The sequence below is a fragment of the Notolepis coatsorum genome (assembly GCF_963971535.1).
Source record: "Notolepis coatsorum genome assembly, chromosome: 18".
Classification (NCBI taxonomy): domain Eukaryota; kingdom Metazoa; phylum Chordata; class Actinopteri; order Aulopiformes; family Paralepididae; genus Notolepis; species Notolepis coatsorum.
Genome location: NC_140182.1, coordinates 85,883,159 through 86,171,516, shown reverse-complemented (window position 1 = coordinate 86,171,516; position 288,358 = coordinate 85,883,159). Strand labels below are relative to the sequence as shown.

Here is a 288,358-nt window from a genome sequence, read left to right as displayed (position 1 = left end):
TACTACTAGGTAGTAATATAGGCAAGGAAGATTATTTAGTAGCAAAGTGCATGATTTGAGGATACATCCCTTGAGATGCATCATCTCGTTTCCGAGGGGGTCCTCAACACAAAACATAGAAGTCAACAACATCCAGACAAAACAAAATACAAACTAGTAACAAATGATAAACAATTCAATGACACAAAACAATAAACATACATGCACATAGAACAAGAGCTCTCATACTCCAAACCCCAAACCACACCCGATTACATGTACAGTAGTCTATTACATTTACATTTACATTTAGTCATTTAGCTGACGCTTTTATCCAAAGCGACTTACAAGTTCTGTACGACAAGCCATCAGGAAGAGCACAACTCTATCAGCTGAGTAACAATGTTCATCAAAGTGTTGAGTGCTACAGTGTAGGTTAGTTTATTAGGACAAGTGCATGACAGTATGGTTAGTTAGGGTTAGATTTTTTTTTTTTTTTTTTTTTTTTAATTCAGATAATGGTTGAAGAAGTGAGTCTTTAGTCGACGGCGAAAGATTGGACGTGTTTCGGCTGTCCTAACTGGGGTGGGTAGTTCATTCCACCATTGTGGGGCAAGGACTGAGAATAGGCGACTTCTCTTTGATGACCCTCCCGGAGCTTGGATAGGAGTAGGTCTGAGGCGGCCAGAAGATGCAGAGCGTAGGGGTCTTGAGGGTGTGTAGTTAGAGACCATTGACCGGAGGTAGGCGGGAGCAGTTCCCTTTGCCGCACGGTATGCTAGGTCAAGGGCCTTGAAGCGGATTCGTGCAGCAATGGGGAGCCAGTGCAGGTCCCTAAGAAGTGGGGTGACATGGGCCGACTTCGGTAGGTTTGAGATCAGGCGGGCCGCTGCGTTCTGAATGAGTTGAAGAGGCTTAGTGGCAGTGGCCGGGAGGCCAGCGAGCAGTGCGTTGCAGTAGTCGAGGCGGGAGATGACTGTTGATTGGACGAGGAGTTGGGTGGCTTCTTTTGTCAGGAAGGGGCGTATCCTTCTGACGTTGCTCAGGAGGAATCGGCAGGTTCTGGTTGTCGCTGCGATGTGAGCAGAGAAGTTCAACTGGTCGTCGAGGACAACACCAAGGTTCTTGGCGGTCGGGGACGCGGTCACAGCTGCATTCTCGACTGTGATGGAAAGGTCGGTCAGGGGGGAGGATTTGGCCGGCAGGTGGAGCAATTCTGTTTTGCTTAGGTTCAGTTTGAGGTGGTTGGTCGTCATCCAGGCGGAGATGTCGGACAGACAGGCCGAGATCCGCTCAGAGACGTGGATATCTGAGGGAGGGAAGGAGAGGAAGAGTTGAGTATCGTCGGCATAACAGTGGTAGGAGAAGCCATGAGACGTGATAATGTTACCCAGTGATTTAGTGTAGAGGGAGAAGAGAAGGGGTCCTAAAACCGAGCCCTGGGGGACACCCGTCCGCAGGGGGCGGGTGGCCGACAGGGTCCCTCTCCATGACACTTGGTAGGAGCGGTCATTGAGGTATGATGACAACCATGTCAGCGCAGAGCCAGCCACTCCCATTCCTGCGAGGGCTGCGAGGAGGATCTGGTGGTTGACTGTGTCGAAGGCTGCAGATAGATCTAGGAGAATCAGGACAGAGGAGAGGCCTTTCGCTTTTGCTAAGTGAAGTGCCTCTGTGACCGCAATGAGGGCTGTCTCTGTGGAGTGACCAGTCCTGAAGCCTGACTGATTAGGGTCTAGGAGGTCATTCTGTAAGAGATAAGCAGTAAGTTGGTTGGATACAGCACGTTCAAGTGTTTTAGAAAGGAAGGAGAGAAGAGAGACAGGACGGTAGTTGCCTATGACGGTAGGGTTCAGGGATGGTTTTTTTATGAGGGGCGTGACTCTGGCTTGTTTTAGGGAGGTGGGGACCACCCCCGAGTTGAGTGAGGAGTTGATGGTTGCAGTTAGGAATGGGAGGATGTCTGGTGCTATGGACTGGAGGAGTGGGGAAGGTAGCCGGTCCAGCTGGCATGTAGTCGGACGGTTCGACGTTACCAGTGTCAGGGTCTCGGCTTCTGTAATGGGAGAGAAAGATGACAGAGTGAAGGATGAGGTTCTCGATTCAGCATTTGGAATGGGTGGGGGTTGGGAGAAGGAGCTGCGGATGTTCTCCACTTTTTCCTCAAAGAAGATCGCAAAGTCTTCGGCAGAGAAAGATGAGGGAGGGGGGGGTGGGGGGGGAGTGAGGAGGGAGGACATGGTAGCATGCAGTTTGCGAAGATTCTTGGCAGAGGCCTCGATCCTATGGTGAAAGAAAGAAGCTTTGGCATTAGTAATGGTTTTGGAGAATGTTAACAAGAGGTTGTGATATGTGTCGATGTCAGCAGTGAGGCGTGACTTTCTATACTTCCTTTCAGCTGCTCTCAGGACCTGTCTTTGTTCTCTCACTGGATCTGTCAGCCATGGACTGACGAATACAAATTAAAAAGTTGATTTTAAATAAACAAGCAATGAAATCTTAAAGATATGGAAAGAAGTAATTGATCTGAATGAGCTGGGTAAATTATTCCAGTCAGATGGTGCTTTAAACCTAAAAACTTGTCTCCAAATTACCTTGAATATTCTAGGAACAACAAAGATTCAAGATTCAAGATTGTTTATTGTCATGTGCACAGTTCTGTGTCGTATGGTTCTCGCTCGGCGTCACTACTGCACTATACTTCACTCGTGCACGCGCACTGAATACAAATTTCCACAATGTACCTTTACATCCCAACATTCGTCTGGCCACACCCCTATCAGCTTACCTTCATAAGCAGGTGTGTGGTCACCTACTCGCTTCCTTCTTCGCTTTCACCACAAGGAAGTGCCTTCGGTAGATCCCCACTTGACAAGGTTGCTAGTTGAAGAAAGTTGAGACGTGTTTACATTGTGCTTATTTTTTTCTTCTCTCATAAGTATTCGATAGAAAAATCTAAGTCATAATGTCTACTTCGGAGAGTCGCAGAGCCACTCTTCACCAGCGGTTCTCCATTCCCGCCTCCGTCGTGCGTTCTGGTGCGGGGCTGTTGCCTCTCTCGTGGGTGGCAGCCACGCCCGGTGGGCATCCGATGGGTAGTTTGCCTCTCCGAGGAGCCGGTGCACCGGTGCTGTCGTCTCTGCGATGGCCTGGTCCTGGCTCTGGTTCCTCTGTTTTCGGGGAATCGTCCGCTGTTGAGCGGCCGGTTCCTTTGGTTCCGGAGGATTTGAGACGCAAACTTTTTGCGTCTGCTCGCTCCCGTCGCAAGATGGTGGCTTGCAGACGCGAACGGCCTGGGTTTGGTGAATTGCTGGAGACCAGCGAGGATGCGTCGGTCTCTATCTGCCCGATGGAAACTGAGGATTACATGGTAGAGGCAGACGGGTTCTTGTTTGAAGGCCCAGTAGAGACGAGTATCCCACCCGTCCAGGTAACACTGGAGGGGGGTGAAATGTCTCCTTGGGGCGCCTTGTTCGAGGATGTCGAGGAAAACCCTCGGCCTCATCGGCAGGATGCCCTACTATCAGCCACATCAGACTGTGGCTCCTTGACCAGTCGAAGCCTGCTGCATGTGAGGGATGCGGGTTCGATGGAGGAAAGTCTGCAGGGGGAACTGCAGGCTTTGTTCCCCGAGCTTATGGCGGTGGCGGCCGCTGCAAACGGCGTGCCGCTGCCGCAGCCACTGCCTGCTCCTGTCCCTGATGATCTAATAGGTCATCTCTGGCAACGTCGCCCGGCGAGAGGGGTAGACGTTGTCTACCCATTTTTCCCCTCAATGGGGGCCTATGTTCGTCGGGGCCAGGTGGTGTCCCACATCATGGGCCTCACCCCCGCCTACGTACCGGTTACGCGGGTGGTGGGTTTGGTCGACGGTATGAGAGAGGGCGTGTCACGGCTTGATAGGCCGATGGCCGCTCTCCTCTGTCCAGAAGTGGTGTGGGAGCCGTTATGCAAGCCGGTTCTTCAAGGAAAATCGGCTAGGCGGTTGGCTTATTGGAGCGACCAGTCGTTCATCTCTGGTACACAATCTCTGGCTGCCGCTTCCAATGTCGCGCAGCTGGCAAGATTTGTATCCGGGATAATGACGGGCGGCACGGAGCTGACTGATGTCCAACATGATCAGATCACCCAGGCGGCAGGAGCTGTCCTGCATCTGACTCAGCTGCAGGCCATAGCCGCTGGGAAAGTGCGCGCCCTGGCAACTCTAACCCAGCGCCACCTTTGGCTGGAGCAGGCCCGTGTGCCGGAGAAGAAGAGAGGTCCTCTTCTAACGGCCACCCTCTCCGATGCTGGACTGTTCGGGAAGGCCCTGCAATTGATGACCTCAACGTGCAGAGAGATGGCAGAGGAGAGATCCGTGCTCCAACCCCATTCCCCTCCCGTCATCGCCGGTGGAGTCAGACGGCTTCCATGTCGTCGAGCTTCCTCCGCCGTGGCTGCTACTACCTCCACCGCCACTGCTGGCCCGTCGAAGAAGGCCAGGAGGAGAGACGGTGCTACTGCTGCAGCCGGCCCATCTACGACCGGAGGAGACGGTAGGGAACGCCGTGACCAGCAACCGATTGTCTACCGTCCCTCCGGGGCTTCTCGGGGTGGCAAAGCCAGAGCGGCTCGAGGCAGCAGACGCCGCTAGACCCAGTGACTTTTTCCCCCTGCGGTCCCCTCTGTTTACCCCTCCCCGGCCTCTCATATTATTTGTTTGCTCATAAATAAAAAGTCCCCTCTAAAGGGGGACTGTATTTTTTGTTAAACAAACTGTGTGTTTCTTCACCAAAACATATGATGAGGTTGCAAAGTGTGAATCTGCACTAGTATACATTGATGGAAGGGTATACGTTCGTGTTATGAGATTAAGCAAGGTCTGCAGCATACACTCGGTTATAGAAAGGTTTCTATCTCGGCCTGACACTCCACATGCAGGTAGAAGCTGGTTGTATGGTCTGTTGCTTACACAAGAAGTAATGTTGAGCTACAACACTGTTGTGTTAGTTGCAGTAATGCTCGTATACACACGTTCCACGGCCTAGCCGTTACTCTCTCTATCAGTGGTTTTCTATGTATAACATGGAATGCGGGTGTAGGATTCACACACACACACGACTTGGTTTTGTTGTAAACCCTGTTCACAGTTCTGTGGGTAGCGTGCATTGTATTAGCTTGCGCTATTCATTAGCATTCTACCAAAGGTTTCATATGCTACAGTTGTTATTGTGTGTAGGGGGAAGGGTTTTGTGAGGGGGTGCCGAATAAACCCCTCCTTCCCACTTGATTGGTCAGGGGGGTTTTCTCATCTCCTGTTAGGCCAGTCAGGGCCAAGCCGTTAGGCGCCTTGGCAGGGAGGGGGGGGGGAAAGGGTTGTCCTGACTCTGCTCCTATTAAAAACAGAAGTTGAGTGTTGGGTTTCCCCCCGTCATGGCATACGACACTACGTACGTTGCTATGACGATGGCTTCCGTGAGTTAGATCTTTACGTACGATCTGTTGTGTCAAAGTGTCGGGTTAGAGCGTAGGACTTACGGGTCCGCTACGCTCGATTTTATGTGTAACTTGAGTCAGTTGGTCACGTGACTCGTAGTTGCCATGGCTTTTTCATTCTACGACTCACGTGGGAAGGCTCTCTGGGGAATTTCGGTCTAAATCCTCTGTGAAAGGGGTGACTGGATGTAAAAATATAAACAGTTTTTACCCTTGGCTGTGTAGAATGGGATTCGTGTCTGTTGGTGCTTCCTTCTTTTTTATTAAAAAGAGTTGGAGTTTAGGAAGCGCCGCACCCCTCTTGTCGTTTCCCCTGGGCGCCTTGGGGATTCACTGAAAGGTCTAACTAGCCTGTTCATTGATGTGGTTGTGTCCCGACGCACGCTTAAGTGCTAGCTCGGGGTGTTCTCTAAAGATCATGCGGGTAGCTAGTACGCCTTGGTTGCTTGTGGTTAAAACAGCGTTTTTATAAAGCAACTGGGATGGAGGTTTTTTCCTCTTCCGACAACCTGTTATTGGTTATCGACGGATTCTCGTTCATATCTGGGGGATGATAACAGAATGGATCTGAACATATGTAGAGGGGTCTCACGCCCTTGGGGTGGGCCACCGAGCGCGGTTCGCACCGACCGTCTGGGTGGCACCTTCTTTTCATGTTTTAAGATCAACACGCATATCTGCCCCTTCTCCTGGAGTAGGCATGTCGGCGTGGTTAGGGCACGGGACTGGTTCTGGTCACGCTGGTCCAGATCAGTTAACCCGTTGTCCACCGGGGATGCAGATCTGCTGTTCTGGTACCCTGAGGGACTTGGGCTTTTTTCGGGGGGGGAAATGCCGGGTCGGCCTGGGGTGTCACAAGGTTAGGCGTTATAGAGACCCTTGTTGGGTACTCTTTTGTACCTGGCACTGTTATGGGGGCTGGTTCTCTTTTTTCTTCGCTCCTCTCTCACGCATGGCGGAGGGAGGGCTGTCGGGGTGGTCTTCGGGGACCTCCTCTAGTAACCCTGTGTGCGTCCCAGGCCGCCGGGTCCGGTCCGAAGTAAAGTTTGTTGATACCGTAGACTTGGAATAACCCTTTTTTCTTGAGGGGTTATAGGAACAACCACCGCATAGGTTAACGACAAGGTGGTTGGTTCCCTGGTGTGTTGGAGCAGAGTCAACTCCCGGTGTAACTGCAGTGGTGATGTCATAATAGAACCGGTTATAACAGGCTAGAATGCTCTGGGTCATTGTGATGTCATAAGGGATCGCCCTGGCGGGCGGTCCTTTGGCCTGTGATGTCATAATAGATCGACACTAGTGTATAAATACTGAGACCCTATAAGGTTCGTCCCTTCACTTCGTCACCATCTTCAGACAAGCCACATCGACACCTTCCTCCATAACAGTCCTCTCATATTGCATGCAGTCAATAAGGTACGTTTGGGGCTGTACTGCGCTTGTAGTTAAGTTCATTGGGTTAACAACCACCCTTGTAACGACCGATAAATTGTATGTATGTTGTTATGGTTTGATCCGTGATTGATTGTATTTCATGTATGTTTTCACAGTTTTACGGTTCGGAATAAAGATGTTCTCTTAGAACGGAAATAAAGCCAATCAGTAAACATCAAAGACGAGTTGCTTCATCATTGCAAGAGGGACAGTTACACCCGGGTTACCCGGTTGAGTGTGCCCCTGCACGTTCGTGACGTCTGCCAATCATGTCAGCCTTCTCTGCCTCAACCCCTCTGGGTGGGTTTTTTTTAATGGAGGCTTTGTCATGGTGATCAACAACGCCAGCATACGCCCCTTCCGCCGGGGCGGCTGTTTTCAGTTGACTCCTTTGGCGCCTGTCTCGTCGGCAGTGCTCCAGGCTCGGGTTACAGCCTGTTGCCTGGTTTCCCCGGTGCGCTGCCTGCTTCCGTTGGGTGACCTTTTTGTGTGCTTACGGCCATGCTGACTGCCTGTTCTGCAGGGTCAGTGTGCCAAGCGGTGTGCTATTGGGGGGAAAGGGCCCGCTCTTGGAGGGGCCTTATCCGAATACGCTGGCGATGTGGGGGGGTGGTGTCACTAAGTGGCCACCTGGTGGGGTCTTGATGCCTGGCGTCATTGACCTCTCCGGGCCCCCGTTTTCCAGGGGATCCAGTCCCTTCAGTGGGTCTGGGTCTTCCTTCGCGCTCCACTGCTACAGCCTTGCCACGGGGTTGGGTTGCTCTTAACCCCGTGATTTCTGGGGGCAGTAACGAGGTTGTTCCTTCCGTTCGTTCCCGGGTGGCATGCAGGTTGTGCGTGTGTGTAGTCGTGGGGTCAAGCCACGGTCTGCTCACCCTGTGCGTTGAGTTGCTTGAGTGCCTCTTCGCACGGTCGGGTCCGTCGCCCTCCCGTGACCCTCCAATAGGGGGGGTATCCTCCATTAGGGAGGGTCGGGGGGGCTCGGTCCTCCCCGATCTGATGGTTGTGGGGGCCTCAGCGGGGTACATTTGTCGGGCTATGGCTCTCGCTCGGCCTCCCTTGTGCAGTAGTGACGCCGAGCGAGAACCATACGACACAGAACGATAGGTTATAACTATAACCAAGTTCTGTGAGTAATGGTGACACTCGGCGTCAGACGCCGCTGCGGCCCTTGATCTCACCTTGTGGTGAAAGCTTGGGAAGGAGGCGAGTAGGTGACCACACACCTGCTTATGAAGGTAAGCTGATAGGGGTGTGGCCAGACGAATGGTTGGATGTAAAGGTACATTGTGGAAATTTTTATTCAGTGCGCGTGCACGAGTGAAGTATAGTGCAGTAGTGACGCCGAGCGTCACCATTACTCACAGAACTTGGTTATAGTTATAACCTATCATTTGCCATACAATGAAAATCTTACTTTGCTAGTCCACCCTTCACATAAAATCAGGGTAGGAGGGGTTGGGGGGGGGAACAACTGTACAAGCAAGACTGTACATTGGAATATTGACAACCATACTAGGTAATTTACTGTACATTGGAGGGGGTTGGGGGGGGGAACACTGTACAAACAAGCAAAACTGTACATTGGAATATTGACAAAACCATATTAGGTAAATGACTGTACATTGGAGGGGGTTGGGTTAGGACATTTACAGGGGCCAGTTTCGAATTGCAGTCTCCCGTAGGTGTTCTTTGAGAGTGGTTTTTAAAGTGGGTAATGATTCACATTCCTTTACAGCTTTAGGTAGGGCGTTCCACATTGATGTGGCATAATTGCGAAACGTGTTTAGTCCCTTGTTTGAGCCGAATCTGGGTTTAACATGATTTGTGGAGCTCCCTCTGGTGTTGTGATCGTGGTATTCACTGACCTTTGGGCAGTATATTGACATGTACAGTACATGGGTACCTTGGTTGTGTAGTGTATCTTGTAGACCAGGCCCATTGCAAGTTGCTGTACTCTGTCGTCTACTCTAAGGTGCTTGTTACACACAGTGTTTTTGTGCTCGTTTTTATACGTTTTTGAATACGTTTGCTGTCCCTTTTACATAGAAATGCCGTTTTTGGCGGATACGTTGTGGCCCTACTGAAAACGCTAAATTGTGTTTTCCGTTTTGGAGTAGCGCCAAAACTCGCCGACAACATGTCGTGTAATCTGCACGGAGCCGTTGTTGCGAAAACGCCCATGCGCAGTAGATACCATCTGCGTGCCCTTCCGGTGACAACAGAGCTGTCCCAAATAGCTGCAGCTACCATGTGTTGTCAAGTTATTGTTATAAGGACCCCAGTCCAAGCTACAACAGTCTGCATTCCCTTAACAATTGTTTGTATTGAGCCGTATTGTATTGTACCCATTATGCAATATGTTGAATAAAGTTTACATCCATTCATTCTGCTAGCATTACCGATTGCACACACGCACACTTATGGCCAGAGGAAAGGCCACTTAAAGTAGTATAACATCAGGAACAGTGTATTGCACTACTAAAGCTAACTAGCATGTCCTATATGCTCTGTAAATACTAATGTACAGATACCGAGATGGCACACCATGTACCTGTTATTGCACTGTTTATTGGATTCTATTAATATGTTGTACCACTGTATTTTATTGGATTCTATTATATGTTGTACCACTGTATTGCACATCGTCGCGGGCAAGACCAGCCGCATTTCATTGTATACCTGTATGCCGTGACAATTAAAACTCTTGAATCTTGAATCTTGAATCTTGAATCTTGCATGAGCAGCTGGCTAACGTTAGCTATCAGACCCTGTTAGCTCAGAGCTCCTCTTTCAATCTTAACAAGCATTAAACAAAATGGCCCAGTCATCTATTCACCTTTATTTAATACACATGGTGTTGTCTCTAATGTTATCTAGCTACTGATAGCTCCCGATATCATCAGTTTGGTGCTGGGTGGTTAACGTGAGCTAGCGTTAGCTTCTAGCCACAATGCTATACTGTTATACTGGCATATTCCAGTCACGTTAGCATGTAGCTAACAATGTAGCTAACAATCCTTGCCGATCCTTTTTGAGACTAAACTATCCGCTCTTGGTGGTCACTTGTGTTGATGTTAGTTTTGTTTCATCAACAAATGAGAGGCAGAACACACAGTGAATGTATCCGTTTTGTTTATTGCACTTTTATTACACTTTGCTGAAAAAGAAGTGCTGCATTGGGTAAATACTAAGAAACCCTCCCCAGCATGTCCAAATGACTACAGACCGGTGGCACTCACCTCTGTGGTCATGAAATGTTTCGAGAGGCTGGTCAAGGACCACATTTGTGCCTCCCTCCCCAGTGATATGGACCCTATGCAATTTGCATACAGGACAAACAGGTCCACCGACGACGCGGTCTCCCAGGTACTGCACAGCACCCTCTCGCACCTTGACCGTCAGAAGGGGGGCTATGTGAGACTGTTGTTCATTGACTACAGCTCAGCGTTCAACACCATAGTCCCCACCAGACTGGTGGACAAGCTGATCGAGCTAGGTCTGAGCTCCGCCCTGAGCGCCTGGGTACTGGACTTTCTGAGCGAAAGACCCCAGGCGGTCAGGGTGGGGGGTCAGACCTCCAACACCATCACCCTGAGCATCGGGTCCCCCCAGGGCTGTGTTCTGAGCCCCCTGCTGTACTCACTCTACACACATGACTGTGTGGCCAAGTTCAGCTCCAACTCCATAGTGAAGTTCGCAGATGACACTGTGGTGGTGGGGCTGATCTCGGACAACGACGAGAAGGCCTACCGGGAGGAGGTTGAGGTACTGGAACGCTGGTGCCAGGACAACAGCCTGCTCCTGAACATTGGCAAAACCAAGGAACTGATCGTGGATTATAGGAGAGGACAGCAGGAGACACACACACCACTGATGATAAACGGGGCTACCGTGGACAGGGTGAGCAGCTTCAAGTACCTGGCGGTCCACATCTCAGAGGACCTGACATGGTCAACACACATAGACACAGTAGTAAAGAAGGCGAAACAGCGTCTCTACCACCTGAGACAGTTAAGGAAGTTCAGAGTATCGGGGAAGATACTCCAGTCCTTCTACTCAGGAGCTGTAGAGAGCATCCTGACCGGAAACATCACTGCCTGGTATGGAAACAGCACGGCACAGGACAAGAAGGCCCTACAGAAAGTGGTGCGCTCAGCCGAGTGTACCACGGGTATTGCACTACCCCCCCTGCAGGTTCTATACAACAAGAGGTGCAAATCCAGAGCCTGCAGGATAATGAAAGACCCTCACCACCCCAATAACAGCCTGTTTCAGCTGCTGAGGTCAGGCAGACGCCTGCGAACCCCAGCTACTAGGACAGAGCGGCTTAGGCTCAGCTTCTTCCCCCAGGCCATCAGAGCCATGAACAATGAACATTGAGTGCTCAGAACATTGAACTGTCCACACACAAGCACACATGAACACACACACGACACGCACACTGTGCACGCTCACACACGAGCAGCCACTTAACACTTTAACATGAGCGGGCACACACTCATGTCGCACACACGCACACTTATGGCCAAAGGAAAGGACACTTTAAATTAGAATAACAGGAACAGTGTATTGCACTACCAAAGCTAACTAGCATGTCACACATGCTCTGTAAATAACTATGTACAGATACCGAGATGTCACTCCATGTTACCTGCTACCTGTTACTGCACAATGTTGTTTCTTCTTTTGATTCTATTATATGTACCACTGTATTGCACATCGTTGCGGGCAAGACCACCCGCATTTCATTGTATACCTGTATGCCGTGACAATTAAAACTCTTGACTTGACTTGACTTGACTAGTAAATAGGCAAAGATGGTGCGCCCGCCTTGTTGACATTTTCTTTGCAGGAAGTGTATTGGCACATTCAAGTTCTGATTGGTTGAAATTTGCCTTCATGTTCGCCACCTACTGCCACCTACTGCTTTGGCAGTGTACTACATCACTGTGCTCAGGTGACAAAACGAAAGTGTGACTCGCCTCCCGCTACGTTGCGGCGAAACTCATCTGAAAACTAAACGAAAGTCTAACCGCAGCCTAAGCCATCCTAGGTTGTCAAAGTGGGCAGGGGTGAGGTGGGTTCTAGGAGTAAGGTCAAGCAGTAGTCTGACCAGTTTGTTTTGAGATGTTTGTAATTTTGTTTTTAGCGCCTTTGAGGTGCTTTGGTACCATGAGGTGCAAGCATAGTCGTACCCTTGAATGAGTGCTCCTGCCAGAGTCTTCCGGGTATTCTTGTTTACCAGAGAGGAGATCCGGTACAAGAATCGAGTTCGTTGGTTGACTTTTTTTATTACATTGGATGCCATTTTGTCACAGGAGAGATTAGCCTCTAGGATGGAACCCAGGTAGGTAATTTCATCTTTCCTTGTGACAATATTGTCACCCACTGTAACTGAGAAGCCGTCGGTCTTGCTGAGTTTGTTATTTGAGCCGAAGAGAATGGACTCTGTTTTAGTGGTAATCGTGATGAAACAAAGGAGAATATTAATTATGATTTTTCAGTACCTTCTTGAGATCATGTGTACACAAAATCTAAGGGAATGAATAAAGGGAAGATGATTAAACAGAAGGTTCTGTAGATACAGTACTGAATTCTCCCATCCGGACCAATGCAATTTGAAATATTATTATAGAATAGCAGGCTTATAAATGACCTTATTATAGCCAATTCGCACATTTATATATACATACATTATCTTTCAAATGACCGAGTTCAATTTGGATTTAGTATCACCAGGCGTGCATAAGAACAGATAATGAAATCTACTGTACTTTTCACCACAGTGCAACCGTTTTTAAACTAATTTCAGATCTAATTGTTGCTGCATGGTAACAATAGGGAAGAGAAACTACTGCGTTTCAATATTTATCAAAAACGTTACCTTTTTGTGGTAGAATTATCCCGAATAATAAGAGTTATTGAAATGATTCATACAGAACTATGAACCTTGAACCCCATAGAGCCTTACAGGAAGTGGAGTTTTGAAAAATTCCAACGCAGATCCAGAGCTCTGGATGTCCACTACAAAATTTCAAGGTTTTACAAAATGGTCGCCTCTCGTGGAATATACAGACATTTCGAAGAGGAAAATCTATCTAATTAAGCAGACATTTCGAAGAGGAAAATCTATCTAATTACATCACGCGCAGGAGTGGGTTGTGAAAATTAGACCATGCCTAGGGGTGGTCTAATTTTCACAACCCACGACTACAAGTGGTGTAATGCTTTTATACAACTGGCACATTCATCCAACCTTATTGCTATACAATAAACACACATTAATTGAAGATTTATTGAAAAAACCATCCGCCAGAAAAAGTAGTTCCCAAAAAAAAATAAAGAGAAGTTGCCTCCATGTGGAAGCAGCTCGGAAGTGCATCCAACTGTTCTCAGTAGGACATCCAACAAACTAACACATCTAACTGTCTCTCAACTAAGACATCCAACAAACTAACACATCCAACTGTCTCTCAACTAGGCATCCAACAAACTAACACATCCAACTGTCTCTCAACTAAGACATCCAACAAACTAACACATCCAACTGTCTCTCAACTAGGCATCCAACAAACTAACACATCCAACTTTTCTTTAGTTTTTAACCTACTTTCTATAGAACTTCATTCTTAGATGCTTCTATAGAAAGTAGGTCAAACAAATTAACTTCATTCTTAGATGCTTCTATAGTATATGCTTCTATAGTATAAGTTAAGTTTAGGCCCTCTTTCGAAGTTGGTTAAGGTTAGAGTTTGGAATCAGGGCTGGTGGTCTATCGCCCTGCTCTAAAGACAAACTCTAACCTTAACCAACTTCGAAAGAGTGCCTAAACTTAACCAGTTGGAAACAAGGCGGACAGTAATAAAATTAGCAATCAATCAATCAATTCAATAGTCCACGCTCACTTAAAACAGCGCACCTCCCAGCTGCTTCTATAGAAAGATTTTTTTTTAAAAACATTTGCAATTAATCAATCAATCAATCAATTCGCGCGATTATTTTTTTGTTCCACAATGACTCATGACCCATCAATTACATCATCCAACATTGTTTAAGCAACTAAGACATTCGCTGTGACAGAATCGTTTTCCATTTAGTTGTTATGACGCTATCAACATATCCATTCGTAAAGATTATTGTCTGCCATCTTGTTTCTTTCTAAAAAGTCGCACGGCGGAGTGATAGTAATTCGGTTGTGGGTGGGTCCTGGGACCAAGAGCGTGGGATTATGAAAAATAACTATGTGTAAATTGACTGTTTCAGCCTATCAGAATCGAGAAATTTGCATGCCGTTGTATAATAACACTTTAACCTATTCCTAAACTAACGTATTGATGATAATATACATTCTAAATGCTGTCGTGACATGGTTATGATGTTTATACTTGAATACGTTTGAAATAAAAATCGCTACTTTTATAGAACAGTCTAGAAATATTGATTTATGACCAGATGTAATTTGCGGACCGCACGGGTGGAAGAGGAAGCACATGTACTGCAAGCACTTTCAGAATGAAGTGAAATCAGAATATCACAAAAACAGTCAGTGAGATATTTAATGTAATTTCTAAGGTAAAAATAAATGTGTGGATACAGCTCAGTTTTGCCTAATTGATTGATTCATTGAAAACGTTATTAACAGATTGCAGAATGGGTACAATACAGTACAGCTCAATACACACAATTGTTAAGGAGATGCAGACCAGAGAAAGACTTTAGTCTTGTTTACATCAGGGTCCCCAATTTTCAATTCATAATGACATTTATGACATACGGTACACAACATACAGATATACAGATATATATCATGACATTTATGACATACAGATATACAGTGTTACATTTGATTTGTGACATACAAGATATGCAAATATACAGTACTGTTAAACAGAGATCCCAACAGAAAATATATACATACGAGGGGGAGGAAACTGTACATTAGGAGGGAAAGTGCCCTGAAAGTGCCCTGTACACTAGAGAGAAAGTGCCCTTTTCTCTCTCTATTTTTCATTTTAAATTTGTATTTGTAAGATATTGCCTGAACAAATATATTGATTGAATAAAAAATAGTCCTGGTCGATGCCCTCTAATCCCTCCCCGCTGATCTCCTGCTATAGGGAGGTGTAGTGGTTACGTTATTGCTGTTTCCGGCCGGTCCACCATCTTGAAAACGCAATGTAATTCCCCATTGACCATTTCTAAATCGTCTTGTTTAAAACAAATAAAGCATTAACATTTGCATGGTGTACCTTTCTGTGAGTATTCATCCACAAGCTATAGCTCAACATGAAAATATTCGCAATTAATCGTAAAAAAGAAATCACCGAATTTTATTTCAACCAAAAAAGCTTAAACAATAATGTTAGTGATAGAAGGGAACTCGTTTTGTGCAAAAATGGAAAGCTTTTCAATATTCATGCGGCAGAATTGTTACAATAGCCGATAATCCATTTTCCCAATGATAAATCCATATACGGGTCCAAAGCGACGTCAGACTACACCTCCCTATTGTGATTGGTTATAACTATTGTGAGTTATTGTTATAACTCTGCCTCTGGTCTACAATTCTTTTAATTGTGTATATTACTCCTTGTCGCATTCGAACCTAGAACTGTGCCCGTGGCAAACAGCTGTTACTGGTATTAACACAAGTGCTACATAAATTTGGCGAGCCAGCCAGGAGGAGTATATCACAGTTAACTGGATTATTAGCCTGTAAGGCAGAAGCTTAAATAGCGTGTAGCGATGGAAGTAGTTCAAACTAGCAGAGTGAGACTCCCTAATTCAATCATAGTCCGCGGTATAGACGATATTACCACTGACCCTGACCTGAAGGAATATCTGATGGGACGCGGCACCATTCAGAGGACGTTCTTTGTAGCTCCTGTCGGCTTAGAGCCAGAATCACGGGTTATTATAGAATACGACGGCCCGCAAGCAGTTTCTAATTTCCGACTAACCACGCCCGACGCGAGTTACCTCATTCGAGACTTAGCCAGCGTTTATGACCCTGTAGCCAGTGACACGGCTACACAGACTTTTCTCGCAGACCTAGCGGTGATAGCGACAGAGAGGGGCGAAGCCCTTGAGGAAGTCCTCACGAGAGAACTCGCCACCATCAGCGCCGCCCTCAAACGCCGCCCTCAGCCCGACCCCCACCCCGACGAAGGGACCGGGGGGGACGCATTCAGAATGGACGCCCCACAGGGTCCGGGGCCTGCAACACAAGCAAGCCCCTTACCCTGGACAAGCCGAGTGGAGCCGGTACCCGAGCTCCGCTGGCCTCAAGCACCAGTGCGCCCGCAAGAGAATGCACAACCTGTTCTGACACCCGCTGATGTCAACCCACCAGGGATGCAAAGGATAATTGTGGAGCACCTAATGAGAACCGAAGACGCAGCCATGCTCAGTCAAGCATCCGTGAGAATCAGACCCTTCTCTGGGCGAAGCCCTCCGCCCGACAGAGAAGTAGACTACGAGACATGGCGGAACAATGCGGTTCTTCTCCTCAACGACCCAAGAGTGTCTGATGTAAACAAATCCCGGAAACTCCTGGATAGCCTCATGGCACCCGCCAGTGACATGGTAAGACACCTGGAACCTGACTGTCCTCCAGGGGACTACCTGGAGAGCCTCGACGCCGCCTTCGGAACCATTGAAGATGGAGCTGATCTTTTTGCCAAGTACCTGAATACAGTGCAATACGTTGGAGAGAAATCATCAGCTTACCTTCCGCGATTACGGGGGATCCTGACTACCACCTATAGGAGGGGGGGCGTAGCGGCCAATGCCCTCGATCGGCAACTGCTAAGCCAATTCATCAGAGGCTGCAGGGACACCGCCATGCTAACCGAGCTGCAGCTAGCACAGAGAAAGAACAACCCACCTACCTTTACCGAATTCCTCCTGTTAATCCGCACCGCAGAAGACCAGCGCTCTTCCAAAGAATACCGCATGAGACAGAGCCCGAACGTTTCGAGGCCAAGGGTATCGAGTAACGCCCAGGGCAGCTGGACCCAAAGGGAAGAGGAATACGCTCCAAAGTCGATTCCGGACTCCAGCTCCAACTTCCAACGGTTAGAGGGCCTAATTGCAGACTTACAGACACAGATCCTGGGAAGGAGGGACAACCGGAACAGACAAGCGAGGCCAGCTTCCAAGCAAGAAGCCCAGGCATCAGTTAACCCGACGACTAACAGAGGTACTCCCAAGTCCCAAAAGTCGGAGACTCAAAGCCCAAAGTCCTACATAAGCCATAGACCCAGACCCTGGTATTGTTTCAGCTGTGGAGAAGATGGACACATGCGACACCAATGCGAGAGGGAGCCGAACCCCTCTCTGGTGGACTTGAAACATAAAGTACTAGCTGAAAACCAGCAGGTCTGGGACATGAATTTAAACTAAAGACAGTTGCTGCAGAGGGACGAGCAGGAACTGGGGTACGAGAGAGATGTCCCAGACGGCAGTGGCGCGCCTCGGCCACTTATGCCAAAGTGGCGGCCATACCTAAAGGACTGGTTGGAGCCAAATGCACTGCCCACGTAATCCTGGAAGGTAAAGAATGCGGCTGCTTACTCGATACAGGCTCCCAAGTAACAACGATCCCAAATTCCTTCTATCAAGAGAGCATGTCTCACCTACCCCTTAACTCCTTATACGACCTGCTGGAAGTGGAAGGAGCCAATGGGCAGGAGATCCCCTACCTCGGCTACGTCGAAACTACAATCACGTTTCCACGGAGCATGTTCGGCGTAGACATCGACATCGCCACCCTAGCGCTGATTGTGCCTGATATGAGCACTACCCTGTCCACAGTGCTGGTAGGCACAAACGCCCTAGACAGCCTGTACCAGCAGTGCGCAGATACCCCATCTACGAAATACCAATCCCGGCCCTACGGCTACCAGGTAGTCTTGCGAACCCTTGAAGCCAGACATAAACAGTCTGCGGAGTCCAGCCTGGGCGAAGTGAAACTACATAGCAGAGACCCGGAAACTATCGCTCCAGGGCAGACCAAAGTCCTCGAGGGGGTAGTGAGTTGCAGGGCAACCCACGCAGGAAGATGGGTGATGATAGAGTCCCCAAGGTCAACGGCCTTGCCAGGGGGAATCTTGGTATCAGGTGGCTTAGCAGAGCTACCACGAAAACTGCCACATTGTATACCAGTCCTCCTTAAGAACGAGTCCGACCACGATATTACCCTGTCCCCGAGGGTTGTGATAGCCGAGATACATGCAGTCATGAGTGTCCGGCCGCTCAAGACACTTGACGCAGACCTAGCGACAGACCCTAACCAAACATCAAAGCTCAAGTTTGACTTTGGAGACTCTCCAGTACCTCAAGAGTGGAAAGAGAAGATAACGGAACGGCTGAACTCCATGCAAGAAGTTTTCGCCCACCACGATCTCGACTTCGGATGCACTGACAAGATAAAGCATCACATAAAGCTCAATGACAAGACACCATTCAAACAACGGGCGAGACCGATACACCCGCAAGATATAGAAGCTGTGCGCGCCCACATTCAACAGCTCCTCGACACTGGAGTCATCCGAGAATCTGAATCACCATTCTCGTCGCCAATTGTAGTCGTCAGGAAGAAGAACGGCGATGTCAGGCTATGCATAGACTACAGGAAACTGAACCTCCAAACAGTAAAGGACTCATACGCCCTGCCCAACCTGGAGGATTCCTTTTCAGCACTGACTGGGTCCAAATGGTTCTCAGTGCTAGATCTCAAATCTGGTTATTACCAGATCGAAATGGAAGAAAAGGACAAGCACAAGACAGCATTTGTCTGCCCGCTGGGGTTCTTTGAGTTCAATAGGATGCCTCAAGGAATAACAAATGCGCCAGGCACATTCCAGCGGCTTATGGAGAGGTGCGTGGGAGAGTTGAACTTGAAGCAAACCCTCGTCTTCCTGGACGATCTGATCGTTTTCTCTTCAACGCTGGAGGAACACGAGGCGCGACTCATGCGAGTCCTGAGCAAGCTGAACGAGTATGGGCTAAAACTATCACCCGAAAAGTGCAAATTCTTCCAGACCTCCGTAAGGTATCTAGGCCACATAGTGTCTGAGAAGGGAGTCGAAACGGACCCAGAAAAGACAACCGCACTCACCACCTGGCCAAAGCCAACCAAGCTGAAAGAACTGAGAGCATTTCTAGGATTCTGCGGGTACTACCGTAAATTCGTCAAAGACTATTCCAAGATAGTGAAACCCCTCAACGCACTTACTGCCGGATACCCTCCCATGAAGAAGCATGGGAAAGCTACAGTGACCGCCGAGAAGTATTACGACCCTAAAGCTCCCTTCCATGACAGATGGACCCCAGCTTGCCAGACAGCTTTCGACGCTATCATAGAAAAGCTGACCACTACCCCTGTTCTCGGTTTCGCCGACCCCGAAAAGCCGTACATATTGCACACAGATGCAAGCGCACTAGGTCTCGGCGCCGCCCTTTACCAGGAGCAGCAAGGACAGAAGCGTGTCATCGCGTATGCAAGCCGCGGGTTGTCAAAATGTGAAACCAGATATCCTGCCCATAAATTGGAGTTCCTTGCCTTAAAATGGTCGGTAACTGAGAAGTTCCAGGATTACCTCTACGGACGACCCTTTCTTGCTGTCACTGATAGTAACCCCCTGACGTATGTCCTTACCACGGCTAAGCTTGATGCCGCAAGCTACAGATGGTTATCCGATCTATCTACCTTCGACTTCCAGCTGCAATACAGAGCTGGGAACCAGAATCAAGACGCTGATGGGCTGTCCCGGCGACCACACAGCACACCAGAGGATGACGCAAAATCGATAAAAGAGATGGAAAGAATACAACAGTTTGCGAAAAGACACCTCCCGGAACCAGAACACACAAACATGAGTGAAGACATCATTATAGCCATCTGCGACAGACACTTAGTTCGCGAAGTGATCGACAACGGCTCTACAGAGACACCATTGGTGGGATCACTTGCCCTCCACCCAAGTGCAATTCCAGACAGCTTCCAAGGAGAGGATCAGCTGGGTGGCCTACCCGTCGTTCCGCTGATAACTCCTGCCGAAATGAGAGAAAAGCAAAGAGCCGACACCTGTATCAGTCAAGTACTACAGCTAGTGGAGGCAGGGGAGAAACCTCCACCGACACTCAGAAAGGAAATCCCCGAACTTTACCTTCTACTAAGAGAGTGGAATCGGTTAGAAGTATTGGACGGGGTCCTGTACAGGAAGAGGCAAGAAGGCGCACAGACCCACCATCAACTGGTGCTGCCAGAAGACCTGAGACCTATGGTCTTAAAAAGCCTTCACGATGACATGGGCCACATGGGCGTGGACCGAACCCTAGACCTCGTCCGGAAGCGATTCTATTGGCCCAAAATGGCAGCTGAAATAGAGACAAAGATCAGGACCTGCAACCGATGTGTACGGCGTAAGGTACCACAAGAGAGAGCTGCCCCGTTGGTGAACATCACGGCCACACGACCACTAGAGTTGCTGTGCATGGACTTTCTCAGCCTGGAACCAGACTCCAGTAACACAAAGGACATCTTGGTCATTACGGACCACTTCACGAAATACGCAGTAGCGATCCCTACCGCCAATCAAAAAGCGCGGACAGTCGCTAAATGCCTGTGGGACAACTTCATTGTCCACTATGGTATCCCGGAGAAGCTCCACAGCGACCAAGGTGCGGATTTCCAATCCCGCACAATTAGAGAGCTGTGTGAGCTGGCCGGCATCAAAAAGATACGAACTACCCCGTACCATCCAAGGGGAAACCCAGTAGAACGCTTCAACCGGACCCTGCTTAATATGCTGGGCACCCTGGAGAATAAGAAGAAGAGCCATTGGCGAGACTACGTCAAACCCCTAGTACATGCCTACAACTGTACTAAGAACGACACTACTGGATTCACCCCGTATGAACTGATGTTCGGGCGACAGCCAAGATTGCCTGTGGACATAGCCTTCAACTTACCTGTCAACTACAAGCCAGGCTCACACTCGCAGTACGTCCGCAGTTTGAGATCGCACCTTGAAGCAAGTTACAGAGTAGCTACAGAAAATGCGCAGAAGACGGCGGACCGCAACAAAGCCAGGTTCGACAAACGAGTTGTTGAGTCTACCCTGCAGGAAGGGGACAGGGTTCTCGTCAGGAACGTCCGCCTCAGAGGAAAGCACAAGCTAGCAGACCGGTGGGAAGCAGATATCTATATTGTAGTGAAACACACTGGACATGTCCCAGTCTATGTAGTGCGACCTGAAACCAGAGATGGCCCACTACGAACGCTCCACAGAGACCTACTGCTACCTTGCGGCTTCCTTCCTACTACCCCTGTGGAAGATGGACCTCCTGTAAAGGTCAAAGCTAAGCGACCAAGAACTCGACAGAACCCAAGAGAAGAAAGCTTGAATGAATCGGAGGGAGAGGACCCAGATGATGACTATCTTGATCTCCCTTATCACTATGACCAGGGAGGTCTAGTGGTGGAAACACGACTCTTTCCAGTGTCCACAGTCGAGCAAGACCCCTCAGACGGAGTCATTATTCCAGAGGGAGCGCCAGATACAGCGGATCTGGAAACTCCCTTACCTGATATGGATCCGGAAGAGGACAACCTACCCGACCAGACCTTACCAGTTATGAGTTCAGAGGAGAACAATACTAACATGAATGAACTGGAGACCGAACCCGATGGACCGGGGAATGTCCACAACGATGTGGAAAGAGAAACCGAAAGAGAGGTCATAGATGAACAGCCAAGAAGGTCGACAAGACATAGGGAACCTCCAAAAACCCTGACTTATCACCGACTAGGAAACCCAATAGTGACGATAATCCAGTCAATATTACAGAGTCTAAGCTCAGTAATCGCAGACTCTTTAGGTGACTCTGACTCCCCAGAACCCCATAGGATTGTGATAATGTAGTCCTGGGGTAATATGCACAGGGACGTGCATTAGGATAGAAGGGGAGAATGTAACCTCGGGTTCAGATTCATAACTAGCATAGGAACATAAATAGTTAATGTTAGTAGGTAAGAACTTTCTAGACAGTAAAATATTCTAGGCCCAGACTCCCCAAAACCCCATAGGATTGTGATAATGTAGTCCTGGGATAATATGCACAGGGACGTGCATTAGGATAGAAGGGGAGAATGTAACCCCAGGTTCAGATTCATAATTATCAGTTACATAAATAGTTCCTGTTTATCTCTGCTACCACTTCCTGTATATAGCGTATGATGTCATGATTTGAAGGTTCTGGAACCTTTGTGATGTCATCCTATGATGTCATATAGAACATTCCGGAACCTCTTGGTTTCCTATATATTCAGCCAGCTCTCAAGCAGCCAGCCTCTTTCTCCTCAACCACTGGACCCGCAACATCACCCAGACGGACCGGACTAACCAACCGACTGGAAGCCGCAAGTCTCCACCAGCACCCCGGAGCAGTCCAGACCACCCCTCACCAAGCGTGCTCAGCTGGATAGATACCCGATGGCGAGCCAACCCCGGAACATTTGATAAGACTAATGGCAGCCTGATGTGAATACCCATGAGGCTCACCTAGTGCTCAACTATTGCTACACCACTAGTCCGGTAGGATTGAACTGAACGAGACTACAAGGACTTCCAAGGGAGGCAATCCCTTATGTTGTGATATTGTATTTTGTATTTGAATTGATTTAACTGGATATATGGATATAGATATTCTGCCATTGTATGATGTTATAATAGAACCTTCTAGAACATAGAACCTTCTAGAACCGGTTGTGGTGATGTCATAATAGACCTCGATTAGCGCCGAATCACTTCCTGGTTTAAAGAGTTAACGGGCCAATTCACCTAATAAGGTATTTGCATTCCCTGATAAACTAATATAGAGTTACCGATGATAACCTCAGAGACGTCTGAATGAACCCCAATGTGTTGATCCAATCGACCTAGGCCTTGATATCGACCTAACCCTCCCGCAAGGAAAGGTTACTGACCTAATCTAAAAGGGATACTTCAAAGCATAAGTTGTACTTTACGTACGTATATATTATTACTGTTTATCTAGCGCGCTTTTAATTAAAACACCGGTTATTGTTATAACTCTGCCTCTGGTCTACAATTCTTTTAATTGTGTATATTACTCCTTGTCGCATTCGAACCTAGAACTGTGCCCGTGGCAAACAGCTGTTACTGGTATTAACACAAGTGCTACAAACGCGTATTGCGCGCATGCACAGAATCATAGGCACTTGTCAGTCAAGTTGAGTCAACGTGAGTTAGTCAGTGTGAGGAGTTACCTTGAGGCACTCATCAAGTATGTGGCTTATTGTTATTTCGACAAAACCATAGCATACAAAAAAAAGTGGGGGGAAAACTCATATCTGCACTTTGCGAGGCACTAATACCTGGTCGGTATTGTATGTCACAATGTAACAGCACTGTATACCTGTATGTCATGTCAAACAAGAATACCCTGAAGACTCTGGCAGGAGCACTCATTCAAGGGTACTATGACTATGCTTGCACCTCATGGTACCAAAGCACCTCAAAGGCACTAAAAACCAAATTACAAATATCTCAAAACAAACTAGTCAGACTACTGCTTGACCTGACTCCTAGAACCCACCTCACCCCTACCCACTTTGACAACCTAGGATGGCTTAGAGTAGACGACAGAGTACAGCAACTTGCAATGGGCCTGGTCTACAAGATACACTACATGACCAAGGTACCCATGTACATGTCAAAATACTTCCCAAAGGTCAGTGAATACCACAATCACAACACCAGAGGGAGCTCCACAAATCATGTTAAACCCAGATTCGGCTCAAACAAGGGACTAAACACGTTTAGCAATTATGCCACATCAATGTGGAACGCCCTACCCAAAGCTGTAAAGGAATGTGAATCACTACCCACTTTCAAAAGCACTCTCAAAGAACGCCTACGGGAGACTGCAATTCGAAACTGGCCCCTACAAATGTCCTAACCCAGTTGTACAGTAAATGACCAAGTATGGCTTTGTCAGTATTCATCATTCATTTTCATTTTTTTTATTTATTTGTACATGGAATTACCACAGTCCAACAGTACATATTCATATAATTCACCAAAAATACCATGGCCGAAAGGAACAGGATTCAAATGTACAGTGTACAGTTTCTACGTCAAATGTATATACACGCTTTTCTGGACACTTTTTGTATCACAAACAGTACTGTATTTGCAAATCTGGTATGTCATAAATGTATAGATGTAGCAGTACTGTCTATCTGTATGTCGTGTGTGTCATATATGTTATGATGAATTGAAAATGGGGGACCCTGATGTAAACAATCTTTCTCTGGTCTGCATCCCCTTAACAATTGTATGTATTGAGCTGTACTGTACTGTACCCATTCTGCAATCTGTTAATAAAGTTTTCAATCAATCAATCAATGTATGTCAGAAATATCAAGACATATATCTGTATGTTGCGTATGTCATTAATGTCATTATGAATTGAAAATGGGGGACCCTGATGTAAACAAGACGAAAGTCTTTCTCTGGTCTGCATCCCCTTAACTTGCAATCTGTTAATAAAGTTTTCAATCAATTACCATGGTGGATTGACCGGTATATTGCTCATGTAGTCTATAGATGGCGCTATAGGCTCCACATATATCTAGGTGTACTGAACAGAGTTTGAAAGTACTGTACATTTAATGTATACCTATTCTACTCAGACTGAAATTCCCATAGGAAAATCCCTACCTTATGGATACTTGGCTATCATCACATTCTCAAAAGGTTTAAAATATAAATATACACATTGATGGGGGTCATAAACAAGTTCTTACTTACATGGGATATGATATTTTCCTATATCATTTTGACTCATGGATCAATACGGACGCAGTGTATGACACCTGCACGAGATACCAGGTTTTTAGTGGGGTCAATAACACAGGTTAATACATCATCTATTTGGAGTATCCAACCTCACCAATGCCATTGTTTAACTCTCAGACATGGATCGGACGTCAGAGAACCACAGTGTCCCACTGAGTGATGGTAATCACATTCCCCTGCTGGGACTGGGCACTTATGGAGATCCCAGAACGGTGAGACTTGCAAAAAGATTTCACAGCATGATTGCTAGATTAAACTGATTACTCTTGTAGATTACTGTTTTTGACATGTTTGGCCCTCATGCACAGAGTTCACGTTTACACTGCAAAAGAAACGACAAGCTGTGCAAGTGATTTTATCTTGTAATCAAGCCTTGAGTATATCGTTACCTCGTTGAGACAAGTTTACTTACTGCATTGGCATTAAAATATCTTGAAACAAGAAACATGTTTTAAGATAATCTTACTTGTTTGGAGAATATTTTACATTATACTGAAACAAGTATCATTCTTGTATCTGCAAGTACTCTGAAACAAGTATCTGCCAGTGCAGTAAGTACATTTGTCTTAACAAGATATCTTGAAATAAATGCTTAGGCTTAATACAAGATGAAATCCCTTGCTAAGATTGTCATTTTTCTTTCTTGACTAATCATTTGTTGACATTCTGTACCAGTATAACCAATAATATATTTCCTTTTACATAATATTTTCAGTTGTCACCAGAAAAAAGTACAAACACAACTATACTATACTGTATACTTTACGTACTCATAGTATAATTTACATATTTTATATTGTTCAGATTCTTTATTGTTATTGACCATATGTATTGTAACGTATTTAATAATTGACAGGGCATACAGACCCTCATCTGCGCCTTTGATTACACTATTTACTTGCTCATATGCTTATATTCAGAGTTAATTATATTGTTTACACTGCTTGTTTTTATCTTTACTATAATTTATAATTGTATTGCTGCTTGTTTTTATCTTTACTATAATTTATAATTGTATTGCCTATATTTATGTCTTCTACTATTACCATGCCCATACATACCTGTACCCCCCCCCCCTCCCCCATGCTGCTATGATGCCTGAATTTCCCCAAGGGGATCAATAAAGAAATATCTTATCTTATCTTAAAAAATGTTACCCCTATTTCCTAATAGACGCCCAAAGGCACAGCGTTTGAGTGTGTAAAGCTGGCAATAGATGTCGGCTACAGGCACTTTGACGGGGCTTTGGTGTATTTCAATGAACATGAAGTGGGTCGAGCCATTAGAGAGAAGATTGCAGATGGAACCGTGAAAAGAGAAGACATCTTCTACTGTGGAAAGGTAGTAAAAGCTCCATCGTGCTAAAAGGACTACTGTTAGCTGTATCTCCAATTCAGTTAATTTGAATGTTTATTAAGCTTGCCTCACCCCTTTTAGCTGTGGAACACATTCCACCCTTCGGAGTTGGTGAGGCCAGCCTTGGAGAGGACGCTGAAGGCCCTGAAACTGGACTATGTCGATCTCTATATCATAGAGCTTCCCATTGCCTTCAAGGTATGGCTTGCATTAAGCCTGTGCACCGTGGATTGAAAATATTTCAATTCTAAATCCATAGTAACAAGGGTGCATGCAACATTCTGTCTCTGCATTTCAGCCTGGAGACGAGTTCTATCCCAAAGACGAGGGTGGAAAGTGCATCTACCACCACACAGACCTCTGCGCCACATGGGAGGTAAGTGCTATCCCTGTACGCAAGCACTGAAAAATATAGAAAATCAAAATCCATTATGAAACAATGGTATATTAATAAAGAATCAGACTCCCCTGGGCTGAAATCCAGATAGCAGCACAATCTCCACACTCAAGGACAACACCATAAATACTGTAGCAAGCCTGTGTTCAAAGTTCTGTCTTGTTTCTCCAGTTGGTTTAAGGTTCTTTCCTTATTAGTTTCAGCTTGTCTGTTTAGTTAATCAACGTCCATCTCTGAAGGGATATCCTCTCTCTCTCTCTCTCTCTCTCTCTCTCTCTCTCTCTCTCTCTCTCTCTCTCTCTCTCTCTCTCTCTCTCTCTCTCTCTCTCTCTCTCTCTCTCTCTCTCTCTGTCTCTCTCTCTCTCTCTCTCTCTCTCTCTCTCTCTCTCTCTCTCTCTCTCTCTCTCTCTCTCTCTCTCTCTCAGGCTTTAGAGGCCTGTAAAGATGCAGGCCTGGTCAAGTCTCTCGGAGTGTCCAACTTCAACCGCAGGCAGCTGGAGCTGCTACTGAATAAACCAGGCCTCAAACACAAGCCTGTATCCAACCAGGTGGAGTGATCTCTGTCTCTCAATGCCTTATCAATGACAGTATGCAAGCATCAGAAATACAGGGAAGGGATTATTCACTCTGGGTTTCGGGTGGGAAGGAATGGATCTTTACTCCAGAGAGGGGTCTGTTTAGCTCAAAACAGTTTGAATATTCCTTTTGTTTTGTTCAGGTTGAATGCCACCCATACTTCACTCAACCCAAACTGCTGGAGTATTGTCGTCAGAATGACATTGTGATCGTAGGCTACAGCCCAATTGGCACCTCAAGAGATGCATCCTGGTACTGACACAATGTTATTAACATTAATAGCCCACTATATCCTTTAAAATAGGCTGTGATTGTTAAAAGTAGCTAGTATGATTTAATTTGACGTTTGCAGACATATTCCAGTTATGAGTCAAATTATTTATAAAGTCATGCTCAGGAATGTAACCTGTCAATGTTTGCTTGTGTCTTTGTAGTTAAGGAGATATGGTCCACATGCGGTAAAGCCAATATTCTGACAGAAATCTTCTTAGAGACATGAACTGGCTCAAGGCTGTGACGAAGAGCAGACAAACACTGTAAACGAAGGCAAACCAAAGATGTATTAACCAAATGAATCATTCTGTTGTGAGGAGGACATGTCATAATCTGACCTAAATCCTAACGATGTGTTCTGTGTCTCAGCAGCTCAGCCGCATTGGCCCCCCAAGAAACCACCCTGTGGAGAGCAGACACTATTTCCTCAACTATCTCTTAAACTTTGCTTGAGTTGGGCCTTCTACAGTTGGAAATAGTTGACGAAATAGAGTCTGCAGTTCACCAGAGGTCTGCTCTCCGCCCGGTGAGGTAATCCGGTGAGGTTTCTCAGGGGGCTGATGCGGCCGAGCTCAAGACGCAGAACACATTGGTATGTTTCACGTCCGATGATCACGTCATCAAATCATCAAAATGGCCGTTTAAATATACAGCAAATGAGGTGTGCCAATCAGTATAATCAGTGCGAATGCTGGGGTCTTGGACGGTTGGAAAATGCGTAAATGCCAAAAGAAACCAAGCAAACTCAATGGGCCTCATTCACGAAGCGATATAAGAACAGATTTCCTCTTATTTTGTTCTTAACTAGCATTTTTTTCAGCAATGTTTTCTTATTTTAGCTTTTCCCTTAGGCAAGACCAAATTCTAAGAGTGGTCGAGAGCACTCTTACCCAGATAAGAAACTCTTACCCTGATAAAAAAAAATAATAATAATAAAAAAACAACCATTGCCCCCAAATACAACTTTAAAAAACCAGACTTTAAAAAACCAGAGAGAGAGAGAGAGAGAGAGAGAGAGAGAGAGAGCGAGCGAGAGAGAGAGAGAGAGAGAGAGAGAGAGAGAGAGAGAGAGAGAGAGAGAGAGAGAGAGAGAGAGAGAGAGAGAGAGAGAGAGAGAGAGAGAGAGAGAGAGAGAGAGAGGCGAAAGGATGAGACAGCTTACATAACAACACACACAAGTGATGTGAGATGACCAAACATGTGATTATAAAGACACGCCGGTCAAATCCTGTGCCTCCACACCTACAAGTTCTGAGCGCACTCAGGGTTTTAGCCACAGGGACCTTTCAGAGAGATAGATGACAGGTCCGGTATTTCCCAACACACGTACGTGTGTGTGTGTGTGTGTGTGTGTGTGTGTGTGTGTGTGTGTGTGTGTGTGTGTGTGTGTGTGTGTGTGTGTGTGTGTGTGTGTGTGTGTGTGTGTGTGTGTGTGTGTGTGTGTGTGTGTGTGTGTGTGTGTGTGTGTGTGTGTGTGTGTGTGTGTGTGTGTGTGTGTGTGTGTGTGTGTGTGTGTGTGTGTGTGTGTGTGTGTGTGTGTGTGTGTGTGTGTGTGTGTGTGTGTGTGTGTGTGTGTGTGTGTGTGTGTGTGTGTGTGTGTGTGTGTGTGTGTGTGTGTGTGTGTGTGTGTGTGTGTGTGTGTGTGTGTGTGTGTGTGTGTGTGTGTGTGTGTGTGTGTGTGTGTGTGTGTGTGCGTGCGCATGTGTGCGCGAGCTGCGGTATGTGGCCAGGAGCGTGCAACTAGACGGTATAAATATGGAATATTAATGCAGTCTATTCCACTATCTCTAGGTGCTGTATGATGACAATACATTTGAATCTGATCAAATTTTGATCCGTCGCAAAGCACGCCAGCGCTACCTGTTGAAAACGGGGATCCGCTCATGCAATGCAGACCCAAGTTGTGCACACGGCTCTCGTTTATAATGAGCTCGCGGGGCGTGTCTGTATGCAAATTAATTGAGCGAGGAGGCGCAATTCAGTTTAGAATGAGTGGGATTCATCATTCAACACACCTGGGTAAAAACAGATTTGGACGTTAAGAACGGGTTGATGAATGCGGCGGTGGATTTTCTTATTTATTCTCTTAACACTTTCAGCGCCAGCCATTACCCTTATCCCTGTAGCTAATGCGCCAGCTTTCCATAGCCTATTTTCACTGTGCGTCACTATGTTTGGAGAGCTATATCTATATTCTATATTATAGCTATGGAGACAATACTATGGTCATTTGACAGTCACTTTCTCCCGTCGAACATGCAAAAAAGAGATAATTATTTCATGTATACGTTCGCGCGTCAAGGTCATAATTTTTTTCAAAGCTCTCGGCGTTGCTACCGGCTTGGCTGGTCGTTCATACTAACACAATTGGCAGTGTTAGGGGTGGGAAAGCCGGTGGGTGGGGATTGGACGTTGTGGACAGCGACTACTACAGGTCGGTTGGTGCGCCTGTACAGCAGAATCAGGAAGTATCGGGGGCAGCGTGAGCCTCCCACGCGTTACTCCTCGCCGCTGAGAGATTGCGCTGTTCAGGTTAAAATATGCGACAGCTGCCTCCTAGTGTACCGGAGGGGACACGTGATGCAAGGCTTGGTCCTCACTGCAGCCGACCAGTGGGAGGCATAGTCTAGCAACGTTTGAGACAGGGGAGGGGAGAATTGAAGGGAGAATTGGCGAGACAAAATTGGGATGGGAGAAAAATAGAAAATAAGGAGAAAAAGTGGAGAAAAAAAAAATGCGACTTGTACCCACCTGGCAACTGTCTTTGCATAAAAATAGCTCAGGTCGTCAGAGAGGGAACAAGCAGCCATTTTCCGTGTGGTCCTAGTGGTCCGGTCACATCTCCGTTTATTATTGTGTAACATTGTTTTGGACGATAAAAAAGTGCAAGGGACCATAACTGCCTTCTGAAAACATGCAGGGGACATGTCCCCTGTGTCCCCCCCGTTAATTACGCCCCTGTCACGTGTTATCCCGTGGTGAATTTTGTATAGTTTAGGAGTGATCTGGGCTAATTCCTGAAAAGCTGAGTTATAGGGTGATAAATTTACTAAATTACAAAAAAAATATTAATAATAGAAAAAAGGATATAAAAATGAGTTTACTCGTCATTGGCGCTCAACGCATGGCGGCCAAAAACGAGTTAACTTGTCTTTGGCGCCCAATGTGTTAACAGACGGTTAAGAAAACGTAAATATATAAGAGAGTATTGGTGAATGAGGCTCAATGGGTCCAGTGTCCGCGGGAGAAGCCAGGCAGACCTTGCCCAGAGGCCCTCGTGAGCTCTACAGGCCTGCCCGCTGGTGTAATCAATGGAGACTCAAGGCTAGCAGTCCTGCAGCATAGAAATAAAGCACACAGAACAGACACCATGCAGACAGAGCAACCAGAAACATTTTATAATAACCAGCAGGGTTATTATACAAGGGAAACATAAAAAATGGAAAGGATTTGAAACAAAGTGAATATTGTGTTTTTGATTGAGGACCTTTTTCATCTCCTTGACTACAATGCTCCACTGTTTCTTATGGATCAAATTAGTTTTCCGATCGTAGAAATGTATTGCTTTAAAACAGCTGCTCTCTGGACTCTGCCCTGTAGGGTGAACCTGAAATGCCCCCCTATGCTGGAGGACGAGCTGTTAGTGTCTATTGGGGAAAAGTACAACAAGAGCAGTGCCCAAGTTGCCCTGCGCTTCAACACTCAGAGAGGAGTGGTGGTCATCCCCAAGAGCTTCAGCCCTCAGAGGATCACACACAACTTCCAGGTATGTTCAGATGACAACATGATGTCTGTAGGTACACTATGTATGAAGTCAAATATACAAAATGGAACTATTGTGGGGGCAGCGGTGGCCTAAGGTTAGAGAAGCGGGTTTGTGACCGGAAGGTCGCCGGTTCGATCCCCCGGACCGGCAGGAAAAATCTGGGCTGGGGAAGTGAATGAATAACTTTCTCCCATACCCTTAACACCAACCACTGAAGTGCCCTTGAGCAAGGCACTAAACCCCCAACTGCTGCACTGGAGTTGCTCAGTTGCCAACAGTGTCAGACTGTGGTTGTACTGGGCAGCTCCCAGGTGTGAATGGAACTGTGTGAATGTGAAGCAGGGCGTAGCTGAAAAAGAGAGCATCCATGCTCAGCGAACCTACCCTGGGTAAATAAAGGTTAAATAATCGGCTCAAACAAGGGACTAAACACATTTCGCAAATGTGGAACGCCCTACCCAAAGCTGTAAAGGAATGTGAATCACTACCCACTTTCAAAACCACTCTCAAAGAACACCTACGGGAGACTGCAATTAGAAACTGGCCCCTGTAAATGTCCTAACCCAACCCCCTCCAATGTACAGTAAATTACCTAACCCAAGAATACACGAGACCCTCCTCTTGGAACCAAGTATGGTTTCGTCGATATTCCAATGTACAGTTTTGCTTGTACAGTTGTACAGTTTCCCCCACCCCAAATTGCAGCCTCCCGTAGGCGCTCTTTAAGAGCGGTTTTGAATGTGGGCAGGGATTCACATTCCTTTACAGCTTTGGGTAGGGCGTTCCACATTGTTGTGGCATAATTGCGAAACGTGTTTAGTCCCTTGTTTGAGCCGAATCTGGGTTTAACATGATTTGTGAGCTTCCTCTGGTGTAGTGGTTGTGGTATTCACTGACCTTTGGGAAGTATTTTGACATGTACATGGGCACCCCGGTCGTATAGTGTATCATGTAGACCAGGCCCATTGCAAGTTGCTGTACTCTGTCGTCTACTCTAAGCCATCCTAGGTTGTCAAAGTGGGCAGGGGTGAGGTGGGTTCTGGGGTTCAGGTCAAGTAGTAGTCTGACCAGTTTGTTTTGTGATGTTTGTAATTTTGTTTTAAGCGCCTTTGAGGTGCTTTGGTACCATGAGGTGCACGCATAGTCATAGTACCCTTGAATGAGTGCTCCTGCCAGAGTCTTCAGGGTATTCTTGTTTACCAGAGAGGAGATCCGGTACAAGAATCTAGTTCGTTGGTTGACTTTTTTTTATTACATTGGATGCCATTTTGTCACAGGAAAGATTTGCCTCTAGGATGGAACCCAGGTAGGTAATTTCGTCTTTCCTTGTGACAATATTGTCACCCACTGTAACTGAGAAGCCGTCGGTCTTGCTGAGTTTGTTATTTGAACTGAAGAGAATGGACTCTGTTTTGCCCATGTGTAATGATAGTTTGTTATCAGCGAGCCATATGCAGATTTTGCCTAGTTCCGTGCTGAGGGTTTTTTCAACCTGCAACTTGTTCTTGTCAGAGACCAGCAGGGCTGAGTCGTCCGCAAACAGGAACAAGTTGCAGTCACAGGCTGACGACATGTCATTTGCATAAATTAGGAAGAGTAGTGGTCCTAGTATGCTTCCTTGTGGAACACCACAGCTCACTGTGAGGGGGGGGGATAGAGTACCGTTTACCTCTACCATCTGTTCTCTCCCCTCCAGGTAGGATTGCATCCAGCTCACTGATAAGCTATCAAAACCAATTGCTTTTAGCTTGTCCATTAGAATGGAGTGATTGACAGTGTCGAAGGCCTTTTGTAGGTCCAGCATGACCATGCCGCAGTATTTGCCCGCGTCCACCTCTTGTTTGATGTGGTCGTTCAAATAGAGGAGGCATGTGTCAGTGGAGTGGGACGTTCTGAAGCCAGATTGGAATTCGTAGATTAGATTTTTTTCCGCTAGGTACTTTTCGACCTGTTCGTAGACTATTTTCTCCATGACTTTCGAGATGGAGGTAAGAATAGAAACAGGGCGGTAGTTGCCTGGGTCTAATTTGCTGCCCTTTTTGTGCAGAGGGGTCACTCTCGCAATTTTGAAGTCCTTGGGGACGTGCCCCTGTTTTATAGAGAGGTTTATTATGTGTGTGATGACTGGGGTGATGGCGGCTGCTGCGTCTCTGAGGAATTTGGAGGGGATGTTGTCATGGCCAGTGGCCTTGTTAGGTTGGAGGGCGCTCAATTTTTTGAGTACCTCATCGGTTGTTACCATTTCAAGTTTGAAGTCGTCTTTGTGGACCCCTAGGTTTTTGTAGTATGCTACTATGTGTTCTACCCCATAATGCCCTGAGTGGGAGGGTAGTTTGTTTACCAGTGTTGTGGCTATGTTTGTGAAAAAGATGTTTAAGTAATTGGCTACTAACATTTATGACATACACGACATACATATACAGTACTGTTACATCCAGACATTTATGACATACAAGATATACGTCAAGCAGTAGTCTGACCAGTTTGTTTTGTGATGTTTGTAATCTTGTTTTTAGTGCCTTTGAGGTGCTTTGGTACCATGAGGTGCAAGCATAGTCGTAGTACCCTTGAATGAGTGCTCCTGCCAGAGTCCTCAGGGTATTCTTGTTTACCAGAGAGGAGATCCGGTACAAGAATCTTGTTCGTTGATTGACTTTTTTTATTACATTGGTTGCCGTTTTGTCACATTTTGTAGCCCCACAGAATCGTGATGTCACACAATGGGTCTGTCTTTTACCTTGCCCCTCCCCCCTCTTCACGCTAGAACGACTTGTGAGATCAGCTGGTCCAAAACCGATTCTGACATGATGACAGCCTTTGAATGTCTCCTCCTCCCTCCTAGCAGTTCTCAAGACCAGACTCTGCCATTCTGCACAAGCACAACTCTGCTGAGTTGGCAGCTCCGGTTGGCATGCTGGCACAGAACAGACGACTCAGGACTTGGACAGAGTCTGAACTCTGCTATGAGCTGAAGGAGACATTCAAAGGCATTTAAAAAAATTCATAAAATAGAAATCATTCTTTGAAATGGCTGCTTCTATAATGTAGCACCACTAATCTGCCACACATATTCATTTACACATATGACGTAATAGAAATTATTGCAATAATTCCACATCATATTGTTGCAGATATTTGATTTTTCACTCACCGAGGATGAAATGAAAGCCATCGAGGGACTGAACAAAAGCATTCGCTTTGTGGAGCTGCTGATGTAAGTAGTACAGCTACACCTGGTTTATGAGGAGCTTTAATAGTATATAACATGTTCAGTAATAAAACTCTCTTTTTGTCACAGGTGGAGTGACCATCCTGAATACCCATTTCATGATGAATATTAAAGTCCTTTGACTTTCATTTGTCTATTTGAAATACATAATTTCCAGACAAAATTCCAGAGGTTACTGTACAATATATAAAGTAAAAGTAAACAAAATAAATTAAGCTAGTATAAACTAGGCAACATATATACAAAAGTATGTACTGTGCAGTTAGATGGAACCAGACAGTATGTGCCAGGGATTAGATGTATGTGCATATGTCTATTCAGTGTATTCATAGTATATATATATATATATATATATATATATATATATATATATATATATATATATATATATATATATATATATATATATATATATATAAAGAGCATCTGTGCTCAGCGAACCTACCCTGGGTAAATAAAGGTACATTTAAATTTTTTTTTAAAACAACAAAAAAACGTTTTTTTTTCTTTTTTTTTTAGATTAATGCGTTAAATATATTATCGCAAGATACTAGTATAGCGTTAACGCAGCACGTTAACGCCGTTAACGGCCCAGCTCTAATATATATATATATTAGAGCTGGGCCGTTAACGGCGTTAACGTGCTGCGTTAACGCTATACTAGTATCTCGCGATAATATATTTAACGCATTAATCTAAAAAAAAAAGAAAATTTACCTTTATTTACCCAGGGTAGGTTCGCTGAGCACAGATGCTCTTTTTCAGGAACGCCCTGCTTCACATTCACACAGTTTCATTCACACCTGGGAGCTGCCCAGTACAACCACAGTTGACACCATTGGCCACTGAGCAACTCCACTGGAGCAGTTGATTCAAGCCATGTCACATAGTTCAAGTTTGAAATGATTCTTTCTGTTTAGCTCCTGAGAGTGTGCTAGATACTGTACTGTACTGGTAATATTATTTATTTGTGTTAACTTCTGAATAAAACAACTTATTAAACACAAGTACATCTTATTGAACATTATTTTGATATTTCATTACCAATTATCATAGCAAAACAGCTTTTTCAAACAGTCTGTAATGCATTTTGGAAACGGGAGATGGGCTCATGGTGTAATGGGCCACCTGGCCTGAGAAACATAAGGAGGAAAGAAAAAGTAAGGACTTACTTCTGGTCATTATTTGGGTAGAACACACATATTTTGAATGCCTTCGGCAGGTTTTTTATTTTTTTTTGGGCCATTTTAATCTAGATTAATCTAGATTAAATCCAGGATTGCAGATAGATTAATCTAGATTAAAAAAATTAATCTATGCCCACCTCTAATATCAGGGCTGACCCCTATTAATCGATTAGTCGACTAATCGGTCGAAAGGAGCCGTAGTCGACTGGCCAACCTCTTAGTCGAATATAATATAAAAAAAAAAAAAGTATTATTATTATTTTTAAATTTTTTTGTATCATTCTTTCCAAAAGAAAAGAGGCATAGAAGCGTGGCTAACGCTAATGGCACGCATACCAGAGGCTAACTGCCTATGAAAACAGGCACAGAGGCACTGAAAGAGGATTTCACCCATCTAATGAACACACTAGACTAGACAAATATCAAGATGTATCCATCAGTGGACCAATTGCATGCTTTTGCAGAGGACTCCTTCAGACATTAAGCACCCCCCACAGCCCAAATGTAATGATACAAAATTAAAATTAAAATTAAATAAAAAACAAATAGAAAAATATTATACTTATCTCTTTTTTTTTTTATTCTTTTTTTAAGTTGACCAATAGTCGACTAACGGCAAATGTGTTATGAGAGTAATATAGAATATTATTACATGGCGTTTTAACATTAGCCGAAATGCTTGATTGTGATTGGTCAATAGCCCCCGACAGCGGTGAATAATTTTTCGATAACCACCGGTGATTATTGTTTTTCGCAGCTGGAGTAATCACTCCACTGACACACACTGTTTCAGTGCAATCAGACACACCTGCCGGGCTGCCCGCGATAATAATAATCACTTTATTTGGGCTGACAGAGCCACAGAACAACTGCGTCTGGATTTTATCTCGTCTTGTCGATTTTGTTAAATGAATTAGGTATATTGTTAGTAAGTTAGCCATGTAATAAGCGGGATAATGTGTAGCTATACTCGGTCATCATCGCAAAATAATTGACCTTCACTGACGTTTAAAACACCTCGCCGAGGCGCCTCGGTATTTTAAACTCCGTGTCGGTCAATTATTTTGCGACAATGACCTCGTAGCTATACATTATCCCTTACATATAAGAATATAGGACATATAGATATGGATATAATGTTATCAATATGTATATTCACAGAGAGTTCACAGTATATAGAATTGTATACATATAAGCAGAACATGTTAGCATTTGGTAGCATTATACTAAGCATGATAGTGGAAGTTAATGAGGGGCAAAAATACCAACATTTTCTGCTTCCAATATCTCAAATGCCAAAACACTGATTTAAATGCTTTTTGGATGGACTGGAAGAACTCTGCCACAAATCAGATAGTATTTTTTTTAAACTGTCTATCCCTTTAAGTGCCTTGCAAAAACACAAAGATTATTCCAGTCCACTTACTTTTCACTTACTGATAATTTGTTTGTACTGTAGGCTACATCTCACTGGAGGGCACTAGAGGGCTCAAACCCCCACTAATTGAAGTTAATGAATTGGTCCCCCATATGAGTTTTGTATGAACATTCAATAAACCCCCTGCATTCTTTTTGGTTGGTGTTGCAATGTAGAAAGTAAAGTCCACACACACCTCTCTTCTCCCAGCTCCTAGTTGAGGCCTGATGTGTGTAGCCTAAGTCTTCCTGTTTCAATAAAGGTCATATCAGTAAGACATTTGATTGTTTGAAATGAGAACCATGTGAATGAGAACCATGTAGATAAAAAATGTGTGGAATAAGCACATCATTTAATGGTTGAGTCTAAACAGTCCTCACATTACGGTTCATAACAGGAAGGACCATTTAGACTTAAAACAATATCCCATCCTCATTGCCAGCGGATTTTCTGGACATTAAGTGGTATACTTGCTAGTAGTGTAGTTGATGTAATGCCATTAGCTTACTCACGAGTCCCGTAGTCAGTTCTGACTTCTCGGGAGAGCATGGCCCCCGAACCGCCCTGGAGGAGCTACAACTCATGACCTCTACACAGTAAATTTCGCAGAGTAAATTTTACTCTAACTGAGTACATTTTACTCAAACTAAACTCGAGTAACATTTACTGTGTACATTTTAACACTCCTGGCTACGGCCCTGCTCACACAGACAACCTAGCTAGCGGATACAATAAACCCTGGTTCTAGTAAACAGCATCAGTGAGCACGCAAAAGATTTCAACGTTGTCCTTCTGCCCTCACTGAGAGGAGGTTGTTGTACTTTAGTCAAACATCTGGATAGATTTGGTTCCAAATTTATCAGGATGATCATACTAATCCCACAAGGTGGATTGGGATTTGATAGAGAAAAGTAATGCACCTTGTTTTACAGAAATGCACTGCAACCTTTTGTGAGATTTGTGAGAAATCAACCTTTGTGCCCTTAACACTTTCATGGCCAACCACGTATATATACATTATTGGGCTCCATGCTTAAAGGGCCAACAACGTATATATACGTTATTGACTCGTTTTTGCTTGTATTCCATTTTAATATGCTACTCAATGGAGAAGCATCCAACTGCAGAGCCGCAGAGCGGCGCTCTCAGGTCCGGCGGTCTGAGGACCGCTCAGCAGCGCCACCCACCCTATGGCTGAATTGGAGTATTGCGACTGAACTATGTTAGAGTATTGCAGCGAAAACAATCGATTGATTGATTGAAAACTTTATTAACAGATTGCAGAATGGGTACAGTACAGTACAGCTCAATACATACAATTGTTAAGGGGATGCACACCAGAGAAAGACTTTTGTCTTGTTTACATCAGGGTCCCCCATTTTCAATTCATCATAACATATGTTTTATTTTATTTTATTCTTTATTAGTTGTCATACAGAAGTACAGAATACTTTTATACAAAATGCTTCTTTCTGTTACACTCCAGAGACTGTGCTAGACAAAAATAGATAAGTATAAAATAAGTATAGCAAGTATAAAATAGAAGTCAAGTACGTGGACAAAAGTTTTCAGTATATACATATATACAATGTACAATGCAGAGTAGAAGTAACTGAGTTACCATACAATATACTATACAGTGCAAAGCAGAAATGGGATGAGGTACAATTTAGGTACAATTTACAGTAAGGTGTAATGAGGTATGGGTTGTAGTGCAAATTCATGAAAAAGAAGTTATAGAGCTTAGCTTGGGGGGTAACCTAGTGTTTTTTTTGTGTTCTCATTGACTCCCATGTTAAAACGCAGATTTTTTATCTGCACTCATTCATTCAATTGCCACTGTAATTATCAAATAAACGCTATTTTCGTACCACCAGGAGCCTGTTGCTCTGCCAGTAGGTCTGTTACCGGATTATGACACACGGTGGCGCAGTTGCACTATGGCTGGTGTAGGCAGTCAAAGCACCGGGCCATTGTACTTCCTATTGGTCCAGGGGGTGATGTCAGCAGCTTGCAGCCATGTAGTGAGTGCTCTGGAGGGGGGGGGGGGGCGGATAGAGAGCAGCGATTGGAAGGACTTCCTTCTCCTCACACACAGCGGCTGAGCCGGGGTGGAGCCTACCTCGCGCGGCTTTGCTGAGGAGCAAATAGCGGAAGAGGGCTGGTCCTTCAGCAGACGGCGGTCTGCTCTTCAGAATTTACCGGGAGAAATGTTTACTGTACCCCCGCGGACATAATAAGCAATAAGCGGTGCTTACTAACGTTATTAGTTACGCTATTTCTGACCGAATTAGTCATTCATTTGTAAATATGAAGACATATTCTTTTTCACACGGACTCTGTGCATCTTTTCGATGCTGAACTTATGGGTTGAAAACGTGTACAAATATGAACTAAATGCAGATGTCTGCGTTTTTTTTGTCAGTGCACTTCCTGAAAATATATATTTTTTTTTAAATATTAAAGATTAAGAATTATATGGCCTTGAACTTGATGCAAACATTTCCTGCTTATGATTACAACTCTGCAAAATCGTTAGAGGGGCATAATGGCACATTTATTTTCATTGTAGTGTAGCCTACTTGTGCTGTATAATGAGAATGAATTTGAATCTAATGAAATCTAATTATAGGATTTTCTCAATGTTAAGCACAGGGTCCAATTCCAGGAATGTAACTGGCATACTGTATGTGACAGTACTAGAGATTGTCATGTTCATTATTATATGCTAACAAATGCTTGTTACTACATTAGAAATAAATGATTGCAGAATGTATCAACTAGTTCAAAGCTTCTACCTATAAATCAAAGATATATAACTCTATTTATGACAACTCTTTAAGTTTGAATCTCGCAGTGTTAGCTGCTTTTTCATTTCCTAGTGTTGGCTATCCTTTTGGTCACGCTTATTATATTGAAGTGTAGTGCTGATCTCTGATTCAGAATTTAGCCTTTATTTGTAGTCATTCTCATTTTGGGCTACTGGCGTTATTCTACACATAAACTCCCTTAGTGGAGGTTTATTGTTTTACGTTTTCAATATAAACTCCGTTATTAGGAGGTGCCTTTGTGGCTTATTTCTTTTTCTACTATACCTCTTTATTGAGTGTAGTCCTGTTTTTTGGACTTGATTTATTTTCTTAAATACTCACTTTGAGGCTTCCACCTGTAAAGGTTGTTTTGTGTTGTTTATTTTTCCCCTTCTCCTAAAATGTCTGCGTAAGCAGTTTAGTGGTTATTTGTTACACGGATAACTTAGAGTCCCTATTATCTGCTTGTGATGTGACCCACACACACCCGCAGCCCTCACACTAACATGCACTAATAATTCACCTTTCCCCCTCCTCCCACACTGTGCAACATCCTGATATGCAATATCCACAGTGCAATACCCACCCACTACCGTCTGACACTGTGATTGTTATTTGTGTATTGCTATTCTGTATATTATTGTTATTTTGTATATTGTACAGGACTATAACATTGTCTTATTGTATAGCATTTAATGTTTCTGTATAGGATTTTATGTTTCTCTTTTATTACTTGTGATTTTATTACTGCACCTTAAGCTTGAGTCCCAAATCTAGTTGTATGCAAATATAATGACAATAAAGTACAATCTAATCTAATGTAATGGTTCAATTACCTTGCAATGCAGCTGAATTTGCGAGATCACGAGTAACAGTGTAACAAACCATCAGGTTAATGGTCCAAGGCATGGTTATACAATACACAAACATACATATATACAGAAAATAGCACATGACAAAAATAAAAAGACACCCTCCAATTCCCTCCCTTCCCTAATTATAATACAATTGACATTTCCGCAGACATACTACAATAGAAATAATTATTGTTAATGTTAATTTATAAAGGGGAACTATCCTATAAACGGCATTCCTCAGTGTCCAGTACCTTTCCCCAGCTCTATGGATTCACATCAACAGCATCCACGTATCCAACTCTCAATGTCCGAGATTTCTCACCCGCCTAAGTGGCAGCCTGTGTGGCATTTGGCACCCGTCCACACAGTGGTAGGAGCCCAGCCTTAAAATGTCCCAAGATCCTGAGATAGAACCATGTTGCTTTTCAGTACCTGAAATATAGAACAATGATCCTCTTATTTTTTTATTTTAATTTTTTTTCAAGCCTTTCCGAGGTGTTCCATAGACTCACTGGAACTGTGCAAAAGTCCCCACATAGTGAAAGAAACATCCAAATAGCTCTCCTTTAAATTACCTACCAGAAACCACGGAAATATCAGCACAAAAATAAAAATAAAAATAAACCCATATAAAAATACAATAAAAAACAAACTAATAAAATACAATAAAAATAAACAACTGTTCTTCGGCTTTTTTTCTTTTTTCTTTTTTTCCTAAACCTTTCTCCCATTTTCCCTTTCCTTTCCTTTCCCTTACCTTTCATGTTTCCTATCTCTCTCCTTTAGATTCTTACATTTTCCAGGAAGTGTATAAACGATGTCCATGTCCTTTCAAATTGTTCTGTTTTTCCCTTCTGTATGTATGTTAGTTTCTCCATTGCTAAGTTCTCTGACACTTCCTTTAACCATTGTTTAGCCCCTGGTCTCTGTATCTCCTTCCAGTTTAGAGCTATCACTCTCTTGGCCTGTAGCAAACAAAAATTTATCAATTTCCTCTTTCTAATATAAGCTGGGAACTTCTCCGGGTATAAGTGTAGTATACATAACTTAGGATCGGTCGGGATTTCTATCTCTGTCATCTCCGATATGAGTTCCAATATCTCCTTCCAATATTCCTGTATCTTCTCACATTCCCACATACAGTGGTATAGGGTCCCTATCTCTACCCCACACCTAGTACATTCATCCGGGATCACGGGATAAAACGTGTGTAATTTCTCTGGTGTCATATATACTCTATGTATCCACTTATATTGTAGGAGTTTACATCTGGTATTAATTGAAAGTGTCTGTGACATCTCACATGCTTGTTCCCAGTCCTCTTCTGCTATTTCTACCCCCATGTCCCTCTCCCATGCCCGCAAACTGCTCAAAGAGCTCTCATCTGATCCTGATAACAACACATCATAAAACTTGGATAATTGTCCTCTTCCCACCATATTGTTCCTAGTAAATCTTTCTATTATGGATGTGGGTGGTTCCTCTGTGCCCCTGTTCTTTGAGACTACGTAGCTCCTGATTTGAAAGTATTTAAATCTATGTGATCTTGGGATTTCAAATGTGCTTACTATCTGTTCGAAGGTCATCAATTCCCCCTCCTTGTATACGTTTTTATTTTTAATCTTACCCAAACCCCTTTCTGCCCAATTTTTGAATCCCCCATCATTCCTTCCCGGCTTAAATTCCTCATTCCCCCAGATTGGTGTATACTCCGATAATTTATCTCTTCTACCTAAGTGTAAATGCGCCTTGTGCCAGATCCTTACTGTATTTTTGAGGAACGGGTTCTTTGTACTTTTTATCAACAAGCTACTCTGTCGTGAATATATATATGCGTCTAGTGTTATCTTTGTCTCTTCTTTTTCTATCTCCATCCAAGCCGGTATATCTGTCTGTTGAAAGTAAAACATTGCTGTCCTGAGCTGTGCCGGCCAGTAATAAAGCCTCATATCTGGAAGTCTAAGCCCTCCTCTGTCATACGGGAGGTAAAGGAGTGTCAGTCTCAACCTGGGTTTTTTATTGTTCCATATGAAACGTGTGAACATAATTTTCAATCTCCGAAAGAAGGTTTCAGGCAAGGGCATTGGGATTGACTGGAATAGGTATAGGAATTTAGGCAATATAGTCATTTTAATAACATTCACTCTGCCTATCATTGATATTGGTAATTTGCTCCATCTTTCAAGGCTATTTTCTACATCTGTCATTATTGGATCGTAATTACTCTGTACTAACTCTGTACTATATTAAGTCTTTAATCTCCGGGGTTAGCTTTATCCCCAAGTATGTAAACCCCTTGGGGGAGCTCGCAAACTGCGTGTGCACCGGTGCTTTCTCCCTTTCTCTTTCATTAAGTAACATAAGTGCGCTTTTATTTTGATTCGTCTTATATCCTGAAAATACTCTAAATTTCTCTAGTATTTCGTTCGCATTTCTAATTGAGGTATCCAATTTAGTTAAGTATAGTATTATATCGTCCGCGAAAAGTGATAGGCGATGCTCCATACCCCCTATTCTCATCCCCGTGATTCCCGGGTCCTGTCTAATCATCATCGCTAATGGTTCGATTGCGAACAAAAATAGCAACGGAGAAATTGGACATCCCTGTCTGGTAGATCTCTGTAGTTTAAACGGCGTCGATATTTGGTTGTTTGTAGTTATTTCGACCATTGGGTCTGTGTATAGAATCCTGATCCATTTTATATATCCCTCTCCAAACCGAACCTTTTAAGTGTTTCAAACAGATATCCCCATTCAATCCTGTTAATGCCTTTTCGGCGTCCAATGACAGAACTGCGTGGTCTTTTTCGTTTTTTCTTAGTGTGAAGAACATTTAGTAATCTCCTAATGTTATGAAATCCCTGTCTTCCCAATACAAATCCGTTCTGGTCATTTTTTATCAGATGTGGAATCGACTTCTCTATGCGTCTAGCTAGCGCCTTACATAAAATCTTCGTATCACAGGACATGAGGGACACAGGACGATATGAAGTTGTGTCCGAGGGTGGTTTTCCCGGTTTCTTAAGTACCGAAATCATCGCCGACCTTAAGGATAGAGGCAAAGTCCCCTCCTCATATGCTTCATTGAACATTTCCAGTAGGTGGGGTAGCAGTTTCCCTGCGAATCTCTTGTATATTTCTGTTGGTATCCCATCTGGGCCCGCCACCTTCCCGCTATTCATAACCGTAAACGCCTCGTTTAATTCTTCTATTGTTAGCACTTGGTCAAACTGTTTCTGTTCCTCTTTCGTTATTTTTTGGGAATTCTAACTTGTCCAGGAATTCATTTTGTTGCACTGTGTCCTTTGGGTATTCTGATTTATATAACTTTTCATAATAATCCTTAAAGGCGTTATTTATTTCTATTGGGTCATTCGTTTCAACCCCATTCCCTAGTTTGATCGTATTTATCATTCTTTCCGTTTGTGCCTTTCTAATTCTCCACGCCAGTATCTTGCCTGCTTTTTCCCCTTGGTCGTAGTATGACTGTTTTAGCCATTGTAAGTCCGATGTTATCTTTGTAGTGGATAGATGCTTGTACTGGGCCTTTAATACCCGTAGTTCTCTCTGTTTTGCTGGGTCTTCTCCTCTATATAGCTGTTTTTCCACTTCTTTCACCTGTCTTTCTATGTCCTCCATTTGCTTATAGTGTTCCTTAGATTTATGTTTAGTATAGCTTATCATCTCTCCCCTTATATACGCCTTAAATGCCTCCCATCTCATCGTTGCACTTGTCTGGTCTGTATTTATGGAGAAGTACATGTCTATCTTTTCATCTATAAAAGTCATACATTTCGGGTTGTTGAGCCATTTGGTTTGGAGTCTGAATCTAGGGGGTGCCTTCGCTATTTCCGGCATGTTCATTGATAACGTCATTGGAGAATGGTCAGACAGTAATCTACTGTCATATTCACTTCCTGTAAATTTAGACATCAAGCTCGTCGAAACAAAAAAATAGTCTATTCTAGAGAATGATGGCCTACTTAGTAATTTTGAAGCGCACGAATATTCCTTCTTGCCTGGGTTTAATTCTGTTTCATTATGGCTTTTGCTCAGCATCATCTGCACTGTACTTCACTTCGTGCACGAGCACTGAATAAAAAATTCCACCATGTACCTTTACATCCCAACATTCGTCTGGCCACACCCCCATCCGCTTACCTTCATAAGCAGGTGTGTGGTCACCTACTCACCTCCTTCTTCACTTTCACCACAAGGAAGTGCCTTCGGTAGATCCCACACTTGACAAGGTTGTTAGCTGAAGAAAGTTGAGACGTGTTTACATTGTTGCTTGTTTTTTTCTTCTCTCATATATTTCGACAGAAAAAAACTAAGTCATAATGTCTACTTCGGAGAGTCGCGCTCGCAACGCTACTCTTCACCAGCGGTTCTCCATTTCCGCCTCCGTCGTGCGTCTTGGAACGGGGCTGAGACCTCTCTCGTGGTCGGCAGCCACGCCCGGTAGGCGTCCGATGGGTAGTTTGCCTCTCCAAGGAGCTGGTGCACCAGTGCCGTCTCCTGTGCGATGGCCTGGTTCCGGCTCTGGTTCCTCTGCTTCCGGGGAATCGTCCGCTGTTGGGCGGCCGGTTCCCTTGGTTGCGGGGGATTTGAGATGCAAACTTTTTGCGTCAGCTCGCTCCCGTCGCAAGATGGTGGCTTGCAGACGCGAACGGCTCGGTTTTGGTGAGTTGCTGGAGCCAGGTGAGGATGCGTCGGTCTCTACATGCCCGATGGAGACAGAGAACTACATGATAGAGGCGGACGGGTTCTTATTTGAAGGCCCGGTGGAGACATGTCTCCCGCCCGTCCAGGTAACACTGGAGGGGGGTGAGATGTCTCCTTGGGGCGCCTCGTTCGAAGATGTTGGGGTAGAACCTCTGACTCGTCGGCGGGATGCCCTGCTATCAGCCACATCGGAGTGTGGCTCCTTGACCAGTAGTAGCCTGCTGTATGTGAGGGATGCGGGCTCGGAGGAGGAAAGTCTGCAGGGGGAACTGCATGCTTTGTTTCCCGAGCTCATGGCGGCGGCAGTCGCAAACGGCGTGCCGCTGCCGCAGCCACTGCCTGTTCCTGTCCCTGATGATCTCATAGGTCATCTATGGCAATGTCGCCCGGTGAGAGGGGTGGACGTTGTCTACCCATTTTTCCCCTCAATGGCGGCCTATGTCCGTCAGGGCCAGGTGGTCTCCCACATCATAGGCCTTACTCCTGCCTACGTGCAAGTCACGCGGGTGGCGGGTTTGGTCGACGGTATGAAGGAGGGCGCGCCACGGCTTGATAGGCCGATGGCGGCGCTCCTTTGTCCGGAGGTGGTGTGGGAGCCGTTACGGAAGCCGGTTCCCCAAGGGAAATCGGCGAGGCGGTTGGCATATTGGAGCGACCAGTCATTTATCACCGGAACACAATCTCTAGCTGCTGCGTCTAATATCGCGCAGCTGGCGAGATTCATGTCCGGGATATTGACGGGCGGCACGGAGCTGAGTGATGTACAACATGACCAGCTCGCCCAGTCGGCAGGAGCCATCCTGCATCTGACTCAGCCGCAGGCTATAGCCGCTGGGAAAGTGCGCGCCCTGGCAACTCTGGTCCAGCGCCACCTTTGGCTGGAGCAGGCTCGTGTGCCGGAGAAGAAGAGAGTTCCACTTCTGACGGTACCCCTCTCCGATGCTGGACTATTCGGGACGGGCCTGAAGTTGATGACCTCGACTTGCAGAGAGATGCAGGAGGAGCGATCCGTGCTCCAGCCTCATTTTCCCCCTCCCGATGTCGCCGGTGGAGTCAGACGGCTGCCACGTCGTCGAGCATCCTCCGCCGTGGTCGCCGCTGCCACCACCGCCACTGCTGGACCTTCGGTGAAGAAGGCCAGGAGGAGAGAGGGCGCCTCCGCTACGACAGCTGGCCCATCTACGCCCGAAGGCGACGGTAGGGATCGTCGAGACCAGCCGCCGATCGTTTACCGTCCCTCCGGGGCTCCACGAGGTGGCAAATCACGAGCGGCTCGTGGCAGGCGTCGCTAGGACCCAGTGACTTTTTCCCCCTGTGGTCCCCCTCTGTTTCCCTTCCCGGCCCCGCTATGATTTTGTTCAAAAATAAAGAGTCTCCTCTAAAGGGGGACTGTATTTTTTGTTAACAAACTGTGTGTTTATTCACCAAACATATGATGGGGTTGCAATGTGTGAATCTTCGCTACTATGGGTTGATAGGAGGGTTACATTCATGTTAGAGCTTAAGCAAGGCCTGCAGCCTACACTCAGTTGAAAAAGGGTTTTTTCTGCCTCTGCCTGAATCTCCACATAAAGGTAGAGGCTAGTTGTGTGCTCTGTTGCTTACACAGTGATATTGAGCTACAACACTATTGTGTTGGGTTTGCAGTAATGCTCGTATGAAAACGTACCACGGCTCAGCCGTTCTCTCTCTCTCTATCAATGTTTTTTCTGTGTTACAACATGGATGCGGGTGTAGGATTCACACACATGCGACTTGGTCTTGTTATAAACCCTGTTCACAGATTGTCTGTGGTTAGCGTGCATTGTATTAGCTTGCGCTATTCATTAGCATTGCTACTAAAGGTATCATATGGCTAGTTGTTGTTGTTGTATGCAAGGGTTGGGCTTGTGAGGGGGTACCGGATAAACCCCTCCTTCCCTCTTCTGATTGGTCAGGGGGTTTATTTCCTCTCTTGTTAGTTCAGTCAGGGCCAAGCTGTTAGGCGGCTTGGCAGGGAGGGGGGGGGGAAAGGGTTTCCCAGACTCTGCACCTATCACAGGCGTTGAGTCTTGGGTTTCCCCCCGTCGTAGCACACGTCACTACGCACGTTGCTATTGGACGATGGCTTCCGTGAGTTAGACCCGTATGTAAGGTCTGTTATTGTCAAGTGTCGGGATAGAGCGTAGGAATTAAGGTTCCACTACGCTCTATATACGCATAACTTGAGTCGGTTGGTCACATGACTCAAGGTTACCGTGGCTTTTCAATCTATGGCTCACGTGGGAAGTCTCTCTGGGGAGTTCCATCTATCTTCTGTGGTAGGGATGACGGGATATAAAAATGTAAACAGTTTTTATCCTCGGCTGCGTCAAGTGGGATTCATGTCAGTCTGTGTTTCTTTCTTTTTTAATAAAAGAGTGGAGTATATGAAGCACCACACCCTTCTTGTCGTTCTCCCAGGCGCCTTGAGGGATCAATGTGGGGTCTGGTTAGACTGTTCATTGATGTGTTTTGTGTCCCGACGCATGCATAGTGCTGGCTCGGGGTGTTTCTGATAAGAATCATGCGGGTGGCTAGTACGCCTTGGTTGCTTGTTATTAAAACAGCGTTTTTATAAAGCAACTGGGATGGGGGTTTTTTCCTCTTCCGAGAGCCTGTTACTGGGTCTCGACGGATTCTCGTTCATATCTGGGGGATGTTAACGGAATAGATCAGAACATAGGTAGAGGGGTCTCACGCCCTTGGGGTGGGCCACCGAGCACGGTTCAAACCGGCCCGTCTGGGTGGCGCCCTCTTTTCATGTTTTAGATCAACACGCATATCTGTCCCTTCTCCTGGAGTAGGCATGTCGCCGTGGTTAGGGCACAGGACTGGTTCTGGTCACGCTGGTCCAGGTCAGTTAACCCGTTGTCCGCCGGGGATGCAGATCTGCTGTTCTGGTACCCTGAGGGACTTGGGCTTTTTTCAGGGGGAAAAATGCCGGGTCGGCCCGGGTGTCACAGGGTTAGGCGTTATGGACACCCTTTGTTGGGTACTCTTTTGTACCTGGCACTATTGTAAGGGGCTGGTTCTCCTTTCGCTCCTCTCTCACGCATGGCGAAGAGGGGGCTGTTGGGGTGGTCTTCTGGACCTCCTCTGGTAATCCTGTGTGCTTCCCGGGCCGCCGGGCCCGGTCCGAAGTAAAGTTTTGTTGATACCGTAGGCCTGGGATAACCCTTTTTTGGAAACTGAAACACTTGTACTGCGGTATAGCTGGTGTATACCCGCAGGTGTGTTTTGGAGTTTTTTCTTGAGGGGTTATAGGAACAACCACCGTCTGTACTGAGAGGGTAGTTGATTCCCTGGTATGTTGGAGCAGAGTCAACTCCTGGGTTACCCGGTTGAGTGTGCCCCTGCACGTTCATGACGTCTGCCAATCATGTCAGCCTTCTCTGCCTCGACCCCTCTGGGTGGGTTTTTTTTAATGGAGGCTTTGTCATGGTGATCAACAACGCCAGCATACGCCCCTTCCGCCGGGGGGCTGTTTTCAGCTGACTCCTTTGGCGCCTGTCTCGTCCGCAGTGCTCCAGGCTCAGGTTACAGCCTGCTGCCTGGTTTCCCCGGTGCGCTGCCTGCTTCCGTTGGTTAACCTTTTTGAGTGCTTACGGCCATGCTGACTGCCTGTTCTGCAGGGTCAGTGTGCCAGGCGGTGTGCTATTGGGGGGAAAGGGCCCGCTCTTGGAGGGGCCTTATCCAAATACGCTGGCGATGTGGGGGGCGGTGTCACTAAGTGACCGCCTGGTGGGGTCTTGATGCCTGGCGTCATTGACCTCTTCGGGCCCCCTTTTTTCCAGGGGATCCAGTCCCTTCAGTGGGTCTGGGTCTTCCTTCGCTCTCCGCTGCTACAGCCTTGCCGCGGGGTTGGGTTTGCTCTTGACCCCGTGATTTTGGGGGCAGTAACGAGGTTTGTTCCTTCCGTTCGTTCCCTGGTGGCATGCGGGTTGTGCGTGTGTGTAGTCGTGGGGTCAAGCCACAGTCTGCTCACCCTGTGCGTTGTGTTGCTTGAGTTCCTCTTCGCACGGTCGGATCCGTCTCCCTCCCGTAAGCCTCCAATAGGGGGGGTATCCTCCATTAGGGAGGGTTGGGGGGCTCGGTCCTCCCCGGTCTGATGGTTGTGGGGGGCCTCAGCGGGGTACATTTGTCGAGCTATGGCTCCCGCTCAGCTCCTCTTGTGCAGATGATGCTGAGCGAAAGCCATAATGAAACAGAACGTAAGGTTATGTATATAACCAAGTTCTGTGAATTATGGCGACGCTCAGCATCAGACGCCGCTGTGGCCCTTGATCTCGCCTTGTGGTGAAAGTTTGGGAAGGAGGCGAGTAGGTGACCACACATACCTGCTTATGAAGGTAAGCGGATGGGGGTGTGGCCAGACGAATGTTGGGATGTAAAGGTACATGGTGGAATTTTTTATTCAGTGCTCGTGCACAAAGTGAAGTACAGTGCAGATGATGCTGAGCGTCGCCATAATTCACAGAACTTGGTTATATACATAACCTTACGTTTTCTCCATATCTCCACCAAGTCGAGTTCTCTCATAAACGTATCCATCACTTTCCTTGTTCTTCCGTGGGATGTATCCCCTCCCCCTGACTTATCTATTTCCGGTCTCCTCACGCAGTTAAAGTCTCCCCCCATGATGAACTGGCCCGTGAGAGTTGCCATTTTCATAAACAGCTCCTGAAAAAACAGCGGGTCATCATTGTTTGGTCCATATATATTTACTAGGTTCACCTGCATGGAGACTATAGTACTGCTTAATATTATAAATCTCCCTCCCGGGTCTACAATTTTATTTCTTAAGGCGAGACACTGCAGGTGAATAGTCAAATATACTTTTTTTGTTGATTTTGAGATTTTGTTATATTTTGCTTCCTAAACATGTCTTCTATGAAACTAGTGACAATAAAACGTCAATAACACACATTTAGTTGTTTATTTTACATAATTTTGCCTTATTGCATCCATAAATGTGCACATATTTAATGGGGAAGTGCCTCATTTGCATATATAAACATAAATTTCTGAAAACTTGCAATATATTTTTTCTTAGTTTATATGTACATAACAAATTGGGAAAGTTTCATAGTGATATCTATTCAAATATTTTTTGCCTATTAGGGGGTACTACACTGTACTACACTGTTTGTAGCCTGTGTGTAGTTCTGTTCAGTTCAATAACATCATTATTATTATTATTCAGTTATCAGGCATGTGTTTAGGTTGTCTATTACTAATGGTTTGATTAGGTATTGTGTTTGTAAATATCTGTTTAAAAAAAAAGTATGGCATTTTACAATACAGAACTTTGAAGGCGTTTCCCCAAAAATGAGTTTTAAGAGTTTTTCCTCATACTCTGAGCCAGAAATCTCCACTTCAGTAGCACTCACATACACCAAACCTTCCAGTTCTATTCATATCTATGTTCTGAAGGTATTTACAGAAGGGTTTGTTGATATCGCATTCATACCCTGATTTATATCACATTTTATTCCTAAAAACATGGCGAAATATGGAATTTTACCATAAAAATGGACTGAATGGAGTATTTTCTGATTTATGGAGTGATAAAAAGAGATATCCAAAATCCCCTCTGTAATAACCTTTGGCTCTAATATGTCAACAAAATGAAACTATAATTTTGAAAATGGCTTTATCCAATGTTCAGATTTCTGTCCTGGAATTATATGCAAATTAGTGCATATTTAAGTAGATCATGCCTCATTTGCATATTTAAACATACAATTTCAGAAAACTTGTAATACAGAAAAGTCTTGTCTTAATATAAGTAATCAACTGGGGAAGTTTCATTGTGATATCTATTAGTTAATCTTTTTACCCTATTCACCTGCAGTGTCTCCCCTTAAAGTAAATGGTATCGACTATTAGTATCATCACTCCTCTAGCTTGTGAGTTGAAAGGTGCCGAGTAGACCTGTCCCTGCCATCTATTCTCAACTCTCTTGACATCTTCCCCAGTGCTGTGTGTTTCCTGCAAATAAACTATTTTTGCTCCTGACCGTTTTATCTTTCCTAGAATCTGTTTTAGCTTAATAATGTGGCTCATCCACGTTCCAGCTCATATATTTTATTTCGTTCCTACTCATCTTTATGTCCTATGTTGCCCACTCTCTTCTTGCCCTCCTCCCCCCTCTCTCCTCTATGTTTTGTGATGTGGTGTTCCAGCCGAAGTGTCCTGTAATAATAAATAAAAAAAGAGAAAAAACACAAATATCCCCAGACCCCACATATAAAGCGAACGTGCCTGTGACGTACATGGGTACGTGGGTTGGTCATTACCATTATTACTGTATTTATGACACCATCTGAACATCAGGTTAGTATATGTAAATATGTTATGTTTTGGATGTGATGTGTGTGTGTGTGTGCATGATAGCTAATGCTGTCTCCTTTTCTCTATCAGGTGCCGCCCGTCCCTACACTGAAGAGTGCTGATTGCCTAATGGGTGACAGCTGATGGCAATCACCTCGAGAGGGACGGGTGGACACATATACCAGACAGCACACACTCGTCCGGGCGCCTCATGTAGTCATTTGCCAGTGACCATAGAGTTGGAGGTTGCCATTGTTTACCACTGTTTGTGTGGAATGGTTATTATAACACTGTCCACTGTTGTTTGTGTGGAACCGTTATTATAACACTGTCCACTGTTGTGTGGGACTGATTTATTGTGTGTTCATGTTGTTCACACCACTTACCTGGTAGGCCTTGTATTTGTGTTGGTGCAGCTACCAGGTGAGTATATATATATATATTGTGGCCTCTTGCCTTTTTGCCACTGTTCGTGTGGAGTTAATATATATATATATATGTATTGGGCCTTCTGCCTATTTTAGCCACACCTAAGTAAGAATATATACTGTTGTTGTGGGCCTCAGAGCCATTTGCCACTTCTTAAGTGGAAGTATATATATCTGTATTGTTTGATGGCTGGGTGGTTCCCAGTGCCAACCTAGTTGTCTGGTGTCCTGCGACACTGTGAGTGCTTTGGTGCTCAACTTAATTATAATTATCTTGTGTGTTCTCCCCTTACCGTTCTCCCTGTTTGTTAATTGTTTGTGGGTTGTTTTTTCCCTTTGTTAAATATTCATATTACAGGTGGAGGTTTGAATTCCTGCCACAGCTAATAAATATAATTTACCTTTTGAAAGCGCGTTTGTGTTGTTTTCCTATCTGCCGGGACCGTGCTTTAAAAGCATCTACTGAGGGGGTTGTTTTTGTTCATGTGCAGCCTGCTTCAGTTTCTATTCTATGTGGTCATTAGACCTTGGTACATGACATGGAGGCTCGATGTCGGTCTTTCATGTCCTTGTGACATGGGAGCTTGCTAGTTGCACAATTGTATAGTTCCTTGTTGGTACATGACATGGGCATGTGACATGTGGACTTGTCGATTGGAGCGTGTCAGGTAGGTTGCGTCTTTTCATTTGGTAAGTTGTATTGTTATATATACATATTTCCGTGCTGCACACTTGACTGTTGTAAACCGTTGTGAGTTATGCTCTTAACCATTCTATTTTTTTCCACATAGGTAAAGGGTGGATCACCTGCTTGGTTAGGGGAGGGGGGCACGCGTCGTCTATTCCGGTGGAGTGCGCAATGAAATCGGTAAGCGACTGAAGATGTGTAGTCCTCATTCCGCTAGGGAAGTAGTTTAGACGGGGTAGTTAGTGTTACCCAGTGTGATCCTAGTTAGGTGTTTAGAACCGACATTTATTATTTTTATGAATGTTAGATGTGGACATTAAATCGAATTGGTCAGGTTGTCATACTGCATAATGTGGCTGTTGAGTGTTGCACAGGGACATTGTTGAGCACTATAGGTGAGTGGCTATTTTGTAGGGCTTATTGAAGTCTGATTGGTTGGGTAGTATTGTGTGTTGCTATGGGAGTGTACTTTCTTTCATAACTGTATTCTGTGGTAGAGAGTAGAGCTATGGAGGTTTGTGATCAGGATATTGGTGTGTCGGATCTTGATGGTGTTGACTCTGCACTAGGTTCAGAACATACCAGTGTTACTTCTGCTGGTGACTTGAGCGCACTGAGCGCTGAGCTGTGTTTAGCCTGTCTAGAGGAGAGGGCGGTTTTGCGCAGGGAGGATAGAGAAGAGAGAAAGGAGGAGAGAGACAGGCAGGACAGAAAGGAGAAGAGAGACAGAGACAGAGAAGAGAGAAAGGAGGAGAGAGAATGGGAAGAGAGAAAGGAGGTGAGAGACAAGGAGGAGAGAGACAGAGAGAGGGACAAAGAGGAGAAGGCGGCTGATAGGGAATTTCAATTGGCGATGAGGAAACTAGAGTTGGAGTGTGGTGACGCTAGGAGTAGCGCCACTTCCTCTCCAGTACTTTCCGACTCCCAGGCACCCTTTGATATTAGCCAGCATATGTCCTTGGTTCCCCTTTTTCATGAGTCTGAAGTGGAGTTGTTTTTTACTGTGTTTGAACGCACCGCGCAGGCTCTGTGTTGGCCAGTGGGCATGTGGGCAATTATGTTGCAAGGCAGGCTCACAGGGAAGGCACAAAAAGCACATGCTGCGTTGTCATTGGATGACAGCTTAAACTATGAGCGTGTGAAAAGCGCTGTCTTGCGTGTGTACGAACTGGTACCAGAAGCATACAGGCAGCATTTTCGCAACCGCCGTAAATCTCCTTCCCAAACCCATGTTGATTTCTCCCAGGAGGAGAGACTTAATTTTGATCGGTGGTGTTCTGCGTGTGAGGTAAAAGACTTTGCATCATTGAGTGAATTGGTACTTGTGGAGCAGTTCAAAGCCACCCTGCCGGTCGAAGCTGTGCTCTATTTGCATGGGCAGGGGGTGTCAACACTCCGACAGGCTGCGATTTCGGCAGATGAGTTTGAATGGTCACGCAAACGTGTTTCTGTAGGTCCTAATGTATGTGGTGGAGGTGGCTCATTCACTCCTCGTGAGTCAGCGTTCCAGCCACGCTCACCGCCGTCTAAAAGACCGGTGGTGTGCAATTATTGTAAGAAAACTGGCCATATGGTAAAAGGATGTCATACGCTGAGGAAGCGACAGGAGAAAAAAGGGTCAGCTCAGAAACCAAAAGGTGTGGGGTTGATTGGTACAGTGTCATGTTCTGACCAGAATAGCTCTCTGGAAAAAGAAAGTGGTGGCTGTTTTAAACCCTTTCTGTTTGATGGTTGTGTGTCACTGTCGGGTGACATCTGTGACCAACGGAAGGTGAGAATACTCCGTGATACAGGTGGTTCTCAGTCATTCATCCTGGCTGATGTCTTACCGCTGAATGAAAACTCTTACTGTCAGTCTAGTGCGATGGTGAGAGGTATTGAAATGGGGTGTATGCGCGTGCCGTTGCATAAGGTGCATGTACAGTCAGATCTGATCACAGGTTGTTTTCCTGTCGCCGTTCGCCCATGTTTCCCTGTGGAGGGCGTTGAGTTTATCATGGGGAACGATATTGCTGGGGAGAATGTGTTCCCTGTGTTGGAGGTTGGAAACGCTCCATTGACTGACTTGTGTTGTGATGAATTGATTAATAATCACCCCAATGTTTTTTCTGCTTGTGTTGTCACCAAGGCACAGGAGAGGAAGCGAACTCAAGCTTTGACGTTGAGTGACTCTGTCGGTGGCGAGGCTCTCGCTGAGGACAGGGGGCCATCTATTGGAGAGATGGAAGAGGTTGCTGTAAGTAGCGTTCAGGGGAAGCTGGTAATTCCCAAATTTGCTGACGTATCACTACCACTGACTCGTCAAGCATTGATCACTGCTCAGCACAGTGATTCCTCCCTATCAAGTTGTTTTGCGGCAGTGGCCAGTGCTACTGCTAGTAGGAAACAGACTTTTGTGATAGAGGAGGGGGTGTTGCACACCTAGGCCAGGTGTAGCAGGTTTGAGGTGTGGAGAAGACTGGGATACAAAGCGTCAAATTATTCCGGACATGGGGGAACCTTTTGACCATGTATCTGTCATCTGCCTAAAACGAGTGCAGAAAATCAATACATGTTGACAATTATGTGTGGTTCCGCCCGTTTCCCGGATTGATTGATTGATTGAAAACTTTATTAACAGATTGCAGAATGGGTACAATACAGTACAGCTCAATACACATAATTGTTAAGGGGATGCAGACCAGAGAAAGACTTTCGTCTTGTTTACATCAGGGTCCCCCATTTTCAATTCATCAGGACATATATGACATACATGACATACAGATAGTCAGTACTGCTACATCTATACATTTATGACATACCAGATTTGCAAATACAGTACTGTTTGTGATACAGAAGGAGTCAGGAAAAGGGAGTATATACATTTGACGTAGAAACTGTACATTGGAGGAGGTTGGGTGGGGGGGGGTTGGGTACACTGGGATATTGACAACCATACTGGGTAATCTACATTGGAGGTGGTTGGGGGGGGGGGGGGGGCACACTGTATAAACAAGCAAAACTGTACATTGAGGGGGGGGGGGGAGACACTGTACAAACAAACAAAATTGTACATTGGACTATTGACAAAACCATACTAGGTAAATGACTGTACATTGGAGGGGGTTGGGTTAGGATATTTACAGGGGCCAGTGTTGAATTGCAGTCTCCCGTAGGTGTCCCTTGAGAGAGGTTTTGAAAGTGGGTAGTGATCCACATTCCTTTACAGCTTTGGGTAGGGCATTCCACATTGATGTGGCATAATTGCAAAACGTGTTTAGTCCCTTATTTGAGCCGAATCTGGGTTTAACATGATTTGTGGAGCTCCCTCTCCAGAGGCGATACCTCTGAGGAAAATTACTGTTCCGGCCGTTACCAAGGTTCTAATTTGTCAGACACCATTTTGGATCCTGACAATGTTGTTTTTGTGACGCCATTTTGAAGGGAGGTGGGCGCTGTGATGGTGCCAGGGAAATGTACTGATTTTTGTTTCCCTGTTTGCTGTCCTGTTACGCGCAGGACAGCAAACTATCCCGTTTAACTGCCTGTGTGTGTCCAGTACCTATATTGAACGGTAGATGCCGCCAGACCTTATACTTTATACATTTTTCCCTCTCTATTATTTTCCCTTATCTAAACCAAAAATTGCAGTGTTTTTATGAAACATACATTTTCCCTTCATCCCCAATTCCTAACTAACCACTCCTCCTTCTGTCTATGTTTGGCCTTCGGCCCCTCCATAGTGCCTTTAACTAACTATAACTATTTAACTATAACTGCCCAGTCCACATATTGAAAAATAGAAATTACCCTTTTCCATAGAATATACCATTCCCCTGCTTCAACTGTTCTCAGAATCCATTTCCCCCCCCCCCCCCCTTCCCACTTTTAAGTCGGGTCCTTGAACCTCTTATTCCTACATAAAGCCCCTATATATACATTATATTCATATCAATTATCCGGTAAGAAGGGGGGCCTGTCATATATATACTGTACAAGCCTCTTCCCTTGTATATCAAGCATGGGGGTATGTCTCTTAGAGATTTCCATCAGAAATTACAATCCATAATGTCTCCATACCCGTACAGCCTATACATTGAACCAATGAAATTACCCGATTTTATAGATTATTTCCCTTCCCCCCTCCCCTCCCTAATATACCGTTCTTAGCTACCCGTGTCCTCCTCCTGTGGCGGTCCCTCCTGTTGCTTTTCCTCTGCTCCTTGCCCCGCAGGTGTCTGTCTCCGTCACGTTGGGTCTGCCACAACCGTCATACCACAGGCTCGTTGTGCTTGTTCCGGAGTGTCACACAAAGTAGTCCTTCCTTGCCATGTCACCTTCAGGATGGCTCCTCGTACAAAGCCCGTCTGTCCTTTTCCCCGAAAGCAGTAGTCTCTCACTTCCCTGTATTCCTCCCATTTCTTGACCAGGGACGGGGCGAGGTCTTGGTATATCCTCACTTGCAATCCTTCGTGTGTCAAAACTTGCTTCTTTTTTGCGATGTCTAGTATGGTTTCTTTGTCCCGTTGGTTGGAGAATACCACTATGAGTGGCCTCCTCCCGGTTCCGTTTTCGCCTTTCTTTTTCTTTCTTACGGGGGCCCCTCTGTACACCGCCTCCAGCTTGGGATTTTTAGAGAAGACTCCTATCCCCGCTACCCCCCCGAACATCTTTGAGTAGTATTCTGTCATTGTCCCTCTCGGTCCTTTCGGGTCCTGTTCCTCTGGTATGCCGATCACTCTCAGATTCTTCCGTTTAGCATAGTTGATCATATTCTCCATATTCTCTCCCATCTCCTTACTGTCAGTTCGGAGCCTCTGGCACTCTCTCTCCCAACGATCTTGGTCCGCAGCTCTGCTATCCAACGAAGTCTCTCTTTCCGTGTACTTTCTCTCCTGTTCCTTCATCCTCGCTTCTAGGTTAGCCACGGTAGCCTCACATGTCTCCATCTTTCCCTCCACCCCGTCTTTTATCTTTCTTTCCCAACTTGCCCATAAAGTTTTGTTTTGTTTCTCCAGCTTTTCCTCCAACCGTGCAAATTCCCCCATTAACTGCTGGTCCCTATTTTCCGCTTCTTCCTTCAACAGTACGCGCATGGCATCCATTGTTTGTTGGTTTCTCTTCTCGGCTTCTTCTGACAAGAGTTCTCTCAAGAGCGAGCGCATGTTTTCCATTGTCATAGCCGTCTTTCCTCCTCCCTCTCCCGTCTCCGCACCCGCTGTTATCTCTTCTTTGCATATCTCTTTGCTAGCGCTTAGTTCAGCCCTATTCGCCATCTGTATCCTGGCGTCTACTGCCGTTAGCTTCTTGCTATTCGTTCCTAGGCCCAAAGCCTCCGGTACCTGGGTCTGTCTGTGCCTAGTGGAGTGTCTGTTTATCTCCGACTCCCTATCGCCTTTTCCTTCCGATTCAGAGTTTTCCATTTCATTTTCTCGATAGAGTAGTCTTGAAACTGTTTTCCCCTTCGCTTTTCTCGGGGGGTATTCAGATTTCAGCCGTGTTTTCAGATAGTTTAGTCAATTACCACCGGGAGCATGTAGTGCGAGCTGTCTACTGCACGGCCACCATCTTGAAGTCCCCTAGCCCCTCCATTTTAAGGGAACAAAGGTAATTGGATAATTTCACATAAACTTCATCATATTTAATATTTAATATTTTACATCAAATTATATAGTGACCATGTTACCAAATGCAGGTGCCGCATTTCACCATTAGAAAAAAAAGGGCCCTTTTGAGGATGATTTGCCCACCAGCACTTTGGCGACCTCTAGTGGCTCGGGTATGCATATTTTGTAATACAATATATATATCGAATTAAAGGTTTATTTGTTGCCTGTCAAACACGATATTGCGCAAATACTACTCCCGACTCTCGGGGCTCTAGTTTTGTCAATCATTTGGCGATCTCGAAAATGATTGGACAGGGTTGTAGCCAATGAGAGTGGCTTTCCAGCTGGGGATGTACGAATCAGGGATCTAGGTGAAAAACTCACGAGCGAAAACAGGAAGAGAAAAAACTGACATGGTGTTGCTTGTTCTGAGTCCTCTCAATTGTGTTTATTGTCACAACCTTCATCAATTATTGTAACAACATTCAATCAATTATTGTAACAACATTCAATTAATTATTGTAACAACATTCAATCAATTCTGATACATTCAATTACATAGTTATTATACATTTCCTCTTTCTTGTCATCAACTCAAATTCACATTAATATCATTACTGTACATGTTCTACCCTTTTAGAATACCCTGGTTCACTTCAATAGCATTGTCCTTTCAAATGTAGTTATCCAGCATTATATACTGTACATTGTAATTAATTATGTCTTTATGCATATTTGGTGTCTTAAATGTAAGCACGTGAAAAGGGAGCATTCTCCTTTGTTATTCTCAGTCTAAGCATATTGGAAGAGAACATCTTATCTGTCTTTTAATAAAACACTGTTATTCTACAGTACTTGTCTGTCAAACAATTCAATATCAATATCTATCAAACCTCTACTATCATCCGTTTATCATCAGTCATACCCACTATTATATAGTGCACAGAAATACCTCAGCACCTCTGTATCACTCATATGTGTGTTCAAGCTCAAGTTCATTTGAACCTTTAATCAATGTGCATCGAAAGGTACAATATCACAGCACATAAAATGGTAGAAAGGGTCGACCTCGCTGAAGTCAGGTAATTCTAAACACTCAAACTCAGCTCCAACGAGCAGGGCAGTTTCCTAAGTCACAAAACAGCTGTCTCTTCTGAGTTTCGTCCCAAACACATGATGACTCTCAGGTCACATGAAGTTAGGTAATCATTACTAACCATATGAGCTAACAGGTACATATAGACACTGAATGGCAATGGACGGTGGGTCTGAAACAAGTACAGACAAAAAAAATGTATTAACCCTTAGAGCAGTGCCTTCCTCACCTTACACAAAACAAGCTTTGAACCTTATGAAGTGCCCTATACTCTATTTCCAGGTATACTGGAAAATACTGCAGTTTGACAGGGCACAATAGTTAAAGAAAGTCAAACCTGTGAAAACTATACTGTCTTTGGTTCCTCACAGTCAGCAGCACAGCGTTCCAAAGGACATTTGAACCTCAAAAGAAAATCTCGGTCAGGACCACCCTTAACACAGCTGTCTCTCTCTGTTAACAGACCCCTAATTCCAAAGCAATTGTATAAAAAGGTACAATTCCACAGCACAGTCCCTCTTCCTGCTCCTATGTGAGAAGAATACCCCATCAGCGTTGCCTCAACAATACGGAGCACGCAGAGCAAAACCAGCGCTATAATTTTAAGAAAAAATTATCTTTGAAGCCAAAAACCCCAGTCCTCTCTCTTCGGGACTCAGATATGAACAAAAACATTTTTAGTATACTCGTGGTAGGCCCCGCTAATCCTCGCCTTACTTGTTTCGGGACGTACCAAGATTGAGTATCTAGAAAAAACCTGTCGCCAGTCTACCAAGCACACAACAATATAGACCAATACAATGAAAAAATAACCACTGCAGAGCACACAGTAATATATACAAAACAATAGCTCTGACAGGTACCATGTTCTAGTTTAGACCTCTAATTTTTTATTTAAAAACAAAATGCACAGAATATCAGAATTTCAACAGCTCACGAGTGTCCCTCACACGTGTCCACAAGGATAAGGTCCATGCCGGAGGTGGCAACCAAACGGACGGCCCAGCGGTTCTCTCCCCTCCGAGTCCTGCACCAGGTAACAGGATATGGCACCTGGTAGCAGATATATATTTTCCTGAAACACAGGTTGTAGTTTAGTAATGGACAAAAGAGGCATGACTTGACTCGAATTGCAGCCACCCGTAGGTGCTCTTTGAGAGCAGTTTTGAAGGAGGGTAGGTATTCACATTCTTTTACGGCTGTATGCCATATTGTTGTGGCATAGTTGCGAAACGTGTTTACTCCCGTGTTTAGTCCCCGAATCTGGGTTGAACATGATTTGTGGAACTCCCTCTGGTGTTGTGGTCGTGGAATTAACTGACCTATTGGACATGATATTGGTGTGTTTATATAAATGCAGCATTACCATATAACACCATGATACTGTATGTAGCATATCTGCATAATATAAGGAAGTTGTTTCTCCAAGCATTAGCATTTAAGTTGTGCCGACATGAACGCTGCTAGAGCATCTCATTTCCTTGGAAGCTTAAAGAAGCCCCTACATTTATGAACACAGTGATTAGGGTAACATTTGAGTGGACGTTTTATTCATCAATTTGGTGTGACCGACTGTGCTGCTATAAGATTTCCAGACATGCTCTCAGAAGATGAATATTAGTTTGGTTCTACTGACTGCCTCAAACCTTTTTTGACCAATGTCATCCTTGTAGATCAAAGTGGATCAGTGGAAGTCTCTGAAAAGGGCCTACTGTACGAGGGAAGCTTCCCGTGGCGTCTGCCACAGTGCGGCCCCAGATGGCCCCGTGCGACAGGAGAGCTGGAGCCGCATGCTTACACATCTCTAACGAACAGCGAGGCTGACCTGTTGACGGGGGGGAGGAGAGTGTTTGATGTGGATCATAAGAGACAGCACTAACCCGTCAGACAGACCGACGGACAGACTGTGAGCACTGACCTGTGGCTGGAACATGGAAGGAGCAGCGGGGAGCGGCAGCAGGAGAGAGAACAACAGTTCATTACTGAACCCCTGTTTAGTCCGCAGACACAGTCATCAAGTGTGACTATTATTCTAGACGAGCTACATGTATTGACATATTTGGATGAAATGAATGTGTGCACAATTAGACTTTCCTGGCAAACAGGAGGACCACTGAACTATAATGGCCCTTCATTTTTGGCCCTTCGACTAATACTGTTTTTTCTTCCTAAACAAATATCGTACTTGGAGAAGTGGTTACAATAAGGTATCGCCATCATTTTATAACTGTAACTCCCTAGATGTATCCCTTGATATGATGCTGATTTTAATGTGAAAGCATGTGAAATTGTCTTAAATTTAGGGTTCCTAGACTTTTCACTGAATTAGCTAAATCTGCTTTTAAGTTCTGAGCCCCAGAGACATGGAGTGTTTTGCAATGCACTTTAAAACTCAATTCATTAGTATCTATTGGTCAGTTGTTTTTAATTATTTTAAATGTTTAATTGATTGACTTTCTGTTTCTATATTGTTTTCTTTTTTTGTATTTATTATGTTTTCTATTTCTCAACGTCATTGTAAATAAGAGCTTGCTCTTAATCCTTCGAGATTAAATAAAGATTGAATGAATGAATAATTAAGTTAGGGAGATACTATGAACCGAGGAATCCTTGCCTTGGAGAAGGAGCATTATTTTATCTTTTATTACAGTCTATTTTAAAATTGCCATAGTATCAAACTGGAAACAAAGAGGCCTATTAAGATGTTAGATCCTAATATGAAAAACGATGTGATTTAATGGTCTATGTCTTACCTTGACCTTGTCTATTTTGCTGCTATCTATTTCATGCTCGTTTTATACTTATTTTATGTCTGCACTTTATGCATTGCTCTTGATCTGCCAATTTTGTGCTCATTCTATGCCTGTCTTATTTAAAAAATGTTACTGCTGTGAGGCACTTTGAGCTGCAATTCTTGTATGAAAGGTGCTATACAAATAAAGTTTATTATATATTATTATTATTATTATTATTATTATTATTATTATTATTATTATTATTATTATTATTATTATTATTATTATTATTATTATTATTATTATTATTATTATTATTATTATTATTATTATTATTATACCTGTGAGGGATGAAACCATGTGAACATGTTATTCATGTTCATGTCTTTTCCAGGACAGGCATGAATGACTAAGCATTAGCCAAAGTGCTATGCCTGTGAACTGCCACTAGGGGTAGAATGTCTAACTGTGAGTGAGTTACTGATGAGTTACTGTAGTGAAACTGCCGATCTATAAGTTGCTTCACATTTAAAAATAAATAAAGAGAGATAAATGACAGCATTATCTGGGATACTGTGGCATATATAGGCTACTCTGTCTGCTTCAGCAATCAGCATGATATTGGTATGATATTATTCAGTGATTTTGTCCCATGTGGTGCAATGTGATTATAGGAGGAGTTAACTTATGCTGAATGAACCTATAGAATGAGGGGCTGGGGGGTTTCATCTTGAATGGGTTACCAATGTAAAGTACTTGGATTCTAAATTAAAAATGTGAAAGTGCTCAAGGGCCTTTCTAAATGTATGTTATTGGCAAGGAAAGAAATGCACACCAGACACCAAATGTAAACACTGTCTGGGATTGGACGTTTTTTCTTCTCTATAAGAAACGTTGACATGTTAACAATCAGGCCCTTCTCTTCTCTACATTATTCTAATTTTAGAATAATCAGAGTGATTTTATGAATCCCCAGCAACCACAATATCCAGTGTACAGTATGTAAGAGTTAGTTTACATTGCATTGGTACATTTTGGGACAGTTCTCAACCCAGTTTTCCCCAGCAGCTTACCTCCTTCATAGCAGGCTGGCAGACAACTTCACTCTGAGGGAAAGCAAACGTCTCCTTCATGGCTGGAATGATAATGTGTTTTGAATCTGAGGAGGATATATACAAAAAAGAAGTCTCACCCTAAAGGAACCTGTGAGACAGAGGAGGCCAGGACACGGCAGTCTAGCAAGAGGCCTCTGGATTGTTAAGACTCATGACCTTCAAACAAATACCCTAAGCTGGACCACTCTAGACCCCTGCGGTGGGAAAATGTCCTGAATGGGCTGCTGGGCCTGCAAGGAAGGGATCCGGCTGAAGGAAGAAAGAGTCTTTTTCCGGGGGCTGAATCGGGGATGTGTTTGGGAGCAGGGGCTTCACTAAGCAGGAGTGATGTCTTAATTACAATCAGTTAAAGGAGACGGCTTAGAAACTCCACCGACTGGATTATATTGGGTGGGGGGGGGGTCTTTCCGTGTGTGTGTGTGTGTGTGTGTGTGTGTGTGTGTGTGTGTGTGTGTGTGTGTGTGTGTGTGTGTGTGTGTGTGTGTGTGTGTGTGTGTGTGTGTGTGTGTGTGTGTGTGTGTGTGTGTGTGCGCGTGTGCGTCTGTGTGTGTGTGAGAGATACACAATTGAGGGCTACACACAATATTGACCAATGTGTCTCCCAGGTCCCCACACATTCTAGTGGCTGTACTATGGTCAGAAAGACCCTGGGAGAATGTGTGTGTGTCCAAAGGTTACGCAATCAGCCCATCACACTGAGACGGCACAGACCTCTGATGTGTTGCAGGAGCCTGTGTGTGTGTGTGTGTGTGTGTGTGTGTGTGTGTGTGTGTGTGTGTGTGTGTGTGTGCTTGTGTGTGGGGGTTTGTATGTGTGGGTTTCTGAATGGAACTGGGAGAGAGGGAGGTGGGTGCAGCGAGAGGGTGCAAATGGGGAGAGTAGAGGAAACAGCTCATTGAAGACTACACTATAGTTTTGACTTACACATAGATTCCCACCCCTCCATGCACGCTATGCGGGTTATAGAGGTTATATAGTGAAACCTGACATAGCAGTCAGGCCGATATCTGGTTAACCGCTCAAACCTGAAGGCTGTCAATCTAGATCGTCATGGCAGGTGAGTACTATTAAATTACTCAGATGATTTTATGAAAAGAGAATGATGGGAGTTCCCATTGCTAGACTGGGCCATGGGTTTTTCTTCAGTCATAGATGTTATGATGTAAGTCAGAGTCAAATTCCTTCTTTATTTGAGAATCATCGATTTCATTTTTTGTTTTAGCACATGGATAATCTGTGGTAGACTGGATTTATTTCAATGACCCTATATGGTCTTCCTTTCTATGACAATGTGATACCTCGTTTGGAATTGCTTGTCATTTCATAACCCATCAATATTTTTCTCCAAATTGCAAGAATTACCCGTAATGGGTTTCGGAGGCTATGCCAGGAGTTGATTGATTGATTCGGGTACAAACACAGCACATCAATTAATCACCTTTGCTATGATAACACAGTTGATATTTTAGCACGTGAGATGATTTTGATATTCAGCAACTAGAATCAAATGAGCTCAAATACAGAACAATAGCTGGATATGTAGAATCTAGTTCTCCCTCGGCCAATAAATAACTAGGAATGCATGCCTGGGTCATTTCACTCTCTTTTCTCCTGGTGATGATAAGTTTCTCCCCTCAGAGACAGAGAGGTGCACCGTCAATTATTTCACAATCGTATGGCAGCGATGCATGCTAACATAACCTAGATATCGTACCATAAATAGTTGATACAACATCCATTGCACTACTACATGTGTTTAGTGAGTAATTGATAGTCACACCTTGTGTAAGTAACTCATCCTATAGTCTGCAGTTCAAAGCCTGTCTGTAATATCAGGTCTAATCATCCAGCCGACAGGGTGTCACATGAGGTGATGAACATGCCTCTCTGACCTGCATGTGTTTAGAAGCAGTGCCAGAATCTTGCCTTTGTGTGTGATTGTGGTCTCGACAGTGATTACAGACCAATCAATGTTTGTTTCACCCAGATATCAGGATATACTTATCTTCTAAGTATGGTCAATGATTGTTAAGAATATAATGTACATAATGTACAACTCAGATTGGACCATAGAATTGACATAGAAATTGACTTCAAGCTATACATATTACATAAACAATTATATAATTACAGAAGGATTTGCAGAATATATCAAGATGATAAATCATCCATAGTAGCCTACTGGTGCTGGTGCTGGTTCTCAACAGAGTCTAATCAGAAAACATAAATAAAGTACAAATCGATCACACGAAAAAAGCTACATAATGTATGTTTATAGCCATAAGTAATATAGTATATTCACTTATTGTATAAGTAATATAAGAATTTTCTATGGGCAAAAGTCCAAAACAAACAGTGCGACTGGGAGTCTAACTAACAATGATTGTGGTCTTAGGCGAGTGCACTCACCACTAAACTAAGCCACCCACCTACCCTGATGAGTTATGGTTATGGTTATGATTAGGGTTAGCGTTAAGGTTATGGTTAGTTTAAGGTAACAGTGTGGTTAAGGTTAGGGTTAGGGTAAAGGCACCTGCCAGTGTCCTGAGTTCCCAGCAGGGGAACTCAAATGTTTTCTGAAAATGCTAAAAGTAAATACAAATATTATGTAATATATGTACTTATTTGTAAATACATCAATATATTACTCATTTGTAATATGCACATTGTACATTTTCATAATTACGTCAATATATTACCTTTGGCTATAACATAATGTACAATATTTACCTTTTTCCAGTGGTCGATAAGTACTTTATTTACATATTTTAAGCAAGATCGGGCTGTGGTGCTGGTACTGTTACTGGTACTGGTGCTGGTGCTGGTACTGGTACTGGTGCTGGTGCTGTTACTGGTGCTGTTACTGGTGCTGGTGCTGCTGGTGCTGGTGCTGGTACTGGTGCTGGTGCTGTTACTGGTGCTGTTACTGGTGCTGGTACTGTTACTGGTGCTGGTGCTGTTACTGTTACTGGTGCTGCTGGTACTGGTGCTGGTGCTGCTGGTGCTGGTGCTGCTGGTGCTGGTGCTGTTACTGGTGCTGGTGCTGTTACTGGTGCTGGTGCTGTTACTGGTACTGTTACTGGTGCTGGTGCTGTTACTGGTGCTGGTGCTGGTGATGTTACTGGTGCTGGTGCTGGTACTGGTACTGTTGCTGGTGCTGTTACTGGTGCTGTTACTGGTGCTGGTGCTGCTGGTGCTGGTGCTGGTACTGTTACTGGTGCTGGTGCTGTTACTGGTGCTGGTGCTGGTACTGTTACTGGTGCTGGTGCTGGTGCTGTTACTGGTGCTGGTGCTGGTACTGGTACTGTTACTGGTGCTGGTGCTGTTACTGGTGCTGTTACTGGTGCTGGTGCTGCTGGTGCTGGTGCTGTTACTGGTGCTGGTGCTGTTACTGGTGCTGGTGCTGTTACTGGTACTGTTAATGGTGCTGGTGCTGTTACTGGTGCTGGTGCTGGTACTGGTACTGTTACTGGTGCTGGTGCTGGTGCTGTTACTGGTGCTGGTGGTGGTGCTGGTGCTGGTGCTGTTACTGGTGATGGTGCTGCTGAGTATCCTCCTCCATGTCAGTCTCTTTGCAGCAAATGATGTCTTCAGGCTCCAACCTCATATGTGTCATTTATACCCTTGATCAATTCTAAAACACTGTTTCCCCAGTGCCAGTAGCGGCTGCTGGTTCTCTCTCCACTAGGGGCGCTATACCAAAACATTTTGCAAACATGTACAGTACCACGCAACCGACTCATGGCAAGACGTGAGCGATTCGACTCACGCTCACGGCAATGAATCGGCTATTATGAACGAGTCGCTCAGCTATTACTACAACAACACACAACCAGTCAAATAAAGTATAGTCTAATTCACAACTTGAAACACAATATATAAATAGAAAAGTTAGAAACAAAACTCGCTCCGTCTCCAAACACACGCAGATCTCTCCCTCTCTCTCCTTCTCTCTCTCACACACAGCGCGACGTGGAATCGATTCGTTACACAATCAGACCTAGTATATGTAGTATTATATACCAAGAATAACTTCAGTATGAGTACAGGGCTGTACACATATTTTGCATATTGTTAAACGAGCCAAGGCTAGCTATTAAACTATCGATATGAATCGAAAATCTGGGACCCTGATGTAAACAAGACAAACGTCTTTCTCAGGTCTGCATCCCCTTAACAATTGTGTGTATTGAGCCGTACTGTATTGTACCCATTCTGCAATCTGTTAATAAAGTTTTCATTCATTCATTCATTCAAACATAGACGATATTGAACAAGCCATAATCCACGTATTTTCAATCCAAAAGAAAGAGAGAGAGAGAGAGAGAGAGAGAGAGAGAGAGAGAGAGAGAGAGAGAGAGAGAGAGAGAGAGAGAGAGAGAGTGAGAGAGAGAGAGAGAGAGAGAGAGAGAGAGAGAAGCCAGCGTTAGCTGAGTGGCTGAGAGAGAGAGAGAGAGAGAAGCGTTATCTGAGTGGCTGACCATACATGTCCCTCCACACTGCATCCATAATATAGCTTGTTAATAGCCAACAAGTACTGTGAGTGCCTTTGTCCATGTCCGCCTCGAACAGCCTGCAAACTACCTGGTGTTCTATCGCCATGCTCTAAGACAAACTCTAACCTTAACCAACTTTGAAAGAGTGCCTAAGCCTAACCGTTGAATGAACTTGCCATCACGCTCCAAGACAAATATCTGCATCACACAACACAACAACAGCATAAACTCACTTTGTTGAACTCATGTTGCAAACTGCGGTTACGGAAAGTACCGCGTCGGCCAATCAGAGAGCTTTTAGACGCTCGGCTGCTTGCTAGGTCACTTCAAACCAGCGCCCGAGTTCCATCATAATACATCATATTCAACGCACAGCGCGTGGCTGCGACGGATACAGCGATGAACCAGTGCACGGCAGGCACACGCACTCCAGGCGCAATTGCGCCTAGCCCAGAGAGAAATACGGCGAGGAGAAATGCCTGCGGCTACGGTAATGAAAAGGTCTATATCAGACAGAATCGTCACTTCCTGTTCAGGAAAACTATTATTAATCTTTGTAAAATTAAGTTATATTGTGCATTGGAAACACAAACATACTTAAAATGAGTAAATATTATTCATTTTAAACATGTTTATATTATTTATAGGGCTATAAAACAAAAAACAAAAAGATAATTTTTCTTGTTCTACTCTCATATAACCAGGGGCCTGAAGGGGGGGGCGGCGCCCGTGCGCCCCTAGTGGCGAGCCGCCACTGCCCAGTGCTATACATGTTCTATTTACAATATAATATTATAATCCAATGAAGTAGCACCATAGCAATGCAACCAGTGTTAATTTTGGCAGCTATTTTCATTTTAGTTTTAGTCTTAGTCATGTGTCAAGTGCTCCTTTTTCGTTTTCATCATATTTAGTCATATGCATATATTTTTCGTTTTGTCAGTTTTAGTCAACTAAATGTCTGAGCATTTTAGTCTTAGTCAGTGTTAGTCTCGATTTTGTCTTTTTTGTTTTTGTCTAGATTTAGTCGCAGAAAACTGGTGATTTTTGTCTAGTTTTCGCTAATGAAAAAAAGGCATTTTATATTTGTATATTGTAAATAATGCAATTCTATTTATTAAGCCAAAACCCTATCAGCTGATTCACAATAAGTTCAGTAGAAGGCTAGAAGCCCAATAGTAACCAAATATTCCTTGAAATGGTCAATATATTCAGAAATAGTCAAGTCAAGTCAAGAGTTTTAATTGTCACGGCATACAAGTATACAATGAAATGCGGGTGGTCTTGCCCGCGACGATGTGCAATACAGTGGTACAACATATAATAGAATCCAATAAAAATACAGTGGTACAACATATAATAGAATCCAATAAAAAAAAAACATTGTGCAATAAACAGGTGACAGGTAACATGGTGTGACATCTCGGTATCTGTACATAGTATTTACATATAGGACATGCTAGGTAGCTTTAGTAGTGCAATACACTGTTCCTGTTGTTATACTAATTTAAAGTGGCCTTTCCTCTTGGCCATAAGTGTGCTTGTGTGCGGCATGAGTGTGTGCCCGCTCGTGTTAAAGTGGCTGCTAGTGTGTGAGCGTGCACAGCGTGCGTGTCGTGTGTGTGCTTGTGTGTGGATAGTTCAGTTTCTGTGGCACTCAATGTTCATTGTTCAAGGCTCTGATGGCCTGGGGGAAGAAGCTGAGCCTAAGCCTCTCCGTCCTAGTAGCTGGGGTTCGCAGGCGTCTGCCTGACCTCAGCAGCTGGAACAGGCTGTTATTGGGGTGGTGGGGGTCTTTCATTATTCTGCAGGCTCTGGATTTGCACCTCTTGTTGTATAGAACCTGCAGGGGAGGTAGCGCAATACCCGTGGTATGCTCGGCTGAGCGCACCACTCTCTGTAGGGCCTTCTTGTCCTGTGCCGTGCTGTTTCCATACCAGGCAGTGATGTTTCCGGTCAAGATGCTCTCTACAGCTCCTGAGTAGAAGGACTGGAGTATCTTCCCCGATACTCTGAACTTCCTTAACTGTCTCAGGTGGTAGAGGCGCTGCTTCGCTTTCTTTACTACTGTGTCTATGTGTGTTGACCATGTCAGATCCTCTGAGATGTGGACCCCCAGGTACTTAAAGCTGCTCACCCTGTCCACGGTAGCCCCGTTAATCATCAGTGGTGTGTGTGTCTCCTGCTGTCCTCTCCTATAATCCACGATCAGCTCCTTGGTTTTACTAATGTTCAGGAGCAGGCTGTTGTCCTGGCACCAGCGTTCCAGTACCTCAACCTCCTCCCGGTAGGCCTTCTCGTCGTTGTCCAAGATCAGCCCCACCACCACCGTGTCGTCTGCGAACTTCACTATGGAGTTGGAGCTGAACTTGGCCACACAATCGTGTGTGTAGAGTGAGTACAGCAGGGGGCTTAGAACACAGCCCTGGGGGGACCCGATGCTCAGGGTGATGGTGTTGGAGGTCTGACCCCCCACCCTGACCGCCTGGGGTCTTTCACACAGAAAGTCCAGTACCCAGGCGCTCAGGGCGGAGCTCAGACCTAGCTCGATCAGCTTGTCCACCAGTCTGGTGGGGACTATGGTGTTGAACGCTGAGCTGTAGTCAATGAACAACAGTCTCACATAGCCCCCCTTCTGACGGTCAAGGTGGGAGAGAGTGCTGTGCAGTACCTGGGAGACCGTGTCGTCAGTGGACCTGTTTGTCCTGTATGCAAATTGCATAGGGTCCATATCACTGGGGAGGGAGGCACAAATGTGGTCCTTGACCAGCCTCTCGAAACATTTCATGACCACAGAGGTGAGTGCCACCGGTCTGTAGTCATTTGGACATGTTGGGGAGGGTTTCTTCGGTACAGGGATGATGGTAGACATCTTGAAGCAGGCAGGGACCACTGACTCCGCCAGGGATTGATTAAATATGGCGGTGAACACCGGGGCAAGCTGGTTGGCACAGGAGTATGTGTGTATGCTAAGTATGCGTCCTGTTATACCATCTGGGCCAGCAGCCTTCCTGGTGTTCACCTGCATAAATGCTCTTCTCACACTGTGTTCCGACAACGAGAGAGCGCCCCCGCCCCCCCGCGGTTGCCCCTCCACAACAGCCGGTGCGCCAGTGACGTCACTAGCCAGAGGGCTAGCGGCGACACTGTCTACACCGAACCGAGCGTAGAAGGAGTTGAGTTTGTCCGCGAGAGAGGCGTCGTCGCTCCCCATTGAGGGGGCGCTGACTTTGTAGTCAGTTATTGTCTTCAGTCCCCGCCACAAGCCTCTTGTGTCGTTTTGTGCCATTTGTGTCTCCAGTTTATCAGCATATGTCCTCTTAGCAAGTTTAACAGCCTTGCGCAGAGTGTAGACTGAAGCCTTGTACTCTTCCATATTTCCTGACTCTCTGCCCAGGTTATAAGCCGTGGTGCGAGAGTTCAGGGCTGCTCTAATAGTGCTGTCCACCCAAGGTTTCTGGTTTGGGAAAACCCGCACCCTTTTCGTGAGGACAATACCGTCAGCTACTGTTGTTATGTAGCTCACCACGGTATCAGCGTACTCGCTGACGTCACTGGCGCTTCCTTTAAACATGTCCCAGTCCGTGTCTTCGAGCGCATCCTGGAGCGTGGCCTCTGATTCGTCAGACCACTTTTTTGTCTCACGTGACACGACAGCGTCACGTGATCTTTGTTTGTATGCAGGGATTAAAAAAATGGAGTCGTGATCGCTCGCGCTTGCAGCACCCATCAATGGCGGAGCCATTTTTTTTTTTTTATTATTATTGGTCTTTTTCCCCCTCCATTTTCCTCCGATTTTCTCCCATCCCAATGTTAGTCGTATGCCAATTCCCAGTCCCTTCCTGGTCGCTGCGCACTTACCCCCCACAGTCAGATCATCTGGGAGAGTGGAGGCTACCACGTGCTTCCTCCGACACACGTCCAGCCAATCACCGCTTCTTTTCACCTGGCAGCGCGGATTCTCATTGAGAGGGCGTAGCGTGTGGGAGGACCACACTATCCCCCTCACGTCCAATCCGCGCTTAGCAGGCGCCCCGACCGAACTGTAGGAGTCGCTGTTTACAACGACCCGGACCCACCCCGCCAGCTTCTCCCACCCTCTGATACAGCCAATTGTATCAGTGCAGACGGCCAGCCAAGCTGGTGACAACCCCGGAGCTGTGAGCTGGATTCGAACAGGCGAATCAAGCTCACAGCTCCGGGGCTGGTGACGAACGCAATCTCCGCTCGACCACCTAACCGCCGGCGGAGCCATTTCTGAACATATTCTGATTTAAATTGCTTATTTATTTTTTTAAACCAACAAAGCAACATTAGGATAGTGTAAATACATAGTACACACTGATTACAATTCTCACTGGGACCTACTGTACAAATTTCACACACGTCACACACATTCCCTTTTGTCCGTCGAGTCGTACCGTAAATCGCTGATGTCACTTTAAACTTAAAACTTAAAATGGCGGCCCCCATCAGAGCATTCGGCTAACACAACATTAGCTTAGCGAACCTGCCACCGCACTTCTATGTGCATAAAGTGTGGTAACAAAATATCACAGCCCCTAAGACTGGGAGCGTTCTAACTCTACTGAGCATGTACCCAACATTATAAGAAAAATAAAAAGTAATTACGATGTCAAGCGCTAAAGGGATTCATAACAACTTATAGCAGGGTCAATGTCAGTGTTAGTACTTGTCTGTTTCTTTTCTTTTCATACCAACATTACCTTTTTAAGTGAACCTGGTCTTGTCCTTGTATCCATGTGTAATGTTGATAGTAGTGGTGGGTGTACACAGATGAAAGAGAGCAAGTCTGTGTCTGGGATATAGGTCCCGACTCCCAGGCTATTAGCTCTTCTCGCAGTCGCAGCCTAGCCATCCTCTCAGCCTCCGTCGTCTTAAATGCTATGTTCTTTTGGTAGAACTGTTCGGCTGCCGCAGGAGTGTTGAGAGAGTAGCAGATTCCGTTCATGGTTATTGGTATAAGCTGTAGTCACGAGAGACCTGGGACGCGGTTTTTAGCCTCACGTATGTTATGTAGCTTGGCTTTTAGCCATAAACGCTGCTGAGCTTAACCCGGAAACGGAAATGGGAAATGCTGAAATAATAACGTGAATTATTCTAAAAGTTATAATTATTTTGTCTCATCTTGTTTTAGTCAACATAAATTAAGAGAGAATTCGTCATGGTTTTTGTAAACTACATTTTTGTGTCCTCAGTTGTGGTCAACGATATTTAATTAATTATTTAGTCACGTTAGTGTCACATGATCAACATTAACGTGACGTCACGTCTCGTTGTCGTCGCAGGAAAAAGCTTCGTTGACGAACATCTTTAGTCATAATTTTCGTTGACAAAATTAACACTGAATGCAACTAATCCATTTATGACCCAAATGTGTGGTCAAATACAAGGGAAGCAGGATTCACCAACAAACTCTTTGTTATTTAGTTTTTTGATCAGAGGATGTATGATATATGAGCTGATGGTGTCTTTGTGACCTTGTTTTTTTTTATCAGAGGATGTATGGTATGAGCTGATGGTGTCCTTGTTATCTTGTTTTCTGATCAGAAGACGTATGATATATGAGCTGATGGTGTCTGTTATCTTGTTTGCTGATCAGAAGAGGTATGGTATATGAGCTGATGGTGTCTGTTATCTTGTTTGCTGATCAGAAGAGGTATGGTATATGACCTGATGGTGTCCTTGTGACTGGGTTAGCCAGGTAGCCATGCAGTCAGTCAGTCTGTCAGTGTGTCTACGCTACAGATTCTGAGAAGTGATGTTGGCATTACTACCTGGGATAAAGCCCCACCGCTGAGATGAGGTAATTTTTCACAGCCGGCTGCCTTTTCTGTCTCTCTGTAAATATCTACCTGCAAAAATACCCTCCTTCTATATCTGTTCTGCTTTGCAGGTAAAAGTAAGGCTAATGTTTAACCCCAGCTATTAAGCAGACATTTTAAGGAGTGGCCTGGCTCCTCTGAGCTCAAGATGAGAGACATTTGGCTTGTGGGTCGCGCTGCCCATGGCCCACACAGAGGTTGTAAAGATTAAGGTAAACTGGGATTAGCTTGCCTGGCTATAGCGGAGGCTCTCATTTGCCTGCACAAAACAGCAGTAGCACACAGAAGGGCTCTGTAGGGCCTTTGTAACGATTACATTCTCACCTGCTGAAGACAATGGGCTCTGGTGCCGTTGGTGCCAGCCTCCATGCCCATAAAGCACCTGCTAAAGACAAGGGGCTCCCACACTGGTCCCACCCCCATATTCTCTCTCTCTCTCTCTCTCTCTCTCTCTCTCTCTCTCTCTCTCTCTCTCTCTCTCTCTCTCTCTCTCTCTCTCTCTCTCTCTCTCTCACACACACACACACACACACACACACACACACACACACACACACACACACACACGCACACACACACACGCACGCACACACACACACACACACACACACACCCTTATTGTTTCAGAGCTGAACCCAAGTCAAGTTCACACCGATCTTCGTTGGCCTTGTGAGAACATTATTGTGCATGTTTCTTTGGGTTTGCATGTACAGTGTGTGTGTGTGTGTGTGTGTGTGTGTGTGTGTGTGTGTGTGTGTGTGTGTGTGTGTGTGTGTGTGTGTGTGTGTGTGTGTGTGTGTGTGTGCGTGCGTGCGTGCGTGTGCGTGCATGCGTGAGTGTATGTGTGTGTGTGTGTGTGTGTATGCTGTTTGTGTAGTGTCCAAGAGTGTGTGTAGTAAATTCCCACAGACTTTTTACAATAATTTGAGGTTATTGTAGCACAATACAATGAGATTGATTATCTGGACGGAGGAGGAAAGATTCATACTTGATAGAATTGTTGGTCTCCTCATTCTGACTTAGCAGATGAGGAATAAAACGTTTACGCCAGACAAACCAGAATTGTATTTCAACTCAGCTGATTTATTTGATTCAGGGCCAAGGGTGAATAAAAGGTTGACTTCTACATACAAAAGATGATCAGATAACCTTAACAGTTGTCTGTTGTACAGAAATATCACAATCAGGTTTGCATCTCAAACCTCAATACTGCACATCAAACAGTCACCTGGTTAACATAATTTGAACATACATGGTTTACTGTACACATTATACATGAGTAAATCTGGTCTACAGATCAGGGATCTGTACATTACTCTAATCTATAACCAACCATTGGTGTTTCCCATGATTTACTCACGTAGAATGCAATCAGCTCACAGTAGTTTCTGGGTCGACGAAGCGGTGGGGGAGCCCCCAGACCCCTGGTTGGGTCCGGCCTGAGACCCCTGAATAACCCTATGTAGGGCCTTATATCCTATCATTTCTAGCCAATAATACATATGGCTGGTCCAATCCAGCGTCTTCTTGTGGGGGTTGATCTCTTGTGGGGGGGTTGGTGTTTTCTTCCTGTTGGGGCTGGTTACCCCTTTGATCTCCTGTGTGGATCTTGACTCAATACCCAGAGGGGCCGCTAGTGGCCCCCGTCACTGTCTTCCTGGATGGGTCTGTCCCAACAGAAATCTCCTCTTAAATGAATAATATATAACTTTAACATTCCTTCTATATGGCTATAGATGTCTAATATCATCCAAGTACAGTCAGTGCTTTCTAAGACTGATACCAGACATCATATGAGACCTTTTGATACTAAACAGTTGATTAATAGATTACTTTGTTTGTGAGTTAGTGTCCATGCTTCAACAAGTCTAAACTGGTCTGCCCTGTGTTCAACCCAGCTGTCTCTGCTTCTACATTTACATACTGTCAATTCAAGTGTTGTTTGTTCTCTAAATTAGTCATTGCTTGAGTGGGGGTTGAAATACCTGTTGCTGTTGTTATCTGATGCAACTGTCTCACTGACAGTTGAGACTGTTTTAGCCACTGAGTCCACTCTGCTATTGAAAGGTACATCTGGCTTTATATTTATGGTTCTCCAATTTATTCACACATATTAATTATGAAATTCCAAGGCAATATTACCACATTCCCCACTTTGGCAATTCAATTGTCATATACTGTATATTGACTTGATTTTCATACTAACCATACATTATAATAATAAAAATCATATTTTTCCCAATTTTTCTCAATTTTTCTTTTTTCTCATATTTTTTCTTTTTCATTATTCTTTGGTACATATCATCAATTAGTTTCTTCTTGTCTTCTTCTTTTCTCCCCCACATTCCCCTGACTATGGCCCCCTCCCGGGGAATCCTGGTGACCCCTTCATCCAGATCCCCAATTAACCTATTCTGCCTTAATGAAACAGTGTTTACCACCTACTATCATCAGGCTTTGTTCCTCTGGGCTCACAGCCAGAGGCTTATTTGTTGAAAACAATTAAAACAATGTAATCTAAACATTTACACATTAAAGTAAAACACAATTTTTTAAAATTATGGTATCTGTTGACATGATCTGTGGAGACACAGAGATTATTCTTCATTCTTTCATACATTTTGCTTCTCCTCTCCTGTTAATTCCTTTTCCAAGTCAGCCCAATCACATTTTGCACAATCAACTCAGTTGGTCTTCTCACCTCTCCCCCCTTTTATGAACATCCCTATGGACATAAACCTTACCACCTCTGCGCACAGACGGACAGGGAGGGAGGAGCATCACACAAGGAAAAAATTTTTTCACCATGTCGGCCATAACCTACACCTTACTTTTTACTCTACCTATGTGTATGTGTTTAGTTTAGTACTCTTGCGTTGTGTCATAATCTATACCAGTTGTTACCGTTCAGTCACCTCCCGTTCAACATACCTAATCAATCACACAGAGGCCCTTGTTCAACGCTTTGGTTGCACAGTCTCCGACCGTTTTCGCCCCCCCCCCCCTCCACCCCATGTCGGCCAGCCTCAGCTGAAGCCAACGTTTGTTGGCCTGGACCTTGTCATATTCTGTCCCATGACTGTATCTCCATGGATCTACAGACGAACGACTCCGTCAGTCTGGAGGTATGTCTCAACCTCCGGCCTTTGTATTCGGGGCTATATTGAAGGAGGGGTAGCGTCCCAAGCGACCTCTCTTCATAATCCAACAATCTCCCACAGGAACTGACTGAACGGTTCACACCATCGTGTCATAATCTAATGAAATGTATTCCTACACATTTTCCCCCTGATTCCTCCACTTGTGATGGTCCATCCTCCCCCTCCGACTGAACTGCAAGGGAACAAAAACACAGAACAAATTTCCCTTATACAATATGTCAAATACTTCTCAAGAGACGCCAAATGGTTAATCATTATGCAAAACGTAATGGGACCACTTAGCTCTTGTCGACACTCTGTTGACATTTCGACGCCACTTCCTCCAGCCTCCAGCTTTCACCACTCACTCAGACCATGACAGATGAGAAATAAGAAACAAAAGGCAAATAATCAAAAAAACATTCCAACAGACCACACATGTAGACCACCTCAATGGTTATTAAAAAAGAAAAGAAAAGAAATCCAAACGCTACATCCAAACCTCATCACATCTGTCATTGTGATTTTGACACCTTTCAAGCCAGCACAGTCACCCTCTACAGGCTCCATTCACACCCATTCAGGCCACACAATCATAGATAAAAATAGAAAAGAAATCTAAAAATTTAAATTCAATACCTCATCCCTACAAAACATTCAACAGAAATCAAATCAAATGCAGTAAAACAAATGATATGAAACAAATGATAATGGTATAACCCAAGTGGTTCGATACACTCCTTACCTAAACACATTTTGTTATTTTTAAGACTAGTTTCACCTTAAGTGAAAGCTAAGTTGTGTGTGTGTATGCATGTGTGATCAAATTGTGTGAATGTGTCTGTGTGTGTCTGTGTGTGTGTGTGTGTGTGTCTGTGTGTCTGCGTGTGTGTGTGTCTGTGTGTGTGTGGGTGTGTGTGTGTATGGGTCCCAATATCACACATACATACAAACATTAAATTTAAATAAAAAATAACATCTGTACCAACTCACGCTTTGACCCTTTTAACCTCCTTCCAGTTAAGAGTACCCTCCTCCCGTTCGGATGCACTCCTTGCCCTACTTAGATGCACCTCTCCCCTCCAGGATCAGGAGATACCACGTGTGGGGAAACCGGCTTTTTCAGGGCCGCATTGCCGCCTACACTGGACCCCCTCTCACCCAACCAAGGATACAGGCCTCCACTTCCAGGCTAAGGTCTCCTCACATGAACAGAAGAAGTCCCCTTATTTTACCTTCAGGTGCAGTTTAAGGCTGGGTCCCTTTCCAATCTTAGGAGAGACAATTCAGATTCCTCTGAATTGACACCCCTCATCCCTCTGCTTCCCAGCATTTTCTTTTCAAAAACACTGATCACAGAAGCACAGCTCGCCTACTAACCCTGTATCGGCTAGTAAGGTTACCGTGGCCTGACTGTACATTGAGCCAAGTGCATTTATGCCCATACTGTCCAGTCACTCACGGTCCCCGTCCCGCTATCTGTGACTATAAGCAGGGGTCATAACGCTCTCCTGACCGGCTGGCGACCCAGTCGATAGCGACCTCATAGTCCGTCATCAAGTCAGGACCCCAAGCAGCTGACTGTCCGTAGTACCTATCAGCCACTCAGTTTAGAAACCGACGGTCTTGTCCCCACCCCGCTTGCTCTGGGCATGGAAATATTGACCGTTTTCGCCAGCCTTGCCTGTTCATGGCAGGAGCTGTGCCCCCTACGGTGCACCGCCCTGCTCCTAGGTGTGGACTGTCGCCCACGTACCACCCAGTGCCCACACCAACTTATGTGCGACGTTTCCTGGGCCGACTAGGCGGTGCCACAGTGGTATGTTATTTCATACCTCGTTACGCACGAGGGCCTTCAGTTTCTCCCCAGCACTATAGAATGTGTTTAACGTGCGCCCAGACTCTTGCGAGCCCACTGCCGCCTGTTGAAGGCTAGAGGTTCGGGGTGCCTAATCCCCTCCCTAACCAACCTCCACTCTCACAGTGCCACAACACATTCTCACAATTCAACATCATCCACGCCTCATTCATATTATAAACATATCGCTTTCACCACACTCGTTAATCATTTCACATTTCTGACAAACAAAGGTTAGTTCTTCTGCACTCATCTCTCTCTCATCAGGCTACACTCATCTCTGGCTAATACAATTCACACTTAATTTCTACACTCCTACCCTCACTTCAAAGATGGACTGGACCCATCTTAAATTTAGAACCATCCCTGCCGTCCAGTGCACAGACAGTTTCAAATTATTCCCTTATCAACCAGTTAACTTTCATAAGTCATAACCCCAAATGAATGCCACTTTCTTGATTGTCTCACTCACTTAACCCAGCTGTGTCCTGTATTAGCACGCTTCCTGTCTCAACATTTCCCTCGTCATAAAAATAACTGCCAACTGTTCTCTCACTCTACAACTGTCTCCTTCATCTTCACCTCTGACCCTCTCCTGCTGCATCTAATCTCACTCCATCCTGTCATAAAAGAACAAACAGCCATTGTAAACAACCGCTGTATGCACGACCCCCCTTGGGCCCTCCTGTAAACACCAAAAAGGGTAACACTCACACATTTCATCCCCCAGGGGCAGCTGTCCCCTAGAGTCTAAACGTAGTACCCCATCATACAGTCATCAAAATAGCATATAAACCAAACCCCTTGTCACTAAATTATCCCCCTGTGACCCAAGGATTTTGCAATCAATTCCTAATGTAAACCATCAGCTTATGTAAATCAATGGCATTAAAGACATAACATTCTAACAGTATTTCAACATAGCAATGAAACTCATTAAGGATTTAATATTAATTCAAGCTACATAAAACACAACATTATTATCCTCAAGCTTACCATTGTACACGTCACACAAATTAAAAAACTGGAAATACGCTATCAACTATAGAACATTTTACATGTAAGCATGTTTCATCTCAGCATAACATTTATAGTGGTTAGTCCTAAATTGATTTTACTGCAAGCAACATGTAACTTTAGTGTAGAGCATTTTCCCAAATTCAGCCTATAACTACTCTCAAACTACCGTTTATATCATGTATGCAATAAAAGTTATGATGTATTTTAACACGGGTGACTGAATTTGCAAATCTGGTATGTCATAAACGTATAGTTGTAGCAGTACTGACTATCTGATGAATTGAAAATGGGGGACCCTGATGTAAACAAGACAAAAGTCTTCCTTGGTCTGCATCCCCTTAACAATTGTGTGTATTGAGCTATACTTATTTTTAATCAATCCCTATACTTTCCCCCCTGGATAAAAATATACCCCTGTGCATCAAAGACAACAATAAATCTACCCAGTATAGCCGGATTGCGAACCCCAGATTTATCATAGGCAATGTATCCATTATTTCATTCCTCCCCAATAGGCTCACCGTATTTTTTGCACCCTAAGCAAACCATCTCCCCTAACCTAACCACTATACATGTTACATCCCTTCCCCTGCTTACACAAAAATACAATGCACAATATACAAATACCGCCATATTACATAATGCAGAACATCCTCTTACCCGTCATTTCTATCCCCTGAGCGAACTACTTCGAATAGACCCAATCCACGTTGTACCGCGCATGCGCAGTGGCAACCAATGCGGCTGTTATAACGTTGCTATGACAACCAAGGTCTGCCACGACATTCATAATAACATGCCCCGATATTCATAATCTGCCACGACATTTATCACGTTTCTTTACCCCTTCCCCAACATCTTCCTCAAAACTCGAAACGTAACATATGCCGCCCCCCAAACGCCACAAAACAACGGCATGCAAGCTAACTAGCCTTAGCCAGCTCTAATGCGACGTTCAAGGCCCTCACGGGAGCCGTGCCTTTCAAGATCCGTTCATCCACGCAATTCGCTCAGTACCATCCAAAGCATAAACAACTCACACAAGCTTAAAATAGCCAACCACTCTAACAGAAAATAACTTTTAAAACATTTACACCGACCAACGCCGCACATATAGTTCAACACGAACCCTTTCTCCTACCTTCTCCGCCTCACTTCATAGCACCGCGAACGTTACATACTCTCCACAACACCATGACGTCACCAAGCAGCGAATCCTTAATATCATTTACCACGTTACCGCATTAATAATAACCCTCAAAACGGCCACAATTTTGCCACCCTGCGTCTCAACCGCCTCTTACTTGTAATCGCCGCCACAGTGTTTAATCAATTCTCTCATAACGCCATCGTAACGTCCCCAGTTTCACCGCGGACTTTTCCACAGAGCTAAGCCAGCCCCAACCAACAGCAGGGACCCGCCTCAAACATATGTCCGTTGGCCACTAAAATATCACAACAAAACCATTAAGTACTTATCAGTCTGTTCGACCGAATCGTTTTTGTATCACAGCGAACGTAATTAATCAACAGGCCGGTTTCGCTCAAGCTTAAAAAGGATACTATGCCTAAGGACGGCAAATAAATCTACATTTAATTTGTGCTATAATCCTACCATAGAACGTACAACGCACCCTGAACACGCCGGCACCCTACATTTCCATTAATTACTACGTTTTAATCCTGCAATCGCACAGACCCCTGCGCTGATCATGCCAGGGTCTAACAACCTTTCACCATACTTGACTTGCATGTTCTGAAATAGTAACAGAGCCCTTAGCCCGACGCATTTATGGCCATACTGACCCACTCACGGTCCCCGTCCCGCCTATTCTGTGGCTACAAGCAGGGACACAATGCACCTTGGACCCAGCTCCCCTTCCATTTCAGAACAGTCAAATCTCCTCGTCTTACCTGCGCCCCCTTCCTGAGAATAATTTTAGGGCAATTACATACTCAGAACGCGCTCCTGTCGTATACAACAGAATAACCGTGCTTCCTAGCAAGAAAAGCCTTTTACCTGCCGTCATGCGACGCTATCTTCCTTTACAACATGACCAGATAGTCTGTGCGCCACCACCCTTCTTGGTGCAACTCCCCCGTATAGTTCATAAAGTATATTCCATACGAGTTAACTAACCCCCGTGGCCCGCTGGGCCGAGACCGGCCTCCTGTGTCTGAATGAACATACAAACATAAAAAGCCTACGTTTGCATGTTCACTGCACAACAAGCGCGATCGTCATACCTCCGGACACACAAGCTAAGACACCGCAACCCCCAACCCTGCATGCAAATAACCATATTCACCGTGGGCCCCAACAGTGGCGTACACAACCAACCTCCATCCTGCCCCTCTCTCCCTCCTCCATTCAGACAACAAGCCCATCGTTTATCACTTCAAACGCAGCAACACCCCAGCTTCTTTGCCCCGTGTCCCCAACATATAGCACGGTCCAGATATGATACATATAACAAGACCCTACCGCACCTTTTCAGGGGGAGACACAAAGGGTAGGGAAGCACGGCACCATTTCTGTAGTAAATTCCCACAGACTTTTTACAATAATTTGAGGTTATTGTAGCACAATACAATGAGATTGATTATCTGGACGGAGGAGGAAAGATTCATACTTGATAGAATTGTTGGTCTCCTCATTCTGACTTAGCAGATGAGGAATAAAACGTTTACGCCAGACAAACCAGAATTGTATTTCAACTCAGCTGATTTATTTGATTCAGGGCCAAGGGTGAATAAAAGGTTGACTTCTACATACAAAAGATGATCAGATAACCTTAACAGCTGTCTGTTGTACAGAAATATCACAATCAGGTTTGCATCTCAAACCTCAATACTGCACATCAAACAGTCACCTGGTTAACATAATTTGAACATACATGGTTTACTGTACACATTATACATGAGTAAATCTGGTCTACAGATCAGGGATCTGTACATTACTCTAATCTATAACCAACCATTGGTGTTTCCCATGATTTACTCACGTAGAATGCAATCAGCTCACAGTAGTTTCTGGGTCGACGAAGCGGTGGGGGAGCCCCCAGACCCCTGGTTGGGTCCGGCCTGAGACCCCTGAATAACCCTATGTAGGGCCTTATATCCTATCATTTCTAGCCAATAATACATATGGCTGGTCCAATCCAGCGTCTTCTTGTGGGGGTTGATCTCTTGTGGGGGGGTTGGTGTTTTCTTCCTGTTGGGGCTGGTTACCCCTTTGATCTCCTGTGTGGATCTTGACTCAATACCCAGAGGGGCCGCTAGTGGCCCCCGTCACTGTCTTCCTGGATGGGTCTGTCCCAACAGAAATCTCCTCTTAAATGAATAATATATAACTTTAACATTCCTTCTATATGGCTATAGATGTCTAATATCATCCAAGTACAGTCAGTGCTTTCTAAGACTGATACCAGACATCATATGAGACCTTTTGATACTAAACAGTTGATTAATAGATTACTTTGTTTGTGAGTTAGTGTCCATGCTTCAACAAGTCTAAACTGGTCTGCCCTGTGTTCCCCAGCTGTCTCTGCTTCTACATTTACATACTGTCAATTCAAGTGTTGTTTGTTCTCTAAATTAGTCATTGCTTGAGTGGGGGTTGAAATACCTGTTGCTGTTGTTATCTGATGCAACTGTCTCACTGACAGTTGAGACTGTTTTAGCCACTGAGTCCACTCTGCTATTGAAAGGTACATCTGGCTTTATATTTATGGTTCTCCAATTTATTCACACATATTAATTATGAAATTCCAAGGCAATATTACCACATGTGTCTCTATGTATATATGAGTTAGAGAGGCGGGCCGTGGGAGGTATTTTACTTATAAACTCATCTTTTAATGTCAGCAAGGACATTTGAACTCTGGTTTAAACTGAATATTTACTTAACCTTCAACATCCTGGTACAACACACGCACCACCAAAACAAAACACAAAACTAATCAGGCCAGCAAAATAATTGGTTCACCCCAAACTCCCCTATCTGAACTGTATGAACCGGCAAGTAATCAGGAAGCCACTCTGATCACCCCCTCCACCAATCCTTCTAGACAAGCCACTCTGATCACCCCCTCCACCAATCCTTCTAGACAAGCCACTCTGATCACCCCCTCCACCAATCCTTCCAGACAAGCCACTCTGATCACCCCCTCCACCAATCCTTCTAGACAAGCCACTCTGATCACCCCCTCCACCAATCCTTCCAGACAAGCAACTCTGATCACCCCCTCCACCAATCCTTCCAGACAGCCACTCTGATCACCCCCTCCACCAATTCTTCCAGACACAATGTCCCACTGGCCTGAATAAATATTTAATTCCCTCTGCGATCGTCACCTTGACCTAATTAAAATATGTGTGTGTGTGTGTGTGTGTGTGTGTGTGTGTGTGTGTGTGTGTGTGTGTGTGTGTGTGTGTGTGTGTGTGTGTGTGTGTGTGTGTGTGTGTGTGTGTGTGTGTGTGTGTGTGTGTGTGTGTGTGTGTGTGTGTGTGTGTGTGTGGGTGTGTGTGTGTGTGTGTGTGTGTGTGGTGCATGTGGGGTGGTACGTCCATGTGTGTGTTTTTAAAAGTGTTTGTGCATTATTTGTTTTATTGTTGAGCCTTGTCAAAGGAAAATGTCTCTTACTTTCTGACAGACAATAAAGTTATCTTAAATCTTGAGTCTTTGAATCTGCACATGTGTGCACATGTACGTGTCCTGCAGACCGATCATTCATTTGTTTGGGTCCATCTACTGTAACTAGCCAGCATGTCCCTCCGCATGGAATGGGGTCTGGGGCTGTCAATACAAAGAGCTAAAGGGTGGGACGTGATTTGAGCTGCACTTGCCAGATATCATGGAGGAGAAAGCAAAATGGGCAGGATTTTCATGAGAAGAGTAGAACTATACATAATAACATATTGTTGCATTGTTTAGATATGTCTGGCATTGTGCATTTGGTTGGAAATGTGTTTGTGGAAATCAGGAAATTATAGTCGAGCCAGTACCAACTTTCCTTCCTCAGCCTCGCTGGCTGCCTTTAGTTTCTATTGGAGGCATCCAAAGTTCAAACCAGTTGAACCTAGTGCGTGAGCTCGGCGAGGAGTGAGCTTGCGCTTTGCTCGGCACGGATAAAAGACGTCATGGCACCGGGCAAAATAAAAGATTCCATTGGAAATAATGGGTTTCAGAGTGCAGTGGTGCCATTGTCGCATTGTATCTGAAAGGGCCATGGAAGAGAGGGTGGCCAGAGCCCTGTTAATGCAACTTGACAGGAGTGAGCACGGTCAGTGAGCTGTCTGTTTCCACCACAGAGACAGTTTCTTTCAGCATCACTGGCCCCTAAACACTGCCTGGCCAAGGGCTTGACCAGCTTCTACCGCGGTCACGTAATACCCTGCCAGCACGGGACTCCCTCAAGATGGGGTGTTAGTGACATACACTGTGTGACAATGGGAACAGGCTTTTTTGTTTGGCATGTTACACACAGTCACGGCCTAAAGCATCTGGGGGCCTGTTTCTAGAGCTAATGTGGGGCCCCAAAAAGTGAGGCTTGCATTCAACATTCAGCTGTACCTTCAACATTATGGGCAGCTCAACATAGAAATAATTCAAACTATTCTCTTAATTAAAAACTGAACAATGACATTTTTTATTTGGAATTTCTTCCTCATTTACTTTGGAAAGAGGAAAAGCCTTTCCCTTCTTGGCATCTACTAGTCTGCATTGAATAGCACTATATGTTATGTATAAGCTGACATAAAACAGCTTAAACAATTCCCTCAAATTATATTAACAACAAAGGCAATGCTATATTTTGCTTGTGAATGAAAAGTGTCTGAAACTACTGGTAGTTTACAATGAATTACGCTTCCCGCTCTTTCAGCACCATGGACAGCTGATGTCAGGCAGCTTGCTTCCCTCTCTCTTCCTCAACCAGAAAAAAATCCTTGTACGTGCAAACTTACTTGGCAATAAATACCTTTCTGATTCAGAGTTTTGAGTATCTCAAATCTCAGATCCACAGCAGTGGGAAAAGAGATCAGTCTTGATGATTTGTTTGCACCGTCACCATGGCGACCTGAAGGCTTGACTGAAACAAGGAACGCATGGACTGAAACATACGTATGTTAATTGTACAGTGCATGTTATCATTGTTGGACCAGATCAAAGGCCTCGGTCCTCTTGACTCACTTGCCAGTCGGTCAGTACGTTTTGAGTTTCGAGGTGGACCCCTATGCAGGAGCATATCTGTAGACTGGATGATGATATGGTGTTTATTAGGGCTGACCCCGATTAGTCGAATAGTCGACTAATCGATTGAAAGGAGCCGTAGTCGACTGCCAACCTCTTAGTCTCATCTATAGCCTATACAGGTCTATTTACATTTACATTTAGTCATTTAGCTGATGCTTTTATCCAAAGCGACTTACAAGTTCTGTACAACAGGTCAGCAGGAAGGGTAACAACTCTGGCAGCTCAGTAACATTGTTTGTCAAACCGTGTTGAACGAGTCCTACAGTCTTGAGTGCATAGTAGTATGGACATATTAGCATAGTAGGTAGGTAGTAATATAGGCAAGGATTATTTAGTAGCAAAATGCATGATAGTAAAAGACAGTATGAAGGTTATGTATTTTCTATTTAATTTGTTTCATTTCATATTATTGATTCAAGAAGTGTGTTTTTAGTCGACAGCAGAAGAGCTGGTGGGTTTCGGCAGGTCTATGCTTCCATATCTTCCCAGTCACTCATTCCATCACACTTCCCATTCACTCCCACATCTTCCTCAAAATGTGCAGGCAACCGGGACAGCTCGCCCAAGACGGACAGCTCCAACGGGCACAGTCAACCCCTAGACATCGTGCCCAGTACAGAGGATGAGAAGATGAAGGAGCGGGGCCAGTGGGGCAACAAGGTGGAGTTCGTCCTGTCCGTGGCCGGAGAGATCATTGGCCTCGGGAACGTCTGGCGCTTCCCCTATCTCTGCTACAAGAACGGAGGAGGTAGGCGGTGATCACCACCTGTGACATGGTCATCCAGCAGGCTATTAGTTAAGCATCAGTTTCAACATCCAGCATTGCTTTCAATGAGGAATGCAAATGATGCTCATTGATTTCAGTTCGCTAACAAGACTATATACACTGTATGTCTTCTCTCACGATGTCAAGATAAAAGATCAGCAGACTACAATAAAAAATGTCAAGGTATTCCTTTAAATCAGTGGAGTATATTAGTATCACCCTGCAGCCCAGTCACATTAAAACTCTTACCACCTGGCGACCCACAGGCCAGGGAGACACACCATTTTGGGCCTCAACTCAAAGTTTAAGAAACCCACCTCTATACCAAATTTGTGCCTGGAATTGACTTACTGTCTACGTTGCAGTAAGTAAAGGACATTTGGTTGAAATGTACCTTGAACACCTCTCCTCCCCCCATGCAGGCGCTTTCTTCATCCCATATCTGATCTTCCTGTTTACGTGTGGCATCCCAGTGTTCTTCCTGGAGACCGCTCTGGGACAGTACACCACCGAAGGAGGCATCACCAGCTGGAGGAAGATCTGCCCTCTGTTAGAAGGTTCTAGCCACTCTATTTCAACTATTAACTATGTAAATGCATTTGTGTTACTAAAATTATATATGTGTCAATAATAATAATAATAATAATAATAATAATAATAATAATAATAATAATAATAATAATAATAATAATAATAATAATAATAATAATAATAATAATAATAATAATAATAATACATATTTTTTGTAACTTTTATGAGGCAGTTGGAACTCCCCTCCTGAGAGGTCAATGTTTAGTTCTCAAAGGTCCAATCAGTGATCCAAACATAAACAAATGGATACCACCAAAAGACAAGTGGAGACATCCAGTTGATTGACTGAGCTCTTGATACAAGGATTAACACTAGACAGGTACATTCATTTTTAAATGTTGTGGCTGTTAAAGGTTTGTTTTGTTTAGGTTGGTGATGTTTGTAAGCTCCGGAGTAAGATCTATATTCCGTTTTTAAGAAAGTTTGAAATAGCATATTTTCCATGTCTACGCTTAACATTCACTCTCTAGACAACGTGTGCTTTTTTCTACAGTGTTGGGATCATCAGTGTGCAGACTTTCCTCTATTCAGCACCTGTATAGAGTCGTATTGACGCATTCTCTTTTCTAGTACAGTACGTCCCAATGGGAGGAACAAACGCAGGCTGCAGAAGAGCGACATAGTGCATAGATCTACGTGAAATTAATGAAAGTAGCTACCTCCGGTTGGAAGCTCCACCTCTAGCTGCGCTACTACATGTGTGTGCCAGGGCTTTGTGTTCAAATCACAGAACGAATATACCGCACATTGAAATGGGAAAGAAAATCACGGAATTGGCCTTTAGTAAAGTCAGCATCGTGTGTCATGCATTGTTAAGGTCCACAGGTGCCCTTATTGTATTGAATTTACATGTGTAATGCTGTAACAATTAGGATCCATGTCAGTGTGGAACAGTTTGTTTAATTAGCACACAGGACACACGTGGCGTCATGGCAATGAGGTAGGGTTAATGCCCATGTTGACATCGCTAACTGACAGCCGGGGTATTCTAGGAATGAGTGTGTGTGTGTGTGTGCATGTATGTATGTGTACTGTGTGAGAGAGAATGTACTTGTATATGTGTGTGTGTGTGTGTGTGTGTGTGTGTGTGTGTGTGTGTGTGTGTGTGTGTGTGTGTGTGTGTGTGTGTGTGTGTGTGTGCGTGCGTGCGTGCATGCGTGTGTGCGTGTGTGTGTGTGTGTGCACTCCAAATGTATTTAGTATGCGTGGCACGCAATGGTGGGAGGGAATTGCATTATAGTTGTAATGGTTGGCATTTGACCAACACTGGCTGGCATCCAAATTCAATTGCCCTCAAATAAGCGGGAGTGCAGTCATTCTCACAGAAGATACAGGAGGATGTTGGCTGGGAAAGAGTCAAGTCAGACTTGCAACTGTGATGTTTGAGACAAGACTTTCACATAAGATTTGCCATCATCATCATCATCATCATCATCATCATCATCATCATCATCATCATCATCATCATCATCATCATCATCATCATCATCATCTTTCACAGGCAATGGGCTGAGGGATGATGTCATCCACACCTGTCTGTACTTACCTGCACATACTGTAGTCATTTTACATATCTGTAGATTATATCTATATTTATGTACATAACCTACTCTTACTAGTCACGCTGCTGGCCAGTATGACTACGACCATACTGCCTTTATACCTGTATCACTGTACATATTATACTACAACTCTGTACATACATCTGATTAGCACTATATCCAGTAGTACTAATTTGTATATTTTGTACCCAGTTTAATCACCTGTACATTGTATATTGCTGTTGCACTTTACTGTAACATTTGCACTCTGGTTGGATGCTAAACTTCTTTTTGTTATTTTTTGTTATTCTTTACTGTACTTATTGTATAATGACAATACATCTAATCTAATCTAATCTAAAAGTAATCATCATCATTAATAGTCACATTAACGCACACTACCAGAATGAACACTCAAGATGTATCTGTGCTCACTGTTGCAGGAGTGGGCTATGCCACCCAGGTGATCGTGGGTCTGCTGAATGTCTATTACATCGTTGTGCTGGCCTGGGCCATCTTCTACCTCTCCAACTCCTTCACCTGGGACCTGCCCTGGGCCTCCTGCAACAACACCTGGAACACAGGTGAGACCTCCATGAAGACTGTAACCATAGCCATCGTGTTTTCATGCAGCAATGTAGCTGATTCATGCTGAATGCAACTGGTTGACTTTCATATGGAGTATGATATTTCCGATCCTCTCACTCTCCCGGCTGTGTTTTACGTTATAGCCTATTATAATTTGTACTTGTATTTACTGAGGCGAGCGAGGGTTCTTCGTACTTTGTCTTCACCATCTCTCTCCACTCCCAAGTCTGCGGAGGTGGCATTGTTATTCGCTTGGTGCCGTTGCCCTTGGAAACCCCAGAGAAAGCCTGGATTTCTCCGCGGGACTGAATGTGTTTTTTTTTTGTATTTTCTCCTTACAAGAATCCTGTATGGAGTTTCAGAGGGGGAATCGTTCCGTCCGTCACTCTGAGAACACCACCTCTCCTGTCATCGAGTTCTGGGAGTAAGTGCTGCTGAAGGACGGTTGTCTGTGTCCTAGTAGTGTTGCCCTGGCTGCCAGCAAGTTCCTCTTATACCCGTTGTTTTACAGGCTAGAAGACGGATAGCTTTTTGAATACCAATAAGCTCTTTTGGTAGGTTGTCCACCAATATACGGTATAGAGGCCTCTGGTGTTGTTAATAGACAGAAATAAGACAGAATGTCATGTAACCTAACCCATCTGTGGAGATAGATGTGAGCGTGAAACGACGTGTGATGTAGTCAAGTATATCAGTTTACATTCACATTTACATTCAGTAATTTAGCTGATGCTTTTATCCAGCAAGAACAGTTTCGAACTTGAGTGCTACAGTCTTGAGTGCATATTAGCATAGTAGGTGGTAATAGCAAGGTAAAAGCAAGGTAGATTCCTTAGTTAGCAATATATATATATTTCGTTTTTCTTAATTTCAGATATTGATTGAAGAAGTGTGTCACTGATATCTGTGTCAGATATCAGTGATTTCATAACAAGATAATGCTAATGTTTGTCTTTGTGCATTTGTGTGTGTGTGTGTGTGTGTGTGTGTGTGTGTGTGTGTGTGTGTGTGTGTGTGTGTGTGTGTGTGTGTGTGTGTGTGTGTGTGTGTGTGTGTGTGTGTGTGTGTGCGCGCATGCGCGCGCACACGTGCGTGCGTGCGTGTGTGTGTGTGTGTGTGTGTGTGTGTGTGTGTGTTTCTAGGCGGAGAGTGCTGCGCATCTCCCCTGGTATCCATCAGATAGGCTCTCTAAACTGGGACCTGGTGGTGTGTTTGGCTGTTGCCTGGGTCATCTGTTACTTCTGCATCTGGAAGGGAGTCAAGTCCACTGGCAAGGTAACAACAGCAAGGTATCCGCAGAAGATAAGCAGACTACACTCTTCTGGATAGAGACTCTGCCACACAATCAATAGATAAAGTCTGAACAAATCCGTGAAGGTTATCAAAGGAAATCAATGGTTAATTTGAATGTAAAGGGGAGAAAAATCACATTACACTTTTTCAGATTCAGATTCTTTGAATCTCACAGCTTTTGTTAAATGTATACATTCAGAAAAACGTGAGATGCTTGTTTTTCCTGACTCCTCAACTGTAGTAGATTTGTAGACAACCATACAATGATCTATACAAACTATACAATACAAGGTAAAAAACAGTTTATAAATATATATATATATATATATATATATATATATATATATATATATATATATATATATATATATATATATATATATATATATATATATATATATATATATATATATATATATATTTATCCACTGTTTTTTACCTTGTATTGTATAGTTTGTATAGATCATTGTATGGTTGTCTACAAATCTACTACAGTTGAGGAGTCAGGAAAAACAAGCATCTCACGTTTTTCTGAATGTATATATATATATAATTTTGTAAAGATTATTCTATAGTGTAAATAGCAGCAGTGTGAGTGTGTATTAAGTGTGATTGTGTGCTATTAGATCTATTAGATTACACTATTGCTGTTCATTTGAAGGCAGGGCTGATGTGGTGGTGTCCCTCAGGTGGTATACTTCACAGCTACGTTCCCCTACATCATGCTGTTGATCCTGCTCATCAGAGGAGTCACGCTGCCGGGGGCCTCTGGAGGAATCATCTATTACCTCTACCCCGACTTGGACCGGCTGTCCGACCCACAGGTACACATGGGGAAAGGCTGGAGACAACCAAGCTCTTATACACTGGTGTGGTCGAGATATAGAGGCAGACGCAAACAGGCATGGAGACATAGCCTTCTATTATGCACACTTCATGCAGAAAATATATAGTTTTGTTCAAATCGGAGACTGCCGCTACAATGAGAGATATTACAGTACGTTCAGATCCTTTACCTTACACCTGTATAGGGAGGTGTAGTCTGACATCACTTTAGTTTCCCGCGCGGTCCACCCATATAGGGATTTATCATTGGGAAAATGTATTATCGGCTATTGTAATAATCCTGCCTCATGAACATTGGCAAGCTTTCCATTTTTGCACAAAATTCGTAAGCTTAGCATTGTATAGTATTTTATCTTAGTTAGTACCTTATCATGTCTATCTATTATCTATCTTATTTGTATTTTTTTGCACAATCAAGGCAGGCATGGCCACCTTCATTTCACTACATGTCTCGTGTATGTATGTGACTAATAAATCTCTTGAAGCTTGAATCTTGAATCTTGAACGGCCATTGACAGTTGCACTGATACTAAGTGTTGACAGAGTCAGCTGTGGAGCGACAATAATATGTTCATGACGACAAGGTTCCTCTCTTTAGCCTTTGGTGTGGTTTATTATCACATTGCACACATCAGTACACATGAGACCTTCTCTTATGAGAGCGACGGAGGAAGAGACAGAAGGGGAGGTAACATCTCCTTTTATACCTCTTACCTGGCGTCAGCTTCAATAGCTACGCCTATAGCGCCCTCTTGTGGAAACAGTTAAGACAGTTACATGCAATCATACATAACATCTAACTTCAACACTCCCACTTATGGTTGTCTTGTATACTGTACAACTTTTTCAAAAACATTTTTCCAAGAAAATAATACAGTTCAGAACATCAAAGAGGATATGGCAGTCAATATTACATAACAGGCAATATTTACACACCAAACATGACCTCTGCAAATCTTCTCAATTTCAGGTTGGAGACAGGCTTTGTCATAGCGTCTGCTACCATGTCGTCTGTAGGACAATAAACAAGTGTCATCCTTTCTTCCCTGATGACAGATCTGATGAAGTGATATTTTATATCCACATGTTTACACCTCTGTCGGCACACAGGGTTTCTAGCAATTGCAATGGTTCCCTGGTTGTCTTCATAAACAACAGTTTTCTTATATACATAGGTATCCATTCCTTCGAGCAGTAGATAAATACATTCCTGTATTGTCATAGCTAGAGCCATATATTCGGCTTCACAAGTTGACAGTGCCACTGTAGGCTGTTTCTTTGTTTTCCACGAAACCAGTGAGCTGTCTCACACAATACCCTGTGGTACTTCTTCTGTCTGTGGTGTCTGCTGCCCAATCTGCATCACTGTAGGCTTTAAGCCCTAAGCCCTCGCTGCTCTTTCTGAAACAAAGCTGTTTATCTGCTGTGCCTTTGAGATAACGAAAAACATGTTTTGCTGTAATCCAGTGCTCCTCTGTGGGATCAGCAAAATGCTGTGACAATTTACTCACTACAAAACATAGGTCAGGCCGTCAGGGTGAGTGGCGGCGCGCACAGTCGCAGCGGCCCGGAGATCACAGAGCTGGCATACACTTTTTATTATTTTGGTAGCACTTAACATTATTTCATGCAGCTTTCAACACCCGACTGTAAGGTACAGTCGGGATGTACTCCTAGAGCTCAACAACGGAGCATTTCTCCCAGCGGATTTCACCATTCCAGCGGAGATTGCTAGATCAGGGGTTCCCAAACTTTTCAGGCCAGGGCCCAGAAAATAAGGCGTCAGAGAGCCGCGGCCCAATGCACATCGTCTGGCTTTTTCTTTTTTTTTTTTTTGCCAGGCGACCGATTTTTTAACCAAATATCACTTCAATCCTATTAAGTTAGTTCAAGTTAGTTATTCATTTATATGTGCTATTTATGAGAGGGCTAACTTGTTGCAAAATAATAATGATAATAATAATAGCCTCATTAAAATACTATTGTTGCTTCGGTTGTTTTCAGCGTTTTATGTGCATAATCTGTTATTTAGTTTGAAATGTTCGTTGAAATAAGTAGATTTTTCGTTTTTGTTTATTTATTAAGTTAATATAAAACCATATAGTCACATTTTAGAATACAATAGAATAGAATTTTAGAATACAACTAGAAACACTGTCCTGGCCTGCTTCTAAGTTCAGTGGCCTGACAAAAAAAAATTATAAAAAAAATAAATAATTTTTTTTTTTTTTTTTTACATCATCTCGCGGCCCACCCGTGGCTTCTCGCGGCCCACCTTTGGGTCGCGACCCCGACTTTGGGAACCACTGTGCTAGATCATCACCACCCACTACTCCCGGAGCCGAGAGGCGGCTGCAAAAGAGGGGAACACGCGGAGGTGCATGGGCTAGGCTAAAAACAAACCCATTCAAACCCCCGCTCCCTACCATCTTCCTCTCGAATGCCCGTTCGATCCGCTACAAGATAGACGATATACGAATGGAATTAGCAACACAAAAACACATGGACAACTGCTGCTGTTTAATTTTCACCGAAACCTGGCTGGATAGCACAATCCCGGATTCGGCTACTGAGCTAGCCGGTCGCACTGCCTACTGAACCGATAGAACAACGGACTCAGGTAAGAGGATGGGAGGAGGACTGTGCATCTATATTAATGACTCGTGGTGTACCAATGTCACAGTGGTTGATAAACATTGTTGCCCCGATGTGGAATTCTTGCTGCTAAAATGCAGACCATTTTACTTACCGAGAGAATTCTCTTCTGTTTACATCTGTGCTGTTTACATACCTCCGGACGCCAATGCTAAGCTAGCGTTAGCTAGGCTACAGGATACTGTAAACAAATGCCTGGTGGCACATCCCGACAGTATCTTTATTGCGGCGGGGGATTTCAATCATGCCGACCTAAAGACTGTACTTCACTCTTTCCACCGAAATGTGAAATGTGCCACCAGAGGGAGAAACACACTTGATCAGGTTTATACCAACATAGCCCATGCTTATAGAACCACAGTGTACCCCCACATAGTTCTATCAGATCATGTGTCGCTCCTCCTGCACCCTTGGTACACACCAAAAATCAGATCCAGCAGACCCGAAGCCAGGTCTGTCAGGATCTGGCCTGAGGACGCCATCCCTAAACTCCAGGACTGCTTCAGCACCACAGACTGGGACATTTTCGGTGGCCAGGGAGTGTTGACACGTAGGTCTCTGGACTTTTTCTCTCTCTCAGTGCTCGACTATATCACTTTCTTTGTAGACATTGTTACAACTTGGAAGCAGATCCGTGTCTTTCCAAATGTCAAACCCTGGATGACACAGAACATAAAATCACTATTACGAGCCAGGAATGCAGCGCATAGATCAGGTGACACCAACGCATACAGCAGTGGCGGCCCGTGGATGCTTCGCCACTAGGGGCGCTAAACCAAACATTTTGCAAACATGTACAAGGCACGCATTGGCGAATATTATCACCATTGCCATCGATCAATATATGATCAGTCAGTCAAATGCAACCACGTTTCCAATAACCCAACACAAACACGCACAGCTCTCTCTCTCTCTCTCTCTCTCTCTCTCTCGCTCTCTCTCTCTCTCACTCTCTCGCTCTCTCGCTCTCTCTCTCTCTCTCTCTCTCTCTCAGATGATGTCAGATCCATTCAATAATAAACACATTTGTAAAGCTCGTCATTTTAAACAAGTTACCATTCATTGTCTGAGTGGTTATGCCCCACATGCGGCGAAATTAGAGAGAGAGAGAGAGAGAGAGAGAGAGAGCGAGAGAGAGAGAGAGAGAGAGAGAGAGCATTTTAGTAAAGTTACATTTTCAACAAGATTGCTGCTATTTAAACACTTCATGGAAACGGGGTAACGTTAACCTTATGTCGACTGTAGTATTGTATGACCTCGACATAACGTTTAAACGTTAATGTTACTCCGTTTCCATGCAGTAATTATAAAAGTGGCCAGCTAAGATAACGGAGCTAACAGCTAGCAGTAGCTAACGTTAGCTGAAAGCTGTAACGTTACAACGTTATGCGGCATCAGTAGACAACGTATCATGTATTAAACTAGAGTTAAGATCGCTAATCTACCTTGTCGTTGGCTTGTTGATAAAGTATATCCACTCCATGGCATTGTCCATCCAGCCTGTGTTGATGTCCATCCATTGTTGTCCCTCCGCATCCATATAGCTTGTTGTTAGCCAACAAGTACTGTGTGAGTGAAGAGCTGTGTCTTTGTCCATTTCCGCCTCGAACAGCCTGCAAACTACCTGGCGTTCTATCGCCATGCTCTAAGACAAACTCTAACCTTAACCAACTTTGAAAGAGTGCCTAAGCTTAACAGTCTAAAGAACTTGCAGTCACGGCACGCTCTGCTGCCTGCATCTCACAACAACACAACAACACAACTATCTCTCACCAACGGACCAACCTAGGAATAAGCTAGAAATTTGGAACATTAGAAATTGGATTCGGCCAATCAGAGATCGTCTCTGTGAAATTCTGCTACGGAAAAAAATACTGGCGTCGGCCAATCAGAGAGCGTCTCCACGAAATGCGGCTACAGAAATTCTTGACGCTACTGGCTAGACCGCTTCAAATCGCGCCCGGATTCCAACATAATAGTCATATTTCAACGCACAACGTGTTATGCACTGATTGGCTGTGACGGATACAGCGATCAAACTGTGACGCGCACTCAGAGCGCTATCGCGTCTAGCCCGGGCGAGAAATACGAAAAAATAAAAATAAATAAAAAAAGTCACTTCCTGCTCAGGAAAACAAGTGTTTTTTTATTTTAGATAATAACGTTATATTGTGCATTGGAAATACAAACATACTTCAAATGAGTAAATATTATTCATTTTAAACATGTTTATATTATTTATAGGGCTATAAAACAAAAAACTAAAAAGTTTTATTTTCTTCTTCTCTGATTTAACAGCAGGTGGGTCGGCGCGCCCCTAGTGGCAGAGCCGCCACTGGCATACAGTGCAGCGAGATCAGACCTGAAAAAGGGAGTCAGATCTGCTAAGCTGTCATACAAAAACCGCATCGAAGCCCACTTCAACAGCGCCTCAAACCCCCGTCAGGTGTGGGAGGGTGTCAGGGCTATATCGGACTACAAGGGAAGAACATCCCCCCCTGTCAACGGCAGCGCCCCCCTAGCAGAGGAGTTAAACATCTTTTATGCACATTTTGACAGGGACAACAAGGACCCGGTGTCGCCCCCTCTCCCCTCTGACGGCTCCACCATAGTCCTGAGCACTCATGGGGTTAGACTCAGTCTACAAAACATCAACACAAGGAAGGCGGCGGGGCCGGATGGAGTCCTGGGACGGGTGCTTAAGGACTGTGCGGCTGAACTAGCCCCAGTTCTCACCACCATCTTCAACCTGTCTCTGGGCTCATCCTGGGTTCCTGCATGTCTTAAAGCAGCAACAATAGTCCCGGTTCCAAAGAAACCTAAAGTCACAGGCCTGAACGACTACAGACCTGTGGCACTCACCCCCATCGTCGCAAAATGCTTTGAGAGACTGGTCATGAAACATATAAAAGCCTCCATACCGCCATCATTAGACCACAACCAGTTTGCCTACAGGAAGAACAGGTCAACAGAGGATGCTATTGCCATTGTGTTGCACACTCTGCTGGAACATCTAGAGCACAGGCACACATATGGTAGACTCCTTTTTGTTGACTTCAGTTCAGCTTTCAACACTATTCTACCCAACAAGCTCCACAGTAAACTGCACAAACTCGGACTGAACACCACACTATGCAACTGGATCTTGGACTTTCTCACAAATCGCACACAACATGTCAGGATTGGCAAGCACACATCCCCCACCCTGGCCATTAGCACCGGGGCCCATCAGGGGTGTGTACTCAGCCCACTTCTCTACACACTTTTCACACACGACTGTTGTTTCTCCTCTCCATCTAACCTCATAGTAAAATTTGCAGACGACACAACAGTGCTTGGCCTCATCAGAGGGAATGATGAGACCTCATACAGGAGGGAGGTTGAGCAACTAGTGGAGTGGTGCGATGGTCATAACCTTGCTCTCAACCCCACGAAGACCAAGGAGATGATCATCGATTTCCGCAGGACTGGTGACCTCAGCCACTCTCCACTGGAGAGGGTTTAAAAATTTAAGTTTCTGGGCGTGACAATGTCTGATGACCTGTCCTGGGGGGTCAGCATTGCCTCTGCTGTGGGCAAAGCACAGCAGCGCCTTTTCTATCTTAGGAAGCTTAAATGGGCTAAACTCCCACAGGGACTGATGGCCAACTTCTACCACTGCGCAGTAGAGAGTGTACTCACGTACGCACTACTGGTGTGGTTTACTAGCTGCACCAGGGCAGAGAAGGAGGCCCTCCACAGAGTGGTCAAGGCTGCGAGGAGGATCACTGGAGCTAGCCTCCCAGATATCTCCACAGTCTTTACCTCCCGCTGCCTACGGCGTATACATAATATCTTACAAGACCAGTACCACCCAGCAAACCATCTCTTTCAACTGCTGCCCTCTCGTCGAAGGTACAGATCCATCCAGTCCGGAACCAGCAGACTGACCAACAGCCTCTACCCACGGGCTGTCAGGATGCTCAACGACAAACATCAACTTGCCCCCCCCCGCATCCCACCCCCGGTGACATGACTCCCACTCCCACATTACAACAATAACTGTGAACCGGACTTGCATTGCTGCACTATACAATATTTCAATATTTCATCCTTTGCAAGTCAACGCCCCCCCCCCCCCTCCTTCCATTAACTCACTGGACTGAAATATTTATATTTATTAATTTATTTGCACTAGCACTAAATGCACTTGGGACAATGATGGTATGTTATATATTGAGGACATTGGGACATTGATACTTTATTACTATATTACTATTATTATTGACATTATTATTTTGCACATGCTATATCTTATGTTTGTATGCCAGTGGTGATGTTCCTAACAAATTTTCGTTGTACCAACAATGACAAATAAAGATCTATTCTATTCTATTCTACATGTTGTCAAATAAATTAGGCTACCTACAGCTTCTCTGTAAATGTTTACATCTGTCAATTTCTGAGCATCCTCTTGGTAGTCTAGTTTTTTATCACATGGTGTTTCCCTTGTTCTACATTCTTGCATGTCAAAATGTTTCAGGATCTTTTCCACATATCTCTTCTGGGATATTTTTACACAACTGGCAGACTGTTTGAAGTCCATGCCTAGAAAATGTTTAACCTACCCAGGTCTTTCATTTTGAATCTGGTGGAGAGCATACTTTTCACCTGCTCTATGTTTCTATAGTGTTGTACGTCCTTCCCTCTCTGCCACCCCGTTCTGGTGCGGGGAGTAAGGACATGACGTCTCGTGTCTTATCTAGTTCCTTCTCAACAGTGATTGGAACTCTCTATTTGTGAACTCGGTTCCGTTGTCGGACCTCAAGCATCTTATGTTGCCATAAGGGGCTACATCTGCAAGGAATTTCTCCGTGGTCTGGAGTGTGTCACTCTTTGCTTTGAGAAAGTAAACAAACACTGCCCCTGTACACACATCTGTAAAAGACTGTACATATTTAAAGCCACCTATGGACTTGTTGCTTACTGGACCGGCTAGATCTGTGTTAACTAGCTCAAGTGGTACCTTTACTTTTTCTGTGGGACTTCTGTTTCTCGATTGAGTGAACTTCCCCTTTATGCACACTTCACATTCTTTGTCAGGTCTATGCTTTTCACCTTTAATGTGCATGCCTTCTGTCACTGCTTGCAGTTTCAGTAAATCCTCGTAATTACAATGACCAATGATCTCATGCCATGTCTGAATATCGTGACTGTCACATTACACATATTGTTATTATTACACTTATCGTCATCATTACACTCTGTTTGTAGATAATACATTCTTGTACACCTCTATGTTAAATCGTGTACCGTTAGGCTCTACAAGAACATCTTTACCTTCATTGAAGAACACTTTGGCACCGTTCGCAGTAGCAGATTTGACAGAGAATAGTTCTTGTGGGAACGAGGGTATGTAGAGAGCGTTCTTTAACGTCACTGTACACCGGCGCCCCTCACTGTCTATGAGGCATACCTGTGCGTCTCCTCTCCCCTGCGCCAACCCGAATGTGCGCTTCCCGTCTGCCAGCTCCATGCTGTGTCTCTCCGGCTCGAAGGTGTTGTCAAAGTTCTTGAATCGATTCTTATCGTTGATGATGTGGGACAACGCACCTGTGTCCACGATCAGTCCCTTCCTTTGGACCTGCTGCTGCTGCGTTGGCTGGGTGACGTACGTTGTCTGCGCCCCGAAGATGAAGTCCTCTCGTACCGCTGCTCTCCAGGCGTCGTCTCGACTCGCCTCATGTCCACCGTTGTCGCCATCTTGTCCACAGTCGCCATCTTGTCCATGCGCGTACCGAGCGCTCTGGTCACGTTTCTTTCTGCACACTTTGTCTGTGTGCCCCGTGGATTTGCAGAAGCTACACCAAACAGTCTTTGTGCTGTTATCTTTCCGATGCCCTTTTTCTCCGCATCGCCAACACGCCAGCTCCGTCGGGGGTCTGGTCTTCTCTCTCGGTGCCGCTCGGGCCTTCAGCACCCTCTCTCCCGCCTCCGCGGCGACTGGGTGTGTGTCTTCTGAGGCCTCAAAGTTTCGCAACTTGGCCTTGAACTCCCCCAGCGACATGTCCGCTGAACCGTGTGTCACCAGTAGTGTGAATGGTTTGTACAGCTCCGGTAGTCCTCTCATAACCATCGCCATCATTAGTCCGTCGCTCGGTGCTTCTCCTGCACTCTTAAGCGCCGTAATGATCTGCTCAGCCTTTGTCCTTAGTGTCGCGGAATATCAGCCCCAAGCTTGTGTCGTCTAGCAGTGGTGCTAACTCGCAGTATGCGTCTGCATTTTGCTTGGTGTCCAGGGCTCGCGCGGCCGCCGTTACTTCTCCCGTGGGGGCCGTCAAGATCGTTGTCTTCAGTCCCACTCCGTGCATACAGCACAACATTCGCTCTTCCCAGAGCTCATAGTCCTCTGCTCTTCCATTGAACGAGGGCCATTTGCTCCTTCCTTTGGTCGCCATCCTCTTTTGATGGTAGGCGTAGCTTTAGCTCCCGTTAGCCTTAGCCACGCGGTGCTTCCGGTGCTAAACTGGCCTATACTTCAGCTAAACTTGCTACCCTTATTATTTCGCCCCTGCATGATCTGGGCCCATAACCTGTTGACAGAGTCAGCTGTGGAGCGACAATAATATGTTCATGACGACAAGGTTCCTCTCTTTAGCCTTTGGCGTGGTTTATTATCACATTGCACACATCAGTACACATGAGACCTTCTCTTATGAGAGCGACGGAGGAAGAGACAGAGGGGCAGGGTGCGAACCATGGGGGAGCTAGGGGAGCCACAGTGTACACAGTGAAACAGGCTCATTATACGCACATGCACATCTGTAGGAAAAGGTATGAACATGTAATCTGTTAGCTTAGCGGTGTGCTCTTCTACGTGGCCTCAGCTGACCAACCCATGCAGATTCTTCTTCTGAACAAAGTAACTTTTCTTGCACAATACAGTTCCCTACCAGATACATTCGCAAAAAGGGTGGCTCAACATGAGTGAAGTATGACCTCTCGGAGATGCTCAATCCAGTGACAGCCTAAATCATTAATATTAATAGAACTGCTTGTGTTTTTAGAGGCCGATACGCATATCCCCATCACCCCATTAACACACTGGACTGTTTACTGTAAACACAATGAGTCAAAATTGAAGACACCTGCCAATGATGTGAGAACACCTATATAGGCCAGTTTAGAATGCACAGTTTGCTGAAGGTGCCAAACAGCAACACAATGGACAGAGGCAGAGTTCGTGTCAGAGGTGGAATACACAGAGGAGGAGGAGGAGGAGGAGGAGGAGGAGGAGGAGGAGGAGGAGGAGGAGGAGCAGGCCAAAGAGGGAGAGGAGCAGGCCAAGGAGGGAGAGGAGCAGGCCTAGGAGGGAGAGGAAGGGGACGAGGAGGGAGAGGAGGAGTGCAAGGAGGAAGAGCAAGACAACCACGTACGATCATCACAGATGAAATGCGAGCTACTGTCATTGACCATGTCATTGTCCATGGAATGTCAATGACAGAAGCTGGACAAAGAGTCCAACCCAACCTCAGCAAATTCTCAGTGTCCACCATAATTCGGGCATTCAGAGAACACAACAGGTATGTACTGTAGTTACTTTGTCTAAATGTTTGTAGCCTACTATCTAAATTGGTTTCACCACAGTACCTTTTGCTGGGGGAGACTGGACATTTCCATTGATGTTTGTATTGTAGACTGTAAGTCTTTTTTGTGAAGAGTGAAAGCATATTTGTTTCTATAGGGTTGAAAGATTGCCACATCGTGGTGGAAGGACTTCCCTATTCACAGCACAGCAAGAGATCCCCCTTTGTGGGCATGGTCCGGGAAAACAACATCATCAGACTCAGAGAAATAAAGGAGAGTCATAGCTGACAACGTCAATTTTGGAGGCATTGGACAGAGTCAGCGTGGCCACAATAGACAGAGTCCTCCGTCGCCAGAAGCTACGCATGAAGCAAGCTTATAGAGTTCCCTTTGAGCGTAACTTTGACAGAGTCAAAGAGCTACGTTTCCAGTATGTGTAAGTAAGTATACATACGGGTACACAATGTTGATTGTTCAAAATCAAATCAAATCAAATTTATTTGTAAGGCCCGACAACACACGTTAATGTCCCCATGGGCCGGACACGTCTTCTTTAAACAACTCAAGAAGAAACATCACAATAAGTCAAGAACAAAACAAGGACACCATAAAGTCCAAAAGAATTTAAATAAATGCAAGCACAGTACAGTGGGTGTACAAGCCCACTGTACTGCACAGTAGCCCACAGTGTAGTACTCCTTCTGTGACACTACCTGTCTACCTGCACTCTATTCATTTCCACAGAGATTATTCGGGTTGGACGCCATGATGAGACCCCATGAATACATGGCTGTGGGGGCTTACCCAGGCTGGGTCCGGCATGCCAGAGCTTTCTTCCCCCGCTGCCTGGCGAGGGAAAACATAGTCTGCGATGTCGACGCGGTCATGTGGCCTGACCCCGCCCGACGACGTGATGCACAGGTCCCTACACAGGCCCCCCCACAGGCCCCTGCACAGACCCCATGATTGCGGTCGTGTGACCTTCCACAATATACTTGCACAAAAGTACCACTTTACATACAGGAATTTGTGACATGTTTTATTTTGTACAGTATTTCCCCTGTATGCTATTGCTCTCTTTTGAAATATTTGGGGGGAAATTTCTGATGTCGAGAGAAATGGAATGGCAAAGTACAGGTTGTCATCAATAAATAGTGTTATATTCCCCCAAAAAGAATCTGTTGATTCTTTTGAGAATTGATTACTATACAGATGTGATTATTATACAGATGATGGGGTATTTAGAACATAACACCCTGAACATTGTGTTTTCAATTTGTATTGAAGTGTGTGATGGATACCCAATAGTGTTTACATATTTGCAAACTGTGAGGACGATTTTGTTGTCAAAGTTTGGTTTTGGCCATAGGAGCAACAGTTTTGTGGTGAAAGTTTGGGTTTTGGAGTGAGAGTTTGGTTTTGCAAAGAGAATGCGAGTTTTTGTGGAGCTAGCTTGAGAAAAGTGTTTTGTGTTTAGAGTTTAGTGAAAACGGAGGGCAATTTCCTGAAATGTGTTCTGACATTCGAGAAAAACTGTAAGCAACGAGGTTGTGCATTCTAAACTGGCCAATATGGATGGTGTCACATTATTTGCAGGTGTCTTCAATTTAGAGTCACCGTGTTTAAGCAATGACACCTGTGCTTTCATTGTGTTCAACTTTTGATGACTGAGTCTACCATTTTGCATCGTGTGAGCAAAATGTGTTCAGTGAATGAGAATGTGTTCATATTGTTGTGCAACATGTGTTTTAGCAAGTTAGAATACGTTTTAGAAAGTGCGAAAGTGTTTAGAGTAAGTGTGAATGTGTTTAGAGTAAGTGCAAATGTGTTTAGAGTTCTGCAACATGTGTTTTGGCAAATGCCAATGTGTTCAGAGTTTTGTGAAATCAGAGATTGAGGTGAAATGTGTTTATAGTTAAGCCAACTGGGGGCCTGATTTATTAAATGTGTTTAGGCAACTGGTCATTGTGCTCAGAGATCTAGAAATTGTGCTTTAGCAATCGAGAAAAACTGTAACAAGAGGACGGGTGGTAAACCCTGGTGGACGACGACATGAGGAATGTGTGCAACAGCTCCCAGGACTTCAGGAGAGAGAGGGAGAGAGGGGGAGAGAGAGAGAGAGAGAGAGAGAGAGAGAGAGAGCAATTTCACAACCGCTTCTTCATTCTGGCACTTGGTGTGAAATAACAACCATCATACAGTTGAAATGAAGTGTGTGAGATGAGTTATCTTGGAGTTGGTGTCTGGGGAACATCTGCCTTGCGGTGTGGTGTAGCCTGTGCTTGTGTCGCTTGGTCAATCAGAGCCTCAATGCTGGCTGCCAGCTATTGTATCTAAAACATGCCCCGGCGCTCTGGGACCACTTTTTCCTGCATCGAGAGAACAAAGAGAGCACTCATTCAAAATGTGGAACTGCAAGCTGGCAGTACCACACTCTGTGCAGCCGGGCAAAGGGAACAGAGACTTGTCATTACCAGTTTGGCATTGTCAGGGCCGTTCGTTGAGAGGGTGGGTGTAGTACGGTAGGGCGAAAGGGGTTCAAGGATTCGATAGATGCATGAGTGGGTCTGTGACGAGTCAATGGACGTAATTTATCCCCCTTCCCCAACGTGAAGTGGTATCTCAAGAGGCTCTCTGTGAATGGTGAGAGCAGACCGTGCCAACCATCAGACACAGTGACATCACACAACGTACTTATCCAAGAATCTGGTTCTTCTTTGGCCCCCGATGATTAAGTTTGCCTGAAGAGAGGCCTCTAGACCAGATGCTGTAGGAAGACGCAAGTTTGTTGTTTAACCACTGCAAATGTATATTGTTTTAGCAATGGAGTATGGACTCCTTCATCAATTAAAAGGTAATACAGTAGCTGTTTGGATACTGTTTAAAAGAATTAAAAAAATTAAAGAATCCTCTCCCAAGGTATGGATGGATGCTGGGACGCAGATCTTCTTTTCCTATGCTATCTGCCTGGGCTGCCTCACTGCCCTGGGAAGCTACAACAAGTACAACAACAACTGTTACAGGTTGGTGTTGAAATTAGGATCCAACAGACTTCAACAGCACACTGTTCTTTACTTCGTCTCTGATCTTCAATGGCCCTTTAAAGGGCAGAGGTTAACAAAATGCCAACATAACCATATGGCCTAGAGTCCTGTGTTCTATTAGTGTCATCGTTATCTTTATGGTGACTCGTCATACTTTATAGAACTAAGGTACAATATAAGGAATATGAAGCTATAGGTTACCAAATATGAAGATATAGGTTACCAAATATGAAGGTTTGCCGAATATGAAAGTATAGGCTACCAAATATGAAGGTATAGGCTACCAACCCCCTCCAATGTACACAACCCCCTCCAATGTACAGTTTCTTCCCCCTCAAATGTATATACTCTCTTTTAGAAACTCTGTCTCTTAAACAGTACTGTATATTTGTATATCTTGTATGTCATAAATGTCTGGATGTAACAGTACTGTTTATCTGTATGTTGTGTATGTCATAAATGTTATGATGAGTTGAAAATGGGGGACCCTGATGTAAACAAGACGAAAGTCTTTCTCTGGTCTGCATCCCCTTAACAATTGTACAGCATGTATTGAGCCGTACTGTATTGTACCCATTCTGCAATCTGTTAATAAAGTTTTCAATCAATCAATCAATCAATATATATATTGTGATCTAATTTTTTTATCCTAACGCCCAGCTTTAGTATCAAGTCAAACACAGAGGGCGCTCCAGTAGCACACCACATAGCGAGCTGAGTCGCGAAGCGGTCGTCCCGGGTTCGCTTCCCACACCCGGTGACCATTTGCCGCATGTCCTCCCCTCTTCTCCTCCCGTTCTCCCCCTCCTCTGTCGGTCCTGCGCGACCAGGAAAATAAGCTGTAAAAATTCTAAAATAAACCTTAAAAAAAAAAATAGTCAAACACAGAATTGAGGCCTACACAGAATGTGTATGTAGTTCTCTTTCTTCCAACATGGCTGCGTGCAACAATTGGTATAAACACTTTAAAAAGAAAACGCAACATTTTCTATGCAGTGGTAGAGCAGGTAAAACACTGGAAAACCGAATTACTGTTCCAATTCGACTTGTTTACCAGCTCCCCTAATAAGACAAGTTAACACATTATTAAATTGTTTGTTGATATATTTCTCATATATCAACACTCTTCCAACGTGGATCTGAGATGGCGCTGCTAAGACCGGCTGCCTATCTGTGCGCTCCGTCGAGACTGTGCTTACTTTTGTTAATATTTATAGTTTTGAGAGCTAGTTACGAGCTAGTTACGTTTATATAGAGAGATGATAAATTAATTAAACGTGATTCGAACTTGTCACCAACTGACCATAGGCTTCACAGCAAGCTGACGAACGAGTTGAGCTAACCGTCGATGTTAAAAGTGAGTGACGAATGTATAATTTACACTTGTGCCAATTGCCTACTTATTATTAAGCTAGGTATTGTGCGAGCGTTGCTTGATTAACCTGCGTGGTTATTATGTAGGGGGGATTACGAATGCATAATGCCGCGGCAACCTATTAATATTACCTATGCGACCTATGTGACACACATTAAAGATGGCGGCTTTGTGTTTTTCTGGAGAGCGTTCTGAACGAGCGTATTCGCGAAGGAGAGTGCCTCTGCCGCTCTGCCGCGCTAGCGCGCGGTCACGTGGCCGTCGTGGCCAATCAGAGAAACGCTGAACGGAACGCTGAACGCGTATCCCCGGCCGCGTCCTAAAAGTCTGTGCCGACCAACTGGCCCCGGTATTCACTGACATATTTAACCTGTCCTTAGAACAGTCTGTCATCCCCACCTGCCTGAAGAAGTCCACTATTATCCCTGTACCTAAAAAATCCAAGCCTGCTTGCCTCAACGACTACCACCCTGTAGCTCTCACCTCCATAGCCATGAAGTGCTTTGAGAAGCTAGTAAAGGGCTACATCTACTCCTCCCTCCCCATCAACCTGGATCCCCTGCAATTTGCATACCGCCCCAACAGGTCCACGGAGGACGCCATAGCCCATGTGCTGCACACAGCAGCATCACACCTGGACAAGAAGCAGGGGAACTATGTGAGAATGCTATTCATCGACTACAGCTCAGCATTCAATACCATAGTCCCCTCCAAACTCATAGCCAAGCTCAGGGACCTGGGCTTGAACTATGACCTCTGCCAGTGGGTCTTGGACTTCCTGACGGGCAGACCCCAGGTGGTGAGAGCAGGCAACTGCACCTCCTCATCCATCACCCTCAACATAGGGGCCCCCCAGGGCTGTGTTCTGAGTCCCCTCCTCTACTCCCTGTACACACATGACTGTGTGGCTCAGCGGAACAACAACACAATCATAATTTGCTGACGACACAGTAGTGGTGGGCCTGATCTCTGCAAACGACGAGAGGGCCTACCTGGAAGAGGTCAAGGTCCTGGCGGGATGGTGCCAGGAGAACAGCCTCTCCCTGAACGTCAGCAAAACAAAGGAGATGATTGTGGACTTTAGGAGGTCGGGGGTCAGGGACTACAGCCCCCTCAGCATCGACGGGGCACCGGTTGAGAGAGTGAACAGTTTTAAGTACCTCGGAGCCCACATATCCGAGGACTTGACATGGACCACACACATTGACAGTGTTGTGAAGAAGGCACGACAACGCCTCTACTTCCTCAGGCGCCTAAGGAAGTTCCAAGTCAGTCAGAAGATCCTTAAGAACTTCTACTCATGTACAATAGAGAGCATCCTGACTGGCAATATCACCTCCTGGTTTGGGAATAGCACCGCACAAGACCGTAGCAGACTACAGAGAGTGGCACGTTCAGCCGAACGCACGATTGGAGGGGGGCTTCCCACTCTCCAGAACATTTACAACAAGCGGTGCAGGGGTAAGGCTAAGAGAATTATCAAGGACTCCAGCCACCCAAACAACTGCCTCTTTGAACTGCTGCGGTCAGGCAAGCGATACCGGAGTCTCATGGCAAGCACAGAAAGACTCAGAAGAAGCTTCTATCCCCAGGCCATCAGGTTGCTCAACGAACAATAACACTATGCAACAACCATCAAATGCACTCACAACACACACATCCACACACACACACTCACTTTAAACAAACAACACACTGCAGCACCCACTCTCCACACTTTAGAACACCTAAACACACTTTATATGTATTGGTAAAGGATTTGCACTACAACCCATACCTCAGTACACCTTACTGTAAATTGTACCTAAATTGTACCTCATCCCATTTCTGCTTTGCACTATATAGTATATTGTATATTAGTATATTGCATAGTATATTGTATATTGTATGGTAACTCAGTTACTTCTATTCTGCATCGAACATTGTACATATGTATATACTGAACACTGTCTACGTACGTGACTTCTATTTTTACTTCTATTTTTACATGCTATACTATTTTATTTTATACTTATCTTTTGTCTAGCACAGTCTCTGGAGCATAACAGAAAGAAGCATTTTGTACAAAAGTATTCTGTACTTCTGTATGACAACTAAAGAAACTTGAAACTTGGAGGACAAATGGGCATCTAAGCATTCTGTGAAAAGCCTCTGTTAGGCCGTCTAATGTCTGCGTCTCCCTTCTGTGTTGTTCCCAGGGACTGTCTGTGTCTGTGCTTCCTGAACAGCGGCACCAGTTTTGTGGCCGGCTTCGCCATCTTCTCCATCCTGGGATTCATGTCTTATGAGCAGAACGTGCCCATCAAGGAAGTGGCTGAAAGTGGTTGGTGCTGCTCAGAGACCCTCGCGTGACCTTGGAATCAGATGGTTCTATATGACATATTGGTCAAAAACTAGTTATTCGTATAATAGCTCTGCAAACATGTGGTGGGTGAAGATAGATTTTTCAAATGTGTATTTATTATTGTATTTAATGGCTATATTAGGGATGTGAAGAGTGAAAACGATTCTGAACGTAGATAGAACCTTATCATTCCAAGGTCACACTCTTGAATGTCTCATTGAATAAACACATCATCTGCATCAGGGGACCTTCTTTTAGAGGCAGTGCATAGACCAATAGTGCTTAAAGCCACACTGGACCTACATTATGCACACAGTTCTATTTATCTACACCGAGAACAACCTGTTCCAATGACCACTGCTTATTATCCATGTCCACTGCCAAACTACATTAATCCATAAAATGTATGGATTAATGTAGTTTGGCAGTGGACATGGATAATAAGCAGTGGTCATTGGAACAGGTTGTTCTTAGTTAATAGTTCTGATCTCGTTGATGGGTCGGGTCATGGTGGGTTTACAGTTCACACGTTATGTAGGGATAATATCCTTGGTTTGCAAACAGTGTTGAGGAGCATTGTCACTACCTGTAATTAAACTTTAATTACACCTGTAATTTAACTACATTTTGCAGTAGCTTGCTGGTAGTTCAACTAATTTCAAATTTGGAAAGTGAACTACTTTAAGTAGTAAGAAGTAAAGTGTAGTTAACATTTCTCCTGAGGGTAGCTTTTCTCCGACTTCTTCCAGTGTGAAGTAATTGGTAGCTTGCAAAACAATGTTTTCAAAGTAGCCAGCCCCAACACTGTTTGTAAATATGAACAAGATGAATGAACAATCATCCACCCACCCACCTGCCCACCCATCCATTCATTCAGTGGTATTTAACCCTCTCTGCCAACAGGTCCAGGTCTGGCCTTCATCGCCTATCCTCGGGCGGTTGCCATGATGCCGTTCTCTCCTCTGTGGGCCTGCTGCTTCTTCATCATGATCGTCTTTCTAGGGCTGGACAGCCAAGTGAGAGAGAGAGAGAGACACACACACACACACACACACACACACACACACACACACACACACACACACACACACACACACACACACACACACACACACACACACACACACACACACACACACACACACACACACACACACACACACACACACACACACACACACACACACACACACACACACACACACACACACACACACACACACACACACACACACACACACACACACACACACACACACACACACACACACACACACACACACACACACACACACACACACACACACACACACACACACACACACACACACACACACACACACACACACACACACACACACACACACACACACACACACACACACACACACACACACACACACACAAGTCAAGTTGAAACCATTTGTACTCTTCTATCTGTTGCTTGGGGGCGACAGTGGCTCAGGAGGTAGAGCGGTCGTCTGGTAATCGGAAGGTCCCCGGTTCGATTCTAGTTCCTCCCGGCAGCATGTCGAAGTGTCCTTGAGCAAGACACTTAACCCCTAGCTGCTCTTGATGAGCAGGTTGCCTGTGTGAGTGAGTGAGTGGGTGAATGTGAGGCATACTGTAAGTTGTAAAGTGCTTTGGATAAAAGCACTATATAAATTCAGTCAATTCAGCCCCCACACACACGTTCTGCTCCTCCTAATGACACATCATCTCGCCTCCCTCTCCGTTAGTTTGTGTGTGTGGAGAGCCTGGTGACGGCCATGGTGGATATGTACCCCTCCACCTTCCGGCGTAAGAACCGCAGGGAGCTGTTCATCCTGGCCGTGGCTGTGGTCTCCTTCCTCCTGGGCCTCATCATGCTGACGGAGGTGGGTCACCGCGTCCTCACTTCATGACCCACACTCCTCATGTCTCTCTACGCCTGTACGTCACATCCTGCTAAACACCTCTACCCGAGAGAGACTAAGTCTGTAACAAATCCGGGCATCCGCGACCAAATTAGTTTGAAAGAAAATGCGGCTATAACGTTGAATTCGGTGTACAGATAGAGTATCATTGATAACCTAAAGTTAAGCTTGGCTGAGTTATGCAATGATTATGTAGTTATCAGAAAGGCAAACGGGCTAATAGTGCTATGTCTTTTCTGTGTAAGGGAACCATACCTTTATGGCTGCGTTCAACGCTGTTTCCATGGACACAGTGAATAGACAAGGCTGCACAGATGCTGTGAAATTTTATTATAAAAAAATATTTTTTTTTTTTATTTATATAATTTTTTACTTATTTATTAAATATATTAAAATATATGGGGGGGAACAATAATGTAATATTATTTATTCAATATGTTATGGAAAAATAATACAAGTAGCCTATAGGTATCACTGGTTAGTTTACTTCCTGTTTAGGGCAGATATGTTTGACAGTGGAATGCAAGTGGAACGCCAATGGAAACAGACAGAATTGACAAAATGCCATATTAGGCTTTCCTGTATCATCCTCTGACAAGATGAAGGTGCTCTGAACATTCTGACACTCTGCACTTGGCATTCTCTGAACAGCGAAAAACTATTCAGCTGTCTCAGCATGTCCACAATAGAAACACTCTTTAGTTTGAGACAAGGTCAGCTGTCTCAGCATGTCCACAATAGAAACACTCTTTAGTTTGAGACAAGGTCAGCTGTCTCAGCATGTCCACAATAGAAAAACTCTTTAGTGTGAGATAGTTCAGTGTGTCACTGTCCACAATAGTGTCGATAAACTATGGACATAGTTAAAGGTCCATAAACTGTGGACATAACTATGGACATAAAATAAAGTACTTCTATTCTATTCTATTCTATTCTATTCTGTTCTATTCTATTCTATTCTATTCTATTCTATTCTATTCTATTCTATTCTATGTGTCCATATTCTATGTACTTTCCACATTCCACTATGGTGGAATGAACTTCCCCACCACAGTCAGCACAGCTGAAACCCACCCCTGTTGACTAAAAACACACTTCTTCAATCAATATCTGAATAAAAAAAACTAAATAAACAATTTCTTACTGTCTTTTACTATTATGTACTTTGCTACTATGTCTATACTACTATCTACTATGCTACTGTGCTACTATGCTATGCCTACTACTATCTACTATGCTACTGTGCTACTATGCTATGCCTATACTACCTACTATGCTACTGTGCTACTATGCTATGCCTATACTACTACCTACTATGCTAATAGTATGTCTATACTACTATGCACTCAGAGCACTCAAGTTCAACACTGCTAGACGAACAATACCACTTACCCATAGCTGCCAGAGATGTACCCCTTCAGCTGACTTCTTGTACACAATTTTGCTTTGGATAAAAGTGTCAGCTAAATTACTAAATGTAAATGTATTATGTACTATGTACGCTCTCAAGAAGGATGTGTTAGTTAGAAAAACACAGGATGTGCTGCCCTTATCTGAAATGTGTCTCCGGTGTGTTGAAAAGCAACAAACCATGTGTTAACACAACATCTTAATACAACACATCCATGACAGCATCTATGACCATTTTCATCCCAAATGTCACAGCATGGAATGCAACATATTTTTTTTATTTGATTTGATTTGATTTATTTTGAAAAGCAGTAAAACATATTTACAGCAAATCGAGGATGTCACAAGAAAGTCGTGGGACTTATTAGCATTGAGGTCCTCATTCAATTAACAGTTAATACCTTAAAGATACATTACAATACAAAAACATATGACATTACAGCAGTGGCGGCTGCTGACCAAATTTTTTGAAAACATATTAACATTAGGTGACGGCGCACCTGACCAGACACAGATGCAAAAAATGACATATTCGGTGACGGCGCACCTGACCAGACACAGATGCAAAAACATATTCGGTGACGGTACACCTGACCAGACAGATGAAAACATATTAGGTGACGCGTGACGGCACACCTAACCAGACACTAGGGGTGTAACGGTACACAAAATCCACGGTTCGGTACGTACCTCGGTTTTGAAGTCACGGTTCGGTATTATTTTCGGTACAGTAAAAAGAATATGCTTTTCATTTATCTATTTATTTATTTAACTGTATTAAACAATATAAAACGAATTGGCCATAATTTACTGAGCAAACTAATGCTTACTGCTGTAACCTACTAATACCACTTAATGTAAATCTGAAGATTATTATATAGCAGATGCCTTGGACAACTGTAGCGTGTGCTTGTTTATACAGAGCCCCTTTCATGAGCAAGCCCTGCTTGAATACAGGGGCAGGGCTTGCTACAGTCACGAAAGGGGCTAGTTTATACAGAGCTGGTATGACTTGCTGGCTGAAATACGGACGAGAGGGAACTAGGTAGCGGGGCTCTATTACTTTTAACATGTGCTTAAACCCTGTGTTCTCGACAACTGAATATGGTCGCAGATCTGCTGCTATAAAAACACATATGGCGTTTGTTATTGCTTTGACCCGGTCTGAATTAATAGCGAGATGCTGCTTGAATGCCACGGGGAGCTGGGTTTGCTTCTTCAGTGTACCAGTGATATTCACATTAGGGTGATGCCGTTTCAAATGCGTGATAAAGTTTGCAATAAAGTTGAACAATGCCGGCAATGTAGCCCCTTTCGTGACTGTGATGCAAGGCTTGCATCACAAGTGTGCATCACAGTCACGAAAGGGGCTAGCCGGCACGTAGCTTTAGTGCGATCCACCTGTCTTTGTCCATTACTGTGGTTAACTGGGAATCCGAAATGATCCCAAACGGGAGACTTGAATGTTGTGGGAGCATCTTCTAGCTCTGGCTGGTCAGTTAGTATTGACTCGCCATACTAAGGCTAATATGCTATGCTGAATTACAGCTCTTGTTCAGTGTAGCTGCGCGCTGCGTGGGATGAACAAACAACATCCGGTTAGTTGTGCACGTTATATTAGGGCCGGGGGGATTTAAGTTCAGCAAAAAAAGGTTCCATGCCTGTAGCTAAGGGGCTACACAACCCTGACTGTATTGAGATATGTTAGATTAAACCACTACTAAAGAATATGTTAATGGCCAGACAGTATAAGTACACAAAATGGCGGACACTCTATTAACGGCGCAGGGACAGGGATACAAGTAGAACAAGCATTTTAATAGTCATAGCAACATACATAGTATATATCACGGTTCTCTTTTAATAATAGAATGTCAGTGCAACAAAGTCAGCGGTAACGATAGTTCCTATACTACGGATACTCTACCGGTGGAGCTCTGAGTGGAGTGAGACGAAGCGAGGCGCCACAGGGAAAAGCAAGATGGTGGCTGGAGACGGTGGTTCTCTCTAGAGCTCCGGCTCCAGAGAAACTGTAGACTGGTGGGATAATCCTGTTGTCGCTGGGAGAAGGGGTCTCGTACGGAACCGGTCCTTGTATTCCTAGCGCCCGATGGCAGGGTTAATAGCTATTAATCCAAAAGCCCGTTGGCATAGATGATAGCTAGTTAGCTCCGTCTGTACTGGAAGCTAACCCGCAGGCGGTCTCCAATGAGTAGTTATGTCCAGAACGTCGCTGGGTTTAACTATAAGTCTCTCCACGTTACTTCGCTTACACAAGTCACTATACTGTGCCAATAATGGCTTGACAATATTATAGTGGTATCTAATTAGCCATACGGCTCTCTATAACGATACACTGCTCTCGGTCTGTGTACAACTGCACCAGACGTCTTCTCTCTCGCTCTGTTAGTTTTCCTGTTAATGCTGCTGCTGCACGTCTTCTCCCCACACACTCTATATTAGTTCCCTGTGGACTCAGCCTGTTCACCTGTACAGATCAATGCGCTCTCTCGATTGTCCGGGCATGTCTGAACATGTTCTGAAACATGTCTAGAGGGGGCGCGCGCCTGGCGCCTACGGCGTTAAGAATGGGACATATACAATAAGGCGAATGATAAGTACTGTTAGGCAAACAGATGACGTAAAGATATATATCTTATATATATAAACAATATATAAGTTATACAAATTAATAAACGCAGATTTTCAGTGTTAATCTGGACCTTCAGAACAATACCGTTGCAATCGTTCGGTGCATAGCGCATACTGTACCGGAGGACCACATTGAGGCGGTACAGTACATATCCGCGTACTGTTACACCCCTACCAGACACAGATCAAAACATATTAGGTGACAGCTCACCTGACCAGATCAAAACATATTAGGTGACAGCGCACCTGACCAGATCAAAACATATTAGGTGACAGCGCACCTGACCAGATCAAAACATATTAGGTGACAGCGCACCTGACCAGATCAAAACATATTAGGTGACAGCGCACCTGACCAGATCAGAACATATTAGGTGAAGGTGACAAGGAAGCCACAGACTCATACCCCCCTGACACTCAACTAACCGCCTCGGACAGTCCTTCATACCAGCGGCCATCAGGCTCCACAACAGTGGGCAGGGACTGCTGCCAGACATCGACCTAGAACTAATAGGAACCCAAGTAGGACAATAACACTACCTTATGCATACTGCACCTTATCTGGATACTGTGATACTGTGAATAATGAATAATGTATATTTCAGTTAGTTAGATAGTAAATTATAACACTACCTTATGCATACTGCACCTTATGTGACACTGTGAATACTGTGAATATATATTTCAGTTAGTTAGATAGTAAATTATATTGACCTATTTGTTTACACTGCTTGTGTTGTTTTTACTACCTGTACCCCCCCCCCCCCCCCCTTCCCCCATGCTGCTATGATGCCTGAATTTCCCCAAGGGGATCAATAAAGGAATATCTTATCTTATCTTAAAAGGAAAGATGAAATTACCTACCTGGGTTCCATCCTAGAGGCAAATCTTTCCTGTGACAAAATGGGATCAAATGTAATAAAACTAAGTCAACCAACGAACTAGATTCCTGTACCGGATCTCCTCTCTGGTAAACAAGAATACCTTGAAGACTCTAACAGGAGAACTCATTCAAGGGTACTACGACTATGCTTGCACCTCATGGTACCAAAGCACCTCAAAGGCACTAAAAACAAGATTACAAACATCACAAAACAAACTGGTCAGACTACTGCTTGACCTTACTCCTAAAACGCACCTCACCCCTGCCCACTTTGACAACCTAGGATGGCTTAGAGTAGACGACAGAGTACAGCAACTTGCAATGGGCCTGGTCTACAAGATACACTACACCACTAAGATACCCATGTTCATGTCGAAATACTACCAAAGGTCAGTGAATACCACGACCACAACACCAGAGGGAGTTCCACAAATCATGTTCAACCCAGATAAAATCATTTAAAAGGTTTAAAAAAAAAAAAAAAAAAAAAAAAGTATAACTTAGAAATGAGATTGCATAGGTCTATGAATCGATATCGCGATTTTGTTTCGATTAATTGCCCAGCCCTACTGTGTACAGTAAGTTAGCTTGGTGATCATCATTGCGATGTAATATAAGCTAAGCTAAAGCAAGGTAGCTAACAAATTGGCTAGCTACTGTTAGCATACAAGCTTTTACAAACACTGTACTTACTTTTTCATCCACAACTTTTTTTCTGATCCAGATGCATAAGTCCTCTCCATGTTGCTGATTTATACTTCGGTCCTTTGGTGCAAAGTTTCATTTAGCCTACAGTGCTACTGCTAATGTTACTGACTGGGCTGGGCGCGTCTCTACATTTCGTAGCTCCATTTCTGCAGACCCCTCTCTGATTGGCCACTGTTGCCCAATCGCGTGACGAGCTGTGTCTTTGCCCATTTCCGCGTCGAACAGCCTGCAAACTACCTGGCGTTCTATCGCCATGCTCTAAGACAAACTCTAACCTTAACCAACTTCGAAAGAGTGCCTAAGCTTAACCAGTGTAGAAACAGGCGTGGGCCAATCAGAGAGGGGTCTGCAGAAATGGAGCTACGAAATGTAGAGACGCGGGCTGGGCTCTCCAAGCCCTCTCAAAGCAAGAAATAGGAAATAGGAAATGGTGTTCTCTGAATGGTGTAAAAAAAAGTGTCAGAACAGTCAATCATTCAAGCCCCATTCAAATGTATGAGTGAGGTTTAGTCTCACTACCCGCCTTTTTTTAAACTCAAATACCCGATTTTGATTGGATAATTATATTCTTAAGCCCAACCTGTGCACCTATTTTAGCACTGAGTGATTGACATCTGTGGCCATTACTGCAGTTATGGGATCAGGCCAGATCAGAGAGCTCAGAGCTGTCACTTGGACATTTTTGAAGAAAAAAAATATTCACTGGCATTGTTTTTTTCACAGAGGAAAACATTTATAAAAAAAAAAAAAAAAAAAAAATTATAATAACAATAATAATAATAATAACAATAATAACAATAACAATAATAATAATAATAATAATAATAATAATAATAATAATAATAATAATAATAATAATAATAATAATAATAATAATAATAATAATAATAATAATAATAATAATAATAATAATAATAATAATAATAATAATAATAATAATAATAATAATAATAATAATAATAATAATAATAATAATAATAATAATAATAATAATAATAATAATAATAATAATAATAATGATGATAATAATAATAATGATGATGATGATGATGATGATGATGATGATGATGATGATGATGATGATGATGATGATGATGATGATGATGATGATGATAATAATAACAATTTAAAAATATATATATATATATTAATAATAATTTTTTTTTTCTTCCTTCTGTATATTACTCTTTCTGTATATTACTGGTGAAGCACTGCCTCACTAGTCATGCAATAACATCCACTGCATTACAGTACATACACAACAACATGTGCTCCCTATTTTCTATTCTAATGACCCTCTATAGGGGAACCTTTTCCAGCTTTTATCTGCTGCTTAAAAGGCCTCAGATTGGTTGTCAGTTTGACACTGATGTCGAGATCGTTCCACTGTGTGGCACCTATGTAAGTAAATTAACCCTTTCCCACTTTACTGTTAAAAGCAGGATGGCTCACATCTGCATATTCCCATATATCCACCAACCTTTGGGTTGAGGTCCATTTGTGATTCATGGCATTTTAACCTTCCATGTCACGTCACAAAACTGGAATTGGAGGAGACTGTCAGAGGTTCCCCTTCATGGAATCAAGGATGGGCCTTTTAAAATGAATCCTTTTTTAAATGTTATATATATATATATATGTTTATTGAATTTTCAGTGCAAACAACATTTACAAATTATATGTGCTTGAACGTTTTCCATTAGGAACACAGAACGGAATACAAAGGACGACAGACATCAAAACAAAGTGACAGACAGATAAACAGTTTACAACAAAAAAAAATGTATAAAGAAAAAAAGAAAAGAAAAGACATACAAATAAGGAAATTAATTTAAAAGAGTCAGTACAGTGATTCATAGGTCAACCAACTCCGGTGTTGATTTGAGATGTCATGCTCATACCAAATCTATTGCATTGACAGGTGCATCACCTTCGGTCTACTGGAGAGCGGGTTAGAATAAACAGAGAATGTAGGGTTCTACGGCCAGTTAGAAGTGTGTAAGAATAAACTTGTGCCCTTGGGGACATAGTTCTGGTTCAAGGCGAGCATGTGCTCCATGCCCCCACAGGGTATAGAGGAGTATATTGTAAACATGTATCCAAGACATCTGGCTGATAGACTCCCAACACAGTGTCAACCCACTAAACTCCCCTGTTGACACTCGTCTGTGGCCCTGTACATCCAATCAAAGGCCATGTTCATTCATATGGATGTGACCTTGGAATTTAATTATAATTCTAGTTCTATCTGACATTTGGGCAAAAGTGTGTTATTCATATAAGGTATTGGAAAATTATTATTTATTATTATCTTTGACAGTATTATTTGATTTGATTCATATTATGTACATTTTTATTTAAGTAGGAAGAAAATGTAAATGTTTACAATAGTTTTGTTCTATGGGATGTGGAAACCTTAAAGCTCAGTATCTCAAATCTACTCGTAATGTAGATAGAACCTTATATTTCCAAGCTCATGTGGATCATATTTCCTCAGAAATCTTCTGAAACGAGACTCTCAATCTGGGGCTTCAAAGTATCCTATATTGGAAGGTAATGAGTTAAAAGCCTCACCTTTCCAGTACGAGAGAATGCCATCTCATCTCTAACCCACTTGTGAAAGTTCCTGGTGTCCCACCATCCCCATGTGGCTGTAAAACATACTATGTCTCATTCCACAGGGAGGCATGTATATCTTCCAGCTCTTCGACTACTATGCAGCCAGTGGGATGTGCCTGCTCTTTGTGGCTATTTTTGAGACAGTTTGCATTGCTTGGATTTATGGTGAGTAATCTATGTGGGAATGCATGCATTAACAAGACAAAGCCTTTATGTTCACAGGCGACATACAATAAGCACTTTTCATCCTCATCCACTGTCCTCCAGCACGCATCTAATCCATCGAAATTAAAAGGCCCTCTCTGTTTCACCAGCAGACTGGTGAGGCCAAACATGGAATGAATGCAATGTTATTTGGTTTTGATGGTTTATTTGATGGTTAATTAATGAACTAGTCAATCACATGTTCATTAATTCACTAAATGAAATATACAGCGAAAAAATAGATCAACTGTAATAATCTATTAAGCAGGGGTTGTGGAGTTTCACAGTTTACTGGAGAGTGACATCTCAGAGGATGAATGTTTTCATCGCTGTCTGACACAGATGATTGCTATTTGCTATTGATTGATGGCTGTCTCCTGTGTGTCCTCCTTCTCCTTCACGGCTTACAGGGGCGGACCGTTTCTATGACAACATAGAGGACATGATCGGCTATCGCCCCGGCCCTGTCATCAAATACTGCTGGATGTTTTTCACTCCTGCTACCTGTTTTGTGGGTCACCTTCCTTTTCCACACCTACAGTATCTCTCAATGACATCCTATGTCTACTCCCATGAAAGGAGAGCAGCCCCTGGTGGTTCATCTTGTAAACGCCAGTGGTGAAAGAAGTACACACTTTACTTAAGTAAAAGTAGAAATACCAAGATAAATGAGTACTCTGGTAAAAGCTAAAGTCCTCCATTTAAATTCTACTTAAGTAAAAAATATATAAAGAATAATAATATTTCCTATTGAAAGTATGCATTCTACATGATGTTTGTTTATTCCAGTGCTTGGGAGCATTCAATCCTTGATCCATTGACCTCTATAGTTTATGTTAAAGTGGTTCAGTTGTGCTGCTCTGATTACGTCCTCTTGAAGTTGACAGGCTTCAAATGTGAAAGTATATAATCTTCATACCCTTTTGCCATGTTTTCTATGCAAAATATTTTGCTTCAAAGTAACTAGTAGTAACTGATGGGTTCAGATAAATGTAGTGGAGTAAAAGTATAAAGTTCCCTAAAATGAAAATACTCATACGTAAAGCACTTTCCACCACTGGTAAATGCATTTCAATTTGTGAATAACCACAAATGACACAAGGCATCCCTGTCTGTTTCTCCCTCCAGGGGACCTTCGCCTTCTCCTTGATCAAGTACACCCCACTGAAGTACAACGATGAGTACGTGTACCCATGGTGGGGCTACGGTGTGGGCTGGATCCTGGCCCTGTCTTCCATGCTTTGTATCCCTCTCGGGGTGGCAATAAAACTCTATTATACCCCTGGGACATTGAGAGAGGTAAGTGTTGAATAAATAAATCCAGTTCTTCCCGGCAACAAGCTAGCAACTATACCCATTCTTACTTAATAATTGGGCCGAGTGCACAAAGATGGCTGCCTTTGTTTGATGTCATTAGCCTCTTGCTGTGCAAAGCATCTGAATGTCCAAATCCTGCCAGTTGGGAATCACAGGAAATGCTGATTGCACAGTAGGGGAGCCCAGGAGGACTAGATTCACAAAATGCTCTGCTTCCACTCTTGTTGTACAATCGCCATAAACACTTTCAGCCTGTTACAAACAAAGCAGCACACCTCAAAGGTTTTTCACCATTTCGCTCTGATTCTCTTCCCTCTGTCTCCTTGCCTTTGCATAGCGCCTTACTCTCCTGACCACCCCCTCCGATGACTTACCCAAGTCCAAGAAGGAGCAGGAGAAGCTGCTAGCTATCTTCGCTGCCGACGGCAAGAGCCTCCGTCAGAAAGCGCCCCCGACCAAGGACGGCTACTTCCCCGTGGATGAGAAGGAATCCAACTGCTAGAGCCTCGCACAAAGTTGGAAGCAGAGCCTCCCGGGGGTCAAAGGTCACTCCCCGGTCTCAACAGCACCTCCATCCCAACACTCTTCTCAATACTTCACCAGATTAGGTGGCGAAACAGATGCAGAGACACTTGAGCGTTGCCGCCTTGCTCTGCTGGTCCTATCAGGAAACCCTGCCAGTTATTGCTTCTGGTGCTTGTACAGTACTCTCACACACGATGCCACGCCCTGCCATTCTGGCATCGTGTGTGCCATTCTGCCAGACTCACCTCTTTCCCCCGTTTCTGCTCCCTCAGCTGTACAGTATTTGAACTAGGGTTGTTTTGTTGATTGTTGGTGTACACACTCACTCCTAAGTTAAAGATGTCCACTTTGCCGGTCTGAATTGGATCCTTTTCAGGTAGTGGAATGGATAAGACTGCGTGGTTCACATTGTGCGGAGGGTTCACGGTCGAGGCTGTCAGAGGACAGGCGCAGAGAGCAAAGTGCCTGCTAGTACCTAGGCCTAACAAAAATAATAGTTGGTTTCAGGTTGGTTGTCAGTTTGGCCATGGGTAGGTAGGGATTTTTTTTTTTTTTTTTTTTTTTTATTCTTTCCCACGGCGACTATGGATAGGGAATTTCTTTATTTAATTAACCCTTTCACTGCCACACGACAGAAGGTTAGCCCTTTACTATCACACAACCGACGGCGATGCTCCATCATTAGCATCATTAGCTCCGCGGATGCGGAGCTAATGATGCTAATGATGGAGCATCGCCGTCGGTTGTGTGATAGTAAAGGGCTAACCTTCTGTATTGTCACAGTGAAAGGGTTAACCGGCTGTCGTGTGGCAGTGAAAGGGTTAAAATGTTCACAACAACATGGATGCATGTACTCTGCCAGCATGTTTAATATCCATAATACTAAATGTTTGACTAAGATTTCTATGAAACTTTATTCTAAAAAAAAAAAAAAAAAAAAATGATTTTTTTTTTTTTTAATATATAATTTTTTTTTTAAACTCATAAAATATATTGGGTCGCACCTAAATCGGCAGGGTCGGTCGGCAACCTGAAACCAACCATTATTTTTGTTAGGCCTAACCACCATTACAAGTGCCGCCGTGAACTCAGATAATATGGTTGAGCCCGGCTCTCTAGTTGGGGTCGCCGTGGAGTGTGGAGTGAGTTTATAGTGGTGCGTGTAGCAAGGTTGAAACCTTACAATGGTGTAAATTCAACTCTAAGTTAAATATGTCCACTTCACCACCTGAATTGGATCCTTTTCAGGTGGCGGAATGGATAAGAATGCGGTGTAGGAGGCCGTCGGAGGGTGGAAGGTGCCGAGCGTGAAGTGCCTGCTAGTACCCAGTGAACACCGTTACAAAAGTGGGGGTTGTTTTTTCTCTCCTTTTCGCGGACATCTCTAATGATCAGTGCAGGACATGATGCACATCTTGTTTATTTGTTTGATTCTAATGCCTGGCTGCTGTGTGTGGAGAGCTGGTGTTACAGTAGGTGTCATATGAATACACTGATCATAGGAGTTCACTTGAAATCCAGTTACTTGTGGATTTGCGCTGCCTTGGTGTTACATGTTACATAGAGTGCACCACGGTGTGTTTTCTATGACAGGATGTCCTCATCATGCTGACAGAACACAATGTACTGTAGGTGCCACAACGCAGAAGTGACATTTCCATTTGGCCACACCCCCAGGTTCAAAACCTCTACATTGCTTTACTCTGGACACTGTATGATATTTTGCAATAAAAAATAAACACTTGGGATCTGCTTGAAATGTTTCTTGGCATCGCTAACTTTGTGCATTGATTGACCTAGCGGAACAGCTCCTCTGGAAACGGCTGTTCATGGCACAATACTAGGGGTGAAATGGTGAAATGTAGAAAAAGTTGTTCATTATTTTCTTAGGCAATTATCTCAGTTGAGACATCACTGCCACGAAACTGCCTTTTGAAACAGGTGGCCTGGCCAAATGGTACAGTGTGTCACTTGTGTGGTATTATTGGTGAGAACAACTCCCATTCAGTTTGACTAAGTTGGGATCAGAATTGTCTTGAGCTGACAAGCTTTTAATTTCATGGAATGTTCTTGCATCCAGTTTCATCATTTTGATGGAACTGTAATTGGTTTAATTGAAAATGAAACGACCACAACCCTGTTAAGTATAGTCAGTAATTTTGCTGGTGTCATTTGAAATTTATGTATAGGTCTTTAGATTCCATGTATTTTATTGTTTCTTTTGCTTGACTTTGCCAAGCTCAGCAGATATGCGTGTAAATTTTTTTTTGCAGGATCGGATCCACACTCAAACTGTGGACATATTCAAAATATTTCTATGATGATGCGTTTCAGTGTTTTTATTATTGTCGTTATCTTAAGAATGGCACTGTGACCCATGTTCATGAACGATCATAAATCCCTCTGGGCTCGACGTAGTTGTATCCAACTTAAAAGCACTAGTGCTGCAAATAGAGGTGCTGATCTGTGACCCGTTTTACCAACAAGTCAAACTATGATTTGAGCTGTATCAATACTCCTTATCTGAAACGGTATATGAATATGGTTCTAATTGTATTCAGCGTTGCCTCATGTCCAATGCATTGTGTTTGGTGGAATCTAAATGTGAGGTGCTGAAAAGAGACAATTATTTCATGTGGCTCGGGAGGTAGAGCAGTCATCTGGTAATCCGGAGGTTCCCGGTTCGATTCCCACTCCTCCCGGGCAGCGTGTCGAAGTGTCCTCGAGCAAGACACTTAACCCCTAATTGCTCCTGATGAGCAGGTTGGCACCTTGCATGGTCGCCTCCATCGTCGGTCTGTGAATGTCTGAGTGAATGGGTAAAATGTGAGGAACAAATTATAAAGCGCTCTCTGTTTCTGTTTTATTTGTAGATTTGGAAACAATGTTGTCAATGTGATTAATTCATATATTTTTTATAATGGAAAGGAAATGTGTCTTGGATGACAGTACATACATTTCTACAACATGCAAACTCCACACAGAAAGGCCCCCTGCTGGGGTTCAAACCCAGGACCATCTTGCTGTCAGGCAACAGCGCTAACCACTGTGCCTCCCCAAAACAATTCTATTTTACTGTATTAAACTCAGTTTCTGTAGGACATAATTGTCATCACATTTCATTTCATTTCAGACTGAATTTCAGACTGTCAATCTTTCAAATCAGTACAAGATGGAGAACTTGGCTATAGTGTTAGGTTGCCTGGTATGGGAATATACAGTGTTTTAACAATATAGTCTTCACTTAAATGAGCTTAGACCATATTCTGAAATTAAATCATGTTGATATCTCATTGTATACGTTCCTAAAAGTAAAGAAAAATTTAAAAAAATCAGTAATGTAGTAAATCAATATTTAGTTTACAGGAGAGTGAAGGGGTATCATAAAATATATGTTGTATACAACATCTTTTTATTGTACATAATTTTGCATTGAACATAATAGCGTTGTGTGTTTTACATGGTTGTCTCATTTAATATTACTTCTTGCATGATTTGTTGCCATTGGTTAATTACTTTTGTCATTATAGCCTTAAAGGGGAACTCCACTTTTTTTGGAAATTAGCTTATTTAACATCTTCCCTGGAGTTAGACAAGAAGATGCATACCTTTTTTGTCTCTGTGCGTGCATTTTAGCTTTGGGAATAGACGCTCCGTTAGCATAGCTTAGCTTCATCACTGGAAGTGAGGCAGGACAGTAGCCTTACAGTGCCTTACAGTGTATTGCAAGGTCTGACATTGACCAAACTTGATATGCATGACCTTGGTGGGCTCTAGGTCAACTCCTGAAAAGGGGGTCAATGTCAGACTTTGCAATCAAAAGTTAGGGGGCTAATAACCCTTGCCATAATTTCAGTGCGCCCCCTAACTTTTGATTGCAAGGTCTGACATTGACCCCCTTTAACACTTTTTATATGCATAATGAAAACATTTGCACACATGGCAAGTGATAATCAGTATTGCCAAGGGAATGTCTTGTGAGGCACAAAGCTGATTATGGTAACGTTACATGTATTACAACTGACAACTGTACAATTAGAACCTTTATATAAAAAAGTTTTAAAGAAAAGTGTGACATTAATTTCTAAAAGTTATGAATATATTTCATGAAACACAAGATTTATAAGTGATCTTCACCTATGTCTGACAGTAAATCAATCAAAAGAAAATCCTAATAATTTTAGCACACGCACACACACATTACCCATATTATATTGCAATTTCCAATACTTACAATAATTCTGCAATAAACTATCATTTTCAGAACTGACCAACTTCAAGACCCAACATACTAGGTCAATAACATGTTGCCAATCTGTGATCAGATATTTTACTGATCATACAGTGGCTGATTAGGGATGACAATCGGACACTGAGTTAATTGGGGTACAACACCATTTAATCTACATAGTGTATGATTTTTCCTTTTATTCTGATTCGGAACAACTTTTAGATGAATGAAAGTCTATTCTTGGCTGTTTATTTCATGCTGCAAGACAGCGTTGAACTTCCAAATATAAAAACATAGTGGGGATGAAGGACTTCTGCAGAGATGAAGAGTTCTTACAAGTTAAATGCTATCAAAACAACAAACTGAGCCATGATGAACAAATAAGAATTACATTAAAGGTAGAATTTGTGGGGCGGTCAGGTGGCGTAGCGAAGATTGCGCTCGTCACCAATGCAAGAGGCTGCGGTCTCGACTCCCGGAGTCAGCATTGCCTTGGCTTGGGCTGATCGCTATACTAACTCGTTTGGCTGGGTTAGGGGGAGGGAAGCCGTGGGTGGGAAACTGGCGTTGTGGACAGCGACGCCTACAGGTCAGGTCTGGGCACTTGCTCAGCGGAGGCAGGACTTGAGGAAAGCAGCGTGACCTCCCACGCGTTACACTTCACCAATGAGAGCCCTCGCTGCCAGGTGAGAAGAGAGCCACTGGCTGTCGCCGCACGTGTCGGAGGAATCGTGCGGATACTTCAGGGTTCCCTTGTACCGACTAGGAGAACATGCGCACAACAACCAGGTAGGGGAGGGGGGGGGGAATTGGCACAACGACTAAATTGGGACGGGGAGAAAACAGAAAAAAATCAGAGAAAGAGAGATACAAAAAAAGGTAGAATTTGTAATGCTGTCAAACTGTGGTAGAAGTGTTGGGAGGCAGGTTAAGAAGCATAGGAAGGATGTTAGGAACTAGGAAGCATAATAGGAAGGATGTTAGGAAGCATAGGAAGGGTGTTAGGAAGCATAGGAAGGTTGTTAGGATGCATAAGACGGGTGATAGGAAGCATCGGAAGCATAAGAAGGGTGATAGGAAGCATCAGAAGCATGTTAGGAAGTATAGGAAGTAGGGGTGTAACGGTACGTGTATTCATCCCGCGACTTCACGGTGCTGACATCATGGTTCTGACTTCACGGTTCTGACTTCATGGTACTGACATCATGGTTCGGTACATACAACGAATATGTCTCAGGGGGGACTATACGACACTACGTGGAACTAGAGTTGATTACTGTACGTCTCAGGGGGGACTATACGGCACTAGGTGGAACTAGGGTTGAATACGTCTCAGGGGGGACTATACGACACTAGGTGGAACTAGGGTTGAATACGTCTCAGGGGGGACTATACGACACTAGGTGGAACTAGGGTTGAATATGTCTCAGGGGGGACTATACGACACTAGGTGGAACTAGGGTTGAATACGTCTCAGGGGGGACTATACGACACTAGGTGGAACTAGAGTTGATTACGTCTCAGGGGGGACTATACGACACTAGGTGGAACTAGGGTTGAATATGTCTCAGGGGGGACCATACGACACTAGGTGGAACTAGGGTTGATTACGTCTCAGGGGGGACTATACGACACTAGGTGGAACTAGGGTTGAATACACGACACTAGGTGGAACTAGGGTTGAATACGTCTCAGGGGGGACTATACGACACTAGGTGGAACTAGGGTTGAATATGTCTCAGGGGGGACCATACGACACTAGGTGGAACTAGGGTTGAATACGTCTCAGGGGGGACCATACGACACTAGGTGGAACTAGAGTTGATTACGTCTCAGGGGGGACTATACGACACTAGGTGGAACTAGGGTTGAATATGTCTCAGGGGGGACCATACGACACTAGGTGGAACTAGGGTTGAATACGTCTCAGGGGGGACTATATGACACTAGGTGGAACTAAGGTTGAATATGTCTCAGGGGGGACTATACGACACTAGGTGGAAATAGGGTTGATTACGTCTCAGGGGGGACCATACGACACTAGGTGGAACTAGGGTTGAATACGTCTCAGAGGGGACTATACGACACTAGGTGGAACTAGGGTTGAATACGTCTCAGGGGGGACCATACGACACTAGGTGGAACTAGGGTTGATTACGTCTCAGGGGGGACTACACAGCACTAGGTGGAACTAGGGTTGAATACGTCTCAGGGGGGACTATACGACACTAGGTGGAACTAGAATGAATACACGACACTAGGTGGAACTAGGGTTGAATACACGACACTAGGTGGAACTAGGGTTGAATACGTCTCAGGGGGGATGGACTATGCGACACTAGGTGGAACTAGGGTTGAATACGTCTCAGGGGGGACTATATGACACTAGGTGGAACTAGGGTTTAATACGTCTCAGGGGGGACTATACGACACTGTTGACAGATGTTGGTTATGGGGCGACAATAACTTATCATGACGACAAGGTCCTCTCACTTCAGCCTTTAATCGGCGTAGTTTATTATCACATTGGTACACAGTACATGAGACCTTCTCTCTGTGGGAGGTAGGATCTGTGTTAACTAGCGCAAGTGGTACCTTTACTTTTTCTGTGGGACTTCTGTTTCTTGAGTGAACTTCCCCTTTATGCACACTTCACATTCTTTGTCAGGTCTACGCTTTTCACCTTTAATGTGCATGCCTTCTGTCACTGCTTGATACCGGAGTCTCAAGGCGAGCACAGAAAGACTCAGAAGAAGCTTCTATCCCCAGGCCATCAGGCTGCTAAACGAACAATGAACACTACACAACAACAACCATCAAACGCACATAGCACACACATCCACACGCACACACTCACTTTAAACAAACACACTGTAGCACCCACTCCACACACTTTATAGCACACACTCACTTTAAACAAACACACTGTAGCACCCACTCCCCACACTTTATATTTATTGATGAAGGATTGCACTACAACTCGTACACCTTACTGTAAATTGTACCTAAATTGTACCTCATCCCATTTCTGCTTTGCACTATATAGTATTGTACATTAGTACACTGCATAGTATTGTATATTATATGGTAACTCAGTTACATCTGTCACGAATTTCCCCAAGGGGATTAATAAAGGAATATCTTATCTATTCTGCATCGAACATTGTACATATGTCTATACTGAACACTGTGACCTCATTTTCTACTTCTAAATTACATGCTATACTATGTTATTTGATACTATCTTGTCTAGCACAGTCTCTGGAGCGTAACAGTAAGAAGCATTTTGTATGAAAGTATTCTGTACTTCTGTATGACAACTATTAAAGAAACTTGAAACTTGAAACTTGGACTCGTTGCTTACTGGACCGGCTAGATCTGTGTTAACTAGCGCAAGTGGTACCTTTACTTTTTCTGTGGGACTTCTGTTTCTTGAGTGAACTTCCCCTTTATGCACACTTCACATTCTTTGTCAGGTCTACGCTTTTCACCTTTAATGTGCATGCCTTCTGTCACTGCTTGATACCGGAGTCTCAAGGCGAGCACAGAAAGACTCAGAAGAAGCTTCTATCCCCAGGCCATCAGGCTGCTAAACGAACAATGAACACTACACAACAACAACCATCAAACGCACATAGCACACACATCCACACGCACACACTCACTTTAAACAAACACACTGTAGCACCCACTCCACACACTTTATAGCACACACTCACTTTAAACAAACACACTGTAGCACCCACTCCCCACACTTTATATTTATTGATGAAGGATTGCACTACAACTCGTACACCTTACTGTAAATTGTACCTAAATTGTACCTCATCCCATTTCTGCTTTGCACTATATAGTATTGTACATTAGTACACTGCATAGTATTGTATATTATATGGTAACTCAGTTACATCTGTCACAAATTTCCCCAAGGGGATTAATAAAGGAATATCTTATCTATTCTGCATCGAACATTGTACATATGTCTATACTGAACACTGTGACCTCATTTTCTACTTCTAAATTACATGCTATACTATGTTATTTGATACTATCTTGTCTAGCACAGTCTCTGGAGCGTAACAGTAAGAAGCATTTTGTATGAAAGTATTCTGTACTTCTGTATGACAACTATTAAAGAAACTTGAAACTTGAAACATGGACTCGTTGCTTACTGGACCGGCTAGATCTGTGTTAACTAGCGCAAGTGGTACCTTTACTTTTTCTGTGGGACTTCTGTTTCTTGAGTGAACTTCCCCTTTATGCACACTTCACATTCTTTGTCAGGTCTACGCTTTTCACCTTTAATGTGCATGCCTTCTGTCACTGCTTGCAGTTTCAGTAAATCCTCGTAATTACAATGACCAATGATCTCATGCCATGTCTGAATATCGTGACTGACAGTCACATTACACATATCATTATTATTACACTTGTCATTCTTATTACACTCTGTTTGTAGATAATACATTCTCTTGTACACCTCTATGTTAAATTGCGTACCGTCAGGCTCTACAAGAACATCTTTACCTTTATTGAAGAACACTTTGGCACCGTTCGCAGTAGCAGATTTTACAGAGAATAGTTCTTGTGGGAACGAGGGTATGTAGAGAGCGTTCTTTAACGTCACTGTACACCGGCGCCCCTCACTGTCTATGAGGCATACCCTTGCGTCTCCTCTCCCTTGCGCCAACCCGAAAGTGTGCTTCCCGTCTGCTAGCTCCATGTTGTGTCTCTCCGGCTCGAAGGTGTTGTCAAAGTGACTGGATGTGTGTCTTCTGAGGCCTCAAAGTTCCGCAACTTGGCCTTGAACTCTCCCAGCGACATGTCCGCTGAACCGTGTGTCACCAGTAGTGTGCACGGTTTGTACAGCTCCGGTAGTCCTCTCATAACCATCGCCATCATTAGTCCATCGCTTGGTGCTTCTCCTGCACTCTTAAGCGCCGTAATGATCTGCTCAGCTCTGATGACGTATTCGGTCACAGTCTCAGTGTGCGCCTTCTTCAGCGCGGTTAGTGTTATGTAGAGGGATACGATTCGGGGTCTTCCCCGTCCGATATAATGTTCTCTCAACACTTTCAGGCTCTCTCGGCCTTTGTCCTTAGTGTCGCGGAATATCAGCCCCAAGCTTGTGTCGTCTAGCAGTGGTGCTAACTCACAGTATGCGTCGGCATTTTGCTTGGTGTCCAGGGCTCGCGCGGCCGCCATTACTTCTCCCGTGGGGGCCGTCAAGATCGTTGTCTTCAGTCCCACGTCCATGCAGCACAATATTTGCTCTTCCCAGAGCTCATAGTCCTCTGCTCTTCTGTTGAACGAGGGCCATTTGCTCTTTCCTTTGGTCGCCATCCCTTTTTGATGGTAGGCGTAGCTTTAGCTCCCGTTAGCTTAGCTTTAGCCACGCGGTGCTCCCGGTGCTAAACTAGCCTATACTTTAGCTAAACTTGCTACCCTTATTATTTCGCCCCTGCGTGATCTGGGCCCATAACCTGTTGACACTTGACAGATGTTGGCTATGGGGCGACAATAACTTATCATGACGACAAGCTCCTCTCACTTCAGCCTTTAATCGGCGTAGTTTATTATCACATAATGGTACACAGTACATGAGACCTTCTCTCTGTGGGAGGTAGGTGGGAAGAGACAGAGAGGGAGGGAACAATCCCTTAAATACCCTCATACCTGGCACCAGCGTCAATAGCTCCGCCTATAGCGCCCTCTTGTGGAAACAGTTAGACAGTTACATGCAATCGTATACATCAGGGGTGGCCAACCCGCGGCTCGCGAGCCGCATGCGGCTCTTTGCCCGTCAATGTGCGGCTCTTCCATCCATAAAAAAAAAAATAATAATAATAATTATTTTCTTTTTTTTTTTACTGTTTTTTTTTTTTTTACTTTTTTTTTTTTATGTCACTCATTCCATAAGGACGTAGAATAAACATTTACAATTTTTTTTTAAATGGTCCATTTGCATGTTCTTGGTATCTGAATCTAGGGACATATATGGATCAGTGTCAGAAATAGTGTGTCTGTTACTAGGCTTGAGTAAATTGTAATGAACCAAAGGAGAATATCAATTCTATTTAAAAAAAAAAAATTATCTTTGACTGTAAATAACACCATGCTAAAATTGACCAGACCTGAAAAATCTAAGCAAATGAATAAAGGGAAGATGATTAAACAGAAGGTTTTGTAGATACAGTACTGAATTTCCATCTTTTTTATAATGTAAATTTCTCCACCATTTTTCATCATATTGCAACACCGTTTTTTGCAAGACGTTCACAGAAAGGTAGAGAAACTAACTGCGTTCTGTTGTATGGCAATAACGTTCAGGTTTGTGGGAGATAATCCCAAAAAATAAGAGAAATTAAAAAGTAAATCCAGAAGTCGGATGATTGACAGGGGCTGGTGTGAGCTGGGTAGGGTAGTTTTTCGAAATTTGAAAGCCCTGAGTCTCTTCCTTCAAAAGACTACACTCACTTTTGGCTGTGCCACTTCCTCCTGTCAATATGCGCCGGTTTCCGACTCAATGCCCTGAGATTTCTATAATCTTATATTTCACTAATAACAGTTAAAATAATTGGTAAACAAACATAATGCTGAAAATATACACTTTTACTGTATATCTCGGGCTTAAGAGGTAACCCTGTGAGGCCCAAATTAAAAAGAAATTAGCAACTTCAGAGGCCAGAGGGTGGGACATATAAACACATTTACTATCAAATAGCATTGTGAGGCTGAACAACAGGACCAATTGACTATACATGTGCTTAAAGGGGAACTATCTTATAAATGGCTTTTTTCAGTGTTTACCATTGTTTCTTAGCTATGTGGACTTATATTAATAGGATATATGTCTCTAATTCTCATATTGGCGAATTCTTCCAATTCTCCTCTCACAATATTCACCCTCACTGAACTGAGTCATCTGAAAATGTGCATATCTGTGATGTCAGAGATTTCTCAGCTGCATAATAATGTGGCACTGTGGCAGTTGATGTGGCAGTTGGCACCAGGCCACACAGTGGTTGGAGCCCAGCCTCAAAACGGCTTAAGATCTTGAGGTAGAAAAATGCGGTTTTTAGTACTTGATTAGAAATACAAAACAATGCATTTTTTTTGAAAAAAACCTAGGTGTTCCATAGACTCACAGGAATTGTGTAAAAGTGCCCAAATAGTGAAAGAAATAGTAAAATAGTTCCCCTTTAACATTTTTTAAATAAACATTGTTTTTTTAAATGGCTAAAAGTGATTTTGTAATTTTGCAACCGTGGGTCTCACAGGGTACTTTTAACCCTGTGAGGCCCAAATAAAAAAGACATTAGCAACTTCAGAGGCCAGAGGGTGAGACCTATAAACACATGAAGGGTGCCGTGACTGAAAAAAAAGGTTGAGAAACGCTGGTATATGGTGTGGCTCTTTGTGGTACCACAGTAATTTTTTTGTGGCTCTTAGTCTCTGACTGGTTGGCCACCCCTGGTATACATCACATAACTTTAACAGACACTAGGTGGAACTAGAGTTTATTACGTCTCAGGGGGGACTATATGACTCTAGGTGGAACTAGCGTTGATTACGTCTCAGGGGGACTATATGGTTCCCAAAGTCGGGGTCGCGACCCAAAGGTGGGCCGCGAGCAGCCACGGATGGGCCGCGAGATGATTTAAAAAAAATAAAATAAAAACAAAAATAAAACATTTTTTGTCAGGCCACTGAACTTAGAAGCAGGCCAGGACAGTGTTTCTAGTTGTATTCTAAAATTCTATTCTATTGTATTCTAAAATGTGACTATATGGTTTTATATTAACTTAATAAATAAACAAAAACTAAAAATCTACTTATTTCAACGAACATTTCAAACTAAATAACAGATTATGCACATAAAACGCTGAAAACAACCGAAGCAACAATAGTATTTTAATGAGGCTATTATTATTATCATTATTATTTTGCAACAAGTTAGCCCTCTCATAAATAGCACATATAAATGAATAACTAACTTGAACTAACTTAATAGGATTGAAGTGATATTTGGCTTAAAAAATCGGTCGCATGGCAAAAAAAAAAAAAAAAAAAAGCCAGACGATGTGCATTGGGCCGCGGCTCTCTGACGCCTTATTTTCTGGGCCCCGGCCTGAAAAGTTTGGGAACCCCACTATACGACAGGTGGAACTAGGATGGATTACGTCTCAGGGGGGACTATACGACACTAGGTGGAATGTAGAGGCTTACTTTGATCTTTAACGTTGACTATTATCTTATATTATTATTATATTATATCAGATGATAAATAAAAAATACACGCTTGTAAAGGCCTGATGACAAGCGGATGGAGCAACTTAACAACCATGCACTCTGCACTGGGCTGTTTCTCTCCTCCTCCTCCCCTCCCCTTTACTACAGATGTCCCTGAAACAAAAACATGAATGATACGTTTGTAACACAGCAGGCTCATATAGGCTAAACATTTTCATATTTTTCTTGTTTGCTTAATGTTAATCACTGGAAACACACACACACCAACCAACTCTCTTCCTCGCGACTTTCCCTCACAGCTGATCTGAGAAAAAAAGACAAACGCGCAAACATACATTTGCTGGTCTGGACTGGTCCTCTGAGCTCCTCTCCAGTTTAAGTCTGACATATTGACAAATCCTCTGCTATTGTTGTGTAACATGTCACCTAGTCTCAGTCTAGAGTCTTCTTTCTCTGCTTCACGTGAAGTTAAATCAATTCTAGAAGTGAAACTGAAACTTAAGCTACTCTGTACTGCAACTCTTCTACACATATAGCTCTGCTCTCCACTGACACTTTGTTTATAATGTTGTCTGGCTAAGTACTGATAACACACTTAGTATTTTACAAATGAGAGTTTTTCATTTGATATGCAAAAATGAACTAAACGTTTTTACATATTCTTAAAAAAGAATTTAATTTACATACACCAGTGGGCAAGTAATTTACTCAGTGGATGCCTGAACACTGAGTAACACCGGTATCACTGAATATTCGGTATAACTAACTATAACTTGGGCCCAGTCCACACGAACGCAGGGTTTTATGTAACCGTGATTTAATGTTCGCGGTTGCACTGTTCGTCCACACGCAACCGGGTTTTTGGAACACTGCGACCGTGATCATTTAAAACCTGAGTCCAGGGTGAAGTTTTGGGCGAATCCCGGTTTCAGTGGTTGCGTGTAGACATAGTAACCGAGATTATTTCCAGTGTTTATGGCAGAGCTGTCGCAAGTAGCGTTATATGAAAATGATTGTAACAAACTTTTGTTCGAAACGCATCGTCCAGATATTATCGTGGCCACCATCACCAGTAAACAATCAATAGTGAGCGATATCGGGGGTCCCTGATGTAGACAAAAGTATTTTTCTGGTCTCCATCCCCTTAACAATTGTTTGTATTGAGCCGTATTGTATTGTACCCATTCTGCAATCTGTTAAATAAAGTTTTCATCCATTCATTCTACTAGCGTTAACGTTACTAGTACAAACAATCAATAGCGAGCGATATAACAACATTAGCCAGACTGCTATATCAACAATGTTTGTGTCCAGAAAGATAGTCTCCCCATGTGTAACGTTATTAACTTAGGTTGGAAATGACAATTATCTATTAATTAATGATGTGATGATTAAAGTATTTCCACTCCATTCCACGATACCAGCGCCTCACCAGCTAACCACGTAAGCTAACAAAATCAGCTATCTTTGTACGCTATGCACGCTAGCCGCAATGCTAACTATTATAATGGTAAATCCCAATCACATTAGCATGTAAGCTAACAAAATCAGCAATCTTTTTGTGAGATTAAACTCTCTCTCTGATTGGTTGAAATGGCCTTCATGTTCGCCACCTATTGCTTTGGCATTGTACTACATGTATATTACATCACTCTGTAGCGGATTTTACAGTTGCGTGAGTATGCGGTTATTTTTTTAAAACCACTTGTGTGTACAGAGGATTATTTTTTTTAAAACCTCTGTGTCAAAAATACCTGTGATCGTGTGGACTGGGCCTTGGACTACTGTCTGTTCAAAATAAATTTAAATAAACCTTTTTCCTGTTCTACGAAACTCGTACCGAACTGTGGCCGGAGGAAGGATGTTAGGAAGCATAGGAAGAGTTATAGGAAATATGGAAATATAGGAAGCATGCTAAGCATAGGAAGCATGTTAGGAAGCATATGAAGGGTATTAGGAAGCTTAGGAAGGGTGATAGGAAGCATGTTAGTAACAGGTCCCAAACACAAAAGGGTGGGGCTTATTTAAATGATGGGAATTCATTCATACATAACGGTTTTTAATGCATATATCGCAACAATAGGTTAATTATGGCATTTCCATGTTGTAAACAGGTGTCAGTGTGCCGATTCAATGAGGCTCTAAGCAGCAAACCTGTGTAGTATTGCTTTCTTGTGTTGAAAAGGTGTAACTTTTACTGAATATGTGTTTCAATGGACAATGATGGGAACTAATTCAAATAAAATACTTGTTGTTGACTGTTTCAGCATGCACTTCCCTGGTCTGCTGTCAGTCTATGTGGTCAGTTTCATCCACCACTGCCTTGCCCTTGTAGTTGACACATAATATCCTCCCAGGCTACCACCTGGTGGGTATAAAAAAGGGAGATTTTCTGTGGCTTCAAACTTTAGTTTATTGTGAGCTATGAACTACTATTACTATTCTAAATGACCAAACCCAAGCACAGTGGAAGAAAAGCTTTATAAACGCGAGGAACCTGAGTGGCACTGCACTGCAGGCATGCTATACTAATTTATTATACTGTGATTTTCACTTCTGTAGTTGGCTCAGGCTCCATATCACCAGAGCTATTTATTACATGGTAATAAATGGTTCCGCATAGCACCATGAACACTGCAGGACAGGATGCATGTGGTGCCTGCCTGTCTGGGGACCCCTAACCTCGTTCCCAGTTTTATCTCTGTGATAGGGGACCCCAGGGCCAGGGGCACCCTGATGTAAACAAGACGAAAGTCTTTCTCTGGTCTGCATCCCCTTAAAAATTGTCTGTATTGAGCTTTACTGTATTGTATCCATTCTGCAATCTGTTAATACAATTTTCAATCAATCATTCAATCAATCAATCAATCAAACCCCGACCTGAAACATTGAAAGGTCTTTCTTTTCAGCATGACCCGGCAGAGGGCGCTGTTATCATTCCACCGAATCCATCCACTGTTTACGGAAGTCCAAGTGACGTGTCAAGTGAACGTAGACCAAAGCATTGTGGGAATGAAGCGGAGCTGGCAATGGTGACGGCTGATGGCGTGAAACCTGCAGCTATAATAACTGACACATATCTTCGATAGTGAATGGAATGTGAGCGACCGACGCCACTTCTCGAAGCGGATGTCTTTGGTGTTTGAAGTAGACACATTTTTTTAGTAGAAGACATCATCAAAATGTCGACGAGCAGTCCCGAAGCGGTGAAGAAATTGCTGGAGAACATGCAGACGGATCTGCGCTCTCTGTCCATGGAGTGCAAGAAGAAATTCCCCCCAGTCAAAGAGGTTAGCTAGCTCGCATTTGCCTTGTTTTTATGAATTCTTTAAATCTACGAAATGAATGTGATTTCGTTGCCACGTCATCATCATCACAGGCGCTGCTTGGATGTGACAGTGATCCTGCTGCCATTCAAGTGTTGTTGGGTCAGTCAGTGTGATCTGTGATGCCAGCTCAGGGGTGTCAACACCGCCAGGGCCCCGATTCGGGGTTAAAAAATTAGGCTACTATTTTACTTAATACTCGTAATACCCCCCCGAACTGGTCTATACGAGATGTATGCACTGGACTCACGTTTGTCCGAACACAACTGGGAACATTTGACAGAACAAAGACCGGAGAACCACACAGAACCTCCAATCAGCCCCAACTAAAACTAAAGTGTTCTCGGTGCTACAGTGTACTATATCCAATGAATGACAAGTGTGTTACTTACAACTGTGTAACTGGGTGTGAATGGGTGATTATAGTCTCGACAATGGCCTGTCGTCACAAATAGTTTGGCCCACAACATGTTGCATTGCAAGATCAGTGTAAAAGCTTTGTATTAAGTCAAATGATTATTTGATGCAGGTAGGCTGTTCTAAGTCACAGCAGGGAGGACAACACACACAAGTGTGGTAGGATGTTTTGCTGAGGTGTATTGTGAGAACGGCCACTTGGCATTGTTTGGCCCACGTCAAAGATAACTAACTATGTTTACATCCACGGGTGCTTCCCTATAAATAATACGAATTATACACATTTACAGCATCACACATACTGTACTGTTAACAGATTGTAGTACCACCCCGCTACCCCCCCCCCTAAAAATGTAACAAAAAGACAGCAAAGAAATGCCACACCTCCCTCACACACACATCACTGTTGTTCACTCTCATCACAGAGCAATTACTATGAAATGAAAATGATAATAAGAAAGTTACAAGCTGCAGGGTAGTATGTGCTGTAAGTGCCATATTCATTATTATGGTCCCAAGACCAGGACCAGGATAGGACAATGTTTGGCACTTTGGCTCACATCAGACAGGATTTCACAGTACAAGTTAATTTCAATAACCTTGCTTGGACTGACTGCTGAATGCCACAAGTTGCTTTCTGTTGAAACACTAACATTGTCTGAAATGAATCACAGTTGAATGCTACTTACTGACCACATGTTATTGGTGATATGTCATGTGGTCAGTAAGTAGCATTCAACTGTGATTCCTTTCAGACAATGTTAGTGTTTACACTCTAAAGACATCACAAGACATTAAAGACAACAGTACGGTGGTGTGATGTCACGGCCTTGCACGGAATGTTTAGTCCTCTCTTCCAGTATGGCTGCCATAACCATTGGTAACCACTTCCAAAAGAAAATGCCTCAAGTCATTTCTATGCAGTGGTAGAGCAGGTAAAACACTGGAAAAGCATGATATTACTGTTCTACTTTGATTCGTTTACACAATCTAATAATAAGACACCAAATGATTATGATTATGAATGATTATTTTTACATGCACTAAATGAACAACCCGACTTGTGTTTTGTTAAGAGATCTATGTGTTGTTATCAACATGCAACAGTCTGCCACCTAGGGCCGTGGCGTTGGAGCATAGTTCATTTAGCTACATAGGGAACTTACCACATTCTCCTTTGAACAAACATTTAAAGGAGCAATAGGCGTTCCCTTTGATTTTGGGCAGAACTTAGAAGTATTTTCCCTTCCCAATTAGAACTCATCAGGATGCCTCCAAAGCCATGCCCCGCTAGGTAACTAGCAGGGGGCTAATGTGTTAGCAGCAGGCCTTTGTATACGTGTGCAATTGACCAAAAATAAATATATAATGTAATGTCTTGCATACACTGAATGTAGTTGGTCTACTCTCCATAAAAGTTGTGAAATGAAAGCTACGACTACGTTGTCTCAGTCAGTTCCCTTTTGTCTCTTGATTTCTCCAATTCTTCTATGGATCACGTCACTGTTTATTTACACAGTGAACGCGCTACACAATACAGGTCTACCCATAGTATTCCATTACATCATCATCAGACATATTGGTTGTCAAACAGGTGAATGTGTGATCCAATGACGGGTGAACAAACTGTGCTAATGGCATTGTAATACTGGTATGAAAGGCTTGACGCATCATGGAAATACTATGAATACTGCTATTGGATTATATTAACCCTTGCACTGAATAACATAACTTTTAACTGGGAATTAACACAACACTCTTAAACTCTAAAGTTGGAAAACATTGTTCCTCTTAAACTTAAAACAGAGTTATATGGTTCTTCATCTGAGGTACTCGTTAATGTTGCACTGTTTGTGTGGCTTTGTCGGCCTCATTGTCATTGGTAGGTGAGGTCAACGCTGCAGGGTAGTAGGTATTAGGCTACTATTAGTATTGGGTTCTGTTTGTTATTCTGAAACTTGGTTGTCGCAGCAAAGGAAAATAGGTAGAAAAACGCCCCTTAACAGTCCTCCCAGTTTCTTTGTTTCTGCTGTGAACTGAATATGTACCATCCTTGAGGTGGTAAAATGAGTTATCGCGGCTGACATAATGTCTGCCTAATGCCAGAAAAGCATACATTTTCACAGGCCCATGGATCTCCGCTGGCCTCGGGGGTTTCATGAAACCTCACACTCTGAATGTGCTGTGCAACAGCCCGGCTGGTGAACTGTTGGCCTGAAGCAGAATCTTTCACTAATATCCGTTTTCCACACTAAAGCAGTTTGAGGGACGGTTCAGAGCCAGTACCTAATCTGGAAACCAGTTATTTCTGGCGTTTTGAAGCCAAAGACCCGGCTCTGGGCTGGTTCCAAAAACCCGGCTCTGGGCTGGTTCCAAAGACCCGGCTCTAGGCTGGTTCCAAAGACCCGGCTCTGGGCTGGTTCCAAAGACCCGGCTCTGGGCTGGTTCCAAAGACCCGGCTCTGGGCTGGTTCCAAAGACCCGGCTCTGGGCTGGTTCCAGAGACCCGGCTCTGGGCTGGTTCCAAAGACCCGGCTCTGGGCTGGTTCCTGAGCGGCACCAAGCTGGTCCAGAACCACTGCTTACATGAGGTGCTGCAACAACATCAACTAGACCAACTTTGTCAAAAACACAGAGCTTCAGTTCAGTATGAACATGAACCACGTATTGCCCTTGATATACCTTTATATATCCTTGATATTAAAAACCGAAACTAACACTGTTCTAATTTAATTAGGAAGATTTATTAACATATAATAGAATTGTTATGCATTTTACTCTGCCAATTGGCAACCCATTCATATAGAAAACTCTTCTATTATTATTATTATGCTACTTGTCTATACTACTGTCTAGTGACTATGCTACTACTGTATGCCTATAGCTCCTATGCTAAATATGTCTATGCTATAGTACTATGTGTGGTGCATTGCCACTGACCAGTAGGCATGGTACAGTACTGGTAGGCTTGCTGTGCCGCGTTGCCTGTGTTGTTTCTCCAGTACATAACACACATGTGTAGGTGAGCCGAGACAATAGAGGAGTGCTCTTTGGGAGGCGTTACTTGGCTTGCTGGCGTACATTTCACAAGACACAACAACATGACACTGTAGAGGAAGTTGAGGCTATGCTGTACTTTGTGGGCATTTGGTTTTGGATTAACCATAGCTATTTTGTAAAATGCAAAAAGAGAGTGGAAGCGATTTGAGAGGAAGAGGGAAGACGGGACATCATTAATATGAATTAAGATCTAGCGATTGCATGTCCTATTTCTTGCCTAACATGTTGTCGGAAACATATTTGAGTGATTGGATTAAGGTGGTTGGATTAAATTATTGCCCGTACATTATGCTCCTTTCCCGGAGACGGACTGGATGGGCGTGTAGTGAGAAAGCAATGTGTGGACATTAGAAATAACATCACGTCGATTATGAAAAATCGTCGACGAGATATTGTTGCTCGATTAGTCATAAAATTTTTATTTTTTATTTTATTTTTTTTTGCACCTATACCTATCTTTGTGAAAGTGGCTTCTCAGCTCTGGTCCAGCCAGCTGAAGACTTCTTAGCTTAACATAACAGACCGACAGTACGTTTGGGGGAACTAATGGGATAACTGGGGATGTTGGTTGGTCCTGACAAGAGTCTCAGGGCTGGGCGATATAACGATAACGATAAATATCGCGATATATTTTAATAATCGATATCGAATATCGAAATGTAAAAAAAAATCGAAAAATTGTTTTTTTTTTTTTTTTTTTTTTTTTTTTTTATTAATTTTAATTTTTTTACCTGCAACAGGGCAGTTTTAAAACCAGAGACAGTGGACAGACTTGTCTTTCTTGCCTGCAACTTAAAGTAATGGCTTTGCTTGTCCAAATGACAATACTGACCAAATTCAGATTTCTTTTTCTCTTGTCCATTTATTTTGTTTGCTTTCTAATTTAAAATACAGTTTGAAACCGTCTGTACACAGTAGGCTATGTGTGCTAGCAGAACTAGACTCCAGTCACGAGTCACAGTGCACATGTGCGGTGGTTTGTCCACCAAAAAAGCGCCAAAAGATCGAAAATAAACTAGCAGAGCCAGAACTGTTCAACTCCCCTGGAGCCACAGCCAGCAGAGAAGCCGGTTTACTTTAGCTTTTAAACCAGCTGCAGCCTGAGAACTGGAGTGTGAGGGGATGTAACACTAAAGATGGCGGCAATGACAAAGAATTGCTGCAAAATAAACATACATCTGTTGTTAAAAAAAAAAAAAAAAAAAAAAAAAAAAAAAATTTATACTTATAACAATTCGATAATTATCGATATCGAGAAATAAAATAAAATTATCATATCGTTATCGCGATGTGATTTTTTTCCATATCGCCCAGCCCTCAAAGCAACTCTGAGGTCATGCTCAATGTCCAATCTGTTCCTCTGCTCTGTCTTCAGCTGGACCAGAGCTGAGAAGCCACTTTCACAAAGATAGGTAGTGAAAAAAAATATATATATATATATATTTTTTTATAAATATAATTGTTTTTCGATTAGTCGACTAATCGAAAAAATTATCGACAGATTAGTCGACTACCAAAATAGTCATTAGTTGCAGCCCTACTCGGCTGTGTGATTTAATTCAAGGTGGATCGCTGTTGTCGTTTGAACAACTTCAGATTTCATGGGAACTACCAATCCCCCAAATCAAGAATGTTTAAGATGAATGAAGTAAGATTTTGATTATTTGAAATATGGCCTGTGTAGACTAAACTATGCACAGAATTATGTCAGTCTACAAGGTCCGGATTCTACATGGTCCGGCAATGTAGACCTTGTAGACTCCACTACAGACCAATTATCAGTGAATGTTCATGCATTTTTAAGAAGGGCTACTTCCACAAAAAAACAAAGAACTCACCAAAACATCTCAGTAGCACCTTATCTAAATGTTCTATTTCATATGGAGATTCATATTTATTTATGTATTGCATGCATTTCTACATTTTATTTCCTATTTTGTTTATTCATCCCAGTATCTTTCTTTCTTATGTGTGGAATTCTACAAGGCATGTAGGTGTATATGTGTTTGAGGATGATATCCTTCAAACAGGCAATAGTGATGATATAATTTGGGCAGTGCTGAAGCTTCGAAGCTTCGAAGTATTTAAGACAGCCCCTGATGGCTACCTAGTTTGATGACTAACTGTAAATGTGATATTCTGTGGGTTGTATGTGAAGCATTGGCAGGCCGCATGTGTCTTGGTTAAAACAACATTGTGTCAGCTAAGTAAGCAGGGTTGTAGGTGATGTATTTGCAATGTTCACTATTCAAGATGGAGACGTATACAATCGTTTTGATTGAAACCTTTATTTATTTTCTAAATTAACATTGATGTTTTACCCTCATTTGCAATGTTGTCGAGATTACAAATTCAAACGATAAATTGGATACATATAATCTGCATAAATAGGACAAAACACAGGTGGAAAGAGGGGGACAAAATGAGTTAGATCAAATTAAATTAAAAACGGTTACATACTGACTTGAGAGAGAGAGGTTTGTGATCATGTTTTTAAATTGTCCATAGGGTAAGTGGAATATAGATGTTTAGTGTGAGTTGAAGATCATTCCAGGACACTGGTGCATCACAACAAAAGGCAGACCACGTTCAGACCACGTTCAGACTGAACTGTAAGCCAATTGCTTGAGCTGCTCAGATGAGGTCCATAATTCCAATCAAACATCATTGTGTTAATTTCCCACCAATGGCCTTAAAGATGAACCAATACCAATGTCTATTTCGTCTTTCTGATAGAGAAGACCAACGCACCTTATCATACAGGATGCCATGATGAGTGCGCTGCTGTATCTATCACCAGTTATGAATCTTAAGAGCAGAATGATAGACGCTCTCTAAGGTTAAAAGAGTGGACGACAAGGCAGCGTTTCTATGAATTACACCATAATCCAAAACTGACAACGGCTGCTTCAACAATCTTCTTTGCAAATCATAAGGAAGCTTGATTTGATTCTGTAAAATAGTATTTAGCAGCTTGCTAGTGAGATTGGCAATGTGGTATTTAAAAGTAAATATATATATAAATAATATTTATAATCAGTGACTCTCTCAATAAACAATCTGTTTAATAATAATAACACTTTATTTATAGCACCTTTTCATGCAAGAATTGCATCCCAAATTGGCATAATTATATACAGGCATACAATGAGCAGATAATTGATATTAAAACCTCCCTGAAAACGTGTAATATATTTCTTAAAATATATGTAACATTATAGAAGATTTTCAAAACAATTTTCAAAATATTTTTATAGATTTCTGTCATTAAAATCTATAAAAAAATATATTGTGATAGATTTATGTGTTAAAATGTCCAACCCCAAGAGGGGTTCCTGCACAGGTCCCACCCACTCCAGGGTCTGAGGCCCCACTTGTATTGGGACATAGAAAGAGTAAAAATAGACAGAATAAGAGCAGTGCAACACAATAGACATACATTAGCATAGACAGTGTATTAAAAGGCTATGGTGAAGAGGTATGTTTTTAGCTTACCTTTGAAAATGTTTAGAGATCTAGCTTCCCTAATGGCCATATAGAGTAGATAGATACTGTATATATACGTAAGCAATTCTAATCTATATTTCTGTATGCCAGAAAATAGCATACATTTAGTTTTACTAACATTCAGCACACGTTTAAGCCTCATGATGGCTTCCTGCAGTCCATCAAAGGAATTTTGGAGGTTATCCATTGCTAGCTGAACAGTCAGCAATACAATCAATTATAGTATAATCCGCATACAAATGGCCATTCAATGTAGACTATATTGTTCATATAAATAGTGAAGTGGACTGGGCCCAAAACTTTACCTTGGGCCACTCTATTAAAACCAATATACCTAGTTTTTGCAAGAGCAGATGATGGTCAACTGTCAATGCTTTAGACAGGTGAACAAAGAGGACAGCACAGTATTTTCTATTATTTAATGCAGTTTAAGTCATTATTGACTACGGTGACAGCTGAAATAGTACTATGATCTGCTCTAAAACCGCATTGGTGCCAGATTAAACGGGGTCATTTAGAAATTGGTCGATAGTTGTTTAGGTCCTCTTTGTCACCACTGTTATAACGGGGTCACATGTGTTGTTTTCCAACACTAGGGAAACTACCTCCGAAAATGGAGAGATTCAATATTATTTAATTGTTCTGCAATAATTGGAGCAGAGATCTTTATAAAAAAGGAATCCAATTCATCCTCCAAGTTGAACTCCTGGTATCAATGGCTTGCAATGCTTCTAATACAACGCAATTGCACATACCATCATCAGCAGCCAGGGCAGGCCCTGTGTACATTATGTCTTATCAAACTAATTCCCTGCATCTCCAGAGTGCTTGTTAATCTCATACCAAAATCACAGTCATCATACTTGATATGCATGGGCAGAGAATTTGTGGATTTGTTTTTATTCAAATAAGCTGCTTTCCAGAAATTGGCGTATGAGGTAGTGATGAGATAGAAAAAATAGTCTCACTGCAGAGTGCAGAGGTGCATTTTGTTCTAATCTGTTTGAATGACAGCCAATGTGATGTGTCACCACTACCAGAGAGTCTGGCACGAGACCAAGCAATGTTCCTCTCTTTAAAACAAGGCTGACAACTCCTGAGAACCATGGTGTTTTTAAAATGTTAAATCTCTTAAGCGGTGCCTATCAACGATTGAGCTAAATCAAGAGTAATTTTCAAGTTTGAAAACTCAACTGTAAGGTGTATATCACACAATATCAGTTAAGAACGGTTACGTAATGACGTGTCACGTGTCTGCTCTTGCCAGTGGAAAAGCAAACCGGTTCTTAGATGGTTAGCAAGTTGTACCAACTGCAAACCGGCAATAGCCCCAGCCCAGAGCTAGAAATAGTTTGGTGTTGGTGGAAAGGGGGTACAGTGAAGACTGTCCAGGGAGTCTCTTTCATGTAGATGACAACTGAACTCGGCCAGTATTTGATTAGGTCAGTCAGTAGCTCAGTCTGTAATGAGGAGGTGGATTTTGTTTTGAATCTAGAACCCCCTTTTCAATCTGATAAACTCTGGCCATGCTCACTTGGCCATGTCTGTCCTGACAAGCAGACTAGATACCAACAGCCACTGTTTGAATTAAAAGGATTTACTTACCACTTGGAAATACTATTTCAGCTTGGAGGACAGGGGTGTAGTGGTAGAGGGAAAGAAGCTCCAGATCTGTCCTTGTGGCTGGCAGGACAACAGTAAAAGGCCTCAGAATACATGAGGGAAGGAAGAAGTGCTTGGTTGAGGGAGTGCAGGTTTGCTGCATTGATCAGTGCTCCTTGAGAAGTCAAGTGGGTTGAAGTCCAGCGACAGGTGGAAAACCACAGTTTGCAGGATATCAGTAACCCTACCACTGAGGAGGAGAGAGAAAGCGCCGTAGGAGGGGATACAGATGGTACTGAGGCCAGCCTGCCAGTCAGAGAGAAGAGCTGTGTGCAGAAAGTTAAATGGCCTAGAGCAAATTAAAGGAAGGAATGGGAGACGGTTAACAGGGATTTGATTATGGTGTTATATGGGCTTAAAGGAACTGGTAAATAAATTGGAGAAGATGGGAGACATTATCCGAGTATGGTGCTGAAAGGCTCATTGATAGAAAGAGGGTGGAGAGATTACAATCAATTAGGTCCAGACGGCAGAGAGAAATGGAGAAATTAGTGAAGGAGAGGAGACTACTAAGAAAGCAGTGGAGAAAGGCTACAGTGGATGAGAGAGAGAGGGAATTCATGTTTTGCGGGAAGAGCTAAGAAGTTTGTTTGCAGGACTCAGGGCAGAACAACTAGGTGCTTGTTACACAGTGTTTTTGTGCTAGTTTTTATACGTTTTTGAATACGTTTGCTGTCCCTTTTACATAGAAATGCCGTTTTTGGCGGATACGTTGTGGCCCTACTGAAAACGCTAAATTGTGTTTTCCGTTTTGGAGTAGCGCCAAAACTCGCCGACAACATGTCGTGTAATCTGCACGGAGCCGTTGTTGCTCACCGCCCATGCGCAGTAGATACCATCTGCATGCCCTTCCGGTGACAACAGAGCTGTCCCAAATAGCTGCAGCTACCATGTGTTGTCAAGTTATTGTTATAAGGACCCCAGTCCAAGCTACAACAGTCTGCATTCCCTTAACAATTGTTTGTATTGAGCCGTATTGTATTGTACCTAGGGATGGGTACCTTTCACATTTGAACCGATACCGGTACCGGTACCTGTGAATCGATACCGGTACCCAACGGTACCTTTTTTCGGTACTTTAGTCTCAAGAAATGTAATTTACCTACCTCAGTCGTAAAAAAAAAAATCCAAACTTCAAATAACTACAATTTCGACAGTTTTCGGCTTGCATTGCTCCGACTGCTTTGTTGTTGAATCAAGTCAAATCCTAGGTAAGCATATATTGTGCGTGTGAACGTTGACATGAAAAGGAAAAAAGTAAAAAAAAAATTAATAATATTTTATTTTTTTTATTTTTTTTTTTATTTTTTTTTCGGTTTCTCACTTGATTCGATACTCGGTAGTACCGACGTGTTTCGGTTCGGTACCTCAAAAGTACCGAATTCGGTACCCATCCCTAATTGTACCCATTATGCAATATGTTAAATAAAGTTTACATCCATTCATTCTGCTAGCATTACCGATTGCATGAGCAGCTGGCTAACGTTAGCTATCCGACCCTGTTAGCTCAGAGCTCCTCTTTCAATCTTAACAAGCATTAAACAAAATGGCCCAGTCATCTATTCACATTTGTTTAATACACACAGCGTTGTCTCTAATGTTATCTAGCTACTGATAGCTCCCGATATCATCAGTTTGGTGCTGGGTGGTTAACGTGAGCTAGCGTTAGCTTCTAGCCACAATGCTATACTGTTATACTGGCATATTCCAGTCACGTTAGCATGTAGCTAACAATCCTTGCCGATCCTTTTTGAGACTAAACTATCCGCTCTTGGTGGTCACTTGTGTTGATGTTATTTTTGTTTCATCAACAAATGAGAGGCAGAACACACAGTGAATGTATCCGTTTTGTTTATTGCACTTTTATTACACTTTGCTGAAAAAGAAGTGCTGCATTCGGTAAATAGGCAAAGATGGCGGCGCCCGCCTTGTTGACATTTTCTTTGCAGGAAGTGTATTGGCACATTCAAGTTCTGATTGGTTGAAAATTGCCTTCATGTTCGCCACCTACTGCCACCTACTGCTTTGGCAGTGTACTACATCACTGTGCTCAGGTGACAAAACGAAAGTGTGACTCGCCTCCCGCTACGTTGCGGCGAAACTCATCTGAAAACGAAACAAAAGTCTAACCGCAGCCGAAGAGAAAGAAGGAGGAGCCAGTCAGGACAGCATTTTATAGACCTCATTTACATTTGTTAAAGGAATGTTCAGCCAAGAAAAAGGAGGGCAACTCAAAGCTTCAAAGGAAGAGGTAGAGGAATATTTAACACTTTGATTGCCTAAGGTTAAATTCATGATATACCATCCGTTGCCAGCTCTATTTAACATGGAGAAGTTCCCCTTCTTTGCAGGGCTATAACTTTTTTAATTCTATTGCTAGATTGCCATTATTAGGGCCCATTCAAGGTCCTATATGTATTGTTCATGGTGTAGCAACGTTAAACTTTTTCTTTTTTTAAAACTTTGACCAGTCAGCTGGTTCTTTTTAGCGTTTATCGCTTTTTCTTCGCATTCATACTTGGTCAAGTTCGACCGACAGAAGCAGGCTGAAAGGGTTCAGATGGGGGGAAAGACACTCTGGGAAAGGCACGGCTGCCGTCCGGGATTCGAACGCGCTCAGCCCCAGATCCGCGCGAGCGCGGTTGTCCACGGCGCTGAAATAGCACTCGCGGTACGTGGTGAGCTACTGGAGCTCCCCACGTTAAACTTTTTCATTCACATATTCATACTAAAATATGATCTAAAGTATAAGTATGTTTTCATCTCTTTCTGCAGCTTTCTCCAGAACGTGATTTATAGCCCCAAATACATTATATTGATGATGAAATACAGTTTGGTAGGAATCTGTGCGAGATCAAAAATTTCAATTGGACGTACTTCTAGAAGTTTCTACGTATCATCTGATATTGACCGGATGGGCGGGGGATCGTTTATAATTCCGTGGGCAACGTTTTACCATTCATCTAATGTGGGTCAAATGTTCATCATAGCAGTTAGTGTCGAACACGGTAATATTACACGCTAAAACTCACCCCAGTCTCCGCGGGCCGTTGGGCGATCAGCGTGGGGTAGACAGTTTTCCATTATGGGATGTTGAAATACCCGGTCCATTTCCAGGTTGTATAATAATATATACGTCCAAATCATGTTGTTTTTTCGAGTTATTTGCAGCGATCGATGTTCACTGTGTGAAGACTGAGTCTCTCTAACATTAGCGAGTGCCCGGACCACATATGGAGTGAGTCCTGCCGGGTTAAAGGTAACATCAGTTTTTTTCGATCTGCCGATCGGCCACCAGATGGCGGTCTTGAACCGCTAGAGGATTGAGAGGAGATCACACTTGTGTCTCAGGGCCCCGGAAAGGAAATATGATTCCGATCACAGATTTTTGAAATATTGATATCAAAGACGAGTTACGGCATCTTCGGCAACTTGAGCGTGGCGGGGAAGGACGCCTAAACTCGTCCTTTGGCAACTAAAGTGTTAAAAGAGATGGAAAAAGGAAAGCGTAGGGAATTGAGCTTTCCTCCAGATATACCACCGTTAGGAAAGGTAGAGTATGCAATGGATATTATGGCCACCAAGGGCTACTTAATTAATTAATCCAATCCACTTTATTTATAGAGCACATTTAAAAACAACAACGTTTACCAAAGTGCTGTACAAGTCCCACAACATAAGAAGAAAAAAAAAAGAAAAAAAGTATAATTACATTTATTTTTTATTTTTCGAAGCTTCGAATTAAAATCGAAGCTCGGCCCCGAAGCTTCGATTGCCAAAAAAAAGCTTCGAAGGTCAGCCCTAGTATATAGCAGCTTAACATAGAATAATAATTTAAAATATTGTATAATACTGTACCAATATAATTAGGCAGGGCTGTACGCTAAGCTTTTTCACTAGGGGCACACTTGCCCCTAAATGAGAAATTTAGGGGCAATAAATATTTTTTAGGGGCACATTTTTAAATAACAATTTTACCATTATTAAACAAATATGTTCCTCCTGCCTCATTACTGTGGTCCTTTTATTTAACATTTAAGTGCGTTTGTTTTCAGGTTTGTATCTTTTATAATGAACCAACTGAGAAAGTGTGTAAATCACTAATGGAACAAAAACAACAAACTGTGTGTGTGTGTGTGTGTGTGTGTGTGTGTGTGTGTGTGCGCGCGCGCTTGTGTAGTGCTCCTTGAATGAGATCATCACAACACACACACACCATTAATCAGGAGGACAAGAAACTCTGCATACATTTCTTTCACAATGAAAAGTGCTTTAGAAATCAAATTAATTATTATTATTGTAAATAACCCCATGAAAGGTTTATTATTTGTATGGGTAATTACCTGCTTCATATTTGTGATGTTACTGGTTTCAGTGTGTGCCTAAAGTGATCAATGTGTTGGGCCGTTTATAGAGATCTATGCCAATTAATGTTTATGTATATCCGGGACTTTTTTTTATAAGAATTGAGAGGTATTTGTATATATGACCTTTATTTTGAAAACTGTTGCAATGCAACCTTATTTACATTTGCGCTTTTGACAGTGAAATGTTCAGTCCAACTTAGCTCGAAGGAAAGACTAATAAAAAAGGTTTAATTGACCCGTATGAGGCTCTTACGGTAGGACTTTGATTGTTTATAGAAGTGGAATGTAATACTATGCAAAACGAGAAATAAACAGTGATTTTACCAGCAGTAAAGTTGCAAGCCACTTTCATTTCATATACGGGGAACCGACAATTATTAGTATTATCTTATTTGCATATTGTCTCATTATTAGATAGATAGGTTGATACTTTATTGATCCGCTGTGTCAATTTAAGTAGACAGTATTTCACGTCCTAATAGTGGGGTACTCACGTAATGCATGGCTGATCCTGAACGTTAGAAGTTTCCGTGTCCCCGTCAATCAATCATCACGTCAATCATCATCATCTTATCATCTCTCCACATCGGACGTGGTTGTCATAAAATGGACTGATATCCATTATCCACTCAGTTGTTCTTGCGGAGCAAGAGCCATATTATTATTTAAAGGAAGCGGCCACATTCAGTTTCGTTTCGCTAGGAATTATGGGATTTGGTGTTGGATGTATAGACTACGCAGACAGGGACATGGTCTTTAATCGCACAATAGACTACAAGTACCAAGTATATAGCGTGACCCAGATTCACTCCACGAAAATCTTTTTTTCACTCAGGCTATCGCAGTAAGTTCATTCATTGCCGACAGATTCTTTCATAGCACCACGACATTGTGTCGCACTGTACAGCCTTGGTTGTAGGCTAATGTTTAAAAAAAAATTATCCAATTTGTATGGATTAATTTAGGAGTGAAATGCGAATGAAGGGTTGAAATCTCTACTCGCAACGTTGCTACCAGATATAATATTTCAATCGCAACGGCCAAATTAAGGGGCAATTTGCGACGAGATCGTCGCAGTGTACAGCCCTGTTAGGGATGCCCCGATCGATCGGCCAGCGATCGGTATCGGCCGATATTCAGTATAAATATGAGATCGGTGATCGGTGATAATGCTTTATTTTCGCCGATAGTCAAAACCGATCGAAAAACATGATCCAATTCTTAGCGGAGATCTCACTCGCTCTCTCTCTCAGACACACAGAGCTGCTTGCAGCGTACGGCTCCTCCTTCTCCTCCTGCCCCTCCCGTACCCATGTAAACGAGGCTGCCTCTGGCAACAGTCTGCTCTAGTGCATGCGACGTGAGCTAACGTTGGCTACCTACCGAGCTAACGTTACTGTTTAAACTAAATGACCCAGTGACTACATGAGGCATTGTCTAACGTTATCTAGCTGGCTAGCTACTGATAGCTGCTGATATCAACAAATGCTCCAGCAATAGTCGAGTGCATGATAAGTTACCTCCGTTGACTCGGTAGCTCACGTTAGCTCTAAACTAAATAGTTCACTGAGGCGTTGTCTTAACGTTATCTAGCCGGCTAGCAGTTGCTACAGATAGCTCCTGATATCAATGTCTTATAACATTGATTTGATGCGTATTCGGGCTGAGGGCATGCTGAATGTGATTTATACCAATAGGGTCCAGCTGCAGCGCCGGAGAATCCTGGCCGTAGCTGGAGAGTGGAGCTGTTTGCAGATAGCGAGCATTTTGACTTGTTGCATGGTGGCGATGTCTCGCAGATAATACAACTACAAGTACAAGTCTAATTATATAATATATATATTTTATATAAAAAAAAATGTAATTATATTAAAAAAAAAAAAAAAAAAAAAAAAAAACGATCGATATCGGTATCGGCCGATATGGCTCAAGACGATCGGTATCGGTGGCAAAAAACATGATCGGGGCATCCCTAAATATAATATAGTGTAGTATAAATAGTATGATTTAGTTATTATAATAAAATAAAAATAATACAATTATATAGAAGTATAATATAGAATAATACATTATACCATCAACAAATCAATCTTAACTATATTCACAGGACATACTTAACTCCTATAAGACTGAACAAAATGGGTCTTAAACAAGACCCCAAATGCTCCTTATATACAAATGGGGACGAGGGGACATTTATGCACATGTACTGGGACTGCCCACCAGTTAAGATATTCTGGAAAGAAGTGACCCAACAATTATCAAATCTCTTAACTCTGAATATACCTGTACACCCCTCTGTATTACTGCTGAATGATGTCTTTCAGTGTGCAGTACATCCACAGCTAAAGAGATTGGTTTTATCTGGTATCACAGTGGCTTAAAAGCTGATAGCATCACAATGGTTTCAACCGGAAAAAATGTGCCGGAAGGTCTGGATTCTTACATATCTCGATGTGATTTATCAAGAAATATATACAGCAAGAATTTTGGGTCTCAATGAATCCAAAATGACAATGTGGTTAGAAGCAGGCATGCGTTGTTCATGGCACGGGGTACCACTCAGTGGTACCTCACTGAGTATTAAAGATTTGAGCAGAAGCGCGTGCACGCACATGCACGCGCTCGCGAGAACGCGCTGCGCTCGGCTCGGCTCGTGTTTACCTGCCGAGTCCCGGGCCCCGGCGCTACCTCGCATTATCATAACAATAGCCGCTATAGGCTGGTGTCTTCAACCAGTCTGGGACTCTTTGTGATGTAAATATGGAACGTCCCAAGTTGCCCACAGAGTGCACCGCCGTCCAACTGTTTTGATTCAACCCCCCACCCACCACCACTCACCCCCGGACAACAACACACTCTGCAAACAGCAGCAACCCGGGACATTCCATATCTACATCACAAACTTCGGGACTGAGTAGATAATTAATTAATCTTCTCTTTATTTTTATTATTTATATTAAAACTGAATCAAACCATAAACAAGGTTGCCTGTTGGGATGTTAGATCCTAATGTGAAAAACTGATTTTATATGTCTGCACTTTATGTGCTCATTTTATGCCTGTCTTAATTCTGTTGTGAAGCACTTTGAGCTGCAGTTTCTGTATGAAAGGCTATACAAACAAAGTGTATTATTGTGCGCGAGGGAACATATGCGCATGCGCGCGGGGCCGCGCGTGCGTGTGCGCGGCGTCATTATCCTGCGTGGCGGCTCAGCCCATAATAACAACGCAACACTGGTTAGAAGTGGTGGAGAGAATAAAAGCTAGCATATAAAGGTAGTGTCTGGTAGGTAGGGCTGGGCGATATGACGATATTATATAAATATCGGGTACAGTTAATTAACGATACACTTTTTAAACGTATCGTGGATATCGTGATGTTTTGCCCAAGAGGCTTGTGTCGCGTCAATCTGGTCCACACGTTGACACTTTTGAACAGCGCCGCCCCACACACACACTACTGCATCAAAAGTTACTACTTATGATAACAAAGGCATTCGTTTTGTGGCATTAACGTTATATAGTTACACTTTCAATAACATCAGCGTATTTACATAGCAACGACCGAGGTCGACCTAGATATAGCAAGCATTAGTCGTTCTTATACAACGGCATGCAAATTTCTCGATTCTGATTGGCCATTCACACGTCTTTATTGGCAACAATCCACGGTCCTGGGCTCAGGACCCGCCCACAACCGAATCACATAACCCTCCCCGGCTCACTCCGGGAGAAAACAAGATTGCGGACAACAAATGGTTATGTTGAAAGCACCATAACGACTAAATATGAAGCGATTCTGTCAAGGGGAATGTGTTAGTATTTTAAACAATGTTGGATGATGTAATTGATGGGTCTTGAGTCAATCTAGAACAAAAGAAAAATCGCGGTTTGATTGATAGATTAATTGATTGATTTAAATTTCTTCCTTCCTACTTTCTACTGACTGCAGCGTTCTCTCTCACACTGTCCGACGCTGGCGTACCCACAAACACACACACACACATACACACACATACACACATACACACACACACGCACGCACACACACACACACACACTGTGACACACACACACACACGCACACACACACACACACTCCTGTCTGCAACAGCGGGGGAGTCAGACTGAGAGAGAAGCAGCGCTGTTTTAAGTGAGCATGGTCTATTGAATTGATTGATTGGTTGATTGCTAATTTTATTACTGTACCCCTGGTTTCCAACTGGTTAAGTTTAGGCTAAAAGAAATAAATAAAAAAATAGGGCGAAGAAAACGTTTTTTTTCCTATAGGGCAAAGAAAACCTTTTAATTTGTTTTACCTACTTTATATAGAAGCATCTAAGAATGAAGTTCTATGGAAAGTAGGTCTGCATTCCCTTAACAATTGTGTGTATTGAGCCGTACTGTATTGTACCCATTCTGCATCTGGTAATAAAATTTTCAATCAATCATTCCAATAATACACAGTTGGATGTGTTAGTTGGTTGGATGCACTTCAAGCTGCTTCCACATGAGGCAACTTCTCTCAATCATTCCAATAATACACAGTTGGATGTGTTAGTTTGGTTGGATGCACTTCAAGCTGCTTCCACATGGAGGCAACTTGTCTTTTTTGTAGTTGTGGGAACTACTTTTTCTGGCGGATGGTTTTCTCAATAAATCTTCGATTAATGTGTGTTTATTGTATAGAAATAAGGTTGGATGAATCTGGCAGTTGTATAAAAGCTTTACACCACGTGCAGTCGTGATTTGTGACCAATAAACCATGCCTAGGGGGGTCTAACGACCCTCGGCTGCGCCTCGGGCCTAACGACCACCCCTAGGCATGGTTTATTGGTCACAAACCACTCCTGCGTGTGATGTAATGCTTAAATATCTCAGCCCGTGCTGACTCAGTTGTGCCCATTCTGCGGTCTGTTAATAACGTTTTCAATCAGACAGATGTATGGAAAGGCTTTTATTATAACATCCGTTGCAGTAAAATCATTATGCCTCCAGTCGTTTAGTCATTCTGCAGAGCTAAAGGCTAAACGTCGGCCGCGGATTGGTGCTAAGAACAGCAGGGCGGGTGCAAGCGATGTGACGTAATTGGCAGACGTGACTGTCAATCAAAATGATTCTGTTTGCCGACTGAATGAATGAAAACGTTATTAACAGATTGCAGCATGGGTACAATACAGTACAGCTCAATACAACAACAGTCAACAGTGGACTGGAGGATGCAGACCAGAGAAAGACTTTCGTCTTGTTTACATCAGGGTCCCCCATTTTCAATTCATCATATTTCATATCTAAATCATATAATATCTCATTGCTAAATATATGCAATATATAATCTAATAATCCAATAATCTAAATCTAATATATAATATAAAAATGCTAAATGCATGGGTATTTTATTTTGTTTTTAATGTTAGCTTGCAAACTCAAATACTGTCTTGGTAAGCCTCATAATGAATTGTTTGGGGGAAAAAAGAAAAACATCGTGATGCGTATCGTGTATCGCCGAAAGGTCAGAAAATATCGTGATATCATATTTAGGCCATATCGCCCAGCCCTACTGGTAGGAACAAGTTATAATGGATGGATTATCCAATGGGGCAGGGCTGTACGCTAAGCTTTTTTACTAGGGGCACACTTGACCCTAAATGAGAAATTTAGGGGCAAAAAATATTTTTTTAGGGGCACATTTTTAAATAACAATTTACCATTATTTATATCGATTGTTTTTTATTAAAAAAAAAGAAAATAAATTATTTTATATAATTTTCTTTTTAATAAAATATATATATTATATAATCATACTTGTAGTTGTATTATCTGCGAGACATCGCCACCACGCAACAAGTCAAAATGCTCGCTATATGCAACCAGCTCCACTGTCTGTGTGTACTCGAGTAGCCTCCAGCTACGGCCAGGATTCTCCGGAGTTGCAGCTGGACCCTATACTGTAGCCTCCAGCTACGGCCAGGATTCTCCGGCGCTGCAGCTGGACCCTATTGACTATATTCAGCGTGTTCTCAGCTCGAATACGCATCGACTCAGTGTTATAAGACATTGATATCAGGAGCTATCTGAACTATTTAGTTTAATGGGACCTTTCGTTTTGAACAGTAAGCTAACGCGAGCTATCATGCACTACTAGCATTTGTTGATATCAGTAGCTAGCCGGCTGGCAGGCTCACAGAGGTCCCAGTGTCCCACTAGAGACTAGTGTTTACAACAGCCACGGGTGCGGGAGGAGCAGCAGACGCCGCAGCTCTCTCCGTGTGTCTGAGTTCAGTTCAGTTCGGCTCACTATAGGAGGTCAGCCAGTCTATCAGAGTGAGTGCTCAGTCGATTGTTCCCGCTGATCATACCTGCTGAGTGCTCACTGCTCAGCTCGCGTGAGTGACGGCATCGCGTCATCACGCGCCTTGGATAATTTAGGAGGGAAATGCGAATGCAAGGCTTGAAAGCACTACTCGCAAGCCTGCCCCCAGATAATATTTACCAATCGCAACGGCCAATTAAAGGGGCAATTCGCGACCATCTCGTCGCAGTGTACAGCCCTGTGGGGGGTCCGGGAGGGGGCGGTATGAGCTAGACGGGGTGGCCAACCTTTTTTGAACCAAGATCTACTTTTTTATTTACCACCTAGCCCGAGAGCTACCAGCCAAAATTGTATATTGTAAGCCGTCATTTGAGGCTTTATAAAAGCAGCATAATGAACACAAATCTGTCAGTGCCGAGTCCGACCTCATCTTAAATAACAAACAGCATTGCTTGTTGTAGTTAACAAGGAGAGGAAGAGTTGATTTAGCAAAAAAAAAAAAAAAACATTATTTTTTTTTTAATCATTTTATTAATCAAGATCTACTTGAAATCAGCCCGCGATCTACCTGTCGATCGCGATCGACTGGTTGGGCACCACTGAGCTAGAGCATATGTGTGTAGGGTACTAGATAACAGGTATTAGGGGTTTATCCTGTATAAGACATTTAACTAAATGGTGATTTCATTGGATATGCACTGTTAATTAATGCTTGTATATCTTATTGTGTGTTGTCATGTTTGTTTTATATGTTTGTTTAAAAAATAATAAAAAAATAAAATACAAGAATAATACATTATATAAATATATAGATAAATTAGGGCTGGGCGATAAACGATAACGATAACTATTGCGATAAATTATTTCCTCGAAATAAACATGAAACGTGGTCGCAAAGTTTCGATATATCGATTTTCCAAGCTTGGATATGAGCACACGCACTAACAACCAATCAGTGAAGGAGATGGCCGAGAGCGAAGGAGACCCGCGCTGCACCTCTGGGTAGTAAACAAGGCTGGCTAGGGTCATTAGCTTGCACGGCGCTATTTTATAGTTTACGTGCCGAGTGTGTGCGTGGCATGAATTCTGACGCCACGGTTATAGTAGTGTGGGGTATACGGTGGACGTCGTTGCAATGTATTGGGGCGGAACAGAGTATTTTAGGGATATTTAGTACATTGGAAACATGGCTGGCTAGGATAATTAGCTTGCACGGCGCAATTTTATAGTTTGGCTGGCTAGGATAATTAGCTTGCACGGCGCTATTTTATAGTTTACGTACCGAGTGTGTGTGTGGCGTGAATTCTGACGCCACGTTTATAGTAGTGTGGGGTATACGGTGGACGTCGTTGCAATGTATTGGGGCGGAACGGAGTATTTTAGGGATATTTAGTACATTGTGATAGATCCTGATCAAACTGGCCAGTATCACGTCTTCGTCTGGTTGGCTCTCCATCCAATTCCTCTGCGTTGTGTCATTTTAATGGTCCTGACGTCTCCGATACTGGCAGATAAGATCCTTATCTCTCCCCGTTAGTACAATCCGCAAACCATAATAAATCTCCACCTCCGTAAGAATTCGACACTCCGACAACGTGAAATACCTTATGAGGAAAAGCGTTGTTTTATTGCTATAAACAGAAACCTCAGCTCAGATGTTAACAGATTGTATTGTCCTTGAAGAGTCTATTCTAATGATCTTTCGGTGTGTTCAGATTATCGTCCTTTTGCTGTTATGTCCAATAGTGGTCAGGCCTGGTCCAGGGCTGTACGCTAAGCTTTTTCACTAGAGGCACACTTGCCCCTAAATGAGAAATTTAGGGGCAAAAAATATTTTTTAGGGGCACATTTTTAAATAACAATTTTACCATTATTTATATCGATTGTTTTTGATTTATTTAAAAAAAAAGAGAAATTTATTTTATATAATTTTTTTTAATAAAATATATATATTATATAATCATACTTGTAGTTGTATTATCTGCGAGACATCGCCACCACGCAACAAGTCTAAATGCTCGCTATATGCAACCAGCTCCACTGTCTGTGTGTACTGAGTAGCCTCCAGCTACGGCCAGGATTCTCCGGAGCTGCAGCTGGGTCCTATACTGTAGCCTCCAGCTACGGCCAGGATTCTCCGGTGCTGCAGCTGGTCCCTATTGACTATATTCAGCGTGCCCTCAGCTCGAATACGCATCGACTCAGTGTTATAAGACATTGATATCAGGACGGAGCTATCTGAACTATTTAGTTTAATAAGACGTTTCGTTTTGAACAGTAAGCTAACGCAAGCTATCATGCACTACTAGACTTACTGGAGCATTTGTTGATAGCTATCAGTAGCTAGCCGGCTGGCAGGCTCACCGAGGTCCCAGTGTTTACAACAGCCACGGGTGCGAGAGGGCTGGAGGAGGAGCAGACGCCGCAGCTCTCTCCGTGTGTCTGAGTTCAGTTCAGTTCGGCTCACTATAGGAGGTCGAACAACGCGTCGAAAATATGAAGCAATACTAACTTTACTTTTCTTCATAGCTAAATCAGACAGTCAGCCAGTCTATCAGAGTGAGTGCTCAGTCGATTGTTCCCGCTGATCACACCTGCTGAGTGCTCACTGCTCAGCTCGCGTGAGTGACGTCATCGCGTCATCACACGCCTTGGATAATTTAGGAGTGAAATGCGAATCCAAGGCTTGAAAGCACTACTCGCAAGCCCGCCCCCAGATAATATTTACCAATCGCAACGGCCAATTAAAGGGGCAATTCGCAACGATATCATCGCAGTGTACAGCCCTGTGGTCGTTAGCCTGAACCCTCCTCGTGTTAGCCGAAGCTAATGATGATGTGGCATTCTTCCCCCCCCCCCCCCCTCTCTGTGATGGGAGGAGAGAGCATCTTCTGTGTGATCTCAGTCCTACTCGCTCTTGGTCAGATTCTAGTCTGCCTTACACCCGGAAACACCGTTCGACTTATAGATCCTCGCCGTAGCAACGATAGCCCACCCCTTTCTGGTTGTCATGTGCCGCGTTGTCATGACAACTGCGTTAATAACCTTTCACACCATTAAACGTTTCATTCACTGTTGCATTAAAGAGGTCACCCCTCTCCCTCCTGCTCTGGGAGACACTCGCTCTTATCTCAGATGTTCTTACAAGGAATGTCAACAAACATTCGGCTGGCTGCTAAACATTCTGCTGGCTACTGCCTCTGAACCGCTTCTATCACCGTCTTCCATGCACATTTCGATCACCGTTTTAGCTGTGATCCTCTCCCCCCAATCTATACATCACATACATTGAAAAAGCACCCCAAATCCTTCAATTGTCATGGGATACACTGCTTGCTCTGGCTAACTGCTAACGTCGTGCGCGGACTGATGACGACATCAACTCGAGACATTCGCAGCAGCAAAACAAGTCTATTAATAGCCCGTCCATCGGCGCCGGGCATAAGAAGTTAATTAAACTTGACAGACATTATATCGACGATAATTATCGATATCGAGTTATATGAAAATAATTTTATAATTTTATCGCGATAACGTTTTTGGCCATATCGCCCAGCCCTAAGATAAATGTGTATGTGTATAAATTAATTAATCTAAATATGCTATTTAACTGATAGATACACAACATGTATTTATTTATGTTAATTTAATTGTGTGGATGTTTCCATTTCTGCAAAATAAGTATGTACATTTGGTTTGGTAAACATTGCACTTAGTCTATCAGTGTACCGTATGTGTGTAGGCCAGGGGCAGGTACAATACGAATTTGCTTCTTCCTGTTCCTTTCGGCCATGGAATTTAGTGGAGCATATTAAGTGAACTATATGTACTGTTGGACTGTAACAATTCCATGTACGAATAAATGCAAATTAAATGAAATTCTTAGGGCTCAGAGTGCACACTGGATGCTCTGACCGAAGAGTCAAGTTTATCAGAGTGAATTTATTAACTCACCTTAACTAGGGCCCTATGAAATCCGTTTTTATCTTTTCCTGTTTATTTTTTCCATATTTTATTATGTTTTTAACTAACTTTAATAACAGTACATCTGCAAACAGTGCCAGACCAGTGTAGTTCAATGTTCAGTGCCAGTTCAGTTATGAGGTTTCTTTTTTTCAATGCAGTTCAACTGCCAGTGCAGTGCAATAACTAAATAATAATTAAATAGTTAAATAATACAAAATAATTATTTGTTTAAAATAAATCAGAAAACAACTGTAAAATGTCATTTATTTCAAAGATGTCCTTTAAATGTTCATGCTTCTCCCCATCTCTGGCTGACATCACCATTGTGATACATGATGGTTAGGCCTTTGTGTTTTCCTCAGTGAGGGATTCTCTTTTGTTGGTCAGCAGCGACAAAATTATTATAATTTTTTCAGGAGGGGCGGGCGGCCCCGCCAAGGCAATGGGAGTCTGACAATATCCCACCTGAATATAGAAGGTACATTTTTATTATAGTAGTAACACAGAGGCTAGCAAACTATTTAGAAAGGAATAGTTTTAATAGATACCACAGTGCAGGTGTGCTTTTTATTTCTTTAGAGTACCAGGGGTGATTGTAAACTTGGTGAAAGCATACTTCTCAGAGATATTAGAATGTGTTTAGTACTATAGATCTTTACGACAGAATGGCAGAGAAAGACAAGTCTGTCCACTGTCTCTGGTTTTAAAGCTGCCCAGTTGCAGGTCAAAAAATAAAAAATAAAAATGTATATTGATATTTTTTTTTATTATCGATCGATATCGATTATTAAAATATATCGCGATCATTATCGTTTTATCGCCCAGCCCTAGGAAGGTGGTATAATAGGGAGTTGAATGACAGTCAATAACTTTAACAACTTAGGAAATATGTTGTTGAGGGGATAGGAAGGTCGGGGCTTTCGGGCAAGTTGAAGTTGTGTTTGCAGTTTGGTTTATTGCCAAAGCTGATTGTGTGGCTGTGGCCATTATCAGTATATGAGGTGCCAATATCAAAGGTGGAAAGGCTTGAGAGGTTGTTTAATTCGTACATTAGGAAATGGCTCTCTGTGTCTTACTAATGTGGGGTATTCTCCAGCTACCTTTAACTAGTCTAACAGACGAGTTAAAGTGCAAAATCGAGAACAGAGTTGTTGCTACCAGGGAGCAAAGATACATTAGTTGTTTGTAGGGATGCCCCGATCACGTTTTGCCACCGATACCGATCAGATCACCGATCGTCTTGAGCCATATCGGCCGATACCGATCCGATATCGATCGTTTTTGGTTTTATACTTTCTTTTTTATTATAATTTTTTTTCTAAAATATATATATTATATAATCATACTTGTAGTTGTATTATCTGCAAGACATCGCCACCACGCAACAAGTCAAAATGCTCACTATCTGCAAACAGCTCCACTGTCTGTGTGTATACTCGAGTAGCCTCCAGCTCCAGCCAGGATTCTCCGGCGCTGCAGCTGGACCCTATACTCTGGTCAAATCATATTCAGCATGCCCTCATGCGATGGAAGCCAGGGGCTCGAATACGACTAATACGCATCGAATCAATGTTATAAGACATTGATATCAGGAGCTATCTGTAGCTACTGCTAGCCGGCTAGATAACGTTAAGACAACGCCTCAGTGAACTATTTAGTTTACTGGGATATTTCGTAGTGAGCTAACGTGAGCTAACGTGAGCTAATGGAGGTATCATACACTACTAGACTATTGCTGGAGCATTTGTTGATATCAGCAGCTATCAGTAGCTAGCCGGCTAGATAGCGTTTGACTGCCTCATGTATTAAACTAAAAGTGAATAGTTGACTGGGTCATTTTGTAACGGTAGCTAACGTTAGCTCACGGAGGTCCCACTAGACTAGACTAGACCCGTGTTTACACGGGTGCGGGAGGGGCAGGAGGAGGAGGAGGCGGAGCAGTACGCTGCAGCTCTGTGCCTGAGAGAGTCAGCGAGTGAGATCTCCGCTAAGAATTGGATCATGTTTTTCGATCGATTCACCAATCTCATATTTATACTGAATATCGGCCGATACCGATCGCTGGCCGATCGATTGGGGCATCCCTAATTAGTTGTAATGTGGTCCCAAATCCAACTAGAGGAAGGACATGGAATCCAAGACAGGCACAGGATGCAGTGGCAGCTCTTAGACATACAGACAGTGTAGGTAAGATGTCCGGGGGGGAATAGGGCTAAGGGCTCAGCTCAGGGATACCAGTGTGGAGCAAAGCAGGTCCCACAGAAAGAAGGAAACTGGCAGTGGATCAGGTACATCTACAAGAGGAAGTAGTGAGGTGTACAAAGGTTGTTGTGGCCCAGGCTAAGCAGGGACAGTGGATGAATTGAGAAATTGTAGAGAAGATGAAGCTTAGCTGAAGGGACCTGTGGAGTATGGAGTAAAATCGCATACAATTCCTGATAGGGGCTACTTATGGTGTGCTGCCATCACCACAGAATCTAAAGCAATGGGTAGATGGGGGCCTATCATGTCCACTGTGTTCAGAGACGGCAACTTTGAGGCATATTCTGTCAGGCTGTAAGATTAGTCTATCTCAAGGTCGGTATACAATATACATAGTGAGTGTTACATAACCAGGTTTTGAAAAGCTTAGCGTCAGCAGGAATTGAAGTGAATTGTGCGGGTGAATTCAGGATGTAAGAGGCTGGAGAGTGCAGCCATTTAATTTGTCCATGAGGGAGAGAAATGGAGGTAGGTTTTTAGGCAAGCATGAGCCAGGTCAGCTAAGGGAACTAATGATTGGAAAATGGTAAATGGACTGCATTTATATAGTGCTTTTATCCAAAGCGCTTTACAACTTATGCCTCACATTCACCCATTCACTCACACATTCACACACCGACAGCAGAGGCAACCTGCAAGGTGCCAACCTGCTCATCGGGTGCGGTTGGGGGTTAAGTGTCATGCTCAAGCCAGGACACTTCGACACTCTGCTGGGAGGAACCTTCTGATTACCAGATGGCCGCTCTACTGTCTCCTGCTGGTAGATGGTAGATGCAGGTAGATTTGAGCACAATACTTGTTGTTCCATGAGATCCACGAAATCTCCTTGTCAACTTTTACCATTGTGCGGTTGAGTGTGCTGACCTACGGTGTGTCTGTGTGGTTCTCCAGCTGCACAAAGGCAGAGCAAGAGGCTCTACAGAGGGTGGTGAAGGCGGCAGGCAGGATCGTCGGGACTCCTCTACCAAACATCACCTCCGTCTTCACCTCCCGCTGCCTCCACCGCTCCAAATGTATCATCAAGGACCAGTCGCACCCAGCACATCACCTCTTCCAACTCCTTCCCTCAGGAAGGAGATACTAGGGGCAGCGTTTCCGTTAGCCGGTAATTACCGGTATTTGACTGGCAAAATCTGTTGAAGTCCGACAAATTTAATCTCTCCGGTCATAGTGTCCGGTGAAAATAGTTCCCTCTGGGTTTTATTATTTGAATTGTATTTGGATGGGCTGGAGTTGGGTGGCCTATGCGATGAACGAAACAATCATTGCGTTTGTTGTCGTTGCTTCGCCAAGCAGCCGGTCTGGTAATGACGACGCTGTGTCAGTGAGAGCTTGCTGCTGGATTTGCGGAAGGCATGCAGCTGCAGACCCACAGAACCCACCAGCTTTGCTGGCACAGTGCGGTCCCCAGACCTGGAAAGCTGCTCTGCGGGTCTGCAGCTGGATGCTTCTTGCAAACTAACTGCGGCCGGCTCGCGCTGATATTGTTGGACCGGCTGCTTGGTGGAGCAACGATGAAACGAATGTAATGAATCGTTCGTCGCATGGGCTATTTAATTTTGGCCTGTTTTGGTACGGTTCGGGTGGTCAAGTTGTGCTTGGAGGGAGTTGTTTTCACCGGACATTATGACCAGCACCAAGTCGTTGGGAGGTGGAGATATACATCACGCAAACCCACGATAATGTTGCCGTCTCTCTGCCAAATTTCTCAGTTCTTCGCTTGATATAATTAATACAAATGTCCAATATAACGGAATTCGTTAGCTCATAAAAATGTGATTATAACAGACTGCTGTTTAGTGTCGGACCGACTGCCCACATACGCGGTCTATTTTATTTCAAGTCAGCAGCAGCACGGAGTATCGAGGGACTTATTTTATTTGGAATATATTAATGACTGTATATGCAAAAGTAGTCTAGTTTTAAGTAATAATATTATAAATCTACATGCCTTGAGGATGACATTCTTTATATAGCCTGCCTATCAATTGTTTTAAAGCTCAATAAACTATGACCGGAATTAATCTCATTTGTCCGGTAGATTGAAATCTTGCAGGTCACGGAGACCGGCAACAATTTTTTCTAACGGAAACCCTGACTAGGGGTGGGACGATACATCGATCCAGATCGATATATCGATCTATTATCAATAATCAAATAGGATCGATGCAATGTAAAAAGATCGATTCATATTGCGATACTCTTATTTTGAAAATCCGGCGACGTCATCGCCCCGCGCCCAGTGTTGTGAAACTCCGTTTAACATCAACAGCACACAGAGCGTCACTAGAGCAAGACTAGTGTGCCTATTCTGTGACCCAAAACATGTCCCTGCTGTTTTATTCCACAAAGGGTCCAATGCATCTAACCTGCTTTGCAATCCTCGCCACTCCATTATGCCCACGTCGAGTTAAAGATCGAAGATAGCGTTACGTTAGCGTAAGCTAACAAGCTAACCCAGAGCCATAAGCAGAGAAGTGGGGACTGGGAAGGAGGGTGCATTCTCGGGATAGCCCCACTAACAGGATCTGGCCGGCTTTTCCAGCCAAAATACAGTTCTGTGACAGTGAATAGGATATTAATATCGAGAAAAAAAACAAAAACAAACCAAAAACAGTGAACAGGAGGTCTATTTGTATTAAAAACAATAGATTGTTTTTCATTTAAATGTCTGGAAGAGCTCAAAAATAAAAATGTCAAATGATATTTCCATTGCCTTTTTTTTTGTTGATTTAAATGTTACTGGTTGTGTTAAATGGGCATATAATATCGTCTCATATCGATTGCAGGCACCTGAATCGAATCGTATCGTATCGTGGCAGACTGTGTGATATCGGATAATATCGTATCGTTGTCCAAAGAATCGATATCGTATCGTATCGTGATGAAACTGGTGATTCCCACCCCTAGGAGATACCGGTCCATACATGCCAAGAGTACAAGATTTAAGAACAGCTTTTCCCCCCAAGCAGTTAGACTGTTAAATACTCATTGACTGTCCCCTCACGTGCACCATGCACTTACCACTGCACTTGATAATCTCTGATTACCACGTCATGTATGTATATGTACTACCGTCTGTGGGAGCTCCCCTGAAATGTTGTTGTATACTGTGCAATGACAATTAAAAGTCTATTCTATTCTATATACAGTAGTTAAGTTAGCACTAACCTACTATAGGGCTGAGCCCAAACGTTCAAACGTTCGGACCTTCGTTCGTTACGTTGGCATTCGAATTCTAAATCAACATTTGAATTTTTTATTTGTAATACATTTTTTATTTTAATTTTATTTTATATATATATATTCTTTTTATGTGTCTATTCATTCTGTTTAAACCAATGGGGTTTTTCTTCACAGTTGCAGATAAAGATTAGGCTACACTAATATTATAGTATTTAAAAAAACTGATGAGTTATATATTCATTAAAGAAACTTGATTTAATAAAATAAATACGAATTTAATCAGATTAATCACTTTATTCAAATTGAGGATTTTGTTTGAGGATAAAAAAAATTATTTTGGTTTATTTATTTTTGAATTTTTTCTTTTTTATAAAAAAAAATGAAGGTTCGAACGTCCGTTCGAAAAACCCTGACGAAGTTCGAATCCCAAAAACAGGCTTTGGGGACAGCCTTACTAACTAGGATTATGGTCTACAAGTCGGCTGATATTTTATTTTATAGAATTGACCGTGCCCACACTGCCCAGGGAGGATTCAGTGGAGGAGGCTTATCAAAGAAAAAAGCTTAGATATACAGATTTGGCAGCAGAAGCTGAACAGTGAGGATGGTAAGGTAGGGTATGTCCGGTAGAAGTGGTATGAATATGGCCACCAGTGATGTCATTGGGGAGTGGACACTGAATCCTTTATTAATCCAGTATTATTTACAGCATCGTGAAAAATAGCAATACCTTGTCTATGGGCTGCTACCTTATAATTTCATTGATCTGTAAAGTGCCCCTTTTTCCAATTGATCAATTAGCTGCCAGCCTATTTGAAGTGAATTTCACTAACATACCTGTTTTTAAACGCTTCGAATGTAATACCAAAATCTTTTTCACAGTGCAATCTTTGAGACGGCCCGGCCCCTCTTCTCACCCATATCCTACAACGCCACTGACTGTGGTCTGTCTGTGTTGAGAGGAGCCACGAAGGATGCCATTGATTCTTCTATATCACAGTTTCACACTTGAGACCTCTGCTCCATTGAGCGGCAGCCAGTGGAAACCAAGGGAGCTTCACTGTTTGTTATGCTGTGATTGATAGCCTGAAGAAAAAAAAACTCAAAACAGCCAGACCCCCCTCCTCTCTCTCTCTCTATCTCCTCTCACTCTCTCTCCTCTCACTCTCTCTTTCTCTTTCTTTCTCCTCTCTTTCTCTCTCACTCACTCACGCTCACTCTCTTATCTTTCTCTCTCTCTCTTTCTCTCTATCTTTCTCTCACTCACTCTCCTTCTCTCACTCTTTCTCTTTCTCACTCACTCCTCTCTCTCTCTGTTCATGAGTTACGGCGCTGTGGACGGTACCTCACAGTGATACGTGGCATCTCATCTCAAGGAGAACTGCAGTATTAATGAAAGCGGTAACTTATGAGCAGCCTTTTACTGTTGCTGCTCTTAACACACAACTCACAGCGCTACACGAGTCATGTACAGTCGGACAGAATAACAAGCGACACAGGAGTGAGGACTCTGAGGAATATTACACTGAAGTTCTGTGTGGAAAAAGTCCTTTTCAAATTGCGTTGAGTGCCAAGAAACCGCTGAGTTTACTGAGAACCTCACAGCGTGTGTCTCAGGAAGTTAGTCAGTGAGGATCTACTAGGGCTGTCCCGACTAAGGATTTGGATGGTCGACTATGATTGGCCAAAATTTGCCGTTATTCGACAATTTTTTATCATTCCATTTGGGCTGTGGGGGTGCTTAATGTCTGAAGGAGTCGACTGAAGGCTTCTTGTCCTCTGCAAAAGCATTCAATTGGTCCACTGATGGATACATCTTGATATTTGTCTAGTCTAGTGTGTTCATTAGATGGGTGAAATCCTCTTTCAGTGCCTCTGTGCCTGTTTTCGTAGGCAGTTAGCCTCTGGTATGCGTGCCATTAGCGTTAGCCACGCTTCTAGGCCTCTTTTCTTTTGGAAAGAATGATAAAGAGGTTGGTTAGTCGACTATGGCCCCTTTCGACCGATTAGTCGACTAATCGACTAATAGGGGTCAGCCCTAGGATCTACTGAGAACCTCACAGCGTGTGTCTCAGGAAGTTAGTCAGTGAGGATCTACTGAGAACCTCACAGCGTGTGTCTCAGGAAGTTAGTCAGTGAGGATCTACTGAGAACCTCACAGCGTGTGTCTCAGGAAGTTAGTCAGTGAGGATCTACTGAGAACCTCACAGCGTGTGTCTCAGGAAGTTAGTCAGTGAGGATCTACTGAGAACCTCACAGCGTGTGTCTCAGGAAGTTAGTCAGTGAGGATCTACTGAGAACCTCACAGCGTGTGTCTCAGGAAGTTAGTCAGTGAGGATCTACTGAGAACCTCACAGCGTGTGTCTCAGGAAGTTAGTCAGTGATGATCTACTGAGAACCTCACAGCGTGTGTCTCAGGAAGTTAGTCAGTGATGATCTACTGAGAACCTCACAGCGTGTGTCTCAGGAAGTTAGTCAGTGAGGATCTACTGAGAACCTCACAGCGTGTGTCTCAGGAAGTTAGTCAGTGAGGATCTACTGAGAACCTCACAGCGTGTGTCTCAGGAAGTTAGTCAGTGATGATCTACTGAGAACCTCACAGCGTGTGTCTCAGGAAGTTAGTCAGTGATGATCTGAGCTAACGCTGCTTCTCAAAGGAGTGGGCTGACTTTCAAGTATGGGTGCGGTCTAGGGGTGTAACGGTACACAAAAACCACGGTACGGTACGTACCTCGGTTTTGAAGTCACGGTACGGTTTTCGGTACAGTGGGGGAAAGTTTGGCTTTCCATGTTCCACTCAGGGGTGATGTAGTGTGCAGTAACTAATTGTACTTGTAGGGCTGTCAACAAATATTATATATTGAAATTAATAATCGACTTGTAAAAAAAAATATATATATATCTATAATAATAATTATATTAGATTGTGAAAAAAACAGCCCCCGGTGGGCGGTCGTTAGTGGTTAACATACCGTTGTATTCGTTCGGTACACTACACAGCCGTTCGGTACGTTACAGTACACACTGAAACTTGTTCGGTACGGATACGTGTATGTTTACACCCCTAGTGCGGCCTATTTAGACCTGAAACGCCTGCTAATAATGCATTATATAGCCTGCATATACACACAAATGTGTTTCCCGGATTCAATTGGTTAAGACTGAGCGTGTCCTCTTCTCACAGGACCTGTTCTGATACAGTATGACCTTCTCCCATTATCTCCTCAAGTTGCTTCAATTTCCCACATCCCGGGCTGTAGCAGTGCAGTTCCCTAAACCGGGTTCCTAGTAGCTAATGGGTAACGTCGGTCTGTTTTTAGCGTGTGGCTCCTAAGTCATTCTAGTCGTGGTCGCTGGTCAGCATGTTTTTCCCCTATCAAGGTGTTTTTGTGCCGATTGAATGCTGCCGTAGGCTTCCAGTGGAATAGAACATTTACCATTCACTTAGGGCTGGGCGATAAAACGATAACGATAATTATCGCGAATCGTGATATATTTTAATAATCTATATCGATTGATAATAAAAAGAAATGTCAATAAAAAATGTTTCCCCTTTTTTTTGGTGTGACCTGCAACAGGACAGTGGACAGACTTGTTTTTCTTGCCTGCAACTTAGTGATAGCTTTGCTTGTCCAAATGACAATACTGACCAAATTGAGATATATTTGTCTCTTGTCCATTTATTTTGTTTGCTTTCTAATTTAAAATACAGTTTGAAACAGTCTGTACACAGTAGGCTATGTGTGCTAGCAGAGCTAGTCTCCAGTCGCGAGTCACGGTGCACATGTGCAGTGGTTTGTCCACCAAAAAAGCACCAAAAGATAGAAAAGAAACTAGCAGAGCCAGAACTATTCAACTCCCCTGGAGCCACAGCCAGCAGAGAAGCCTGTTTACTTTCGCATTCAAACCAGCTGCAGCCTGAGAACTGGAGTGTGAGGGGCTCTAACACTAAAGATGGCAACGACAAGGAATTGCTGCAAAGTAAACATACATCTGTTGTTTATAAAAAAAAACGTAAAAAAAAGACTATCGATAACGATATATCACTCGATATCTATAATTATCGATATTGTCTTTTTTTAAAAAGATTTTTTTTATCGTGATATAATTTTTAGCCATATCGCCCAGCCCTACGTTCACTCCACAAAATCGCATACATCGCCACATTTAAATTAATTTAAAAAAATAAAGCTAAACTACCGGTAGTTTTCACTTTTCTGAGAAGTTATTTCATTTGTGCCATTTTAAAAGAGTCCTCTCCCTCTTCTATAATGGCACTAGATTATGGCAAAAATCATAATCACAATTGAGAATATTGAAATCACTTCAGACTGTTGCATTCTCTAGCAAAGAGTTGTCATAGCCCTACCACCACCCTGTCACGGAGCACATTAAGACATAACGTAAGACGGTCGATCCTCAATATGACTGTAGCGCATTGGCAGTGTACACGCTCTCCCTCGCACAAGCTCTCTGAGGCTATAAACCGGGATGTATTCTCCTGGTCCTGTTATAAGGTAAACAGAGGGGTGGGTGGGGTAGGGGGAGCCTTCCAGACAGAGGCCACTGAGCCGGGATCCCAAACTACAGCACTTTCAGACACTCGCTCACTTATGACATCAGGCAAACAACATTTCCCCTCTTTACCCTGTGGTGGGCTCCACAGTGCTGCTGACGCAGAGCTGCTTCAGAAGTGGGGCCCACACTTTCCAGCACACGTCCCACACAGCACTTTCTATAAGGAAGTAGATGCTTGTGGTTGTGGAAATGCCTGAACAGGCAGAAAAAAAGGAGAAGAAAATCTGGATATTTCACTCCTCCGTTGATCCTCAGACCCTCGTGAGAAAAGGACAACGTCAGAAGATGTTCTGTTTGGAAGTCGACCGGGCTTTGTACACAGCTCTCGCCACAAACAACACACATGGTTTCACTCGAGGCTGAACAAAGGAAGTCCTGGCCATCTGCTCTCAATTAGATGCATTTACTGGTTAACTTCTAGTGGAAGAGATGTCTTTTAGAGGGGTATATGTCTGCAAAGGGCAGCTCCACAGTGACATGATCACCATCAGGAATTCTTCCCACTTGTCTTCATTAATGCTATCATCATTATCACCATCCCCACTGCCACCATATAGACATGCATGCATGCTAGGTACATACTGTATCACTGCCCCTCACCAAGGCACTGCCTTTAGAACTGAAGTCTGTCCTCCGGGCACCAGAATAAGGAGGCCCACTGCTCCTGAATAGTTGGGATGGATTAAATGCAGAGGACAAATTCCTGATATATGCAAAATTGTACTTGTGCAATTCGTATTCTAATCATCATTAATCAGCTGTAAAGAAAACGGCCTACTGGATTTTCATCATCCACGCTGCTCCTATCAATCCTCCTACCGCCGCCAGCTCTCTCTCTCTATTAACCTTTTTATATATTTAGTTTAATAAAACACAAGGTCATTTCAACAGAGCCTGAGCCTTGATAACCACAATGACTGTTGTGTGTGAGTGACACCGGTTCCTGACAGGGAGCGAGCGAGCGAACTAGAGACGAAATCACGTGCGACACTGTCCTGATATGAGGCGGCGCGTGTCCGAGTGTGTGTGTGTGTTACCTGGAAGCACACGTGGGGGGGGGGGGCTGCGATTCTTGACCAATAAAAAGTGTTTAGGGGCGGGACTCGGCCGCGTAATCGCTCAACTAGAGACACAGCAAGCGAATATCCGAGGGGTGGACGACATCGCTGCTCAGTTCGCTGTCGCTCGCGGCAGGTCAGGATAGTCTGATTGAAACGAATACATTTTAATCATTTTCGCAATCACGCTCGCTCGCGTCGCTCCCTGTCAGGAAGGGGTGTTAGGAGTATGTGAATATACGACCTTAAAAGGCTATTTTTAACTTGGCCAGTGTTGAAAACTCACTCTCATCTTTTTCATTGTCCTCGGGGGGCTGGCACCAGATTCTCTTGGTGGCGAATTTCAGTTGAATGGACTGACAGTGTTGTAGCTTATGGAACACTGGGGTGGACTGAAGGCCACAAGTTCATGGGCGTCAAGAATCCACTAGAAAACCACCGGAAAACCACCGGTCACTGAAACGGAACTAGTCTGTCTATATGTCTACAGCTGAATTCTTCTGTTTGCTCTTCTCGATCTTGCTACAGTATGTTTTTTTTTTCAACCCCAGACCCCCCCCCCCCCCCCCCCCCCCCCCTTCCTGGACACAGCCTTGACTTTTACAAGGCGTAGAATGTAATAGCCTGGGCCTGTATTGAAAATCCTAAAATATTCAGTCAACGGTTTCCCCCTGAGCCCTCCCTCCCCTTGCTCAGACTTTGCCGTTGTGGCTCTTCTCTTTTACCGTGCGTGGCTACATATCGAGAATGAAATGCGGGGTTACAGGGGTTGGAGAAAGCTCTGTGTTCTTCAGCTTCCCCGTAAAGCCCTCTGCTCCACACCGGGAACAAAGGAGAAGAGGGGGACTTGCATTTTTTGGAAGATTAACTTTGAAGGTGCCGCACAGCGATAGGTCCGGTGTCCAGTCGCTCTCACGGGCAGTCCGGCCCACCAGGCCAGCAGCAACTGCTAGAAGCCGCCTGTTGCCTAGTAACCAGTGGTTCAAGTGGTCGGGATTTGTCGAGCCCTGCCGCGGCACGTCCTTTGTGGCGGATCAGAAGACATATCACAGTGATATGGAAGTATAGCCGCCCGCGGAGGAGGTCGAACAGCGCAGCGGCCCTGATGAGGAGAACAGCGAGTTCTCTCCGTCCCTGCGGAGCGCCACTCAAAACACAACTGATTTAATAAGCGCAGTGTATTTGACCTCGTTTGGGAAAACTTGGGTGCGCTAGTCGGGTATCTGATTTGAGGAAAGAGTGTGATTTGAAAGTAGTGCAGGTACACGCGGTACGGTTTTGCTCTGTGTACCAAGTAGGGCTGACCTTCGAAGCTTTTTTTGGCAATCGAAGCTTCGGGGCCGAGCTTCGATTTTAATTCGAAGCTTCGAAAAATAAAGAAAATAAATAAAAAAAAACATATTTCTTTGTTTTTTATTTTTTTTTATTTTGTATCTTATGTTGTGGGACTTGTACAGCACTTTCATAAACTTTGTTGTTTTTAAATGTGCTCTATAAATAAAGTGGGTTGGATTAATTAATTAAGTAGCCCCTTTCGTGACTGAGCCAACAAGGTTTCACTCGGCTGTGTTATTTAATTCAAGGTGGATCGCTGTTGTCGTTTGAACAACTTCAGATTTCATGGGAACTACCAATCCCCCAAATCAAGAATGTTTAAGATGAATGAAGTAAGATTTTGATTATTTGAAATATGGCCTGTGTAGACTAAACTATGCACAGAATTATGTCAGTCTACAACAGGGGTGGGCAACTTTGTATATGGTGAGGGCCACAAAATGTCCACAATCAATCTGGGGGGCCGCATTGTTTATCGGCAGTCCCGCCAGTAGTACCCCATCACTCAAATAGCCCTAATAGTCACAAGGTATATAAACAATTATAATTTGTTGTAACTTTGTTTTTATTCCATTTCAAATGCATTTAGTAATGCAATTTCAACTTTATGAATTTATAAACAGCTGAATTTAAAAGTATTGCTGTGTAACCCTAAATATATACAATAATAAAATAAATGTATGAACTTAAAGCCCACTGCTCAACAAACACAAAGCAGCATTTACAACAGTAAATCAAAAGTGCAATAATAAATGATTTTGTTAAATGTATAAACTTTTATCCTGCTACTAAACAAAACATTATAACACTGAAATGCATGTTATGGATATGACGCACTCAGGAATGTTTTGTTTAGTAGCAGGATAAAAGTGTATACATTTAACAAAATCATTTATTATTGCACTTTTGATTTACTGTTGTAGTGAAATGCAGCAGGAATGCTGGTTTGTGTTTGTGTTATTAGTGTTATCTGAACACTACAAAAGTAAACAAGTAAAGTGCAAGTAAAGTAAAGTGCAATACTACATGCCTCCCATTGACCCTTTATCAAACTGGCATGACATTCACCCTCGCCCCACAGTGGGTCAATAATGGTTATAATAATAATAATAATAATAATAATAATAATAATAATAATAATAATAATAATGGTCCCCTCTCTACACCTCTCCATCATCTCCCCCCCCTCTCTACACCTCTTCATCATCTCTTCCCCCCTCTCTACACCTCTTCATCATCTCCTTCCCCCCCCCCCCTCTACACCTCTTCATCATCTCCTCCCCCCCTGTCTTTAATGAGACACTTGTGGTCTCTCTTGTTGGCGCACAATGGCAGGAATGTCAACTTCAATGTTTGTGCATGCAATCTGCATCAGATGAAATAATGTTTCATCCGACAGCCTGTTTCTCTCCTTTGACTTGATGTGCTTCATGTTTGAGAAATTGCTCTCACATATGTATGTGCTCCCAAACATACTGGCCATAGAGAGGGCAAAGTCCCTGAGGAGTGGGAAGCGGGGCTCAGGTAGCAGTTTCCAAAACGAAATTCCCCTCTCATTTCTCTTTGCTTGAAAAAAAGGATCTGACTGTAGCTCGCACAGTTCAAGCTGCAACGGTGGGGGCTGCTCTGACACCGTAGCGGTGAGGGGGCCGGCAAACAGCGCTATCCGTGACTGCATGCCGTTGAAATCTTCAAACCGATCATTGAATTGCATTTGCAGTGTTTCAATGTCGCTCCTGTACTTTCCGACGGCTCAGCCATCGGATTTCTGTGTGTAGCTGCAAGTCGCCATAATCAGTGTCCATCTCTTCCAAAAAGGAGACAAACTTTCTATGGTTTAGTGACCTGTTGCCTCCACGAATTAGATTGGTAACCTTGGTAACCAAATCCATAACATGGCTGTAGTAGTCAAGCTTCATGGCACAGAGAGCCTCCTATATCAGATAAAAAAAAAGAAAAACGATTTAACGACTCTTGCATATAATTTTACTACACTCGCATTGGTCATTATTAGTGACCCACAATAGATGGAAATTATGTTAGCGAACTTACCTGATGTATAATGCAGTGCAGCATTGGACACTCAACGCCACTCTGCCTTAGAAGCCCGGCGAATCCTGTGCGTTTTCCTTTCATTGCCGGTGCTCCATCGGTAACAACAGCCGACAGTTTATCAAAACCCCCATATTGCTGCACGGCACTTTCAACAGCGTTTCATATGTCCACACTAGGGCTGACCCCTATTAGTCAAATAGTCGACTAATCGATCGAAAGGAGCCATAGTCGACTGCCAACTCTTCTTAGTCGAATACAATACAAAAAAAATTTTAAATAAAAAAATAAAAAAATAAATAAATAAAAAAAATATTATATATATATATATTTTTTTTTAATATTGGCCTGGGGCCGCATGGAACGTCGGTGAGGGCCGCATGCGGCCCGCGGGCCGCCAGTTGCCCCTCCCTGGTCTACAAGGTCCGGATTCTACATGGTCCGGCAATGTAGACCTTGTAGACTCCACTACAGACCAATTATCAGTGAATGTTCATGCATTTTTAAGAAGGGCAACTTCCACAAAAAAACAAAGAACTCACCAAAACATCTCAGTAGCACCTTATCTAAATTTTATTTCCTATTTTGTTTATTCATCCCAGTATCTTTCTTTCTTATGTGTGGAATTCTACAAGGCATGTAGGTGTATATGTATTTGAGGATGATATCCTTCAAACAGGCAATAGTGATGATATAATTTGGGCAGTGCTGAGCTGGGTTACTTTCCTTCAGTGTATTTGTCCCCCGGCCCCACCCAATGGCCCCATGCGCGCGCACACACACACACACACACACACACACACACACACACACACACACACACACACACACACACACACACACACACACACACACACACACACACACACACACACACACACACACACACATTTACATTTAGTCATTTAGCTGACGCTTTTATCCAAAGCGACTTACAAGTTCTGTACGACAAGACAGCAAGAAGGGTACAACTCTATCAGCTGAGTAACAATGTTTATCAAAGTGTTGCGTGTTACAGTGTAGGTTAGTTTATTAGGAAAAGTGCATGACAGTAAGGTTAGTCACGGTTAGATTTTTTTTTTTTTTTTTTTAATCATTTCAGATAATGGTTGAATAAGTGAGTCTTTAGTCGACGGCGAAAGATTGGACGGGATTCGGCTGTCCTAACTGGGATGGGTACTGTAGTTCTCACACACACACACACACACACACACAAATCGAAGTACATTTTTTTTTTTTTTTTTTTTAATGTTCGAAGCTTGTGCCATCGAACCAAGCTTCGAAGTATTTAAGACAGCCCTAGTACCAAGCAGCGGTTCGTGTAGCGGCTTGTATAGTATCCTCTTTGTTTGCTAGTTTGGTTGAGTCCAATAATGTAACATATTGTTTTCTGTTTCCTGCGTGGGACTGGCATTGGGACCAGTTGCTCCTGGAGACAATAGCTCAGTGTTAATGTTGAGTTTTTCTAGGCTGATTGGTGATTTGCTTATTGACAGAATGGAGTCAGAAGTCACAGCCCAGTCGTTTATTACAACGCACGTGTTCCCGGACTGAAGCAGTACTAAATAATGAGAATAAATTACCTGATGAAAAATGCATCACGATAAAGCCTGCAGGCTATTAGTCTGTTATGAGACATTACTGCTACCGGTGTCGGTGATATTGCAGCTCTGGTGATTGATTCCCGGAGAAGTTATTAACACCATGAAGGGTGTGAGGACTGAGGAGAAAGAACAAGTACACAGCCGTGGAAGACGAGGGAGAGAGGAGCTGAGGCTGAGAGATGGGACCGGGGCGAGGAGAAGAGAGGGAGCAGGGGAGGTTGGAGCGGTGACGGGGAAGGAGGAGAGGAGACGGGGAGTGGGGGAGAACGAGCGGCGGGGAGGTTGGAGAGAGGGAGAGAATGTCTCGACAGGCTTGCCGTAGACTAGAGAAAGAGTTCTCTGTTTACTGTTGTATGTCGTATGTTACACACACACACACACACACACACACACACACACACACACACACACACACACACACACACACACACACACACACTAACTCACACATACTCTCATCCCCTGGCCCGGCCCCCTCTCTCTCTTCTCTCTCTCCTCTCCATCCATTCCTTAGCATCTGACTGTTGCCAGGCACCCCACAGGGGAAATCACCAGCCTGCACAGCCCTCTCAGGTTAAAGCCCATTCTAGGAGAACATATAACCAGCAGCTTCACTCTTCCTCTGGTCTGCCCCCCCCCCCCCCCCCCCCCCCCCCTGTGTCTACACCTGGCGGTGACGCCGGGGCGCCATCAGCACTTCTCAACATGAGTAACTGCTCATTTGAAATTAACAGCTTTTCTGTCTGTCTGTCTGTCTGTCTGTCTGTCTGTCTGTCTGTCTGTCTGTCTGTCTGTCTGTCTGTCTGTCTTTTCTTTCTTTTCTTTCCCCAGGCTGCAGAGTCTGGCATTGTGAAGATTAAGACCATCGCCGCGAGGCATACAGACATCCTGGGAGGTGGGTGAGAGGCGGTGTGGCAGGCGAGGACGTCTAAAGAATAAAGAAACTTGAACTAGTCTCTTCAACAGAGAGTCTGACGCTAGCCTTACTAAGTACTGCTAGCCCCTTTTCAGCTGCACTCATTGCATGGATCTGCATAAAGGGTGCGCGTTTACACACCGCAAGCAACTCCAGGAACCGGTCACCGGAGCTGGAAGTCCATTCGTTTTCTATGACCGGAGACGAGTTGGCAGATTATGACCGCAGTCACCTTCCTTTCCTCTTTGTCGCAGAGGATTAAGTTGTCCATCTCTGAATTGTCGGGCGGCAGTCAATCATGTTAATGGGCTGCATTTATATAGACCACGAAACACTTCCAGTATTCTGAAATCATGGGAGAGAGAGCGGTGGGATAAAATGAATGAATGTGGATGAGAGCCTTGACATTAAGTGGTTGTAGCTATGGCTGTGGGGGTGCGGGAGACATGATCCAATAGACTTTTATACGCCCGAGTCTCCTGAACACGGAGAGATCAATCCCAAATCGATCTGCACTTTCGGGGCCGAGCTATAGTCACTTTTTCGCACCTACTCCCCAAACTCTACATGTGCAGATTGATAAACCTAGATCTCTGGACAATCCAGAGACTCTGTGGGCAATCAGCTGTGGATGCGGAGTTCGGCGAGTAGGTGCGGAAAAGTGACTATACCTCGGCCGAGAAAGTGCCGATTGACTTGGGACTGGTCTCTCCGTGTTCAGGAGACTCTGGTGTATAAAAATCTATTGGATCATGTCTCCAGCACCCCCACAGCCATAGCTACAACCACTTATTGTCAAGGCTCTCATCCACATTCTGATAAGGATGCCCCGATTGATCGGCCAGCGATCGGTATCGGCCGATAATCAGTATAAATATGAGATCGGGGAATTCCGATAATGCGTCCTACTCGCCGATCGCGGAAACCGATCCATGACGCGCGCGAAAAACATAACCGAAACACAACTCTCAGCGGAGTTGGAATGAGAGCGATGAGCGAGTGTGAGAGAGAGAGCGTGTGTGTGTGTGTGTGTGTGTGTGTGTGTGCGACTCGAGTGTGAGAGAGCGTGTGTGTGTACGAGCGAGCATGAGAAGCAGAGTTGGAATGAGAGCGGTGAGCGAGTGTGTGTGTGTGTGTGTGTGTGTGTGTGTGTGTGTGTGTGTGTGTGTGTGCGACTAGGATAGGTCAATTAGGCAAACTATGTCCACTGGGATTGTGGGGTAAATTACATGTTTTTACAGAGCATCGCTTACACTGGGATGGTGGGGTAAATGACATGTTTTTACAGAGCATCGCTTACACTGGGATGGTGGGGTAAATGACATGTTTAATTACAGAGCATCGCTTACACTGGGATGGTGGGGTAAATGACATGTTTACAGAGCATCGCTTACACTGGGATGGTGGGGTAAATGACATGTTTACAGAGCATCGCTTACACTGGGATGGTGGGGTAAATGACATGTTTACAGACCATCGCTTACACTGGGATGGTGGGGTAAATGACATGTTTACAGACCATCGCTTACACTGGGATGGTGGGGTAAATGACATGTTTACAGAGCATCGCTTACACTGGGATGGTGGGGTAAATGACATGTTTAATTACAGAGCATCGCTTACACTGGGATGGTGGGGTAAATTACATGTTTACAGAGCATTGCTTACACTGGGATGGTTGGGGTAAATGACGTGTTACTGTTTACAGAGCTTTGCCACATTAGCATTCACATCAGCGCACAAATTCTTTGGAGACTAGGAGTAAAATGATTCAGTTTCTTAACACATTCGGGGCCATTCGATTTCAGCATCTAGCTATAGCACGGCCAGGTTTTCATTACATAGTTTCACTGTGCGTCACGTTGTTTGTAGAGCAAAATCAAAATTTTATATTATAGCTATGGGTACAATACCATGGTCATTTGACAGTAACTATCTTCCGTTCAAGATGCAAAAAAGAATAAATTTTTTCATGAATACGTTCACAAGTTATTCCGTGGTGAATATGAGTATAATTTCGGAATGATCCGGGCTAATTCCTGGGAGGCTGGCAATAGGGCGCAACGTGAATTCTACTAAATCCGTTGGCGTTTCGTCCCTGTACACGCTACTATTTTCAAATCAAATGCATATGATAGGTATTATGTTTCATCATGAATGCATGAAAGGGGGGGGGGGGGGGGGGGGTCGTTTATTGCCAATAACGGCATTCGTTATTACCACAACACACGCTGATCAGGGGGATGGGTATGAAAACCATGCATGATCAAGCTGAAATTGACGTCGGATTGTCCTTACCTGTGGTCGGTGGTGGTATTCCAATAATAATATTCCAATTATTTGATCGCCATCTGGTCCACGACATAACCCACCACAACATATGGATCGGGGGTCCCAAAAACGATTCAATGCGATCGAGTGAAGCCCTAGGTGTCCCATTACTAGAAAAGTCCGTCCGGAGACGGACTTGTTACACCCGGTCTGGAACAGGGTTTACTGCACTCTCGATACTGCCTACTAGCAGGATCTGGCCGGTACTGCACCTTCAGAGTCCCAGTATGCCTTTTAACGGCAACATACAGGTCCCTGACATTGAATAGGATATTAAAATCGGAAAAAAAGGAAGGGCGGTTAGGTGGCCGAGCGGAGATTGCGTTCGTCACCAGCCCCGGAGCTGAGCTGGATTTGCCTGTTCGAATCCAGCTCACAGCTCCGGGGTTGTCACCAGCTTGGCTGGCCGTCTGCACTGATACAATTGGCTGTATCAGAGGGTGGGAGAAGCTGGCGGGGTGGGTCCGGGTCGTTGTAAACAGCGACTCCTACAGTTCGGTCGGGGCGCCTGCTAAGCGCGGATTGGACGTGAGGGGGATAGTGTGGTCCTCCCACACGCTACGCCCTCTCAATGAGAATCCGCGCTGCCAGGTGAAAAGAAGCAGTGATTGGCTGGACGTGTGTCGGAGGAAGCACGTGGTAGCCTCCACTCTCCCAGATTATCTGACTGTGGGGGGTAAGTGCGCAGCGACCAGGAAGGGACTGGGAATTGGCATACGACTAACATTGGGATGGGAGAAAATCGGAGGAAAAATGGAGGGGGAAAAAAGACCAAAAAAAAAAAAAAAAAACGATCAAAAATAACATCTATATACGTTTTTGGCCGCCAACCGCTGGCGCCCAATAACGTATATATACGTGAATGGCCCCGAAAGTGTTAAAGCCCTAATCTGGATTATTGTTTACCATATAAATGGGGGATATAATCACTTTCATTTTTAGTTTGTTTCTAGATGGAAAATAAGCTTTATGGAACTTTCTTAAAGGGGACATGTCTGGCTATGCCTTTCACTATTTGGGCAACTTTACACAATTCCTGTCAGTCTATGGAACACATCTGTAAAAAAAAAATCTAAAATATTTATTGTTTTGTATTTCTAATCAAGTACTCTAAAGAAGCATTTTTCCACTATTGTCTCAACTGAATTGGAGCAATCCGCCAAAATGAGAATTAGACACAGACCCCATTGATACAAACCCCCATTGCTAGGAAACAATGCTAAACACTGGAAAAGGCCATTTATAAGACACGGGACCTTTCACATTGTAATTGAGGATATAGGTCTGTTTTACCCCAGTGTTTACAAACGCTATCAATGTAAACAAACCTTTGACAGCCCAGAATTACAGCTAATACAATTTAAAAACGTGATATTTAAATGTCTCATCAACTAGAGAACGAAAACATCCGTTTCCTTTTTTTTTGTGTGATGAGAGATTTGTATTACAGATCAGGCTTTTGAAATGACAGTCTGGTGTGTTCTCTTACATCTCCGCTTTGATCTCTCTGAGGCTGCACCTTCCTGCCTGTATGTGTGTGTGTGTTCATCACTGTGTCTGGCCTCCTCCTCCCTGATCTCTCTGAGGCTGCACCTCCCTGCCTGTATGTGTGTGTGTGTGTGTGTTCATCACTGTGTCTGGCCTCCTCCTCCCTGATCTCTCTGAGGCTGCACCTCCCTGCCTGTATGTGTGTGTGTGTGTGTGTGTGTTCGTTCATCACTGTGTCTGGCCTCCTCCTCCCTGCAGCTCTGAAGGAGAACAGCCTGGAGGTGGTGCAGGCTGCACCTTCCTGCCTGTGTGTGTGTGTGTGTGTGTGTGTGTGTGTGTGTGTGTGTGTGTGTGTGTTCATCACTGTGTCTGGCCTCCTCCTCCCTGATCTCTCTGAGGCTGCACCTCCATGCCTGTATGTATGTGTGTGTGTGTTCATCACTGTGTCTGGCCTCCTCGTCCCTGATCTCTCTGAGGCTGCACCTCCATGCCTGTATGTATGTATGTGTGTGTGTGTTCATCACTGTGTCTGGCCTCCTCCTCCCTGCAGCTCTGAAGGAGAACAGCCTGGAGGTGGTGCAGCCGTTCCTGATGGGCTGTGGCACCAAGGAGCCAAAGATCACCCAGCTGTGCCTGGCCGCCATACAGAGACTCATGTCCCATGAGGTGGTGTCCGAGGTGAGCGTCGGTAGCTAACCTGCTACTTTACACATTCTACATACTTTATTCAATCCACAGATCAAATCACATTGCCCTTAGGATTCAAATAACATTTGAACATGCATCATACAAAACGCATCTTCTCTGGCACACTGTCACTGGTTACCTATTACAGTAGAGATAGACACACTGTCTGGTTATCTATACAGTATAGATAGACACACTGCCTGGTTACCTATTACAGTAGAGATAGTATCTATACAGTATAGATAGACACACTGTCTGGTTACATATTACAGTAGAGATAGTATCTATACAGTATAGATTGACACACTGTCTGGTTACATATTACAGTAGAGATAGACACACTGTCTGGTTATCTATACAGTATAGATAGACACACTGCCTGGTTACATATTACAGTAGAGATAGACACACTGTCTGGTTACATATTACAGTAGAGATAGACACACTGTCTGGTTACCTATTACAGTAGAGATAGACACACTGTCTGGTTACATATTACAGTAGAGATAGACACTGGTTACCTATTACAGTAGAGATAGACACACTGGTTACATATTACAGTAGAGATAGACACACTGTCTGGTTACCTATTACAGTAGAGATAGACACTGTCTGGTTACCTACAGTAGAGATAGACACACTGTCTGGTTACATATTACAGTAGAGATACACACTGTCTGGTTACCTATTACAGTAGAGATAGACACACTGTCTGGTTACATATTACAGTAGAGATACACACTGGTTACATATTACAGTAGAGATAGACACACTGCCTGGTTACCTATTACAGTAGAGATAGACACACTGGTTACATATTACAGTAGAGATACACACTGTCTGGTTACATATTACAGTATAGATAGACACACTGTCTGGTTACATATTACAGTAGAGATAGACACACTGTCTGGTTACATATTACAGTAGATATAGACACACTGTCTGGTTACATATTACAGTAGAGATAGACATACTGTCTGGTTACCTACAGTAGAGATAGACACACTGTCTGGTTACCTACAGTAGAGATAGACACACTGTCTGGTTACCTACAGTAGAGATAGACACACTGTCTGGTTACCTACAGTAGAGATAGACATACTGTCTGGTTACCTACAGTAGAGATAGACACACTGTCTGGTTACCTACAGTAGAGATAGACACACTGTCTGGTTACCTACAGTAGAGATAGACACACTGCCTGGTTACCTACAGTAGAGATAGACACACTGTCTGGTTACCTACAGTAGAGATAGACACACTGTCTGGTTACCTATTACAGTAGAGATACACACTGGTTACATATTACAGTAGAGATAGATTTATGATCATATTTTTAAAATGTTCATAGGATAGTGGATCATTGATTTTTAGTGTGAGTTGAAGATCATTCCAGGATGCTGGTGCATCACAACACAATGCAGACCAAGTTCAGACTGAACTTGTGGGACCTTAAGTGGTCCAAGTGTAAGCCAATCATTTGAGCGGGTCAGATAAGGTCCATAATTCCCATAATATATGGTGGCAATATCCCGTCAATAGCCTTAATGTTAAACAGATACCAATGTCTATTTCGTAAGACCAACCCGCCTTATCATACAGGATGCAATGATGAGTTCCATAACTATCACCAGTTATGAATCTAATAGCAGAATGACAGACGATGTCTAGGGGTGAAAGAGTGGACAAGGCAGCGTTTCTATAAATTATTTATATTCAGTGACTCAATAGTGGATCCATTTAGAGTAGATATACGTAAGCAATTATAATCTATGTTTCTTTATCTAGAAAATAGCATACATTTAGTGTTACTAGCATTCAGCACCAGCTTGATGAGAGCTTCCTGCAGATCATCATCATTCATCATCATTTATTTATTTATTCGTACATGGAATTACCACAGTCCAACAGTACATATTAATATAATCGGACCAAATTCCATGGCCGAAAGGAACAGGAAGAAGAAAACTTCTTATATATACCTGCCCCTACACACATACAGCACACCGATAGACTTATTGCGTAAAACCAAACAGAATATACCCATCCTGCAAAAATGGAAACATCAACACAACTAAATTAAATCAACACAAATAAACCCACCTTGTGTATCTATCAGTCAAACTACATATTTAGGTTCATTCATTTATACACACACACACGCACACGCACACACACGCACACACACACACACACATGTCTACATTTATATAATGTATTCTATATTATACTTCTATATACTATATAATTTTAATTGTATTATAATATAACTAAATCATACTATTTATACTACACCATATTGGTATACAGTATTATACAATATTTTAATATATTCTATGTTACGCTGCTATATACTATATTACTATACTCATACTAGCCTACACTGCAATGCTACGCTATGTTATCCTGCCATGCTAAACTGCAATATTATACTAAACTGTGCTATACTGTCTATTTATCTTTTCTTTGTACAACCTTTTGAAGTGAAATATATTAGTAGAACTCTTCATCATTCTGCAAAGAGTTCCATAGTTTGATACCTATAACTGAGGTGCACCTTTGTTTTAAGCTTCCTGCAGAGCATCAAAGGAACGTTGGAGGTTATCCACTGCTAGCTGAACTGAGGCAGCAATACAATTAGGAATGCCCCGATCGATCGGCCACCGATCGTTATCGGCCGATAATCAGTATAAATATGCGATCGGTGATCGGTGATAATGCTTTATTTTCGCCGATCGTCAAAACCGATCGAAAAACATGATCCAATTCTGAGCGGAGATCTCACTTGCTGAGTTCTGTCTCAGACACACGGAGAGAGCTGCGGCGTCTGCTCCTCCTCCTCCAGCCCCTCCCGCACCTGTGTAAACACTAGTCTAGTCTAGTCTAGTGGGACACTGGGACCTCCGTGAGCTAACGTTAGCTACCGTTACAAAATGACCCAGTCAACTATTCACTTTTAGTTTAATACATGATGAGGCATTGTCTAACGGTATCTAGCCGGCTAGCTACTGATAGCTCCTGATATCAACAAATGCTCCAGCAATAGTCTAGTACTAGTGTATGATACCTCCGTTAGCTCACGTTAGCTCACTGTTCAAAACGAAATGTCCCATTCAACTAAATAGTTCACTGAGGCGTTGTCTTAACGTTATCTAGCCGCCTAGCAGTAGCTACAGATAGCTCCTGATATCAATGTCTTATAACATCGATTCGATGCGTATTCGAGCCCCGGCTTGCATCGCAGTCACAAACGGGGCTAGCTGAGGGAGTAGGGTATATCTGCAGAGCCGCAGATATACCCTGCTGAGGACATGCTGAATGTGATTTGACCAAAGCAGAGTATACACACAGACAGTGGAGATAGCGAGCATTTTGACTTGTTGCGTGGTGGCGATGTCTCGCAGATAATACAACTACAAGTATAATTATATAATATATATATTTTATTAAAAAAATATTTTTTTTTAATCAAAAACTATCTATCGGATCGGTATCGGCCGATATGGCTCAAGACTATCTGTGATCAGTATCGGTGGCAAAAAACGTGATCGGGGCATCCCTAAATACAATCAATTATAGTATCATCCACATACAAATGGGCTTGACAGCCATTCAATGTGAGACTATACTATATTGTTTAGAAATATCAGGCTACTAACAGCAAGTTTATGAACATACCTGAGGCTACAAAATATAAAAATCCATTAGCTTACAATTATAGCTAATGCCTAAAATGTGTGTGGCCAGTGGCTGGTACTTAAATCAAATCAAATCAAATCAAATTTATTTATAGGGCCCGACAACACACGTTAATGTCCCCATGGGCCGTACAGATCTTCTTTAAACAAGTCAAGAAGAAAACATAACAATAAGTCAAGAACAGAACAAGAACACCATAAGGTGCAAACATTTTTAGATGGATGCAAATAAATGAAAGAATGCGAGCACTCCCAGACATACCCCACGCGAAGGTAAGGACAATAGGGAAAAAAGCTCCACAGGCAGTGTGGAGGAGAGAAACCTTAGAAGGGCCATTCAAGGGGGGATCTCCCTTCTTAGATGCTTAGCCAGTTTAACACACACACACACACACACACACACACACACACACACACACACACACACACACACACACACACACACTCACACTCACACTCACACTCACACTAAAATGTAATGTTTTGAATCCATATATATATATATATATATATATATATATATATATATATATATATATATATATATAGGGTTCAAATATTGACAACATAAGTTCAATATGCTTCTGAGGACATCTTATTGATACAGAACACTGTCTTAGCCATACTGCCTGGCTGCCGGTTATAGTGGAGATCTAACTAAATCTAGGCCAGCTGCTGCCCGTCATGCCCGCAGTCCTCAAACCACTAACTGCAAGTCTACACATACATACACAACATTACACATACACACATTTGCACACACAAACAAATGTCAATCACCTGGTTTGTCAAGACAGGCGCCTCTGATAGCCCAAGGGAAATGATGGATCAATACAGGAATCAATACGGTCAATCAATAGTCTTATCATCTAATGTAAATATGTAAGGTTAGTTTACGACTAGGATCTCAAAGGATCTCATAGGCTAGAGTGAGCACTGCTGGGTTGTTTTACGGTACTAGCATGCTATGCTCTGGAAGGCTGGCTAGTGTTAGATATGATTTGTGGGAAATTGAGTACATCAGGACTTCCACGTCGGAGCAAATGTACATTTTCATCATCAGCTGATGAGTGAAAGGCAGGGCTGGGCGATATGGCCTAAATATGATATCACGATATTTTCTGACCTTTCGGCGATACACGATACGCATCACGATGTTTTTCTTTTTTTCCCCAAACAATTCATTATGAGGCTTACCAAGACAGTATTTGAGTTTGCAAGCTAACATTAAAGACAAAATAAAATACCCATGCATTTAGCATTTTTATATTATATATTAGATTTAGATTATTGGATTATTAGATTATATATTGCATATATTTAGCAATGAGATATTATATGATTTAGATATGAAATATGATGAATTGAAAATGGGGGACCCTGATGTAAACAAGACGAAAGTCTCTCTCTGGTCTGCATCCCCTTAACAATTGTATGTATTGAGCTGTACTGTATTGTACCCATTCTGCAATATGTTAATAAAGTTTTAAATCAATCAATCAATCAATCAATCAATCAATAGGATTTTAGCATTTTTATGAAACTACTGTATATTTGTATGTCTTTAAATGTTTTGATGAATTGAAAATGGAGGACCCTTATGTAAAAAAGCCGAAAGTCTTTTTCTGGTCTTCATCCTCCAGTCAGTCCACTGTTGTTGTATTGAGCTGTACTGTATTGTACCCATTCTGCAATCGTTAATAACGTTCATTCGTTCAATCATTCAGCCGGCAACAGAATAATTTTGATTGACAGTCGAGTCTGCCAATTACGTCACACCGCTTGTACCCGCCCTGCTGTTCTTAGCACCAATCGGCAAGCAGCGCTATTCTTTTTTTACATTCCTGAATGCCCTCCTTTGATTTTAACGAGAGCTCAGCTCAACGACAACAACAACAGCTCACCGCAGCCGACGAGTGATTACTAGCGCACCGCAGCATAACAACGAGGCATAATGATTTTACTGCAACAAATGTTATAATAAAAGCCGTTCCATACATCTGTCTGATTGAAAACTTTATTAACAGACAGCAGAATGGGCACGCACAACTCGGCACGGACTGAGATATGAACAGTAACGCTTGCTATCTATGTCGTCATCGACGTTGCTATGTTTGGGTAAATACGCTGATATGTAACTATATAATGTGTAACTATATAATGTTGATGCCACAAAACGAATGCCTTTGTTAATCATAAGTACTAACTTTGATGCAGTAATGTGTGTGTGGGAGCGGCGTTGTTAAAAAGTTTGAACGGGGTGGACCAGATTGACGCGACACAATCCTCTTGGGCAAAACATCACGATATCCACGATACGTTAAAAAAGTGTATCGTTAATGAACTGTACCCGATATTTATATAATATCGTCATATCGCCCAGCCCTAGTGAAAGGATTTTGAACCCTTTAAATAGTGCATCGGAGTCTGAGCCGTGAGTCATAGCTGTTTCAGAAGCTGTCGCTCTGCAGCCCCTGGACGTGGAGTCAGATCCTGGTGCTGAACTGCTGTGGTTTCACCCCCCTGGACGTGGAGTCAGATCCTGGTGCTGAACTGCTGTGGTTTCACCCCCCTGGACGTGGAGTCAGATCCTTGTGCTGAACTGCTGTGGTTTCACCCCCCTGGACGTGGAGTCAGATCCTGGTGCTGAACTGCTGTGGTTTCACCCCCCTGGACGTGGAGTCAGATCCTTGTGCTGAACTGCTGTGGTTTCACCCCATGAAAGACCACTATGTGCCTTTATTAAAAGCTCCTGGAGTCGACCCGTTGCTCCCCAGCTTCGGATAGTCGGCAGCTTATTTACTCAAGCTAGTATAGCTTTTAAAGCTTCTCACTTCAGCGGGGGAAGGACTCGATACTCTATACTTAAAGGAACACGCAAACTTTTTGGGAAATTAGCTTATTTGCCATCTACCCTGGAGTTAGACAAGCAGATACATACCCTTTTCTTCTCTGTGCATGCAGTAGGCTTAGGTTACAGCTGCACCGTTAGCCTAGCTTAGTGCCATTAACTGGAAGTAGGTGTGCCAGTGTAGCCTAGTTCCCAACAGTCTCCAAATACAACTCCAACCAAAACATTCCTGTAAACATGTTGTGACCTGTGTATTTACCACGTGGAGAAATTAAAGAATTTAAATAATTAGAGACATTTTCGTTTTCTAAGCATAATATATACTCGAAATCTTTTTTGCCGAACCACTGCTGCCTGAGCGCAGCGATTTCATCACCTCAAAAACCCTGTTGCTTTTTGAAAAATGGGGCTTTTGAGGTGATGAAATCACGGCACCCAGGCAGCAGTGGTTCGGCAAAAACATTTTCAGAGTTACATATCTGCTTAGAAAACTAAAATGTCTAATTATAATTTTTTTCTCCACGTGATAAATACACAGGTCACAACATGTTTACAGGAACGTTTTGGAGTTGTATTTGGAGTGTATTTAGTTTTTCTGTGTCCCCAGTGTGACATGGAAACTTAATTTGTGTGACTATGGTCTGTTATGTACTCCTTATCCCCGGCCTTGACCGAGCTACTTTATCAGGATAGAGTGACTAAATAGACCCGGCTGACTGGCCTCAGTTCTCAGCTCAGAAGTGGATTTTCTTCAGAATTAAAATACTGATAGCCGATAGTACAGATCCAGCATGATAAGGCGGTAGGAACAAATGGAGAGTGATACGCCGTTATAAATCAAATAGACTGAAGTTTCTGTTTACATTTTGAATTGATCGAATGGAATGTGAATGGAATGAAACACACACAAACACACAGAGCCTCTCTCTCTCAGCCGCGCTCCAGTAGCCATGTACCCCATCAGCCAACGCTGAGCCCCAGGCTTTAAACACTGGCCCAGACCAACCAGACAACCTCACCATCGATCCATGTGGTTTCGCCTGAGCGGGCCGCAGCGGTCTGTCACGGGGGGGGGGGGGTGTGGTCACGTTTTAATCTCATTTGGCGCCGTCTAGAAGACTACAAGTCATTTGGTTACACCGGAATAGATGATAATCAAACATAATGAAAATGGAGAAGTGGTTATTGACGAGGCTAGGAAGGCGCCGGCTGGTGCTGTGCCGTGTAAACAAGCCCATAGTCACACTCCAAACAGATGATGACAACAACATACCCGGTCCTGTATCCCATGCCCACTGAGATAGATTAGCCTGTAGCCTCGAGCAGCATTTGTTAATGTTGGGAGAACAACAGACCGAACATACAACAATCATGTTCTAACAGGACAACATACAGGGTACATAACATAGGACATTTTACATAGTTGAGAAGTGTATGAATAAAGAGCAAGCACATTAGTTTAAAGAAATATTATTAATAATCTTTATTTTATTTTTTTTATTAAAGAAAATGAAAGAAAATATAGAATGAATTGGTTCCATGACAATTGTATTACAAAATAATGAAAAATAGGTCATATCACATTGTAATTTGTACTGGAAAACTAAATACCGCCAAATACCGTAATGTTATACTGTCGACACTAAATAAGTTAATTTGTTTAAAACAAAGATATTTTGTCTATCGCCCAGCCCCAATAAGTGTCTGTGTGAGGTGAAGAGTCAGCCAGCCAGCCAGCCCCGTCACTTTAATGTTACCCGAGTACCAAGAAGTGCTGGGTTAAAAGAAGGTCGTTTTTCCATCAGCATGACTCAAAGAAATCCCAGTCAGTGTCTGACTCTGGGAATGACACGGCTAGCGGCAAGCTCTCGCTCAATAGGACAGGGTGATGTAGTGGGTGACCCCATGAGCAGCCAGTTCTTGGTGTTAGCAGCTGGTCCCGGCTGTGTGGTTGGTGTGACCTCGGGCCGTTCTCTCACTTGCTGTGTCGTCACAAGCCACTGACTGTGGTGCTGCCTCCCAGGAGTAGCTATAACAAGTCTCACTGTGTTTGTTTCTGCATGGGTATTTATGCCTGTCTCTTTGTTTGTGTGCGGGTTTGTGTTTCTGTGTGTGTGTGCGTGTTTGTTTGTTCATATATATATATATATATATATATATATGTGTGTATATATTTATATGTGTCTGTGTATATATTTGTATGTGTGTAATATATATACATAGGATATTCCTTTGTTGATCCCCTTGGGGAAATTCGGGTTATACATATTTATATGTAAATGGTGCATTTATATAGCGCTTTACAATTTTGTTCCTCACATTTTACCCATTCACTCACACATTCACTCACACATTCACACACCGACGGCGGAAACAACCACGCAAGGTGCCAACCTGCTCATCGGGAGCAGTTAGGGGTTAAGTGTCTTGCTCAAGGACACTTTGACATGCTACCCGGGAGGAGCGGGAATCGAACCGGGAACCGGGATTACCAGACGACCGCTCTACCTCCCGAGCCACTGTCACCCCTATATATGTGTCTATATATTTGTGTGTGTGTGTGTGTGTGTGTGTGTGTGTGTGTGTCAGGCGGCAGCAGGGAACATCATCAACATGCTGTGGCAGCTGATGGAGAACGGTCTGGAGGAGCTGAAGCTGCTGCAGACGGTCCTGGTGCTGCTCACCACCAACACCGTGGTCCATGACGAGGTCCTCTCCAAGGTACAGCAGCACATACAGTTCACATCTCCACCATGACGAGGTCCTCTCCAAGGTACAGCAGCACATACAGTTCACATCTCCACCATGACGAGGTCCTCTCCAAGGTACAGCAGCACATACAGTTCACATCTCCACCATGACGAGGTCCTCTCCAAGGTACAGCAGCACATACAGTTCACATCTCCACTATGACGAGGTCCTCTCCAAGGTACAGCAGCACATACAGTTCACATCTCCACCATGACGAGGTCCTCTCCAAGGTACAGCAGCACATACAGTTCACATCTCCACCATGACGAGGTCCTCTCCAAGGTACAGCAGCACATACAGTTCACATCTCCACCATGACGAGGTCCTCCAAGGTACAGCAGCACATACAGTTCACATCTCCACCATGACGAGGTCCTCTCCAAGGTACAGCAGCACATAGTTATTCTCCACCCAAATAGACAAGAGTTTTCTATAGTCTACTAGCTGAATACATGTCCTACCTTGTATGAACCTTTTCAACATTTTCTTTGCTCTCGCGATGTTTACATCCCATCCGTGTTGAGTTTCGGTTTTGGCAAAGTTACAGTGCACTCTTTTTGTGTTCTATGTCACCCCTGGGCTTGTGTGTCCTTGTGCACATGCTGGACCAACACCTGACTGATCCAAAACTCCATTGGATACATAAGCCACAGTAGAACAGTATTATCATTTTTATTTTCCTTTTCAACCTTTATTTATACAGGTAGAAATCTCAAGAGCGACCTGATCCACCAAACAAACATAACAAATACATAAAACTAGTTCCAGACAAATACAAGACGAGTAACGCAACTAAAAGTCTAAGAGAGGCTAAAATCTAGATAAATTAAGAGCAAGAACAAGAACAGGCCCCCATGGATGCCCTTTCAATATTGCGTATAAGAAATTTAAAATCCCCAATGGGAATTAGGTTCAGGAGCCTCAGTTCCTTTTCCAATAAGTTCCACGTAGATGGGGCAGAATAGGAAAAAGGCTGTTTTTTCCGAGTTCTGTGATGGCAATTGGTACAGAGAGAGTTAAAAGATCCTGTGACCGCAGGCGAAAACCGACTGTTTCTGCACCATGAGGGATGACAAGTAAGAAGGGAACAGACAGCGGAGTGATGTATAGATGAACCAGTACCAGTGGAGAGTCCTACGCAAGTGTAGAGATGTCCAGTTTAGAAGTGAGTAGAGGGTACAATGATGTTTAAGGGGCTTACAACCCGTGATGAATCTCAATGCCCCATGGTAGACAGCGCCATGCGTCATGCTTTCCCAGTGTGGTACCTACTCTACCCACTGCACAGAAAGTAGGCATTTTCTTTTGAAAGTGGTTACCAATGGTTACTGGCAGCCATGTTGGAAGAAAGAGAACTACACAAGCATTCTGTACAAGTGGACACAGTCCTCACTGCAGATAACTGACGTCCGAGTTGATGCAGCTTCAATGAAATACAAATGTAAACAGCTTAGATACTTGTGTAATTGTGAATTAAATCATATCAAACAATCCCTTGGAATACAGTATCATCAAACGGGGATCCATGGCCTCTAATGCAAATCTATTTTGAGCTACTTGGAAGGTTTGGGAGCCGCTGCGTCACACAACACATGCTTGCTCACATCTTTATTTCTTTCACACTCACAAAGACACATTCTGCCGTGCCCAACTGGTTACACTACTAAAAACCATATGCAATTTGTGGTATTATTGCCTCGCTCGTTTCAGCACTGCAGATGAGCGAGTGGAAGGTTGTATAACGTCACGGTGACCAAGTGCGTCCACATTTTTATAGGATTCTATCACATTTTCATAACAACAGCGAATATTACGTACGTTTTCATTGGGGTTTCTTACAAATTAACAATGTTTTATTTGTCCTTTATATGCGGATAACATTCAAATCTTAAATTGTACCATTATGTTTCCCTTTAGACAACAAACGTAATGCTAATGGTGCACTTTTGTTAAGATAATTAGTTTACCATTCGTGGTCACTGTACTGAGGTCCCGTTAATAGTTTAACGCTGTTCAGATCGACCTGTGACCTGTGCTAACGCTCATGGGAAATGTATTCATGTAGTTTTCAACATTTTCACCTTTTAATTTTAAACCAATGCTGCCATCTACTGACAACAGAAAGTGTTGTCTAATCGTCACCTTGAGAGCCACTTCCGTATACAGCGTCGCTCGAAACCCATTCTAGAGATTCCCACTTCTTACTGGGAATGGGGCGTGGCCGTATTTGGTCCCAGACAATAAGAGTGGCTGCGATTGGTCTACGTTCCGTTGCATTAGTGATGCCGATACACCAGTGAGCTGGCACCGCAGGGAGTGGCAGCCTGTTGTGACCCAACCTTTTGCATTTTCTCTACTATCTCTATTGTATTTATTGATTCTCTTACAACTTTCTTTCCTTGATTTTGATTGATTTAGCAATATGTGCTTGTACGTTGTTTTTTGCTATTGTAAATAACTTAGTCTAGACTAGTCTAGTTAGAACAACAAGTTTGTCACCAACAACAACGCCGGCAGGGCTGTTTATGCGTGTGATGCTCTCCTCGGTTTCAGAGATAGAGTTGTCGTGCCGCCGAAGAACCTCCCTGCTGAGGGTCTTTCTACTATTACCCTGCCCATGCCTGTACCTCCCCTCCCCCATGCTGCTATGACGCCTGCATTTCCCCAAGGGGATGAATAAAGGAATATCTTATCTTACATTAGCCGAGTGCCGCTCCCTCAGGGATGCTGTTGAGCCGATACCGCGAGGAGCAGGGAGGAACGTTTGTGTATCGTCTGCCCAATCCTTTGGCAGGTAACCAATCATTCAGGAGGTTCTTTTCTATATTAATTTGACTGGTTAAATAGTGTAGTACTAGTAAGTGGCTGGAATTTAGAATTTACCACTGACTGCAGCTATTGGAATGGACACGGTAATGTCCTGCCCTGGCATGTAACCACCTTGTCACCTCTCTTCTAAACCAGGCCAGGGATGAACAGGGTAACATCCTGCCCTGGCATGTAACCACCTTGTCACCTCTCTTCTAAACCAGGCCAGGGATGAACAGGGTAACATCCTGCCCTGGCATGTAACCACCTTGTCACCTCTCTTCTAAACTAGGCCAGGGATGAACAGGGTAACATCCTGCCCTGGCATGTAACCACCATGTCACCTCTCTTCTAAACCAGGCCAGGGAAGAACAGGGTAACGTCCTGCCCTGGCGTGTAACCACCTTGTCACCTCTCTTCTAAACTAGGTCAGGGATGAACAGGGTAACATCCTGCCCTGGCATGTAACCACCTTGTCACCTCTCTTCTAAACCAGGCCAGGGATGAACAGGGTAACGTCCTGCCCTGCCATGTAACCACCATGTCACCTCTCTTCTAAACCAGGCCAGGGATGAACAGGGTAACGTCCTGCCCTGGCGTGTAACCACCTTGTCACCTCTCTTCTAAACCAGGCCATCGTGCTGTGTTTCCGCCTGCATTTCACCAAGGACACCATCACCAACAACACAGCAGCCGCCACCGTCAGACAGGTGGTTACCGTGGTCTTCGAGAGGATGGTGGCTGAGGATGAGCGTTTTAAAGGTCAGTGGGGGGGGGGGGGGGGGGTGTTTGCTCATTGGAAATGAAGTCTGCAGAGGAAGTTGACAGCGTGACATTCATGGGGAAATACGAGAAAGCACAAAGTGAAGCTCATATTGTAGTCCTTTTCAACAAGTTCAATAGGTCTTTGAGGTTGCCTAAACATGTCCCCCACTCAGATTATGCGTTCTAGCAGCCTCTATACCCCCTCTGTTTCAGTCCTGTTCTCAACTGTATGTTTCTGTGCCTGTAACGAGTGAGACGATTTTATCGTACAAATACGATAATTATTGTACATTTGGCAACGGCGCACGAGCCTGTACCGTCGGCATTCATGCAAATTTTAAGTCCGTCGAGAGCTGGTCCACCGCTGGACATCCAGCGCTCATGGATAATTGACTCCATGCGGGGAGTTTCAGAGTGGAGTCGGGCTCATGTGATCTCATCTCCAGAGAGTCGGCCTCCACGTGCAGCCCGGCCTCGCCCTGGAGTCCAGGCCGTGAAACAAGGGAGTTCCCAGAATGCATCAGGAAAAGCAGTCCATCAGCATTCAAGGCAGTTTACTTTTGAAGTAGAAATCATAACTGGCATGTTTCTTCACCGTGGGGAGAGAGAGCAGGTCCATAATGTCATCACAGAGTACCTCTCTCTGCTAGAGCCATATGAAATCCTTTTTTTTTTTTTTTCAAATTCCGTTTTTTCCGTTTTAATATTTCAGAATTCTTTATTTTGCTCTGTACGCTCATTTTACCATCAGAAATTGTGTCTAATAAGTGGGAATGAATAAATGTCCACAATTTAATAAGATATAACAGTCCATTTAATAGGGCTGTCTTAAATACTTCGAAGCTTCGAACCTTCGTTCGATGGGCATGGGATTCGAATATGAAAATAAAATTCGATTATTAAAAAAAAAAAAAAAAAAAAAAAAAAAAAAATTATATAGGCCCTATATATATATATATATATATATATTATTTTTTTGTGCAAAATCAACTCTGCCTCTCTTTGTTAACACATTAACTGCCACGCACTTTCAGCATCTTATACCATTCTCTGCCAGTACTGTAAGTCTATGGAGATGTTCACCTTCTTTGCAGGGCTATAACTTTTTAAATTGTATTGCTAAATTGACATTACTATGGCCCATTCAACATCGATTATCTATCGTTCAGGATGTAGGAATGTTTTACTTTTTCATTCACACATTCATACGAAAATACCGTCTAGAATATAAATATGTTTTTATCGTTTTCTGCAGTAATTCCTAGAACGTGAGATATAGGCATAAATGCATATATAGATTATCAAATGCCGCTTGTTGCCGATACACGCTATATAAAAAATGTCAACTGTACATGGTCCTAAACGTTATGACTGATCATGCGCGGGTGAACGGAGGGGGGGGGGGGGGGTCGTTTATAATTCCGTGATCGTCGTTAAATGCTTTATGTAGTATGGGTGATATATAGATCAGAGCAGTTTGTATAGATAATAATAAACAAGCAGGCTGAAAGTAACGTCAGCTTCCTCTTACCGTTGGGCAATGATACTGGAGCAAAAAGATCCCAGTTATTTGATGGGGATCGAGTCGATCCATTTCCGGTTTGTATAATAATAGTACACGCCCAAATCATGTCGATTATTGAGTTATGGCAGTGATCCATATCCACGGTGTGTGGCTAGAGTCTTGCAACGATATGCGAGTGGCCGGACGGATTTAGGAGACGCACCGATATCCAACCGGCCATTTCTGGTTTGGCAACTCGCCGATCATCCACCAGGTGGCAGTATTGAAGCGTTGCAGAGTTGTGCCGAGTCCCACAGCATCAGACAAGGCTCCGTGAGGGAAATATGAATAACATGCCGAAAATATGAAATATGATCTCAATAACGTCGTACGCCGTGATTTGGCAGAATTCGCATGAACTTGAAACACGTCGTACAACGTGATTGGCGGGGAAAGTGTTAACTACAACAAGCAATGCTGTTTGTTATTTAAGATGAGGTCGGACTCGGCACTGACAGATTTGTGTTCATTGTGCTGCTTTTATAAAGCCTCAAATGACGGCTTACAATATTTCATGAAAGCAAAGTGTTTAGTTTGTCTAAGATTTAAAAAGGTTTAAACTTTACAGCACTGACAAAGTTGAACAAAGTGCTGTACAAGTCCCAATTTTTTTTTTATATAATTTTTTTTTTTATTTACAGTTGATTCCATTTGTATTGCTCAATTCCGTGATTCCGTCCGCGATTCCGTGAACGCGGATTTCATATGGCTCTACTCTCTGCCTGTCTTCTAGTCAGAGCAACCGTTATAGACCAATACAGACCTGTCTTCTAGTCAGAGCAACCGTTATAGACCAATACAGACCTGTCTTCTAGTCAGAGCAACCGTTATAGACCAATACAGACCTGTCTTCTAGTCAGAGCAACCGTTATAGACCAATACAGACCTGTCTTCTAGTCAGAGCAACCGTTATAGACCAATACAGACCTGTCTTCTAGTCAGAGCAACCGTTATAGACCAATACAGACCTGTCTTCTAGTCAGAGCAACCGTTATAGACCAATACAGACCGGTCTTCTAGTCAGAGCAACCGTTATAGACCAATACAGACCTGTCTTCTAGTCAGAGCAACCGTTATAGACCAATACAGACCTGTCTTCTAGTCAGAGCAACCGTTATAGACCAATACAGACCTGTCTTCTAGTCAGAGCAACCGTTATAGACCAATACAGACCTGTCTTCTAGTCAGAGCAACCGTTATAGACCAATACAGACCTGTCTTCTAGTCAGAGCAACCGTTATAGACCAATACAGACCTGTCTTCTAGTCAGAGCAACCGTTATAGACCAATACAGACCTGTCTTCTAGTCAGAGCAACCGTTATAGACCAATACAGACCTGTCTACTAGTCAGAGTTGATTGATTGATTGAACATTTTATTAACAGATTGCAGAATGGGTACAATACAGTATGGCTCAATACACACAATTGTTAAGGGGATGCAGACCAGAGAAGGACTTTCGTCTTGTTTACATCAGGGTCCCCCATTTTCAATTCATAACATTTATGACATACACGACATACAGATATACAGTACTGTTACATCCAGACATTTATGACATACAAGATATACAAATATACAGTACTGTCTATTTACAGACAGAGTTTCTAAAGAATACCGTACTTTTCGCACTATAAGCCGCACCCGACTATAAGCCGCAGCAGCTAAATTGAATGATGTGTACATATATAAGCCGCACTGGACTATAAGCCGCAGGTGTTTTAATGTTTAATTACCATATGTAAGGGTTTGTGCACAGAGGGGATTGTCACAATACTGTCGGACAAATAACAAGAATTAACTCATTTACAAGTTGTATTAAGTTTAGCAAATAAGGGAACAGATAAATAACATTTCAATGCAGTAAAAAAAGCTATATTTTCGGGTTTGGTCCACATATAAGCCGCACCGTTATATAAGCCGCAGGGTCGAAAAATGGGGAAAAAAGCCGCGGCTTATAGTCCGAAAAGTACGGTATATACATTTGAGGGGGAGGAAACTGTACATTGGGGGGTTGGGTGGGGGGGGGGGGATTGGACATTTACCGGGGCCAGTTTCTAGAGCGGTTTTGAAGGAGGGTAGGGATTCACATTATTTTACGGCTGTGGGTAGGGCGTTCCACTTTGTTGTGGCATAATTTCAAAATGTGATTAGTCCCCTTTTAATTTTTTTTGACGAATCTGGGTTGGACATGATTTGTGGAACTCCCTCTGGTGTTGTGGTCGTGGTATTCACTGACCTTTGGGAAGTATTTCGACATGTACATTGGGAATCTTAGTGGTGTAGTGTATCTTGTAGACCAGGCCCATTGCAAGTTGCTGTACTCTGTCGTCTACTCTAAGCCATCCTAGATTGTCAAAATGGGCAGGGGTGAGATGGGTTCTAGGAGTAAGGTCAAGCAGTAGTCTGACCAGTTTGTTTTGTGATGTTTGTAATCTTGTTTTTAGTGCCTTTGAGGTGCTTTGGTACCATGAGGTGCAAGCATAGTCGTAGTACCCTTGAATGAGTGCTCCTGTTAGAGTCTTCAGGGTATTCTTGCTTACCAGAGAGGACATCCGGTACAAGAATCTTGTTCCTGGTTGACTTTTTTGATTACATTGGATGCCATTTTGTCACAGGTTGATTTTCCTCTAGGATGGAACCCGGGTATGTAATTTCATCTTTCCTTGTGACAATATTGTCACCCACTGTAACAGAGAAGCCGTTGGCCTTGCTGAGTTTGTTATTTGATCCAAAGAGAATGGACTCTGTTTTACCCAGGTGTAATGATAGTTTGTTATCAGTGAGCCAGGTGCAGATTTTGCCGAGTTCAGAGCTGAGGGCTTTTTCAACCTGTAACTTGTCCCTTGTCATAGCAACCCTTATATACCAATACAGACCCCTCTCCCTGTCACCTTGTGTGAGCAACCGCTATATACCAATACAGACCCCTCTCTCCCTGTCACCTTGTGTGATCAACCGCTATATACCAATACAGACCCCTCTCCCTGTCACCTTGTGTGATCAACCGCTATATACCAATACAGACCCCTCTCTCCCTGTCACCTTGTGTGATCAACCGCTATATACCAATACAGACCCCTCTCTCGCTGTCACCTTGTGTGAGCAACCGCTATATTCCAATATATTCCACACTTTATTCTACATCACGTCCATCCCATCAACTTTCTCTCCTCTGTCTAACTCTGTCCGTCCCCACGAAGCGTACCGGGTTTACTTTTGAGATGATCTGAATCGGCTTATCCCGACGTCTACGCCGACGTAATGAGGCTGTGAGTGTGTTCGGGTGCTGTCCCTGCTGCCCCTTCTCTGAATCACACATTTGGGCTCAGTGTAGGAGATTGGGACTGACGGTATAATCAAGGAGCCTGTCCCCCACTTGTAGGGAAAGGTTTATGACTGACCTGTGTTTTTGTGCGTGTGTGTGTCTGCATTTGATTGTCTCTGCGTCTGACTTTGAGATAGAATTTGTTTCTCATGTTTCCTGCCCCAATCCCCCTCTCCATCACTCCCACCCTCTTCCTCCCTCCAGGCATTGTGGAGCAGCCCCCTCCCGTCCAGGGCAACACCAACCGAAGGTCTGTCAGTACTCTGAGGCCCAGCGCCAAGGACGCCTACATGCTGTTCCAGGTACTGCCACCAGGGGGAGACTATGGAACTCTATGGAATAGAAATACTTTTATTATTACTCTACACGTACACATTACCCTCCTGTCAATATGCTGAGAGTGCAGCCTTTTCGGCTGAGCTCAAGGGATTGATAATAGCCTGCTCCCACATAGAACGTTTAGGTATAAGTACGTCTATGCATTGAAATGGGAATTACAAAGCGAAAAAGCTATTTAAAAGCCAGCTATGTCTGTTATTACTCTACACCCACGCTGTACCTTTCTCCTATAATGCCTGTCCTCTTCACATAGCCCCGTCAAAAGCCATGTATTGCAGCACCTCCTAATATGTGTACTGTAGGATATTGTATTCCATTGTGTTGGATCTTATCGTGTGCAGGACCTGTGCCAGCTTGTGAACGCCGACGCCCCCTACTGGCTGGTGGGCATGACAGAGATGACGAGGACCTTTGGCCTGGAGCTGCTGGAGTCTGTTCTCAATGACTTCCCTGGGGTTTTCCTACAGGTACACACACACACACACACACACACACACACACACACACACACACACACACACACACACACACACACACACACACACACACACACACACACACACACACACACACACACACACACACACACACACACACACACACACACACACACACACACACACACACACACACACACACACACACACACACACACACACACCTCTTGGTGTTTTCAATGAGAGCTAGTGGCAGTCACCTCTCACACACAACAGCAATACAGCTTCTATTTACATACTGTAGTAACGTTGTAGTAAAATGATTGAAAAGTGCTCCTTTTCCCATTTTCTGTTTAACCTGAATTTACTGTTGGACTATGTCACTAAATCAATAGCACTGTAGAACCCCGCCTTACTGTTCCTTTTAGTATAACCCTGCCTTAATGTTCCTTTTAGTATAACCCTGCCTTAATGTTCCTTTTAGTAGAACCCTGCCTTAATGTTCCTTTTAGTATAGCCCTGCCTTACTGTTCCTTTTTTAGAACCCCGCCTTACTGTTCCTTTTAGTAAAACCCCACCTTACTGTTCCTTTTAGTAGAACCCAACCTTAATTTTCCTTTTAGTAAAACCCCACCTTACTGTTCCTTTTAGTAGAACCCTGCCTTACTGTTCCTTTTAGTAGAACCCCGCTTTACTGTTCCTTTTAGTAGAACCCTGCCTTACTGTTCCTTTTTTAGAACCCCGCCTGTTCCTTTTATTACAACACAGTGCTGACAGTTTGAGTAATCGATTACTCATGGCCATCCCTAATATGTACATGTATATACCGGTAATAGTATTGCATGGTTTATAAAAAGTGAATCACGTTATTATTTAGTTACTATTACCATACTGTTGATAAATGGCTGTGTTTTTCTGTCTCTCTTCCTCTCAAATCAAAGCCAGATGTGAACACAGACAGGCACCTTTCCTTGGACCTGGTTATCTTTTAAAAAGACAGAGCTTCATATTAGTAGACGGAACAGACATGATCACCCCACACTGAACTCTGTCAAATGCATACGTTTGGTATTTGAAGACGTCACAAAACCTAAATCTCTTCCATAAACAGACACATATACTAGCTTCACATACACATACATAGTACACTACACACACACACACACACACACACACACACAATACCCCTCCTTTCTCCATACACAGACATTTTTGTATCACAATATTTTCTGATATTTAATATTTTTTTTGTGAAGTTTAATTTAACACTTTGATTGCCTAAGGCTAAATTCATGATATACCATCCGTTGCCATCTCTATTTGTCTATGGAGAAGTTCCCCTTCTTTGCAGGGCTATAACTTTTTAAATTCTATTGCTAGATTGCCATTATTAGGGCCCATTCAAGGTCCTATATGTATTGTTCATTGTGTAGCAACGTTAAACTTTTTCATTCACATATTCATAGTAAAATATGGTCTAAAGTATAAGTATGTTTTCATCTCTTTCTGCAGCTTTCTCCAGAACGTGATTTATAGCCCCAAATGCATTATATTGATGATGAAATACAGTTTGGTAGGAATCTGTGCGAGATCAAAAATTTCAATTGGACGTACTTCTAGAAGTTTCTACGTATCATCTGATGATGACCGGATGGGCGGGGGATCGTTTATAATTCCGTGGGCAGCGTTATATCATTCATCTAGTGTGGGTGATATGATCATCAGAGCAGTTTATATCGAACACGTTCAAAAATAACGCTGAATCTTACCGTATCTTCCTCGCGCCGTTGGACGATGAGCGTGGAACTGAAATATTCCTATTATGGGATGTAGAAATACGCGATCTATTTCCAGGTTGTATAATAGTACGTCCAAATCATGTTGTTTATCGAGTTATTGGCAACGGATCGCTATGTATTGTGTCGAGATCGAGTCCCGGGACCTATAGAGAGTGCCCGGAAGTAATATGGACGATCAGCACTTCATCCACATGACTTCCTGTTTGGCGCTTCTGCCGATCGGCCACCAGATGGCGCTCTTGAACCGCTAGAGGGTTGAGAGGAGGCCAGCACTGTGTCTCAGGGCTGCAGAGGAAAAATATGATTTCGATCACAGATTTTTGAAATATTGATATTAAAGACGAGTTAGGGCGTCCTCTGCAACTTTAGCATGGCTAGGAAAGACGCCTAAACACGTTTTCGGCACTTAAAGTGTTAGACAGAAACAGTTTGGTGTTCTTTCACCTTAACCTCTTAAGCCCGACGCGTCCGGTACCGGACCCAAGCCATAAATCAATCTCTCCAGACTGTATGACATAATGTAGCCAAGAGACCCTAATCCTGTCAAAACAGCAGTCATAGTGTATATTTTCAACAATACGTTTGTTTACCAATAGGTTAAAGTGTTATTAACACTTTCTTCGCCAGGCTTATGTACATCATTATACCCCTCTCTGCCAGCTCTATTTGTCTATGGAGAAGTTCCCCTTCTTTGCAGGGCTATAACTTTTTAAATTGTATTGCTAAATTGACATTACTATGGCCCATTCAACGTCAATTATTTATCGTTCAGGACGTAGGAACGTTATACTTTTTCATTCACATATTCATACTAAAATACGGTCTAAAGTATAAATATTTTTTTATCGTTTTCTGCAGCTTTCTCCAGAACGTGATTTATAGCCCTAAATGCATTATATTGATGATCAAATACAGTTTGATAGCGATCTGCGCGAGATACAAAAATTCAAATGGACGTGCTTCTAGAAGTTACTACTTATCATCTGATGTTGACCGGATGGGGGGGGGGGTCGTTTATAATTCCGTGGCCAACGTTAGATGATTCATCTAGTGTGGGTGATATGACCATTGGAGCAGTTTATATCGAACACGTTAAAAAAAAAAACGCTGAAACTCACTGTAGCTTCCTCGTAGCGTTGGGCGATGAGCGTGGAGCAAAAATATTCCTATTATGGGATGTTGAAATATGCGATCCATCTCCAGGTTGTATAATAGTATATACGTCCAAATCATGTTGTTTATCGAGTTATTGGTAACGGATCCATTGTGTCTAGCTCGAGTCCCGGGACTATTGGCGAGTGATCGGACCGAATTGGAATGAGCACCAGCTTCCGTTTCTGGTTTCCGGTTTGGGCGATCCGCCGATCGGCCACCAGATGGCGCTCTTGAACCGTTGGAGAGTTGAGAGGGGATCAACAGTAGATCTCAAGTCTCCGGGGGAGAAATATGATTGCGATCACAGATGTTTTAAATATTGATCTCAATGACGTGTTACGGCGTCATTGGCAGAATTAGCATGGCGGGGAATGACGAGTTTAGGCGTCCTTGGCAGAGAAAGTGTTAACACAATCTGCGCCGGAAACGAGTTAACTCGTTATTGCCCGCCATGCGTTCAGCGCCAGAAACGAGTTTACTTCGTTATTTCTTTATTCGCTATATCTATTCATAATTCATAGCTGCAGCCTCTGGTATAGCCTTCCGGCCCTGTCTGAGCTGGCAGACTATCAACACCGCCCTCTACTGCCAGGCGGAGCTATTGCATCTCATTGAAAATGGACTGCTGTGTTTTAGGAGCGGATCTGAGCCGGGCCGGCGGGGTTTAAATACTCAAGCGAGCCAGTTCTATACAACGATAGCATCGAACAGTAACTCCGCCCGCCCATCATTGTGAAACGGTCAGTAGTGTGGTACGGACCTCCACAAGCATTATTTGGAATTGCAATCAGATATTTGGATTATTTCTTTTGCATTACATCAGATACAAGGTAAGACCATTATATATAAATTTGATCGTTGATCTGACATTTATTTCTACCGCGATCACAGCTATCTTTGTGGACCGTGTATGGCTGTTTACCGTTGGCTGCGGTGGGGGGGGGGGGGGGGGGGGGCGAGCACCCCGCTATGACGGTAATTTCATGTACTGTATGCACGAGGAGACATAATAATGATAATCTAGCGTTGATTACAGGATGATTAGATAATCAGCCGAAAAATTACAACGTGATGACTGGATTACAGTAAAATGCCTTTTTCTCATATTTTTCCTGGAATTACTGAAAAGCACCCAAACCATACTCTATTCAAAACGGTATAAAACGGAAATGTACGGATGAAAAAACAATATTTCTCTGGCATGTTGACTGGAAGCAACTCACTGAGACTCGACGGCGTTATTAGACCCATAGATATAATATAAGATATATTTTAACCACTCGCATATGTCGCAGTCTAAAACTATATCCATTGAATAAAGACCTGGCGATGAAGGGGGATCAGCGCCCCCTGCTGCTGGCGGCCAATGTGTTAATGAAATATCAGTTTATGAATTGTATTCATGCTAGCGAATTTCGACCGGAAATAAATGCGAGCGGCCATATTGTTGTATTGTCATTATGCTGAAGGAAAGACGGGGCTTTCAATGAGTGTTGGAATTTCGAAAAACAACATTACCCAGCTCATGCCAGCTTCTGTCAATCAAATTACTTGTGGAGTAACTTTTTTTATCTCTTATTTTTCGGGATTATCTACCACAAAACTGAACGTTATTGGCATAGATTGGAGCGCAGTTAGTTTGTCTACCTTCTGTGAACGTTTAGCAAGAATCCGCGTTGCAATCCAAAATGTCGGATCAGTTTCCATAATAGAAAATAACTATTTACAGTAGATTTCATTCACGGTTCTTGCTGCACGCCTGGTGATACTAAATCCAGATTGAACTCTGCCATTGGAAAGAGTAGATGGCAGAATTCAGTACTGTATCTACAAAACCTTCTGTTTAATCATCTTCCCTTTATTCATTTGCTTAGATTTTTTGTACACATGATCTCAAGAAGGTACTGAACGAGCTCAGTGGCAGTTTTTCATGTCTGGTAATTTTTAGCATGGTGATATTCACTGTCAAAGATGCAAAGAAAAATCGTAATTTATATTCTCCTTTGTTTCATCACAATTTACTCGAGCCTAGTAACGGACACAATATTTCTGATGTTAACTCACAGAACCCAGTTCTTTGCAAACAGAAGGTACTTTTTCCACAGCAAGTTCTAATATACCATCTAGACCTTTTCAGAAGAATTCCGCTGCGAAGGGAAACAGCTTGGGCCCCAATGTGTTTCCCGTCAGCTACTTTGTTAGCAAACACTACAATTAACACTATCAGTGCCGACCAGGCTGTCATCCCCACCTGCCTGAAGAAGTCCACTATTATCCCTGTACCCAAAAAATCCAAGCCTGCTTGCCTCAACGACTACCGCCCTGTAGCTCTCACCTCCATAGCCATGAAGTGCTTTGAGAAGCTAGTAAAGGGCTACATCTGCTCCTCCCTCCCCATCAACATGGACCCCCTGCAATTTGCATACCGCCCCAACAGGTCCACGGAGGACGCCATAGCCCATGTGCTGCACACAGCAGCATCACACCTGGACAAGAGGCAGGGGAACTATGTGAGAATGCTATTCATCGACTACAGCTCGGCATTCAATACCATAGTCCCCTCCATACTCATAGCCAAGCTCAGGGACCTGGGCTTGAACTATGACCTCTGCCAGTGGGTCTTGGACTTCCTGACTGGCAGACCCCAGGTGGTGAGAGCAGGCAACTGCACCTCCTCATCCATCACCCTCAACATAGGGGCCCCCCAGGGCTGTGTTCTGAGTCCCCTCCTCTACTCCCTGTACACACACGACTGTGTGGCTCAGCGGAGTAGCAATACAATCATCAAATTTGCTGACGACACAGTGGTGGTGGGCCTGATCTCTGCCAATGACGAGAGGGCCTACCTGGAAGAGGTCAAGGTCCTGGCGGGATGGTGCCAGGAAAACAGCCTCTCCCTGAACGTCAGCAAAACAAAGGAGATGATTGTGGACTTCAGGAGGTCGGGGGTCAAGGACTACAGCCCCCTCAGCATCGACGGGGCACCGGTTGAGAGAGTCAACAGCTTTAAGTACCTCGGAGCCTACATATCCGAGGACTTGACATGGACCACACACATTGACAGTGTTGTGAAGAAGGCACGACAACGCCTCTACTTCCTCAGGCGCCTAAGGAAGTTCCAAGTCAGTCAGAAGATCCTTAAGAACTTCTACTCATGTACAATAGAGAGCATCTTGACTGGCAACATCACCTCCTGGTTTGGGAATAGCACTGCACAAGACCGAAGCAGACTACAAAGAGTGACACGTTCAGCCGAACGCACAATTGGAGGGGGGCTCCCCACCCTCCAGAACATTTACAACAAGCGTTGCAAGGGCAAGGCTAAGAGAATCATTAAAGACTCCAGTCACCCGAACAACTGCCTCTTTGAACTGCTGCGGTCAGGCAAGCGATACCGGAGTCTCAAGGCGAGCACAGAAAGACTCAGAAGAAGCTTCTATCCCCAGGCCATCAGGCTGCTAAACGAACAATGAACACTACACAACAACAACCACCAAACGCACATAGCACACACATCCACACGCACACACTCACTTTAAACAAACACACTGTAGCACCCACTCCACACACTTTATAGCACACACCCACTTTAAACAAACACACTGTAGCATTCTGTACTTCTGTATGACAACTATTAAAGAAACTTGACCTTGTTTACCTTTTTACCCTGTTGAATGCCATCATCCACTTCAATGTTAGCGTTAAAAACGCCTAATCTAAGTTTTAAATTATGCCTGTGTCTAATCTGCCCGTCGCTTATCAATGACTTGTTTGCAGTCAACATTGCCGAAACGGATTGTTTTTTAATCGGTTCATATCCTTTTTATAGCATTTCGAAAAGCTATCGTTCTCTAGAAAATTTCCGGAAAATTTAAAGATTCCCCCATAAACGGCATTTATTGGAATATTCTCGAATACACTAGACACGTTGTCATTTGTTGGCCTATTTATGAATCGTTTTCAAATAAACGCTAGATTATCGATAGTACGGTATATGTGTACTTATGCACGCTATAGACGTGGGCTGAAAAATCTTTTCTCTCGTTTCCTCAAGATCACACACACACACACACATACGCACATAGGGACACGCTGTTATCTCAGTGAATACAGCTCCGATTACCCCAAGACTGGTAACATAGACTCCTTACCTTAGATCAGATGTTCTCCAAAAAGATTATTCCAATTCCTGATCGCCATTCCAAATATCGATCGCGTTTATTGATTGATTATTGGCTGCTGTAAATATATATTCCAGGCTGCTTTCCATCTCGCGATCAGATCCCTCTTGATCAGACGGCTCGCCAGCACAATGGAGCCAGTTGGCTCCACCTCTACAGATCTACAGATCCCAGGTCAGTCTAATCGACTGACCTGCAGTTACACAGGGATAGACGATAGGGGGCGCTTTTTTCCCATCTGAGCTCCTGGAGGGGCTGCTGTACCAACGGAAGACTCGGTTGATGAAATATGAATTCAGATCGCTAATAAAAAAATCAAACGACATTTCTCGTCGTTGGCACTCAACAGGGGGGGCTGATAAAAGAGAATAGTCGTCGCTGGAATCCAAAGTGTTAATGTAGTGTAAACTATTATATTGTTATAGTGTTTACACTATTGTTTACACTGTTTACTTATATTTCTTTTAATTTTAATTTTTTTTAAACAAACATATAAACAAACATGACAACACACGATAAGATATACAAGCATTAATTAACAGTGCACATCCAATGAAATCACCATTTAGTTAAATGTCTTATACAGGATATACCCCTAATACCTGCTATCTAATACCCTACACACATATGCTCTAGCTCGTACCCCCCCCTCCCTCATGTTTCTTTATATTAAGATCAAATTGTATATATATTTACTAGAGGTGGGCATAGATTAATTTTTTTAATCTAGATTAATCTATCTGCAATCCTGGATTTAATCTAGATTAATCTAGATTAAAATGGCTCAAAAAAAAAGAAAAAACCTGCCGAAGGCATTCAAAATATGTGTGTTCTACCCAAATAATGACCAGAAGTAAGTCCTTACTTTTTCTTTCCTCCTTATGTTTCTCAGGCCAGGTGGCCCATTACACCATGAGCCCATCTCCTGTTTCCAAAATGCATTACAGACTGTTTGAAAAAGCTGTTTTGCTATGATAATTGGTAATGAAATATCAAAATAATGTTCAATAAGATGTACTTGTGTTTAATAAGTTGTTTTATTCAGAAGTTAACACAAATAAATAATATTACCAGTACAGTACAGTATCTAGCACACTCTCAGGAGCAAAACAGAAAGAATCATTTCAAACTTGAACTATGTGACATGGCTTGAATCAACTGCTCCAGTGGAGTTGCTCAGTGGCCAATAGTGTCAACTGTGGTTGTACTGGGCAGCTCCCAGGTGTGAATGGAGCTGTGTGAATGTGAAGCAGGGCGTTCCTGAAAAAGAGCATCTGTGCTCAGCGAACCTACCCTGGGTAAATATTATTATTATTTTTTTTTAAGATTAATGCATTAATTATATTATCGCGCGATACTAGTATAGCGTTAACGCAGCACGTTAACGCCGTTAACGGCCCAGCTCTAATATTTACATATATTTACTGTATGTCTTTCTATTATTACCCTGCCCATACCTGTATCTTCCCTCCCCCCTCCCCCATACTGCTATGATGACTGAATTTCCCCCAAGGGGATCAATAAAGGAATATCTTATCTTAACAGGATGCACATGGGCCAAAATAGAATGTTTATGAACAGATCTATATTGATTATACTCCCATTTGACCCCTTCAACCCCCCCCCCCCCCCCCCCCCCTCTCCCTCTCTCAGCACCAGGAGTTCAGCTTCCTCCTGAAGGAGCGTGTCTGTCCCCTGGTCATCAAGCTCTTCTCTCCCAACATCAAGTTCCGGCAGCAGGGCAGCAGCAGCTCGTCATCCCCGGCCCCCGTGGAGAAGCCCTATTTCCCCATCTGCATGAGGCTGCTGCGCGTGGTCTCCGTCCTCATCAAGCACTTCTACAGCCTACTGGTGAGGCACTGTGATTGAGCCTGCCGCCGCCGTCAGCCCATGTGGAGGAACCCAACTCCTCGATTAAGTCGTAGACGGAGCTTCATGATCAATATAGGTTTAATCGTGAGAACACGTATACAAGGTACATGCGGCTTAGATGAGTTCGGGCTCGAGAACACTGAGGGGGAGAAGGGGACACTGAGCTTAAGAGCAGAGAGGGGTTGGGGCTGTAGCCTGTGAGATTTAAGCTGTTTGGGGCAACCAAAAGGGATTCCTCAACAGACACTATGGAGCATACAGTCGTAATGGATTATAATTAATTCACGAGGGTCTGCTGGCCATTAAGGTGCTCCTGTAAGAGGCTAATAGCTCGTCGCATCTCTGTGCGAAGCAAATTGGGAAACTGCTTTGTTATAGTTTTGAGTTTACGTGGGTATTACTATTGTGCGTTTGAGCTAATTGTTTTGTGTGTTAGTAACCATACTTCTGTGACACGGTTCCTAAGCAGGTCTGGGGAAAGTATGGAAAATTACTTTGATCATTTCCAGGTTTTGAGAAGTTTGCATATTGCACAAAGAAGTCTAGAAAATTACGGGAGCCGATATGATCCTTTTGACATATTGGGGGCATTTATTGTTATGAAGGTTTTTCTTCAGCTAGAGAGTGATGTGGCCCAGTTTTGATTTAATTTGAAATCTTTATTTTCAAACATGTAAATAAAACAAAATAAAACAAACAAATCATTAATCACAAATCAGCAATGAAATAAGAACATAACTAAATTTACATGTTCGGAAAGAAGTAGGAAGAAGTATACACTTATTTAATCCTACCCATTTTCCACTACTCAAAATTAATGTAATTCCTTACTGATTTAAATCCTTACAAAACAAATATATATATATACAAATATATGTAAAACATGAAGAGAATAAAATACAAATGTAAACACCTGTGAATGTCAAATGCATCCATCATATCGGGTCTTAGAACCACTTAGTTAGCACTCAGTTGAACTGACCTGACTAGAATCTCTGCGGATCATGATGTGTTAACTCGGCTGTGGTGAACCCTTGTGGCTTCAGCGCTTACCACCGGATTTGTGTTTGCATGCAAATAAATGCATGAATGAATGATATATTTCTTAATGTGTCATGCCACATAAGTTGTTAACCTTGTGAGGCAGCTGGATTTGCGAGATCACAAGATCAGGTGATCAAGTTATGTGCTTGTGGCCAAACCACAGCAGTTTGCACACCAATCAGTGCCATAGGAGGAGCTACTGGCAGCTACTACGGGAGTGGTTTAGGTGTGACATTTGCTAAATGTATTTTTGGTATTCATATCCCTTACAAAGGCAGCAGGAATCGTCTACTGACATTCTAACTACATAGGTAGCTTCTTCGGTGCTCTCATACTATGTCATGGTTTATTGATCTGATTGGTTGAAGTTAGCCTGTGATAGACATGAATGAATGGATGAATGAAAACTTTATTTAACAAGATTGCAGAATGGGTACAATACAGTACGGCTCAATACACACAATTGTTAACTCATTCCCCGCCAACGACTAGTATACTCGTTATTGGCCGCCAATCGTTGGACGCCAACAACGAGTATACTCCTTATTTGATCGTTCTTTCTTTTATTCGCTATTTCTATTCATAATCCATCCAGGAAGGCTGTGTAACCATAGGGAATGAGTCTGAGATCGCAAAAGTCCAATACCGCCGCCTGGTGGTATGCGGTCGATGCTGCACTCCCTTTGAGACTCTGTGTATGGGGCTGTGTGTCGATGAAATTCCTCCGGGCGGACTTTTGTAGTAGCCTGGACAGAGGGCTTCACCCGATCGCATTGAATAGTTTTCGGGACCCCCGATTCATTATGCTGTGGTGGGTTATGTCGTGGACATTTACAGTGGCCAGTTTTGAATTTCAGCCTCCATATGGTTCATCCAATCACCTGCCAAGTATTTTTTGAAAGTCCCTGCCCTTTCCAAACCGTTTCCAAGGACGACTTCTGGTGCATCAGGTTATATAAGTGGCCCACCCCATAATTAATTCCAAGACACCATTATACCACAAAACAACAACAACCTGTGGGCTGGTGATAAGAGTCCACAGCCACATACAAACACAACCTCCAGTACAGAAATACATTAGGCAAGGGCGGCCGGGTGGCACAGTGGGCAAGGCGCTCGCCACCAACGCAGGAGATACTGGTATCGAGCCCAGCTCTCTGCGTTGCTTCCGGCTTGGCCGGCCGTCGTACTAACACAATTGGCAGTGTTAGAGGGTGGGAGAGTCGGTGGGTGGGTCCTGGTCGTTGTAAACAGCGACTCCTACTAGGGATGCCCCGATCGATCGGCCAGCGATCGGTATCGGCCGATATTCAGTATAAATATGAGATCGGTGAATTCCGATAATGCTTTATTTTCGCCGATCGTGAAAACCGATCGAAAAACATGATCCAATTCTTAGCGGAGTTCTCACTCGCTGGCTTCTCTCTCAAGCACACAGAGCTGCAGCGCACTGCCACTCCCCCTCCTCCTCCTCCTCCCCCTGCCCCTCCCAGACCCGTGTCAACAGAGGCTCCTATTGCCTCCGGCAATAGTCTGCTCTAGTCTAGTGCATGCAACCTCTGTGAGCTAACGTTAGCTACCTAGCTAACGTTACTGTTTAAACAAAATGACCCAGTCAACTATTCACTTTTAGTTTAATACATGAGGCATTGTCTAACGGTATCTAGCTGGCTAGCTACTGATAGCTCCTGATATCAACAAATGCTCCAGCAATAGTCTAGTAGTGCATGATACCTCCGTTAGCTAGGTAGCTCGGTAGCTAACGTTAGCTCACGTTAGCTCACTGTTTAAATGAAATGTCCCAGTAAACTAAATAGTTCACTGAGGCGTTGTCTTAACGTTATCTAGCCGGCTAGCTACTGATGGCTCCTGATATCAACAAATGCTCCAGCAATAGTCTAGTAGTGCATGATACCTCCGTTAGCTAGGTAGCTCGGTAGCTAACGTTAGCTCACGTTAGCTCACTGTTTAAATGAAATGTCCCAGTAAACTAAATAGTTCACTGAGGCGTTGTCTTAACGTTATCTAGCCGGCTAGCTACTGATAGCTCCTGATATCAACAAATGCTCCAGCAATAGTCTAGTAGTGCATGATACCTCCGTTAGCTAGGTAGCTCACGTTAGCTCATGTTAGCTCACTGTTTATATGAAATGTCCCAGTAAACTAAATAGTTCACTGAGGCGTTGTCTTAACGTTATCTAGCCGGCTAGCAGTAGCTACAGATAGCTCCTGATATCAATGGCTTATAACATTGATTCGAAGCGTATTCGAGCCCCTGGCTTGCATCACAGTCACGAAAGGGGCTAGCTGAGGGCATGCTGAATGTGATTTGACCAAAGCAGAGTATACACACAGACAGTGGAGCTGTTTGCAGATAGCGAGCATTTTGACTTGTTGCGTGGTGGCAATGTCTCGCAGATAATACAACTACAAGTATAATTATATAATATATATATTTTATTTGAAAGAAAATGTATATATATTTAAATGTTTTATTTTTTTTATAAAACCAAAAATGATCTGTATCGGTATCGGTCGATATGGCTCATAGGCGATCGGTGATCGGTATCGTTGGCAAAAAACGTGATCGGGGCATCCCTAACTCCTACAGTTCGGTCGGGGCGCCTGCTCAGCGACTAAAAGGATCTAAGGGGGGTAGTGTGATCCTTCCACACGTTACACCCTCTCAGTGAGAGTCCGCACTGCCAGGTGAAAAGAAGCGGTTGATTGGCTACACATGTGTCAGAGGAAGCATATGATAGCCTCCACTCTCCCAGACCGACTGTAGGGGGTAGGTGCGCAGCGGCCAGGAAGGGGATTGGGAATTGGCATAACGACTAACATTGGGATGGGAGAAAAACGGAGGAAAAAGGAGGGGGAAAAAGATAAAAAATAAAAATAAAATAAATACATTAGGCAGAGTAACAGACAAAGAGATAGAGGCCAATGCTTAGCTTATGTTGGGACCCTATCGCACAGGCATCACCTTCCCCAAACCTCTCATCTACCCTCCAAACCTCTCATCAACACTCCAAACAGATAATAAATAATATACACATAGACTGATGAAATTATACTACATTGCCCCATTATATGGCATTCTTTTCCTCATTTCACTTTTCAAAAAGCAAATGTTTCACTTTCGAAAAGCCATTTAAGTGCCTCTCATTCCAATGACTTACTGTATACTGTGTGTGTGTGTGTGTGTGTGTGTGTGTGTATGTGTGTGTGTGTTGTAGGTGACCGAGTGTGAGATCTTCCTGTCGCTGCTGGTGAAGTTTCTGGACGGAGAGAAGCCCCAGTGGCTGAGAGCAGTGGCCGTGGAGTCTGTCCACAGGCTGTGTGTCCAGCCACACCTCCTACGGTACATACAGGCTCAGCACCGGAGCTCCCTCCCGTCCTTATTAATTGTAACCCAACGCCTCGTTGGAACGCAAAACTCGGAACACAATTCCTTCTTCCTATTTATTTATTCCATTCCCAGACGCTCATTTATCTCACCTAAATATTAACACAGACGGCTATTAAAATGCGCTTTCCTTTTGGAAGCATGCTGACTGACGATGAGTCGTGCTTTCATCAGTGAAACCTGTCTAACCGGTTTAGCATTAGACTGCTCCGTCCTTTATTACACCCTGAGCATCTCTGCCATTTGAAACCGTCATAATATAACTGGTCCGGGGAGCCAGGAGGGGAATAGTTTGATATGACTATTATTTAATTCCCTAGAATTTAGCCCGATGAGACAATGTATAAGTGACTATGTCATCTCCCCACCTACAGTATAGACATTTAGGGAATTCTGGATTATCTAACAACAAATATCTTCTCAGATGTGGGTTTCTGGGACAATATCTTAACAAATGGGTGTTGCTGACATGAAACATGTTGAGAACCACTGATCTAACTCGCCCATATGACCCTGTGTTCCCTGTGTTCCCTGTGTTCCCTGTGCCTGTGTTCCCTGTGCCTGTGGTCCCTGTGTTCCCTGTGTTCCCTGTGTTCCCTGTGCCTGTGTTCCCTGTGCCTGTGGTCCCTGTGGTCCCTGTGTTCCCTGTGCCTGTGTTCCCTGTGTTCCCTGTGCCTGTGTTCCCTGTGTTCCCTGTGCCTGTGTTCCCTGTGTTCCCTGTGTTCCCTGTGCCTGTGGTCCCTGTGTTCCCTGTGCCTGTGGTCCCTGTGTTCCCTGTGCCTGTGTTCCCTGTGTTCCCTGTGTTCCCTGTGCCTGTGTTCCCTGTGTTCCCTGTCTTCCCTGTGCCTGTGTTCCCTGTGTTCCCTGTGCCTGTGGTCCCTGTGTTCCCTGTCTTCCCTGTGCCTGTGGTCCCTGTGTTCCCTGTGTTCCCTGTGCCTGTGGTCCCTGTGTTCCCTGTGTTCCCTGTGTTCCCTGTCCCTGTGTTCCCTGTGCCTGTGGTCCCTGTGTTCCCTGTGCCTGTGTTCCCTGTGCCCCCTATCCCTGTGTTCCCTATCCCTGTGTTCCCTGTGCCCCCTATCCCTGTGTTCCCTATCCCTCTGTTCCCTGTGCCCCCTATCCCTGTGTTCCCTATCCCTGTGTTCCCTATCCCTCTGTTCCCTATCCCTGTGTTCCCTATCCCTGTGTTCCCTGTGCCTGTGTTCCCTGTGCCTGTGTTCCCTGTGCCCCCTGTGTTCCCTGTCCCTGTGTTCACTGTGCCTGTGTTCCCTGTGTCTTTGCCCCCTGTGCCCCCTATCCCTGTGTTCCATGTGTTCCCTGTGCCCCCTGTGTTCCCTGTCCCTGTGCCCCCTCTGTTCCCTGTGCCCCCTCTGTTCCCTGTGCCCCCTGTGTTCCCTGTCCCTGTGCCCCCTCTGTTCCCTCTGTTCCCTGTGCCCCCTGTGTTCCCTGTGTTCCTGTGCCCCCTCTGTTCCCTTTGTTCCCTGTCCTTCTGTTCCCTGTGCCCCCTGTGTTCCCTGTGTTCCCTGTGCCCTCTCTGTTCCCTTTGTTCCCTGTCCTTCTGTTCCCTGTGTTCCCTGTGCCTGTGCCCCCTCTGTTCCCTCTGTTCCCTGTGCCCCCTGTGTTCCCTGTGTTCCCTGTCCCTGTGCCCCCTCTGTTCCCTCTGTTCCCTGTGCCCCCTGTGTTCCCTGTGTTCCTGTGCCCCCTCTGTTCCCTGTGTTCCCTGTCCCTGTGCCCCCTCTGTTCCCTCTGTTCCCTGTGCCCCCTGTGTTCCCTGTGTTCCTGTGCCCCCTCTGTTCCCTTTGTTCCCTGTCCTTCTGTTCCCTGTGCCCCCTGTGTTCCCTGTGTTCCCTCTGTTCCCTGTGTTCCCTTTGTTCCCTGTCCTTCTGTTCCCTGTGTTCCCTGTGTTCCCTGTGTTCCCTGTGCCCCCTCTGTTCCCTTTGTTCCCTGTCCTTCTGTTCCCTGTGCCCCCTGTGTTCCCTGTGTTCCCTGTGCCCCCTCTGTTCCCTTTGTTCCCTGTCCTTCTGTTCCCTGTGTTCCCTGTGCCTGTGCCCCCTCTGTTCCCTGTCCCTGTGCCCCCTGTGTTCTCTGTGTTCCCTGTGCCTGTGCCCCCTCTGTTCCCTGTCCTTCTGTTCCCTGTGCCCCCTGTGTTCCCTGTGTTCCCTGTGCCCCCTCTGTTCCCTGTCCCCCCTGTGTTCCCTGTGCCCCCTGTGTTCCCGGTCCCGCAGGTCCTTCTGCCAGTCATATGACATGAAGCAACACTCCACCAAGGTGTTCCGGGACATCGTCAACGCCCTGGGCTCCTTCATCCAGTCCCTCTTCATCGTCCCTAATGCAGGCAACCCCACGGCCAGCAGCGCCCCTGTCGGTCAGTCCACAGCTGCAGCAGCTAGCTTTGAGACATACACTGGTCCTTTGTAGGTCAATGGGTAGAGCTGTGTTTGATTCAATGACTAGACTTGATTATGTTCTCATGAACATTTACTGGTATTACCACCACATGTGACGTTTGTTCTACTTCAAGTGATACGCTCAAAACGTCACATGTGGTGGGTATAGCAATACATGTTCATGGGAGAATAGTCTATTTTGTGGACTCTGTTTCTATTATTTAGTGGGTTTGATTCCCACTAGGATCATCCATACTGAAAATGTATTCACGGCACGCACAGTGCTGTAATTAATCTTTTAGGGGTAAATGCATTCACCCAATGTTATCAACGATTCATAGTTACTTTTTTAACATATCTGAGTTGCTGTTGGCAATAAGTACAAATTGAATTTATAGAGTGAGGACTTTTCTTTCTTTAAATTTATCAGACATTCTCCCTTTTCTTACCTTTAAATTTTTTTAAATAATTTACTTCACTCCTCTTCTCTTCATCCACTCATCTCTCTCTCTCTCTCTCTCTCTCTAGGGGGCTCGGGGTCTCAGGGGGCTGCGCAGGGTGGTCCCGGGGCAGGAGGTGTGGGTAGCAGTCTGACCACCCAGGCTGCCTTTGAGTACCGTGGCACATGGATCCCCCTCATGACCGTTAGCGTCCAGGGCAGCGCCAAGGCAACCTAGTGAGTTAACTCACTCACTCACACAGCGCCAAGGCAACCTAGTGAGTTAACTCGCTCACTCACACAGCGCCAAGGCAACCTAGTGAGTTAACTCGCTCACTCACACAGCGCCAAGGCAACCTAGTAAGTTAACTCACTCACTCACACAGCACCAAGGCAACCTAGTGAGTTAACTCACTCACTCACACAGCGCCAAGGCAACCTAGTGAGTTAACTCACTCACTCACACAGCACCAAGGCAACCTAGTGAGTTAACTCACTCACTCACACAGCGCCAAGGCAACCTAGTGAGTTAACTCACTCACTCACACAGCGCCAAGGCAACCTAGTGAGTTAACTCACTCACTCACACATAGGGATGGGCGTGAGTAATCGATCGATTACTCGTAGCTATGAGAAAAATAGATCTTAAATTATTAATAATATTTATGAAAAAATATAACTTTTTTTAAACATATACGTGAATGAACAAAGTTAAGATAAAAAAAATTATAATACATTTAATTTTTTTTTGAGTTTTCCCCCCCTTTATGAGTAATACACGATCACTCGAGTATAGCATGCGATCATTCTATCTGGATTTGTCTTAAAAATGTCCCATCCCTACTGAAGGAATCTATGTTTTTCAATGTGTATATAATGTAAAATATCGGTGGATGACAGCATCTGCTATTAGATCTCAGATGAGGAGGACAGTATTTAGTGGTGTGTGTTTTCAAGTTAGACTGGAAGCCACAGGCTAATAGAGCCCTGGGCTCCGAGGTCGTCGGCAGCTTGTTAACATACCGTAATTCCTCTAATAGTAACCGGTATTCAATTAAAAACCGGGTCTCTATTAATGACCGGGTGCGCTGTTGAGCTAAGCAATTATAAGCCGGCCTCCTAATACAAGCGGGTTTCATGTATATTAGAGGACTTACGGTATTTCCCTCAACAGATTTACCATAGGCAATATATTTTGTTATTGTTGTTATATGATGGCCTGGCTGTGCAGTAAATACCATATAATGGTATGGTGTTAATGTTTACCAAGAGAGTAAGCCTACCTCAGAATGGTATAAAACGAAGTTATTATTATTATTATTATTATTATTATTATTATTATTATTATTATTATTATTATTATTATTATTATTATTATTATTATTATTATTATTATTATTATACCAGTATTGTGATTGCACTATTTTACTTTATTTGACCACCTGTAATTGCACTGTTTACTACCGTATTTCATACAGTACTTGGTTTCAATCAATTAACCCAGTACATTTTACTGGGTTCAAACTGACACAAAATGTTGATTTATTCATTATGATCTGTTTGAAAATTAGAAATATAGGCCTCTCTCTTATACATGCCTCCTCCTACTACAAGCCTGGTAGCCGCTACAGTTGAAACAAATACAAGCCGGGGTTACTATTAGAGGAATTACGGTAAACACTGATAAGCACTGGTGGAGGCAGGTTTGGTCAGAGCTACGGGGAGAGTTTGACATAGATAGAGACGGACGTTTAGTGTGTTAAAGGTGACCAGCCGTTGCCATGGTAGCGTGTCACGTAGTAACGAGAAGAGGGGGCGGGGCCTGTTGCTAGGGGGAGACGTTATGAGATGTGAGTTCCTTCCGGGGTAAGTTAGATTAAGACACGACGTGGAATCGAGCAGACGCATTGAGAGAGACTTTGAAATCCCTCCTCACCCTCGCTGGGTGGGGGAGGGGAAGTGCCACATCATCACTAGCTTCGGCTAACAGGGAATGGTTGTTGGCTACGACGAGGCCTCAGAACCATTGGACTAATGAGAGAAGAGACGGTGGAGAATAATGAATTTAGTTTTTCAACAAAGACTGTTCAAGGACATTACAGAATGGGTTACATCTCGTACGAAGCTATGTTTATGAAAATAAACATCAGGAAATAGATCACGTTGCAGTGTCGTTTCTTCTGACTACGGATGTACTAACAGGGCTGTACGCTAAGCTTTTTCACTAGGGGCAAATTATTTAGGGGCACATTTTTAAATAACAATTTTACCATTATTTATATCGATTGTTTTTGATTAAAAAAAAGAAAAAGAAAATGTTATATTCTTTTTTAATAAAATATATATATTATATAATCATACTTGTAGTTGTATTATCTGTGAGACATCGCCACCACGCAACAAGTCAAAATGCTCGCTATATGCAACCAGCTCCACTGTCTGTGTGTACTCGAGTAGCCTCCAGCTACGGCCAGGATTCTCCGGAGCTGCAGCTGGACCCTATACTGTAGCCTCCAGCTACGGCCAGGATTCTCCGGCGCTGCAGCTGGACCCTGTTGACTATATTCAGCCAATTTCAGCGTGCCCTCAGCTCGAATACACATCGACTCAGTGTTATAAGACATTGATATCAGGAGCTATCTGTAGCTATTTAGTTTAATGGGACGTTTCGTTTTGAACAGTGAGCTAACACGAGCTATCATGCACTACTAGACTTGCTGGAGCATTTGTTGATATCAGGAGCTATCAGTAGCTAGCCGGCTGGCAGGCTCACCGAGGTCCCAGTGTCCCACTAGAGACTAGTGTTTACAACAGCCACGGGTGCGGGAGGGAGGAGGAGCAGCAGACGCCGCAGCTCTCTCCGTGTGTCTGAGTTCAGTTCAGTTCGGCTCACTAGGAGGTCGAACGCGTCGAAAATATGAAGCAATACTAACTTTACTTTTCTTCATAACTAAATCAGACAGTCAGCCAGTCTATCAGAGTGAGTGCTCAGTCGATTGTTCCCGCTGATCATACCTGCTGAGTGCTCACTGCTCAGCTCGCGTGAGTGACGTCATCACACGCCTTGGATAATTTAGGAGTGAAATGCGAATGCAAGGCTTGAAAGCACTACTCGCAAGCCCGCCCCCAGATAATATTTACCAATCGCAACGGCCAATTAAAGGGGCAATTCGCGATCATCTCGTCGCAGTGTACAGCCCTGACTAACAGGGGTTGATACAGTGTGAGACAGATAATGAGATATCCAAGTAAAATGACACAACACGGAGGCCAGTCACGGAGCAGCAGGTGACGAGTGGATTAAATGATTAAAGGCTAGAAACACTGTTATCTTACACTACTCACACAGCGCCAAGGCAACCTAGTGAGTTAACTCACTCACTCACACAGCGCCAAGGCAACCTAGTGTAAGATCCTGATCAAACTGGCCAGTATCACGTCTTCGTCTGTTTGGCCCTCCATCCAATTCCTCTGCGTTGTGTCATTTTAATGGTCCTGACGTCTCCGATACTGGTAGATAAGATCCTTATCTCCCCCGTTAGTGCAATCCATAAACCATCCTAATTCTCCACCTCCGTAAGAATTCGACACTTCGACACTGTGAGATACCTTATGAGGAAAAGCGTTGTTTTATTGCTATAAACAGAACCTCATAATCAGATGTTATCGGATGTTATCAAATTGTATCGTCCTTGAAGAGTCTATTCTAATGATCTTTCGGTGTGTTCTATTGTCCCTTTGCTGTTATGTCCAATAGTGGTCAGGCCTGGTCGTTAGCCTGAACCCTCCTCGTGTTAGCCGAAGCTACTGTAATGATGATGTGGCATTCTCCCTTCCCCCCCCCCCGTGGTGGAGGAGGAAGAGTCTCTCCTGGTTCCTTCCCTCTTAGTCTCAGTCAGATTTTAGTCTGCCCTCCACCCGGAAACACCGTTCGACTTATAGATGTTCGTCGTCGCAACGACGGCCCCGCCTTCTGGTTGTCATGCGACGTGTTGTCATGACAACTGCTAACCTTTCACACATTAAAATGCAGTTTCTACTGTGAACCGCTCTCCCTCGCTCTGGGAGACACTCCGTCTTATCTCAGATGTTCTTCCAAGGAATGTCAACAAACACCCTCGCTGGCAGTGTCTTCAATCCACTGGTCACCGTTCTGAACCAACCTCTGCTAAGCCAAACACATTTCTGCCCTCTCTGACCTGGCACCGTTAGATGCTACCATCTTCCCCCAATCTATACATCACATACATTGAAAAAGCACCCCAAATCCCTCACTAGTGAGTTAACTCACTCACTCACACAGCGCCAAGGCAACCTAGTGAGTTAACTCACTCACTCACACAGTGCCAAGGCAACCTAGTGAGTTAACTCACTCACTCACACAGCACCAAGGCAACCTAGTGAGTTGACTCACTCACTCACACAGCGCCAAGGCAACCTAGTGAGTTAACTCACTCACTCACACAGCGCCAAGGCAACCTAGTGAGTTAACTCACTCACTCACACAGCGCCAAGGCAACCTAGTGCGTTAACTCACTCACACAGCGCCAAGGCAACCTAGTGAGTTAACTCACTCACTCACACAGCGCCAAGGCAACCTAGTGAGTTAACTCACTCACTCACACAGCGCCAAGGCAACCTAGTGAGTTAACTCACTCACTCACACAGCGCCAAGGCAACCTAGTGAGTTAACTCACTCACTCACACAGCGCCAAGGCAACCTAGTGAGTTAACTCACTCACTCACACAGTGCCAAGGCAACCTAGTGAGTTAACTCACTCACTCACACAGCGCCAAGGCAACCTAGTGAGTTAACTCACTCACTCACACAGTGCCAAGGCAACCTAGTGAGTTAACTCACTCACTCACACAGCGCCATGGCAACCTAGTGAGTTAACTCACTCACTCACTCACTCACTCACTCACTCACTCACTCACTCACTCACTCACTCACTCACTCACTCACTCACTCACTCACTCACTCACTCACTCATTCACTCATTCACTCACATCTATCTCTTATCTACCCATGTATCTAGATCTAGCCATCCTCTCAGCTCTTGCTCCTATACGTACACAGACAAAGCACTCCAAATCAGCTGTGGCATATCTACTCTGTTACCCTATACTTTGAAAGACATCAGCACCATCATTAAACTACACAGGCTTTAAATCCAGCACCACCACCAGCCTATATCCTCAGCCTGTTAACACTATTGTCATTACTTTCCTCCAGAGTACCAAACTCTACTAAACACAGGGAGCTACCAACGCTTTCCCTCTCTTAAAGCAGTGAAGTGAGCTGTTTTTAAATGACCCTTGGGTCTGAGGAGACTCTGTTCTGTCTGGGTCTAATTAGGGTTAGTGCTGCTGGTAGTGTTTCTTTTGTGCCAGCCTGGAGCTGACAGGTTGAGGCAGGGGAGAGCATTAGGACTCGAGCACCTGTTGTGTTTGTATTGCATTATAGGTGTCGGGGAGAGACCAACCTCGATGTGATTAAGCAAGGAAGCAGCGCGGTTCTACCCAGGCTGGTCTTTTCAGGGGAGGAGCTTGTATGACGTAGACTCTAGACAAACAAACAGATGGGACATCATCCATCTAGACCAGGGGTCTCAAACTCGCGGCCCGCGGGCCAATTGCAATTTTTGTTATTTTTTTTGCAGTCATGTCATCACAAACACTGGCATTTAAAGGGTACAAATAAAACAATTCCTGCACCAGAATGCAGGAAATGAAGTCTTTGTTGTCATGGTTTTTGCCTTATTTCACCTTTCTGTGAGGGACAGCTGTCTATTTTTGCTTTATTTCACCTCTCTGTGAGGGATAGCTGTCAATCCCTGTTCCCTGTGGGTAATCGCCTCATGGGTCGGCAGGTGTGTGGGCTTGATTACACCTGATGCAGTGCAGCTGTGCCTATGGCCATGTGGAGTCTATTTAAGTTTGGAGATCGCAGTGTCGACTGCTTTTTAATTTCCTAGTGTTGGCTGTCCTTTTGGTCACGTTCATTATATTGAAGTGTAGTCTGATTTCTGATTCAGAATTGAGCTTTATGGTAGTCATTCTTATTTTAGGCTACTCACGTGATTCTACACATAAACTCCCTTAGTGGAGGTTTATTGTTTTACTTTTTCCAATATAAACTCCTTTTATTAGGAGGTGTCCTTGTGGCTTATTTACTTTTATACTATACCTCTTTATTGAGAGTAGTCCTGTTTTTTGCGACTTGATTTATTTTCTTAATTACTCACTTTGAGATTTCCACCTGTAAAGGTTGTTTTCTGTTTAATTTTTCCCCTCTCCTAAGATATCTGCGTAAGCAGTCTAGTGGTTGTCCGTTTTACGGATAACTTTAAGAGTCCCTGCTCATGACCCACAGACACACACACACACACACACACACACAGCCCTCACATTTGTAACCTCCTGGTGGGGGACCCCCCGCTTAAAAAGTGGCCTGACTGGGGCTATATTTTGCACTATATTTCCTGGCCTGAATGATTTCCCCAGTCTGGCCCTGGTTAACCCTTTAATCGCCGTTGACGCTGAAACACGTCATTCCCCGCCATGCTTATTCTGCCGATGACGCTGTACAGCGTCTTTGATATCAATATTTCAAAAATCTGTGATCGAAATCATATTTCTCCCCCGGAGACATTATATGTACTGGTGAGCCCCTGTCAACTCTCTAACGGTTCAAGAGCGCCATCTGGTGGCCGATCGGCGGATCGCCCAGCCGAAGAAACAGGATGTAGAAGCTGGTGCTCATTTCAATTTGGTCCGATCACTCGCTATAGGTCCCGGGACTCGAGCTCGACACAATACATAGCGATCCGTTGCCAATAACTCGATAAACATGATTTGGACGTATATACTATTATACAACCTGGAAATGGATCGGGTATTTCCACATCCCATAATAGAAAAAATTCTGTTCCACGCTCATCTGCCAACGGCGAGAGGAAGCTACGGTGTCTTCTATACTAACTGCTCTAATGATCATATCACCCACACTAGATGAATGATATAACGTTGCCCACGGAATTATAAACGACCCCCCGCCCATCCGGTCAACATCAGATCATACGTAGTAACTTCTAGAAGTACGTGCAGTTGAAATTTTTTATCTGGCACCGATCGCTATCAAACTGTATTTGATCATCAATATAATGCATTTAGTGCTATAAATCAAGTTCTGGAGAAAGCTGCAGAAAACGATAAAAACATACTTATACTTTAGACCGTATTTTAGTATGAATATGTGAATGAAAAAGTATAACGTTGCTACACCCTGAACAATAGATATAGGACTTTGAATGGGCCATGGTAATGTCAATTTAGCAATACAATTTAAAAAGTTATAGCCCTGCAAAGAAGGGGAACTTCTCCATGTTAAATAGGGCTGGCGAGGGATGGTAAATTATGAATTTAACCCCGGCGATCAAAGGGTTAAAAGCCTCCAATGCTTATTAGTGTGTGTGCGTTTGAACTAGGGATGCCCCGATCACGTTTTTTGCCACTGATACCGATCACCGATCGTCTTGAGCCATATCGGCCGATACCGATCCAATATCGATAGTTTTTTTGGTATTAAAAAAAATAAATATATATATATATATATAATTTTATTTTTATTTTTTTATAAAAAATATATGTTATATAATCATACTTGTAGTTGTATTATCTGCGAGACATCGCCACCACGCAACAAGTCAAAATGCTCACTATCTGCAAACAGCTCCACTGTCTGTGTGTACTCGAGTAGCCTCCAGCTACGGCCAGGATTCTCCGGCGCTGCAGCTGGACCCTATTGGTATAAATCACATTCAGCATGCCCTCAGCTTGAATACGCATCGAATCAATGTTATAAGACATTGATATCAGGAGCTATCTGTAGCTACTGCTAGCCGGCTAGATAACGTTAAGACAACGCCTCAGTGAACTATTTAGTTTAGAGCTAACGTGAGCTAACGTGAGCTACCGAGTCAACGGAGGTAACTTATCATGCACTCGACTATTGCTGGAGCATTTGTTGATCACCAGCTATCAGTAGCTAGCCAGCTAGATAACGTTAGACCATAGCTGTCAACATTGGCAGGTTAAAAAACGTGTACATTTTAGCCCCGCCCCTTCCCCCCGGCCCCGCCCCCTCCCAATGGAGCTGCCTGTAAAAAACCTGTATTTTTTTTTATTTATCCAGGAATGTCCCATTGAGATACAAGATCTCTTCTTCCAGGGAGTCCTGACCAACACGGCACACAACAAGTTTCAACATAAAACAGGGCATTAAACAAAAAACATACAATTCAAATATAAATACAGAAGGCCATTTGTGCAGTGGCAAGCAAGGAGCATAATCAGCAATAGCATCAGGTAAAACAGTTACAGGTTTCATAAAGGGCTAATCGTAGCATACCTTTAAAAGCATTCACAGTAGGAAGTGCCTCTAGACAAAGTTTTACTTGCAGCGTATTCCATAAAAAGGGAGCATAGTGGGAGAATGCAGCTTTACCAAGCTCTGACTGCATCAAAGGAACATTTAAAAGCATCCCATTTGCTGCTCGTCTGGTATTAAAAAAGCAAGTATAAAAGGACAGAAGTCTGGAGATATATAAGGGCAGCTTACCTAGCCATTCTACAATCTGAAGTTTTCAAGGGTAAATAAATAAATGTTTTCACAGGAAATTCACTGGATTATTTTACAGGTTACTTTTGTTTTCCTACTTTAAGTGTAAATGCTATAAAAATACAGTAAATTACCTTTTATCAAAATATTAACCATTAAATAAAGGTTGTAATCTGTAAATGTATTTGATTTTACTGTAAATGTTATGATGAATTGAAAATGGGGGAAGAAGTCCTTCTCTGGTCTGCATCCCCTTAACAATTGTGTATTGCGCCATACTGTATTGTACCCATTCTGCAATCTGTTCAAGTTAGCAATCAATCAATGTATTACCATAGTGTCTTTATACCTTCATCACTGTAGGCTACATATTAATACTACAACTCAAGAAGAATCAAGAGGTTTATTTGTCACATACATAGTGAAATGCAGGTGGTCACGCCCGCATTGATTGTGCAAAATACAAAAAATAGGCATAGAAAAAACAATTGTGTGTATTGAGCCGTACTGTATTGTACCCATTCTGTAATCTGTTAATACAATTATCTGTTAAATAAAGTTTTTCATTCATCATCTTACCTTTGATGAGTTGGGTGACTTTCGTTTTCCCAGTCGAGTACTTCTGAGCAATGGCAGAGTCGGGGTACATATCTGCTACGCTCCGGTTGTACTCGTCGCAGAAACTGAAGGCCACATTGGATTTTGCACAAATCATGGCCATTTTAACTTTGGTGACCAAATCAGCCTCTAATGTGTTTCTCGTCACGAACGCAGTCATAACACGGGCATTTTTCATAGCCTCTATTTGCGCTAAACCCCTCCTTTATCCGGTCGCTGTTCTTCTTCTTCGGGTCGCAACCGTCTTCCGGTCTGACTTCCTGTGATAACGTTCTAATCTACACTGCTGCCACCTGTCGTCACGGAGGGGAATTGCAGCCATTTTGTAAACATTTATAAGTTAAAAAAAACGTGCCAATTCCGTGAACCGTGAGGAGGGCGTGAAGAAGGTTGAAATACCATACAATCCGGGGAAAAACGGGACTGTTGACAGGTATGCGTTAGACAATGCCTAAAAGTGAATAGTTGACTGGGTAATTTAGTTTAAACAGTAACGTTAGCTCGGTAGGTAGCCAACGTTAGCTCACGTCGCATGCACTAGAGCAGACTGTTGCCGGAGGCAGCTGGAGCCTCTTGTTTACATGGGTGCGGGAGGAGCAGGAGGAGGAGGAGGGGCCGTACGCTGCAAGCAGCTCTGTGTCTGAGAGAGAAGTCAGCAGTGAGATCTCCGCTAAGAATTGGATCATGTTTTTCGATCGGTTTTGGCGATCGGCGAAAATAAAGCATTATCACTGATCACGATCTCATATTTATACTAGTGCTGTCAGGCGATTAAAAAAATTAATCTAATTAATTACAGGATTTGTAATTAATTAATCTAATTAATCGCATTTTAATCGCATAACCATTTTATGCCTGATATTCTATATGCTATAATCATATTTCAAATTGCATGTGTCCGGATGGCAGAATTCAGTACTGTATCTACAAAACCTTCTGTTTAATCATCTTCCATATATTAATTTGCTTAGATTTTTCAGGTCTGGTCAATTTGAGCATGGTGTTATTCATAGTCAAAGATAAAAAAAAATTATTGATATTCTCATTTGGTTCATTACAATTTACTCAAAATAAAATTTTCATTCAATCAATCACCGCGCAGATTGATTGATTGAATGAAAATGTTATTAACAGATTGCAGAATGGGTACAATACAGTACGGCTCAATACACACAATTGTTAAGGGGATGCAGACCAGAGAAAGTCTTTCGTCTTGTTTAAATCAGGGTCCCCCATTTTCAATTCATAATGAATTGTAAGTAAGGGTGCAACTTGCTCCGTGCAATCCATTCTTTGTGGATCTAGCCCACAGTATTTCTGACACTGGGAATACATTCCCTGAGATTCATAGATGTCCCTAGAATCAAATACCAAGAACATGCAAATGGGCCATATTAAAAAAAAATCTGTAAATGTATATTCTACATTCTTATGGAATGAATGAGATAAAAAAAAAAGTATAAAAAAAAAAATGTAATTAATTTTGAGTTAATTTTCATAACGCGATAATTTGCTGTGTAATTAATTAATCTAATTAACGCGATAAACTGACAGCCCTAATTTATACTGAATATCGGCCGATACCGATCGCTGGCCGATCGATCGGGCCATCCCTAGTTTGAACGTTTGCATGTTTCAACCATACATTTCCATAAAAAAAAAAAAGTTTGAGATCCCTGATCTAGACTGTATCAGTACACACACACGCATACAGCACACACAGATACACACACATACTAGGGGTGGGGGGGGAATCGATACGTAGCAGTATTGCGATACTTTGCGTGGCGATACTGTATCGATACAGGGACGCCAAGTATCGATATTAAATTATTCATAAAAAATTTAAATAAATGCATTCAGTTAAGTTGGAATATGACTGTAATACAAACAGTTCAGTTTGTCAGGTACCCGGTATATGCAACACAGATTACAGTGTTTACATCTGTCTGCTTGAGAAAATACCATGTTCTGCAATATAAATGATTGAAGTGAGATGAACAGACTGAACTTTATTTTATTAGATAAAACATGTTGACAAAGTTTTACTTTGCAGTTGAAAAAAGGTATACTCAGCGACGCGTTTCACGATATATATATTATATATCGTATCGTGACGCAAGTATCGCATCGTGAGGTCTCTGGCGATTCCCACCCCATACACACACACACACGCACGCGCGAATACAGCACACACACACGCACACACATACAGCACACACACATACACCCACAGCATACACACACACACACACACATACAGCATACACACACACACACACACACATACAGCATACACACACACACACACACACACACACACACACATACAGCATACACACACACACACACACACACACACACACACACACACACACACCTTGAACTCCACTCTATCTTGTGTCAACCACACATTCTCACTTGTAACCTGCCACCTCTCTTTCTCCCTCCCCTCCTCCTCCTCCTCCAGTCTGGAGATGCTGGACAAGGTGGAGCCTCCGTCCATCCCGGAGGGCTACGCCATGTCGGTGGCCTTCAGCGCCCTGCTGGACCTGGTCCGCGGCATCACCTCCATGATCGAGAGGGAGCTGGCCAAGGAGGAGGCGGCGGCGGCCGAACACAGGGAGGCCAACCCCAGCCAGGAGTGGCAGCCCCAGCCTGGTGAGGAGGGCAGGGCAAGGGATACTCCCACGTCTTAGATTCAATATTCAAACATGACACATTTGTGAGGAGGAGCAGGATGGTTGGGGGAGAGTTACACACACACACACACACACACACACACACACACACACACACACACACACACACACACACACACACACACACACACACACACACACACACACACACTAGAAATGATGATTGCGAGGGAGAAGGGTGAAGGGCGATGGAGTCCATAGATTAGATGCAGTGAGAGATTCAGAACACTCTCATAAGAGCTATAGTATGTAGAACAGATGTGCCTCTGAGTGGAAATACTTTCCATGTAAAGGCCTCATCTGTGTGTGTGCGTTTCCATCCTGAATGTGATCCTGGCTGGATGTACTCTTCTGAATCCTGGTGGCCAGTAGTATGCCTGCTAATGTTTGGGAGAGTAAGACCTTGCATGTATTGCATCAGAGGGAACACAGATGGAGCTTTGAATTTAGGACGGATGTCCCTGAGGGAGTATATCTCAATTTGATATAGAATTATGGTCCCCCAGCTCTATTTCCTACTTAACAATGATGTTTTCTAAGGGTGGAGTCCTTTCTCAGCACAATACATTGATGTACTTCATGCCAGACGCACATATCTCGGGCTAGTTAGACACAACACCAATGCAAAGTCAATGGGGCCAAGCTTTGAAATAAACACGGCAACCTACCCTCACAGTGCAAGACGCCAAAAGTAGGTGTCGGCAGCATTTATTACAGGGATTGTACTGTACAGCCTGGAGCGTGGCCCCATTGAGGTTACATCAATTGTGTGGCTAACTAGCCAGTGCTGTGGGTATCTAGTCTGAAAAGCTGCACGGCTTGTGCTTTCAGGGGTTCCCCCCCCCCCCCCCCCCCTCAAAATTCTGTCTTGAAATTCTACCACACTTGTATTGGCCACTAGCCATTGTGACATTATTCTCAGAATTTGAGTCAAAGCGTTGTGCCGGTGCACCTGAAACGGTTAAATCCAGTAATGTTGTGTGTGTTTGCCTCAGGAGCCCATCTCGTTTGGGAGGAGATGGTCGGTGCGTGTTGGTGTGGCCTACTTGCTGCCTTATCTCTGCTGTTGGACGCCAGGTAAATTAATCACCTCCATCCGTTTCACAGGCTCTGTTTTTCTCTCTCCTTCATTTAATCAGGCTGTGTTTCGCTGAGCAGGCAGACTCTTTCTCCCTCGGCGCACAGGACTGCCGCCGTGGGCTATGTGTAGCAAATTTGGTCACTCATTCATGTGCGATCCATGAGGGACATTTAGTGGAACGCATGCGCAGATCATGTACACGCTTGACGCTTCTAGCGACTTTCTCCCACGCCAACATGGTGTGGAGAGAGGTCTGGCCTAATAAGCAACACCTTTCTCCTGAATCACCCTTGAATGACACAATTCTTCTTTTAATTGCAAGATATTAACAACACAAAAGCTATGGGGGTAGATTTCTATCAAAAATAAACAAACTCAAAAGTAGAATCCACAATCGTAAAAACTATCCACACACACACACACACCTCAGAATCCACAATCGTAAAACCGATCCACACACACACCTCTCAATTTGTGTTTCATAAATCATAAAAACACGCTTGATTTGTTTAGATTTACGTACGGAATTCTAAGGACACGCTTGATCAACTTGGAGTTACGTACGGAATTTTGAGACAAATATTTCGCTGTTTTCCCCGTGGGGATTCGTGTGTGACGCTTCTTCTTCTTAGAGGTCTATCAAAAATAAACAAACGCAGAAGTAGAATCCACAATCGTAAAACCGATCCACACACACACACACACCTCTCAATCTGTGTTTAATAAAACGTTTGATCTGCTTACGTACGGAATTCTAAAAACATGTTTGATCTGCTTGGAGTTACGGACGGAATTCTAAGGACACGCTTGATCTGCTTGGAGTTACGGACAGAATTTTGAGACAAATATTTCACTGTTTTCCCCGGCGGGGATTCGTGTCTGAAGCTTCTTCTTCTTCGGCGCTACCGAACACGGCCCGAGGTGTCTCTGGCTCATGAGCGCTACCAGTGGCCAAAATCGCACATTATCTTTAGCCCTAGGCATCAACATTTCATTATGAAAATGAATGCTCAAAGTATATATAGTACCATTTTGAAGATAACAACTAGGGCTTTCAAATGATATAAAATATCTGTATGATTATCCTATCTCTTCTCAGTCAGTCAGATAAATCACACGGACCCATAATGCAAGACTTTGTAGACTGGTGTGATGGCTGTTTTCTGGATTTAAATGTATCCAAAACCAAAGAAATTATTATCTCACCAAAACACATAGAAGTCACCCCAACAAGCATCCACTGAGCTGAGGTGGAAATTGTCCAGAACTACAAATACTTAGGAACTGTGTTTGATGACAAACTTAAATTTAGTGACAACACAGATGTTATCATAAAAAAGGCTCATCAGCGTCTGTACTGTCTTCGCAAACTAAACTCCTTTGGAGTCGACCAGAGATATATATATTTTTTTATATATATTTTTTTATTTCATTTTTGGATGAAAGGCACAGGTACAGGCATACAATGCACATAAAACATAATAAAAATTATTTGCCAACTACAAGCATTGGTTTGCCCCTTGCCTCATTTAAAATAAAAAATCCTACCCCCTAACCCCTGCAACCAACCACTGTTGACAAAAAAAAAATAATAATCCCCCCCAACCCACCCCGTCATAGGCCTGAAAAGAAAAATAATTGAGCAAAGATTTCAACAAAGACCAAAAATAAAGGGAATTATACAGATATAATTACCGTAATTCCTCTAATAGTAACCCCGGCTTGTATTTGTTTCAACTGTAGCGGATACCAGGCTTGTATTAGGAGGAGGCATGTATAAGAGAGAGGCCTATATTTCAAATTTTCAAACCGATCATAATGAATAAATCAACATTTTGTGTCAGTTTGAACCCAGTAAAATGTACTGGGTTCATTTATTGAAACAAAGTACTGTATGAAATACGGTAGTAAACAGTGCAATTACAGGTGGTCAAAAAAAGTAAAATAAAGTAAAATAGTGCAATCACAATACTGGTATAATAATAATAATAATAATAATAATAACTTCGTTTTATACAATTCTGAGGTAGGCTTACTCTCTTGGTAAACATTAACACCATACCATTATATGGTATTTACTGCACAGCCAGGCCAGCATATAACAACAATAACCAAATATACCCGGCTTGTATTAGGAGGCCGGCTTATAATTGCTTAGCTCAACAGCGCACCGGTCATTAATAGAGACCCGGTTTTTAATTGAATACCGGTTACTATTAGAGGAATTACGGTAGTTATGTCCTGCTAGTTATATAGTAGAGGTCCTAACTTGATAGAGAATATGGTTCCAGCTATCTATTGTTTGATAGTTTGCACCATTTAATCTAGCTGTAGAAAGCTCCATTGTTACAACATCAGCTAATAACTGTTTCCAGTGATTAAAGGGCAGAGAATGTGGAGCTTGCCATCGCAGTGCCAATTCTTTTTTTGCAGCGGTACTTCCTGCCAGCCAAAATCATCTCTGAACAATACTTAAAGCTAAAGAATCATCATCATTAAGGAGCAATAATTTGGGACAACAGGGAATATGTTTTTGTAATACTTTAGATAGATAATTAGTTATCTGTTCCCAGAAACTTTTGACTGTGGGGCATTCCCACATCATATGTGTAAAAGTACCAGTAGTATTTAGAGAACAAAGTGTACTGTTCGGTGAAATAGCACGTCTCATTCTATAAGCTTTCTGGGGGGTTAAATATGTTTTATGGACAAAATTGAAATGAATCTGCTGATGATTTGGGTTTCGTGATGCCATAATAATATTTCCCCAAACTCTGGTCCAATTGATAGATTGATGGTGTTCTAATCCCAATTCTGTGCTCCACGATTGGATAACAGGTATTAACGAAGTACATCTTTGTGATAGATCTTTATAAATTATAGAAACTTGACCTTTGGACAGACCTGCAGTTTTTTTTAGAGAAAGTAACTAAGGGGTGAGTAGTTGGTTTGGTCCATGGAACTCCATAGGCTCGCATAGCCGAACGGAGCTGTAAATATAAAAAAAGAAAAAAACAGAGAATTCTGACTGTTTTATTCCTCCTTTATTGAGAGTATTTTAACCTTTTCATTTGTATGCTGGTTCACATCCCTCTGTCAAAGAGACAAGAACAAACTGCAAGGTGTTGTCAACCTTAGCTCAAAAATTATCGGCAGAACACAAAGATCCCTAATGCAGTTTTACAATGCCCAAGTTTCAAGTTTCTTTAATAGTTGTCATACAGAAGTACAGAATACTTTTGTACAAAATGCTTCTTACTGTTGCGCTCCAGAGACTGTGCAAGACAAGATAAGTATGAAATAAAAACATAGTAAAATTAGAAGTAATAAAAAAAAAAATAGGTCACAGTGTTCAGTTTAGACATATGTACACTGTTCGATGCAGAATAGACGTAGTTACCATACAATATACAATACTGTGCAGTGTACTAATATACAATACTATATAGTGCAAGGCAGAAATGGAGAAATGGGACGAGGTGCAATTTAGGTACAATTCACAGTAGGTGTACGAGTTGTAGTGCAAATCCTTTATCAATAAATATAAAGTGTAAGTGTGTTTGTGTGATCTAAAGTGTGGAGAGTGGGTGCTGCAGTGTGTTGTTTGTTTGAGTGAGTGTGTGCGTGTGGGTGTGTGTGCTGTGTGCATTTGATGGTTGTTGCATAGTGATTATTGTTCGTTTAGCGATTATTGTTCGTTTAGCAGCCTGATGGCCTGATGGCCAAGTGCTCGAGAAAGCACACAAAATAATTGATGACCCCACACATGTCCTTCATGTCTGTTTTGACCTGCTGCCCTCAGGAAAGCGCTTTAGACAGCCTGCCTGCAAAACAAACGGAAGGAAATTTGGGTTTGTACTGGAGGCCATTCAACTGGTGAATGGCCACAGAACAAGGAAAGGTCAGTTTACAAACGTGCACCCTTTGACCCCTTGATTTGAATATTTTGACGAAAGTGCACTTTTTATATACAGACCAAATTTATTTATTTATTTATTTATTTATTTATTTATTTATTTATTTATTTATTTATTTATTTATTTATTTATCTATTGGACTGACAGATCAACAATTAGGGATCCCATTCTGACAGTGTCATGTCTTTTATGCTTTGAGCATGTCTCTTGTCCCTGTTTTGTCCTGTTTTGTCTTGAATGTATAGAAATGCAGCTGTTTGTGATATCATGCCTTAAATTGCCCCTTGCGGGACTAATAAAGTTTTTTCAATTGAATTGAATAGAACAGTGTGTAATACCAAAAAAGTTAAAAAACGGATTTGAAATGATCAGTTTATTTTTATTTACACCAAAACTTGCCCCACAATGGTGGAATGAACTACTACCCACCCCAGTTAGGACAGCCGAAACCCGTCCAATCTTTCGCCGTCGACTAAAGACGCACTTCTTCAACCATTATCTGAAATTTAAAAAAATAATAATAATAAATTAAAAAAAAAACTAACCCTAACTAACCTTACTGTCATGCACTTGTCCTAATAAACTAACCTACACTGTAACACACAACACTTTGATGAAATATAATGTAAATGTAAAACAAAATAAAAACATCAAAAAACACTTTACAATTATTATATACAATTATTATATACTGCATATGTATTTCTTACATAATACAGCTGCAGTGTTCATCAACTCCTCTGGGATAAATGGGGAAACAATGCTCCATAAGCAATAAGTTAAAGCTAATTACCTTAGCATATTTGACATAGTGTCATGTACAGTAACTGACTTATGTTTAATCAATACAAATAAACGATGGGATTAGAAACTACAAGGCTAAATTAATTCAGAATGCAGTTGTTTGTTGAAATGTGGTGGCCGGACAAGATTTTTGTAATAATTTCTGTATCAAATATGAAAGATATGAATAATATATTACTTTGAGCATACCCACAAACCGATATTCATCATAAACCCATTAAAGTAAATTTTCAGACGGAATTGTTTTATTACTATCACTATAATTATCATAACTTTTGAACAATAAATTATATTTCTAATCTGTCAGCTGTTCTATATTGCCCACATAATTGTCTATATCCCATACCCTCTAAGTTTCCTGCTAGCTTGTCAGTAAAGTGGTTGAAAATGCAGTTTGTTAAAATGTGGTGGCCGGACAAGATTTTTGTAATAATTTCTGTATCAAATATGAAAGATATTAATAATAATAATCATGATAATCATACAGATATTTTATATCATTTGAAAGCCCTAGTTGTTATCTTCAAAAGAGACACCTTGGGCCGTGTTCGGGAGCGCCGAAGAAGAAGAAGCTTCAGACACAAATCCCCGCCGGGGAAAACAGTGAAATATTTGTCTAAAAATTCTGTCCGTAACTCCAAGCAGATCAAGCGTGTCCTTAGAATTCCGTCCGTAACTCCAAGCAGATCAAACGTGTTTTTAGAATTCCGTACGTAAATCTAAGCAGATCAAACGTTTTATTAAACACAGATTAAGAGGTGTGTGTGTGTGTGTGGATCGTTTTTACGATTGTGGATTCTACTTCTGCGTTTGTTTATTTTTGATAGACCTCTAAGAAGAAGAAGCGTCACACACGAATCCCCACGGGGAAAACAGCGAAATATTTGTCTCAAAATTCCGTATGTAATTCCAAGTTGATCAAGCGTGTCCTTAGAATTCCGTACGTAAATCTAACCAGATCAAGCTGTTTTTTGAATTCCGTACGTAAATCTAACCAGATCAAGCTGTTTTTTGAATTCCGTACGTAAATCTAAACAAATCAAGCGTGTTTTTATGATTTATGAAACACAAATTGAGAGGTGTGTGTGTGGATCGTTTTTACGATTGTGGATTCTGAGGTGTGTGTGTGTGGATAGTTTTTACGATTGTGGATTCTACTTTTGCGTTTGTTTATTTTTGATAGAAATCTACCCCCATAAAAAGCTGCCCCCAGCTGCTAAAACACACTGGTGCTCATGACGGATCCAGGGGCAGCTTCACTTCAGCTCAGCGCAGACCGTTAACCCTCCAACCTTTCCTTTGTTATTTGTGTGCGTCAGTGATTCAGGTGAGAATCTACTCATGTTTCTTCAACTGTAGAGCAAGTTTATTTCCTGTCAACACACTTACCTTTTGTGTATTTCTCAGTTTCTGGTTTGTTAAGCGAATCGATGAGCCGAGGTGCGCTAGCTTACATTGTGAGCGAACAGTCGTTTACGTCAACAACACTCTAGAGGTCTGAGGTGTCCCGTTAAATACACTGCTGCTTTGGAGGGATATTCCCATTTCCCGGTAAGCTAGTGTGTCATGTTTGGTATCAATGGATTCCTTGCAATCTCAAGAGTCATATCACTAGCCCACTTCCGGTTGCTACTGAACGGACTTTCTTGGCTGTTTTCTTTTTACGTTATTTAAAGGGGAACTATCTTATAAATGGCCTTTTTGAGTGTTTAGCATTGTTTCCTAGCTATGTGAACTTATATTAATATGATCTATGTCTCAAAATTCTCATATTGGCGCATTCTTCCAATTCTCCTCTCACAATATTCACCCTCACTGAACTGAGTCGTTTGAAAATGTGCCTATATGTGATGTCATATAGTCACTGCTGCATGTTAATGTTGAGATAGACGACGACGCTCCGCAGTGGTTTAGGTGGCACCTGCAGCCCAGGCTCAAAACAGCTCGAAATCTTGAGGTAGAAAAATGCTGTTTTTGAGGACTTGATTAGAAATACAAAACAATGAATAAAAAAAATATATATATTACAGAGGTGTTCCATAGACTCACAGGAATTGTGTAAAAGTGCCCAAATAGTGAAAGAAATAGTAAAATAGTTCCCCTTTAAAAATAATAATAACTGTTGATCTTAACTGATCATTGTGACTTTATTGCCTTTATCGTTTATGCTGTTGGTTTTATGTGACTTTGACTTGACGTGATCTAAGCTAACAGGGCTTGTTGTTGTCATTGCTACAGCTAAACGCTACCGGCTAGTCTTTTAGAGTAGACCATCGGTTTGATGCTAACCTAGCTAGGCTTGTCTTTAGCCTTGTGGCTAGGATAGCTATTGGACCGTCGTGTACACTGTTTTATACGGTGTGAATGAAAGCTATTTTACAAGAAGTCTACACTTACTTAGGCATAAGTAAAGTGACCATTGCCCTACAGCCTGTGTAAGTGCCAAAAACAAGATATCACACAGTTTTAAGGAGGATTTTTTTTTTTTTTTTTTTTTTTTTGTCAGGCCACTGAACTTAGAAGCAGGCCAGGACAGTGTTTCTAGTTGTATTCTAAAATTCTATTCTATTGTATTCTAAAATGTGACTATATGGTTTTATATTAACTTAATAAATAAACAAAAACGAAAAATCTACTTATTTCAACGAACATTTCAAACTAAATAACAGATTATGCACATAAAACGCTGAAAACAACCGAAGCAACAATAGTATTTTAATGAGGCTATTATTATTATCATTACTATTTTGCAACAAGTTAGCCCTCTCATAAATAGCACATATAAATGAATAACTAACTTGAACTAACTTAAAAGGATTGAAGTGATATTTGGCTTAAAAAATCGGTCACATGGCAAAAAATAAAATAAAAAAAAAGCCTGACGATGTCCATTGGGCCGCGGCTCTCTGACGCCTTATTTTCTGGGCCCTGGCCTGAAAAGTTTGGGAACCCCTGTTTTAGACCATCGGTTTGATGCTAACCTAGCTAGGCTTGTCTTTAGCCTTGTGGCTAGGATAGCTATTGGACCGTCGTGTACACTGTTTTATACGGTGTGAATGAAAGCTATTTTACAAGAAGTCTACACTTACTTAGGCATAAGTAAAGTGACCATTGCCCTACAGCCTGTGTAAGTGCCAAAAACAAGATATCACACAGTTTTAAGGAGGATTTTTTTTTTTTTTTTTTTTTTTTGTCAGGCCACTGAACTTAGAAGCAGGCCAGGACAGTGTTTCTAGTTGTATTCTAAAATTCTATTCTATTGTATTCTAAAATGTGACTATATGGTTTTATATTAACTTAATAAATAAACAAAAACGAAAAATCTACTTATTTCAACGAACATTTCAAACTAAATAACAGATTATGCACATAAAACGCTGAAAACAACCGAAGCAACAATAGTATTTTAATGAGGCTATTATTATTATCATTATTATTTTGCAACAAGTTAGCCCTCTCATAAATAGCACATATAAATGAATAACTAACTTGAACTAACTTAAAAGGATTGAAGTGATATTTGGCTTAAAAAATCGGTCACATGGCAAAAAATAAAATAAAAAAAAAGCCTGACGATGTCCATTGGGCCGCGGCTCTCTGACGCCTTATTTTCTGGGCCCTGGCCTGAAAAGTTTGGGAACCCCTGTTTTAGACCATCGGTTTGATGCTAACCTAGCTAGGCTTGTCTTTAGCCTTGTGGCTAGGATAGCTATTGGACCGTCGTGTACACTGTTTTATACGGTGTGAATGAAAGCTATTTTACAAGAAGTCTACACTTACTTAGGCATAAGTAAAGTGACCATTGCCCTACAGCCTGTGTAAGTGCCAAAAACAAGATATCACACAGTTTTAAGGAGGATTTTTTTTTATTTGATGCTTTGCAATCAATCGATTCAAAGTGTTCTATAGGTGAGGATAACTTAGTATTTTTTTTATTAAATTGGCTGCACCAGTTATCGCTCAGCAGATTATACTATACTTATATTTTTAATCTCTCTATCTCCTCAGGTAGATTTCCTCTAGCTTGGAAATGTGCACGGGTGATTCCTTTACATAAGGGAGGTGATAGGGATAACTTAGATAATTATCGTCCTATCTCCAGGTTACCTTGCCTAGCTAAAGTCCTGGAAACACTAGTAAGCAAACACTTAAAATTTACCTTTCAATTAACTCCATACTTAGTTCTCAGCAATCTGGTTTTAGAGCCAAACATAGTACTACATCAGCCATCACTCTGGTTACAAATTGCATTATTTCAGCATTAGATAAGAAGAAACATTGTGCTGCCCTCTTTGTTGATTTATCGAAAGCCTTTGATACAGTTGATCACTACTTACTTATAAAGAAACTATCTAACATTGGGTTCGATGATGATGCCTGTGTCTGGTTTCAGGATTATCTTCTAGGCGGCAGTGTGTGAAGTTAGGTCAAGCCCAATCTGAACTCTTGGCCATGACTAAATGTGTGCCACAAGGTTCAGTTTTGGGTCCTGTCCTTTTTACAATTTATATTAATGAATAATATTGTTTCTTCTTTGTATGGATGTCATGCCCATTTGTATGCTGATGACACAATTGTGTACTGTATTGCAGACTCTGTACAGTTGGCCATTGAGAATTTGCAACTTTCCTTTTATGCTCTAGTCTACAGGATGCCCTTGCTAGTCTTAAATTGGTTCTTAATGTTGTAAGACAAAGTTTATGTTGTTTTCAAGAGCCAGGAATATTAACTTTGATGATGTCCGGATATCTACTGTCAGTGGCTCTTGTATAGAGAGAGTCACTGAGTATAAATATCTTGGCCTGTGGCTTGATGAGAAATTTGGACAATCTTGCCTCTAAACTGCGACAGAAAATTGGTTTCCTGTACAGAAACGGATCCAATTTTCCTCTATTTAGTAGAAAAATTATTGTTGAATCAGTCTTCTTTTTTTTTTTTAAACTTTGACCAGTCAGCTGGTTCTTTTAGCGTTTATCGCTTTTTCTTCGCATTCATACTTGGTCAAGTTCGACCGACAGAAGCAGGCTGAAAGGGTTCAGATGGGGGGGAAGACACTCTGGGAAAGGCACGGGATTCGAACACGCTCAGCCCCAGATCCGTGACGAGCACGGTTGTCCACGGCGCTGAAATAGCACTCGCGGTACGTGGTGAGCTACTGGAGCTCCCCTGAATCAGTCTTCTTATCAGTTTTGGACTATGGTGATGTAATTTTTGTATTTTATTATTTTTTAAACAAACACATAAACAAACATGACAACACACGATAAGATATACAAGCATTAGTTGACAGTGCACATCCAATGAAATCACATTTTAGTTAATTGTCATATATAGGATATACCCTTAATACCTGTTATCTAAAAACCTACACACATATGCTCCAGCTCGTACCCCCCCCCCCCCCCCCCCCCCCCCTCCTGGTGATGTAATTTATAGGCATGCTTCGGCATCAACTCTTAAACCTCTGGATTCTGCATATCACTCAGCTCTTAGATTTATTACTGGTGACAGATATGATACTCACCATTGTGTCCTGTATGATAGGGTGGGTTGGCCTTCTCTTACAGAAAGGTGCAACAAACACTGGTATTTATTTATTTTTAAAGCCCTTATTGGTAAACAACCTGTTTATATCTCTTCACTGTTAGATTGGAATATTGGAACCTATTCAACTCGATCGAATGACTGGATGGTTCAAGGTTTCAAGTTTCTTTAATATTTGTCATACAGAAGTACAGAATACTTTTATACAAAATGCTTCTTACTGTTACGCTCCAGAGACTGTGCAAGACAAGATAAGTATGAAATAAAATAACATAGTAAAATTAGAAGTAAAAAAATTAGGTCACAGTGTTCAGTTTAGACATATGTACAATGTTCGATGCAGAATAGACGTAGTTACCATACAATATACAATACTGTGCAGTGTACTAATATACAATACTATATAGTGCAAGGCAAGTTTGTTCTGATCTAGGGAAGTCAGCCTTTTCCTTTGATGCCTCTAACTCATGGAATGTCCTTCAACTCTCTGAAATTGGAGGTTCTCCCTTCCCTTGGAACAGGGGCGACAGTGGCTCAGGAGGTAGAGCAGTCCGGAGGTTCCCGGTTCGATTCCCGGGCAGCGTGTCGATGTGTCTTTGAGCAAGACACTTAACCCCTAATTGCTCCCGATGAGCAGGTTGGCACCTTGCATGGTTGCCTCCGCCGTCGGTGTGTGAATGTGTGTGTGAATGTGTGAGTGAATGGGTAATATGTGAGTAACAAATTGTAAAGCGCTTTGGATAAAAGCGCTATATAAAAAAGCAGCCATTTAGTTCAAGTTTCTTTATTAGTTGTCATACAGAAATACAGAATACTTTAGCATGAAATGCTTCTTTCTTTTACCATGTTTAAACGTATGATTTCAGACCATTGTGTGACTACCTGTAAGTGTTTTAGCTGATCCTTTTAAATTATTTAAATATTTTTGAATTTTTACTCTGGTGTTTAAATTTCTGTGAATATTGTTTGTATTATGTACTGTTTACATTTTGTACAATCGTTGTTTCTGTAAATGAGGGAAACCTCAGATGCTTACGATTTTAAATAAAGGTTGAAATGAAATATGTCATCAACGACATTGCGCTAGCTTAAAAAACAGTGATGATGCATGGTCTGGGTTGATATATGGGGCTGCTAGCATTAGCAAGTAAGTGTAACGTTAACCAAACAACTTTCACGTTCCACATGACGTCAGTTGTGCCATGGGGTCTAGACGGCTTGGTGCTTGTTCAGCAACGCCCCACTTCACACTCGCTGTTCAGTCACACTTCGGAGCTGCCCAGTGCAACCACCGTCTTCTAACCTTGTTGTTAAGTGCCTTGCTCAAGGGTACAGTAAATGTTGATGGAGACCATTACTCACATTCACTTCTCCCTCCGTGGCATGAATCCGGTGTTCAAACCCGTGACCGCTTCTAGTCATGAACCTTCTTCTTCAGCTCGTCTGCCCAGCATGGCAACAGCTCCGTGGTTGTTATCCATTTCCGCAGTGTATTTATAGTGGGATGTATGTGACCCATGGGGATTAATAAAGATCTATTGCACCATATAATAGATGTGCTTACGCCTGCACAGTTGCATGCAACACAGCCCCTTTCACAACAGCAAACCTAATGGAAAATATCATAGAGGCCCAGATCTGGCTTTGTCTTTCCAGATTAAATACAGTCTAGTCTCCATTCAGTGTCACTGTATACGGAGTACACACCCAGACCTGAGCCAGCTAGTGCTAGAAATACACCCAGACCTGAGCCAGTTACAGCTAGAAATACACCCAGACCTGAGCCAGTTACAGCTAGAAATACACCCAGACCTGAGCCAGTTAGTGCTAGAAATACACCCAGACCTGAGCCAGTTACAGCTTGCAATACACCCAGACCTGAGCCAGTTACAGCTAGAAATACACTCAGACCTGAGCCAGTTACAGCTTGCAATCCTCTGTGATGTGAAGTATTTGGTTTAGTCTGCCTGGAGTGCAAGGTGAAGAGGGTTTGCACTCTCAGGCCATTATGGTTCTGTTGTGCCAGATTAATTACCGTAAGAGCAATCAATCAAAAAAAGCAAGCCCTAATTGATTCCAGATAGGCAGGGAACAAAATAAGTACCCGCCCAGCGCCATTGGCTTGTAGATTTAATGTTTGGCGGCTAGATATTAAGGTCTGCCCGCCACCTGGCGGCTAACAAAATCCACTGCATGGGTCGGCTGTGCTCGGTGTCGATATGATGCGGGAGTGGTGAGGTGTGTGTGTGTGTGTGTGTCACGTGTCCGTTCTAATGTTTACAAACAATGAACCTTTAAATGTAAATGATATGCGCTCTGCTCACGAGGTCAAGTTTGTAACATGAGACGCACATGAGGTCTGTCTTCACCCGTTCTTTAGCCTACAAGAAAACCCTGCAATCGCGTTTTTGATTGTGCTCTGATATTTTACTATTTCGCATTTGATTTGACCAAATATGTGGAGGCATATTCCCTGCAACAGGTTCAAAGATAACTTCACATTTATTGGCAATTCGTTTCCTTATATCGCTTCCTCCAGGGTTCCAACTTGTGTTGACAAAATGCAACCCTGCTCAGCTACGGAGAATCAGCGCTCTCTCTCTAGACTAGAAAGGTGCACTCATTAGAGCACAGATGTCCGCCAGGGCGGCAGCCACACATAATAATAATAATAATAGATTGGATTTGTAATGCACTTTTTGTTCACTGGGATCCCAAAGTGCTACACTACATGGTTAAAACAGTTAAAAAAAATAGAAATAAAATAGTTATTAGTAAAACAAATAAAATAAAATACAGAATAAAAATAAGATAAAAATAGAACATAGTTCATTAAAAACATAGTATAAACAGACAATTTAAAAACAAAAGCGCAATTAAATTAAAATAAAAAGCTAACAGTCAAAGGCCTTTTTGAACAGGTAGGTTTTCAGGCCTGCCTTCTCTATCTATCTATCTATATCTATCTATCTATCTATCTATCTATCTATCTATCTATCTACCTCTCTCTCTCTCTCTCTGTTCAATGATTTAAAGTGGCCAAACGTTACAATATAAATACTAATTGGATTTTTGGCTGGTAAAAAATCTGCCCGGCTGGTCGTTTTTTAAATCTACCAGCCAAATGGCTTGTAAGTCAAAAAGTTAAGTTTGTTCCCTGCAGATAGGACTTCGATCCAGGGCCCTCATTCATCAACGTGGACGTGGAATATGTTCTATTTCCACACGTAAGCACAGAATGTAGAATCAGTGCACGCACAGAAGAATCGGGATTCATCAACCGTGCGTACACCGGTCCTATGCTCCTCCGTGTTGATGAATACCACTTTGTTCTACCGTCAATGCTCGTGCATGATTATCCATATATGGTCATGAAAGTGAGGAAACACCCCCCATGGGATGTGAAATAATGGACTGGCCCGAGCGGAACTCTGAGAAACTTCACGGAGATTGTTCATTGCTGTCGAACCAAGAAGACACAACGCGTGTTATGGGATAAATAAAAGGCGGACTTGTAAACGGTGATGTCAGATATCAACGGCTCCCTAAGACCATTGCTGCAATTCTGCCTGGACAGCTCAAAATACTAATAAAGACCGTTCGTTGACCACTGTTTGGCGTTGGTTGTGTGTCATTATAACCGTGCTGTAATATGAATGCCTTTATTAGTTGTGTTCGATTGGCTATATGATTTTTAGAGGCATCTATTTTGTTGTCGGTATTACCGACAACAAAATAGATGCCTCTAAAAATCATATACTATTAGGTAGCCTATATGGATTACATATAATAGCAGCCATAGCCTACATTATGCAACAGTAACTTGCGCATACCAGTGTATGCGACGGACCAGTGTATACCTTATATCATATTCATATAATAGTTTACTCTATCAGCATACCAGCATGTAATATGTTCTTTGTTAGAACTCAACTCGTTATTATTTTGCACATAGATTGCAGAAATACGGGAACGTTTTGATTTACATTAAAAGGCTTTGACATTGTAAAACTAAATACGTGGAATCCTGTAAGCATAATACAAGTCATATCACCCACACGATATGCTCTGTGTCCAGAGCATGTATGCTTTTCATTCATTTAAGACACATTATTGCAAGGGTTTTGTAATACACATACACCCTGGTGTCATTGCAATGCGTTTTTTTATTCTTTCTTATACAGTAAAAAGGGGGAAGAACACTATATCGTGGGTGTTCATATGACTTGTATTCTGCTTACAGCTTCGAAATTCCACTTGTTTCGTTTAACGTAAAGCCTTTTAAATATAATCAAAACGTTCCCGTGTTTCTGCGGTCTGTGCGCAAAATAATAACGAGTTGAGCTACGTTCCGATAACGCTATATAAACCATGCTGCATTCATTCTGAGAGAAAGATCTATTATTCCAAATGCTATTTATAGGGTTTTGACCATAATTACACTACTGTTGCTATTTCACAATGAACTATAATGGATTACGGGGGTCATACAGAACACGCGCCAGTGTCTTTATTTCCGCCTTGAAACTAATGCAGAACTGAGGAGCGCTTATGCGTAGTAACGATATTCTACCACTGGGCGTCAGCTAAGTGTGCTCCGACCTGTGCGTACACGTAAGCACGGAGTCAAGTTCAAGTTGAAATTGATGAATCCCACTCTTTGCTTAGAAATGATTGTACGCACAGGTTAAGCACAAATCTGTGCGTAAGACACGTTGATGAATGAGGGCCCAGGTCCTTACTCGCCTATTGCTTTTCGATCTTCTCCAACCCCCCACCCCCTCTCTCTCTCCCCTTCCCCCCCCCTTCTCCCTCTCCCCTCACCAGCACGGACGAGACGGCCACAGAGAACATTCTGAAGGCAGAGCTGACCATGGCGTCTCTGTGTGGTCGTCTGGGCCTGGTGACGCCACGGGACGCCTTCATCACGGCCATCTGCAAGGCCTCGCTGCCCCCCCACTACGCCCTGACCGTGCTCAGCAGCCACGCCGCCAGCCTCTCCAACAAGGGTAGGGGCTGGGCTGAGGGTGCCACTGTATAGTACACACACATTCATACTAGGGGTGCACGATATTGCTTTTTTTGACCCCGATATCGATACCGATAACTTTCTGCTCCTCAAGGTCGATACCGATAACCGATATATATATATTTATTGTATTATAATCTTTTTTTTTTTATGTATATTCCTGTAGTTTTGACCTAACCAGATTTATCATGACATGAGCGTTACTACTATGAACAAAACAAAGCCAATAGAACAGTTTTGACTCCTCAAATAAAGTGACTATATTTATTTTTCCAAATAAATATAATTTGAGTCGATCACAAAATTCACAATCCGTCAATGTCATTAACAATGTGTTTCCCTGAACAATGAGTGAACTAAAAACCAACAGGTATTGTGCTTTGTCAGTAGGAATGGGTACAGTTCACATTTGAACCAATACGGTACCGGTACCTGTGAATCGATACCGGTACCCAACGGTACCTTTTTTCTGTACTTTAGTCTCAAAAAAATTAATCTACCTACCTCAGTTGTAAAAAAAATAAAAATAAAAAATCCAAACTTCAAATAACCACATTTTCGACCGTTTTCGGCTTGCCATTGCCCCGACTGCTTTGTTGTTGAATCAAGTCAAATCCTAAGTAAGCATATATTGTCCTGCAAGTGGGATTATGTTGTTTGAGTTTGTGTGAATCATCATGTATTATGTACTAGGAATGGGCACAAGTAATGGTCTTCCCAGATTGAATACTCGCAGGAATTACTTAGGAAAATTTTATTTTAGGGCGCAACTTAAATAGCATAGCAGAAGCAATAAGGATATATTGCACAGCGTCTTTTTCTCTCACACACGCTACCGATTTCATTGTCTTGCTCCATGATGAGCGATGAACAGCAATATACCCGATGCTTAACCCCTTAACCACCTCTGTTCCACAATATTCTCTACTATCAATTGACAAACTTAATACCTTTCAAACATGCTCATTCATATTCAAGTTCATCAACAATAGGCAAGATCTTCCTGATACCTTCCATAGTTTCTTCATCTTTTCATCAGAATTTCACTCATATCCAACAAACCATAGTAATAAACTCCACTTACCTTTCTGTCGGACATCTAGCCATCAATTCAACATTAGCTTTAGAGGTCCTAAACTTTGGAACACTCTTTAGTTCATCATTGAGGTCAACAACCTCCTTATCTATATTTAAAAAACAATTCAAATCTAATTTTATTTCATCATAAATCATCATCACATTAAGTTACTCCTGTGCATCAGTGTTACATCTACTGTTAGTATGGCTGCTTGTTTCTTTTTCCTCATTATATATTGTTAATATGTTATTCTCCTCTCCTTTGCCCTCTTGTACTAAAAAGAAAATTATAAATGTTTTGTTTAATAAAAGATTGTTCTTGTTACTGACTCGTGTCAATCTTCCATGTTTTTGCTATAGTGTCTGCCTTATGTCTCTGATCCTGTTTTGTAGTTTATTTACATGTATTTCGTTCATATTGTTTATGGACAATGAGATGGGAGTAGAACTTTGTACAAGCCCTTTGGGCTTTGTTCCCTCCTAGCACTGTTTTTTTTAAATAATGTGCTAAATAAATAAACTAAACTAAACCCCGGTACCGGGCCGAGATTTATTTCACGTCATAAATGGATCAATACAGTCCATATTCTTTAATGTTGCATTTATTTTTCAAATGTAGCCAAGCGTAAATACCCTAACCCTATCAAAACAGCAGTCAACGTGTATATTTTCAGCACTGTTTGTTTACCAATGATTTTAAGTGTTAGCAAAATATGAAATCATTGTAGTCCTATGAAAGAGGAGACCCAGGGCTTTCGATGGACGTAGACATTTACACTACCCAGCTCACACCAGCCGCTGTCGATATATATATATATCTCACGGGTCAAACAAACCTGAATGTTATTGCCATAAAATACAACGTATATTATTTCTTTACCTTTCTGTGAACGTTTAGAAAAAAACATGTCACAATCTGGTGAAAAATGGCGGAGCTATGGACATTATACAAATGTAACTGTACTTACAGTAGATTTCATTCACGGTATTTGCTGCCCTGTAACGGGCGCCTGGTGGTACTAAACCCAGATTGAACTGCCATTGGAAAGAGGAGATTTGCCCCGATCCATAGATGTATGACTTGGTCATAATAAGGTAATTTATAGGCCTGATATTCTATATTCATATTTAAAATGTGTCCGGATGGCAAAATTCAGTACTGTATCTACAAAACCCCCTAATCATCTGCCCTTTATTCATGTGCTTAGGTTTTTAGTACATTTGATCTCAAGAAGGTGCTGAATGAGCTCAGTGGCAATTGTTCACGTCTGGTCAATATTAGCATGCTGTTATTCAAAAAAGATTATTACAAAAAGAAAAATAATATATTGTATTTAATTCAATTTACTCAAGCATAGTAACAGACACATATTTCTGACATTGGGAATACATTCCCTGAGATCCATAGATGTCCCTAGATACCAAGAACATGCAAATTAACCTTGTAGAAGTTGAGCAATCTTCCATTTACTTGGGTATGTACTTTTAAGCAAAATTTCTGAAAATATGGCTAGGGCATTATACCTTAGCCCTGTCTGCAGCAGGTCTCTGCTCATGGAGCGGCATGTCCGTATAAATAGTATATGAACACAACACAAAGTGGGTGAAATATTGTTGGCACAATTTGGAAATGCACAAACATAACCGCTGTTATTTTATAGATAATGCTAAGCTAACAAACCCTGTCTGTCTGTCTGTCTGTCTGTCTGTCTGTCTGTCTGTCTGTCTGTCTGTCTGTCTGCACTCACTCTTTCTCATACAACCAACACACTTATACAGATACATGCACACACTCACTCTCACTCATACAGACGCACACAAACACTCTCATAAGGACACAAAAACACACTTTCTCTTTCTCACACACACACACACACACACACACACACATGGATGCTCTCAAGCGATCATACAGAAATCCACTATTTGCATATTCACTGGCTGAGAGATAAAGCCTGCAAATTCGTTTCATCTCACAATGGATGTTTTCCTCCAAGTTAATTAAGCCGATTTCTCTTGCATGTAGTGTAGCTGGTTAAAATGCCTATGGCTGTGTGACTTATGTCCTCTCATCAGAGGATTGATTGTGTGTGTGTTTATGTGAGTGTGTGCTTGTAATATACTTAATCAAACCGAATCTTGACAAACTGACTTTAAAGGGGACATGCATTGCTATTCCTAGCACTATTTGGTCAACGTTACACAATTCCTGTGAGTCTATGGAAGACATCTGTAAGGTTTATTTTAAAAAAAAATCATTGTTTTATATTTCTAATGGAGTACTCAAAAGCATCATTTTCCAGCCTCAGGATTTTAGCCTGTTATTGGCTGGGCTCCGCCCATAAGCACTTTCAGTGACAGTCATCCACACAGCGTGATACGAGAGAGAGAGAGGGAGAGAGATATAGAGAGAGAGAGATATATATATATATAGAGAGAGAGAGCGATGTAAAAAGGGCTGCGTCTGTGAGATTAGCAGGTCCCCTTGTCTCTCTCTCCCGTTTCAGGAAGTGTTGCACTGTGCCGCACGCTGTAGACGGGCCGTTAGTTATGCTCCCGAATCGAGAGAGAGAGCACTGTGTAAACAGGGCTGCATGTGTGAGATTAGCAGGTCCCCTTGTCTCTCTCTCTCCCTGACAGTGCGACGCGCGCATGTGTATGTGTGCTCTGTCGAGGGTGTATTTCTCCCTCTCTCTCTCGTTCGCTCGCGCTACAACCACAGAGCCAATTGGATCACTATCGGCTCCATCCTCGCCACGTGACGTCACCATGCGAGTCAAATCAGAATGACCTGATTTTTTCGACCAGGAAATGGTCTGCCCTGAATGAGAGCAATCCGCCAATATGGTATTTAGAGACAGACACATTGATACTAACTACTATTACTATAATACAATGCTAGACACTGAAAAAAGACATTTATAATGCATGTCACCTTTAATGTGAGGACATTTTGGATTGTGAGGACTTTTTGGTTGGACCTCACACCAAAAATGCATTAATACAATATCCTCACATGTATAGTAAAACAACTCCCTGTTCCACAGCCTACTCCATCCAGGGCCAGACGGTGCAGATCATCAGCCCCTCCAGTGAGTCCCACCAGCAGGTGGTCGCCGTGGGGCAGCCTCTAGCCGCCCAGCCCCAGGGCACCGTGGTGGTGAGGACACACACACACACACACACACACACACACACACACACACACACACACACACACACACACACACACACACACAGCCTCTAGCCGCCCAGCTCCAGGGCACTGTGGTGGTGAGGACACATTACACAAATTACATACAGTAATTACACACATATGGATCGGACATCAATAGTATAATATTGAATCATGTTACCATGACAGCACCAGCCCTTAGGGCACCATGAGGTGAGGACATGGAGTTGCATCATTACAACATAATGGTTGCATTTATGTAGTTCTGTAGTTTTGTTTATTTTATAGTAGCAGCTCTTATAGTAAAAGTGCAACAGTAGAATGATTTAAAATCACAGATATTGCAAATAGTCGGTAGAATAAAACAAACAACACACTACTGCATCACCTGTAATGTACAGAAGTAATGTCATGTTATCTAGCAATATAACACAATATGTCTGTCTGTCCTGCTGTCTCTCTCTGTGTGTGTGTGTGTGGGGGGGTGTGTGTGTGTGTGCGCATCTGTCTTTCTTCCTGGCAGTTAACAGCTAAGAACATTCAGTGCATGCGGACCTTGCTGAACCTGGCCCACTGCCACGGAGCCGTGCTGGGTACCTCCTGGCAGCTGGTGCTGGCCACTCTGCAGGTACATCTACACACACAGGGACAGTACATGATGAGTTCTACAATAGAGGCCTTGCACTGAATGTTTGTGTAGTTCTCTTTCTTCCGGTATGGCTGGTTGGTAACCACTTTCAAAAGAAAATGCGTCATTTCTGTGCTCTGCTAGAGCAGGTAAAACACTGGAAAAGCATGATGTTACTGTTCTACTGTGAGTTGTATACAAGATCCAGTAATAAGACAACAAATTGTGTTTTTGTTGATATATTTCTCATAGCAACTATTGTCTCTTCCATTGCCATTGTACAACATAATGGATTGACTGATTGATTGAAAATTGTATTAACAGATTGCAGAATGGGTACAGTACAGCTCAATACACACAATTGTTAACACTTTCTTCGCCAGGCTTATGTACATCATTATACCATCCTCTGCCAGCTCTATTTGTCTATGGAGAAGTTCCCCTTCTTTGTAGGGCTATAACTTTTTAAATTGTATTGCTAAATTGACATTACATCAAGTATCTATTGTTCAGGGTGTAGCAACGTTATACTTTTTCATTCACATATTCATACTAAAATACGGTCTAAAGTATAAATATGTTTTTATCGTTTTCTGCAGCTTTCTGCAGAACGTGATTTATAGCCCTAAATGCATTATATTGATGATTGTATACAGTTTGATAGCGATCGGCGCGAGATAAAAAATTTCAAATGGACGTGCTTCTAGAAGTTACTACTTATCATCTGATGTTGACCGGATGGGGGGGGGGGTCGTTTATAATTCCGTGGCCAACGTTAGATGATTCATCTAGTGTGGGTGATATGATCATTAGAGCAGTTTGTATCGAACACGATAAAAAAAACCGCTGAAACTCACTGTAGCTTCCTCGTAGCGTTGGGCGATGAGCGTGGAGCAAAAATATTCCTATTATGGGATGTTGAAATATGCGATCCATCTCCAGGTTGTATAATAGTATATACGTCCAAATCATGTTGTTTATCGAGTTATTGGTAACGGATTGCTATCCATTGTGTCTAGCTCGAGTCCCGGGACTATTAGCGAGTGATCGGACCGAATTGGAATGAGCACCAGTTTCCGGTTTCCGGTTTGGGCGATCCGCCGATCGGCCACCAGATGGCGCTCTTGAACCGTTGGAGAGTTGAGAGGAAATCAACAGTAGATCTCAAGTCTCCGGGGGAGAAATATGATTGCGATCACAGATTTTTGAAATATTGATCTCAATGACGTGTTACGGCGTCATTGGCAGAATGAGCATGGCGGGGAATGACGAGTTTAGGCGTCCTTGGCAGAGAAAGTGTTAAGGGGATGCAGACCAGAGAAATACTTTTGTCTTGTTTACATCAGGGTCCCCCATTTTCAATTCATCATAAATTAGATGCTATGTAAGAAATAAAGATAAACATTCCATGCAAGGCCGCCATTATCAAAAAATGCATGTCTGTTAGCTTTAGTTTAGTTTAGTTTTAGTTTATTGGGATCCACATTAGCTACTGTGTCACCCAAAAAATTTACATTGTGACAATGCAACCATATCTTATAACGGTACAGAATAAACCAAATCAAATGTATTTGTATAGCCCCAGATCACATGGAATTGCCCCCATGGGCTCTTGTACAAGTCAAGAAGAGACATCACAAAAGATCAAAAACTAAAAACCACTATAAAATACAAATAGGCAACACTCCCAGACTTTCCCCAATGGAGATAAGGAACGACTCACTAAAAACCTAGCAATAGGGGGGAGCACTACAGGCGGCCTGGAGGAGAGAAACCTCAGATGGTAACAATAGTATCTAAGGTACATAAGACTTTTCTTTAATTAAAATAAATAGAGCTAATAAAAAAAAAGCATAAGAAAACTGAGGGCGATGTAGAGTGGATCCACCTGTGGCAGTCAGAACCAGTTTGAGGAATAGCCGCTGCTGTTGATGCTGTTAGCCACATCAAGGACGGCACAGGATCACACCACCTTGACCATCACACCACCTTGACCATCACACCACCTTGACCATCACACCACCTTGACCATCACATCACCTTGACCATCACACCACCTTGACCATCACACCTGACCTCCTTGACCATCACACCTGATCACCTTGACCATCACACCTGACCACCTTGACCGGCCCCACAGGGTGGGACCAGAGAGACAGGGAGACAGGGACAGGGTTTAGAGAGCTCCCGTGTTCACAATGGGAAGACATAGGAGCAATAAATACATATTATATGTAGGGCTTGTCAGTGTATCGCGTTAATTAGATTAATTAATTACACAGCAAATGATCGAGTTATGAAAATTAACAAAATGTATAATAAAAAAATATTAAAAAAATTAAAAAAAAAAAAAAACATTCCATAAGAACGTAGAATACACATTTACAGACTTTTTTTTAATATGGTCCATTTGCATGTTCTTGGTATCTGATTCTAGGGACATCTATGGAACTCAGGGAATGTATTCCCAGTGTCAGAAATACTGTGTCCGTTACTAGGCTTGAGTACATTCAAAATTGTAATGAACCAAATGAGAATATCAATACATTTTTTTTTATCTTTGACTGTGAATAACACCATGCTAAAATTGACCAGACCTGAAAAATCTAAGCAAATGAATAAATGGAAGGTGATTAAACAGAAGGTTTTGTAGATGATACAGTACTGAATTCTGCCATCCGGACACATGCCATTTGAAATATGATTATAGAATAGCAGGCCTAAAATGCGATTCAAATGCGATTAATTAGATTAATTAATTACAAATCCTGTAATTAATTAGATACTTTTTTTTAATCGCCTGACGGCACTAATTATATGCATACATAGTAGCTATGGAATCAAGGTATATAATAAAATTATTAAATTAAAGTAATAAATAGAACTAAGAACAAAGAGGCATATGTCAACTCAACTGAGGGCGACGTAGGGTGGATCCATCGCGCCTGTGGTAGTCGTAACCGGTTTGAGGATCAATAGCTGCTGCAGTCGACGCTGTTAGCCACATCACGGACGGTGCAGGGAAGATCACACCACCTTAACCGTGATTAAAATTTATTAAAAAAAATAAGATTCTAATAGATTTCTGAAGATTTCTTTTTTTTTTATTTCTAAAATACTACTAACAGGTTTTTGACTTATTGATTATGATAGATTTCACAAATATTGATAGCGCATTTATTTAAAACTGTGTCTCTACATGTCTCACCCATCATTATGGTCTCCTCCTCCCAGCACTTGGTGTGGATCCTGGGGCTGAAGCCCGGGACGGGTGGGGCTCTGAAGCCTGGCCGAGCTGTGGAGGGTCCCAGTACGGTGAGCAGTGGTCACACACACAACACTCACTGACTGTGTTTACGGCATCTCCGATATCGTGCTGCAGCCATCGCTTGTTTTAGTAATAGAGTATTCTATCTGTTATTCCATCGATTAATCGGATAAGAAATCACTTTTGCTTTAAAGAGCAATAGTAAATCTACAAAAGAGGAGATAAGACCGGTCTCTTCCTTTTTAGAATTCTGCAGTCTTTTTTTTCCCATGGTTATTTTCTTGAGCAACTTAGATAACATAGATATCTTGACATAATAACTAGCCACCATATTGATTTATGTTCTTAACCAGCCATTACATAATTAACGCTAACGTACATTCTTAACTAGCCATAATTTCAACTAGCAATCATAACATAATAGATTTTCGTTAAATGCTAATGACAACATTACCTTGCGTCGGCTCCGCTCTGTGGACTGGATGCTTTCTGCTGAGGTGCTGAAGCATTGACGAGGTGCTATTGTGGTTGGCTAGTTCGATTTTACAATAGACACACTGTACAGAGTTTTGCTTTTCTTTCAGCTTCAAATGATCCCAAACTTTTGACAATTTCGAGCATTTTCTAGAGCCTGTTTCTCTTTGATCATTGCTATTTTCTCTTTATCCTCTTCCATTATGCAATCTGCGCCTGAAATCTCTTCACGTTTCCACGCGTGGTGCAACAGTAATTATCGTCCGTCTGAAACACAGTGCGCTGTGGGTTAAATCAGGCCTCGAGGCAGAATGTTCAACCTTACTTATATGATTCTGTTGTGAGGAGGACATGATGGATCTCCCAGCAGAGAGCATACCTCTAGTGAACCACAGATACCACTTCCTCAAATATTGAACTGTAGTAGGCCCAAGTTGAGGAAAGTTGAACTAGTCAAGAATATTAATGGAAAATATTAATGTGAATGCAGTCACTGTTTAATGCATTCAGCTTACTGTTTGTTTGTCTGTGCAGGTGCTGACGACAGCCGTGATGACAGACCTGCCCATCATCTCCAACATCCTGTCCAGACTGTTTGAGAGCTCACAGTAAGATCTATTATATATATAATTATATATACATATTTAATCCTTGGGTAATCATGTTGAGATTTTCGTCTTTTTTCAAGTGGGTCCTGGAGTGTTTCAGCAACATACTGCTTCACATTCACAGTTGCATACATTCACACCTGGGAGCTGCCCAGTACAACCACAGTCTGACACAGTTGGCCACTGAGCAACTCCCCTGGAGCAGTTGGGTGTAAAGTGCCTTGCTCAAGGGCACTTCAGCGGTTGGTATAGAGGGACAGAAGAGAGTAATTCTTTCCTTTTCCCACCCAGATTTCTCCTACCGGTCCACAAGCCTGCTTCTCTAACCTTTAGGCCACCGGTGCCCTTAAGGTTATTGGGATGGGCTTCGTACACAGGTTGTTAGGTTATTAGTAGTGTGGCGAGCTGGGACAGGTATTATACACAGGTTGTTAGGTTATTAGTAGTGTGGCGAGCTGGGACAGGTATTATACACAGGTTGTTAGGTTATTAGTAGTGTGGTGAGCTGGGACAGGTATTATACACAGGTTGTTAGGTTATTAGTAGTGTGGCGAGCTGGGACAGGTATTATACACAGGTTGTTAGGTTATTAGTAGTGTGGCAAGCTGGGACAGGTATTATACACAGGTTGTTAGGTTATTAGTAGTGTGGCAAGCTGGGACAGGTATTATACACAGGTTGTTAGGTTATTAGTAGTGTGGCAAGCTGGGACAGGTATTATACACAGGTTGTTAGGTTATTAGTAGTGGTGGTGTTAATGTTAAATTTGTTGTTGTATCAATTTGGAAAATGTATTTGGCCTGTTTCATACTGGGCCACCACAAATAAATCTATGTATGGGAAACTGATTACCGGTAAGCACATTACCATTTCTCTGTGTTCTAGGTACCTCGATGACGTGTCATTGCATCACCTGATCAACGCGCTCTGTTCCCTCTCCCTGGAGGCCATGGATATGGCCTCTGGGAATAATAAGGTAATCCGTCAACAACGCCTAAAAGTATTGGAAAACTAGAATAGAGCCACTGAAGTTTGGGAAGCAGCCGGCGGGGGAGTCTCCAGGGATATGGAAGAAAGTAGGAACATCGGCCACTCCCTATTCTTTTCTATATGTTTGTTTATAAACTCTTATCTTACCCCTAATATTAACCTTACTGGAGACCTCACTCCCCACCATAACCTCCTCTATGGACCTCATCCAGAACGTCCCTGGCCAACTCGAGCTGACCTCACTGCTCACTTCCCTGCATTCCTGCTGTGTCTCTAGGAGCCCTCTCTGTTCGCCGTGGCCAAGCTGCTGGAGACGGGCCTGGTCAACATGGACCGAATCGAGATCCTCTGGAGGCCCCTGACTGGACACTTACTGGAGGTAAGATCTGCTTAAAGCTCTGGCGGAATGGCCCCAGGAGACTATTAGACTAGAAATAACCAGTTCTCCCTCTGCTTGGTGAGTACTATACCCCCTCCCCCCCACATACTCACTTATCACCTGTTACTAACTTGAGTGGGGAAATGTAGTTTTTGTAGTAGAATCTAATGATGCACCCGACTGATATCGTACTGATACCTGACTAATAACAGATTACCGGTAGTAGTTTGATCTGAAGAGTTTTCCAAAATTCTACAATCCTGATATCAAGAGCACAAGCCAAAGCAACTTCATTTTATGCACATAGAAATCTGCTAGATCTCTCTTAATGGTGAGAAAAAAACAAGTGTCTTGTCTTATTCAATGACTCCAAACGGTCAATGGTAGACTTGGTCTGTACTGTCCAGTGAAAGAATGGATCAGATCAGTACTCTTCACTTCTTTACGACTCGAAGTCAGTGTTGGCAGTGAATAAGTGGTATCGATGCATCCTTAGTAAAAGCCTGTCATGCTGTCCTCTGTATGTGTATAAGGCCGGGGACACACAGGACGCTGTGCTGCCAAGTGTCAATTCCTTGAGCACGCGGGAGCCTGGCTGTTCATACCAGAAGCCGTTTCTCCGCGCCGGCCAATAAGAGATTCCGCTCCTCTGCTCCAATCACACGCAGAGGAGCCGGCGGAGAAAATAGACCAATCCTCCAAACGTAGCGCGGCTGCTATGAACAGGCCGATCTGGTAACACGAGCGCCTAGCGGGAAACGGGCTGATCCTCCCGCCGCTTCAGGCTCCTCTGCATCCGGTGTGTCCCTGGTGTTAGGGTGTGTTGTGTTTTGGAGAAAGGTGCTCTCTTCATATTGTCTTTCTCTATCTCCCCCTCTCTTTTTGCACTCCTGTCTGTTATGCAGAAGGTAAGCTCAGTTTCTCTCCTTCCTAATCATTCAACCACGCCTTCCTTCTTAATTTCTTTCTTTCTTTCTTTCTTTCTCCCTCCCAAGTTCGACGCCAGCATGTTGGGAGTTGCTGGGTTGCAGTGTTGCGGTCGGTCCGCATTGTGTCAGCTCTGCTATCATGTTTCAATGTGTACCTCTTTTCTCACTCACTATGCTTGGATCTCACAACTCAAATTTGATCACAAGCGGAATCTAAAGCAGCTTTACTGTATGTCCAGTGCATTGCAATTTATATATATATATATATATATATACACACACACATGCTTGAATAAGCTGCATTTGCTCATCTTGTATGGATAATTCTCTTTCTTCCTATAATCAAATACGGTACTGTAATATGATACAATTGTATTTGAGGTAAATTCTGATGTTGCTCTTACCGTGTTGCACTACAGTGTCTTTCATTTATGAAATGAGCCGGTTATTTTGAAGCAAAGCTTTAACTTTTTACCAACTTTAGCTTTATATCATCATGATTCCACTGTCTTCTCACCCTGAATAGCCCTATCCCCACCAGGTGTCCAGATTCTTGCCCTGAATATCCCTGTCCCCACCAGGTGTCCAGATTCTTGCCCTGAATATCCCTGTCCCCACCAGGTGTCCAGATTCTTGCCCTGAATATCCCTGTCCCCACCAGGTGTCCAGATTCTTGCCCTGAATATCCCTGTCCCCACCAGGTGTCCAGATTCTTGCCCTGAATATCCCTGTCCCCACCAGGTGTCCAGATTCTCACCCTGAATAGCCCTGTCCCCACCAGGTGTCCAGATTCTCACCCTGAATAGCCCTGTCCCCACCAGGTGTCCAGATTCTCACCCTGAATAGCCCTGTCCCCACCAGGTGTCCAGATTCTCACCCTGAATAGCCCTGTCCCCACCAGGTGTCCAGATTCTCACCCTGAATAGCCCTGTCCCCACCAGGTGTCCAGATTCTCACCCTGATTAGCCCTGTCCCCACCACATGTCCAGATTCTCACCCTGAATAGCCCTGTAGCCACCATACGTCCAGATTGTCACTCGGACCCCTTAGGTTTAATACCCTTGTTTTAACCTCCTACTAGTCTCTCTCTCTCTCTCTCTCTCACTCTCACTCTCACTCTCTCACACACACCATACATAAGCACACGGTTTCTGATCTCTATCTCCATGTTCCCCTGTGTGTGTGTCTGTAGGTCTGTCAGCACCCCAACTCCAGGATGAGAGAGTGGGGGGCCGAGGCAGTGACGGCTCTCATCAAAGCTGGCCTGGCCTACAAGCACGACCCCCCGCTGGCCCACAACCAGGTAACTACCGCTCAGCTCCTTCTCTCTTTCACACATGGTGTACACACACAGGGCTGCTCAATTATGGCAAAAATCATAATCATAGTTTCACCTTTCTTCTCGACCAATTTCTGTCATCTTCTACAAGTTACCAAAGAAGTTTCAAAATAACGTGGAGAAACGTGCCGCCCCTCCCTCCTCCCTCGTGACACAAGCTGAAACTACTGTTTGGGGTGCGAGGGGCGGAGTGCATCGCTGTGAAAGAAGGGTGCGCTGCATTTACAACACAAGACTAAATGAGAGCAATGCAGCACAATCGTTTTATCTCGAAATCGCAATTGAAACTCGATTAATCGCCCAGCCCTACACACACACGCACACACATACAGTCCATGAACTTCACTTCAAGGCTCACAGATAAAGAGTCTTGTAGCTAAGGGGCTACACAACCCTGACTGTATTTAAATGATGAGCTTGACAAATACTAAATTATTAATTAACCAAATATTAAATATACACAAGATGGCGGACACTCTATTAACTGGGAGGGGACAGGGTACCAAGTTGAATAATCACATTTAATGTTTAATTTGAGGAAGTGGTTTCCACTTGCTCTGCTATCGCTGTGTGGGCTGCCTAGGTTGTGGTAGGGCATTGGCAACCACAGAGCCAATCGGATCACTATCCGCTCCATCCTCGCCTCATTACGTCACTGAGCGAGTCAAATCAGAATGACCTAATTAAATCGAGCAGAAAATGGTCTGAGCTGAATGAGAGCAATCCGCCAATATGGTATTTAGACACAAAAACACATTGATACTAACTCCTATTACTATAATACAATGCTAGAGACTCAAAAAAGACATTTATAATGCATGTCACCTTTAACATCAAACACTAATCTGTAACACTGATTTCCCTATACAAATACAATTTATATGCAACAATGTTCGAATTATTATAGGTCCTAAACTAATGGTACCAGATCGTTGGAGCTCTGAATGGAGGGGGGCGTGTAATATAATCCTGTCGTCGCTGGATAGGGGGTCTCGTACGGACCGGGTTCCTATAATCCAAACGCCCGAACTTCAGGTTCAATAGCTACGGTAGTTAGCCCTTTATGCTAAGGCTAACCAGCATGCAGTCCGCAGTAGCTAGTTGAATCCAGAACGCAGCTGAACTCAGCCCAAAGTCTCTTCACGGTCCTTTGTTATCTGTCCGTCGGCAGCTCTATATCGAAGTATATTACTTCACTTCTCCAAACTATATCATGCTGCCGTTTCCACCTAGTAGCTCCCCAACGTTGTAATTACATCTCACTAGCAGACCAGCTCTCTCGTAATACACTGTGGCTGGTTTACTGCTGCGCCAACACTGGGCATGTTCATACACTCTACAGGTGCATGGGCTCACGCTGTCTACGGCGCGGTGAAGGGACATATAAAGAGAGGCGAATGATAAAAATACTCTTAGGTAAATAAACAGCGTGAATATATATCTTATACAAATAAACAATATATAAGGTATAGAAAATAATAAACGCCAAACCTGTAATAAACTCTGTCTCCTCCTCCTCCACTCTGTCTCCTCCTCTCTCCACTCTGTCTCCTCCTCTCTCCACTCTGTCTCCTCCTCCTCCACTCTGTCTCCTCCTCCTCCACTCTGTCTCCTCCTCTCTCCACTCTGTCTCCTCCTCCTCCACTCTGTCTCCTCCTCTCTCCACTCTGTCTCCTCCTCCTCCACCCTGTGTCCTCCTCTCTCCACTCTGTCTCCTCCTCCACTCTGTCTCCTCCTCTCTCCACTCTGTCTCCTCCTCCTCCACTCTGTCTCCTCCTCTCTCCACTCTGTCTCCTCCTCCTCCACCCTGTGTCCTCCTCTCTCCACTCTGTCTCCTCCTCCTCCACTCTGTCTCCTCCTCCTCCACTCTGTCTCCTCCTCTCTCCACTCTGTCTCCTCCTCTCTCCTCTCTCCACCCTGTCTCCTCCTCTTCCATCCTGTGTCCTCCTCTCTCCACTCTGTCTCCTCCTCCTCCACTCTGTCTCCTCCTCCTCCACTCTGTCTCCTCCTCTCTCCACTCTGTCTCCTCCTCTCTCCACCCTGTCTCCTCTTCCATCCTGTCTCCTCCTCTCTCCACTCTGTCTCCTCCTCCTCCACTCTGTCTCCTCCTCTCTCCACTCTGTCTCCTCCTCTCTCCACCCTGTCTCCTCCTCTCTCCACTCTGTCTCCTCTTCCTCCACCCTCTAGCGGTTGCAGCTGCTGCTACTTAACCCTTTGAAGGAGCTGTCCAACGTGCTGCACGCTGACATCCGTCAGAAGCAGTTGGAGAGCGTCCTGCAGATCCTCCAGAGCCACGGAGACAGTCTGGGCCCCGGCTGGCCCCTCGTCCTGGGAGTCATAGGGGCCATCCGCAATGACCAGGGGTGAGTGGCCGCGGAGGACAAAGAGGAAATGAACTGTAGTGAAGTGACAGATAAGAGAGGGGGAGGGAGAGAGGGGGAGGGCAGGCCAGGGGGTAGTGGTGGCCTAAACCCTAAAGGTTAGAGAAGCAAGCTTGTGATCAGAAGGTTGGACCAGCAGAACAATGTGTGAATTAATCTCCCTCAGTAATTTACCGCTTTACCTCTTATTCCGTTTTTTTTCCTAACATGATTTTGTTTGTGATTCAGTTTGTGAGAGTTTTAGTCTTAATCCTCAGTAGTTGACACAGCACCAGTCTTCTTAAAAAGGAAAATGTTGCACACTCCTTTTCCGCTCGTTGTGGAAGCTTCATCATGACAGTGGAGAAGACAGAGGAGGGTCAAACATTTCTATCAGTTTAATTCCCATTTGCACCTCATTGGGTGTGAGTTCTATTAGCCTACTTCTTGACAGCACTAATCTGCATCGCGACCTTAACGAGTGTGGATGATGCCTCGTCCCTTCCCCAGCGAGTCGCTGATCCGAACAGCCTTCCAGTGCCTGCAGTTGGTGGTGACTGACTTCCTGCCCGCCATGCCTTGCACCTGCCTCCAGGTGGTGGTGGACGTAGCGGGCAGCTTCGGCCTGCAGAACCAGGAGCTCAACATCAGTCTCACCTCCATCGGCCTGCTGGTGAGATGGATACAGACGTCCCCTGTGTTGCTGTGGTCCTTTGCTATTTAGATTTATTGTTAGTGGAGCGGTTTCACTAGAACACTTTCTCACTGCCTTGGGGATCCGCGGTCAGCACTGGCATTCAAGTTGATCCCCTGTGATATCAGTTTATACAAATAGATTACTTATTAAAAGTAGCAATCCGCAGGTTTCTCATTTCTGTTCGTTTTGGTGATAAGTGATCATTGCTGTTGCATTTTTGCTTGGAATTTTCTTTTGCTGTTGCTGCACTTCCTGCGCCAGATAATTTTCCCACGGGAATGTCCTATCAGACACCAGTGTTTAGGGAAGCCCAAAACAGCAAATATAAAAACATTCATGAACTGGGTATAGGTAGAATCACTGCTGTGTTATATCACTTGCCGTTAGAGTGGTAAATCATGGTAGACATTTACATAAACCACTCTAACGGCAAGTGTAAAAATTGTAAGATTATTACTTTCTGACATAGAATTCAATAATATTACCAGTCTACTTTACTTGTGTGTGTGTGTTATAAGTATACTTTTTAGACTGGGTAACCATAGACAGCACTACTTTATTTGTTTTGAAAACCCAGAATGGCCAATATTGACCATAATCACACAGTGTCCATTTTGCTCTTAGGTCATGCTCAGGTTGGGATTCCTGTCCACCCTGTTCCCACATTCTGTTGACATATACACACTTCTAGAGAAGTTTAACAAAAGATTAGAAAATGTTTTATCAGAGTGAAATATTACCTCAAGGGGAATGAAGGGCAGCGACCTGATAGCCTGGGTATATGTTTTGGAATAAGCTTTGTTGTTTAAATAAATCATAGTTCTCACACTGCACTGTCCAGCTCAGACACGGCACACTGTTTCAGGACATACACATCTGGAAATGCAAGACCTGATATTGATCCGTGGTTTGGAAGATTTCTCTTCCTCTGAGCACGTGGGCAGTTCCTAGGAGAGTACTCTATGGTAATGTTACTACCCGCTCTGTCCAATTAATCCACCCCCCCCCGCGCAGTGGAACATCGCAGACTACTTCTTCCAGCGGGGGGAAGCCATCACACAGGAGCTGGAGAGGGAGGAGGCGGCCCTCCAGAAACGGGCCCAGGAGAAAGTAGAGACCCTCAACCGGCCCTTCCACCCGGCCCCTCCCTTCGACTGCCTGTGGCTGTGTCTGTACGCCAAGCTGGGGGAGCTGTGCGTGGACCCGCGGCCCGCAGTGCGGAAGAGCGCCGGACAGACCATGTTCTCCACCATCGCCGCCCATGGCACCCTGCTGCAGCAGCCCACCTGGCACATCGTGGTCTGGAAGGTAAGCGTGCGGGAGGCACTAATTAGATTCGATTAGATTAAAATGTGTTGTCATCATACAGCACAAGTACAGTACAACGAAAAGAGGTTTGGCATCCATCCAAATGCAAAGGTAGCATGTAAAGTGCAATAGTAAATTAGTAATATAGAATGTGCAGGTGATTAAACTGGGTATAACATATATAAATTAGTACTACTGGGTGTAGTGCTAATCAGATGTGTGTACAGAGTAATATTAATTTGTAAACTGATACTGGTAAGGTAAGGTAAATTTGATTTATATAGCGCTTTTCCAGATTAAAATCACAAAGTGCTTTACAGGCAGTAAAAGGTTAATCAGAATAGAATAACCACACATGTTACATCACATATAAGATTGTAGAATACTTCAAAAATAAATAAATTGGTATAAAGACAGTAAGGGTCGTGGCCATATTCAAATGTATTTACTCTCAATAAGTAACCTGTTTTATAACTAAATAAATGTGTGCAAAACTGTTTAAAGTTTTTGGATGTGTGTAAGATTATGTGCAAAATCACCATTGTTTTTGGTGAAGTGCCCCTTTAATTCTTCTGAGCCATATAGGCCCTTTTCACTGCAGAGCTTTTGAGTTGTCATAGATGGTTAAACACAGGTGTAACCATAGATATAGAATAATGAACTATTATTCTACATTGATGATGAGGATGGTTCACAGCCCACTTGAAGTTTGTCAGCACTGGGAGACTAAGCTACTTAACAAGGTGATTTGTCTTCCAGTGGTTTCCATGACGACCCTTCCTTCTCGATAATTCTAGTCTATGACCAGTCAAACATGTTTGCTGTGAAAAGGAGCCTGTTGACTGAAATATTGTTGTGTTTACCTGCCAGGTGTTGTTCCACCTGCTGGACTGTGTGAGAAAGTCCTCCACCACAGCGGACAAGGAGAAGATCGAGTCCGGAGGTGGGAACATCCTCATCCATCACTCCAGAGACACGGCGGAGAAACAGTGGGCGGAGACCTGGGTGCTGACTCTGGCCGGAGTGGCGCGCATCTTCAACACCAGGAGATATCTTCTCCAGCAGCTAGGTAGGAGTTAGATATCATCTCCAGCAGCTAGGTAGGAGTTAGATATCATCTCCAGCAGCTAGGTAGGAGTTAGATATCTTCTCCAGCAGCTAGGTAGGAGTTACCGGTAGATATCTTCTTCAGCAGCTAGGTAGGGGTTAGATATCTTCTCCAGCAGCTAGGTAGTGGTTAGATATCTTCTCCAGCAGCTAGGAGTTAGATATCTTCTCCAGCAGCTAGGTAGTGGTTAGATATCTTCTCCAGCAGCTAGGTAGTGGTTAGATATCTTCTCCAGCAGCTAGGTAGTGGTTAGATATCTTCTCCAGCAGCTAGGAGTTAGATATCTTCTCCAGCAGCTAGGTAGTGGTTAGATATCTTCTCCAGCAGCTAGGTAGTGGTTAGATATCTTCTCCAGCAGATAGGTAGTGGTTAGATATCTTCTCCAGCAGCTAGGTAGTGGTTAGATATCTTCTCCAGTAGATAGGTAGTGGTTAGATATCTTCTCCAGCAGATAGGTAGTGGTTAGATATCTTCTCCAGCAGCTAGGTAGGGGTTAGATATCTTCTCCAGCAGCTAGGTAGTGGTTAGATATCTTCTTCAGCAGCTAGGAGTTAGATATCTTCTCCAGCAGCTAGGTAGTGGTTAGACATCTTCTCCAGCAGCTAGGTAGTGGTTAGACATCTTCTCCAGCAGCTAGGTAGGAGTTAGATATCTTCTTCAGCAGCTAGGAGTTAGATATCTTCTCCAGCAGCTAGGTAGTGGTTAGACATCTTCTCCAGCAGCTAGGTAGTGGTTAGACATCTTCTCCAGCAGCTAGGTAGTGGTTAGATATCTTCTCCAGCAGCTAGGAGTTAGATATCTTCTCCAGCAGCTAGGTAGTGGTTAGACATCTTCTCCAGCAGCTAGGTAGTGGTTAGACATCTTCTCCAGCAGCTAGGTAGGAGTTAGATATCTTCTCCAGCAGCTAGGTAGGAGTTAGATATCTTCTCCAGCAGCTAGGTAGGAGTTAGATATCATCTCCAGCAGCTAGGTAGTGGTTAGATATCTTCTCCAGTAGATAGGTAGTGGTTAGATATCTTCTCCAGCAGCTAGGTAGTGGTTAGACATCTTCTCCAGCAGCTAGGTAGTGGTTAGACATCTTCTCCAGCAGCTAGGTAGGAGTTAGATATCTTCTCCAGCAGCTAGGTAAGTGTTAGATGGATATATTTGTATCTGTGGTAATCATCTAACCGCTCTGCTGCTGCTGTTCTTCTTGTAGATTAGATGTAGATTTAGATTTTGTCCATCAGTACAGGTTTTAGCTTTGAGAGAAGAAGACCGTTATATCCCTGAGACCTTTGATGTTCCTCTACAGCCTATTGATTGATGTCTGGTGGCGCTACAGAGCGTTGATATCACCTGCCACTCTGTTCTCCCACGGCTCTGTTTCAACAGGTGACTTCTTCAAGGCCTGGGAGATTCTGCTGGATCACATCCAGTCAGCCGCCCTCAGCAAGAACAACGAGGTCTCCTTGGCTGCCCTCAAGAGCTTTCAAGAAATCCTCCAGATTGTCACGCCAGTTAGAGACTCGGACAGACCCGGCGACACGCTTGCCGCCATGGGCGTTCCCCCGGTCCTCATTGACCCCCCCATTGCCTCGGGCCCCGGCAGACCCCTGCAGCGCTCCGATTCGCTGGTCGAGCGGCTGACACGCTACAGCGGTTCTGAGCTGCAGGCCCCGCCCCCAGGGGAGGAGTCGGCCCTGGAGGACTCTGCTCTGTGGTGGTCGGCGTGGAACACGTGGTATCGGACGGGGACGGACAGCACCAGACCCCCTAGCAGCGGGACGGAGAAGCTCTCCTTCATCCCCAGCCAGCCCTTCCTCACAGCCCTCATCCAGATCTTCCCTGCCCTCTACCAGCACATCAAGACCGGCTTCAGCATGGAGGACCTGAAGAAGCTGGGCGTCATCCTGCACGGGGCCGTATCTGTGCCCATCAGCAGCGACGCCTCGCCCTTCATCCTGCCCTCCTACACGGAGGCTGTGCTCACCAGCCTGCAGGAGGCCGTGCTCACAGCCCTGGATGTTCTGCAAAAGGTAGGTGGAGGAGCGCGTTAGACCACTGGAGAGGAGTTATTCAGTATGGGATGCCAGCACTGACCTTCTAGCACATTGTCCAAGATAACATAAGATAAGATATTCCTTTATTGATCCCCTTGGGGAAATTCAGGCAGCATGGGGGGGGGGGGGTACAGGTAGTAGAAGACATGATACAGGTCATAGAATTATAGTACAGTGGAGAAGTAAAAATAGGCAGTGTAAACAATATAACAATATAATTAACTCTGGACAAGATGAGGGTATGTATGCCCTCTGTTATATTTGCCCTACAATAAATATAGTTACAATATATAATATATATATAATCTAATAACTAATATCTAATCTAATATATATAATCTAAAAATGCTAAATATATGCTAGGATGGAGTAAGTACGATAGTCCACGGTGGTTTCCTGATACATTGTTCACTCTATAATGCACCAATATATTCATATGTATGGTCTTCTGTTGCTTTTTTCTTTATTCTATTTATTGTCAATAGAATATTATACTTTTGTAAGTGGCTGTCTAATGAGGTACAGATGCACTTCAGTCTGAAGGTTTGTTGGGGCGCTGACCAACAGGCAGTAGACCTGTAAAGAATGTTTTAATAGACGTTGTTGACGCACAATAGGAAGAAATAACTGGGCTGTCAGGTCTAACGACATAATGGGGAGAATATTCTCTGTCGCTTCAGTTATCTGAGCTGTGTGGATTCAAAGAATGGGAGATGCTCACACACTCTTCATGGTCCCATGTCATTTATTTTAGAAGAGTCTTATTCAGAGTTACAGAGAGTGGTATTCAGAGTTACAGAGAGTGGTATTCAGAGTTACAGAGAGTGTTATTCAGAGTTACAGAGAGTGGTATTCAGAGTTACAGAGAGTGGTATTCAGAGTTACAGAGTGTTATTCATGGTTACAGAGAGTGGTATTCAGAGTTACAGAGAGTGTTATTCATGGTTACAGAGAGTGGTATTCAGAGTTACAGAGAGTGTTATTCAGAGTTACAGAGAGTGGTATTCAGAGTTACATAGAGTGGTATTCAGAGTTACAGAGTGTTATTCAGAGTTACAGAGAGTGTTATTCATGGTTACAGAGAGTGGTATTCAGAGTTACAGAGAGTGTTATTGTTATTCATGGTTACAGAGAGTGGTATTCAGAGTTACAGAGAGTGGTATTCAGAGTTACAGAGAGTGGTATTCATGGTTACAGAGAGTGGTATTCAGAGTTACAGAGAGTGTTATTCAGAGTTACAGAGAGTGGTATTCAGAGTTACAGAGAGTGGTATTCAGAGTTACAGAGAGTGTTATTCAGAGTTACAGAGAGTGTTATTCATGGTTACAGAGAGTGGTATTCAGAGTTACAGAGAGTGGTATTCAGAGTTACAGAGCGTGTTATTCAGAGTTACAGAGCGTGGTATTCAGAGTTACAGAGAGTGTTATTCATGGTTACAGAGAGTGGTATTCAGAGTTACAGAGCGTGTTATTCAGAGTTACAGAGCGTGTTATTCAGAGTTACAGAGAGTGGTATTCAGAGTTACAGAGAGTGTTATTCAGAGTTACAGAGAGTGGTATTCAGAGTTACAGAGAGTGTTATTCAGAGTTACAGAGAGTGTTATTCATGGTTACAGAGAGTGGTATTCAGAGTTACAGAGAGTGTTATTCATGGTTACAGAGAGTGGTATTCAGAGTTACAGAGAGTGGTATTCAGAGTTACAGAGAGTGGTATTCAGAGTTACAGAGCGTGTTATTCAGAGTTACAGAGAGTGGTATTCAGAGTTACAGAGAGTGTTATTCATGGTTACAGAGAGTGGTATTCAGAGTTACAGAGGGTGTTATTCAGAGTTACAGAGAGTGTTATTCAGAGTTACAGAGAGTGGTATTCAGAGTTACAGAGTGTTATTCATGGTTACAGAGAGTGGTATTCATGGTTACAAAGAGTGAGGACCATTCACTCCATAACCCTGAGGAAAGCACCATCTACCAAAACATTGTTTTCCCTCTTTTTTTATAGCATTTTTTTTATTTAGTTAAATAGACTCAGGAACGTTTACTGTGTGTGGCCTTGTCTCATCCTTCACAAACTTTTGAAATAGAACAAAAGACAAACATTCTGTGTACCAGACATGGACAAACCAGGACGAACAACAACATGATTGTCCAGTTGTTATTGCTTGCTATCGTGTATCAAACAAGAACTATTAAAACAATCCACACGCCTGCCAGATTGTGCAATATCCCTGCATAATGCAATCTGCGGTCCCCTGGTTGATGTCAGCATTGAGTAAAGTGTTTTTAACTCCTGCCCCCTCCTCCCTCTCCTCCAGGCCATCTGTGTGGGCCCTGAGAACCTGCAGGTTATGTACCCGGCCATCTTCCAACAGCTGCTACTCTTCGTGGAGTTTTCCTGCAAGCCGCCCCAGTACGGCAAGATGGAAACCAAACACGTGGCCAACGCCAAATACAACCAGGTAGGGCTGACGGAGAGAGAAACACGAAACACGTGGCCAACGCTATACAACCAGGTAGGGCTGACGGAGAGAGAAACACGAAACACGTGGCCAACGCTATACAACCAGGTAGGGCTGACGGAGAGAGACACACCAAACACGTGGCCAACGCTATACAACCAGGTAGGGCTGACGGAGAGAGACACACCAAACACGTGGCCAACGCTATACAACCAGGTAGGGCTGACGGAGAGAGAAACACGAAACACGTGGCCATACAACCAGGTAGGGCTGACGGAGAGAGACACACCAAACACGTGGCCAACGCCATACAACCAGGTAGGGCTGACGGAGAGAGAAACACCAAACACGTGGCCAACGCCATACAACCAGGTAGGGCTGACTGAGAGAGACTGAGAGACTTCAGTCATGAAACCAGTAAACACTATCTCCTCCAATCTCATTTGTTCCCTCACAACAGAAGAGTGCCTTTTTATGTTTTGTCGCCTTTTTCCCTTTTTTTTTATCATCAAGACATCAGTGTCTTCTCTACTCATTGTTGCCCAGGAAACCAAGAGGCAGTCCATAAATGTAATGAGATCCAGCCGCTGCTGTGCCTGTTTGGGGAGAGCTGAGAGTTGTCTTGATCGGCTGGCTGATGCAGCTGTGTTTGTGAATGATATCACCTTAAAGGGGAACTATTTTACTATTTATTTCACTATTTGGGCACTTTTACACAATTCCTGTGAGTTTATGGAACACCTCTGTAATTTTAAATTTTTTTTAATTCATTGTTTTGTATTTCTAATCAAGTCCTCAAAAACAGCATTTTTCTACCTCAAGATCTTAAGCCGTTTTGAGCCTGGGCTCCAACCACAGTGGTAAACCTGAACCACCGCCTGAACATTATCATGCAGCGGTGTCTCTCTGACATCACAAATCAGCACATCTTCAGATGACTCAGTTCAGTGAGGGTGAATATTGTGAGAGGAGAATTGGAACAATGCGCCAATATGAGAATTAGAGACATAGATCATATTAATATAAGTCCACATAGCTAGGAAACAATGCTAAACACTGAAAAAGGCCATTTATAAGATAGTTCCCCTTTAAAGCTGTCTATCAATCAATCAATGTAGGCAGGGCCCAGAATCAACCCCATGTTCTTACGCACTTCTGACACTTTTGTTGATCTGAAAGTGTTTCATAGGTTTAAGCAAGATGGATAACAATCTTTGTACCCAGCTAACAATCTTTGTACCCAGGGGACGGGCTTAATTCCCAGATCACATTTTTGTCAATATAAGCCACTGCATATTGGACACAACTCCAAGGCACCGGTTTAATTGCGCTCTTCTCTCATTCTGTTTCCTGGTACCTACTCACTGGATAACCATTTTAGATCCAACTGTTTGCACCGGTGAGTTGAGTCCCCCGGCCTCCTTCAGCCCACCTGTAGCTCAGCTGACGGTGGCCACGGTAGATGAGGCATCCCGCCGTGTGGCAGGCTCTCATGGCTCATCTCCGTGGCCACCGACTCCATGCTAGCCCCTCTGTGCCTGCCACTAACCGGTGGTTTTTGCCTTTTTTTGTGCACAGTAGTGCACTGGACTGTACCTGTGAACAGTGTTGGGTGAGTTACTCCAAAAGAATATATATACCGGTATATGTTCCTCGAGTTTGTTTCAAGAGATTTGCGGTCGTATTTTTCGAAGTGGAAAAAGGATGAAACTGTCCTGATAATTTACTCTTAAACTTTAATTCTACCCAGTTGGGTCGAGGATTCTAACCCGCCTCCATGAAATGCATACGGTAGCCCAAGGGTCTCGGTATACTTGCTTTTGTTCACATACTTGCCTGCGTATTTTGCGTGTACTGGAGGGTTGAAATGTCTATCCACTAGGGGGCAGATCAGGGCAGAATCTTCCCTCACCGACACATAGTATTATATAGAAGAAGAATATCTTCCTTGTGAACTATCCACAATATGGAGGTGTAATCTGATGTCACTTTAGTTTCCCGCGCGGTCCACCCGTATAGGGATTTATCATTGGGAAAATGTATTATCGTATATGTATTATTGTAATAATTCTGCCTCGTGAACATTGGCAAGCTTTCCATTTTCTCACAAAAATCGTTCCCTTCTATCCCTAACATTATTGTTTAAGCATTTTTGGTTGAAATAAAATTATTCATGTTGAGCTATAGATTGTGGATGAATACACACAGAAAGGTAGACCATGCCAATGTTCATGCTTTATTTGTTTTAAACGAGACGATTTAGAAATGTGTCCATTGGAAATACATTGCAATTTCAAGCGAGGTGGACCGGCCGGAAACAACAATGACGTAACCACTACACCTCCCTATAGACCAGGAAGTAACCACTACACCTCCCTATAGACCAGGAAGTAACCACTACACCTCCCTATAGACCAGGAAGTAACCACTACACCTCCCTGTGCAGATGTGCATTGTACACATAAAGCATTGCGACACTTGAAGAGGTTATGTACAGATAAATGCAGACCCGTTTCTTGTATTTTATTAAATTGTTTGCATCTTTTCATGTTGATGTTTAACTTTTAGCCTGTCACATCCACATCACTGTTGACATGCATTTAAAAGCAAGTATACCGAGACCCTAAGTGAAAAAGACTCATCAGCACCGTTTCATCCGTTCAGAGTCCAGTCTTTTGACATTGGATTATTTTACAATGCGTACCTAAGCCTTGATCACAGTTTGGACAGATTACAGATCAACGATGATGTTCTTGTCATCTTTGTTTTTGACTAAATCAAAGTAATTGAGTAATGGGTTGTTTTTTGATGCAGTAACTTTAATTGTATTACTGAAATTGAGGTACAGTATTAATTCGTTACACTACTCGTTACCGGGAAAACTAACCTTATTACTGTAATGTGTTACGAGTAACAAACCCAACACTGCCTGTGCAAGTCCCATTCTATGTTTATTATTTTCCATGTGGTGGTGTCCGTGTGTGCAGCACGTGTTGTTCTGGTTTTACTCTCAAAAGGCACACTTTGTGACATTGTATCGAATTGAAACGGTTTGGCAATGACATTTGGGAAGGCTGTGAGACGCCAGGCAAAGCCATACGGCGGGAGAGGAACAATCATTGTGATTGGACGTCTAATAAATGCATGTTATTTTGCGTTGTTTTGTACGGAGTGTGCCTTTAGCTCTGCTTTGAACGTGGTATCACCGGGGGTGTCGGGGAGTACAGGGTGGCAGCTCAGTCTGACTGACGTCTGTCTTTGTTTTATCACTATGGCCTTCCAGGCAGAATGGGTTGCCTTAAACTATGTTCCCTTCGCTGAGCGCTCCCTGGAGGTGGTGGTGGACCTGTACCATAAAACAGCCTGCCACAAAGCTGTCATCAATGAGAAAGTCCTGCAGAACGTTATCAAGGTATCGTATCAAACCTATTTGTACTGTTGTGTCAAGAGACGTCATACTGTGTGTCGTACAGTAGTTGTCGTCGTTGTTGCCTGGTTCCAGCATCAGTTGTTTTTCCCAATAGGGAAATCCGTCTTGTGCCTAATAAGATTTACATGTTAATCTTTGTTTTCCCAATTTTAATTAGAGGATGAACCCCTTGAGATGCACCATCTCGTATTCAGAGGGGGTCCTCGGGCACGCAACATGGAGGTTAACAGACGTTTAAACAAAATTAATGAATTAATAAATAATGATAATAAATTAAACAATCCCAACGGCACAAAACAATCAACACAGTAACATCTAATAATGATGTGCGAATAATGACGTACACATAATGACATACACATAATGACATGCAAATAATGACGTACAAATAATGACATACAAATAATGACGTACACATAATGACGTACACATAATGACGTGCAAATAATGACATACAGTACACACTATGACATACACATTATGACATTCACATACACACTATGACATACACATTATGACATACACACTATGACCTACACACTATGACCTACACACTATGACATACACTATGACATACACATTATGACATACACAGTATGACATACACACTATGACATACACACTATGACATACATTTACATATTTACATACACACTATGATATACACAATAAGGGCTCCTCCCACCATCCCAAACCACACAGACCAAGTGTCATCTGTACAAAACAAAATGAACGAGAAATAAACTAAATTAGTATTATGTTGAAGCACTGAGTCTACTTATAAACAAAAAATTAAGGTAATAAATACAATCAAAAACAAGAACGATTAGATTTAAGATAAACAAGCAAAGAAGTCTCTGAAGTCATGGGAAGACATAATCGTTCAACTTCTAAGTGAGTTATGCGAATGATTCCAGTCTGATTGTACAATATAGTCCTTTCGCGACAAACGTACCTTCTAAATGCTGACAGATGGTCCCTGGTCGCTTCCCATTCCTCAACGACACCTGCCTCAGTCTGCTCCTTTTCCCATCGTCTGTGTAAAGTAATCTCATAGCCGAGGGAATACTTTACCAGACTGCTATTACGAAGGCCCCCGGTGGAACGGTCCAAATCAACTCCACGCCCGTAGTGAGGAGGAGGCGATTCTCATACAAGCTTAACCTTGGGGGAGCCCAGCTGTTGCGCCGTGGAATGAGTGGCTAGTCGGAATTAAGTTGTTTTTCTGTTCAGATTTCTTTCTGTCTTCTTTTTGCACACACTTGGTTTTACGAGGAAAGTATTGTCATTAATGACCCGTCAGGCCCAGCGTTGCAATGCACTCAATATATTATTGATGTGCTCAAATTGAATTGAAATTGAAAACCTTTATTTATCCCCGAGGGGAGATTCAGATGTCCTTTACAGCATAAAAGCAATTTAAAAACAGTAAACCGTAAAAACAGTTAATACATAACATACACTTATTAGTATGTGTTAAAAACAAGATGGACAAATACATATGAATAAAAATGGCTAAAATAGAGCTAAAAGTGGTGAAAAGAAAAAGAAACAAGTCCAATCATGATGTTAAATAATTAAATTAATTGGTTACAGTCCACAACCCAGCTCCTCCAGTCCACAGCAGTTGTCCTGGCCCGAGTTGTGCTTAACTCTGTAGTCTTAAGTATTTTATTGTAACCGTGCAGAACAGTTTTGTCGTTACAGCATAAACGGTTGTCGTTGTCATTCCATTGTGTTTTGTAGCTTTTACCTTAAAGATTCTCATTGTGAATCAAAAACACAGTCAAATTTGAATTGATCAAGGAAGTAAGAGACAAGGAGGGAAGGTTTGTTCTGGTGAAGGGGAAAATGGAGGGCCAAATGGTTACGTTAGTAAATGTTTATGCACCCCCAGAGAGTGAGAGGGATTTATATGAGACCATTTTTGATATGATAGTGATGGAACTAGAAGGGATATTGATATGTACGGGAGATTTTAACGTAGTACTGAATCACGACCTAGACACCACGAGTACTAGAAAAGGACGGGCACCCATCAGTAGATATATGAATATTCAGATGACGGAAATGGGAATTACAGACGTTTGGAGGGGGATGCACGCCATGGACAGGGAATACACACATTACTCACACCCACACGTGACATATGCGAGAATAGACTACTTTTTGATGACGACGGGGGACAGTTACAGGGCACGGGAGAGCAGTATAGGAGTGGCGGACATATCGGATCACAGTGCCATATATCTGACAGTAGATCTAGAAGGGAGACGGAGGAACACGATTTGGAGACTAAATGTAGGAATATTAAATAACAAGGGGGTGGTGAGTCAGATCAAGGAGGAGATAGCCAGATATAAGGAAGAAAATGACAACGGGGCGGTAGACCCGAACATTCTATGGGACACACTGAAGGTGGTGATAAGGGGGGAAATTGATGGAAAAAACAGCAATGCTGAAGAAGGCCAGAACGGAGACATATCACAATCTGATAGGGAAGCTGAAGAAGCTAGAGGGGAGACACCAGATATCAAAAGAACAGGAAACGCTCGGAGAAATCAAAGAAGTAAAGGCCAGGATAAATAGGGAATTATTGACGGAAATAGAAAAGAAAGCGAGGTTCATGAAACAAACGTACTATGAAGGGGGACCAAAAGCGACCAGACTGTTGGCTAGGAGAATTAGAACGCAACAGAAGTTGAACACGATACACACAATAAGGGATACAAAGACTAATGAAATATTGAGGGACCCAGCTGAAATAGAGAGGACATTTAGAGAATACTATGAGAAATTATACACACAGCCAAAAGCAGCGGGAGAAGAGGAAATAGAAACATATCTGGAGAAGCTAGAGTTACCATCGATAGGGAAAGAACAGAATGAAGAATTAAATAAAATAATTACGGAACAAGAACTGGAAGAGGCAATTAGTAGAGCTAAAAACAACAAGTCTCCGGGGAGCGACGGATTCCCATCGGAATTCTACAAGACATTTAGAACTGAATTAGCACCCATGTTAGGGGCGGCGTTCAGACACACGATGGAAGAGGGGAAAATGCCCCCCTCATGGAAGGAAGCCATAATCACCACGATACCGAAGGAAGGGAAGGATAGGGAATTATGTAGTAGTTTCAGACCTGTGTCCATACTTAACGTAGATTACAAGATGTATACATCGATAATATCAAAAAGATTTGAGACGTTTATGCCAGACATTATAGATGAAGATCAAACTGGATTTATTAAAGGGAGACAGACACAGGACAACGTGAGAAAGACATTACACATAGTAGAGGAGATACAAAAACAAGGGGGTAGTGCGGTACTGATTAGCCTAGATGCAGAAAAAGCGTTCGACAGTGTGAGCTGGACATTTTTATATAAAACATTGATGAGGTTCGGACTGAACGGGAGGGCGATGAAGATGATCAAGGCGCTATATCAAGAACCGACAGCGAGGGTTAAGGTGAATGGCAGCTTGACGGATAGAATCAGATTAGAGAGGGCTACCAGACAGGGATGTTGTCTCTCACCGACGCTCTTCGCCGTTTTCATAGAACCACTGGCACAACTGATCAGACAGACCGAGGACATCAAGGGAGTAAGGATAATGGGAACGGAATATAAACTAGGCCTATTTGCAGACGACGTGATAGTATACATGAGGCAACCAGAAAAGAGCTTCCCGGCACTGATGGATCTACTGAAGGAATATGGCCACTACTCAGGATACAAACTAAACGTGACAAAGACACAGACCTTAGCATGGAACTATACTCCAACGACGGAAATTAGAGAACAGTACGGGATAAGATGGGACATGGACAAGATTAAATACTTAGGGGTGAACATCACGAGAGGGGTGGAGAAACTGTTTGAGGCGAATTATACACAGATAAATCAGAACATCAAGAGAGACTTAGAGAGATGGACAGTAATGCCCTTGGACTTCAATTCAAGAATAGAGGTCATTAAAATGAACATACTATCAAGGTTACTGTACCTATTCCAGTCACTACCGATACAAATACCACAGAATCAATTCAGGGAGTGGGACAGACTGATATCGAGGTTCATATGGGCGGGGAGAAGACCACGGGTCAGATATAAAACACTACAACTACCAAAGGAAGAGGGAGGGATGGCAGTACCCAGCCTACAAGATTATTACTATGCAGCACAACTGAGAGCAGTGACGTGCTGGTGTAACGACAGATATGAGGCAAGATGGAAAGACATTGAAAAAGAAGGGGAGGGATACAAGGTACAAGCTCTGGTGGGAGATAGGGAATTATTTAAAGAAAAAGAGGGACTATTAGATCCAATCACCAAATGCACCTTGACCATATGGAACAGAGTAGTAAAAACACACAAATTGGAGAAGCAGTCAGGGGTCCTGAGATGGGTAGCACATGACAAGAGATTCAAACCAGGGAGGTTAGACCATGGATTCAGAAGGTGGGAGAGGGGGGGGGGGGGGCAACAGCGATATGCAAAATGATAGAGAAGGGGGAAATGCAGACACTACAAGAATTAAAGGAGAAATTTGGACTAGAAAACAGGGACCACTTCAGATATCTACAGGTTAGAGACTACTACAACAAAGAAATAAGGGGGGCCAAAGACGAGGAACAGAATGGAATAATAAAGATGATAGTATGGGCATACGAAGGGGGGTAAGGAAGAGTAATATCAGCAATATACCGGGCTATAATGACCAGCAAGGGACACGCGACCGATTATATAAGGGAGAAATGGGAGAGAGACCTAGAGATAGGAATAACAGGGAAGGAATGGGGGAACATATGCGAGGTACAACATTCAACAACAGGATCGAGAATATGGAAAGAATTTGGATGGAAAAACATAATCAGATTCTTTATAACCCCAGAGCTGAAGGGAAAATATGCACCAACACAAAGAGCATGCTGGAGGATGTGTGGGAAGGAGGGGGCAAATCACACGCACATATTCTGGGGATGTCAGAAGCTGAAGGGGTATTGGGAGGAGATAGGGGAAGCAATGATCAGAATATTAGGATACGGGCTACCACAAACAGGACTGGTGCTTTACTTAGGAGACCTGACACACGAGGGAATACAAGGGGGGGACAAATATTTAATAAAGATAATGTTGATAGCGGCCAGAAAAGCAATAACGAGACTGTGGTACAAGGAAGACCCACCGACAATAGCACAATGGGTAGGAATAGTGGAAGAAATACAGGATATGGAAAGGATAACACACATGCTGAGGTTACAGGAAGAGAAATTTGGGGAAAGATGGGGAAAGTGGGAGGATTATAAAAGGAACGAGAACGACATCACAGAGGAAGAACCAAATGCAACACAAGAGGGCGAAGGGTAAAGGAGGAAAGATGTTCAAGGAGGGTCTATGAACCCATGTCACACACCTGTGCTTTAGTTAGTATTTTCTATTTTGTTTTTTGGGATATTACAATTGCTGAATGTTTTTATACCTTATTATTTATGTCTGTTTAACGGTGTGATATTAAATATTCAGGGATGATGTGGTTTGTGTATGGGTGAACCAAAAGGCAAAGTGACCTGTTTATGCCTGTTTAAGGGAGATACACAATCAGCCTTTGTATCAAATACCTAGAAAACAACTGTAGGGGAACCAGACAACTAACCATGATACCCATGTAAATATTTATGTGCACTGTTTTTTCTTTTTGTTTTTATTGTGATGCTAGTTTTTTTTTTTTTGTTTTTTTTTTTTGTAAGTGCTGTCTGTCTAAAAACTGTTAATAAAAATTTAAGTTTAAAAAAAAAAAAAATTCTCATTGTGTGTTCTCTCGGTCGATCGCTCTCTTTGTGCCTCCATCCGTCAGACCCTGAGGATACCCTTGGGTCTGAAGTATGCCTGTCCATCGGAGAGTACCTGGAAGCTCGCGGTCGCCTCCCTGCTCAAGGTGCTGTCCATCGGACTGCCCGTGGCCCGCCAGCACGCCTCCTCTGGGAAGTTCGACACCATGTGGCCAGAGCTGGCCTTCGCCTTTGAAGACTTCCTTTTCACCAAAAGGTAAATCTCAGGCGCTTACCTCAATTCCGGATCTGTCACCTCAATGTTTGTTTTATATTTTTTTAGGCACATGTACATTATAGTGAATTGAAATGCTTGGTTCTGTATGACCCTTCTGAGATTGTGCTTCATACAGTAAAACAGTAAAAGAATAAAGACCAAACACTATACAAAATATACAACGCTAAGATGTACAAAATGCTAAAATAATAATAATATTTAATTATAAAAGATAGAAATTGTGTAATGTTTAAAGTGTTTAAAGTGAATGTTTAAAAAGTGTTTAAGGTGAGTGTGTGCATGTGGATGTTGTGTGCAATGCATGTATAATGGATGAGTTAATGTTACATTAAAAGTCCACATTGAGCAGCATGATGGCCTCGGGATAGAAGCTCCTTTTGAGTCTCTCTATGTAGTGTCAGTTTTTGTTCGTAGGGTTGTTTTTAAACAGCTGGCTGATGGCGTATACACTCTGCTTCCTACAGCACACCTCCGGACAATTTGTCCATCCAGGAATTCCAGAAGAATGAAGCCATTGACGTAGAGGTAAGGGTCAATTATTCACCGTTCATCCCCCAGTGTCTCTAAACACTGATGTTGTGTGTTTCCTTAAACAAGGTATTTGCCCGCTCTTGTGTTTAGGCGGTCCAGCTGATCAGTACAGAGATTTTGCCGTTTGCCAACTTCATCCCCAAAGACTTTGTCGGGCAGATCATGACCATGCTGAATAAAGGATCCATCCACTCACAGTCCTCCTCCTTCACAGGCAAGATAGGCCTGGGATTATCATGACTTAAGCTATCTTGTTGGCTAGAAAAGTAGTTCTTCTCCATCTACTTGCTTCTTCTTTCTCTTTTAAGCTCTTATCTTATTCTCAAATGTCTCCAAAAAGAAATCTCCTTGACAGTGAATGCCTTTCCCTCTTACAGAAGCAGAGATCGACGTGCGGATGAGGGAGGAGTTCTCCAAGGTCTGCTTTGAGACCCTGCTGCAGTTCTCCTTCAGCAACAAGGTGTCCACGCCACAGGAGGGCTACATCTCCCGCATGGCGCTTTCCGTGCTCCTCAAGAGGTCCCAGGACGTCCTGCGCCGCTATGTGGAGGACGAGAGGCTGAGCGGCCGCTGCCCCCTGCCCAGGTACGTGCTGCTAAAGACGGCCTGCTGGCACCGCGCAGACCGCCGCCACAGACATGGCTGTACACTGTGTCTCGCTGACACTCATGGTTGAGCTGTGCCAAGAAAATATCAATGAAGAATACCGTTATTTCTATAATTGTTTGGAGGTTACTTTGTAAAGAAGTGTCAAGAACATCTACTATTGCTGTGGTGGTTCTACCTTTATAAGCACTTCCTAGACACACTGTTGAATTCCCCTGAGCAAAGTTGACCGTAATATATTACTGTAAACCGGTAAGGTGACGTCTAGATCTGGGTACAGTATTTATCAAGCACGAGTAGCAATGCTGATCTAGAGTCAGTTTTAGTCTTTCAGCTCTCTCTATTCTGAGAGGCTTGATAGATATTGGACCTGAACCTGGCTCAGTTTAGCTTGTTCTCGTCATCAACTTTTCTATCTTTCCTCCAAATGTACGTTCCTTATAAATCCATGGCAGAGTATGTTGAATGTCATTAGTTTACCGTGCAGACATAGCGTAACACTTATCTCACTGTCTTCCATAGTGGACAGAAGATGAAGCTTGATTGTCATCTGCTCAGGTTAATAGCATTTGCATCCTTCAGACACTTGTCACCGTTTATTTCGAAAGCCTCTGTTATTTTTTCCTTTCCGTTCCTCCCCATCTCCCATCCTTTTTGGTTTTCAGCCGGCAAAGCAATATATTCTGTTATGGACCGGCTTTCATTAAAAAACAATTTGCTCATGACTGCCAAAGGGTGTATACAACGATTCTCATAATAAATCTTGTGAAATCCAATCTAAATTGTGGTGCTGCTCTCCCTGTATATGTCCTCCTGTTTTTGCTCCTTTTATTGTGCCGAGTCATAATGTACCGCTTTCCAAGGATGAATAGTAGCTAATATGGCCTTTTTTTTCCTTATTTTTTTTTCTTTTCAGGCAACAAGTCACAGAGATCATATTTGTTTTGAAAGCTATCAGCACTTTGATGGACTCACTTAAGAAGACCCAGCCGGAGAACGGTAGGTGTAAACTGCCAAGGATTCTGTGGATCTTTAGCAAAGAGACAGAAAACAAATACAGCTTTAATTTCAGATAAAATGTGTCATTGTACAACGTGGACTGTTTTTTCCCAAATGGATTTCATTTCTGATCTGGAGAGATGTGTTTATGTGTCCCGACAGGGTCAATTATTACTCCGTTAGACTTTCTGACAGGATAGAAGGAAGACATCCTGAAATTACGTTTTTGAAATGCCCTTGGAAGATTTGCATTATATTGGTCTTCATTCAGAACAAGAAGAAACATTTCTTTTTACATGAGCCTATGGGAGTTTTACAGAAGGAATGATTTATTTGATTGCTTTCTCTTACAACTCTTTTTTTCCCTTCTTTCTCTGCACCCCTCCTCCACTCCTTCAATCCCCCCCCTGGCAACTCCCTTTGTGTACATGTCTTGTCTTCTCTGCACCCCCCCCCCCCCCCCCCCCTCTCCGCTCCTCCTACAACCCCCCCTACAACTCTCTTTGCGTACACGTCCTGTCTGGATCTGGGCCTCCAGTGGACGGGAGTACATGGGCTCAGGTGATCGCCCTGTACCCCACCCTGGTGGAGTGCATCACATGTTCCTCGTCAGAGGTCAGCTCCGCGCTGAAGGAGGCCCTGGGGCCCTTCAAAGACTTTATGCAGCCCCCCGTCTCCAGAGTCCAGAATGGGGAGTCGTGACCACACTCCCTCTCCTTTTTATATATATATATATATATCTATCTAATGAAGAAATCATGAATGTGTCTTGACCCAAACACACACACACACACACACTTCATGAGTGGACAGACTTTTATTTTCACATGAAACCCCATCTAACAGACGGTAACTCGTAGCAACCGATACGCGACGCCTCACTCGGCCTGCCCAGACGACTTTGACCTCCATACACACGTCAATGTACACTTCTAATCGAGCTGATAACCCCCCCTCCACACACACACACACACACACACACACGCACACATTATCATACATACAGACGTTTGGACTCATGCTAACAGCTACAGAAAAAGACAAATTTGCAGTGTTCCCTTTGGAATTTGTTTGTTTTATTTTTCCTGGTAAGGAGAGTTGATGTACAGTGTGTGGTGATTAGTAATGATGATGTAATTAAGAGAAGACGGAGAAAAAAAACACATACATGGACTTTATTGATCTTGGAAAACTAAAAAAGAAAAGAAAAGCGGATTATGGGATTACTTTTGTGACATTTTCAACAGTGAGGATTTTATGCAAGAAAAAATAAAAATCTTACTGTAACATTCCATGTCATCGTTAGCCAGCCAGCCACCAGAGAGGGGGGGTACTTGTCTTGTGTAAAATAAATGGGACAGTTCTACGAACAACTATACAATAATGCGTGTGTGTGCGCTCAATTTATGCCATGTCATCATCTATTCTGATACTGATAACATTGTCATTGTTGCTTTTCTAATTGCGAAGTAAGGTTTAGAGATGTTGTGCCTTTGAGCATGATATATTTAATTGCTGCTTCTCTGTTTTTATTGACTGAGGAAAATACATTTAAAATCAATGATCATCACATTCATGGGGAAACCGTACAGTCATTTAGATGAGGTGGTGGTCTCACCCTTACAAAAAAAGTATTATGCTATCTCCAAAATTATATCGTATTTCCATCATTTTCTGGGCATGGTAAGTGACTGAAAATGATAGAAATACCCATTCAAATGCGAAGCTGTACCATGATCGATGGATGGCTTTTAAATAATTTATAACAATGACCATTTCCGTGGTGAAACCGCAATTACCATCACACTTACCGTGATTTTAGTGTGCCATTCATTTGACTGGGGATGTTATTTTCACACACAATCTGCTACATTATTGTGAATTTACCACTGCAACACTTCCGGTATTTGAGTTCATAGGAGAAAGCGGGGGAGGGGCGCTGGGGGATAACATGAATGAATGTTGATCAGAGCCTTGACGTACTAACAAACTCAGCAAGACCGACGGCTTCTCAGTTACAGTGGGTGACAATATTGTCACAAGGAAAGACGAAATTACCTACCTGGGTTCCATCCTAGAGGCAAATCTTTCCTGTGACAAAATGGCATCCAATGTAATAAAAAAAAGTCAACCAACAAACTAGATTCTTGTACCGGATCTCCTCTCTGGTAAACAAGAATACCATGAAGACTCTGGCAAGAGCACTCATTCAAGGGTACTACGACTATGCTTGCACCTCATGGTACCAAAGCACCTCAAAGGTGCTAAAAACAAAATTACAAACATCTCAAAACAAACTGGTCAGACTACTGCTTGACCTTACTCCTAGAACCCACCTCACCCCTGCCCACTTTGACAACCTAGGATGGCTTAGAGTAGACGACAGAGTACAGCAACTTGCAATGGGCCTGGTCTACAATATGCACTACACGACCAAGGTACCCATGTACATGTCAAAATACTTCCCAAAGGTCAATAAATATCACAACACCAGAGGGAGCTCCACAAATCATGTTAAACCCAGATTTGGCTCAAACAAGGGACTAAACACGTTTTGCAATTATGCCACATCAATGTGGAACGCCCTACCCAAAGCTGTAAAGGAATGTGAATCACTACCCACTTTCAAAACCCTCTCAAAGAACACCTACGGGAGACTGCAATTCGAAACTGGCACCTGTAAATGTCCTAACCCAACCCCCTCCAATGTACAGTAAATGACCAAGTATGGTTTTGTCAATATTCCAATGTACAGTTTTGCTTGTACAGTTGTAGTGTCCCCACCCACTCCTCTTACCCAACCCACCCAACCACCTCCAATATACAGTCCCCCCCCCCCACCCAACCCCACCCCACCTACCCAACCTCCAATGTACAGTTTCTACGTCAAATGTATACTATCTTTTCTGGACTCTTTTTGTATCACAAACAGTACTGTATTTGCAAATCTGGTATGTCATAAATGTATAGATGTAGCAGTACTGTCTATCTGTATGTCGTGTATGTCATATGTTATGATGAATTGAAAATGGGGGACCCTGATGTAAACAAGACGAAAGTCTTTCTCTGGTCTGCATCCCCTTAACAATTGTATGTATTGAGCTGTACTGTTGTACTGTACCCATTCTGCAATCTGTTAATAAAGTTTTCAATCAATCAATCAATCAATCAATCAATCAATCAATCAATCAATCTGTAAGTGGCTCTGGCTCCGCTACGGCTAGTCAAGGCTCTAATCAACATTCATTCATTGTATCCCCCCCCCCCTCCTCACGAGCTCCATGTAACGCGGAAGTGCAGTAGTAGTTTGGGTCATATGAGGGAAAGAGCCGCGAGCCGTCTGTCTGAGATGTCTGGCGCACTGAGTTTAGGGGGAGGAGGAGGAGGAGGAGGAGGAGGAGACTGGGAGGGGCGGAGTCTGCCGGGGCGGGGTTTCCCTCGTATTTCAAGTGTGCGGCTCATCAGAGGGCGAGAGAGCGGACGACTCCGGACGCGTGGGGGAACGAAGGTGTCGTAACGTTATTGGTTATTATAGCGAAGTACATTGTTCTGAAGCGGTGATATGTTGTGCGTTTTGTTTTGTGTGTAGTTCTACAGGACTGTGCCGCTGGAGGCTGCTTTGTACCCCGCCCTGGCTGAGGTAGTAGTTTGTGCTGTTGGCTGGGCTGTGACTCTGCCCGCTATGGAGATGACTGCGCAAGCTACTGCCTTGCTAGTGTCTGGTGGTGATCCACTTCACCCCGAGGAGGCTGCTCTGTAATCACTGTGTTCACAGGTAATAATGCAAACTACTAGTAGTGATGATGTGTCGTGTTCAATTGTAACTATTCACGTTATACTGTTTTTTTTTTTTTTTTTTTTTTTTTTTAACTGGAATTATTTGCTTTGTTGCATTTCAACGTACTGAACAGCTAGAGATGTCACTTTACTGTACTGGCAACTGTATCATGTTTTTAAAAAATAAAATAGAATACTGATTAGCAAAAAGGACTTTGTCATTTTGATTGATGCATTAACCTTAACTCTTAATCTTGCTACTAACGATGACATGGTTGCAATTTTATTTAGATTGTGGCTATTGTGAGAATTATTTGCAATATGAAAAACCGAACTGTAGCTTTATATTATTAATAAAAATATATTTGTAGTTGCTTTGGTATGCATCGTTTGAACCTGGTGTACGGCAAACAGGAATGCGGAGTACAGTCATTATCTGGACATAATGTAGCTATTATGTACACCTCTGAGTGGGCTATGTGTGTAAAACATGTAGGTCATATAGTACCGTCTGTTGCTATGAAGAGACAAGTGACGTGGCTGCTGCTGCCCACTGAGACAGCCTGCCCTGCTACAGACACTGCTCTGCTTTATGGCTCTCCTCCTCGACGTCCTTTTGTCTGCATACCATCAGACCTGCGACACCATCACATAATAATAACACATAAACCAACTTCTTGTGTGCAGGGGTACAGTTCACTCAGAGCGTTTAAATAAAATAAGTGTTTATTGAGCTAAATCAGAGGGTGCAACAGTATTTGCTACAGTACACACACATGACCCACACTGTTTTGTATTTTTTAACTCCACGGTTTTGTATTGTTTAACTCTTCACTGAGCTCTCTGCCAGTGTCCCACTGATATGGGTCATGCTGCTGTGAGTTAACCTTTCAAACCCCACTGCTGCTGCATCTGGCTGCTCAGGGGCGGGCACTGGACTGCGTAATGAGTTTCGATTGGCTGCAGTGGTAGGGAGTCGATGCACACAGACTGCAGTCCAGAGTCGAGAGACGTCCGCTTAGAGGAGGAGGCTGTGCTGCACACTTCACTGAAGATTGGATACTGCCTTTGACCTTCCAAGAAGACTAATAATGATATATTTACGAGTTCACACTTGATCGTGTGTTACTGGTACGGCCGGGCAGATTTATGTTCATTTCGGGGCACAATTTTGCACACTAGCATCTGGGGTTAAAGAAAAGAAGAAGAAAAAAAGCTGAGGATGGTCCAAAGGAAAAGAACCGAGCGAGGAACAGACCGTTACACTCAAACGCTTTGGTGGTTCATGTGTGGAAATGTGTGTGTGTGGGTTGGAGAGGGATATCTGTCTTATCAGAGCCAGCTGACATACTGGCACACACAACTCCAAAAGCATTGGCTACAGTTAAGCTCAGTCTTACAAACACCTCTAAACTTAAACACTTTGCTAAGAAACTTGACAACTGGTCACATTAATAACGGTATGAAGTGATATATGGAGGTGATTCAGACAAAGGGGCAAAACCAGACATATTTCCCCGCTGACTGCAGAGTGCCAGCATATGGGAGGGGAGGATGCAGCGAGGCCTAGGAGTTATGGAGGATAGGGCTGCACTCTGCCTATCCAGGCCCAGCTCATCCATCTTGTGTCGATGTTCCCATTTGAGTCGGGCTGCAGATAAATCAGCCTCAGGCTGCTGAAGCCCAAAGGCTGTAAATTAGAGCCCCCTGTGGAAAATCTGCCGGCTCAGATGATTATCACAGCTGCACAGTGGAGGCGCGGCCGCACCTTCCTCCCGACAGGCCGGACAACCCAGTGTGTACACTGTGCATTCCCCAGATGCCTCAACACACTGTAACAGCACACTGTAGCAACACATTGTAACAACACTAACAATACACTGTAGCACCACCAATACACTGTAGCACCACACTAACAATACACTAGTAACACATTGTAACAATACACTAGCAACACACTGTAACGACACATTGTAACAACACACTAACAATACACTAGTAACACATTGTAACAATACACTAGCAACACACTGTAACGGCACATTGTAACAACACACTGTAACAACACACTAACAATACACTAGTAACACATTGTAACAATACACTAGCAACACACTAACGGCCCATTGTAACAACACATGTTACAACACACTGTAACAGCACATTGTAGCAACACATTTGGAGTATGGGACAGCACTGTACTAGGGCTGCCTTCGACTAAATAAATTCTTAGTTGACTACTAGTCATAGATTCTGTTGACTGGAATGGTTGATTTAATTGACAAATCTGTGAAATGTTGAAAGACCTCTTTAAATCTCATGCTTGCCAGAGATGTTATCATAAAATACGGTAGCTCATACAGCATGGGAAAAAAGTATTGTTTGACTAAGATCAAATAGACCAATACGTTGATTCATCATCTAAGAGAGGGCAGCCCTACAGTGCACTAAATCTATACTTTGTGTCGGAGGTGAGGAAGCTGGTCACCTAACTAATAAAGGTTGTTACTGCACATATTTGGGGGTATCGCAACTTACTGTAGGCCAACATCCAATCAAAGATCATGTCCATGTGAACCATATATTGCTGTACAATCGAGCATATTAATTTAATAATGCTGTACATCCAATCAAAGAAATGTTCATTCATATGTTAATTTGTGACCTTGGAATTATAAGGTTCTGACATTTGATTAAAAAAAATGAGATGTGAAAACTTTAAAAGCTCAGTATCTCAAAACTACTCAACATAGATAGAACCTTATAATTCCAAGCTAATCGGGACCATATTTCCCCAAAAATCTTGCGAAAGGAGGCTCACAGTCTGGGACTTCGAAGTATCCATTGGAAGGTAATGAGTTAAAGCCTCACCTTAACAGTACGAGAGAATGCTATCTCATCTCTAACCCACTCAGTTACTCCCTTGGCTCTATCCACTGAGGGGGTGGGGGGGCATGCTGTGACCATGGAAAAACAAGCCACCCACAGGAATGACTGTCATCATCACCATCCAATCTGGACCACACGCGCGTGTGGAGAGTAGGAGTGGAGTGCCAGATCAGTGCTGGCCTTAGTGGAGGAGAGTGTGGTGTTGGGCTGTGGGGACCAGATGGCCCTTTAGCTCCTGCAGAGGACCTGGGCGTGTGAGACTCCCACGACAGCATTTTGAGATGCTCTGTGTGTTTGTAGGTAGATGGGTGCAGTATTTGCGTCGTAATCTACACCGTCGGGTAGGATAACGTGAACGGAAATGACCTCCAGACTATAGTTATTCATTAAGTGATATACCCCAGTAAGATTAGAATAGACACAGGTTAAAGCCAGCGCAAGCTTTGGTGGTATTTGAATGTGTCAATTTATCAACTTATATATATATATATATAATGACTTGTCAAGTCATTATATATGTCCTTGTCCAACAATATCTTGGACATGCCATTTTGCATTTCCTAAGAATCTATTAGACACTTAGTTGCACATATTAACATATTCCAGCACATACCATGGCTCCGGATTTTCTGGGGGTGCAACTTGTACAACCTTTGCCTGTTAATTGGTCTCAGGTGTAAGCAGTCTTACTAATTAGGAGAAATGATTTAAGTCAGATGTGCCTGAACTTCTGGAAACTTGCTCTCTCTTATATATCTGCCTGAGTGAACACAAATCTATACAGAAGCTAAGTTAACAGAATCTCAGTGAAGCCCATCTGAAAGCCTTTATCTTAGGTTGAGTGGAAGTGTTTTTTTATCATTTATTAGTATCGATACTTAAAGGGGACATATTATGGAAAAGAGGTTTTGCCTAGTCTTGTTATGGATTTGGCAGTGTGAAGTGTTATTTAGGCGCTAAGGATCAATGGGTCTCATTCTCCAACGGATTTACGACAAGAAATTTGGTCTCAGGCTCATTTGAGACATATTAGGGCCGGTAGAGAGATTCCCCAAACGTCCCAGATTGGATTCGGCCATGGCTGAGAGCAGGATTCATGAGTGCTGAGGAGCACACTTAACTTGACAGACTGTGTGCTCTGTGTTCTTAATGGCTTTATTTGGGAGGAATTATAGTGATTCCTTCATGTCAACCCTACAGGCCTCCTTGGAATTAATTAATTAAATCTAATTTCAATAAATGACAATATTTGTACGAAAAAAAAATACCCATTTGATGTCGGAAAAATAAATAATATGGATTAATCTGATCACAGGGCAGCTGGATTAACCATATCTGAACCAGCTATTTTGGACAAATGTATAATTACTTTAATTACTCATATTCAAACACAATTATGCAATTATTGTGAAATGATTGATGCCTTCTGTGGAATTTGTATTTCTTATTTGTTACAGATCTGTTTGATTAATTATACATTTGAAAGAATGCAGGTTATAGCCAACATGCAATATATCCCATTGATTGGTACAATGGGACAGACATTTGTTTGATATAGCTATAACCTGCATTCCTTCAAATATATCATTAATCGATAAAACTAGGGATGTTCGATATTGGCTTTTTTACAGAAAACCTATATTGTCCAACTCTTAATTTCCGATACCGATATAGCCGATATAATATTATTTCAGGTAATTAACATTAGATATATCTTGTTGCGGAATTAACACAACATTATGCATACTTTTGACAATAAATAAAATAAGAATTTGTTCTTACTTGCTTGCCTGGGTAAATAAAGGTTAAAATATATATATGACAAACCAGAGGTCTATCAAATATAGGGAGTCCACACGTGATACCAAGTTAACAAAGAATTTATTTAATCCTATCTAAAGAAACAATAATTGATTAAACAACAAAAGCATAATGACATAAACAATGAATGTGTATATCAGAATGGACAAAGGATCCAAAGTTGGTTCACTTGGTGGCTGATGCAACCTGTCCTGGTAGCGTGTATGCCTTCTACAACAGAACTGCGTTTCCGCGTTCGAGTTTTGCGCTCTGATTGGCCAGGTCATGTGACATGTGCGCCAATCGTGGGACAGCAAGTTCTGCGCCTATTTCCGGGTCTAACAGCCGGCAAACTACCTGGCGTTCTATCGCCATGCTCTACGACAAACTCTAACCTTAACCAACTTCGAAAGAGTGCCTAAGCTTAAGCGTTGGAATCAGGGCAGGCGTTCTATCGCCATGCTCTAAGACGAACTCTAACCTTAACCAACTTCGAAAGAGCGCCTAAGCTTAACCAGTGTAGAAACTTGGGCGGCTACGTGGCGTAGTGGGCAAGGCGCTCGCCACAAATGCGGAGACGCTGGGCTCGCCTGTTCGAGCCCAGCGCTCCACATTGCTTTCAGTTTAGCTGGTCGTTCATACTAATACACATTGGCCGTATTAGGGGGTGGGAAACTGATGGGTGGGGATCGGGCGTTGTGGACAGCGACTCCTACAGGTCGGTTGGTGCGCCTGCGCAGTAGAATCAGGAAGTGTCTGGGGCAGCGTGAGCCTCCCACGCGTTACTCCTCGCCACTGAGAGATCGAGCTGCGCAGGTGAAAAGATGCGACTG

The 288,358-nt window shown here is 43.3% G+C and overlaps 3 protein-coding genes across 6 annotated transcripts; all 3 read left to right on the top strand.

Moving 5' to 3' along the window:
• Window positions 1-24,901: 24,901 nt before the first annotated feature.
• Window positions 24,902-34,545, top strand: LOC311245009 (aldo-keto reductase family 1 member D1-like; the record flags this gene model as incomplete). Its single annotated transcript, XM_084334758.1, has 9 exons — window positions 24,902-24,994; window positions 25,956-26,123; window positions 26,220-26,336; window positions 26,437-26,514; window positions 26,961-27,083; window positions 27,254-27,363; window positions 30,985-31,150; window positions 34,282-34,364; window positions 34,449-34,545. The coding sequence occupies 9 exons, from the start codon at window positions 24,902-24,904 to the stop codon at window positions 34,489-34,491; spliced, it is 981 nt and encodes a 326-aa protein (XP_084190884.1). The 3' UTR covers window positions 34,492-34,545.
• A 52,017-nt stretch (window positions 34,546-86,562) lies between these two features.
• slc6a13 (solute carrier family 6 member 13) lies at window positions 86,563-120,815 on the top strand (the record flags this gene model as incomplete). The annotated part of the gene is made up of 14 exons (XM_084334238.1): window positions 86,563-86,743; window positions 87,184-87,318; window positions 89,337-89,477; window positions 89,824-89,905; window positions 90,624-90,756; window positions 91,464-91,598; window positions 104,761-104,864; window positions 108,459-108,583; window positions 109,508-109,620; window positions 110,344-110,481; window positions 118,855-118,957; window positions 119,407-119,507; window positions 120,125-120,295; window positions 120,651-120,815. The coding sequence occupies exons 1-14, from the start codon at window positions 86,626-86,628 to the stop codon at window positions 120,813-120,815; spliced, it is 1,764 nt and encodes a 587-aa protein (XP_084190364.1). The 5' UTR covers window positions 86,563-86,625.
• Window positions 120,816-136,342: 15,527 nt separating this feature from the next.
• Window positions 136,343-280,434, top strand: mon2 (MON2 homolog, regulator of endosome-to-Golgi trafficking). Of its 4 annotated transcripts, XM_084335419.1 has the most exons (36): window positions 136,343-136,612; window positions 176,849-176,912; window positions 181,303-181,430; window positions 190,581-190,712; window positions 194,183-194,312; window positions 199,412-199,509; window positions 199,888-200,013; window positions 208,772-208,969; window positions 213,274-213,398; window positions 215,666-215,805; window positions 216,356-216,503; window positions 227,978-228,168; window positions 229,205-229,286; window positions 244,383-244,564; window positions 248,709-248,821; window positions 249,360-249,464; window positions 252,699-252,779; window positions 253,741-253,814; window positions 254,700-254,790; window positions 255,082-255,183; window positions 257,305-257,415; window positions 259,639-259,814; window positions 260,322-260,484; window positions 261,523-261,816; window positions 262,687-262,885; window positions 264,299-264,942; window positions 267,278-267,421; window positions 268,803-268,820; window positions 270,705-270,833; window positions 276,712-276,902; window positions 277,388-277,448; window positions 277,545-277,668; window positions 277,832-278,039; window positions 278,583-278,618; window positions 278,977-279,059; window positions 279,598-280,434. In XM_084335419.1, exons 1-36 carry the CDS (start codon window positions 136,505-136,507, stop codon window positions 279,759-279,761), a joined length of 5,163 nt encoding a protein of 1,720 aa, XP_084191545.1. In that variant the 5' UTR covers window positions 136,343-136,504; the 3' UTR covers window positions 279,762-280,434. The 4 variants fall into 4 exon arrangements, with proteins under 4 accessions (XP_084191545.1, XP_084191546.1, XP_084191547.1 ...); XM_084335420.1 differs by lacking the exon at window positions 268,803-268,820; XM_084335421.1 differs by lacking the exon at window positions 278,583-278,618.
• Window positions 280,435-288,358: the final 7,924 nt, after the last annotated feature.

Coding starts and splice junctions, on each gene's coding strand:
- mon2 (XM_084335419.1), top strand. CDS start 136,505: ATGTCGACGAGCAGTCCCGAAGCGGTGAAGAAATTGCTGGAGAACATG. Junction 257,416..259,638: donor CCCCGCTGGCCCACAACCAG/GTAACTACCGCT, acceptor TCCACCCTCTAG/CGGTTGCAGCTGCTGCTACT. Junction 262,886..264,298: donor ATATCTTCTCCAGCAGCTAG/GTAGGAGTTAGA, acceptor CTGTTTCAACAG/GTGACTTCTTCAAGGCCTGG.